At 43.1% G+C, this 205,854-nt stretch overlaps 4 protein-coding genes across 7 annotated transcripts; 2 read left to right on the top strand and 2 right to left on the bottom strand.

Moving 5' to 3' along the window:
- Window positions 1–299: 299 nt before the first annotated feature.
- Window positions 300–26,803, bottom strand: LOC125633608 (high-affinity choline transporter 1-like). The gene is made up of 8 exons (XM_048843126.2): window positions 26,110–26,803; window positions 13,892–14,005; window positions 8,833–8,988; window positions 8,200–8,348; window positions 6,081–6,224; window positions 5,515–5,668; window positions 4,208–4,425; window positions 300–2,604 (listed from the first exon to the last, which is right to left on the bottom strand). The coding sequence occupies exons 3-8, from the start codon at window positions 8,963–8,965 to the stop codon at window positions 2,128–2,130; spliced, it is 1,275 nt and encodes a 424-aa protein (XP_048699083.2). The 5' UTR covers window positions 8,966–8,988; window positions 13,892–14,005; window positions 26,110–26,803; the 3' UTR covers window positions 300–2,127.
- A 77-nt stretch (window positions 26,804–26,880) lies between these two features.
- On the bottom strand, window positions 26,881–46,658 carry LOC125620625 (transmembrane 4 L6 family member 1-like). The gene is made up of 6 exons (XM_048816621.2): window positions 46,570–46,658; window positions 41,931–42,113; window positions 37,981–38,046; window positions 30,613–30,758; window positions 29,598–29,784; window positions 26,881–28,901 (listed from the first exon to the last, which is right to left on the bottom strand). Exons 2-6 carry the CDS (start codon window positions 42,099–42,101, stop codon window positions 28,881–28,883), a joined length of 591 nt encoding a protein of 196 aa, XP_048672578.2. The 5' UTR covers window positions 42,102–42,113; window positions 46,570–46,658; the 3' UTR covers window positions 26,881–28,880.
- Window positions 46,659–82,250: 35,592 nt separating this feature from the next.
- On the top strand, window positions 82,251–186,527 carry HEPHL1 (hephaestin like 1). Of its 4 annotated transcripts, none has more exons than XM_048843133.2 (22): window positions 82,251–82,471; window positions 97,540–97,784; window positions 102,119–102,331; window positions 103,975–104,154; window positions 105,738–105,992; window positions 107,163–107,331; window positions 113,029–113,168; window positions 113,351–113,482; window positions 115,794–116,005; window positions 116,714–116,864; window positions 118,043–118,255; window positions 121,736–121,934; window positions 124,350–124,489; window positions 126,606–126,746; window positions 133,488–133,594; window positions 137,173–137,395; window positions 138,771–138,910; window positions 139,740–139,899; window positions 145,601–145,681; window positions 145,765–145,924; window positions 169,389–169,528; window positions 186,388–186,527. In XM_048843133.2, the coding sequence occupies exons 1-21, from the start codon at window positions 82,302–82,304 to the stop codon at window positions 169,525–169,527; spliced, it is 3,570 nt and encodes a 1,189-aa protein (XP_048699090.2). In that variant the 5' UTR covers window positions 82,251–82,301; the 3' UTR covers window position 169,528; window positions 186,388–186,527. The 4 variants fall into 4 exon arrangements, with proteins under 4 accessions (XP_048699090.2, XP_048699099.2, XP_048699109.2 ...); XM_048843142.2 differs by lacking the exon at window positions 186,388–186,527 and adding an exon at window positions 175,970–176,109; XM_048843152.2 differs by lacking the exon at window positions 145,601–145,681.
- PANX1 (pannexin 1) lies at window positions 181,313–188,429 on the top strand. Its single transcript, XM_075127961.1, has 3 exons — window positions 181,313–181,537; window positions 186,388–186,611; window positions 187,718–188,429. The coding sequence occupies exons 1-3, from the start codon at window positions 181,313–181,315 to the stop codon at window positions 188,427–188,429; spliced, it is 1,161 nt and encodes a 386-aa protein (XP_074984062.1).
- Window positions 188,430–205,854: the final 17,425 nt, after the last annotated feature.

Consider the following 205,854-nt stretch of genomic DNA (forward strand, 5'->3'; position numbering starts at 1 on the left):
GCCCTACCAAATTCATGGCCATGAAAAATGCACCACGGACTATGAAATCTGGTCTCCCCCCCCCATGAAATATGGTCTTTTGTGTATTTTTACCCTTTTACAGATTTCACAAGGGAGACCAGCGTTTCTCAAATTGGCGGTCTTGACCCAAAAGGGAGTTGAAGGGGGGTCACAAGGTTATTTTAGGGGGGGGGGGTTGCAGTATTACCACCCTTACTTCTATGCTGCCTTCAGAGCTGGATGGCCAGAGAGCAGTGGCTGTTGGCCAGATGCCCAGCTCTGAAGGCAGCATCCCGCCAGCAGCATTGCAGAAGTAAGGTTGGCAATACCATACCATGCCATCCTTACTTCTGCACTGCTGCTGCTGGCCGTGGCTTTGCCTTCAGATCTGGGCTCCCAGCCAGCAGCTGCCGCTCTCCAGCTGCCCAGCACTGAAGGCAGCCGCCACCAGCAGCAGCAGTGCAGAAGTAAGGAGTAAGAAGAAGTAAGAAGTAACAGTACCACAACTCCCCCCCTACAATAACAATGCCTTTTTAGATCAGGATCCCTACAATTACAACACCATGACATTTCAGATTTAAATAGCTAAAATAATGAAATTTACAATTTTAAAAATCCTATGACTGTGAAATTGACCAAAATGGACTGTGAGTTTGGTAGGGCCCTAGTAATGATGAAGAATCCTTATGTGACTGATGTTCAGAGAACCTATACACAAAGAGTTGGTCTAAATATAGATCCTAGTTGACATGCGTCAACTGTCCATGTTAGCCACCAGGATGGTTAGCAGGCTCAGTGGTAAGGCTAAGGATTGAGATTGTTTGTGTCAATTACATTACCTTCTTTTTGGGTAATATGTTTGTGTCTTTATATGGTAACCGAGATTTAATGGTAATTATCCATGTCTAGTGCCTTCTATGTTCAAATCAGTGTACAAACACAATTTTGCTCCCACTCAAATCACTGGCAGTTTTGAATGACTTCAGTGAAAGCTGGAGTGGGTGGATCCTTACTTAAAACTTTTCATCTTCAAACTCTTTACAAACCTTAGCTAATTAATCATCACCACCTCATGTGATGTAGATAAGTATTGTCATTCCTGGTTCAGCAAAGCAGTTCAGCATGTTCAAAATCTGAAGTCAGAGGGACTGCTCACGTGCTTAAAGTTAAGCATGTGCTGAAGTCCTTTGTTAAACAGAGATAAGATTGCTCAGTTGCTTACAGGTAAGCACGTGATTAAGTGAGATTCTGAATTGGGGCCATTATCCCCATTTTGCAGATAATAAAACTGGGGACCATAGTTTAAATGACTTCACCAAGACCACAAGAGGAAGTCATTGGCAAAGGCTTATATAGAACTCAGGAATTTCTGGCTTCCAGACTTCTGTTTAAACTGTGATTAGACCATATGTCTGTAAAATTCAGTCTAGCTAATGTAAAGTATTGATTTCAACAGCCTGGTTGGTCCAATATATAATTTATGCATTGTAAAAGTAGTGGGTGACTTATTTTTTTCTGCATCTGATCTCTCCCCCAACAGATGGCTTTGCCATTTTACTGGGGACTATATCACATTCAAAAGGTAGCATACTTGTCTATATACTTTCATAGACCTGATGCTATCCCCATTGAAGTCTGTAGTAAAATTCCCATTTGCTGCAATGGGAGCAGGATCAGCCTGTGTGTGTCTTATGAATAAAATACAATTTGTTAAAGGATCAATCAGTCCCCTTTGTTGTGTGATGTGGAGGTGTCACGTATGAAGTTCACATCTGTGGCAACTCACTTTGTAACCTCTCATCCCTACTGCATTTTTCAAGCTCCTAGTACCAAGAACATGCAGAAGCATTGCGTTATTTCATTATATTAACAATTCTAACCACTGCAAGATCAAGTTCCTTCACCAGATGCCCTTAAATTGTTGCATATTCTGACTTCATTCCTTTTAATAGTGCAAATGGAATTATTGTTTTCTTTGTGAATCTACCAAATAATTCATGACTGGCGAGAGAAGACTGGAAAAGAAATGTCATTAACCTGCTAACTTAACTGCAGAATGCTCAGTGATGCCCTGCATTTAATCATGATTCTCTAGTAGCATAGGTGCTTGTAAATTCACCTGTTCTCCTATCTGGCGCAGGGCGGGTGGGTGAATGCACCATTTTCTTTTATTACACTGCAAACATCCCACCTGCGAGGGAGGATGTTTCTTTTAAACAAAAACGCCACCAGGTATGAAACAGCGACAATAGTCCCCAAAGTGAGAAGCATGGTGAAGGTTTTAAAAGGAAACAGCTGAACGTAGACGCCGTCCACAAGGGAGCAGCCTGGGTAGTGGATTATAGGGGGGATTTTCAGGGAAGGTTCCCCTGCCAGCAGCCTTAACAGGAACCCGAAGAAGAATCCAGCAGCTGAGCCATATATGTTGGTGTTGGGAATGAAGAGGACGCAGCAGAGCTGGGGAAAGAGAAGGGCGTACACCAGCTCACCACTCAAGAACCACAGATCATAAATAGAATGGAAGTAAAAAGCCAGGCCTGCAGCTGCTGCCCCAAAAACCACCATGGAGACCCTCATTATAGAGACAACTTCTTTCTCCGTAGCCTGTAAAATAAGAGAGTATTGTTGTAGAAATCATCACTGGCTCATTTTTAATCTGATCCTGAATCCAATCTCAAGTTTACAATGATCAGATAAATAATATCCAGATCCAAATTTTACAAATAGACTTCAGCTGAAGAATTTAGTTCTGGATCCAGATTTTGAATACACCTACGTTCAGAGGTATTTGGATCTAGAATTTTGGTTTGGCCCATCAGAAGCTATCTGTAAGCATTACCAACCTGGGCTGGATTTGAATTAGTCTTGACTTAGAAAAACTCTACATTCAAATCTCTGGGCCATGTTCATTTTGAAATACATCTTTGGAATTAGAGTAGCTAATAATAATAAAAAAAAAGTACATAGTAAAATATATAGTAAGAACTTACTATCAAATACGGGAGCTGAGCAACATAGAGTATGTCTACACAGCAAAGAAAAACCCGTGGCTGGCCCATGCCCACTGACTCAAGCTCGTGGAGCTCAGGCTGTGGGGTTGTTTCATTGATGTGTAGACTTCCAGGCTCGAGCTGGGGCCTGAGGTCTAGGATCCTCCTACCCCGCAGAGTCCTAGAACCCAGGCTGCAACCTGAATCTGAAAGTCTACACAGCAATAAAGCAGCCCAGCAGCCCGTGCCCTGCAAGCTAAAGTTACCATACCCATAATAATTTATTTTGCCATTTTGAGTTTAGAGAACTTCTGCAAGCTTCTGGTGTTTTTGCAAAACCCAGTTTGACTTTGGCAGCATGGGCTAGCCTGTTGACCAGAGGAATGGGAATCACTAGCTCTTGGATTCTGTTACCACTTCTGACTTGTATACCTTTACGGACTTGAAGCTATAGCTATATTGAAGTCTATAGTAAAACTCCCATTTGCCGAAATGGGAGCGGGATCAGTCTCTCTGTGTTGTATCAATAATATACAGTCTGCTAAAGCATGAATCAGTCCCTGTTGTTGTGAGATATGGAGGTGTGATCTATGAATTTCTGCCAGGGCTGAGCCCTGACATCTCTAGGCTTGGCCGTTCATAGCCCCAGCACCTCTGGGCTTGCTGCATCAATTAAGAATGTAAAATAATTGCTTGAGACACGTCACCTAATTGCTTGAAGCCGAGCACCTCTTTCTTTACAAATTAAGCATTGGACATTGCTGTGCTCAGTGTTGCAGCACCTAACCAAATCTCATTTTCCAAAAGGATTTCAGCAATTAGGAGCCAAAATACCATTGACAGCCGATGAGATTTAGACTCTTAAGGGCCTAAATCACTTTTGAAAATTAGATTAGGCTAAATCAGTTGGGCCTTGCAATGCTGAGTACAGCAATTTACTAAATACCTTTAAGAATCTGGGCCTAAATGACTTGGACAAGGTCACATATCCCAGTCATGACAGACAAATGTTCAAGTCTGGGATCTCCGGGCTTCCAGCAGACAGCAGTGCTGTACTGGGGAGAGCAAATGTCATGTGAAAATTCATGTTTCCCTAAATTTGACAAACAGTTGAAATTTTGGGAATCTGAAATCAGACACCTGAAATGGTGGCAAAAATTTTGCACAGATTTTCAGTAGTTTCTCCCCGCTGTAAATACTAGTGGTGAATCTGTCACCTGTTTCCTAAGAATTTTTCTGTAGATGTTGTGTGCAAACATAGAGCTGGCAGAGAGAAGGGCTGAATCTGCAGAAGACATGACGGCAGCAGCGATCGCTCCCAAGCCGCCAATGGAAATGTAGGTCGGGCAGAGATAATGCAGCACCAATGGCAGTATCATGGCTGACTCTCCTCTCTCCACTGGTGTTGGAAGACCATAGCTCGTCTGGTTCCAGTCTTGAACACAGAACAAAAAAAGGAGGCGAAGAATTAAATATTTAATTCATGCTTTTGTTGCCTTCAGAGCTGTATTTCTACAAAGAGCCATCCTTCCGCATGTGTTCTAGAACTTAGATTATGTTGTTTCCTGACTCCAATTGGTGATCAGTGTATGTCCTGAAGCATGAGAACTGAAAGTCCTTGGAAACCTAGCTAGAAAGTATGTATATGTTGTTAATGCCAAATCCTAACACTGGTTTATGCATCAAGTAAGGGCCACAATGGTCCAATACTGCTGGGTAAACTGGCAGTGAACTGAGTCAACCACTTGGAGGGATGGTTGGTCCAGGGCACAATGTGCCTGCAAGAGTGTCCTTTCTGCTGCTTCTGGGAACAGGGCACTGAGAGGTCTGTCCGCCCTCCAGACATAGATTGCTCAGAGATGGGGTCTTTGCACTGATTTCTCTGACAGCTTTAGCCCATAAGTATCAAATTCTTTTCTGACTCTTAAGTTATTTACTTCCACAAGAGCTTGATCCTGCTCCAACTAGGGTTGAGATTTTTTCTGGAGGGGAAGGAGGAGGGAGGAGTTTGTTTTTGTTTTACCACTGAATCTTTAAATTCCTTTGAGCGTTTTCTCCCCTGAACATGATCAAATGATACCGACACAACGCAGTAAAGATCGTGAGTATAAAGCAGTGAGGGAAAATAAGTTTTATTGGTCTTTTTTTTTCCCCTTTTTGCACTCAAGAGTATGTATTGTACTGTGCACAGAATAGAAACGTGGCAGCCCCTTTATTTAACATAAAACATTTTAAATAGATATTTGGTATTTGAATACCTGAATCAGAAGCTGGAAGGCTCCAGCATTCTGATTCGGGCCCCTAAATAAGTGGCCTGAGTATCAAAAATGCTAAACGTCCAGCAACTCCCACTGATGTCAGTAAAAGCTACTCGATGCTCAGCACTGAAACCAGCTGCTTTCTTAGGTGCCTAAATCAAGACAACGTAGTCCTATCTTTAGGCCCCATTTTAATAATCTTGGCCACTGATTTTAAACCTTGAGCAAAAGAGTACATTTCTTAAAGCCACATGATTTAGTTTTACCTGTGGATGCTGCTACGGCCCCTATGAGCACAGAGGGGATGGCCATTAAAAAGCTCCCCAATCCAGAGAGATAGGAAATGAGCCTTGCTTGTCTTGGTGAGGAGGCTGAGAGAACTCGTTGGAAATAAGTTTGCCACGGGATACTTCCAAGAATCTGAAACGTTCAAATGTTAATGCAGTGAGACAATGGTCCATGCCTGTTAGTATTATTTTATTTATTGGTAGGGCTAGTAGCACCTTCTGTTATCAAGATTACCTGACACTTACCATTATAAGAGCTTAGTTTCAGTTGCTTATACGTTTAACAAACTTTAACTGTTTTAAAAGTTCAGCCAGAATGGTCCAGCTGTTTCCTGAGAATGTGGCCTCTGAAAAATGCCTTTTTTGTGATTCTTTCTTAGCGCCTGGATGCTTGGGAGCAGAGAGTTGAAGTTTGGTGTGCGGTGGCCTTTGTTTCAGGGATGAGTCTTTTGCCAACTCTGTGGACTGGTTTTGGAATGGATGATGAAACCATTCACCCAGTCCAATCTCCCACCCCACTAGCCAATCCAAGAAAGATTTCTTACCAGATATAAGAAGTCATCCAGCCACCTTCCAAGATATTCTGTTTGTACTTGCCCAATCCAAGGGGCTTGGTAGGATTCCTGAGCAGCAGTGTAATAAATGTTTTCTGTTGCAGAGTTGAGCAGGGCAAATGGGACACAGATCCACTGGGATTAAAATGGAAACACTGAATCTCTTCACTAGCTTCCTCTCACTTCTATAGCCTATTCAAGCTCCTTGGCCTTGCCTTTGCTCTAATTTCCTCCTCTCCCACTTCTGCTTCCTACAACCATCCCAAGCCTTCTGCCTAATTGTCCCTTTTATCTCCTCCTCTTGCTCGTCTTCATTTCATGCCACCCTTTATTCCTGTTCCTGTATCTCATTCCCCCTCCTTTTCCCTAAGCATTTCCCTCAAGCTCATTCAAATTCCTTCTTGTTCTACAAGGCCTTTCAGTGCCAGCTAGACTGATGTCTATTTTATAGGGACAGTCCCAATATTTGGGGCTTTGTCTTATATAAGTGCCTATGATCTCCCACCACCTCTCCTGATTTTCACACTTGATATCTGGTCATCCTAGTGCCAGCCCTCTGTAATTCACTAATGCATTAAGGTTAAAATCTTCACTCCATGTATCATATCCTCTATGCCAAGAATTTGGTATGTCAATGTTCTGTTATTAACAGGAAAAAGAGAGTCCATCAGAAAGGGCCACCAAATATGAATTATTGTCACCGTTGTAATGTTGGATAAACTCAGACACAGAGAGATTGAGCACATTCTCAGCTGTGCACCAGGCACAAAGGAGGTGCAAAGAGTAATTTGTTTTCCCCCATTCTTGGGCCCTGTCCTTCATCTGCATGGTCATCATAGAAATATAGGACTGGAAGGGACCTCACGAGTCTTCTAGTCCAGTCCCCTGCACTCAAGGCAGGAGTAAATATTATCTAAAGCAGTGGTTCCCAGACTTGTTCTGCCACTTGTGCAGGGAAAGCCCCTGGCAGGCCGGGCCGGTTTGTTTACCTGCCGCGTCTGCAGGTTCGGCTGATCACGGCTCCCAGTGGCTGTGGTTCGCTGTTCCAGGCCAATGGGAGCTCCTGGAAACAGCGTGGGCGGAGGGACATACTGGCCGCCGCTTCCAGCAGCTCCCATTGGCCTGGAGCAGCGAACTGCGGCCACTGGGAGCCGCGATCGGCCGAACCTGCGGACACGGCAGTAAACAAACCGGCCCGGCTCTCCAGGGGCTTTCCCTGCACAAGCGGCAGAACAAGTTTGGGAACCACTGATTTAGACCACCCCTGACAGGTGTTTGTCCAACCTACTCTTTAAAACTTCCAATGATGGAGATTCCACAACCTCCCTAGGCAATTTATGCCAGTGCTTAATTACCCTGACAGTTAGGAAGCTTTTCCTAATGTCCAACCTTAAACCTCTCTTGATGCAATCTAAGCCCATTGCTTCTAGTCCTATCCTCAGAAATTAACAAGAATAAATTTCTTCCTCTTCCTTGTAACAACCTTTTATGTACTTGAAAACCTGTTACCATGTCCCATCTTAGCCTTCTCGTCTCCAGACTAAACAAACCCAACTTTTTCAATCTTCCCCTGTAGGTCATGTTTTCAGAACCTTTAATCATTTTTGTTGTTCTTTTCTGGATTTTCTCCGATTTGTCCACAGCTGTCCTGAAATGTGGCTCCAAGAACTGGACCCAATACTCCAGTGAGGCCTAATCAGTGCAGAGTAAACTGGAAGAATTACGCCTTGTGTCTTGCATCGTGTAGTTAAGAGCATGGTTGCTTTATTTAAATTAATTGGTGTTTTTGGATAACCGTCTTCTTGGGTTTTGTTTATTTCCAGCCAAGAAAATTATGGGCTAGATTCTGCTATCTTTACTGATGTGAATAGACAGTAGACTACACCCATGAGTAAGTGCTACTCAACCCAAGTAAGAGTTGAAAAACTGGCTTTATGTAGTCCTGGGGCCTTTTTGTTTTTACACCTAAAGTAGAGCTTTGGGGTCTGAGACCAGTGTCAATGGACCTTCTTTGGACTGAGACTGGTGAAAATGCGAGAGGAATTTTGTCTCTCATCTTTGATTATGAAATCTTGAGAAAACGGATAACACAGAAATGCATTGAACTTACCAGGCTGAGCACAATAAAAATCAGCTGTATCACATCTGTGTATGCAACTGAGTACAGCCCTCCCAGTAAAGTGTAGAGTATAACAGTGCATGCCGATATGATTATGGCCAAATAGCCTCCAATATCCAAAATGACTCTCATTGTTGCCCCTGCAGACAAAGACAGTTTTGAACAATCATAACAGGTCTTATATATGCAAGTTTCTTATTATACAAATAAGTTGTTAAATGATACCAATGGCAATGTAGTCTAGTGGTTAGTGCACCTGGCTAGAAGCCAAGGATTCCAGAGTTTTATTTCTTGTGCTGTCACCAACTTACTTTGTGACCTTGGCCAAGTCACTTCAGCTCTCTGCACTTCAGTTTCCTCATTTATAATATCAGGATGATAGTAAATAAATACACATCATTACCTAGTACTATGGAAATGTGAATTTTATATTTCTATCAGTTTTACTTTAAACATGCACAAGAAACATTAGGAAAGGGAATAAATAATATAGTTTCATGAATTAGCGATGAACACATAATCCGCAAAAGGTGGTGTAAAGCAGAGCTATCCATGGCTGGTCTTTCCCTTGTCTTCGCTACATCATTTTTCTATCAAATACAAATGCTGAGCAAATATATTTACCTAATGAAGCAAGAATAGCTGCAAACCAGAATATATCTCCTATTAAAGGTGGAATAAAGAGAAGGCTTCCAATCATGTTCCCGTATGTTTCTTGGAGAGGATCCATCATTGTCACATAATTTTTGGATCTCATTGGATTTACAAAGAAGAGGCCACCTATCAGAAATGATAATATTGTCATTGAATTTTATACACATCTCCTAAGAAATTGTCAGAACTGTCCTCTTGTTCTAAATGATATCTGTATTAAAGCCAGCATTAGTCAATGTTCACTGGTCACACTGCAATAATTTGCTAATGTTCCCCGTTAAAATGTCCATCAGCTGATCACCTCATTAAATATCCACATTTACCAAGCTTTTTAAAGTGCACTTCTCATCAGTAACCATCTTCTTCAGGCAATGCAAGGCCCTATGGAGTTTTCACTGTAAAGGGTCTTACATCATCTGAAAAAAGTGCACTTTGGCATGGGCAGTGGCTGACCCGCTGGCTCAGGGAGGCTAGCGCCTGCCTGAGGCCCCATTGGATCCCAGAGCCCCACCCTCCCCATGTCCGCCAGCCCTAACCCCCGAGCGCCCCCAAGCACAGGACGGACAGTCCCAGCTCTGGCATCCTCCCCCCTCAGCACTGGGCAGTGCGGCCCCAGTGCCTGAGGGCCCCTCAGTGCTGGGCAGCCCCAGTCACCCCAAGTCCAGGCTGCAGGCAGGCCACGGCCACCCTAACCCTAGCTCCAGCCCCAGCCCTAGCCTGCTTCCCTGAAGACAAGTGACCAGCTGGGCTGGGGCCAAGGGAGAAGGACAAGAGCAAGCAAGAGGGGGCTTTCTGGGCAGAGTGTGGATGAGGCCACACCAGGCTCTTTGGGGAGGCACAGCCTTCCCTGCCTATGCTACCCGCCGCCCATGTGCTTTGGTCAATATAAGGCAATAGGTTTGTCCTTGATTTTGTGAATGCTAGGTGCCATGCAACATACTGAGATAAATGCTGCCCTCAGTTACATACAATGAAACGTGCAGCTCCCCTATGCCTCCTCCAAAATTAAATTATCTTGTTTTTAATGTCAGCACCTCATGAACTGAGCCCAGTCCTACACTCCTTCCTCATATCAGCAATCCTCACTCAAACAAGTAGTTCTATTAAAATTGATGAATGTATGTAGTGCCAAATCCTGATGCCTACAGGACTACTTGTCTGGGGATTACTGACATGAGGAATGGGTGCTGGACTGGACCTGCAGTCTCTGAATGGGGCTTCTTGTGTTGGTAAGGATTACTCATGTGAGAAAGGGTTGCTGTGCCCATAGGCTACTGCTTTAGGGCCTGATTGAAATGGAAGTCAATAGGCATCTTTCCATTGATTTCAGTGGGCTTTGGATCAAAGTCATAGTGCTCTTCACAGGGCAGATATTTCCCAGTGTAAGAGCAGCTCTTCCTTGTCTCTACTTGTAGGATTCTGCTAAATTCCTACTACACGCTTCCGGGGGAAGCTGCCCGCAAATGGCACTGTTGCACACCCACTACTCCAGCTTTATGTGATGGGCTGGTGTATGGCTGTATCTAATTGTGACCTGCCCTTGACATTGTAACTGCCATTTTGAAGAATGTGACTTGCATTTGGAGTGTGTAGTTTTGCCTGCCTAGAGATGCCAAGAACAGACCAAGGCAGCTTATTGTAATGCAGGGCGCCTCCCTGAAGCAACTAACACAAGAGTCATCAGTGGTGCTTGTCAGAACACTGGATTTGCTGAAACCAGTGGCCAGGTTAAAGGAAACTGGTTCTCCCAGTTTGTCTCCCAGGGGAGTAGGACTTCAACCACCTGACTGAGATCATGAGGCTGGTCAGTAGATAACGTGACAAAGGGGACTGAAACCTTATTTAAATGCAAGATCTGCTCTTGGTTCTCACTCTCTTGCTGAAAAACAGAGACTGCAGAAGGTAAAGGACCCATGGGGCCTACCTGCTTGACACATGGACTAGGCCTAAGGACTCACAAGAAAGGATGAGCATAGACACAGGGAAACGAGCATTCAGGCTCCTGTTGTTTTCCTAGAGATCTGTAACTCTTGTATGCTTTGACAGCAAAGCTTACTGTGATTTTAAAAACTCCAGAGCAAAGCCTGTGTTCCTTACTTTACTTGCCATGTGTCCCTAAAGAGTTAAATTACAATCCAGAGCACCCACAGAGGGGGCCAGACAAGAGCTCTGTACCCAGTAGTGGGCCTTAGGGTATGTCTACCCAGCAGCGTAAGCCTAGGCTTAAGCCTGGGCTCAAATCTAACTCCCTTGCATCCACATACCAATTGTGCTAACCAAGGGCTCGGAGCTAGGTTCCCAGGACCCTGCAGGGCTGGAGGGTCCAGGCAAACATTAAGCTGGCTATGGGACCTGGTGTTCGAGCCCTATTGCTTTCCTTTGTGCACAGGGTCCCAGCTTGACTCGGGTCCCGGCAGTCCTCCGAATGTATCCCAGAGTTCCTTCGGGCAACTTCATTAGTCTTTTCTATGCTGACGATCTGTGATGCCATCTGTTGCACTCTATTGCAAATGGAAGCTGCACCTCCCTTTGCAAATGGCAGCAGGTCGAATCAGCAGGTTAACCCCTTGTTTACTGGACATGCAACCCTAGGGAAGGCGGGGCCCTAGAGAGAAGAGCAGGGATCAAGCAACTGCCCTGCAGAGAGGGGGGGAGCAGAACTCGCAGCTCAGCATGGCCGGGGAAGGATGACCCTCAACACCCTGACCGCTCACCCTCCCTGCAGGGCTGCTGCTTGGTCTCCACCCTGCTCTCCGGCCCCCCCGGGGGCTGCATGTGCAGAGTGCCCAGGCAGTGTGTGCTGTCAGGGCAGAGAGTGGGAGCCAGCCCCCAAACTTCCCCACAGCCTCCCAGAGATCTCTTATCCCTGCCTCCCAGGGCGCGTCGGGGCAGGGATAAGGGATCCTGGAAGGTGCTGGAGCACACAGGGATGCACTTCACTGCTCTGCTGCCAGCGGGGCTGGAGTGTTTTTCCTCTGAAACCTGCCTTTTATGTCAAACTTCGAAACAGACAGACAAAAGTAAATAAAAAACCAGCCAAAGGAAAACACCTTCACTGAACATTCCATTTCAGAAATTAAGAATTGCGAAGTTTCACTTTCATAGTTTGACAGCCGGGGAGCCTGATGTGTGAATTCTCCTCAGAACAGCTGCACATGGGCCTTTTCCTGACTCAGCCTAAACTGGTGAAGAGCCTAGTTGTCTGGTTAGATGGTAGTTCAGTACAAAGCCTTCTCAAACCCCAGTCATTCTACTGAGACAGCCACCAAAGAAGCTAATTATGCAGCTTATGTACTCATGTGAGCCTTATGGGCACCTGAGCCCCAGCAATAGCCAGCATTAGTCAACAGCAGGTGTGTGCGTGCGCGCGTGTGTGTAACTCATACACCTCCTGGGTGTGGTGTTCTGTCCCATCTAGGGCAGGGGTTCTCAAACTGGGGGTTGGGACCCCTCAGGGGGTCACGAGGTTATTACATGGGGGGTTGCGAGCTGTCAGCCTCCACCCCAAACCCCGCTTTGCCTCCAGCCTTTATAATGGTGTTACATACATTAAAAAGTGTTTTTAATTTATAAGGGAGGGGGTCGCACTCAGAGGCTTGCTATATAAAAGGGATCACAGGTACAAAAGTTTGAGAACCCCATATGTAGTGGGACCGAGACCACTTAGAGAGAGAGATTAATGAGTCTGCTCTACAGCCTTAGCTAAGGGCCATATGGCATTTAACTCATGCAGTAGAGGCTCATGTATTTAGCTCCAAAGATCCCAGGTTCAATCCCGATGACCGGGGTCTATCAGTGTTACAAGTGAGCGCACCAGGGGTCAGAAAATCCTTAATCTCGAGTTGAAATGCCATGTAAATTCTCAAACCCAAGGTTCAGTCAGGTCAACTTGAGTCCCACTAATCTTAGGCTTATATTGCTGTGTAGACATACTCTGAGAGGCCCAGAGTTAGAAGCAGTGACTGGATGCTGACCAGATCCAGCTGGCTTGGAAGCACATGGGCTCCAAAGTTGGTACAATTACAGCTGACTGGTGACTGTCCACTAAGGGACTTGGCTAGGTCTTCTGTAGCAAACATGCATTGAGATTTAGGGTGTTAAGAGAATGTATTTTGGTGGGGAAATTATGGTGATACTTTTTAGCTCCACAAACATTTCAAAGAAAGAAATTACATTTTGTTGAGGGCATGATGTTCCTACTTCCAAAAGGATATTGGAGAAAAACAGTATTCACAGACTATCACATGCAAGCAAAACACACAGATAAGATTCTCTTGATGTAGATTGTCTCATGCAGGTGAATCTCTGCATCTGCACAGAGCCCCATTAAGTTCTGCATTTTAGGCCCTAATCCTCCAATTATTAATCCCTTGAATTCTCATCCTGAATCTATTGTATGTATGCAGAACATAGTCCGATAAAGGCCAATTATATCACTTTTGGGATGTCCACTATCTGACACTTCATTCAGAATAATTTAAACAGCCTGAGTATTTGACAGTTATCTGAGTGTAGAACACATAATATGTAGAATGTATATTGTAGATGTTGGGACATATGAAAAGATGCCTGCTTGTCTGGCAGGGAGGGAGAACAGCCAAGTGAAAAGCTGAGCCAGCACTTCAATCGGATGAACAACTGGTTCAATCAGGGGAACAGCTTGGTCAACAACCTGATCAGGTAAACAACTGAGTTAGCAAACTAATCTTAGTGTTAGGCAGAAAAGTGTTTATATCTATAAGGACTAATTTTGTAACAATATATTTAAGGCGAGCACCTGAATGTGGGTATGCGCTAGCATTTAACCCTATGCTGTGGCATGTTTTGGTGGACTGATCTCTCATTGAATCAGCAAATAAAAGACATACTTCTTCAGCTCAAGAGTCTGTCTGTGAACCTGTGTGTTCTGGGTAGCAGGGAAAAGACCCGGTCAACACTGGGAGAGTCTGCATTTTTTAGATCCATAACATTGGATTAAAAAAAAAAAAGATTTATAACATGTTTTGGGGTTTTTTTTTGTTTTTTTTACCAATAACAAGGGACAAAGCAAATCCTATTGGCGCCTGGACCCACACTAGTCCTCTTGTGGGAAGATAGACAATTTCAGCTGTACCATTGATATATGCTCCTCCAACCCAGGTTGCTGAAAAAAAAAAGGGGGGGGGGCAGGAGAAATAGTGATGAGACATATATTGCCTTACTACTCTCATAAAACATATTGAAAAGTACAGAGCCAGACTGTGAACCTCTATTCACACTGGTGAGTGTTTACTCACACTCACATTTACTCCAGATTTTTTTTACTTCACATTTATCACATTTACTATCACATTTATCAGAATCTGACCCTAAAGGCTAGTTTACACTACACAGGTTCTGTGGATACAGTTATGCTGGCAAAAGCCCCTACAGGGGATGCAGCATAGACTGACAGGAATTTTTCTGCCGGGATAGTAACATCACCTTCCTGGATGACATTAGCTATGGCAACAGATTTCAGAGTAACAGCCGTGCTAGTCTGTATTCGCAAAAAGAAAAGGAGTACTTGTGGCACCTTAGAGACTAAGCAATTTATTTGAGCATAAGCTTTTGTGAGCTACAGCTCACTTCATCGGATGCATACTGTGGAAACTGCAGAAGACATTATATACACAGAGACCATGAAACAATACCTCCTCCCACCCCACTCTCCTGCTGGTAATAGCTTATCTAAAGTGATCACTCTCCTTACAATGTGTATGATAATCAAGTTGGGCCATTTCCAGCACAAATCCAGGTCTTTTCACCCTCCGCCTATCCCCCCCCACACACAAACCCACTCTCCCGCTGGCAACAGCCCACCCAAAGTGACCACTCCCCTCACAACGTGCATGACAATCAAGCTGGGCCACCTCCAGCACAAATCCAGGTCCTCTCACCCCCCCCCTTCCCTCCAAAAACCACACACACAAACTCACTCTCCCGCTGGCAATAGCTTATCCAAAGTGACCACTCTCCTTACAATGTGTATGAAAATCAAGGTGGGCCATTTCCAGCACAAATCCAGGTTTTCTCCCCCCCTCCCCCCCCAAAACACACACACACACAAACTCACTCTCCTGCTGGTAACAGCTCATCCAAAGTGACCACTCTCCTTACAATGTGTATGATAATCAAGGTGGGCCATTTCCAGCATAAATCCAAGTTTAACCAGAGCATAGCTGAATCTATTCCTGGGGTTTTGCCAGCATAGCTGTGTTGGCTGGGGGATGAGGTTTTTTCACACCCCTGTCCGACATAGCTATGCTGACAAAACATTGCAGTGTAGACCTGGCCTGGGTAAAATTCTGGAGAGGTGATACTCAAAGTGAATAGCTACATTTGTATGGAAAACTCATTAATGTTCAGAAAAGGTTTATTTTTATTTCTGTTTTTGTTAATGGTAGACACTGGCTGGAGCAGATAGCAAGAGCAAATAGCGTTACATTTATTGTTCCTTAATAATTTATAGAACATAATTCCCATGTATCATGGTCCTTTACAATAGCAAATGTGTGCTTAAGAAAATAAATCCCTTAAAACAACAGTCAAGCACATACTGCATTCAAAAAAGTGAGTCTTCAGCTTAGACTAAAACCAAGCAAATCTGCTGGCCAGACAAATGTCACTTGGGACAGCATTCCCCTATTGATAGGTAAGAGGGAAAAATCTCTGATGATGGGAAAACACAGAAGAAATAGAAGAGGTGTCAGAAGCATAGTGTGTAAATGCTTTAAAGAACTATATATACATCCTTCTTTATAGGCAGATTCTGATAGCCTTACTCATGATGAGCAGCACCATATCCCACATAAAAAGTAAGGTATTCAACACGAGTGAAGGTAGCGGAATCTTGCCCTAAATTAGCACCACATACTATCCTCCTGAGTAGTATCATATTCCTTAGGGAGTCCCACTACTCAAGACATTAGGGACTGCTCAGTGTGAGTAGGGCTGGCACAATCTGGCCCACAATGCTAATAAAACTTCCATATCCCAGACTTAGAAGAACAAATTTATGTTGTGAATGAGAAAAGCTCAACCTGAATGTTTTAATAAGATAAACAGATTTCCTTTCAGAACACTTACCAGTTGCAGTGAATAATCCAATGAAAAAATTCATGTTCCTGCTCCCCACTATGATCATCTCACTTGGTTTCCCTTTCTTCTGGTCCTTTTTGCTTTTCCAAGAAGCCCAAATTCCAATGGCTAAAGTTATTGCGTAAAACACAATTAAAGCTACCAAGCCAGGTATATTCAGAGCCATTTTCTGCAGTTTATTCTGGACCACAGAGATGAATATGGATTCAGTAGTGCTCACACAGTACCAAAAAGAATTATGAGCCAAAATTTTGGTCAAGGTACTGGATGCTATGTCTTTCAGTCTCCACCCTTCTTGAGGAAATATCCAATCCTGCCTTCTGGGTGGAAGTAGGGTGGGGTAGATAAGGGACAGGGACTAAGGCAAATAAGCATTTATGTGTTGTATAATGTCAGTCTGATATCAATGAGGGGAAATGTAATATTTTGTACGATATGCATTGGCATGTGAATAATCAGTATCCATTTTGCTTGGTTCTTGTTATGAGGTCAGAACATATGTGGATGAGAATCTTGTCTGAACAAAGTTGACTGAAATTTAAAAAAATCATTATAATAAAAAGAAATTCAGGAAAGAAAAAAATCAATGATCAACTGAATGAGTAGCAATGCCTTATTCAAATCAAGCTCACATCAGTTCCATTGATAAAGGCAGGCAGGGGTGCAGACAGTGTTGTACCATACCATAAAATAACAGGTAGCACAGCTGTTTCTCTGGAGGCTGTATTTAACTAACTCCTATTAGAATGTTTCTCAGGTAATTAGAAAGAGAAATCTTTCTTTGATAAATTTAAGAAGCTGTCCTTCAAACAGATAATGAACCTCCAATAGGAACCTCTTACACAGTAGGATGTGAGTAATTTATATAGTTTAGATGTCAGCGTTTTGGTTGATCTGTGGCTGAAATTCTGCTCTGGGCAGTAGACTTTCAGTCTTTCTCCTTCTGTCCACTGAGATATGATCCTTGATGCCAGGATCATATCAAAGATTGTTTTTTGAACAGTCCTTCATTTGCATTCTTAGCTGGAATTTATAAGTCCAAAACATCTTAACAGTTTCTTCCAAACACATCACCTCATGCAGAGATCAAGGGGCAGCAATTTTGTGAAACTCACATGGCACAGCTCAAAGATGACCTTTAGTTTAACAATACACACTAAGAACTAACGTACATTGATTGCGGATGTGGAGAGTCTTGAAGAGAAAGACCTGGGGAGAACCTTGGGGTTTTTTTTATTTTTTATTATAGCATTCTGTAAACAGTCCATCAGCAATCCCTCTGTGTACAGTGTTCTCAAAACATTCTGGAAGCAGTATGAAGCTGTCCTGATTGCAGAATGAAAGCCAGTTCAAGGTCCTTCATGCTGCTGGGTTTCTGGCCCAAAAATTCTAATCTAACAGCAAACATTTTGTTTGAGCGAGAGACGCGTTCAAAGTGCAATTATATGAGAGGTTTTTAACTACATTTTTGACAAAACAGATGAATCTGACATCAAACTGTAATATGAAAAATTCATTAGAAATAGCAGAGGAAGCAAGATTTGTGTAAACTTTGCTTCAATCTGACAGGGGGATTTGTACAAATAGAAATAGTGTGGTTGTTTTCATTTAAAAAAGAAAAAGCCTAAAGGCCAAATTCTGATACCGAATAGTACTGTAGTCTTTTAGTGATCTTTTAAAATCAGGTACTATTCAGCCTGAATAAGAGTATCAGAATTTGGCCCTAAATGTATAGATATAAAAAGCTAGGTGAGAAATACTGTACATTTTAAATATACATTTTCAGTGTGGTATGTTACTAAGAGGCACTAACTTTCACATTCACCATAGCATCTGCAAAGTCCTAGAAAGTGAAACTGTTCCAGGTCATGAATAGCCTGGTGAATGTGGGCTGTCTTCTCTTGTTTACTAAGTCGAGTTTTTCTTGCTGTGAAGAATTTTCATGTTACTTTTTGGATAAATCACCAAAATCCAGCCTGTGTGGGCATTAAATCTAAATTCTGTGTCAAGAAGTTGTATTTGCTGTATTTAAACATAACTTCTAGATTCATAGATTCCAAGGCCAGAAGGGACCATTGTAATCATCTGTCTGACCTGCTGCATAATACAGGCCATAGAACTTCCCCAAAATAATTCCTGACCTAGAGCATATCTTTTAGAAAAACATCCAATCATGATTTAAAAATTGTCGGTGATGGAGAATCCACCAGGACCGTTGGTAAGTTGTTTCAATGGTTAATTACTCTCACTTTTTAAAATGTATACCTTATGTCCAATCCAAATTTGTCTAGCTTCAACTTCTAGCCATTGGATGATGTGATATCTTTTTCTATTAGATTGAAGACCCCATTATTAAATATTTGTTCCCCAGGGAGTTAGTTATAGACTGTAATCAAGTGACCCCTTAATCTTCTTTTGGGGAGAGGGATAGCTCAGTGGTTTAAGCATTGGCCTGCTAAAGCCAGGGTTGTGAGTTCAATCCTTGAGGGGGACATTTAGGGATCTGGGGCAAAAATTGGGGATTGGTCCTGCTTTGAGCAGGGGGTTGGACTAGATGATCTCCTGAGGTCCCTTCCAACCCTGATAGACTGTGATTCTGTGACTGTGATTCTCTTTGTTAAGCTAAATAGATTGAGTTCCTTTAGTCTATCACTATAAAGTGTGTTTTCTAATTCTTTGTTCATTATCCTGGCTCTTCTCTGAACCCTCTCCAATTTGTCATAGCAATTGCACTATTGCCAAATACAGAGATAAAATAAGCTGGGAGCTGAATTCATATCCTTCTTATATGGTAAAAGCCAACAAGAAAACACTAGACTTGCTGCTGGAGAAGATTTTTGTCGGAGCTGATTTAAAAATGTCTCCTCAACCCTGGAAAACATTGAAAAATGAAAATGAAAAAAAAAAGTCTAAATTTTCCATGGAAATTAGTTTTGGTGCAAATTTTAATACTTGAAAACTTTGGCCAAAACTGAAATATTTTAATTTAGAAATGCTGTCACAGTACTTTGTGGGAGCTGTAGTCTGTGCACCTCAAGCTCCTGTTCTCTATGAGCTGTTCATCATGATCCCCTTTTTGGAGAGTGGAGGCAGTGCATCATGGGAGTACTGACCATGGTGCATCATGGGAGATGTAGTCTGGACAGGGAGCCCAGCCCCTAGAAGAGAATTGGAATATGAGGCAACTGAACTACACTGCAGCATTTGCAAATCAAAATATTTCTGTGTTTGGATGAAATGTTTTGGTTTTTAGGTGCTCAGATTTTCAACAAAAAAATCTAAATTTTCGACAGAAAGCAGCCACTTTTAATAGAAAATTTTTATCAAACCCCCATTTTTCTGTTGAAAAACAGTTTTGATGGAATTTTTTTTGCCAACTCTAATTTTCAGTGATTTGCTTCACAAGGGCAGTGGGCCAGCTGTCCCTGCATAAGCTGGGTGATGCTGGATAATGATGTCCTCCTGGTCATGGTGGACAATCAAATGTCCAGGCTGATTCTCTTAGATCTTTCAGCTGCCTTTGATTCCTCTGACCAGGGCTGTCCGTACCCATATGCAAAGTACGCAGCTGTGTAGGGCACGAGGAAGTGTGGGGCACCAAATTTCCTGGTGCCCTAGGCAGCTGCATACTGCTCCAGGCCCTGCTCTGCTTCTTCCCCATGGCCCCTGCCCCTGCTCTGCCCCAGCCCCGCGTCTTCCCACCGCTGCTCTGCCCAAGCCTGGGAGCCAGGGGAGCAGAGCGGAGCGGGCTAGGGCTGGGTCACTCCACTTCCCGCCGCCCCGTGAATGCGGGGTTGGGCATACCCTGCTCTCAACGGGCTTCGGGAAGAGGAGAGACCTGGCCCCAGCCCGCTCTGCCAGCTCAGGCTGGGGGGCGGTTTCCCCCCTGTCCCCAAGCCTGCTCCTGCCCACCCCCGCAGAGGCCTGGGGCCAGCTCGCCTGCCCCCACCCCCGCAGAGGCCTGGGGCCAATCCGTCCCCGTCCCCCCTGCAGAAGCCTGGGGCACCAAAATAGCTAGGGACGGCCCTGCCTCTGACCGTGAGCAGAGGCAATTGCAGGATATGGAGCCTTAGGCGTTAATAAAACAGCTGTAAATATTCATTCTATCTTGGAGCTGTACCAGCTTTCCAAACAAGAGTGACTGTTTTTATCACATCTGGCCAGATTAAAACCGAGGGGTCTCCAAACACTTTCTTTCCTTTCCATGCCCTCAAACAACTTAAACTGAGCGGTTTCTGACTATAAATAATGTGGCTAATGTTTAAAACAAATAAAAAATATTTAAAGTACTGTATCGTCCTCCCTTTCTATTTAATCAAGAGGTGACCTTTTAACCCTTTTTTAAAAAAGGCACATGAGTACTTCTTTGTGGGAAAAGTGACTACTGTGCTCATGCATGGTAACTGTTTAGATTTGGTTCACATGTAGAACAGTCATATATACTCACACAACTCTCAAAGATCTACTTTTAGTGAGAGGGCTAAGGACCTAATGTTACTACTTTTACTGTCTCTAGGCAGATTTTATTTAAAGGATCTGGCCACACAGTGGGGTTTGGTACATACACACAACTGAAAAAAATGTAGTTATTGGAGGTGAGGTTTAAAAAAAAATGTAACTGAGAAACACATTGTGCTGGGGTGAAATTGCCTCTCAAGGAGAAAAAGTAAGTCACAGGTGATTTGCTTGCTGAGGGGTCTATTGCATAAGAATACTTAGCATTTGTACAGCAATTTACATTTTCAAAGAGCAGTAGAAATGTGAACTAATTTGTCAAATTAAAGGCCAGATTTTAATCTTTTGAAGTCAATGGCAGTTGTGCGTGTGTGCCTTGGAGGGCATAATTTAGCCCTAAGTAAAGTCATTACCTTAGGCAATTAGCATTAATTGTGATAATGACTTTTAAGATCTGGACACCTATCCACTACTAAGAACTGGACTGAGACCTCACATTCATTTCACAAGGCAACTATTGGATGGCAGGAGCATTCTGTCAGCTCTGAGCTAGTTTGAATTTGACACAGCGACCTACAGGTGACATTTCCATATCCATTACCAGTCTGGGCCACCCACATTTGACCTCCAAACCTTGTTTAAGTTCAACTGTATTATAAACTACAAGTCAGTGCTTCAGAGTCATGTTTTTCTCACAGAGGAGCAGAGATATATGTTGAGCTTCTCACTACACAAATCTTATGTGTTTAAAAGTCAGTAACAACATCCTCATTGCTGTCACACAAGTGATGGCTTTGCACCCCGACACGTTTTATTGTCAGTAATAAACATTGTAGGAACATAGGATTTGCAATACTGGAACAGACCAATGTTCATGTATTCCAGCAACATCCTGCTTCCAACAGTGACCAAGATTAATTGCTTCAGAGGAAGACATAACCTTCCCATAATGTACTTAATTGTGTAATATTACATAGCTATTTGAAAGGAAAAAGATAGTCTTTCTGTTCCCTGCTTTGCCACTGATTTCCTGTGTGCCCTTTGATAAGTGACTTCAGTTCTGTGTGCCTCAAGTTTTCCCAGCTATAAAATTGAGAATTAAATTTATTCCCCTCTTCACATGAGGCTTAATTCATTGATGTTCATAAAGTTCTTTGAGATCCTAAATGGAAGTAAGTGATCAGTTTATGCCTTGAAACATTAGGAATGATTGCTGTTGTAACTGTAGCCTGGCTTATATAGCTACAGATGCTGTACACACCATCATGCAACTGTCTAGTCCTTTGAAAACCATGTTGGTATGTATCTGAGGTCCAAACAGAAAGTAGACAAGGAAGGGCCCCTCTAAAAACAGTGGAGGAAGATGCAGATTTTGCCTCCAAGACAACAGTGACTGACTATGATAAGAACACATTTTTGTTTGTAGAAATATGTAAAACACGATGATTAACCAGAATTGGCTACACATTTTGGAACTTTATATCACTCAAAGACACAAAGAGAGAGAAGAAGAAAGTTCTAGGGACAGAAATGATAAAACAGTAAGTTTTCTAAATTGGCGAAATTAAAGACTCAAGAAGAGATACACACTGTTCTTCTGTTTAATCTTTCTACAGAGGAGTCGCCTATATTCAGAGTTAAACAGAAAAGAAGAAAGCATTGGGGTCTTAAATCAAGAATTCTCGACTAAGGGCACGTCTTCACTGGCAACGTTAAAGCGCGCTCTAAAAAACCCACCTCCAGGAGGGGTGCAGCTCCCAGCGCTGGTGCACTGTCTATACCGGCACGTTACAGCGCTGAAACTCGCAGCTTGGGTAATATCTGGTGTTCCTGGCCCCTTTCAGTATAGTTTGAGGCTTGAGTATGGCATAGAGACTGCATTAGTCTTCCTGGTTGACCTTCCGTTAATAGAAGGACATCATAGAGTCTAAGGCCCCAAGGGATCATTGTGATCATCTAGTTTGATCTCCTGTACAGTGCAGACCATAGAATTGAATAAGGCCCAAATCACTAATAAATAATCATAAGACTCAAATCACTTCTAGGAACTTTTATTTTCTCCAAGTGCATTTCCGAGTCTGAATGTAGCTGTGGGTAAGCTTCAGCCTAGCAAGAAAAGTATAGTCCATTCAGAATGAACATGCTTTTATTCAGTCTTTTATATAGAGTGCTGAGATACGACACTGAGAAGTGAATAATAAATGCCTAATGTAGACAGATATATCCTTACCATTTGACCTGAGGCACCTATCCTCCATTGTAATGTGCAGATATGCTCAATGCAAAGCATCTGGTTATCTTCTTGAGCACTTGCTCCATAAATTCTAGATTACACGCCCCCACTTTGGTCTGTATTGTAAATGTGTGGCCTGGGGCAGGCCAGTAGGTGGCTCATTGCCTCAGTTTCCCTCTTGGGTCCCCAGTAATTCCATGCAACCTCTACTCCATCAACATAGTTTATTAACAAAACATAGTACAGATATATACACCAGAAGGATAAGTACCAGGGAGGGAGAGGGGTTATTTAAGTTAAGTGCCAATGTGGACATAAGAACAAATGGATATAAACCGAACAACAACAAGTTTAGGCTTGATATTAGGTGAAGGTTTCTAACCATCAGAGGAGTGAAGTTCTGGAACAGCCTTCCAAGGGGATCAGTGGGGGAAAAAAACCTAACTGGCTTCAAGACTGAGTTTGATAAGTTTATGGAGGGGATGGTACGATCGATCCAGCCGGGGATGATTTATCACGTCTAGTGAAGACGTGATAAATTAACCGCCGAGCGCTCTCCCGTCGACCCTGGTACTCCACCGGAGCGAGAAGCGTAGGCGGAGTCGATGGGGGAGCATCAGCAGTTGACCTACTGCAGTGAAGACACCGTGGTAAGTAGCTGTAAGTACGTCAACTTCAGTTACGTTATTCAAGGCTTGAGCTTTAGACACACGCAAACCCCAGGGGACTGTGTTCTTACTCAGTCCCCTAGCTCCCTTTGGAGATGATCACAGCCAAGTTTCCCATCAATATCTAGGGCGACCAGATAGTAAATGTGATGGGGGAGAATAGATGCCTACATAAGAAAAAGCCCTGAATATCGTGACTGTCCCTTTAAAATCAGGACATCTGGTCACCCTAGCACAAATCAAACTAGAAAACACCTTTAGAATAATATTTAATATTTACAGATATTCGTAAAACAGATGATCCCATGGTGGATAAGACAAACAAATAGTGATCTACATGAGAACATACAGGTTACATTAAACACCTCTAATGCAGGAGAACTTGTAACAAAGAGATTACAAAAAGAAAAGGAGGACTTGTGGCACCTTAGAGACTAGCCAATTTATTTGAGCATAAGCTTTCGTGAGCTACAGCTCACTTCATCGGATGGATACTGTGGAATGAAAGCTTATGCTCAAATAAATTGGTTAGTCTCTAAGGTGCCACAAGCATTCCTTTTCTTTTTGCGAATACAGACTAACACGGCTGTTACTCTGAAAAGAGATTACAGAAATACACTTAGCTTTTCTTACTTATTCTAGAGCCCAGACATGTCAGTTTCTTTCCCTTAGTGCTGGCACAAGCTGGGCTGACCTGAGTATAGAGATGGTCACCAGGCAGCAAAACCTTCAGTGACTGTTTACGTGAGCTGATCAGGATGGATGTTTTAGGCTTGTTAAGGTTAGCAGGAGCCCTGGAGCTGGTACATGTCTGCTGGATTCTCTCTCTCACACACAAAATATATGCTTGTGTAATCACTTATCTGCCTCCCTGACCCCTTTACCTGAGGGAATTGCTTGGATTTTGGTTGATCTCCTGGCTACACCAGTTCTTAATAATGACATCGCACTCGGAATTGTCCGAGGCATAGAAACTGTCTTCAACAGCCATGTGGATTCTGACTATCTGAACCAAAGGGCTGCCATCTTCCTTTTGATATCTGGTTGTCTGGCTCTAACAGACTATTCCTGGGCTGGGAGAAGAGCTGGTCAAATAAGCCACAAAGTACTTGGCATATATTTTTGTGAATAAAAGTGTTGGGTTTGGTTCACTGTCATTTACAGGGCCCTAATATTAATCATTCTCAAGTATTTGAGTGGTTACTGGGAATTCATTTAAAATTCATGATTGCTGGAGGTTTAAGAAATATGGGTGTAATGCACTGGCTGTGGTGTGTGTGTGTGTCTAATTGCTGGCCCCAGCAATTATATCAGCCTGCTGCATACTCACAGCTAAAGGAGTTACTCCTTCAGGTAAAATGGTAGAGCCTGTGGGTTTGGTGCTAAAAGACCTAGGTTTCATCCCCACTAGGGTTGCCAACTGTCTCATTGCACAAACTCAAACACCCTTGCCCTGCCCCCTCTCCCGCCCCTTCTCTGAGGCCCCACGCTCACTTCCTCCATCCCCCCTCCCTCTGTTGCTCACTCTCCCCCATCCTCACTCACTTTCACCAGGCTGGGGCAGAGGGTTGGCGTGTGGAGGAGGTGCGGGCTCTGGGAGGGAGTTTGGGTGCAGGCTCTGGGCTGGGGCAGAGGGTTGGGGTGCGGGAGGAGGTGAGGGGTCTGGGCTCCGGCTAGGCAGAACTTACCTCAGGCAGCTCCCAAAAGTGACCAGCAAATCCCTCTGGCAGCGGCTTCTAGGCAGGGGGTGGGGGTCAGGGAGGCTCCATGCACTGCCCCATCCGCAGGTGCTGGCTCCGCAGCTCCCATTGGCTGCAGTTCCTGGCCAATGGGAACTGCAAAGTAGGCGCTCGGGGTGGGGACAGCATGCCGAGACACCCCCCCCGCCCCCCACCAGGGCCTGCAGGAACGTGCCGGCTGCTTCCGGGAGCGGTGCAGGGTCAAGGGAGGCAGGGAGCCGGCCTTAACCCCGCTGTGCCGCCGGACATTTAGCACCTAAAATCTCCTGGTTTGGCTTCAGTAGCTTCCAGGAGATAGAGCCTGATTCTGGGAGATTCACGGCGAGACTGGGATGGTTGGCAACCCTACTCCCAACTAGTGACCACAGTGTCTGTATATTCATCAGAACATTAGAAGCGTGTTTTTTTCATCATCTATTCTCCTCCTGTTTAAAAAGTTTCAGTCATCCAATCAGGGAGCAGAAATGATACCATGTGACTGAAGTGACCAGTCCTAGCAGACTGCTCATGAATATCTGATAGGCTGAAATTGGTTTGCCTAAACTACTTGAGAAATACATATGAATAATGAATAAAGCGATAGAAATCAGGGTCAGCAAGGAATAATTTGCAAACTGAAGAAAATGATAAATTTGCAAAGAAATTGTATTCACAATGAACAATTTGCCCAGTTCTAGCTGACAAGAGTCTGGGTTCCCTTGTTAACAGAGTTAACGTTTTTCCTACAGGCTCAGTAGAGTTTGTTAGTGATTATTTTATTCCTTCCTGCTTGCTGTGATGCAGTGTAAGAGATTATAGGGTTTTATAAAGAGTTGTCTAATTAGTTATTGTTTCTTTACATGAGTTTCAAAGCAGCTTTTCCTTAAAAACGCTGCTCCAGTAAGTTCTCCCAAGTTTCACTGTCACAGCTACACATACAAAGCAGTTCCTCTGTGCCAAAGCTCCTGCCTGACCCATATTCAAGACAGGCTTTCGCCTAACATCTCCCCTCTTTGCAACCGAACGCTCAGCAGCAAGCCGCCTGTCCACTTACTTTGCTTCCACTGCAGAAACCCATTTGAAGAAACAACATCTAACGAGGCAGCTCTTCATAATAGAGAGTAACCTGTTCCAGCCAGTTAACTTCTGGTTTCCTTGGGAGGTGGGGAGGAAATAGCAGTAGTGGGAGGCTAGTTGGGGTAGAGTGGGTGCGGGGTGGTCAGGTGGGTGATGATTGGCTGTGTCAGAGCTGGAGTGATGGAGGAGGGTGAGTCTAGGAGCAGGAGCAGACAGAAGCCAGAGCAGAGAGGTAGTGGCAGACAGTAGATGCTGCTGCTGCAGGAGCCAGAGAAGCAGGCAGGCAGTAGTGAAGCAGGCAGCACTAAGGGCGTGTCTGGAGAGTTGAGTGGTGCAAGGGAGTCAGGCCAGCTGGCCTAGGAGAGGACCTTCATGACAGCTTGTGTAGGGTGGGGCAGACACATGGACCTGCATGAAGAGGAGAGGTGGGTGAAAGGAGCTGGTTGCTAGCAGGTTCTATCTGTGTAAACTAACGGCTGCAGCACAGTGGCTGTGAACCGTTTGATCACATACTGTCTGTGAAGCACTGCTAGGAACAAAGGCCTGAATTCTCAGGGACATCATGGCCCCTTAGTGTAACTGAGAATCAGGCTCTAAGGGTTTAATACACTAGAAGCACGTTCATACAGGTCACTCTACAGCAGCTGCACATTTCTCAGGACATGACAATAAACAACCCATTTAAATTGTTAAACATGGGATAATCTGCAGTGCGTTTTCATGCCGTGAAAGGACAAAATTTACACAATTTAGCCAAAGACAACGCTGCATTTTATTTCACTTTTCATCAGTTTTAAAATAAAAAGATTGCTGCAGTAAAAGGGACAGTAGTACTGTAAACCTCCTCTCTGATCATAGCCCCTTGCATACTTCACTGTATAGAACAGCTGGAACTTTTGGAGCCACTTACGGGATTTGGATGCATCCACATCCTTTATTAGTATTTGAAAACCTTGGCCAACCTGTGTATTTCTCTCTTGCTTTTATTTAAGAGAATATGCTTTAAAACATGATGGGCAAAAATGTAAATATTGGTGCTTAAGCTGCACCCCCTAAAATACACCTGTTGCCTGAACATAACCGACATTTATTTGTTCGAATGAGGGATCTGCATGCATATATCAGGTGACAGCATGAGTGACCGGATACTTCTGTGTGAAAATTCCCAAGGGGACAGGGAAAAATGTCCATTTGTGTGATCAAATGCAGTAGTCAAAAAACATTTTTGAAAGAGGAAACAAAGGTTTCTCCTTTTGCAAAACAGATCCAAAGTAACCTAACTTTACAGTTAGGCAGTTTTGAAGAGCTTCTGATATATATGTAAAATATCTTACTACTTTTTGTCTTAAGCAGAAGAATCAGTGACAATTGTAGGAATTAGCCTTTGAAGTGGCCAATAAAATGACAAAGAATTCACAGACTTTCTGGAATTTACCAATCACATGGATTTAGCATTTAGGGCTTGATCTCACACTCAGCACTTTGTGGGATCATTGCTTGCTGTAGCACTGAGAATGATGCCATTTGGTGCCTCTCAGGGCTAGCTTCAGTTTCTCAGAAAAGCGTGCACAAGAATGATCAGAAGTGCAATTTAAAAAAATTAAATACTGAATATGAATATGTTCTACACTAGGATGTGCATATCAGATTCCCCTGGAAATGAGTCTGAATTTTTTTTCCTCCTTATAGTTCAATAAGGCTAGTTATTGGCTAGTTGGTTACTACATAACATGCCTTGCATGTTGGGGCAAATGCATCTCCAGGGTTACCAATGTGCAACATTATTACCTTTGAAGTGCTGATTTTCAGTGCAGCATTGGCACTTTACAGACCACCACAGCCTCCTACAGCACCCACAGAAGTGTGAGTGGAGGCTGGCTCCACAGAGGTTAAAGCAGGTTAGAAACTGGCCAGCTGCCTGCTACACCGGGCCTCCACAGTGCTACAAATATTGGCCCTAATTAAGCAACATCGCTACTGCTAGGTCCTGAAAATATCCTTTCTGAGCCCGGTATTGACTGAAGACCAGTGCTTACGTACCAAAGGGATAGAAATAGACAGAGCATGACCTGAAGATGAGCTCTGTGTACGCTCGAAAGCTTGTGTCCCTCACCAACTGAAGTTGGTCCAATAAAAGATATTACCTCACCCACCTTGTCTCTCTCATATACTGGGACCGACACGATTACAACAACACTGCAAACATAGATAGAGCATTGCCAGAGAATCCATTCCAGTTTTACACAGGGCCAGGACAGGGTTTGGGGAGCATTAATGAGCATCTTTAGACATCCAACCAGCATGGATGAGTTCAGTACAGCTGATAAATCTTTATATTAGCAATGATTACATTCAGTCCAGGTTTCCATACACAACGGTCAGAACTTCAAAGTGACATGCTTGCTACACAGGGCAGCACTTGCGGGGTAAGCAGTGAATTTTAATTGGAGAATGTTTGTGATTGAATGTTTATATATGCCAGGCGCTCTTGAATAGACAGCATCATGTTGCCAGTACCAGAGACTTAGCCTGGGTTCTTAGAGGAGACAAAAAAGAATCTGTGACCTCAAAAGTTCTAGTTAATCCACCCCCTCCCATCCAGATATCTTTATAAAATGTTCTGGAGTTGTTTTGAAACTCCTGAACATCTTGGGGTCCCTCTGTCCCCACAAATACAGCACAACACATTATGATTATACATGAATCCCCGCAGGTCTATGCTTGTCACTAGCATTCTTTGTAGGTGATTTACATTCCAGCAATATGTGTCTGAAAGACAAGGAAGGAAAGAATGTCAAGTTAATTAAAGTTCCAGATGGATATCAGGCTTGCTACAGGAATCTTATTAAGTTAAAATAAATGGCAACCTCCTTGTGGAGAGAAATCAAAATGTAAAGGTGTTTTTCTTGCAAAAGAAGAGACTTGCAAGCCAAAAAAAGATTTCTGCCTCATTACAACCCACAGATAACATAATCTTGAAACCTGTATGTCCATAGATGGGCTTCAATCCCTGCATTTTGAAAAGTGACTAGTGACTTTGCGTGCCTCAGTTATTGAGTGCCCAACATGAAACACTTGCTTTTCAGAGGGTGGGTGCTAAGCATTGTCTAAAAATCAGATCTTTTTATGTAGCTCAAATTCAGTACCTGCAAATTGAGATTCCCCAAATCATTAGTTGCTTTTGAAAAGGTAGTCCTAAATAACCACAGCATCAGACCCTTTGTCCCTTCTCCATGTGGGAATAACTAGTGTTATGTTTTTTAAACGGGGCATTACTTTTTATTATTTGTCCAACTATTTAAAAAGTCCTTGAGATTTGCATCGTTTGTTTACATATCTGATATTATACACTATCAGGACAATTTACTGTGGTTCTGTCAAAAGTGGGGCTAAAATTATCGTAAAGTCTGATAAAAACTAGTAAAAATAATATTTACTTTGTGATATCTTACATCAGATACTCACCTTTCTTTTCCTCATGCATGTGCCACATATGAATCCAATAAGTCCATTGATGACTTGAATAAAGCAAAGAAAAGCTTCAATTGTACCAATCCCCAACAGAAGAGAAAACAAGACAATATTCCACATAATAATGTTTTCAGGTTCTTTGCAAATGCTCCATGTTGTCTGATTAAACAAATAATTGTCTCTGTAAATAGAAAAAATAATTGACAACTTATTATGAAGAGTGATTCAAAAAGACTTCATCTGTTACGAGTTGTACCTCAAAGATTGGGCCTGATTCTCTCCTTCTTGCTATCTTTAGAAGTCATTTGCAAAGCGTAAAGTGAATGTAAAACTCTAACACAGTGGTCTGGTAGCATTTTATACTTTGCAAAGGTGTAAATGACAACATAAGGTGCAGGGCCGTGGAGAATTAGGCTTGCATTACATGGCTGCCTGCATAAGATCCTGTGTTTTGTTTCAGGACAATTTTAATGGCAAAATACAAAAGTCCACAGAATATCAAAAATGTGCCCATAATCTGTTGCAATATCTGATCAGCATTCTCCAGTCCACTTTGCAAGATGTTGTCAGGGTTAACTTGCAAAAAGCCAATGAAGAGATTTTTGCTTTGCTTTTCAGAGGGATGTGGGAGAGGGCTCAATTTGGTAGATTTCCATCCAACTGTGTGATGTTTTAGCCATGTGACTCCCTTTGACTTTAATAGGAGTCAAGGCTCAAATCTCATACAGTCCCATAAAAGTATCGCACAGCCATCACACAAGTCTGGTCAATAGCGCAATGGAAACAAAGCACCTGTGTCCTCCAAAACAAAAGCAGGCAGCTTCCCAGAGAATAGGCCAGAGAAGTTGGACCAAGTGAAGGATGGCTGGGGCCTGCTCACTCAGAATAATATAGATTCAGGATCTGATAGCGCAGAACATCAATTCAGTTCAGAAAAACCTAGATCTGCTGTTCGAAGGGTGCAAAAATTGGCCCTTGCAGTTTGGAAGAGTCAGTACCTCATACTTACGTCAGTGTGTCATTCCGGAAAGGGTAGATATATACTCCATCACCGGTGTCACAAAGAGGCCCACTAATCAGTCCCAAGGATGAGATGACCATACAGTATACCCCTCCTGCAGCTCCCAGCACAGCCAGCAACACAGAGAGCAGCATCTGAAAGGGAGAAGGCCCTGAACATCGTGTGTATGGACACAGAGTATTATGGACACCTCAGACTGTGAATGGAAAGGGAATCCCTCTTTAGCTGTTTTGCACTTTGGGCAATAAAAAATAACAACCGTAATTTGGGGCCTGCTTCACCGCTGCAGGAATTTGAAGTTGTTGAATCTTTCCAACTCTGGTGCAGCTACCCCCTGGGCTGAAGAAAGGTGCAAATTGCATCCCACCTGCCTGCAGAGGTGGGTGAAGCCCAGACCTTTAGGAACATAGGACTGGATGGGTATGTCTACACTGCAGCTGGGAGTGTGCTTCCAGCCCAAGTAGATAGACTTGCACGAGCTCGAATAGCAGTGTGGCTGTTGCGGGATGGGCAATGGCTCAGGCTAGCACCAACGCCCAGACCAGGGGGCCAGGAGGGCTTGGACTCGGGGGCCTGGCCTGAGCTGCCGCCCGTGCTACTATTTCCAGCGTGCTAGCTCGAGCAGAGCTAGTGTGCGTCTGTCTACCTGGGCTGGGAGGCTCGCTCCCCTGACTGTAAAGCGAGAAGAGTCCATCGTGACCATCTAGGCTGACCTCCTGCACATCACAGGCCACAGAGCCTCACCCAGCCCCTCCTGTAATAGACCCAGAACCTCTGGCTGAGTTACTGAAGTCCTCGAATCATGATTTAAAGACCTCAAGTTACAGAGAATCCCCCATTTACACAAGTTTAAACCATCAAGTGACCCATCCCCCTGGCTGCAGAGGAAGGCGAAACCTCCCTCGGGTCTCTCCTAATCTGACCTGAGGGAAAAGTCCATCCTCACCCCAGATACAGTGATCAGTTAGATCCTGAGCATGTCGGCAAGACCCTCCCCCCTCCCTCCGCCAGACACCTGGGAAATAATTCTCTGTAGTAACTCAGAGACTCCCCATCGAGTGTCCCATCATCGGCCATTGGAGATATTTGCTGCTAGCAGTTGCAGATTGGCTACATGCCATTGCAGGCAATCATACCATCCCCTCCATAAATGTATGAAGCTCAGTTTTGAAGCCAGTTAGTTTTTTTGCCTCCTACTGCTCCCCTTGGAAGGCTATTTCAGAACATAAGAACCTAAGAACAGCCACAGTGGGTCAGACCAAAGGTCCATCTAGCCCAGTACCCTGTCTTTCGACAGTGGCCAATGCCAGGTGCTCCAGAGGGAAGGAACAGAACAGGTAATCATCAAGTGATCCATCTCCTATCGCCCATTCCCAGCTGCTGGCAAACTTCACTCCTCTGATAGTTAGAAATCTTTGTCTAATTTCAAGCCTAAACTTGTTGATGGCCAGTTTATATCCATTTGTTCTTGTGTCAATGTACCCCTGATAGACCCTGGTCATTGGCAGGTGGGATCAACCTGGGACCTCTAAAGCAGGGATAGGGAACCTATGACATGCGGGCTGGATCTGGCCCACTGCTTCATTTCATCTGGCCTGCTGCAAGTCTCCCCCTCCTGCACCCAAACTCCCTTCCAGACCCCCCACTCCCACCTGCACCCCAACCCCCCTGTCCCAGGTTGGAACCCCCCCATCCAAACTCCCTCCTGGAGCCTGCACCCCGAACTTCCTCCTGCACCCCAACTCCCTGCTCCAGCCCTGAGCCCGCTCTTGCACTCCAAACCCCTTGGACCCAGCCTAGAGCCCCCTCCTGAACCCCAAACCCCTCATCCCCAGCCCCACCCCAGAGCCTGCACCCCCAGCCAGAGCCCTCACCCCAACCCCCCACCCCAGCCCGGAGCCCCCTCCTCCACCCTGAACCCCTCATTTCTGGTCCCACCCCAGAGCCTAGGGGAAGCCCCGAGCCTCTGCACCCCCCTGCGGGACTGTTTGTAGCCCACAACTGACTTTTTCTGTGGGTCAAAGGCCCCTGATAAAAAAAAGGTTCCCCACCTCTGCTCTAAAGCTTAGTGCATGACCCTCTACTGGAGAGGTCTACAATCTGGGGGTGCACCCCCTAGGGGGGGTGCAGAGTAATGTTTCGGGGGGGTGAGGCTCGGGCTCGGACCAGCCCCCACAGGGGGGCGGGGAGGGAGCACTGTCCAGCTCTGCTTCTGGCCCTGGCCTTGCACCCAGGGTCCCGCCTGCTGGCCCCGTGCCCGGGGATTGGCTCCCAGCCGTGGCTACCGACCCTGCGCCCGGGGTCCTAGCTGCCCACCCTGCGCCTGGGGCTCTGTGCCCAGTTTCGGCTGCAGGCCTCGGCCTCTGGCGAAGGGTCAGCCAACCACCGAGGGTCCACTCCCACCCCCAGCTGTGGCCCCAGCCTCAGCCCCCTTACTCCTGCCTATGTCCCCACCCTCCCGGAGCCATGGCCCCGCTCCCACCTCCATGGCGGGGGGGTGAGGACAGGGATAAGAGGGGGCGCAAGGTAAAAAGTTTGAGGACCACTGCTCTACTGCATTAGTTAAAAGCTTCTAGCCAAGGCTGTAGCAGACTCATTAATCTCTAGGTGATCTAGGTGCCACTAGAGGGGGACAGAGCACCTCACCCAACAGGCATGGATTAAATAAATCAACATTAGCACTTAACTTAAATAATAGCATTGTCCTTTAGCTCACATAGTTTTTCTCCTTCCCTGGTGTTTACCCCTTCATGGCTTTAATTGCCTGGAGTTCCATAGCAGATCCGCCAGTGATGGCAGCGCATAAGACTGATTCACTGCATCTCCTGGGTTCCCTCAGCCAGCCACTTTTAATCATCTAAGAGTATATGGTTGCTGTTTGTATATGGAAAACTTTGATAAGTGGTGCTACCAGTGGTGCCTTTAATTAGGGCTGCCTAATACGTCCGGTTATAAGATGTACTTTTGGTTGCTTATAACTTTGCCAAACTTTAACCATTTGGGATGCAATTTTCCATGTTGCGTGCCTGGCTCAGCCTGGATTTATTTATTAGAAAGTTTTGGATAAAATGGTTCAGCCAATTCCAGGAACAACATGAGGGAAAATGCATTGTTTTTCCACCGGGACTGAGTGTGCTCCAGGCTGGGGCTGCAGGGGCTGAGCAGGAATTTCCCTGCAGCTGCTCCTCGGAGCTACTGGGGGCTGCTGTGGTGCCACCAGGAAGATTGTCCAGTGATCTTAATGCTTCTGTTGCTGGTGCCTTGGCAGCGTGGAGGAGAAGGAAGTAGCTTTGTGGTGGAGACTTACAGAAGCTGGGGAGGGAGATGAAGACTAAGACAGGAGGGGGCAGAAGGGGAAAGGTCTTTAGCCACTGGAGAACTCTCCAGTCCAGAACATGGAATCAAACTTGGGATTCCTGAGTTTCAATGTTCTCTGCTGTCAGCAAATATCTGTAAAACCCACTGGTAAAAATGTGTCTCATTTTCCTTGAGTGGCTGATCTACATAGAGGATGTCAACCTACTACTGCTATTGGTTACTGCCTTAGGTCAAATGGCAGAGGTTTGTGTTGTAGATCTAACAGTTCCAAACCTATTGATGAAACATGTGAAGGTTATTATGGTTCCACATGATGGAATTTCTGTGTTTTTTTCAGTATGCTTTTTTAAAAACGTAGGAAGCTACAAAAAAGTTACAGCCAAGATTGAAACATCAAGCACTCAGAAATTAGGTTTCAGAGTAGCAGCCGTGTTAGTCTGTATTCACAAAAAGAAAAGGAGTACTTGTGGCCCCTTAGAGACTAACCAATTTATTTGAGCATAAGCTTTCGTGAGCTACAGCTCACTTCATCGGATGCATTCAGTGGAAAATACAGTGGGGAGATTTATATACACAGAGAACATGAAACAATGGGTGTGATCACTCTCCTTACAGTGTTTATGATAACACCCATTGTTTCATGTTCTCTGTGTATATAAATCTCCCCACTGTATTTTCCACTGAATGCATCTGATGAAGTGAGCTGTAGCTCATGAAAGCTCATGCTCAAATAAATTGGTTAGTCTCTAAGGTGCCACAAGTACTCCCTTTCTTTTTTCAGAAATTAGGAAAAGCCAGAATTGAGGTTGCAAATCTTAATTAGGCCCCCTTGTGCATTATGATATATAGCACAGAAGTTTTATGGTATGTTACTTCTGCATCATGAGGCAGGAGACCCAAATTATGGACAAGATTGTGGGCTTTAAGCTGTTGCCCTTAATTGGGCGGAGTGGAAGGGCAGGACATTGGAGGCTGCTCCTGGGGTGACTGTGCTGCTGTTTTAGGCACAATGTCTCCAGGAATGGTTGGGCAGCTCAGGCCTGAGTATGTCTCCTATTCCCTTTTACAGGTCCCAAGCTGAGTTCCCCATTATACCTACCCACCTTTGCTAGTGGGCAGTAGGGGGATCCGTTGAAGGATCTAGTGCTGCAGCTCACACCCGACTCCCCTGGTTCTTACACACTAAAAGCCAAAAGACTGTGATTTTTGCCTGATCCCTTAAGCCCTCCCTTTCCCTGCGAGAAGTGGGTACAGGCTAGCCCTGCACTGATACCTCTTATAAATGGCTCAGGTTAAGGGACTACTAGATAATGATGCTCCTGTTGTTACAGGAAATATTTGAGGGATTTCCTCTCATTATACCATAGTGGTGAGGATGTTTTTGGAGGAGGACACCCCCTCCTGCAGGACACAGAAGCTCACCTAGGTTGTTACTTTCCAAAAATTATTATACCCGTTCCCATAATGAAAGAACAAAAGGGCATTTAATGAAGTTAAAAGGCAATCATTTAAAATGTATTAACAGAAATATCCATTCCATAACATATAATTAGTCTGCAGAAATCACTGCAGATGGAAATGGAGAACTTAATAAGACAAATAAAAGGATAGATAGATAGATAGATTTATACTTATTTACCGTTTGTATTGCAGGAGCACCCAAAGGCCCCAGTGAGGATCAGGGCCCCATTATGCGAACCACTGTACAAACACATTAACCCTTTCCCCCCCATTGCTGAAGCCCCTTGTCATTGTTTGTGAATCACTGGCAAACCAATTTTGAATATTCCAGCTCCCTGTAAAAAATCTGCAGAGCCATTTCCTTATATCATCCTTCAAATCTCTCCTTAAAACTCATCTCTGCTGCGGTGCTTATAAATCACTCAACAGTGGCTGAGCTGTTGGTATAATGAGACTGTTACTTATTACACTAGTCAGAACATCCCTCTGTTACCATGGGCTTCTCCCCATCTAATTTCTGCATCAAGCCATAACTTCTGCTTAAGCTGTAAAATAGCTTGTAAAAATATATCCAGTCTTGACTCAGACTGCGAGTGATGGAGAATCTACCACGTGGCGAGGTGAGCTGTTCCAAGTGTCAGTTACCTTTCCTCATAAATTTGTACCTTATTTCTAGTCTGAATTTGTGTAGCTTCAGCAGCCAGCCGCTGGTTCTTGTTATGCCTTTTTCTGCTAGATTAAAAAACTGTTTGCTATCAGCCATCTCTTCTCCATGTAGTTACTTGTAGAGTCTGATTGTCACCTTTTCCACTGTTTGTTATAGTCATCAGTGGCTCTTGTCTTATATTTAGCTTGTAAGCGCTTTGAGATAGGGACTGTCTTTTCATTCTAGATACATTTACAGTGCTTAGCACAATGGAGTCTGATTCCACATTGGGGTCTTTGGGCACTACTACAATACAAATAATAACAACAGTAAAGCTGAAGTGTGTATGCACCAGCTGTCAGAGTAGGGAAGGCTAAGGCCAGACTCTTGGGATCTCAGCTCACAGTCAGGGATGCAGTAGTGAGTCAGTGGCAGAGTAGCAAGTGGAAGGATAGTGGAGCTAAGTGGTGCCAGTCAGATGCCTCTTATTGTCTTAGCTGGCCGAGGGATCAAGGACTCAGGAGTGGGAACAAAGCCAGAATACATCCTACGGGGCTAGAAGGGAGTGTCTGTCTAGCCTGAGTGTTGTGCGGGGAGGAACCATCTGAAATTCTGCTGGGGGGGGTGGTGAGGGACTAGACTGGAGGAACAGCTGTGTCTGGGGTGCACCAGTAATTCTGGTGGATCTGAGCCCCATTTAGCTTATTTCACCTGTTGTGATTTAGCACGTACTGCAGAGCAACTGAACATACGGCCATGTCTTAGGTTGTGACTTGTTGCCATGTCCATCCAATGCTTTGTCAGATCAAAGGCAATTACTTAAAATCAGATTAAATTCCTTAAATTTAGTAAAGCACCTTAACAATGTAGAATGATCTCATTATGAGTCTTACTAAATGTAAACTGAAAGGTATTGATGAAAATACTTTATTGCTCAGTTCTAGTTACAGGCTACTGCTAGCAAGGAACTGGACTAGAAAAACATTTCTAAATCAGTTTATCCTGGCTAACGAAAACCGCAGTACATCAGAAACAACAATTAATGTACAAGGCATGGAGATTAATTGAGATACCCTCACAGTTTGTTTGCTCTGTCATGTTTGTAATTTTTGAGGGACAAATTCTCCCTGGCCTGTGGGTGGGTGGAGAGAGCACAGAGAGCCTTTCCATCTCTGGTGTGTAACTCACTAGAGGATGTGGGTTATAGGTCCCCCTCAGTGATGCCCTGCAGAAGATGTGAGTCTGTTACAGCCCCAGCTAGAGAGACTTGGCTTTAGCTCAACCTGTAACAGGTTTCACTCCTAGATGTAGGTACCCTGTTCACTCCCTGGTATGTTGGACAAGATGGCAGCTGTCACATCAGCTCGGTACAAGGGTCAGGGACAGCCCCAGTCCCTGCATTTAGGGGAGCACAGAGATTTCTCCCTCCACGCACCCATGGAAAAGCCCATCACCAGAGGGAGGAAGGAGAGGCAGGACCCTGGCACTGTCCTCACATGAACAGCCACAGGAAAGGGGCTAGGCTGTGCCACCCTAGAGGATGGTATAGTTTGCCAACTCCCCCTGTGCACCAGGAAACTGGAGCAGTGATTTGCTCTACTTGGAGTGGGGTAGTGCAACTTTGTCCCACTCCACTCTACACTTATTATTGTGGCTAAATGTTCCAAATCTGGCCTTGGGATAGATTCTAGTTTATATAAACACTCCAATATATTAACATTCTTGCTAGATGAGGCTGCTTCTGTGATGGGGTCAATCAATCATACGCTAAGCACAGGGATTCTGTAGGTCAAGCCCTATTTCTGTATTGGGAGGATTGGACTGTTAGTGGTTGCGTGCTTTGTGCCTTTCCATCTGCTCAGCTTCCACTTAAGGGCTGTTATTCACGGATCATAGTGATTGCCCTTTTCAGCACGTAAATTGTTGCTTACCCCACATCTGTTAGCACAACATCCAGCTCCACCTGCACCCAGCATCATAAATGCTGGCAAAATAACCTGTAAGTTAAGCACATATTGAATTAATGCGCGAGGTCTCCATACACTCAGCATTAGTTGGACAACGTGTGAATTAAGTGGGATCATAGGATGAAGCTACTTTAGCTTCTCCTGGCTCTTCACTGTGTGGTACACCAATGGAGACTCTCTTGCGCATTGGCAGAGTGACTTTAGGTAGCTCTATGGTATTCCAACTGACTCTAAGGGCTTGTCTACACTACCCGCTGGATTGGTGGGCAGCGATCGATCCAGCGGGGGTCGATTTATCGCGTCTAGTCTAGAAGCAATAAATCGACCACCGAGCGCTCTCCTGTCGACTCTGGTACTCCACCGGAGCGAGAGGCGCAGGTGGAGTCGACAGGGGAGCATCAGCAGTTGACTCACCGCACTGAAGACACTGCGGTGAGTAGATCTAAGTATGTCAACTTCAGCTACGTTATTCACGTAGCTGAAGTTGCGTAACTTAAATCGATCCCCCGCCCCCAGTGTAGACCAGGCCTAAGGAAGTTCAGTGCAGTATTAAGGGGACTGAAGGGCAGATTTGCAGCTAGTGTAAACCAATGTAGCTCCATTGACTTCAGTGGATTTACACCAGTTTACACCAGCTGAGAATCTGGTCCTAAACTAGAGTGCGGGGCTTTAAATTGCACCATTTTACTCATCATCCCTGAATTTGACCTTTTGTGTTAGACCACAGGAAGGTGCAAACAACACAATTCAGTCAACAGTCTCTGAGCTCAGCTCAGTTTGATCCATGGTAATTATTAGTTGGAGTCAAGCTGATAAGGTGTAGCCATCAGTCCCGTCCATGACTGTGCCATGGCAGGATGTCCTATCACGCCACATAGGGTCTCCCTAGACCAGCGGTTCTCAAACTTTAGTAATCCGAGGATCCCAATTTTGATTTAAAATTTTGCTGGGGACCCCCAAGTCCCCCGCTCAGCCCCAAGCACTGCCCCCAGTCCACAGCTTCCCCCAAGGTCCTCCCCCTCCCCACCTCTTCCTGCCCCTGCTCCACCCATGCCCCTCCTCTTTCCTGCCTCTTTCCATCCCCTCCCCCAAGGGCTCCCCTTCCCCTTCCTTCCCCTCCCTCCTAGCGCCTCCTGCACGCCAGAGGGGAACAGCTGTTCCCCGGTGTGCAGGAGGTGCTGGGAGGGAGGGGGAAGAGTTGAGGGAGGAGTTGATCAGCGGGGCCCATAGACCCCCTGGAGTACCCTCGTGGACCCCCAGTTTGAGAAACGCTGCCCTAGACAACACAGGTTGGAGAACTACATGGTCTGTCTGTGTCCAGTAACCAGAATAAAGAATCCCCCTTTATGTCCATAAAATAGCTGAGTCCACTATCGTTTGTGTAGCTCTTTCGTGCAGGAACATGGGAGAGAAAAGCATTTCACTGTGGCTGTCTAGCAAGGGAGTGGAAGGCAGGATGGACTCGGGGGCAGGCGGAGTACTTGAAACTACTATTACCTCTCTTTTTCTTTAAACTGACTAGATTTCAACCTGACAGTATCCCTTTAACAGCTCATCACAACACTTCCACAAGTGCTCTGGGCAGAAAGCGAAGAATATAACGTCCATTGTAACTGAACCTCAGTGGGGAATTTATGTGAGCAGAATGAAAATACTTCTGTTGGAATTTGGCTAGGACATTGGGATTTAAAAAATCCTCCTGTTGCGAAAAGTGCAATGAGGTAGTCAACAGTGCAACCCCAGCAACACAGGGTCCTCTAGTACCCTCCTCAGGCATTTTAGAGTATTGACTGAGAGGCAAGAGTGCCATCTACTGAATCAGCAGCCCTGCTTCCCTCACTACCCTCCTTTTCCTTGAAGGCCTCCTGTCCAGTCTGTGAGTGGGCTATTTTGTCTCGGCTTGGAGCAAGTTCATTTGTTTGGAGTGCAGGGCTTGTTTGGTGCGTCTCGCTTTTCTGAGCATCTGTATCTTCCTGCCTTTTGAGGTTAGAATGAAAATTTGCCAGTACGCTGGCATCAGTGAGGTGGGGGTCTATGTGTTGCGGGGTCTCAGTCACTTCCCAATGGTGCCATTCTACGTTTGCAGCATCGAGTACTCGTAACAAATGAGTCATTCTTCCTTTCCTTAAATGTCTGAATTTGCAAAATAAGGAAATTGAGGGGTTTTAAGCAAAATAAAGGTCTGTGTTCTGTTTTTATAAGGGCATGTCTTTTAAAAAGCAGCCATGGAAGACAAGGAGAGAGCAAGGTTGAAATGAGCCAAAGCTGGCTACTAAATGGGAAGGTTGTGTGCTGGCGTGGTACACAGGAGCCTGGATTCAGTTCCCAGTGTGAGACTGACTTTCTATGCGACCTTGAACAAGTTGTTTAATTTCTTCATGTTTCAGTTCCCTTGCTGTCACGTGGGGATAATACTCCCCTTCTCCCACACTTTGTCTATTCACACCTCTTTCTCAGTCTATCACATAATTTCATGGAAAACATATACACTTAACAGCACTGTTTTGCTGATCAATAACTACTCGTAGTGCGGTTGTCAGCGTTTTGGAGATCAATGCAAACGCCTCTTCCCCTCTCTGTGTCCACTTTTGATGCGCACCATCCTGGCCACAGCCTAGCCTTATTAGAGCCCTCAAGAGAAGTCATGTTCTGAATGTGACACAGGGCTCTCATGCTGAACATTAGTCTTTCCTTTCATTGAAAGCCAGTGACCCCTGGGCTTGGAATGGTATGAATTTTTCACAGGTACCTGTGGTACAGTTTTAATCTTTGTTCAGACTCCCTGTTCATACATCCAGAACTCAGCATGAGGGATAGGCCTATGGAGTAGGTGGACGGTACACAAGAAGAGCCAGGCAAGCTATTCATAGCAGACAATTTACTCATTTTTCTGTTTGTGAGATATGGGCCTGATCCAAGCCTATTATACTTAATAGGAGTTTTTCCATTAAGTTCAATGGGTTTTGGATCAGGGCCTTACCGAGAACAGACTTTGATTTTTATGGATTTGTTGTTCATAAATATTCAGTGAGGAGTACATTTCATCTCCTCCTTTATGTGAGGAGATGACAGCCTATTTAGTGTGTATGGTCTATTCACTTAGACTCTTTACTGTTCGTTATTTGTGGTATATGATTCATCACCTCAGTTGCATGGCTTTTTTTCCTGCTCCTTGATTGCATGACTGAATATGTAAAGACAAGGACAAGCACTTCATACAATCTATTCAAACACAATGCATATACAACTGTGGGAATTCACACAAAGAACAGGCATTCCCCAAACATGCATGTGGACAAATAGCTGGTCATACACATGTTCACAGAAAAATGACCAAAAGTAAAAAAAGTTCAACCATTTTCATAACAGCTATTTGGAATTCAAACAGTGCTCACAAAATAGAGGAGCAGTTCAGCCCTACTTGATTTTGACAACAGCTCCAATAAGGGCAAGCCCAAACAAGCTTCAGTGCCTCATGAAAGGTGAGAATAAAATCAATGGAAGGAGCAACAAGGCAACACAACTCAGTAAATGTGAGAACTTACAACCTAAAGCTGAATTTACACATTGAGCCTGAAAGAAACTTCTGTGTGTGTTTACTACCTAAATAATGAAAAGCCAACATTTTTGTTTCCTCTAATATTTGTAATTTGGATTTTCTTTGGACACCAGGATTTTCATAAAGAAGTTATATTTCTTTCTATAGGTGATTTCCCCTTTGCCCTCTGGAAAGATGCCTTCTCAGTTTTAGACCCCAGATAGTTTTAAACTTTTTCCCACAGATAAGTTGTGTCATCTACAAATGTAAAGGCAGCCCCCATAGATTGTTATTTGGAATTGACAGAGGCATTGATAAGCTTTAAAAAGTTGAAATAATTAAAACAACAACAACAATGACAAAACTTCTCTCTTACCAGTATCCCAGCTCCAAGAATGCCATGGAAAAACCAGACCAAATCAGTTATCTTGTCGGGCTCTATAACATTTCCATTGGGGAAGTACAGGAGAAGATTGGAGATTATAGCACATACAGCTAATGGGAATAACACGACCCCAATGCACTTTGAACACTTTCCAGTGCACATTGTAGCTCACCCCTGTGGAAAGAAATGAGAGAGGAAAGTATGGGTCGTGGCACAGTTTAAAAAACAGTGAGACTTGACAAGGCAATCGTTTTCTTTCTTTGTTGGAGAGAACTGTAAAGTATGTGACACTTGTTATGAAGCAAGATATTTTCAATTAACCATTTATTTAAGAAAGGCTCTACTATATAGAGTTGTTCGCCTCCAGTTCAAAACTGGCCCTGGTTAGTAGTAAACAAATATTGGTTGCTCAGTGTCCTGTGTGAAATGGCTGTGTCCTATGTGAAATGAATTGATGGTTTCATTCTAGTTCCTACAGAACAGCTGTTCACATCATTAAGATCACCACTGTGGCTGGCACTAACTAGTGCCCTTCCTAACAGTGTAAGGAGTGGGGTCAAGGACTGAATAGGCATGGAGACTGAGGCATCCTCTTTCAATTGGTTAGATCTTCAGGCTCAGCATGAGGTGCATAGATAGCATGGTTTGGAGCAGGTTACATTGCAGTTGCCTGTGTGGTGTGCTTGTTCGAGCAGAGGACTTCAGTTTCAGGACTGTCTATTGGTCCCTATATGAGCGCTAAACTTATTTAAAAGAAAACCAGTGCAGAGGTACATTTAGTTCTGTGGGTATTTGTGGAGAGCAGATATTTGCCTGAGACACTCATTAGCTAATAGTGCCAGGTCATCTCATCTTCAGAAAAGTGGGAAGACCGTTATATTGTGAAAAGCAGCGGCCCTATATTTTCTGGCTTTCAGGTTTTCAGGCTAATATGTCCCGTTCTATACTAAAAACATGCCTGGTGTCTCATACCCAATAGTGAATCTTTACTCCATAATTAAGCTATTGGGGGCCACTATTTTTCCACAGCACACATTTGGCATCATCAACAACAGTAAAGCTTCCCCACACTGCTAATCCTGGAAGGATTCCTTCTAAGGCCTTGTTTACATGGAGCATTTCCCCAAATGCCAGCAACCAAGGGACAGCCACTGATGTAATTGCAGTGGTCTAATCCCAAAGTACAGACAAAGAAACCCTCAGTTTGCACCAGCACCACTTATACTTGCTTGAAACTGGGGTAAGTCCACCGTGCAAATCACTGTTTTCCTTGTCTACCTTTGAGCGTTGCACCAATGCAGCTACCTTGGCAGATGGCTATTAACTACTGGAATTGGGGAAAATTTCCGAGGAAGACAAGACCTCAGAGGGAGAGCATGATTTAGACTTCATGCCCATTCATTTCTTTGCTTCTCTACTCAGTCTACAAAAAAGAAAAAAGAAAAAAAGACAGAGACAGGATGGGTGAGGTAATAACTTTTTCTGGACCAACTTCTGTTGGTCCTAGAGATGAGCTTTTGAGCTTACATGGAACTCGTCTTCAGGTCACCACCCCGCAACCTTGCCAAGCTGATCATCAGAAGCAAGCTCCCCACAGACCAAACCCACCAATTCAAAGCAGCACCAGATCTTGCCAGATGCAAAACCTGCAGACACATTTCTACTGCTATGATGATCAACACCCCCCACAACACACCTTTCAAGATCCATGGGTCCTATGCATGCCTATCACAACATGTGGCATACCTTATCCAATGCACTAAATGCCCCAATAACAACTATATGGATGAAACCAGATCACTATGCTCTCAAACAAATTCACACAGAACAATGATAAAAGACAAAAAGCCCATATCACCCATGGGTGAACACGTTTCACAAAATGATCACTCCATATCTGACCTCTCAGTCCTCTAAAGGAATCCCGCACAACACCTTAAAAGATGAGTCATGGTCAGGTGTTAACAAGCCACTTCACCTTGAATGGTCTCTTAGAATATGTGTTAACTACTTTTGCCAAACAATCTGTTCCAGCTTGTATTTACCTGAGTATCTTTCCCATACCTGAAGAAGAGCTCTGAGTAAACTCAAAAGCTTGTCTCTTTCTCCATCAGAAGTTAGGTCAATGGTGTGGTGTGGAGTGATACTACCTCACTCACCTTGTTTTAGTAATACAACAAATCTTCATTTGATTTTTTTTTATTTTTAAATATTAACCTGACTTGTCTCTCTAATATCCTGGGAACAACACAGCTATAACAACACTACAAGATAATACCAATGGTGATTGAGTGGTTTACGGCATGGAAATCTATCCACTAAGAAGTGAACTCATATTTCCAGTCCTTCTCACATAGGATACTGAAAGGTACTGAAAGGTAACTTTCAGTCACTGTGGATTTGGGTTGGATTCACACCATTGATCTAGAAAAGAAAGGCTCCATATCCCAGGCCGGACAGCATCCTCTCAAGTTGAAACCCATGGAAAGGGACAAAGGGAAAGGGAAACTCCATGATGTTCCCACCAAAGAAATTTCTTTATTCTATCTCCTCTGGTGTGAGAGGGCTTCTATGTGACCTACTTTAGTACTGTACAGACGATAGATTGATTGCATTTCAGTGTAGTGTGCTTCTTCATCAGCTGGTTCAATCAGAATGAAATCTTTAGATAACATGTCCCTATCAGGGTTAGTGCACTATATACACAATCGACAGTTTTCAGAGGCTACTGCTAAAATATTACATAAAGAACAGAAACAGATTAGAGGTTTAATACTAAACTCACAGATATCACCAACCCCCAAAGGAGGGAGGTCTGATTGATATTGGAACCTGATCCACAAATAGTTCTTCATGAGAGCTTTGAAGTTTGAGATTACTGGGATTGGGGTTTTTTTATTATTATTTTTTGCACTGTGCTATTAACATCTAGTAGAAATCCACAATTATTATTATAACTGCTATTATTAATAAATATTCATATTGGCATCGTGACTAAAAGGATCAAGGACCCATTGTGCTAAACACTGTATAAATAGAGATAGATACAGGCAGGTAGATCTCTGCCTTCAAGAAGTTTATCATCTAAAAAGAGGAGTGATTTATAAAGTGTAGGGGAGGGAGAAAATGATCAAACTATATGCAATTTTTATACACAAACATACATTTTTATATATACTGTACGAATATTTTTGGAATAACAAAAAAGTCAATATCAGACTTCCAGTGCCTGGAATGCTCCTCAGTTTAGCCATTTTACATTGGCTGATTTTTCATTGGTATTGTGGCAGAAGTGGATCTTGAGAAGGGATGTGAAGGGGGAATGGGTAGTAGCTTTAGAGAGCAGTTCATGGAGGGTGTCCCATGCATAAGGAGCAGCGTGAAAGAAAGCAGAAAAATATTTGAGGGAAAAGCAGACAAGCTGATGGTTGAAGCTGGCATTACTGGCAGAGAAGGGACGTCAGGGCAATGAGTTAGGAGAGAAGAAAGGACCAGTGAGTTGTGTATGACATGAAGTTTGAACTTGGTACAGTGGAACTGAGGGCTACAGTGAAGGGATTCCAAGAAATGCAGGATATTACTGTCATATAGTAGAGATTGCCAGTCTTTTTGTCAGTCTGCATTTCTAAAGAGTATAATTTGCATTGTTCTTCACTGCTACAAATTTAACAACAAAACTTAGCATTTACATACCATACCTTCTGAGCATTTTACAAGCATTACATACAGTAATTCATCTTCTAAACAAGTTATCTGTAATTAAACCATTTTAGAGTGATATGTTTAAGAAAGGTCATTCTTGCCTCTCGCTATCATTACTTACTATTCAGACAGTGTCCAAAATTGGGCAGAGCATTTTACAATCATTTACGAAGACAGCTCCTGGCTCAAAGAGAGAAAAAAAATCTGAATAGATAGGCAACTTACAAAGGAAGGACAAAGAGGGAGGGGAAATGGATGTAGGTATTTTTCCTTTGTCATTTTTTCTTTGTCAGCCTTGTGTGTTTGCCTTTTCTTAAAAAAATTTACTTTTGCCCATCTACACTTAACTTTGCATTTTAACCCTTGCTCTCTTCCTGCGCATGCCAACCCTTGTCTGTTTGCACTACCATTTTCTCAAAATAAGCGCATACAGCTTAACCACATTTCTGTAAAAGTCAAATCATGTAGGGAAGTTTCATATTCCCCTTGTGCAGCTTTCGGATATACCCATAGGGCCAGATCATTGGCTGATGTAAATCAACACAGCTCAAACAACTTCAGCAGAGCTAAAATGACTTACACCAGGTGAGGATCTGGTACACTATCTTTGAAATGTCTGACTATCGCTTCAGACTGCAAGGAGAATCAACCTAAGCATCGACAGCCAAGTTCAGCGAGGGCTTCTCCCACTGAAGTCATTGCAGCTTGCACCTGCCCACATCAGGGCTGAATCTGATCAAATTACAGAAGAGAAGACATACCAGAGAGACTTGAACATCTTGCCAATCTTACAAAGAAGAATCAAACCCACTCCCTTCAACTTCAGTGAACAAGACTGTGTCTGCAGTTGCCTTCTGCTTTTTAATTAGAGCTCTCAATACATTAATCTATGTATTGCTGAAGAAAGTAAGAAAATATCTCTGCTTACCTGGCTATACAGGATTAAAATAGCTACCAATGCTTCAGCTCGCTAAACAGCAAAGTGATTTTTCAACTGGCTTCAAGTTTTATATTTCCCCTCTCCCTGTACCAGCCTCAGAGAGGTACAGAAATGTTCTTGAGTGATAGATTCCATTAAACAAACAGGAGTTTCTCCCCAAAGAATGAGGAAATACCCAAAACTATCCCTGGTTGGCCAGCGCACAGGCTGCATGTCACCCTGCAGTATTGATTTTTTTAAGGCACTGTTCCACTGGTCAATGCCCCCCCTAGGTCACATTGATTTGCTGTAGGTCGGTGCAGTCCTTTTTCCTGCCACAACCTTTTAAGTTGTGCACGATGTCACAAATTAGGAAGGCCAAGAAAAGAAACATATGTAATGCAAAAAATAAATATGAATGTATTAAGCCAAGAGAATGTACAAGATGATGGCGAAATACAGTGGGACGCTCTTAAAGAAAAGTCTTTTTGTTTTTCACAGAGCAGTTTTGCTATACGTCAAAGTCTGGCCCAGTCTTTGCCCGTAGTGTAGAGCTGGTTCCGTAGTCAGCTGATACATGGGGTTTGGGCTTAGGCCTCAAGAGGTTTGATCACCTCTGAGTCCAATAAACTGCTATTGCTCCCTGCAACATTTTCTATAGCCACTAGGAAGCAAACCACAAGAGGCAGCAGCTTCTTCCTCCACTTCTTCTGCAAGACCCATTGCTGAGCAGGGACTGGAAGGAATTCTGCTTCTCACTGTAAAGTGGTCAGGAGTACCATTGGGTCCCAGCCTGTCCCCAGAACTGTGACTCTTCCAATTGGTTAAAGACCAGCCAACAAGGGGGGAAGAGAAGGAGGAGACACAGCAGATAGGACCTCAGACATGGGTGAGGGGGTTGGAGCACTGGGCCAGGTGAGAGAATAAGAGTTTGTAGGATGGCAGAGGTGGGGAACTGCGGCTTGGGGAAAGCAGGCAGATACTGCAGAGGGTTGATAGTTGGGTTGTGTGCATATGGTGGCAGCGTATAAGATGAGCATGGGGTGGTTCAAGTGTGTGATGGGACGGTATGACTCTAAGAGCATCCCAGGGCCAGAGAGCCAGGGGCTCGCTGCTATCAGGTAATGAGTTTCAGATGGCCTGACCAATTCAGTGTACCCCAACTCACTATGATTATAATCTGTATCTAAAAGGTGTCATGTAATGTGTCATTGGAAAACTAATAGATCATTAATATTCTTGCATGTTGTATGTAGTTGGTGGGTATTAAGAGTTATGGATATATGCTGGGATCATCACTAATGTGTGTTTAAACCTGGCATGTCAGGGGGAGTTCGTAAATAGTTTGCCCTAGACAAAGGAATGTGTGTGCTCCTTTGACGAGCCCAGTCATTAGGCAGAGTTGCTATACCAATAAAATAAAAACCAGCAGGATCTTATTAAAGGGGAAAAGGCAAAATGCCACATTTATTGTGAATACAGAAAGAATCATAGTAAGCAGTTAGTTATAGCTATAACATTCCATTCAATTTCATATTTATTCACACATTCATTCATACACACACACACACACACACACACACACACACACGTTCTGCAAGGTTGTTATCATAGTTACCAGCCTTAGAGTTGCTCATGCCAAGCCATTGGCCAGGTGGCCTGGACACGAGGAGGGAGCAGGGCCTTGTCAGATGCTCATCTGATGCTCCTGGAAGTTGGTTTGCAGAATCAGACCCCAAAGTTCTCACTTTCTAGAGTCCATTTTTATAGGAATTTATTCCTATGCCAGTCTATGGGAATTGCTTCATCATGCTGTTGCTGAATCAATCAGCCAACGGCACATTCCTGATGGCTCTGTGCTGCCAGATGTTATCTTGTTCTTTGGTTCTCACATTTTTGAGGCTGTTGGGTGGATTCCAGTCTGCCCTCCGGGGGTTCTCTGGTTATTTCCACTTGACACCTTCTTCAGCTGATGGACACTGGATTCTTAGGCTGGCACCTCCCTGATCATTCAGTTATTATCCACACCAAGCATCCATCCACATACATCCTCTATCTCTATTTTAATCCCAATTGTTAACAAAGCGAGATGAATACAACAAAAGGGCGGGGAGTCTCTGGGTGCTGTTTCTGTTGTTACAGAGTATTGCTTTGAGTCTCTCTCTGTGTGAGTAGTTGTTGTTACAAAGAATTGCTTTGAGAACAGACTCTGTCTTAGAATGTACTAACACAATTAGCAGCTTGCAAGTTTCACGCATAGAGGGAGAGAAACGGTACCAAAACCCAAGAGACCTCTTAATTAGTAATACCCTGGAATTTAAACTCTGGGGAATCAAACTCATTTGTGATTTTAATACAGAACTTTTTTAATATGATTCAACAGAGTCAATGAAGGTCCATTTATATACTAGGTAAACAATCCTAACAAGCGGGGGAGGAAGAGAAACTTTATCTGGTCTATAAAGACAGGGGGTCTGAACCTCAAGTGGTAAGCAACTGAATCAACTGCTTGTGTAAATATTACTGTATTAGAAAAGTATAACTAGTGAGGTGATTTATGAAAGCCTATGAAACACAGGTGATTAATATCATTGTGAATTGTATGTATTAACACTACCTAAGGAATTGTGGATACTCATTGATATTATGCTTTAAAGTCTGTGACCAAACAAAGGGAGAAACAGGTTTTGCCCAGAGAGGAGGGAAGGCAGCTATCTACCTGTCTCCAGTGAAATTAAGCAAGGTGTGACCAAAACCAACAGAAGCCCCATTTATATAGAAATCAGCAGGGGGATGGAAAGTCCATAGGAAGGGAAGAACAGCATGAGGTCATCCTCCCTCTTGAAGCAAGATAATTAAACTTTGGAAGATATAAGCAAGGACAGAAGCCATCTTTGGCATCAATCACTAGACAGACACAAGGGAATAGCGCTCTTGCAAGCTGAGAAAGATGGGTCCTTCAACCAAGGAGGGGTGAAGTCTCTGGGAACTGAATATAGATGAGAAACCTGCTTAAGCAAAGATCTTTTACTTAGGAAGCCATGGGAAGCCAGCACCTTGTACTTCTGTGGAAGGTCCTGACTGCGAGAAATTCAGCCATGACTGGGACAAAGGAAGATTGGTGAGAAAAAACATCTTGAACAAAGCTTGTACCTTGCTAGGTTCAGTTTTAGTCACTAGAAAGTGTGTTTCATTTTTACTTTTATTTCTTTTACTTGGCATCACTTAACCTATGTACTATTGCTAAAAAAATGGTTTTATTTTTACTATAAAGCAACTCAGTGCTGTGTTTGCAGGAAAGGGTGGATTTACCTCAGGTAAGTTAATAAACAGTGATATGCTTTTGTCTCTTTAAAGGAGCAAACAAGATGTATTAATTCTCTGCATGGCCCAGGAGGGGGCTGGACACATCAGGGCAGACGGTTTGGGGAAAATTCAGGACAGGGTGTGTGTTGGGGTCACCCTGCAGGTAGTAACCACAGCTGGTGAAAGCCAGGGTGGGGCTGTCATGCTGTAGGCAGGTGCATGGTGAAGGTGTGCAGTTCTGTGGGGCTGGACAAGGTGAGCCATGGAGGAGAAGAGGGGAAAAGTGTGAGTGAAGACAGGGAAAGAAAAATGAGTGGAGGGATATGAAAGAGGTTGAGGTCTGATTAAGTGTGTGTGTGTGTGTGCGCTGGGGGCGGGAGGGAAGCAAGAGCACAGTCCCAAGTAAGAGAGAGTGAGAATATTGAAGGGAAATTATACACAGGGATGGGCAGGAGACAATGGAGGCGCAGAGGGCAAAGAAAGGCCTTGAAGGAACACAAGAGATGGGCTCAGCGAAAAATAATACCATGAAATTTTAAAAGAAATATTAAACACAGACAAATTAGACTGAGGGAAGAGACATACTGAGCACGGCCAGGTACTTGATTTGACAGTGGACTAGGGGTGACAGTGGACGAGAAGCTGGATATGAGTCAGCAGTGTGCCCTTGTTGCCAAGAAGGCCAATGGCATTTTGGGATGTATAAGTAGGGGCATAGCGAGCAGATCGAGGGACGTGATCGTTCCCCTCTATTCGACATTGGTGAGGCCTCATCTGGAGTACTGTGTCCAGTTTTGGGCCCCACACTTCAAGAAGGATGTGGATAAATTGGAGAGAGTCCAGCGAAGGGCAACAAAAATGATTAGGGGTCTGGAACACATGAGTTATGAGGAGAGGCTGAGGGAGCTGGGATTGTTTAGCCTGCAGAAGAGAAGAATGAGGGGGGATTTGATAGCTGCTTTCAACTACCTGAAAGGGGGTTCCAAAGAGGATGGCTCTAGACTGTTCTCAATGGTAGCAGATGACAGAACGAGGAGTAATGGTCTCAAGTTGCAGTGGGGGAGGTTTAGATTGGATATTAGGAAAAACTTTTTCACTAAGAGGGTGGTGAAACACTGGAATGCATTACCTAGGGAGGTGGTAGAATCTCCTTCCTTAGAGGTTTTTAAGGTCAGGCTTGACAAAGCCCTGGCTGGGATGATTTAACTGGGAATTGGTCCTGCTTTGAGCAGGGGGTTGGACTAGATGACCTTCTGGGGTCCCTTCCAACCCTGATATTCTATGATTCTATGATTCTATGATAGAAAATGTAATCGCAAATTACTGGTAAAATATACACATAAAGCACTGTAAGTAACAGGCCATGGCTGCACTTGCATCAGCCCAGCCATTAACAACCACCAAATATCTGAGAGCTCCCTGCTCTCTGATAGTCTCTGCCCCTAGAGTAACTGTAGTGCTGAAAGGTGCCACTTGCCTGGCCAGCTTATATCTTCTGCTTCCTTCTGCCTGGGCGATAGCACTCTGACAAAGTTGAGGTAGGGGTGCTGCTGCTGCTCCTGCTACACACTTGCATTAGCAAGTGTGTTTGATTTGTGATTTGTCATGCAGCACAAATAATTGAAATAATAAAATAGGTATACATAGTGGGAGGCACCGTGGCCTAATATATAGCGCACCACCAAGGACTCAAGAGACCTGGCTTCTATTCTTAGCTCTGCCACTGGACAGCAGGGTGGTCTTGGGCAAGCCATTTTACCTCCGTTTGCCTGAGTTTCCCCATCTGTAAAGCGGGGATAATGATACTCACCTCCTGTGTGAAGTGCTTTGAGATCTATACAAGAGCTAGGTTACGTTTAACTGGAGTATTGTAATGGGAGATGCCAGCGATATGAAACCTTTCCAGTCTGTGCTCCGGTGGCTTTCAGTGTTCTGCAGCCCATCCCCCGATCAAGCAATATTTTCACTAGCTGCCTAGGCCTGCTTCACAGTCACATCTGTGGCTCCTAAGGGTTTAGGAGCCCCCCTTGAGTGCAAAACCCCCTCACTCCACACAGGCAGAGTCTGTGACTCTGGCCTTAAACTGCCATATATGAGCTCCCCAATATCCATGACTTGGGGTAGGGGAAGGGCAGTCTTCCCTATGGCTGACTGACAGCCAGGGAGAACTGAACAGACTGCATGGCCCATAAAATGATCTCACTCAGGGAGAGGATGGGCTCCACTGTGGTAAAACTACTCCTCCAAACCCAGCCATGAAGGGAGGGGGACTGAGCCTTCCTGCATAATCCCACATAACACAGTAAGTGTTAGGCAAGAGCTGTACAAGGTGACGGCATCCTACAGCTTTAATAACCTATGTGATCTTAGTGAGGATGGGGTAGAAGAGCAGGTCAGAATCAACAAAGGACTGTTAGGGGGGTTCCTGGCCCCTCTGAACAGTGACAGTTTACCAGTATTGGAGGGAGTGCCCTACGGTGTGTTGGGTCTCATACTCAGGATCGGTCAGGTCAGTGTGCATCCAAGACAGGAAGGTCAGGAGCTACTGCTTCCTTCAGTGAAGCACACCCAGGACCAGGATTTGTCCTTACAAAACGCAGTAGTGTCCTTTCCAATGTCATGTTAAAAGTGTTTAACACAGACAAGAGGGTAACAAGGGAGAACGGGGAAGTGGTAGATGTGGTATATCTTGACTTTAGCAAGGATTTTGATACCATGTTGCATGACCTTCTCATAAACAAACTAAGGAAATGCAACCCAGCTGGAGTAACTATAAAGTGGAAAACCATTGCCAGAGAATAGTTATCAGTGGTTCACAGTCAAGCTGGAAGGGCATATCAAGTGGGGTCCCACAGGGATGAATTCTGGGTCCAGTTCTGCTCAATATCTTCATCAATAATTTAGACAATGGTATAGAGAGTACACTTATAAAGTTTGCAGACAATACCAAGCTGGGAGGGGTTGCAAGTGCTTTGGACAATAAAATTCAAAATGATCTGGACAAACTGGAGAAATGGCCTGAAGTAAATAGGATCAAATTCAATAAGAACAAATTCAAAATACTCCACTTAGGAAGGAACAATCAGCTACACACATACAAAATGGGAAATGACTGCCTAGGAGGAAGTACTGCAGAAAGGGATCTGGGGGTCATAGTGGATCACAAACTAAATATGAGTCAACAATGTGACACTGTTGCAAAATAAGCAAACATCATTTTGGGACGTATTAGCAGGAGTGTTGTAAGCAAAACACAAGAAGTAATTCTTCCACTCTACTTTTCACTGATTAGGCCTCAACTGGAGTATTGTGTTCACTTCTGGGTGCCACATTTCAGGAAAGATGTGGAAAAATTGGAGAAAGTCCAGAGAAGAGGAACAAAAATGATTAAGCATCTAGAAAACATGATCTACGAGGGAAGATTGAAAAATTGGATTTGCTTAGTCTGGAGAAAAGAAGACTGAGAGGGGACATGATAACAATTTTCAAGTACCTAAAAGGTTGTTACAAGAAGGAGGGAGAAAAATTATTCTCCTTAACCTCTGAGGCTAGGCCAAGAAGCAATGGGCTTAAATTTCAGCAAGGGTGGTTTAGGTTGGACATTAGAAAAAACTTCCTGTCAGGGTGCTTAAGCTCTGAAATAAATTGCCTAGGGAGGTTGTGGAAACTCCATCCTTGGAGATTTTAAAGAGCAGGTTAAACAAATACCTATTGGGAATTGTCTATATGATACTTAGTCCTGCTATGAGTGCAGGGGACTGGACTAAATGCCTCTCGAGGTTCCTTCCAGTCCTACAATTCTATGGTATCCATCCATCCATCCATGCATTTATATGGCCCACCTCACCTGTGCTTGTTGCATAAAGATTCGAAACAACAACCAGGTTCATGGCTAACTCACTCCAGGTGTAAGCTTCCTAAAGAGGATCTTGTGTTCAGACCAGTACAGATTGTTTTCTAGATAGGCATATCAATCAGTTGCCATTCCCTACCCTTTCTTTATCTTTAAGTCTCTTCTTTCTCTCTCTTGCACAGTAACCTCAGTTTCTTAATTTTAGCTATCCCTGGTCTAATATAGGGTAGTGATGTCATGAGTTAGCTAGACCCATCAGCAGCCCTCCTGTCCAGCACAGGATTAGCCTCCTACAAGCCTGACTGCCTGTACCTACCTTCCCACTACACTGCTAAAATGCTGCTTATATCTACAGTACTTATCATTGATTTTAATGAAGCCATTCCAATTTACAGCCAGCTGAGGATCTGGTGTTCAACGTGCAAGAAACTTTTTACCTGAGATAACAGAAGTAATGTGCTGTTGCATGTGGTCTGCAAGTGACAAAACTGGCTCCAAAAATGGGGTGTGTGTGAAATCATTACCCCACTTAAATCAGTGGTAAAACTCTCATTGATGTCAGTAAGGCCAGAATTTCACCTTGGATGTCTGGAGCAGAAGTGCTCAAAGATCAAAGAAAGGGAAGAAAGAAAGAACTTATGTCATAAAAAGCCTGCAAGTGTGCCCTTTATCAGAGGGCAAACATACGTGTGCTAATGCAATGCAATGCACATTTTCCAGTGATAAAGTAAACAATAGCACCTCACTCATTTTCACTAGTAACTGGGAGATCCATTGTGAAAGCAAGAAGCAACCAAATAAAAGTCTGGCATCAAAAATGTCTTTGTTCTTTAGATTTATTTATGTCTGATAAGTAGCATACTATAACAGGAAATACGCAGGAGTGCATTGTGTAAGTAATGAAATCTTAGGCATATGAGACTATTATAGCACCTACTATTGATCTTTGCTGAGAAGGCAGTAGAGAAGGCTAGTTCTTTTGTGAAGACAATGAGGTTCTGAGGATTAGTGAACTGAGAATTAGTGAGGTTTTATCGTAATGTCAAATGAGGAGCCAATAGGAGTACATTTCTCATTTCTAAAATGGATCTCTTCGGGTCTGTAATCCCACTGATAGTACTACAGAAAGCATTGCTCTGCGTGAGTAAGGGTGAGTGAATCCAGCTCACCATTTGGGTCTGAAAGTAGTGATCTTTATCTTTTCAGAAGGTTAGTTAATAATATGTAGAGTATTCAATAGAAACACCAAAGAAAAACAGCATTGTAAAAATGCCAAAGATAGCTTGTGACACGTGAAATTGCCTTTTTAACATTTACCTTAAGAAATGGTTACTTTGCCAATTAGTTTGGACAAAATACAGAATCAAAATGGCGACGTTCCAAAAAAACCCCAAACAGTTCTATAAATACTGATTTTCCTCTTTTCTTCACTACCAGTGAAGGGCAATAAGCAACGTATTCCTTTTCAGGCTTCTTAAAAGCAAATAAAAGGTTTAATTTGAATACAGAACCCCTGTTTTATTGTTGTTCCTCTTCCATACCCTTTGTGCTCAAAGGGAAAGGCTGTTAAATACATGGGGGCAGATTCTCCACTTGTGTAAATTGTCACAGCTCCTAGAAAACTAGTTCCAGAACTCCAATTACATCAACTGAGGATCTGCCCCATTAAACTGAGATAGATCAACTTACCTTCCTGTGCAGGTCAAAACAAAAACGTAGCATAGGATGGTTCAAAGACAGCGGGATGGCTGTCTATGCTTCAAATCGCCAAACCAAAAGTCTGTCTGTCTGTTAGTCTTTGGCTGACTTTCTTCAAACTTTCAGGAGAGATTAATTTGCCCTAAATAAACCAAAAATTTGCTTTATTAGAAAAACCCTGAACTTTGTCTGTGGAGAGGCTGGTAACCAAGCTGAGTATATATATGTGTGTGTGTCTGTCACCCTCCAGTATTGATTTTTAAGGCAATGAAAGCATTGCTCTGTTCCACTGATCAATGTCCCCTGCTTATATTGATCAGCTGTACATCAGTGCTGTATTTTTTTTTTGCCATAAACTCTTTATTAATGTTCCAGTTAAGCTTAGTGGCACAAGTAACTTGGGGGATAGCTCAGTGGTTTGAGCATTGGCCTGTTAAACTCAGGATTGTGAGTTCAATCCTTGAGGGGGCCATTTAGGGATCTGGGGCAAAAATTGGGGATTGGTCCTGCTTTGAGCAGGGGGTTGGACTAGATGACCTCCTGAGATCCCTTCTAACCCTGATATTCTATGATTCTGAGAAAGGAAATGTAAACATATATATATCTACACCATATTAATAATCAGAATACCAGCTGTAATATTACCTTGTATAGTATAATGTGTGATTTGGAATCTAATTATGCCATCATTCTGTCTTGCAGGGCATATTTGATTGCCCACTTACTCCTTTAATAGCTCTGTTCTGTTATTAATGTAGAGATGGTGTACTAACTATAACAGGTCCTCTTAGTTGTTTACATTATATGTAAACAACCAAATTCTGCTGTCATTTATACTGGTATAAATCTGGAGTGAAGTCAGAAGCATCACTCCAGGTTGACACTAGTATTACTGAAAGCAGATTTTGTTCTAGTGTTGGCATTATCACAAACACTTTGTTTTTTCCAGTCTTATGATGATCTTCTATTGTTCAGGTATTTCTTCAACTCTGGGAAAGTGAAGAGCTGTTTTTCCTGGGGAAGGGTCTGCCATTGCCTTCCCCCAGATCTGGGGGACAAACACACTTCATGTTATAACATATAGCGAAATTATTGTGAGTTCTTCACAAAATGGATCATGTCTTCTCTGTTTGGAAAGTGTGTAGGTGCTACCAGAAATGGCAATAAAATGCAACAAAACAATATAACACAGCAAACTACTTTGTTTAAATCAAGAATGAACATGAATCCTTTCAGACTAGGTTTTAAACATGCACTCTACCGTCTTTATAAGTGTGTGTGCTACAATCTCTTTCTTATAAAGATGTCTTGGCTTTCATTAATATTGTTATTGTTAAACTTATATAGAGTTCTCTGAATGTACATGTGCTTGTAACAACTTCATAACTTTTGAAATAATTGGTCCTTCTTTCTCCTTTAATTTACCTGTCTACATTATATTCTTTCAATCTGCTCTCCTTTTTTCCCTCCCTTCCGCATACTCTTTCTTTTTGTATCCCTTCCTGTACCCTTATGCACCTATCTCCATTCTCTTCTCCACTCAGACAATGTACAAAGCTTGGCTTATGGTGAGAAATAGCTAGCCCAATCTACTCTTACAGCAATGGCTCAACATCAGCAACGATACAACGAGGAGACAGACCTTGGGAAACAAGCCACATATTTATCCATTGACAGTATGTTGCCTGCTGTGTGATCTCACTGAAACCTTCAGTTGTTTGCACAGCCAAGGGTTGTTTGCAAAAGCCAGTGTGAGTAGTTAGAGGAAAAGGGAGGGAGTGGGGGAAGGGTTGAGATGGCTTTCTATGATCTGTACTCAAAACAGCCAGATGTTTATCCAAAGATCTGTTATCTATGTGTCCACTTGCTTTGTCTCAAAACTCATTTTACTTAATTACACAGAAGTGTTGCTGAGACAACATTGTGCAAGCTTGAAAATATTTTGGAGATGATACTATCTGGTGAACTCTGACCTATGGCCAAGGGTTACTTGTATACCTTGCTGTATGCAAAATTGTCTGACAAGTGGTTTCCTCTAATAATTAGAGTTATGCAAAGCTTTAAGCTTTCAATTTGCAGGATTTCAATGCAACACTTTTTTTCTGGCTTTGTTTCATATATGTTTACCCCCCCTGAGTTTCACTTTGAATTTGGGGTTCACTTGGGTGCACTGAACTGAGGATGAACTGAAGAACTAAAAGCAATACACAGAAGAAATACCCAGTTTTGCCTGGTTTCAGGGGGAAAACATGCATTCCTCTTCCTGAGTTCCAAATCCCCTCTCTTTCTTCAAATTCATCCTTATAATGCACTACTTCTCCCATGAAGCCTTCAATAATGACCTCTCCTAGATATTCCTACAAGTTTGAGCGTACGTAGCTAACCTCTGTACTCAATGGCTACCATATAGTCCATATTCTGTCTTGGCTACCACCCAGATAATCCCATGAAAATCAACGTGTAAATCAGGACAGAATTTGGCTCTGTGAACTTGATCCAAGACTTCTGGAAGTCTTTCCATTCACTTCAGTAGAAATTGGATCAGACACTTAATTTAAAAAACAGCAACAACAGAGGACTCAGAGTAGCAGCCGTGTTAGTCTGTATTCGCAAAAAGAAAAGGAGTACTTGCGGCACCTTAGAGACTAACCAATTTATTTGAGCATAAGCTTTCGTGAACTACAGCTCACTTCATCGGATGCATTCAGTGGAAAACACGGAGGAGTGGCATCTAGTGAATAAAGCAGGGAACTGGGATCTATTTCTGACTATGCTACTGACTCACTGTGTTATCTTGGACAAGGCACCTAGGGCCAGATTTCCAAAAGTGGCTTTTTAATTCAGGTGACTCAATTTTCAGGATCCCAAATCTAGACATTTAAGGTAGATTCATAGATTCCAAGGCCAGAAGAGACCACTGTGATCACCTAATTTGATCTCCTGTATAACACAGGCCACAGAACTCCTCAAAAATAATTCCTAGGGTTTAGCATTTAGAAAAACATCCAGTCTTGATTTTAAAGTTGCCCGTGATGGAGAATCCACCATGACCCTTGGTAAATTATTCCAGTGGTTAATTATTCTCTGTTAAAACTTTAATGTATACCTTATTTCCAGTCTGAATTTGTCTAGCTTCTACTTCCAGACATTGAATTACATTTTATTGTCTAAATCTGGGCACCTGAAAATTGAGGCACCCATATTTAATGGCCGCATTTGAAAATTTGTGGCTAACCCCTCTGCCTCTCTTTGTTGGATCATATTAAAGAAGTTCTGTATTAAAATCATAAATGAGTTCGATTCCCCAGAGTTTAAATTCCAGGATATTACTAATTAAGAGGTCTCTTGGTTTTTGGTACTGTTTCTTTCCCTCTATGTGTGAAACTTGCAAGCTGCTAATTGTGTTAGTACATTCTAAAACAGAGTCTGTTCTCAAAGCAATTCTTTGTAACAACAACTACTCACACAGAGAGAGACTCAAAGCAATACTCTGTAACAACAGAAACAGCACCCAGAGACTCCCCGCCCTTTTGTTGTATTCATCTCGCTTTGTTAACAATTGGGATTAAAATAGAGATAGCGGATGTATGTGGATGGATGCTTTGTGTGGATAATAACTGAATGATCAGGGAGGTGCCAGCCTAAGAATCCAGTGTCCATCAGCTGAAGAAGGTGTCAAGTGGAAATAACCAGAGAACTCCCGGAGGGCAGACTGGAATCCACCCAACAGCCTCAAGAATGGGAGAACCAAAGAACAAGATAACATCTGGCAGCATGGAGCAGACAGGAATGTGCCATCTGCTGATTGATTCAGCAACAGCATGATGAAGCAATTCCCATAGACTGGCATAGGAAGAAATTCCTATAAAAATGGACTCTAGAAAGTGAGAACTTTGGGGTCTGATTCTGCAAACCAACTTCCAGGAGCATCAGATGAGCATCTGACAAGGCCCTGCTCCCTCCTCGTGTCCAGGCCACCTGGCCAGTGGCTTGGCATGAGCAACTCTAAGGCTGGTAACTATGATAACAACCTTGCAGAACCTGTGTGTGTGTATGAATGAATGTGTGAATAAATATGAAATTGAATGGAATGTTATAGCTATAACTAACTGTTTACTATGATTCTTTCTGTATTCACAATAAATGTGGCATTTTGCCTTTTCCCCTTTAATAAGATCCTGCTGGTTTTTATTTTATTGGTATAACATCTTTACCAACATGTAAAATGGGGATAATAATACAGCACTTGCCTACCTCTCAAGGGTATGACTAAGGTTTAATTAATGTGTAAAGTACCTTGCAATCTTTAAATTATAGGTTCATGCAAAGTTTTAATAATTTTTAAAATGATATAGCAGTTTAAAGTTCCCTAAAGATGTGATCATAAATGATGTTGGTGATCTGGAGTTCACTGGGCAATGCTGCCTTTTCATTAAGTCATTAAGTTTTTAGTGACAGGTTTCAGAGGGGTAGCCATGTTAATCTGTATCAGCAAAAACAACGAGGCGTCCTCATGGCACCTTAGAGACTAACAAATTTATTTGTGCATAAGCTTTCATAGTCTAAAACCCACTTCATCAGATGCATGGAGTGGAAAATATCGTAGGCAGGTATATATATTACAGCACATGAAAAGATGGGAGTTACCTTACCAAGGGGGGGAGCAGTGCTAACGAGGACACTTAATAAATATAATAAAATAATAAATAAACCATAAAATAAATTAAATAATAGGCTACATCCACCCTGTTTGAATTGGCCTTGTTAGCACTGACCCCCCCACTTGGTAAGGCAACTCCCATCTTTTCATGTGCTGTAATATTTATACCTGCCTACTGTATTTCTCACTCCCTGCATTTGATGAAGTGGGTTTTAGCCCATGAAAGCTTATGCCCGCATAAATTTGTTAGTCTCTAAGATGCCACAAGGACTCCTCGTTGTTTAAATTTTTAGTGATAACCCTACATTTTCAAAAGTGGCTGCTGATTTTGGAAAATGGCTTAGGTTGCGGTCCTGAAAATTGAATTGAATCTCCCAAAATCAGAGACCACTTTCAAAAAAGTAGGCCATAGTCTGTTCAGTGTCCAGGAGAATATGAACAGAACTTACAGCTGAGGGCAGACCCACAGAGATAACAGAGACAGACCTCAACTGGTAATATTAGGGTGACCACCTTTTCAAAATGCAAAAATGGGACACATGCAGGAGCCCCGCCCCCTCAATGGCCCTTCCCCTTGCTTCTCCTCTTCCCCCTGAGGCCCAGCCCCCTGGCCAGGCCAGAAGCTGAAGCCAGGCAGTGGTAAGAGCCACCCATGGAGCCTGGGCTGCTGTGGGGAGCCCCAGACCCCCCACCTGCCCAAGAGCAGCCCCTGGCCCGTGTCCCTGCCCCCTGGGGTGTGCCACCCAGGACAGGTGGAAGGTCTGGGGCTTTCCACCGCAGCCTAGGATCCCTGGGTGGCTCTAACTTCTGCCCGGCTACAGTTTCTGGCCTGGCTAGGGGTGGGGCCTCAGGGAAAGAGGAGAAGCAGAGGGAGGGGCCTCATGGCATGGGAGGGGCTAAGGCGCTCCTCAGCCCCACCCCCCACCGGGAAGAGGCTGGCACCACCACTGAGCCTCAGGCAGGCGCGGAATGGTGCTGCCGGGAATTCGGGACAAATTGTCATTCAGCCTGGGACTGGGACTTGAAATGTACATTTCAGGACTGTCCTGCCCAATTAGGGACAGGTGATCACCCTAGCTGGTATAAATCAACATAACTCTATTGACTTCGATTTACCTCAGCTGAGGATCTGGCCCATGAAGTATAATGAGTTATGAACTAAACTAAATCTTACTCAAGTTATCTACACTTGAGTTAACTCCCCTTGAGTTAGCTTACCTCAGGCATGAGTCATCACATTGAAAAATAAAACATGAGCTGCACAGAGTAGTCCTGTTAGCAGCTGGTGCATTGCGCTGACTCCGGGTTTAACCTATACCCCTTGATGGGCCAGCCAACTTGAGTTAAAAGCATAATCATACTCATGTTAAGGAGTTTTGTATGTGCACAGGACTTGAGATAGGGACAGCACTTGAGGTATAATTCGACTTCACTGTAGTGAAGAGAAGACCTAAGGCCATGTCTACACTACGAAAGTACTCCGATTTTACAGAAGTCAATTTTTGGGAACAGAGTGTATAAAGTTGAGTGCATGCGTCCACACTAAGCACATTAATTCAGCGGTGTGCATCCACAGTACCATGGCAAGCGTAGGCATTCCGAGCGGTGCACTGTGGGTAGCTATCCCACAGTTCCCGCAGTCCCCGCTGCCCATTGGAATTCTGGGCCGAGCTCTCAATGCCTGATGGGGCCAAAAATTTGTCGTGGGTGGTTATGGGTAAATGTCGTCAGTTAACCCTCCCTCCCTCCCTCCCTCCGTGAAAGCAACAGCAGACAATCATTTCGCCCCCTTTTCCCTGGATTGCCCGAGCAGACGCCATAGCACAGCAAGCATGGAGCCCGTTCAGCTCACCGCAGCAGTTATGACCATTGTAAACACCTCATGCATTATTGTGCAGTTTCTGCAGAACCAGCACCTGAAAAACCAGGTGAGGAGGTGCGGTGATGAGGACATTAACAGAGATTTCTCTAAAACTGCGGTCCCCGGCAATTTGGAGATCATGGTGTTACTGGGGCAGGCTCATGCCGTGGAACACTGATTCTGGGCCCAGGAATCAAGCAGAGACTGATGGGACCACATAGTGTTGCAGGTTTGGGGTGATTCCCAGTGGCGCTGAAACTTTCACATGTGTAAGGGCACTTTCATGGAACTTCGTGACTTGCTTTCCCCTGCCCTGAAGTGCAAGAATACCAAGATGAGAGCAGCCCTCACAGTTCATAAGTGAGTGGCAATACCCCCACGGAAGCTTTCAACGCCAGACAGCTACCGGTCGGTCGGGAATCAATTTGGAGTGGGCAAATCTACTGTGGGGGTAGCTGTGATGCAAGTAGCCAATGCAATCACTGAGCTGCTGCTATCAAAGGTAGTGACTCTGGGAAAGGTGCAGGTCATAGTGGATGGCTTTTCTGCAATGGGATTCCCTACCTGTGGTGGGGCTATAGACAGAACGCATATCCCTATCTTGGCACCGGAGCACCAGAGCAGCCAGTACATAAACCGCAAGGGGTACTTTTCAATGGTGCTGCAAGCACTGGTGGATCACAAGGGACGTTTCACCAGCATCAACTTGGGATGGCCAGGAAAGGTTCATGTCGCTCGTGTCTTCAGGAACTCTGGTCTGTTTAAACGGCTGCAGGAAGGGATTTACTTCCCAGATCAGAAAATAACTGTTGGGGATGTTGAAATGCCTATATGTATCCTTGGGGACCCAGCGTACCCTTTAATGCCCTGGCTCATGAAGCTGTACCAAGGCAGCCTGGACAGTAGTCAGGAGCTGTTCAACTACAGGCTGAGCAATGCAGAATGGTGGTAGAATGTGCATTTGGACGTTTAAAGGGTCACTGGTGCAGTTTACTGACTCGCTCAGACCTCAGCAAAACCAATATTCCCATTGTTATTGCTGCTTGCTGTGTGCTCCACAATCTCTGTAAGAGTAAGGAGGAGATGTTTATGGCGGGGTGGGCGGTTGAGGCAAATCGCCTGGCTGCTGAATACGCACAGCCAGACACCAGGGCGGTTAGAAGAGCACAGCCGGAAGCGCTGCACATCAGAGAAGCTTTGAAAACCAGTTTCATGACTGGCCAGGGTACGGTGTGACACTTCTGTTTATTTCTCCTTGACGAAAACCCACCCCCTTGGTTGCCTCTAAATTCCCTGTAAGCCAGCCGCCCTCCCCCCTTCGATCACAGCTTGCTTGCAAAGGAAATAGTCACGATGGTTTAAAAAACATGTATTCTTTATTATATGATTATAAAAATAGGGAGATAACTCACAAGGTAGCCCGGGTGGGGTGTGGGAGGAGAGTAGGAGGGAAGGAAAAGGCCACTTCAAAGCTTGTTGAATGACAGCCTTCTGTTGCTTGGGCTGTCCACTGGGGTGGAATGGTTGGATGCCCAGAGCCTCCCCCACGGCGTTCTTGGGCGTCTGGGTGAGGAGGCTATGGAACTCGGGGAGGAGGGAGGGTGGTTAAAAAGGGGCTGCAGCAGCAGTCTGTGATCCTGGTGCCGTTCATGAACCTCCACCAGACGCCAGAGCATGTCCGTGTGATCCCGCAGTAGCCCCAGCATCGCCTCATGCCTCCTCTGAACTTCCTGCCGCCACCTCTCCTCATGTTCATCGGCCACTTTCCTATACTCTACTATTGTGTCCCTCCACACATTCTGCTAAGCTCTGTCAGTGCCAGACGACTGCATGAGCTCAGAGAACATTTCATCGTGCATGCGTTTTTTTCGTCGCCTTATCTGAGATAGCCTTTGGGACGGAGGAGGGAGGCTTGAAACATTTGCAGCTGCTGGAGGAAAAAAAGGGAGTGAAGTATTTTAAAAGATACATTTTGCAGAACAATGGCTATACTCTTTCACGGTGAACAACACTATTCACATTACATAGCACATGTGATTTTGGTACAAGGTCACATTTTACATCTTATATTGAGTGCCTGTGGCTTTGGTGTTAGAGATCACACACGCAGGGCCAGGCAACAGAATTTGGCTTGCAGGTGGCCATGGTAAGCCATAGTCTTTCGGCTTCTGCAACCTTCATAACAGCAGCACCCTCCTCTCCCATACCAAGCAAAGCACGTTGGTTTTCTAGTACGCTTGTCTGAGTTCCTTAAGTTTCACGCGGCACTGAGTTGCGTCCCTGCTGGAGCCTCTGTCCCTCATGGCTTCGCAGATTTTTTGAAATGCTTTGGCATTTCGTCTTTTGGAATGTGGTTCTGATAGCATAGATTCCTCTCCCCACACAGCGATCAGAACCAGTACCTCCCGTTCGGTCCATGCTGGAGCCCTTTTTCGATTCTGGGACTGCATGGTCACCTGTGCTGATGAGCTCACCTGGCCAAACAGGAAATGAGATTCAAAAGTTCCCGGGGCTTTTTCTCTACACCTGGCCAGTGCACCAAGTTCAGAGTGCTGTCCAGAGCGGTCACAATGGTGCACTGTGGGATAGCTCCCGTAGGCCAATACCTTCAAATTGCGTCCACACTAACCCTAATTCAAAACGGTGATGTTGATTTCAGTGCTAATCCCCTCATTGGGGAGGAGTACAGAAATCGGTTTTAAGAGCCCTTTATGTCGAAAAAGATGGCTTTATTGTGTGGATGGGTGCAGGGTTAATTTGATTTAACACTGCTAAATCCGACATAAACTTATAGTGTAGACCAGACCTAAGAGTACTGAAGAAAGGGCAAGACTCAGAGGAAGTCAGGTGAAGGGGGAAGATGCTAAGGTGGAGACAGGATCAAAAAGGAGTTAGGAGAAAGATGCACTTGATAACTGGAGGACCCAATCCTTTAAATCTTGTCCCTTGCCCTATGTATCAGGTAGCATTGAATTTCACCCAAGTGACTGTACTGTGACTTACCACACATAAGAACACTCTTCATTTCTGCCCATTAGAGGGAGCCTGTCCCGCATCCAAAGAATAAAAGCTAGCACTTTAGAGTGAAGCTTGTACATGCTGGATAATTCATTCATCTTGTAAACCTAGCTTTTTGATGCCCTGTAAATCCAGAAAGCTGAGGGAATTATGCTCTTTGCTGTTGACAGGCAGAAACACTGGGTGCTGATTTTTAAGAAACTGGTTATTTTGAACAGTTATGCTGCAACAAATAGGCTACAGCCCTAGGAATGCATTATCTGTTTTTCTTCATAGCAACTTCAGAGATTGCACACAAGCCAGTGTTCTGGTGTTAACACCTTCCTTGGGGCTTTGTAGTAGGATCTATCAAAATGGTCCCATAAGGCAAGAGGGTCTCTGTGGAAATGGTCATGGACTAGCCCTAAGGAGGTCTGGGTTCAATTCCTGGTTTAGCCGCTGACTTCCCATATGACCTTGGAGAAGTCACGCAAAAAGAAAAGGAGTACTTGTGGCACCTTAGTACTTGTGGCACTGAGTGGGTAGTACTACCCTACCTCACAGGGGTGTTGTGAGGATAAGTACAAATGATTGTGAGGTGTTCAGATATTGTGGCCATAAAAATGTCATAGATAGTTCCATATACAATTGAATAAATGGTGTTGAGAGCTCCCTTGAACGTAGTGGGGTTTCACAGGGATACAGCAATGTGGCTGTATGGATCACAATGCAGGAATTGGGTCATATTTTGTAAGTCACCACGTTGCCGAGTGATTTGACAAGTCAGTGTGGAATCATCCCCTGCTATCATTTACTTCAGTCTCTATTATTTACAATTAAATTACTTTTGATTTTATCAAGGCAAATAGTTCTAGCTCAGAAGCCAAACACAATCTTAATAATGACAATATGAAAATCAAGGTAGTGATTTGGTGAGAGTTTATAACCAACCCTGTAGTTTAAAATCTCTTTGTAGTGCTAAACAAGACCACCTAACACTTGCCTCACAAGAACTACATTACTACCACGTAAATGAGAAGCTCACACTGAGAGATGTGTGCAATGAAGCAATTCTCAGTTTAGAAGTTCAGTTTAGATGTTCTTACAGAATGCTACTTCTTAAAAATATAATAAGAATTGATACCCAAAAGATTTAAATCTGCATATTGTCCTGTTACAACAAGCTGAAAGGAACATCAGGGAAGGAAAGGGATCATATCTTTTCTGTTCCTGGCTCTTCCATTGACCTGCTATGGAACCCTGGACAAGACACTTCACCTCTCTGTTTCCTCTCCTGCCCTGTGTCTGTCTTGGTTATTTAGATTGCAAGTTCTTTGGGACAGGAGCTACATGAGTTTATACAGCACCAAGCACAATGGGCTCCTAATCTCATTTGCAGCCTCCAGATGCTCCCGTCATATGAATAATACCAATAATATCACAAGATGCATTTTAAATGAAACTCAATTAGTATTTAAAAACAAGGTCACAAAGGAAATAAGGCTAGGGTATTTCTGAAATCAAAGAACTTCTAACCAAGGCAGGGCCTTCACGCTAGATCAGAGCAGGACAGGTGCTGCAAGGGCAAAAGTCACACATGAGGACTTATGCTACTCTTAAACCTTTAACATAGAGTTTAAGTGGTGTATGGGGTCTTGGGAAGAGCTCTGTGCATGCTGAGATTCCTCCTGTGAGAATGCATGTGGTCAGAGAATGACAATGTTGTTTGTTAACAACAGGAGGCATTCAACTATTCCCTGAGAGATAAGTAGAGTTATATTCCAACCTAAAACCGGCTCTCTCTGCCTTGTGTGTATTTGGATATGCATGTATGTGAAGCCAGAGAGCCCAACTTTTGCAATTTCATCACAAGTCTCATAATATTTGGTATGTTTCCTAAAGCTTCAGCTCCTGGAGTCATGTGAGACTCTCAGCTTTTATTTGAAAACAAAAAGTAAAATTTTAGCCCTCAAGATTGTGAAGAAAAGCTCAAAAACATGAGCCCTAAAAACTCAAAGCAGAAGGCAAAAAAGAACAACTTTAAATTTATTAGTTTTTTTTAAATGTAATGGTTTGTTGGGCTCCTAAGTCATGATTTTTGAATGCTTAGGGTTGGTAATCCAGACCTTGCTAGCTAAATTAGAAAAAAAAGTCTATTAGCATATTATCCTGAGACTGTGGCCAGTCACCACCTTGACCGCTTTTCTAGGAAGTTGTACCCCTTTTCCCAACCCTTTGCTTGGTGTGTCTGTCTTGTAACATTGCAAGCCCTTTGGGGCAGGGACTGGGCCTCCCTATGTGTTGGTACAGCTCCAAGCACATAGTGAGTGTACCAGAAACAAATCATTGTCGTCATCCTTTCTGATTTCAAGTCCAATTGCATAATATAAATAATGAATAATAATTTTGCCTATCTGTGGGTTTTTTTCATCTTTAGATCTCAAAGTGCTTGACAAACATTAATTACATTGGCTTCACAACACTGCTGTGAGGGAATTAAATCTAATTATCCCTCATTTTGCAGATGAGTAAACTGAAGTCCAGAGAGAAACTAAGTCGAGAATTATCAAATTTGAGTGCCGAAAGTTAGGCAGCTAAATGCATATTTAGTCACTGGGAACTGTGGGCACTCAGCACGTCTGTAACTCAGACCACTTGTTTAGGTGCCTAAAGATGCCTAATTTAAATGCCTAATTTTAGTTTCCCAAATTGAAAATTTGGATTTAAGTCATTTGCCCAAAGTCACGCAGCAAGTCAGTAGTGTGTGCAGGGATCAAGCATCCTGGCTCTGAGACTTTCCTAGTCTAACTACCAATCACACAACTTCCCTATGTCAGTAGGCACAGATTAAAGCTATGACTCCAAGTTACATGTACTGAAGCTGTAGACAATCAATGCAGTGATGGAATTTAAGGGTCTGATCCTGTCATGTTTTGAGCCCGTTCAAATCTCACTAAAATCAGTTGGAACTGAAGGTGCTCAGCTCCTCACAGGTTCAAGCACTTAAAAGGAAAGGATGCAATGAGTAAAAGCTGGGTGACTGCAAATGTGCAGGGGTAGGTTGTCTGGTAGAGACCAGTATAAAAGCAGCAGCAGGGATGCTGGGGAGGGGTTAAGAACTGACCTTAAAGGCAAATGATGGTCTGGGAATAAGCAGTGAACATGTTCAGGTGAGTAGCAAGGGTTGTTTGTTTTAACTTGTGTAGCAATTGGGCTAAGAGAAGGAGGAACTCTCTCACTCTTCATTCCCTTACTTGATGCTGATTTTTTTAATACTAGGTTGGGAGGCCTCTACTGCTGCTACAATACAATTTTCTTCAACTAGAAAGCAGCAAAGTCAGCTAAGACTGGCAGGGTTGGTCTTTATTACAAAGCTCTTTAGACAAACTAAGGACTCTACAAGGGCTGAAAATATCCCACAAGTGGTGTAAAATCATGCTGCTTCAATGTGGGCAAGATACCAAACTTCCAAAATGCCATGACATCTCCTCCACCAGTTCCTCTAAGTGAGAGAACTTTAACAGATCAGCTGGAGAACATCCGTCATTTTAAACTCCTTCAGCAAATACAACAGCCTATGGTCTAGAAGCAATCACACCACTTACTCCCTCCCCAGGGAGGCTGTTCTGCACCCTCAATTATTCAGTTATCTACCTTAAATATTTATAATGGGCTTTTCAGTGCCTGAAACTCTTGCCACAACTCCCAGGTGTGTGTGAGATAGAAAATGGGGCAGTATAATAATCTGAAATCCTGTGGGCAGAATTTACCATGACATTAAATGGGTCAATGCCATTAAAGTCAACAGAACTGCACCAACTTATACCCCTAGTGAATCTGGCCCAGTGTCATTAAAGCACTGGAAATACTACAATATGTGCAGTGAAGGTCAAAGTTTTTTTTAAATCCTCTAGTCCAGGCTGTCTTCTCCAGCCTTAGGGAAAACATAAGTTGCTGCCATATTCTTTTGTCCACAGAGAGGTCCATCCTGTCCTGTCACTGCTGCCTTTGAATGATCACAAACATTTCCAGACTAACCCACCCAATGGGCAGGTGCTGAGTGCCCTTAACTGCCAGCACAATCAGTGGAGTTGCATATGGATCTCACTGTGTCTCTGCAGGTAGATCTGGCCAACTACACCAAAGAGGAAACACCTACATGGTGCCATTAGTCTTAGTAATGACAACATGCCACTGGGGTAGAAGGCCTTTACCCTGTCTAATGACGCAGATTTCCTCCTTCAAAAAGGCATGGGTTGGTATAAAAGGGGCCTAGTCAGGCTAACAAAGCTTCTTTCAAACAATACTCTCATTAAAAAGTCACATATGAAAACAATTTAATCTCCAAATAGCCCTAATCTGAGGAAGTAAGCAACGAGAAAGAGAAATGTCGGTTTTGTTGTACAGCACTGGACTGGGAGGCAAAAGATCTGGATTCTCTGCTTGGTTCTGCTCAGACTTCCTGTGTGATCTTGGGAAAGTTACTTAACTATCTCATGCCTCAGTTTCCTCATTTGTATAATAAGGATAATACTTTCCTGCCTTACAGTAGTGTTGTAAAGTTAAGCTCTTTAATGCTTGTGAGATATGATTATCACCAGAGAGAAGCCCATAAACAATGTCCCTTGAAGTCATAAAGAAACTTATAAATGTCCCTTGAAATTCTGTACAAGGATCAGCCTTATTTATTGTTTATAGATACATGAGTTACCACAAGTGATTAGGATCACAACTCTCTGATTTTGTTCTTTTTAAAATCGATTTTTGAGGCTGAATGCACTTCACTTACTCAGTCTTTTGGAAATTTAATATAATCTCTCCTTTGAACATGCAGTTCGTTCTATTAAACACCTTATTTCTTGTTGTTGGACTATTGATTCCATTACAATCCTCAAATCCAAGTTGTTCTCTCTCCTATGATCAGTTATTCTAAAAACTTGGGTCTAAATTCAGCCCTGGCATAAGTGGGTGCATCTCTCTTGGACCTTGTAGTAGTTACTGGACTTGAGTAGGTCATGCACTAGAAAAGAAGAGACCTGCAGGGCTGGGAGATTGGCTCAGATAAAAATTGAGCTTTCTTCTTCCCACCTGCCCCTCCACACAGCTGAGGAGCTTTAGCTTATTTTAGAACACAAGCTGAACCAAAGCTTTTAGGGGGCAATATTGTCCAGTAAATAAGGGGTCTCAGTTGGGAATCAGGAGAGTTGGTTTCTATTTTCAGCTCTGCTACTGACCTGCTGTGTGACGTTGGGCAAGTCCTTTCACCTCTCTGGTCCCCATCTGTAAAATGGGGTTATGATACCTTCCTTTTGTAAAGTGCTTTGAAGCATTTTATGAAAAAGGTTAAGTATTTTTTGCAGTTCTGATATGCTTATATAACACTTTTGACACTCCCTTTGCACTAACCCTTTGGTCCCAGTAACCTTTACACTGCCAGGTTCAATTAGGGACTAGACCTGGAAATAGCCATATACTGCAAGAAAAGCTTTTTTCACAAAATTTCTATCCAGGATTAAAGTAGAAGTGCTGGAATTCTTGTGAGACTGGCTGTTTTCATGAGATTTCCATCTGAATTGTGTAAAGTCAAAAAGCTTGGAGTAATTCAAATAAGCTTTGCCTAAGCATCCCATTCTACAAAGAGAATCTGACCTCTGAACATATTGAGGTTCACCCACTGCCGGTAATGTCTGTCCCTCAAAAAATAATTAAAATTAAATATTGTGAGTAAAGTTGTTTTTAATTAATGTAATAGTTGGTAGATAGTATGTGTCCGGGAAAACAGAGACAGAAGGATGCTCTTGCAGTTAAGGATTTGGAACATAATCATTCAATTCCTGACTCTGCCACAAGCTTTCTATGTGACCACGGACAAATCACAATCTTTCTTCCTCAGTTCCTCTTCTTTAAAAAGTGGGTCATAATTGTTCCTTTCTCCCACTCTGTCTTGTCTGTTTAGATTTCAGAGTAGCAGCCATGTTAGTCTGTATCCGTAAAAAGAAAAGGAGTATTTGTGGCACCTTAGACTAACAAATTTAGTAGAGCATAACCGAAAGCTTATGCTCTAATAAATCTGTTAGTCTCTAAGGTGCCACAAGTACTCCTTTTCTGTTTAGATTGTAACTGTGATGAAGTGGGACTGTTATTAATGTTTTCTCTGAATATTGTGGGGGTGCCTCAGTTTCCCCTATGCAGTTAAGTATCTAGGTGGTGGGATAAGGGTGTATGATCATTGCAGAGCCCTAGAGGGCAGGTGTGTGCAAGAGTCTGGACACAGAGAATGGCCAACACCCTGTTTCCTGGCAACTGATGGCCTGGCCCTTCCCCCTACAAGGTGAGAGCTAAAGGGTTGGAGAACAAAGGAATCAGGTGACCTCCTGGCCCGGGGAAAGGGAAAGCCCAGAGGAGGAGGGGCTGGGGAGACGAACACAGGGAACCCCAAGGCTGGGGTCTAAGCTCCCTGCCCCCCAAAAGGACTTGACTGAGGGGTCCTGGTTGTACCCATAAGCTCTGTTTTAGACTGTGTTTCTATTGTCCAATAAACCTTCTGTTTTACTGCCTGGCTGAGAGTCATGGTGAATCCCAGGAAGAAGGGTGCAGGGCCCGGACTCCCCCACACTTCGTGACAGTAACTTTCTCAAGGAGGGAACTGTCCCTTACCATGTTTATATACTACACCTACTACAATGGAGCACTGATCTTGAACCCTCTTTTTCAGAAACACAAAAGGAAAAAAGAGAACTATTTAAAAAATACTCTTTAAAAACAAAACATCTAATATTTTTGAGAAGAAACTGATCGCAACTCAAATTTGCAAGTCATTTAGTGGACTGGATAAAGCAAATTACTGAAATATACGAGAATGACATTTAGGAAGTCATGGTCTTGGTTTTGGGAATTCAAAAACCTGGGCCTTTCCTATAAATAGATGTGGTTGAAGAAAAGCAGCTCCTGTAGTCAGGTAATCATACCAGAGTTTGGAAATTCCCTTTAAGGCTCATTTCCAAACTGGTGCTTGAGACATAATCATTCATGACTTTAAAATGTTTTTTTCTATAATAAAACTTGAAAATACCCAACCTTGCACAAGATTTGGATTTGAAATGTGTGGAAAAAGCTGTGGCATGGCTCCTCTGTGACTGTTTTCTAAAAGGTCTGTGGACATTCTGATTGGCAAAATGATTTCAATGCATTGCTTCACTGCCTGGGGAAGTTCCCAAGAATTTCCCAGATGTCAGGGCAAAACAACTGTTCTTTCATCTTGTTCTGAATAGTGATGTACACCTTAACGAATGTTAGACATGCCTCAATTTAATGATGCAACAAGGTAGTGAAGCATTAATGTATACAAGGCTGCCAGGTCTAGTAAAGGCTGAAGCCAGGCTAAAGTGTTTTCCAGTATATGGTGCTAATCGCATCCACACATTATTGCTGTTCTGCAAATAACTATCACAGTAAGGAGCAAGGAAGTTGATTTACTATTCAGATTTTAAGTTGTTGTTGCAGCAAATATACATCAGGGGCCTAATCTTCCTCTTATGATAATCAGTGGCAAAACTAGAATTTATTGAGCTCCTCTCCTTTCCTGCTCCCTCCCACGCAGAGTTGGCCCTCCCCCAAGCCCCTCTCCTTCCTCCTGTGCAGAGCTGCCCCCCTCCCCAGCCTTTCTCCTTCCCTCCTGTAGCTGTGTATATATAAACATTAATAAAAATTGAAATTTAAAAAATGTAAAACTCATTAGTTTAAAAAAAGAGGAAAGGCAATAGTAAAGCTGCCAGGTTGAAATTCAGCCTATGCAGATGCCAGTACACGGCCTATGTTCCGCTTTAATTCCACTTAATCTGTATTTTGATAACTTCACTGAAATTTACATAGTGCACAGGTTGCATTTTACCCTCAGAGAAACTCTATATAAAGTTTTCATATTAAAATACAAACAGACCTTGTTTTCATAGGTTACATAGTAAGGACCCAATATTGCAAACTGTGAGTGACATGAATAACTCAGACTTAGGCACATAGTGCAATTGAGCTCAATGAGACTACTTGCCTGAGTATGGGCTACTCATGAGTCAGAATTTGCTTGATCATGGACTAGTCTGCCTATCTTACTTCACATTCAAATTTATAAGAGCAACAACCCTAAGTTAAAAGAATAGTAGTATTTGTGGCACCTTAGACTAACACATTTATTTGAGCATAAGCTTTTGTGAGCTACAGCTCACTTCACCGGACATGGCTGGTACTCTGAAACCTGTCAACTCTAAGTTAACTTTCTGACAGCTTTACCATCTCCAGTCCCCCATTTTTTCTTTCTAGTGATTAATGTTGGAAACGTAGTAATATAATTTGGTATTATTTGAATAGCTGAGTGATGAGCTTTAAGCAATGGAAGAGGAAGGTGATTATTAACACCAGCATTTTAGATGGGCTGGAGTAGAATGAAGTGAGATGTTAGGAAGCCAGACAAAGTCTTTGAAGTAGAAGCAGTGAGAACAGAGCAAGACTTTTAAGATAGGAATGAGACTTGTGGGTTCACCTCAGCTCTCAGGATCCAGTCTCCTGTTTGCACAGCCTTTATGATAGCAGTAATAAATAGATTCTCCAAATTTCTTTATCAGTTAACTGTGATAGTGAACTTAGTTTGTATCAGGGGACAGCAAGGCTGATAGCTAAACATTAAACCATATCAGCAGGTCTGACTCAAAAGCGGTTGGGGGGGGGGGAAATAAGAGGGAGAATTCTGATCTTGAAAATAAGAGCATAGCTCATCCTTTGGACTATACTTGTCTTTTGTCTTATCAACAGTGGTTTTAGTTTTCACTCTCCTGGGGCTTAACTATGCCTCCTGGGCTTTAGAGATTATGTTAAAGATACAGATATATGCATTATAAATAGGAATATTTAACATAGAAATGCATAAAGATACTTCAGTAAAAGCAGTCTACATTGTCTCTGGATCAGATGAGGCCAGCCTCATTCAAGTGCTATGAAACTGGGTTGGTGTGTGGCTTACTTGGTTTTTTCTTTTTTTTTTTTTTTTCAATTGCTGTATTGGTGATTCCGAGAAGCACAGACATTAGAGATGGAAAAGGCCTTTTAGGTAATCTAATCCACCCCCTTGCCACTGCAGGATTGTTACCTATAGCAGACTGAGGTCAAACAGGCTAAGCATCATGGGTGAGATTTTTCAAAAGAGCCTGAAACTTGCTGTGCTCAGGGGTGTGTTTTTTCACACCCCAGAGTGAGAAAGTTGCAGCACTGTAAAATGCCAGTGTAGACAAGCCTAAGGAACACAAGCCTAAGACCCCACTGAAAGTCAGTGGGGCTTGTGCTCCTGAGGTCAGACTTTTAAAGGTATTTAGGTGCTTGAAGATACAGATAGGCATCTACTGGGATTTTCAAGAGTGCCCAGGCATTTGACTACAATTGATTTCAATCCCATTAGGTGCCTATTTGCATCTTTAGCTGTGTAAATACCTTTAAAAATCTGGCCCTAAATACTTCTGAAAATCCCACCCTATAGCTCCAGAGACTTCCTCATTGACCTTTTCCAGGCATTCACCAAGCATGACCATTTATAAGTTCAGCAAGAGCCAGCTGGGCTGATGAGTTGGACACCGGGATTCAGGAGGCCTGTGTTCGCTTCCTGACTCTGACCTAGATTTCCTCATGTCACTTAATGAAGAATAATCTCTCTGTGCCTCAGTTCCCTTATCTGTTAAATGGAGATAATACTGTCTTATCTCAAAGTTCTCTTGTGAGGATAACTCTATTAATGTTTGTGAGGCACTCAGATATCAGTGATGGGGGCCATCTATGGATCTAGATCAGACATTCTCAAAGTGGGAGGCGGGCTGCCCTGGATGGGCACAGACAGTGGTGGATTACTGCATTGGCCCACGGGGCCCATGCCCAGGAGCCCCAGCCAATTGGGGGGGAGGCCCCCACAAGCCAGAACTCTGGCTCCACCTTCTTTCCCTCCCCCAGGGGTCATGCTCCTCCTTTCCCCCTGGCCAGGCCAGATGCAGAAGCTGTAAGGTAAGCATATTCCCCCCTCCATCATGTGCAGAGCTGCCACCACCAAGCCACTCTCCTTCCCCCTTCCCTCCTGTGCGGAGCTGTTCCCTCCAGCCCCAAGTCCCTCTCCTTCCCCCTTCCTTTCTGCATGGAACTGCCCCCTCCAGCCCCTCTCCTTCCCCCCGACTTTACACATGAGTATAGTGAAACACACAGGTTAAGTGCATTGCCTACACTCAAGCACAGAGTGAATCAAGTATCACTGCTAATCAGAGAACTCAAGAGTCCTGACTGCCCATCTCCAACACTCACCAATAGACAATACTGTTTTCATAAAAAACCTCATGACTTGGCTATTACAATGTCTGGCACTTAGACAGAGTTCTCTGGCATAATGCTGTATTATGTGTACGGACAGCTGCAGCTGTCCACACTCACTCACCTGAAACTACAGGCTCCAGAACTAGTGTCACAAGTATCAGCAGGGTTATTAATTCAAATACAAACAATGTATTGACAAGAGGACAGCTTTAAGTGCATCGAACCATTTATTTTTATTCATAATTTATTTCTATGCTACCTATTTTATATTAGTGTTTGATTCTTTGACCTGTAAAGAGACAAGGCTCCTGCCGTGAGCAGCTTACAATCTAGTATTTTCCCCATAAATATGTAGTTTATATTTAGTGTTTTAAAACTTCAAGCTGCTGTATAAAAGCTAAATAATTAATCCTCACTCCCTGCTGGGAGGTAAGTAAGTAAAAATCATTTTATGATGTGGAAACTCACACAATGTAAAGTTATGCAATAAGCAAAGATCGTCTAGCGAGGAAGAGAACTCATTTTTCTGGCTCCACAGCCTGTGCTCAGACGCTCTGACTACATCAGCTTCTCAGACCACTTAAAAAGGAAAATTTACATTTCATATCTAAGTTACACAGGAATAATTGAAGTATTTTAAGTCATTACATGTTTTTCTTTCTTAAACCAGTTGCAATAAAATAGGCAGTTCTAACTCCTTTAAAACAATAAAGGCAGTACAATAAAGTGCAGCAACTGTACATGGTTCCTTTGTCTTCAATAAATAGTTGGTTTCCCGCATAGCTGATTTTTTTTTAAAAAAAAAACTTTTCCAGCCAGCCCAATACATTATATATAAGCTATCTAGGCTTTTCTCTGCTCCCCTCTTACCCTCTTTGATTCATTCCTTCTCTATTTGAATGGGTCTTTTAGACAGACAAAATTTCCCCTCTTTTTAAAATACATACACATTGCTCCTTTGCTCCCTGTAGTTGTAAACAGACCTTCAGTTCTAGGGGCCCCCCTTCCCCCTCTTTCGTCCCTCCCCTCAATGACACTGCCCCTCCCCCGAGTCCCTTTTTGGACAAATGCCCAGTTTTGCCAAAAAGTTTGGGAAGTCTGGGGCAGGGCTTAAAAAGGGGACTGTCCTGGCCAAAACAGGATGGAGGGTCACCCTAGACTGTAGTAATAGCTGCCCAGGGAGCCCGGGCAGCTGTGGAGAGCCCCAGACCCTCCACCTGCCCTGGGCAAGGAGCCAGGATACCCGAGAGCAGCCCCTGGCCCGTGTCCCTGCCCCCAGGGCATGCCGTCTAGGACAGGTGGAGGGTCCAGAGCTCCCCACAGCAGTCCACACTCCCTGGGCAGTTCTTACCCATGGCCTGACTTCTGGCCAGGCTAGGAGGCAGGGCCATGGGGGGACGGGGAAGAGCAGCAGACAGAGCCCCATGGTGTGTGTCTCCACCCCCCACAACGTTCTTTGTGCCTAGGGCCCCAATAAATCGTAATCCACCTGTGGGCAAGGAATGTAATCTGGGAGGGTGTGAGAAGTTTTAGAAAAAGAATATTGTGACACTGCACCTCATTTACTTACTATAGTAATATTATGATGCATTTTGTACAAGATAAGTCATGTGAGGTGTCAATGAAAAAGTTACAATTTACTGGATATGATTATCCTATTTGTATGCATGTGTCATTTTTGTATCTGAAGTTATGAATATTGACTCGGGATCTGTATTTCAAATGGGCTTACTCTGGAAAACGCCCACTGTCAGTCTTTCAGGTACAACAACGAAGAAGCCAGACAGTGCTGATGGCCCATAAGCAAAGACCATGAACCCTGGAAGAAATTCACCTTCCTGTGAACATTGCAGACAGCCTGTAAGTAATGGCTGCTATGACTCAGCAAGGTATGCAGGGGCCTGTGACCAGGCCACATGACTCTGGACTCCATCTTGGGATGTCAGTTGTTTTTCCACAAATCCCTGTGCAGTGCAAGAAGGTATAATTTTGGCTTTATGCTCCAGAGGGGGTGCATGCCTGGGGAGCTGAGAGTTACCTTGGCTGTAGCCTTTCTACTGTTGCTTCATGCAGTGGCTGGTCAGAGAGCCTGCATGGAACTGCAGCTGGGTGTGTCCCTACCTGTGTGAATGCTGGTGGAAGTGTAGGACTGGGAGCAGGTCTGCAGCTTGTCACAGCAGCACAGTGAGAGAGGGAGCCCAGGCTGGTGGGTCAGAGGGCTCAGTGGCACCCCAGTTCCAGAAGGCACCCTGGGCAGAACCTGTCACAAATACTGTGCACATTTTACCTGCAGCCGTGAATAACTAGCAAAGCTGATTCCTCCAGACATATCAGGTCCTCAGATGGCACTGTGCATTCTGACAGATTTCTGTTAAGCTTGCCTAGCCTTATACAAAGTCGTTGCCATCTGAATGTTAATCTGTTTGCTACAACGCATTGTGCACATTTATTGCAATGGATTGTTGCTTCATTCGTGCAATTCATGAGATTGCTCTGCTCCAGAAAACAGGTGCACCTATCACTCTAGTAGCAGTGTGATGCCAGTAAGCAGTATCTCACTTAAAATTACCTACCTTACTATATACTTGAATGGCTCTGTTTGAATCAATGCTTTGCTGTTTTTAATATTTAGTGAGAGTTGCATGTTGATTATTTTTAATTGGTATGTGTACTTGTGTGGCGGGTGCAGGGGGAGAGGCATAAACTACTACAGACACAAAGAAGGGGGCATGATCAAACAAGTTTGAGAACCACTGATCTATATAGACTATACCATGCACAAGGGTTGCAGGTAGGTCTGGGATCATGGGCCACCCAGATGCCAGCTCCAATGGTACTGCAATGGCCACAGCTCACTGAGTATGTGCAGAGGTAAACAGCTGTAATTTAGTGTACATAAAAACCAATGTTAACTGAAGGGTCACATATGTATCATACTTACAAAGGGGTAAGTAGACTATAAAGGGCCAACTTCTGCCCAGTCATTGGGGTTGTACATGTTGTAAATCAGGGCAGGACTGGGGGCAATATCTTATAGGTGAGTCTGGTAGAACCAGTTACTAAGGTCGCCCAAAACTTCCCATTATAGACCCTGTTTTCATGTGCTTATCATTTTGCCTATTTTTAATTGAACTGAAGTTCTGCATGCCACATGTCTGCCTCAGCATGAATTTTTAAGGCAATGTGGTGGAGGAGACACAAATCTGAGGATGGCTGGGCAAGTGAATTGGGACTGGGATGAAGTATGAGGATTGGAGAGTGGGACTGGCTAGGTGAAGAGAATGAGACTGGGAGGAGGAGCCGGGGGTGGGGAATGGACAGGACTGGGACAGGGAGAGGTTGGAGGGGATGGGGCAGAAGAGGTCACATTTGGGGCGAATAGGCAGAAGGGTCTGTGACCCCTAGAGAACACTTCACCCCCTTCTCTCCCCCAAGTATAGAATGGAATTCAAGATTCCTGAATCGCACCATTCTTCTGCTGTCAGCAACTCTCTGTGAAACCCCTGTCTCAATGCATGTTCCGTGCTGGTCCATATAGAGGATGACAACCTACTACTACTATCAGTTACGTCATTAGCTCAAGTGGTAAAGATCTGTGAGGAGGATCTAAAATGTTCCAACCCCCTGATGAACCATTTTGTCAATATGATAACAATATGATAACAATATGATAATGAGGGCATTTCTGGTTTTTCAGTTTGCTTGTTTGAAAACTGAGGAAATTATATACATACACAAACGCATTAAAAGAACACTATTAAGACTGCAAAGTCTAGCACTCAGAAATAAGGAAACTTAAGGAAGCTGCTTGTGCAATCTCACTTTGGCCCCTTTGCATTTATGCATTGTGATACAGACTTTAATTACATGTAGGGTTGGCAACAGTCTCATATTACAAGGGACATCCCTTATTTAAATAGAAAATTGCCTGTCTTGTACTAAATCAGCACAGGACACCTTTTATCCAGTATTTCAACAGCAGGGGGCTAGTACTCATGGGTGCATCTTTGCGAGAGAGCCCTAGGGTTGCCAACAGTCCCTTATTAGAAGGGATGTCCGTTATTTCTTCATCCAGATTGTAAGTTGCTGAGTGCTGCAAAAAGCAGAAAGAAATACCCCTGGTGAATACATGAGTACTGCTTATTATTATTATTATTTATTATTGTATTATTATTCATTCATTCATTTATTATCATCATCCTATCGGGAGGAGGGTTGAGGCGGAGGTTTATGAAAACAGCCCTTGTTTTTGACATACAATGTTGGTAACCATAATTACATGCTCCCATACCATACTTTCGACAGGACCCTGCCTCATTCAGTACAGGATACCTGCTCTACGTATGACTCAGGGTTGTGCAGTGAAGGATACTGTTGTCTGTAGGACTCATGTTTAATTTGTTGCAGAAGCTGGAAGGTGTGTCGTGACTGAGGAAGGTGATTGCTAGGAGAAAAAGGATGATTTCATGAATAGGCTGCTCTGTGGGTGCTCAGGGGCTGGAGCACCCACGGGGGAAAAAATGCACTGGCAGCCCCCCATCAACACCTCTCCCTCCCCGCAGTGCCTCCCGCCTGCTGGCGGGTCCCACCAATCAGTGCATCCCTTTCCCTCCCAGCCTACTGATCCTGCTGTGGATCAGAGTTTTCGTGGCATCTGGAGGCACTGCAGGGGAAGGGAGAGAAGTGAGGGCGCAGTGCACTTGGGGGAGGGAGCAGAACGGGGCAGGAAAGAGGTTGGGTGAGGCATTGGGGGGGAATGGGTAGAGTGGGGGCAGGGCCTCAGCAGAGCCAGGGGAGCACCCCCGACAGATTAGAAACACGGCACCTATGATTTCATGATTAAGGCAGTTGAATGCTGACCTGGAGAATTGGATTCTGTCCCTGTCTTTGCCCCAGAGTCCTAGATGTGATGCTGGGCAAAACAAACTGTTACCAGGTGGTCACTCATTGTATGCTCCTTATTTTCTGGTTGCCCAACTTGAGACCCTGAGGACTGATTTGTAGAAGTGCTGAGTACTCATGTCTGCAATGAAAGTTGCACTTTGAACATATGAAATACTATTTAATGTTAACTCCTTTGAAAAATCAGGTCCTGGGAATCTCAGGTGCGGCACCCAAAATCACTTTCTGTGCTTCAGTTCCCCATCTGTCTAATGAGGACAATAAGACCACCCTCATCTCACAGGTGTGTTGTAAATATAAATTCATTAATGTTAGTAAACCATTCCGGTACCATGGTGTTGAGCACTACAGAAAATCCCAGGAGGAAATTAATAATTCTGTTTTCAGGGAGGAGTTTGAATAGTGTGCAGTAAATAAGGCATAGGACCAAACACTGAATAATGGGGGGAAAAACAAAATATTCAACAGCTGTGCATTAAGTGAGCATCATCCATCCTGCACACAGAATAAGCCATCAATGGAAAATAGGTGATCGTGTAATTAAAGATTGTATCAAAATGAATATGCAAAAGGGGCTAAATTAAAGGAGAACAACCAATCTTAATTCTGACATTTCCTAATTTGAGTGCTTGTCATTGCAATCTTAATAATGTCCTTTTAACATTGTTTGTATTTGTATTCCAAATATACTTTGCATATATAATTGTGTGTAGTCTTCTTTTCTAGACAATTAGGCCTGGATGTTCAAAAGTGACTAATGATATTAGATTAGGGTTGCCAGGTGTCTGGTTTTCTATCAGAGCATCTGGTTGAAAAGGGACCCTGGCGCTTCCGCTCAGCACTGCTGACTGGGCCGTTAAAAGTCCGGTTGGTGGCACTGCTGGCGCAGTGGGACTGGCAGGCTCCCAGCACAGCTCCTGGAAGCATCCCTCCAGCTCCTAGGCAGAGGGAGGGCCACAAGGGCTCTGCGTGCTGCCCCCATCCCGAGCGCTGGCTCCATTGGCCAATGGGAGCTGTGGAGCTGGAGCTCAGGGTGGAGGCAGCGTGTGGAGTCCCTGTGGCCGTCCCTCCCCCGAGGAGCTGGAGGCACCTGCCAGCTGCTTCCGGGAGCTGCCTGAGGTAAGCACTGCCCAGCACCTGCGCTCCAACTTCCAGCACCATGCCCCAGCCCTGAGCCCCTTCCTGCACCCAAACTCCCTCCCGGAGCCCGCACCCCCTCCTACACCCCAACTCTGTGCCAGAGTCCTGAGCCCCTCATTTCTGGCCTCAACCCAGAGCCTGTACCCCCTCCTACACCCCAACCCCCTACCCCAGCCCGGTGAAAGTGAGCGAGGGTGGGGGAGAGTGAGTGATGGAGAGAGGGGGGATGGAATGAGTGGGGGTGGGATCTCGGGGAAGGGGCGGGGCAGGGGAAGGGCGTTTGGTTTTCCATGATTAGAACATTGGCAACCCTATGCCGGATGCCTCCATTTTTTAGGTGTCCAAATTGAAAGAATTTTAAGGGGCCTGATTTTTAGAAAGTGCTGATTGTTCTCAACTGTGCAGTGGCTAGTAGGGTGACCAGATGTCCTGATTTTACAGGGACAGTCCTGATATTCGGGGCTTTGTCTTTTATATAGGCACCTATTACCCCCTCAGCCTCTGTCCTAATTTTTCACACTTGCTACCTGGTCACCCTAGTTTCCAGTGACTTAAAGTTACTAAGCAAAGTCTAAGTCTAGCTTTTAAGGTATAAAGAAATGATGAAAAGCAAATATTAAAAAAATATGTGGATGTGATGAGGACCAAAAAATCCTGGCCTAACATTACAAACCACACTTTCTGGTAAAAGAGGAGGAAGGACTTACAAGCATCCAAACTTCCCAAAACACTGATTTGTTGTAGCCTGAAAGGCAAACAAAAATAAGCCAGTTACACATTCATTGAAGGGCTGGCAAAAGTCCTGTCACCATAGCAACCCCTCAATAGGCCTGTTTTGCTTGCACAAGCTTTCTTGCCTATCCCAGCCCCAAATTGCTGAATAGGAGGAGCTTTGCTTTGTCCATTCCTTATTTGTAACTTGTTGAGAGCTAAAGGGAGGGAGGGGTGAGCCATCTCTGCTGCCTGAGTTGCAATTACACCTACAAATGCCTTCTGTGTTGTATGGTGCCTGCATTCTGGCTCTTAAATTCCTTTGGCTGTTTGTGGTGTTAGAAGCAACTACCAGAACCTATTATGTTGGGATTGTGGAGGAGAACTGGGACTATGCACCAACTGGGAAGAATCTGATTACAGGACAAAGCCTCACAGAAGATGAGTAAGTCCCTCAGGTTTCTGGTAAATCAGATCTCATGATGTCTCGAGAGAAAAATCCTTAGGTCACCCATATTGTCTTAATGTCTTAAGTTTGTGCCGTCACTGGACTTTAGTTTAAAAAAAAGTTTTGCTAGTATGGCTGCAATATACATTTAAGGCTGGATATGACTTCTATTCAAGTCAGTAGAGGGACTCCCACTGAATTGAATGGGAGTTGGATCAGGCCTCTGCTGTTTAAAATGGCTTCTCTTCCTTAGTACTGATAAAATAGGGGTGGGGTGCAAGGACTGGATACTTGCTGTGACACTTATTGAAGGGTGAATTTCAGGTGTTAGTTCTCAAAGGATTAAGTTTTTGTTTTGTTTTTTTTAATTGCAGCTTTGCTTTACCAGGATTCATGTGGGAAATCGGGTATTTCTGTGAGTGCTGGCCCAAGGTGACATCACAGTTCTGTCACCACTAAGCACAGCTTTTCCACAATGAAAACTGAAGAGAATCTCTTGTAAACTGGTGAAATTTGACAAATTGGAAAAACTGGTTTGAAATCAATAAGAACAAGTGCAAAGCACTTCACTTAGGAAGGAAAAAGCAGATGCACAACCACAAAATGAGAAATAACTGGCTAGGTGGTAATACTGCTGCTGAAAAGGATCTGGGGGTTATCGTGGATCACTAACTGAATACGAGTCTAGAATGTGATGCGGTTGCCCAGAAGGCTAATATTCTGGAGTGTATTAACAGGGATATGATAAGAAAGACACAGAAGGTATTTGTCTTGCTCTGCTTGGTACTGGTGAGGGCTGATCTGGACTACTGTGTCCAGTTCTGGGCGTCACACTTTAGGAAAGATGTGGACAAATTGGAGAGATTCCAAAGGAGAGGAATAAAAAGTTTAGGAAACCTGACCTATGAGGAAAGGTTAACAAACTGGGCATGTTTACTCTTGAGAAAAGAAAATTGAGGAGAGACCTGATAAGAGTGTTCAGATATTTTATGGGCTGTTATAAAGGGGACTGTGAATTCTCCATGTCCACTAAAAGTAGGACAAGAAGTAATAGGCATAATCTGCAGCAAGGGAGATTTAGGTTAGATTTTATGAAAATCTTTCTAACTATATGGGTAGATAAATTCTGGAATAGGCTTCCAAAGGAGGTTGTGAAATCCCCATTATTGGAGGTTTTTAAGAAAAGACTGGACAAACACCTGTCAGGGGTGGTCTAGGTTTATTTGGTGCTGGCTGAGTGCAGGAGGCTGGACTTGATGACTTCTCAAGGTCCCTTCCAAACCTACATTTTTATGATTCTATGTGGAACCACAGAAGTTAGAGATGGGAAAGACTTATTCAAGATTCAAATACACATGTACGAGTGGGATGAGAAGAAGATGGTCCATACAAACATACTGTATACTGCACATATAGGCCTCGGTTCAGGGAGCCACAGAAGTCAGTGCTTAAATTTAAGCACGTGAGTATTTCCACTGACATGCATGTACTTAAATTTAGACATGTGCCTAAGTACCTTTCCGAGCTGTGACCACAGTATTGTGATGTGTATGTTCTTCTTACACACACAGCTAAGCTTGATTCTCCATCCGTTACACTCCATGGAAGACCTCTAGAGGAGCAGGTAGCCCTGTAGCCCTGGGAACTGGCATAACGGCTATACTTCTGAACATTGTGTGTTCATTGAGGCCCACATGGGGATGTTTTAAAGTTTCAGTTTTATTAAGAAAATTAAGGGACCTTCCACCTACTGTAGAGAGCAGGTATGGGACTATGCACAGGGATGGGGGTAGGGTTTGGGAGAAAATAGGATCCTGCCCAGATGTAGGAGTCCTCACTAGCAGATCGTGATAAAGTTCAGAACTTTGTATTGTCCTAGAAGTTAGAAATGGGAAAGACCTATATGGCTATCTAGGCAACACCAAGCCAATGCGGGATTGTTCCATACATCCCTAGTGATATGTTCATGATAGTTTGAAAAGTCTCAAGCAATACAAGAGAAGTATTTTTTTTAAATAACTTCAGGTGAAAACCATACACTGCTTTGCAGATAATTACGATAAAAGTACCAAAAATGCAGTATTAGCAAGTGAAATGAATGGACTTCTCACTTTTTGTTTTAGCGTGGATATGATGGTTACGGAGAAGGAGTGAAGAAATGGCATAACATTCTATAACCACTGTTTCTGCTTTAAAAAAAAAAGGAATGACTAACAAATGGAGCTGTGCAAACTTGTGAAGAAAATGTGCAAATTCATTCACACTCCCAGAAATCTCTCCATTTTGCAGAATTGTGTAAAACAGTAGTTTGACAGCAAAACTATAAAACTACACGTTTTCAAACAGCAACTTCACTGAAAAGTGGACTTTTTCACTCAGAAAATTACTGACATTTTAGTGAGGAAAAAATAATAATGCTAGGCTCATAGAACTGAAAATGGTCCCATGTTCCTGTGAGCATTTTGGGAAAACAGGACAAGTTTTGATTTAGCACCAAAATGTTCAGATCTTGAGTGCTTAGAACTGTACTGCAGCCATTTCACCCCACTCTGCTTATGGGTATCCAAACTTTGAGTTTGTATCTGTCCTACAGAATGTGATGGTAATGGTATTTTTCTGGGCTGCCCTTTGGACTATTTGAATACTAAGCTGAACAGTTTGCTGTTTGGACCAGCATGCGCATTCACACACAGCACTCTCTGAATTTGGTTGCATGTACTTTAAAGTCAGTGACATTAATTCACATGCCTATTTCATAGACAGAGAAAATTTTCATTAATGATTTTAAATTAACTCTTTGCTTATTTTTATAGTCTAATTTTTACAGGACATTACTTCCTACAAGTAATTGTTAAATCTTTTAAATAAGAAATTGATTGCTAAAGGCATTAAGCCATGCAGGATAATCTAGTTCCATAAAACCTTTGGATTCATGCCATTCCAGATGACCGGGACAACAGGGCAATACTCTTTGAAAAGGCAGCATTCTGCAAATAATAATGCTTAGTATTACAATACACAGTAATTTTCATTTTCAAACCATGACTGATTAATCCTAGAATATCAGGGTTGGAAGGGACCTCAGGAGGTCATCTAGTCCAACCCCATGCTCAAAGCAGGACCAATCCCCACCTAAATCATCCCAGACAGGGCTTTGTCAAGCCTGACCTTAAAAATATCTAAGGAAGGAGATTCCACCATCTCCCTAGATAACGCATTCCAGTGTTTCACCACCCTCCTAGTGAAAAAGTTTTTCCTAATATCCAACCTAAACCTCCCCCACTGGAACTTGAGACCATTACTCCTTGTTCTGTCATCAGCTACCACTGAGAACAGTCTAGATCCATCCTCTTTGGAACCCTCTTTCAGGTAGTTGAAAGCAGCTATCAAATCCCCCTTCATTCTTCTCTTCCGCAGACTAAACAATCCCGGTTCCCTCAGTTTCTCCTCATAAGTCATGTGTTCCAGTCCCCTAATCATTTTTGTTGCCCTCCGCTGGACTCTTTCCAATTTTTCCACATCCTTCTTGTAGTGTGGGGCTCAAAACTGGACACAGTACTCCAGATGAGGCCTCACCAATGTCGAATAGAGGGGAACGATCACATCCCTCGATCTGCTGGCAATGCCCCTAAATATACATCCCAAAATGCCATTGGCCTTCTTGGCAACAAGGGCACACTGTGGCAATCCTCACAAAATCCCTCTGATGTAGGTAGGTAAGTATTATTACCCCAATTTTATTGATGGGGAATCTAAGACTTAGAGGAGGCAACCTAAGATGGTTCTCTTTAAAGGAGCTAGTGCACAGAAATTAAGGAATGTTCCTTTTGAAGCTAGCTGGTCTTCAAAGCTGGCCTGAATTCTCATCCAGCACAGCTCTGAGAACATAAGAACTGCCATACTGGACCAGACCAAAGGTCAGTCTAGCCCAGTATCCTGCCTTCCGACACTGGCCAATGTCAGTTGCTTCAAAGAACAGGACAATTATCAAGTGATCCATCCCCCATGATCCAGTCCCAGCATCTGGCAGTCAGAGGCTTAGGGCAGAGCATGGGGTTCCATCCCTGTCCATCTTGGCTAATAGCCATTGATGGACCTGTCCTCCATGAACTTAACTAAATATTTTTTTAACACGGTTATAGTTTTGGCTTTCGCAACACCCCTAGCAGCAAGTTCCACAGGTTGACTGTACGTTGTGTGAAGAAGTACTTCCTTTTGTTTTTTAAACCTGCTGCCTATTAATTTCATTGGTGACCCCTGGTTCTTATGTTTTGTGAAGGGGTAAATAAAACTTCCTTACTCACTTTCTCTGTGCCATTTCTGAATTTGTAGACTTCTATCCTATCCCCTCTTAGTCATCCCTTTCCCCAGTTGAACAGTCCCAGTCTTTTTAATCTCTCCTGATATGGAAGCTGTTCCATACCTTTGATAATTTTTGTTGTCCTTTTCTGTACCTTTTCCATTTCTAATGTATCTTTTTTGAGATGGGGCAATCAGAACTACATGCAGTATTGAGTGTGCTATGGATTTATATAGTTACATTATGATATTTACTGTTTTATTATCTATACCTTTCCAAATGGTTCCTAACATTTTGTTCATTTTTTGGCTGCTGCTGCACATTGAGTGGATGTTTTCAGAGAACTATCCACAATGACTCCAACATCTCCTTTGAGTGGTAGCAACTAATTTAGACCCCATCGTTTTGTATGTATAATTGAGATGATATTTTGCCATGTGCATTACTTTGCATTTATCAATAGGGAATTTCATCTGCCATTTTGTTGCCCAGTCACCCAGTTTTGTGAGATCCCTTTGTAGCTCTTTGGACGTAACTATCTTGAGTAATTTTGTATCATCTGCAAACTATGCCCTCACTGTTTACCCCTTTTTCCAGACCATTTATGAATATGCTGAACAGCAGTGGTCCCAGTACAGATCCCTTGTGGACATCATTTACCCCTCTCCATGCTAAAATTGACTGTTTACACCTACCCTTTATTTTTATCTTTTAACCAGTTACTGATCCATGAAAGGACATTTCCTCTTATCCCATGACTGCTTACTTTGCTTAAGAGCCTTTTGTGAGGGACCTTGTCAAAGGCTTTCTGAAGGTTCAAGTATACTAGATCTGCTGGATCACCCTTGTTCACATGTTTGTTGACCCCCCTCAGAGAATTCTAAGAGATTGGTGAGGCCTTTACACAAGCCATGTGACTCTTCCCCAACAAATCGTGTTCACCTGTGTGTTTGATCATTCTGTTCTTTCGTACAGTTTCACCCTGTTTGCCTGGTACTGAAGTTAGGCTTCCTGGCCTGTAATTGTCAGGATCGCCTCCAGAGCCTTTTTTAAAAAATGGCATCATATTAGCTGTCCTCCAGCTGTTACAGGCGCTGATTTAAGGGATAGGATACATACCACAGCTAGTAGCTCTGCAGTTTCACATCTGAGTTCCTTCAGAACTCTTGGGTGAATACCAGTTAGACCTGGTGAGTTGTTGTTTTTTAATTGATCAGGTTGTCCAAAACTTCCTATTGACACCTCAATCTGGGACAGGTCCTCAGATTTGTCACCTAAAAGGAATGGCTCAGGTCTGGGAATCTTCCTCACATTCTCTGCAGTGAAGACTGATGCAAAGAATTTCACTTTTCTGCAATGGCCTAGTCTTTCTTGAGTGCTCCTTTAGTGCCTCGATTGTTCAGTGGCCCCACTGATTTTTTGGCAGGCTTCCTCTTCTGATGTACTTGAAAAAATTTTGCTGTTAATTTTTGAGACTTTTGCTAGTTGCGCTTCAATTTCTGTTTGGCGTGCCTAATCATTCTTTTACACCTGGCTCGCCACAATTTATGCTCCTTTCTATTTTCCTGAGTAGGATTTCACTTCCAATTTTAATGCCTTTTTGCCTCTAACTGCCTCTTTTACTCTGTTTAGTTATGGTGGCATTTGTTGGATCCGCTTACGATATATTTTTAATTTGGGGTATTTAATTTGAGTCTCTGTTATGATGTTTTTAAAAAGTTTCCCTGCAGCTTGCAGGCATTTTACTCTTGTGACTGTTCCATTTAACAAGCTTCCTCACTTTTGTGTAGTTCCCCTTTTTGAACGTAAATGGTGGGCTTCTTTGGTATTCCCCTCGCCCCCAAATGTAAAATTTAATTATATTATGCTTTCTATTATCAAGCGGTTCAGCTATATTAATCTCATGGACCAGATCCTGAGCTCCACTTAAGACTGAGGTCTGAGGCCCCATGCGGGTAGAGGGTCCCAGAGCTTGGGCTTTAGTCTGAACTCAAACATCTACATGGCAATTTTTAGCCCAGTAGGCTCAATCCTGCAAGCCTGAGTCAGCTGACCTAAGCCAGCCGTGGCCATGCCATGGGTCTTTTATCCCTGTGTAGACATACCCTTAGAGACCCCAACAGGGAGTGGGACATGAATGGGGCCCATCTGGCTGTGCTGGGGAGAGCTCAGGATACACTCAATGCATTGCTCCCTTCATTGCCACAGTAAGCATTATACCTTTGAAAGAAAAAATACCTCCAGGCATTGGTTCTTCAGTGAAACTCCTCCCTGTCTTCAGTATGCCTCAGGATAAGGCTTAGCTGATTATGAAGTGCCCTGATCCATCCAAATTAATTCTGCAGCTCATAAATCTTTTAAATCTCTGCTGAGTTTTGACAGTATTTAGGCATTAATTGAGGTGAATCTAGTCTCTCACAGCAGGCCACCGGAGCTGTGGGCCAAGACCTGCCCTCAGCTGCATCCAGCCACACCAAGGGGCAGCCTTCGTTACCAGAGAATCAAACATCATTTATGAAATGTGCCAACTGGCTGATCCTGTCCAGCTAAATGAAGATAATACATTGATCATAGATGCTAAACTAATAGCTAAAGCTTTAGGTGACCAAATGACCCATCTGCATCACCAAAACAATCACTGTGGCATGGGTCAGCAACAGCTGGGTGTCAGAAGGCCAGAGGTGAAATCTGGTTCCTACTGAAGCCAGTGGGAGTCTTGTGATTTGACTTCAATGGAGCCAGAACTTCACCTCAGGGATGTACCCGCTATAACCACATTCAACCAGCAACAAACTGGGGGTTCTCCTAAGGTTTTAGGGATTCCCTGAACCCCAAATGTATCAATATATGGAGGGAAAGTGCTAAATGTTTTTGAACCTTCTTAAAAAGACACCGCCACCCCATTTGATTTGATGCTGTGTGATCTTAGGCCTTGTCTGTGTTTAAGTCCCCCCCCCCCCCCCCCCCCCACTGGTTCAGCTCTCCTAGCAGTAGCAATCGCGCAGAGGCTGTTCTGGTGGCTGCTGGCATTTTAACCACTGTACCATAGAGAAGTGCTCCGAGCAGGGTTACACAACACACAGGCTACAATGTCAGCAGCAGCCTGTCTACTCTGGTGCTACTTCCATAGCTACCACCAATCGTTGCAAGAGTGGGGAATTTTAAGGAAACAAAGCCTAGCAGAGACACAACTATAGAGAAAGTGAAAGTTATATGGGAGGGCAAAACCCAGAAAATGGTGGTTTTTAAACGAAGACTAATGTTCAACCTTCATGAAGCTAGTAGTATGGTGGCCATTAAAAATCCACATTTAGCTGCAGTTAGTCCCTAGATTAAGTATAGGGGGAAACTCAACCTCTTGTCTGGTAACTGTTGGCAAATGATGCCAGCAAATCTTGACAATGGTTAGGCTGTTTTTGTGCAGATTCTGCTGCCTGTCATGCTTACCAATATGGTCTCAGTGTTTACCCTTACTTCCCCATCTGTTTGTATGCATCCATTATCTCTTGTCTTGTACTTAAATTGTAAGGTCCTTGGGGCAGAGACTGTATTTTTGTTGTGTTTGTACATCACCTAGCACAATGCGGTCCTGGTCCATGACTGGGGCTCCTATGTGCTACAGTAATATAAATAATATATAATCATGAGAAATGTTGACATTTCAGTGGAGATCACTGTAACTTCAAGTGGCAGCATAAACTCAAAGAGCCATTGGAATTGCACCAGAGAGGAATCTTGCTCCAAATCTCTAGAAGCTATTGTATCTATACTGGGCTAGTCCTGTGTTTTGTCCTGTTCAAGGCCTGTCACTCTTAGGGTTTTCTATAGCACGATTCACTGATAGATACAATGAACAGCATAACTGAAATCCAGATGATTTTTGCTACCATAAAAGTTGACATTTTATATAAGAAAAATGCTAACAAATTAAGGTCCTCATGCTGAGCACTTACATACTCAAAACTCCCTCCCTGTAAATGCCTGTTTAATACATATCTGTGCTGGTGCGGTTGTTTCACTGAGTTAACAGATGGTTCCTGTACTGTGATTGTGAAACTTGCCAATCTTAAATCAAGTATTATGACTCTTAAGATCAAAGGCAACATAAATATCATTTAAGGTGACAATCCTTGGCAAAATACTCTTTGGGACTGATGGAGGAAATAGGTGTAGAAATTACACGTAACACATACATTTACTGTATGGCCTGATTATCAGCATGGCTAGTCTTAGTGTCCTCAGGGTGGAATATGCATTGCTGTAGCGTTTTACTCTACAACTCCTTTTGGAATTAATATATCAATTATAGCACTTATTATGGGGGAATGGGAAGCTGAAATTAAATCAGTAATAACTGTAAAGGGCTGCATTTTGTTCCCTTTTGATCTTACACTCTCCTCCTCCATCCATGTGTGTAAACAGAAGTTATCTGCTGGGGCTTAAGAATTGCTAGAAATGATAAATTGGGAAAATCTGGGATGGTCTAAAGATTTGCATGGAGCCCAAGCAGCAAGAGTCTGAACAAGGCCTTTAGGCTTATTTAGTAAGGCACTTAAGCATGTGCATAACTTTAAATAAGTGAATGGCCCAATGGAAGTCAATGGGACTATTAGTGGAAGTCAGTTGCCAAGCAAACACCTGAGCAGGCAAACAGGAGAGGCTAATAGGGAAGTTCCTGAGGATGTTTTCAGGAGGGAATGTAGGATATTTTTTCTACAGGGAGTATAGGAATTTTTGTCTACAGGGACAACTCTACATTCCCAACAAGGGATTGCCCATAACGGAATGTTATCATGATCTTCAAGGGATGTGCCATGTTGTGGTCCTGCCTGAAGAAAGAGATGTCCTTTGCAAAATGTGCAAGGTGATGGCTGTATCGGAGGAAAAGAGTCAAGATCTGGAAAGGCAGCTATTGAGCCTGTTTAGCCTTAGAGAAGCAAGAGTTCTTGGACATCCAGACTGAGGCAGCACCACTGCAGATCTACCTGTAGAATGAATAGGTTTCAGGAAACAGAAGAGTGGAAAACAGAGGAGAATTAGCTGTTTGTAACCAAGCAAAGACAGAGAAGCAGGAGACATTTTACACAGCCAGAAGTAGAAGGGCAGTCTGTGCCCACCAGAAGAAAGAGTAGGTAAAATTCAATGCATGTAGAGGCATCTAACTTTCAGGCACTTTGTGCAGTAGCCACAAATAATATATTGGAAGATTTAACTGAAGGGAAAGAACAGGGATCTCCACAGCACATACCTGAGGATGGATGCTCAGCCCAGCTGTTGAGGATGTCAGGCATACCCAAATGAAGAACAGACTTTCCAAAGAAGACATACAAACCGCACTGAGGACTTGGTATTAAGGAGAGTGGACAAAACATTCTGCAGGGGACAGAAGGACAGCAAGATGGTCTGCTGTCTTCCTGCAGCAAGGACCATACACATCACTGAAAAACTGGATGGGATTCTGAAGACTGGGAAAGAATCCATTGGTTATGATATACATTGGCATGAATGACACTGCTTCATGGAGCATCGAAAGCATCCAGGATCTCAGAAAGAAGAGGAAAGGTCTGATCTTCTCTCATTCACAGGACAGGAAAGATCCCTGAGAAGATATCCAGCATCTTCTTGCTGTCTATAAACTGTTGGCTACGTATGTGGCATAAAATAGAGCAGTGTGGTTTTATGGAACATTGGCCCACTTATGGGGAAAGGAGGATATGTGACTTGAGCTATCTCCATCTGAATAGAAGGGGAACCAATCTTCTGGGTAGCAGACCAACTATAGTAGGTAGGAGAATATCAAACTAGGATCTACAGGACAGGGTACTAAGGAGGAAAACACAGTAGGTACACTCAAGCATAAAACTCATACTCAGGATACCATGAATGTAAAGGATCAAGGCATCAAAGGATGTAAAGAGAAGAAATTCTTCAGTTGTCTACACACCAATGTTAGGGTAATAAAGAGGAATTAAATACTAATTTATTAAAAGAAATTTAAGACTGGTCTTACTGAAACCTGGTGAGACCATTCATGTGACTGGTTTGTCAGAATCACTGGATTCATCCTATTCAGAAAGGATAGAGTGGGTAGAAGAGAATAGGGGTGGTGGTACTTTACATTAAAGATACCATTACTGGCTTTAGAGTTACTGATAGTTCAGAAGGACAGGATCTGAAATGTTTATGCATCATGTACTAACTGATAAATCACAGGATGGGGGCACTACCAGGGGTGTGCTATAAACCTCAAATCAGATGAGCAGTTCTTTAAACATCTATGTATAACATGTAGAAAGAAAAATTGTTGTTGTGGGAGATTTCAGTCTGTGTGACATACTCAAGGTCTGATGCTACCCCTAGTTTCAATGAATGGTATAGGTTCGATCTAGACAAAGATGATAAAATTATCAATCATGGTGTAGAAAAGGCAGAAGTATTCAACATATGCTTCTCTTCTATATTTAAAAAGAATGATGTATTAATATTATACAGTGATAATGAAATACTTTCTATTCTATCAGTAGCTATGAAGGCTGGTAAATAGCAACTGCTAAACATGTTTAAATTTGCAGGATCAAATAACTTTCACATAAGAGTAGTAAAAGATTGGCCAAGGAGCACTTTAATGATTTTTAACAAATCATGGTACACTGGGAGAGTTCCTGAGGACTAGAAAAAGCTAATGTTGTTCCAGTATTTTAAAAGGAGTAAATCAGATGACCGGGGAAACTAATAGGTGAGTTAGCATAGATTCTGGGCAAAATCATGGAAAGGCTTATATGGGATGCAATCAGTAAAAATTTAAAAGATGGCATAATTAATGCTAGTTAATATGGTTTTATGGAAAACAGGTCTTGTTAAACAGATCATTTTTGGCAAATAAAGTGTTGGGGACACTGGGGCATGGCCACTAGGTAACTCGAGGGATGGAAGACCACGAGTGTTGATGAAGTCCCCTCGCACTAGGCCCAAGTATCCTTGGCCCCCTCCCTCCTGCCTGGAGGCACTCGCAGCAGCTCTGCGTACTAGGCCCAAGTGTCCTTGGGCCCCCCCGCCTGGAGGCACTCACAGCAGTTATGCTGAGGATCTGCAACAATATGTTGCAGAGTCAGACTGCCTGAAACTAAACAAGGCCAAACAGGGCAGATATGGAAGAAAAATGCTGAATAAAGCAGCTTTATGTATAGTTTAACAAATGATACAAAAAACAAGGGAACTAGCTGGTAACTGGATTGGCTGGCTGTATGGATACTTAGGGCAGCTTGCTATTGGATAAGTATGCTGAAGAAAGGATGTATAAAAACCTGTGTAACTTCCTGCTCTGTGTGCAGGATTTGAGATTCTATTCTCCCTGTACCTTTTTGAAGCTTCAAATAAACTTTTCTGCTTCTCCACCCCATTGTGATTGTTAGGGGGCTTATTCCTGGTCCTTCTCGCATGAACAGAGAGCAACAATACCCGAAGTCCAAAGGTGCAAACAATTCGATGTTTATTGGGGTGAACTTCCAGCAAGCATGATTCCAGTTTCCTTCCTTAGTATCCTCCTTCCCAGCTCTGACACCACAGAGCCTTACACCTGTGTCCCTGTTCCCATTCCTACTCTTAGCCAAACATGATTCTAACTTCCTTACTCCCATTCCCTGTTCCCATTTCCCCCTTTAGCAAAACATGATTGCAATTTCCTTACCCCCATTCCCTGTTCCCATCTCCCACCCCCACACCCACTTCCTCATTGACTACAGATTATATAGTAAAACTTGAGTTCTGCTTAGCTATACCTTAACCAATCATTTTCCTGAAATTTAACTAACCAATCCTAACATATTGTAACATGATTATGTAACCAAGAATATCCCACCACCTTAATTAGTTTACACCCAGCAAAATTAATTATACAGCAGACAGGAACAATCACAGAACCAGACAGCTTATACAGACAAACAATAGCAAAGTGGGAACTATAATGACAAGACAATACAGAAGTGAGGATTTCACATCCCAGCTATTGATAAGTGAGTTCTTGCCAGATGGGATGCTATCAAACTAAGTTTCCTTTTACATTTTCTAGGCACTTCCCTTTCTCTGGAGGTGATAGGAATACAATCCTGTCCTGATAGTGCCTAACAGCCCAATAGCACCTTATTTCAGTGTGACTAGTTTGGAATGTGAGGATGTGACCGGTCGCTTCCCAGCTTATGGCTGCCTCTGCTGCTTAGCCAAAGGCCTTAGCCTAAGAACAGGGTCTCAGACTGTCACAGTAAGAGAAGACCCTTACACCAGCAGATAGTGATTTTGATTCTTTCTTTTATACCTCTATAATTAGCCAAGTGATAAGAATACACCTAAATTCTTAGAGTATAGGCCTTTACAGACAGGCCTGAATATGTATATCCTAACAGTGATTATTGGGTGAAGCACACCAGGTAGTGAACCAAACCCTGTTGTTGTTTTGCCTCTCGGCACTGGGTGCCGGCAACAAAGGTAACTGGGTTGACACAATATATGTAGATTTCGGTAACCCAGTTGACTAGCATTGGTCAAAAATTGTGTTCTTTTTTCCGTGCAAAATTTGGATTGTTTGACAGAAATTAGACTACTGAAAAATTTCAGCCAAAACCCAAAATATTTCAATTTATAAATACTGCTGCAGTGCTTCATGGGAGTTGTAATTCAGGTCTCTCATCCTCCTATTCTCATCCATAGGCTGGGCTCCCTCATCAGACTACATCTCCCATTTACACCACCTTTGGAGAGGGAAGGCAATGCATCAGGGCAGATGTAGTCTGGACAAGGAGCCCAGACCGAAAAGAAGAATGTGGTCATGAGGCAACCAAACTACAAATTCCATAAGGCATCACTTCAGCATTTCCAAATTGAAATATTTTAGGGTTTGGGTATGTTTTTTTTTTTCCCCAGAAAAATCAAAATTCCATGTGGAAAGTAGACACTTTTTACAAAAATACTTGTTTAATCGAACATCCAGTTTTCCTTAAAAACTGCTTTGACAGAATATTTTAGACCAGCCCTACATTTGACTTAGTCCTACATGACATTCTGCACTGTATACTGTTCATTACATTAGCACTAGACAAAATCACTGCAGCCCATATTACATTAAAACTAGTCAACTGATAGATCACAAAAAATAACTGTAAATAGGGATATCATCCTATCGGGACTTTTATAGTGGGGGCCTGCTGGGATCTGTACTTGGCCCAGGGTTATTCACTATCTTTATCAATGATCTGGAAGAAAATATAATTCCTGTTAAATTTGCAGATGACACAAAAATTGTTGGAGTAATAAATAATTATGGAGACAGGTCAGTTATACAGACTAACCTAGATCACTTGGCAAGGTGAATCATTTGAACAAACTGTGTTTTAATACCAAATGCAAGGTTATACGTCTAGGACAGGGTGATCAGATGTCCTGATTTATAGTGATAGTCCTGATATTTGGGGCTTTGTCTTATATAGGCACCTGTTAGCCCTTACCCCACCCCAATTTTTCACACTTGCTGTAGGGTCACCCTAGTCTAGGAACAAAGAATGTAGGTTGTCCTTAAAAGATGTGTGGGGAGGGGGGACTATATCCTGAAAAACAATGACCCTGAAAAAGATTTAGGGGTCATGGTAGTTAACCAGTTGAACACGAGCTCCCAGTGCAATGTTGTAGCTAAGATGATTAATGCAATTCTTGGATGTATAGGCAGGGAAAGATCAAGGAGTAGAAAGATGGTATTACCTTTGTATATAGCATTAATGAGTCCATTACTGGAATACTGTGTCCAGTTCTGGTGTCCACACTTCATAAAGGTTATTGAAATATTGGAAGGGTTTCAAAAAAGAGCTACAAGAATCATTTGAGTTCTGGAAAACATGCCTTCTAGAGAGAGACTAAAGAAGCTCAATCTATTTAGTTTATCCAAGAGAAGGTTCAGAGCTCACTTGATCATGATCTACATAGAGAAGAGATTTCTGATTGTAGATGTCTCTTTAATATACTTGAAAAGGGCATAATGAGATCCAGTTGTTGGAAGTTGAAGCTAGACAAATTCAGACTAGAATTAAAGCACAAAATTTTAAGGGAGGATAATTAATTATAGCAACAATTTACCTAGGGATGTGGTAGACTTTCCAGCACTTGAAGTCTTCAGGTCAAGTCTGCATATCTTTCTAAAAGATATTCTGTAGATCAAATGGAAGTTATGGGCTTGAAGGGGAAATTATTGCTGAGGTTGTTTAACTTGTGTTATGCAGGAGGTCAGACCAGATGATCATAATGGCCTCTTCGGGCCTTGAACTCTATTAAACTGGTGCCTGAATTAATTCATTCTCTTTTCCCATTGCTAGAGTGGGGACTGTGCTTTGCTTGCCTTCTTTTTTGGGCCTCCTGAGCAGATGGGGATTAAGCTGTGAGCTTTCTTCCTTCTGGTCTTTTTGCCAAAGCGGGAATTGAGTGATGAGCTGCTGGCACTACACACAAACCCCTAAATGGCAGGACCTTAAGCAGTTGTTTGTCTTGCTTGTGCTTAAGGCCAACCCTGATAGCATGACCACTACTGTTGCATAGGAGGGGACTTTCATCAGTGTAGTACAGTAATGTAGGACCTGACTCCTCAGCCTTTATTCAGGATAAGTAGCTCTGTGACTTGTCCCATTGAGTTCAGTGGAACCACTTGCATGAGTTGGTAAGTACCAACTTTTGCGTAACTTTAAAAGAGTATTTCTGTCTTTAAACTGTTTCCCCCTCCATTCTATAGACATGCGAGTGGGTTTGTGAAGAGAGGAGCCAACAGAATAGGACGTATTTACAAGAAAGCTGTTTATAAACAGTTCACAGATGGTACCTACATGCAGGAGATTCCTAAGCCATCCTGGTTGGGGTTCCTCGGTCCAGTGATGAAGGCTCAAGAAGAGGATATCTTTGTTGTTCACTTAAAGAACTTTGCTTTCCGTCCATATTCTCTGCATCCACATGGTCTCTTTTATGACAAAGATTCTGAAGGTAAAAACCAGTTCTCAGCTTCACTCCATACCTGCCCCTTCTGACCTCTCCTCCCTTGCCCTGCTCTCCTCACTCTGCTTCCCCTCTCTTTTTTCTTTCTATTTAGCTAATCTCCTCCTAAAGTAACCCCTGCCCCCACCCCACCCCAAAAAACCCTATGGCGCTAACCTGACTTTTGCCACCATCACATTATTCACTCTGTTTATGTGTTATACCCCTTCCCCCACCCAGTTATCTGCCTTGTCTATTTCAGCAATTGTTTCTTTGTATTCCCCTGTCTTTGCTTATTTCTTATATTTAAATTGCAAGCTCTTTGGGGCAGGGACTATCCTTTTGTTCTGTGCACAATGGTCCATGACTGGGGCTCCTAGGTTCTTCATGCAAATAATAAGTAAATAAATAATTGTTGTTCTGTCTCATTTCTCTTTTTCTACCCCCTTCCCTTTGTGGAGTGAATATACTGGATAAGGGCCCTGTCCAAAGCTGATTGAAGTGAATGGGGAACTTTCCATTGATCTTAATAAACTTTGTATCAGTTCCTAATAAACTGACCAGTATTGTTAACCAGTAACTTAAAAAAGAAACATTCTCATTTATTATGTTTTTAATTTTTAGGATAATTAGCTTCTTCCTGCCTTGCTTGCTTTTCTTAGTAAAAATGTGACCGTCTAAATCCTCCTCTCTAATCCATATGAGAGATCTTGGCTGCAATGATGTGTTCTCTCTATACACAGCTCCCAGGGGCAAATGACTAGGCTTCTATAGCTCTTTGTGGGGCTACAACATGCGATGTCATTTGCACAAGGAGGGATATTGATTTGAATGCAAAATTACATGCTGTGTGCATTTTCTCCTCACCGCTGTCATCAACACTTTCAACAATTTTAAGGCCAGCAGGGATAATTACCATCACCTAGTCTGACCTCGCATAACACACACCATAGAAGATCACCCAGTACTTTCTGCACCAAACTCAATAATTTGTGGCTGAACTACAGCCCGTCCCTTAGGAGAAGCACTGCGTGCACCCCAGTGCTAGCTCAGGGCCCTGTCTCAGCCCCGCATCTTTCTTTAGTGTCAGATATTTTTGTTTTTAATTTGCAGGTGGGAGTTCTAGGGGGATATCCTGGCCCTGCTGAAGTCAATGGGAGCTTTGCCATTGCCTTCAGTCGTGTCAGGATTTCACCCCAAGTTTTTATTCTTCTCATTTCAGTGCTTAAAGCAGTGTACGTTCTGGGCCAGCTCCTCAGCTGATGTAAATCAGTGTAGCTCCATTGTCTTTAGTGGAGTTATGCCAGTTAAGGCAATGGAGCTACAGTGATATATACCAGCTGAGGATACGTGTGTGTGTGTGTCGTACCCCCCCCCCACACACACACACACATCTGGCTAGCTAAGTGTTGATATTGATGCCCATCATGGTATTATCTGAATATTGGTGGTTTATAAGGTGCCACAAGTCCTCCTGTTGTTTTTGCGGATACAGACTAACACGGCTGCTACTCCGAAACCGGTGGTTTAATTAGTACGCAGATACTCATTCTGCATTAAGTAAGTTAGTTAAATTAAGTAAGGACTAAAATTCTAAATAAACAAATACAAGTTTTAAGGGACTTTCAAGGTTCCAAGGGTTCTCTAAGGTTCCAAAGTATATTAAACTATGTAATTATATCAATATTGGACAGAACACAATGCATATATTTAATTATTGCAACATCTATGGGTATGTGTGCACTGCAATTAAAGGTGTAACTGCAGCACATGTAGACATATCTGAACTAGGTTTGGTCTAGCTAGCTCAAATAACAAGGGCTGTACAACCTTGCCCAGGATCCTGGGTATGTACTCAAGCCTCTGGCCCATGCTGCTGCTCATATGGCCATGGCTTCACTGCTATTGTTATTTGAGCTAGTAGATTAAAGCAAGATTGGGTATGTCTACATGGGGTCAGTCCCAGTCACACCTTTGATTGCAGTGAAGACATACTGTATGTAATAATACATCATATTTGTGTGTATGTCTGTATGTCCTCCCACAATGTATACATGTACCATGGGATTACTGCAATGGCAGCCAGTTCAAAGGACTCACCCTGTACTGGCTGCAGCCATTTTCTTCTCTGACACAATTGTGTATTTGCATGGGTTGACACTTGAGCTGTCAATTAATTGCAGTTAATGCATATGATTCACACAAAACAAATTAACTAGGTTAAAAAAAGTCACGATTAGTCAGAGTTTTAATGACACTGTTAAACAATAATAGAATACCAATTTAAATTTATTATAAATATTTTGGGATGTTTTTCTACATTTTCAAATATGACTTCAATTACAACACAGATTACAAAGTGTACAGTGCTCACTTTATATTATTTTGATTACAAATATTTGCACTGTAAAAAAAAAATAAACAAAAGAAATATATTTTTCAGTTCATCTCATACAGGTCTTTCCTACTTCGTGTTCAGCCAATCACTAAAATAAACAAGTTTGTTTACATTTACAGGAGATAATGCTGCTCGCTTCTTATTTACAATGTCACCTGAAAGTGAGAACAGGCTTTCACATGGCACTGTTGTAACCAGCGTTGCAAAGTATTTACTTTTCAGATATGCTAAACATTCATATGCCGCTTCATGCTTCGACTTGTAGGCTCTAAAGTTTTACTTCGACTTGTAGGCTCTAAAGTTTTGTTTTGTTTTTGAGTGCAGTTATGTAAAAAAAAAATTCTACATTTGTAAGTTGGACTTTCACAATAAAGAGATTGCACTACCGTACTTGTATGAGGTGAATTGAAAAATACTATTTATTTTATCTTTTTTACAGTGCAAATATTTGTAATCAAAATAATATAAAGTAAGCACTGTATACTTTGTATTCTGTGTTGTAATTGAAATCAATATATTTGAAAAGGTAGAAAAATATCCAAAAATATGTATAATAAATTTATATTGGAATTCTGTTACTCTGTGATTAAAATTGCGACTAATCACAACTATTTTTTTAATCTTATGGTTAATTGAGATTATTTTTTTAAATTGTTTGACAGCCCTCATTTATAACTGAAAGAAAGAAAATCATTCACATTCAGCATCACAGAAGGATATGAGACCTGACCTGGCTTCCTTGGACAGTTCCAGTGAGAAACTGAAAGATGCTGAGTTTAGCTAGAGACTGTCTCTGTATCACAGTGAACAGGGGAACAATGTGTGCAAAACTTTAATCATGAAACCCCAAAGTTGTGCCAGGTTCACCAAAAACTTTTGTGAACTTTTTAGCAAACTTTGGGTACAGATGAACCTGAATCAAAACTCCCCACCCAACAGCAACATTTTGAAAGTCTTTGAATTCAAAACCCAACTCTGTAGATAAATTTTGAAAATGGCCCCTATCTATTGTGATGGAATATACCCCTGTGCTCACACCCTACATCCTATTGTAATAATGTTTGGGTGAGGTATGCCATGTGAGGTATCATTTAAAAACTTGTAATTTGCTGATCAGTAATACCATGGCAAAATGCACATAGCAGCATTGTATATGTGAAGTTATAAACATAAGATGAGATGACTAAAAGTATGTTTTCCAGATAAGTCTGGGAAGTGACCAAACCAGTTTCTCAGAGACAAGGGGCAGGCTGACAGCTCAGCCAGGAGTAAACAAGGCTGATGGACCATTACTTGTAAAGGGCACCTTAGGTTACGCAGCTACTTATTAGTCTGGATTGTGCCTCAGTAAATCACATCTATGATAGCAGGCTGAGCCAAAACCCCAGGTTTAAATACCCCAAATTAAATGGTTGGGAGTAGGATGCCTCCTGGGAAGGTATGCATTCATTTGGGTGTGGGAGCCAGGCGCATGGGCCAGTCCTGCTGTCAGCTGAAGAGCTGCCATCGCAGGTATGTCAGGTAGCATGTCTCAGGTAGCTTGTGCAGATTTTTATCCTAGCAGCAGGCACAGCTACTAGGATGGAAGCAGACCGTTTCTTTGACGTATCTTTCTGCATTGTGTATGCTTCTTTTATCTTTTACTCTTTGATCTGTGGAGCCAACCTCTCAAAACAGATCAGGCGTAAATCAACATTACCAGTCTGTTGAACGTGATGTCTTTTGAAAATTATACTTATTAATATTGCGGAAGGCTAATCTCAGAATTATGTCTTGATTTGTAAATGATTCTGTGTTTGCAATTGCTGCTGTCATTGGTCTGTTTGTGAAATACTTGGTTAGGTTATTTACCAAAAATGTAACAAAAAGAAGTAGTTCCATACTTATCTAGTGTAACCCATTTTTCCAATATGTTTGGCCTTAAACTCCCTTTTTTTCACATTAGGAGCCCTCTACCCAGATGGAACAAGTGGCAAAAGCAAAGAGGATGATATTGTTGTTCCTGGTGGAAATTATACGTATACATGGCCAGTGAAGAAAGAGTATGCCCCCACTTTGGCAGACCCAACCTGCCTGACTTGGATTTACCATTCGCACATTGATACACCTCGAGATATCAGTTCTGGGTTAATCGGACCATTGCTGGTTTGTAAAAAAGGTACAGCGCTGAAAATACCGAGAAAGCCCCTCTGCCTGTTTTGGCATCTTAATAATCGTTTTTGTTTATAGGTGTAAATGTTACAGGCTTGATTGTGTCGGTACGTAGCTCATAGTAAGGGGCAGTTTATAGTTGTACCACTCTAGGAGCACCCCAGGCTTGGAATTGTGGCTCAGGGACAATTCCCTTGCTGCTTCCCTCTTGCTCTAGAGGACAGTAATGTGTGACTAACCTATACATCCACAGGATCCTTGCTTCAGTTAGGGCAGAGGTTGCATAGTGTGTAGTGCATTGCAGATGAGACCACATGTCAAAAAATGAGGACCAAAATAAATATTATTTATAATATTTATAAACAGCTGCCTCATTCACAGAATACCATCCAGTCTGCCAGCTGAACCGGGCAGTGGTTCTGTGGAAAAATGGCATGTGATCATGTCATGAAAGGCTGTCATCACAGGCGCTGACTTTCTTCTTTCTGGGTGGGTGCTCCACCTCTTCCCCCAAGTCCCCACCCTCACTCTGTTTCTTCCCGCCCCTACTCCGTCCTTCCCCTGAGTGCGCCCTGCCCCCACTCCGCTCCCTCCTCTCCGCACCTCCTACCTGCCACTGAACAGCTGGTCAGCAGGTAGCTGGTGGGTGCATTCACTATTTTTTTTTTCATGGGTGCTCCAGCCCCGGAGCACCCACGGAGTTGGCACCTATGACTGTTGTACAAGGGACAAGTGTTAAAGTTGTGCAGGCAACCTTAACATTGGCATTTACAGACTTATAAGTGTGCTTCAGTTAGGAACCTTAATGTTTTTCTAATTCAGGCTTTTTTGTATGGAATATATCTTTATATGTTCATGCATGTCGAATCTTCAGTGTACGGGAATGTGCTCCGTACATCTGAAATGATAACCGGGCCCATGTATTTTACATACAAAATGTATGCCTACCTCAGGGCAATCTTTGTATTTCCTGAGGAAGAGGGAGACTTTGCTATGAAAGGGGCTAACCTAATCTCAAACCCAGCCTGCCTCATTAGAGTGCCTCAGAGTCATTCTTCATAGGGGAGCCTATGAAATCGTCCCATCTACCTGTATATATGAAGCTGAATTAACATTCCCAGTATCAGAGTAGCAGCCATGTTAGTCTGTATCTGCAAAAAGAAAAGGAGTACTTGTGGCGCCTTAGACTAACAATTTATTTGAGCATAAGCTTTCGTGAGCTACAATTCACTTCATCGGATGCATTCAGTGGAAAATACAGTGGGGAGATTTATATACACACAGAGAACATGAAACAATGGGTGTTACCATACACACTTGTAATGAAACACCCATTATTTCATGTTCTCTGTGTGTATATAAATCTCCCCACTGTATTTTCCACTGAATGCATCCGATGAAGTGAGCTGTAGCTCACCAAAGCTTATGCTCAAATAAATTTGTTCGTCTCTAAGGTTCCACAAGTACTCCTTTTCTTATTCCCAGTATCGTCATTCATTCAAATAATTATGCTGAAATTGGTCTGTAAAAGTCTTGCAGCTTAATAAAGTACTTCAGAAATATTGTACATTCAGACTTACTGGAAGAGGAAACATTTAAATTTAATTAACGCTGAGTTTATTTTTTAGTACTTTCTTGTTTGCTGTTTAGGAAGTTTAGATGATACCTTGATACAAGGCACTGATGCTGCTAAAGGCTTTGCCCTGATGTATAGCATTGTAGATGAAAATCTCAGCTGGTATATTGATGCAAATATAAAAGCTTTCTGCTTGGACCCACCCACGGTTGACAAAGAGGAAGAAGGTTTCAAGAACAGCAACAAAATGCATGGTGAGCAGCCACTATCAAGTACAACCTTGTCCTACAATAGCGCCTAGACTGTTTTCATGTCTGTAATATATTGCTGTTCCTTATAAATGCCTTTTAAATGTCTTTCCTTTCTCTGTTAATTGGGAAGAAATGAAAGCATAGGCTGTGGGTGGGCCAGACTATTACCCCATTGTACTTACAGAAAGCCTCCCCTCAAGTCTATAAGCAGCATGGTATGTAGGGCACAGGATCTGAAGAAGGAAGCCTGGCTCCTGTGCCCATCTCAGCCACTAGTTTGCTATTTGAACTTTGGCAAATTGCTTAATCCCTTGGTGCCTCAGTTTCCCCACCTGCAAAAGAGAAATGATGAGACTGACCTTTCGTAAAGCACTGTGAGATGTACTGCATAAAAACACTACTGGAAGTGGAGAGTGTCCAAGGCTCAAAAGTGCTTTACAAATAATGGGCCAGATCCTCAGCTGGTATAAATTGGCATTGCACTATTGCAGACAGTAGAACTACACCCTTTTGTATCAGCTAAAGATCTGGTCCAATGAAGTTAGCCTCTTCGCTCCCTGCAATGTAGGTAGGTGGTACTGTAGTCACTTTGCATGTGGAGAGTCTGAGGTAGAGAGAGATTTAACTTAATCATTTTCAAATCTGAGTGCCTACAGTTAGGCACCTAAATCCATGTTTTCACACCTAAATAAATGGCCAGATTTTGAAGTTAACAGAAATGTGGAATCTCCATCAATGGAGGCTTTTAAGAACAGGTTAGACAAACTCTTGTCAAGGATGGGGTAGGTATACTGGGTCCTTTCTGAATACAGGGGGATGGAACTCTCAAGGTCCCTTTCAGCTTTACATTTCTATTATTCTATGATTTTCAGAGGTGTTGCATACCCACAGTGTCCATTAACTTCAAAATCAGGCCATTTATTTAGGTACTTAACTACAGATTTCAGTGAAAACTTGGCGTAAGTGACTTCCCAAGATCACCTAGGAAGTTGGTAACAAGTAGCGATAGAAATCCAGGTCTCTGGATGCCCAGGCCTGTGATCTGACTGCAAAGTGCTCCTTCCTCTTTCTCACCTGGAACCATTGCTGCAACGTTTGCACTCTGGTTTTCAGGCGCAGCAGCCGCTCATCCTTTCAGAACTGTTCTTCAGCTGCAACTAATACATGCTATTAATTATTTATATCTGTATGATCGTAGTGACTAGTCATGGACCAGGACCCCGCTGTGGTAGGTGCTGTATAAACATAAACCAAACAGACAATCCCTGCCCCAAAGAGCTCATTATCTAAGTATAAGAAATAATAGACTAGCTGGATATAGACGCACAGATAGGACGGCACAAAGAAATGAGACAATACTGGTACAATCTCTGCACACTAGCGGCCTAACCGTTGTCAACTTTTTGGAGACATGGAAAAGGAGAGTTTTGAGGGGGGGTTTAATTGCCTAACTTGGATATGGTCTCAGCATGGACATTCTGAGGGTTTATTTTAAGGACCAGGCATTTACATTCTTTAAATAAGAGTCACTAGCAATCTGTGCTTCTACTTTGTATCTTATGGGCTGTGTTTTGTTTTGCTTTTAGCTATTAATGGCTACATTTTTGGAAATCTCCCCACCTTGGAGATGTGTGCTGGTCAATCCGTGTCCTGGTATTTGATTGGAATGGGTAATGAGATAGACATCCACTCTGCATATTTCTATGGCCATACCATCATTAACAGAGGCCACAGGGCAGATGTCGTCAACCTGTTTCCAGCAACCTTCATTACAGTGGAAATGATTGCAGGGAATGTTGGGAAGTGGCTGTTAACCTGTCAAGTAAATGAACATTTACAAGGTACAGTGATACAGATCTGGCAAATCCTTCCAGGAAGATGCCAAGTTAGATTATCTACAGTACATATTTCAGACTCAAAAAGAGGAACTCAATGAGCAGGCACAGAATTGGGGGGCCTACATTTTCCGAGGACGTTAATATCTTACACTTGTTTCATCAAATAAATCTTGTGAGTCTTATTTCAGTCATTGACAAAAAGCTATATGAGGCCAAATCATCAGCGAGTGTAAAACTTCACTGATTCATGTGAGTGAGGATGAGTCACACAAGAAGGGTTATTCACACAAGATCCAGCCCTAGCTCAGTACTTGTTGTGTATATTGGGGCTTTTGGTGAGCAATGAATGAAGGGTCAGGCCCTTTCTTTGCACTGTCTTGTGGAATATAGACTCTTAAAGTCATGTCAGGTAAAACATTTCACACTTTTTCTTTTTAAAGAAATCTAAAAAAAACTGTCTGTTTCTAAAAGGCCAGCGAGGGGCCTTTGCATGAAAGAACTTACTATTATTATTAAGTACTGTTTAATAATACAATACCCAGCTCTGGGTCTCATTGTCCCAGCATTGTACAGACCAAATATAAGAGAGAGTCCCTGTTCCAAAGAATTTATAATCTCAGAGTCTGATCCAGAGAGTCCCATTGGCTTCTATGAACTTTGGATCAGGCAATCCAGGCTTGATTCTGCAAGGTGCTGAGTGCCTCCCACAAGATGCTGCCCACCCTCTCTACTCCTGTTGAAGTCAGTGAGAGGTGAGGATACTTCATACCTTTCAGGAGGTGCTCAGTGCCTCAAAGGACCGGACCCTAACAGCCAGATTCTGCCATTCTTACTGAAATCAATGGGAGTTAAGCGCATAAATATACCTTTGAGGATCTAGGCCTTGACTAGTACCTTGCTCCATGAATAGTCCCTTTGATTTCAGTGGTATTACTTGTGAAATAATGTGCCATGCTAAAAAGAGTAAGGGTGGCAGAATTCAACCCCATATAAATTGGGGAACTCTTTAAAAATGTAAATTTGTCCAAACAATCCAAGTCATTTCTCCCAGTCCATGTAGTTCACCTTCCTCTACCAAAGCTAATGTACATTAACTTTGCACCAAAGAGATGCCTGAAATGGTGAAATTTGCACTGTCTTAAGAACTGTTTGTGGATTCTGTCTACATTTTAGCTGGTATGAAGGGGCTGTATAACGTTCAGATCTGCCATAAAAATGTTTCTCAGCCTTCATTGACTGGTCAGGAAAGAAGATATTTTATTGCTGCTGAAGCCGTGCTATGGAATTACGGCCCTGAAGGCTATGACAAATTCACGGGGCAGGCCTTGAATACCACTGGCAGGTACGTGTCCCAGCCTTTCATTCCTACTTTTAATGTAAAGAGTATGGGTGGATTTTCACACCTCCCTAGCAGATTTGTCGCTGGATTATCATTCATTAAAAATGGGCGTCCAAATCCCTTGAGTGCCTTTGAAAATCTCAACTGTTGTCATAGGTTGCCATAATGTGAAATCTTTTTTTTTTAAATTTCTGTTGATGATGATGCTGCTGATGATGAGATTTTATATTAGGATATTGCTCAGAGACCCTAATCTGGATCAAGGGCCTATTGTGCTAGGTGCTATATGGACACTTAGGATGACACAGGTCCTGCCCTTTAATATTTACACTCACTAATGTCTTGCCTTGAGTTACAATGTAACACAGAGTGAGCACAGATTTGTGAATTTGGTTTTCTAGATATATTAATACATGTAACTGGCCCTTTCATGCTAAATAATGTGTATCTAACTCCTTTGTGTTACAAACCCAATTTATATGCAAACCTCGCGCACCCATGACATGTAAGCAGGTGAAGCCCTGATGAGCCACACCTGGGTTGAATCAGGTGATCCCAGGGTAAAAGGTCGCTGGAAGCTGCAGCAGTGTCAGGCTGAGAGAGTACGAGAGCAGTGCCCGAGCTCCAGCTAGATGGGTGGGGCTTATGATTTTGGACTCTGTCCGGGGGACTCATTGAGGACTTTTTGGATTTGTTTGTGATTAAGGACTCTTGAGGTTTGTGTGAACTTTATTTGACATTAAATCAGTCCCAGAAAGGGGTGCTGTGAGCCACAACAGAGACTGTCTGGAGCGCGTAAGGGTATGTCTGCACTGCAATTAGACACCCACAGCTGACCCGTGCCAACTGGCTTGGGCTTACGTGGCTCGGGCTAAGAGGCAGTTTAACTGCAGTGTAGACATTCAGTTCTGGGACCATCCTGCGTCTCAGGGTCCTACAGCCTGGGCTCTACCCCGAGCCCAGAAGTCTACACTGCAGTGGGAACAACCCCATAGCCTGAGCCCCATGAGCCTGAGTCAGCTGGCACGGGCCAGCCATGGCGTTTTGATTGCAATGTAGACATACTGTAAGGCAGTGGTGGGCAACTTGTGGTCCGCGCTGCTTCCCACAGCTCCCGTGGGCCGCGAACCGCGGCCACTGGGAGCTGCGGGCAGCCATGCCTGCAGACAGTCAACGTAAACTAACTGTCTCACGGCCTGCCAGTGGACTACCCTGATGGGCTGTGTATGGCCCGCAGGTTGCCTACCGCTGCCCTAAGGTAAGGGGCCTGTAAGATGGGGCCAGTAAGGACAGGGTACCTGTAATGGGACCCCTGGCCATGAGGGAGTGCTCTGTAAGCTACCACATCACTACACCTCTCCTCTAAAAAGTGACTCCTCTAGTTGCACTGCAGCCCAGTGCAACACTGCAGTACTGGTTCAGTGCACACATGTTGCTGAAGGAAAAGGCCTGGGCAGGGACTATTGAATAGTGGAAGTAAATGTGTGGCTACTCAGGTTGTGTTGGTGAGAGGGTTTTGGCTTCTTTGACAATGAGCTGATGTTCCGGGAAAGAGGATTACTGTGATGGGATGGGCTCCATCTATCAAATACTGGTAAGCGCATCTTTGGACATCGTCTGGCTAAGCTGATTATTTTATTTGGCATATGCAATCTGGTCAAGCCAAGCCACAGCATTCTTATCAACAGTGTTCAAGGCATGAAGGCCTCCAGGAAGTGGAGTCATTTTGCAGTCCTCTCCAAACCATGTCATGGTTTGTGGCTGCCCACATTGACATGGTGGACTGTCTCTAAAATGCCACTGAAATTCTGCTGCAACACAAATTCCATGTCCAATACAAAATCAGTTGAGAAGGCTCCATTGCCTTCATGGTAAATCAAACATGGGTTAATATTGAGTAGGGTCCAAGACAAGATAATTATTTGTCACTTTCTCTGCGCACCATGAAGCTCACCACACATCCTCTACCGTAAATCCCTTATTTAGTAAATTTATCCACAACAGGCGCTATGAAGGCAGACAGCCATATGATGGATTAAACAAGTCTTTAGTTAACAGCAGATGTGGCATATTACACAATTTTGTCATGAGCTTTGTTGCACTTTGCAGAGAGGAAACACTGGATGGAGCAATATTGCAGAGAACTGGTAACCATGGTAGAGGAGTAGATTTAAGTGTGCCTGAAATAATACGCACAGTGAAATTAAGTTATACATCAATCATCCTTGTGTGAGATGAGCTAGCCCACACTGGAGCACACTACTCTGCCACTGAGTAACTGAGTGCCAAGGCTGAAGTGCATAGTGTTGGCGCCCCATGTCATTTTGGCCAGTTTTATGAGCAGGTTGTTGTGCGTTTTGACCTTAGTCGCTGTCTTTTTAAGATTGTCACAATGAAGATCAAAACGCACAACAACCAGCTTGGAAAACTGACCAGAGCAACATGGGATGCCAATGCCCAAACGTTACACAGTTTAGCCTTGGCACTCTGTTACTCAGTGGCAGAGTACTGCAAACTTGATAAGGAGAGCTTTAAATTAGGTCCTACAGGGGATGGTGACAAAAATCCATCTAATGTGCATCCAGGCTCAAATAATGAATGACAAGGGAAAGGGGCTAATTTCTGGAGAAGAGACTAGAAATCTCAACTGCATTAAAAAGACAAGAGGAAAAGCAAAAGGTCAGTCTGCAAAATATCTTTGATGCCTGTATACAAATGCAAGCAGTATGGGAAACAAGCCGGATGAACTAAGTCATGGTATATGTATAAAATTATGACATAATTGGCATTACAGTGACTTGGTGGGACAATTCCCATGATTTGAGTACCAGCATTGAGGGATATAGCTTGTTCTTAAGGGATAGGTATGGGACAAAGGGAGGAAGTGTTGCATTGTACATCAAGAATGTAAACACTTGCTCCAAGGTCCAAGAGGAAGTGAGCGACAGACCTACTGAGAGTCTCTGGGTGAGGATAAAAAGGGAAAGGACAGCAGCAATGCTATTGGTGGGGATCTGTTATAGACCACCCAATCAGGAAGAGAAAGTGGATGAGTCATTCTATAAGCAGGCAACAGGACTAACACACATGAGCTAGTATTAATGGGAGATTTTCACTTTCCTGATATCTGTTGGAAGACTATTACAGCAAAAAACATGTCCTGCAAATTCTTAGCATATGCCAAGGAGAACTTTCTCATTTAGAAAATTGAGGAAACAACTAGGGGTCATCCATTTTGACCAACAGAGAAGAATTAGTTGCGAACGTGAAGGTGGTCAGGAACTTGGGAGGAAGTGATCATGATCTGATAGAATTCAAGATCCTATGGAAAGGAGGACATGAGAACAGCAAAACAAGGACACTGGAATTCAAAACGGTGGATTTCAACCAATTCAGAGAAATAGTAGGCAAGTTCCCATGGAAACACCAATTAGGAAAAAAAAGGAGTCGAAGGCGGCTGGCTGCCAAAGCTGGCAGTTCCTAAAAAATGGAATACTGGAGGCTCAACATCAAGCTAGTCTTATGCAGAGAAAAGATAAGAAGCATCACAGGAGGCCAATGTGGCTGCACAAGGAGCTTTTTAGCTATCCAGAAGCCAAAAGGGACACATACAGGAAATAAAAGGGGCATGTCACCAAGGAAGTGTACATGGAAATAGCATGAATGTGTAGGGGAAAAAATCAGGAAAGCCAAGGCAAAGAATGAGTTATAGCTGGCAAGAAATGTTAGAGACAACTAGAAGGGAGTCTTCAAATATGTCAGACATAAAAGAAAAATCAAGGATGGTGTGGGTCAGCTGCTCACTAGAGAAGGTGAGCAGCCAGCATGGATTTATTAAGAACAAATCATGCCAACCCAGCTTGATTTCCTTCTTTGAGAGGGTAATTAGTTTGGTGGATGGGGGGGATGTGGTGGACATAATATACCTGGCCTTCAGCAAGGCTTCTGACACAGTCCCACATGAGATTCTGATAAGCTAGAGAAATGCAGGCTTGACAGAACTACCATTAAATGGATACATAATTCGTTAAACAACCACAAACAAAGAGTAACTATTAGTGGAATGGTGTCAGATTGGAGGTAGGTCCCAAGTGAGGTTCCCTAGGGATCTGTTCTGCGTCCCGTGTTTAATATCTTTATTAATGACCTGCGTGAAGGAATAGAGAGCATACTGACCAAATTTGCAGATGACATAAAGGAGGGTGTTGTCAGCACTTTGGAGGATAGAGCTAAAATTCAGAGGGATTTTGATTAAACTGGAGAACTGGGCTATAGCCAAAAAAATGAAATTCAGCAAAGACAAATGTAAGTTGCTACTCTTTGGGAAGAAAAACCAAATGCACAAATACAAAATGGAGGATAACTGGCTTGGCAGCAGCACTGCTGGGAAGGAGTTGTGGTGAATCACAACCTCAACAGGAGTCAGAAATGCAATGCTGTTGCAAAAAAAGCAAATGCAATTTTAGGTTGCATTAACAGAGGCATAGCATGCAAGTCACAGGAGGTGATAGTACCACTCCACTCAGTGCTGGTTAGGTCTCAGCTGGAGTACTGTGTCCAGTTTTGGTCACCAGTGTATAGAAGGGATGTAGAAAAACTGGAAGGATCTAGAGGCGAGCAGCAAAGATGATGAAAGGGATGGAATGCAAGCCATATGAGCAAAAGCTGAGGGAACTGACTCCACCACTAGTTTAGTTTGGAAAAGAAGAGATTAAGTGGGACATGATAGCAGGCTTCGAATACTTGAAAGGCTACCTTTAAAGAAGATAGAGAAAAGTTGTTCTCTCTTGCCACAGACAGCAGGACAAGAGGCAATGGGTTCAAACTACAACACAGCAGATTTAGGTTAAATCTCAGGAAAATCTTCCTAACTGTAAGAGCAGCAGGACAATGGAACAGACTGCCTAGAGAGGTTGTGGATAGGGTGACCAGACAGCAAATGTGAAAAATCGGGATGGGGGTGGGGGGTAATAGGACCCTATATAAGAAAGACCCAAAAATCAGGACTGTCCCTATAAAATCAGGACATCTGGTCACCCTAGTTGTGGAATCTCCTTCAGTGGAGGTTTCAAAAGGAGGCTGGATAGCCATCTGTCTTGGATGGTTTAGACCCAGCAAATCCTGCATTTTGGTAGGGGGTTAGACTACATGACCCTTACTGTCCTATCTAACCCTGTGGTTCTATGATCCTGTTCTTCACACTCCCCTCCTGTCATTTCTAACAGCCACACTCCACCTTTCCAGAATTTGAAATCAGATGACTGTCACTTAATTCTGGAATGTATAACCTGCCAAGGCAAGAAGTTTCAGACAAACTATTAGACCAATCTCTAGGGATGGTTATGTATCTGCAGTTCATTTCTGTTCTCTATAATGAACATTTTTTGTTGGTTAATCTTCACACAGAGCACCCATTTCTAACCATGGGAATTCCACTCATGATACAGGCTCAGCATATGATGGCACATGAATTCTGGGACATAATTCCATAACAACATGACAACAACAACAATAATAATATACCTAGCTTTTATATAGTGTTTTTTTTATCCGTAGATAATAAGAATGGCCATACTGGATAGATCCATTGTCCATCTAGTCTTGTGTTCTGTCTCATTTGGGAGAAGGACTTTTGCCCAAAGTGAAGTGTTATAAATGTATATGCTACTATGTAATCAGTCTGATTTGTTTATTTCATAGTGAGTCTGCACCATTCTTTACACAAGGGACAGATAGAATAGGAGGACAGTACTGGAAAGTTCAGTATGTGGAATACACTGATGACAAGTTTACCAGAAAGAAGAACCGAACTGAGGCTACAATGCACCTTGGAATACTTGGTACAGTAAATATTTTCAGGTCCTATCACTTGCCTCATTTGTGAGCATGCAGTTCCAATCCACTTCAGTGGGAATTTTGTGCACATAGCTATTCGAAAAATCAGCCCCCATTCTGTAGAGGGGGCAGTATTTTTCGGCTTGGCAGTTTTTCTAAGTGACTCCTTTCCTGCTCTGTTTTTAAGGCCCAGTTATCAAGGCTGAAGTGGGAGATACTTTGTTAGTTACCTTTGCCAACAGAGCTGAGAAGAACTATAGCATTATGCCACATGGTGTGAGCTATAGCAAGCAATCAGAAGGAACGTCCTATTTAGATGGTAAGTTTCAGCTGTGTGAGTAATGAAGGTAGGATTGCTGCCATCTGGTTTACGTGAAGCTAACTCTCCTTATCTGTAGCATTATAGCTTTGTCTGCTTCAGATAGTCATAGATTTTAAGGCCAGAAGGTATCCTTAGATCATTTAGTCCAGTGGTGGGCAACCTGCAGCCTCCATGCAGCCTGTCAGCGTAATCCGCTGGTGGGCCACCAGACCGTTTGTTTACATTTGCACCGCCACCCACAGCTCCCAGTGTCTGCGGTTCGCCATTCCCGGCCAATGGGAGCTGCGGGAAGCGGCGCCCCCCGCCACTGATCTATTCTGACCTTCTGTATAACACAGGCCATAGAAATACTTTCAGTTACTCTGTGTTGGATCCTCCACTTGGATTTGCACCAGGCAATGCATTGGAGACCAATAGATATTTTCCCATTTTGTAATGTCATATGAAAATCATGGGCCAGATTTTGATCTCCGTTATACGAGTGGAAATCTAGAATAAGTCAATGGAGCTACCTGATATTAGAATCTGGTACATATCTCTTTGTTCGTCTTGGATCTTTAACTATTGCTGCTGTTTAGGATATTGCGGCTAATAATTTAGGATCTGATCTGAGCTACGTCCTCTCCGCCTCTTCTCCCCCAGCCCCCCCCCCAGCTGTATTGGTAGCATTGTTTTGATGTTCTGATGTGATACACCTGGAACACTGAGCAGCACTGCAGGTACCTTTTGCCCAATGTAACTGGAAAGCAGCAAAGCAGTTAAGCCTTGTAAATACATAAATGTTGATATGAAATCTCCCACCGTATAAATTAGGCCTCAACGTTCTAGTTCCCTAATCTGAGAATATTTCTGCATAGGCTCTGTAGCACTTTGTCTCATTTAAAGCATTCAGCAGAAGGGGAAGTCGCTTGTTGGCCGACCTGCTTTGTTTCGACTGCCCTGGCAGCACTTGGCACTAAGGCACAGGACAGATTCCCAGCAGAGAGTTGTGCAGGGCTAGTAAAGGGAAAATGTAAACAAACTAATGAAATCAATACAAACCGCAGCAGCACCCTCTGTTACACGTTCAATCCCTGATCTCCCAGCGTGTAATGTGGGCATCCAGGCAGGCAGCCAGCCATGTTCTTTTCCTGAAACAAGACCACCCTGCGGCCAGCCTTGATGTCGTCGGTAAAGACCCTGCTGCCACCAACATCAGCAGTCATCCCCGGATTGAAGTGTGCTTCTGCTCTGTCTGCTCACATTCATGTTCTGACCTCAGTGGGAGTTCTCTAGTGATAGGTCTCTAAGCGATGCTCTCATTCCTGTGGCCATGCTTGGCATGGATTGGCCAAACACTAACTGTACCTTGGGTGCATTATATAGCTTTTTTTCTTATGAGGTCTAGACATATTCTCCCATCCTGCAGCTCACTCCTATCCTGTGGCAGAGGGTTATTTATCTCCAAAGCAATGCTCTTTTGTTTACTAAGAGCTGTCATTTTTCATTCTTCAGTATAACTCTCTGCTTCTTCATTCTTTATCGTGTGGTTTGTAGCACATATTGTAGTCCCAAGTAATAATGTCAATATACTTGTTCATAGTCCATCTAAGCTTTCAAATGTATCCTCTGTGGTCCTGTGAAATATTTCAGGAGCTCAGTTGAAATAAACGGCCACAGAGATAATAAAATGCCAGTGGCAGACACATTTAACTGCAGTGAGACAACCAGCCCAATCAATGATTTCTTCAATCTTAAAGCACATATTGGGCCTGCTCTTGCTCACATTGCTGCCAGTGGATGTTTTACCATTGTGTTTGAAGGGTGCAGAATCGACTCCTTTTTCTAACCGTCCTAGAAAGTCCCTTTTGTAAGTCTTCACACAGTGATACTGACATTCTCCATGGCTGGTGTGTTACTAGTTTAACATTGTCCCTGAGTTTCCTGTGAGGAGCAATATACCAAACCTTTGCATGACAGTACCCCCTTCCAAATAAGTCATAACATATAAACAGCAAGCAACACTCCTGAGACCATAACAAAGTTTGTGGTGTGCTGTTGCAGAGCCAGAAAGAAACAGATAACAGAGTCTGAATTGTTAAGTACCCACAGCTCCAACTGCAGTCAATGGGAGTTGGGCATGCCAATCCCCTTGGGAAAAAAGCAGTGAATATTTGGACAGTGTTTGTGCTGCTTTTTTGCTTAGAACGGAGAACGTGTTCTCAGAAACTAATGACTGTGACTGATCTCCAACTATTGCTTATTTTCTGGGAAATGGAAGAAAAGTGTAATTTTTGGGGAGGTGCTTTTATTGGTTTTGTATTTTAAGGACATTGGAAGTTGGGAGCCCATGTTAAACCCTGTGAGACCTTCACATACAAATGGAGAGTGCCTGAAAACGTAGGCCCAACCACCAGCGATCCACCGTGCCTGACTTACCTGTACTACTCAGCATCTGATCCAGTCATGGACACCAACTCTGGCCTTGTGGGACCTTTGATAGTTTGTAGAAAGAACACTTTGAATCGTGATGGAACACAGGTACTAAATGTGATGTGTTTACCTATCCTAAATGGCGTGATCTGGAGAAGTTCACATCCAGGTCTGAATTGCACAACATGGGCTCAGCCCAATTAATAAAATATTTGAAAGGGTAAACAAATTTCATTATTAAGAGTGGAAGCTCATCAGTGGAAGTCAGGAAGAAATTGGCATTGCCCGCTAAGCTAAGTGTGTTATAGTCGTATCTTTGTTTTTTCCATTTTCGCTGAGGCATTACATTTTTCATACAGACTAGAGCTGGACCTAAGCTATGAAGTTCTGATCAGACTCTGAATTTCCCCATATACAAAGTTTGGATCCAGATCCGCATCTGAACATCGTCATAGTTCCTGGGTGTTCAGATCAGGGGCTTTGGTGTGTGTCAGTCTCTGTGTACCGATTAATATGTAATTCAGATAGCGTGGTGGTGAGTGCGGTATAAGAAGCTATACAGACTAAAGTAGAACATGAGCCCTCAATCTGGGGGTCATGAACAAGTCTCATGGAGTCATGAACAACCTGCCTTTCTTTACGGCTGAGTGGAAAAGGTCCTGGTGTGGCATGGGGTGCCGGTATGGAGAAGGTAGAGAACGACTGAAGCAGAGTATTTATTTTGCTGTCATGAAGTTCATGAGAAAAAAAGTCTTTACATGTGTAATTCTGCAGGCACCTTTCGTTTTAACGCATTTGCTTCCTCCCTGACTGTAGAAAGGAATAGACAAGGAATTTTATCTGCTCTTCACAGTCTTTGATGAGAATCTCAGCTGGTATCTTGACAAAAATATTAAGGTGTTTACTGGGGACCCCTCAAAGGTAAACAATGAAGATGAGGATTTCCAGGAATCCAACAAAATGCACGGTATGGAATCTGTAAATAAGACTTTCCAGAGATATTTAAGCAGATGAATAGTGAATGTGTAAGACTTACCAATTTTTGTCATCATTCGTCGCTGCGGTTACAATGCTTTTCTTTGTGAGGGAATGTGCTCTGGGATTGGCTATTCTGATTTAGGGCCGGATTCTGATTCCCTAACTCTCACTGAATAGTACTTTGGTCCCATTGCAGTAAATAAGACTACATCTCATTCTGCATCTCCGCATGTGTATGGGGATCAGAATCTGGCTCTTAGTCAGAATGTCTTGGTCCCATCAGGATAGTGCCTGACTAGCTGTGTGACCTGGATCAACTCACTTAACCTCTCTGTGCCTCAGTTTTCCTGTCTGTAAAATGAAAATAATCTATTACACCTATGCCGTCAACTGCTCATGTTACATCAGTTTAATTATAAAGGAAATATTGTGAAATACTATGCATGTGGTGTCTTTCAGTATCACATACTTTAGATTAATTATGCCTGTCTTAATTCATTTCCTATAAACTCAGAATTGGGTTTGTTCAGATGATTATATTTAATTCTTACAGTATGAGGCAGTATCTCTTAATAGTTCCTTATGCTAACATGAACAAAAAGTACCAAGTATTGCAGAGTGCTTTACAAACCTTACTGAAGTTAGCTCCACAACACCTCTGGGAAATAAAGAGGGATTACTATCTTAATTATATAAAAATGGAAATTGAGGCCAAGTATGGTTAAGTGACTTGGTCTATGTAACACGAGAAGGCTGAGTCACAGCTGAGACTATAATCTAGGTCTCCTTATGCCCACTCCTTTGCCTTAACCATGAGTGCATTGGCGCTTCTAATTTATAGGGTTGCTGTGAGGCTTAATTAATGTTAGGAAAGCACTTTGAAATTCTTGGATGAAAGCTGCCATTGCAGTGTAAAGAATTAAGAGATCCCATTTCACAGACTAAGACTGAAATCTAACAGTAGGTCAGATACCCAGACAGGGGTTTATAGGAACAGCATTAAGGCAATTAATCTTCCGTACTTGTTGTTGATAGATACCACCTGTGCAGTGCTTCACTTAATTAATTAATGTGACCTACTCAGTCAGAGTTCCCTGGTTAGACATGCTAGCAGAGTATCTGCAGAATTATGACATATCTTACTAACTGGACTGTCTTCTCCTTCAGCTGTAAATGGCTACTTGTTCGGTAATCTGCCAGGATTGGTGATGTGCAAGGATGACAACGTTTCTTGGCATATGATTGGCTTAGGTACCTTCACGGACATGCATGGAGTTCATTTCCAAGGAAACACCATCCATTTGAGCGGGACGACAAGGGATACTCTGGCCTTGTTTCCCCACTCGTCGGGGACAGCGCTCATGCAGCCAGACCACGTGGGTATGTTTTTGAATTTATTTCAATATTGCTCTGTTTAGAGGAATCAAACCGCTTGATTATCACTTATGTTAAGGTCCATTTACACTTCTCTGGCAATGTGAAGGGGTCATAAAGTGCATGTGAATCTAGGAGCCTTACTTCAGGCCAAAGTTCTTTATTGCTAAGATGCTAGAATTCAGGTAAGTATGTACACCAAGGAACAAAAGACAGCACCCCCACATCGATGGGCGTGGGACAGACTGACAGGCAGGCAGAGAGGATCATCATAAAATGTTCCATAACTCTAAATACAGCATTTTGATTAAAGGTAAAATTCACCTCCATGAACAAGGCCAGCGCGACTTAAGATCTGTAGTGACATCTTGGGTGGGACTGAAGTGAGGCATAGCCTTGAGCCTCTGTACTGGGCTCCATTTCACCTAGAGAGTGTGCATAAAAGATGTTCCCATTTCTCCATTAGTCATCCAGTGATGTGATTTCAAAATTAATACGGGACAAATCCTGCCCTGAGAGAGGCTTTGCAAACATTAGGGTCCAGTGTTGTTTTCCTTTACACTGGTGTAACTCCAGTGGAGTTGTTAGTTTTGCAACAGTGTAGCTGAGAGAAGAATTTGGCCAGAGCATTTAACAAACACCTGCACTATGAGCTAGGGGTGTAATTCCCCAGCTCATGTACACACAATTGTGCCGGCTCTCATACCCGCCAGTTTCAGGAGGGTCTGTACTTTCCGTGACTCAGCTGTGCCTGTTCTGCCTCTACCATGGCTACACTGCTATTTAGATGAGCTCTCATGAGTATGTGTATATGAGCACCAAAATCACACCCCTAGCTCATAGAATCATAGGGCTGGAAGGGACCTCAAGAGGTCTTCTAGTCCAGTCCCCTGCATTAAGGCAGGACTAAGTATTATCTAAACCATCCCTGACAGGTGATTGTCTAACCTGTTTTTAAAAACCTCCAATGATGGAGATTCGAAACCTCCCTAGGTAGTTTATTCAAGTGCTTAACTAAAACACAGCTCTTGCTGTGAGCAGGATTCAAAGCTGAGTAGGGAAACCCCACTGGATTTCAGTTCCAATGCCTTAACTGCTCAGCCATTACAGCTGTGTGTAGCTATAGTGTAGACATAGGCGATGTGACATCAATGGGAGTTATGTATGTTTATTAGCAAGCTGGATTTGGTCCATTGTGTGATGAGTTTAAGTATGGACTAGAAAGAAAATTCTGTTCCAGCATGCATCCTATGCAATGCTATCATCTACAGTGGAATTACAGAGTATAAATCAGGCCAGAATTTGGGCATCTGAACAAACAATCTGCCTTTCTCTTAATCCTGCACTAACAAGAAGCTGGAGTGAATGGCTTAATGGATTTTTTTCAGTCTTTAACATCTGTGATTCATCTTAATTAAAGGATGTTTTAATTTTCCATAACCTTTGCTTTATAAGCAGTAGGGTGGGATTGGAATCTAGTATGTAGAGTAAGGTACTGAGAGTTAGTACTCTACTTCTACTTCTGGCTCAACCACTGAGCCACTGAGTTGGTCTTGAATACATCACTTAACTTCTCTGTGCCTCAGCTTGCCCAGCAACAAATGGATCTGAAAACATTTACCTACCTCACATGGGTATTGCAAGATGTAATTATTCAGAGCCAGATTGTGGTCAGCCTCTGCTTGGGTGCACAAGAAGGAGGATACAAGAAGCCTTGCCCATCTTTCACACATTTTATGGGAAGCCACCGCTGTCCTTGTAAGCCCTGAGAGCAAAAGCTGCTCAGAGCTAGGCCCCTGTGGGTGGGAACCTCTCTGGGAAGGAGAAAGAGGAGTCATGGCTTTACCTAATTCTCTTTGCACTTGCCAGTGGGGACGATCAAATGCTGCACCCTCTTACTTAGTATAGGCTCAAGCATTCATTCCTGATTCATGCTGGTGAATACGTGGGTGGCACAACTGGCCCCTATGTATTGCAGTAATTCCCAGTCAGATCAGGGCCCATTATGCCAGGTGCTGTACAAACACCAAGTAAGAGTCGTCCCTTCCCTGAAGAGTTTACACTCTAAGGGCTAGTCTAGACTAGAAGCACCACAACAGCGCAGCTGCATTGAAGACACTCCCTGCTGACAGGAGAGAGCTCTTCCGTCAGCATAATAAAACCACCTTGGTGAGAGGCAGTAGCTATGTCTGTGGGAGAAACTCTCCTGCTGACTTAGCGCTGTCCACACCAGCGCTAAGGTCAGTGTCACTGATGTCGCTCGGGGTGGCTTATTCACACTGCTGAGCAACGTAAGTTACACTGACATAACCTGTAGTGTAGACAAGCCCTGAGGAATGGCACAACAGCTGTGCTCTCAGGAGCTCTGGGAGTCATTGTGGCACAGTGCCTTCCAGAACGTTCCCTGGGGCAAGACTGCTCTGCCCTAGCTACTCTTCTGGGCTGGGCCTTCACAGTGCAATCTGTCTGTTAATACAAGTATTGATGTTTGCAAAGCACTTTGAGACTCTTCGATAAAAGGGTGCTATGTTCTTGTTCCTAACTTTACTATTTGATCAATGATTTCACAGCTGCACAGTTGATCAGGTAATAACATTAAAGCTCTGGCACTGGATAGGTGCCTAAAACACAAGCCAACGTCAGCAGAAGCTGAATGCCAACTAAAATGGAGCCGAAACTTCTAAGCAAGAGTCCATTATCTCTCAGCAAAGTGGTGTTCAGCAGCCTGCAGTTGGATTTGCCGCCCGATCCCACCTAACAAAGTGGGTAGGATGCCCTACTATCCCTGTTATATTCTTTGAAGGAACATCTGCAGGAAAAGAAATGGCACTGTAGTATTAGAAAAATGTTACTCCTGAAACTCTGCAGTTGGAAGTGTGATAAACTTAGATAGATAACACAGCTACCTGGATGGTACTTAAGGGTAGTGAGGGTTTGCTGGCCAGCTCATTTCTAAAGGCCAGCTATCTTATTGACAGTTGACCGTAAATCAGTACTCCCTCAGCTAAGAGAGCTTATCCAGGTTTAAATGAGAAAAATATCAAGGATGATGTTTAGGGATTTCTAGAGAAGATTATGTCAGCTCTCATGAGGTAGCAAAGTTACTTGCTTTCTCATGGATACATTTATGTCAGTGGTCACGTTTTGGTTATTAAATACCAGTGAATGAATGCTCCCATTGATTGTGAAAAGACTTACATTGCAGGATCAAGACCATAGGTTGTAAATGGCAAAAGGAGAAAAGTGGTGTATGTCCATTTCACTGACCATCCTGAAAACCACATGGGCGTGCAGCTGCACCTGTGAGGATCTCTACTTATCTCAGTGGGGCTCTGTGTGAGAACAAGTGTCTGGCTGCATGGCTCTCAATGCGAAAGCAGATCTAGTTTGCTTTGGGGACAGGTTACTAAAGTATGAGGAATGGGGTTTTATCTTTAATCCTGTCATTTTATCCTTTATATAAATCCCCAGTGCTTTTCCTTGCAGGCATTTTTAAAGTGGTTTGCAGAACATTTGATCACTTTGTAGCTGGAATGAAACAGACATATGAAGTGAATAGGTGTAGCAGTACAGCTCGCCCGGGGCAGCCCTATGGAACCATGAGAACATATTACGTTGCTGCGGAAGAACTGGAATGGGATTATGCACCTAATAAGACCTGGGCTCTGAGTGGCAAAGATGCAAGGTACTGAAGTCCAATTAACAACAAACTGTATTCATGGGTATTCATACATGCTCTTATGGCAAAACCTAAATGTGTTTTGGGTTTCAGAAAAGCTAGCTAATACTTTTGGAATGTGTTAGATGTTTGCTAAAGCAGGTATTTTCTGCAAAGAAATTATAATATGTTTATTTCTTACTGAATAATGTGGTTTCTGGGTAAAAATTTCAAAAGTGCTTAAGTGACTTAAGAACCTAGGTCTCATTGAAAGTAAGTGGCATGGAGGCTCCTAAGACCCAGATCATCAAAGGGAATTAAGTGCATAGCTTCTCTCCTCAAAGGTATGAGGCGCCTAGCTCCCACAGGAGTCAGGCACCTGCGTTACTTTTGAAAATGGAACTCTGTCTCCTAATTCAGCTAGGCACTTTTGAAAATGTTGTTCTGTATTTTTAGATTTTAAATTACAGCTCGGTTCTCTGGCTGACATTCCCCTGTGAGCTGGTGCTGCTGAGGTTTTGGATTCCCTGGCAATGTTTTGGCCTTGGATTTCTCTTTCCAGTGCCCTTTCCCCTGCTTCCTGAGCCCTTTCTGTTGGGCTACAGATAGATAAACACAGACCAAAGGGTGTAACAGTGGCATCTGGTGGCTAAATAGGATATCATCACTTTGAGTTTAATACTGTAGTGCGTTATAACTTGGGGTTGGGACACAGCGTTCAGATCCTTATCTGAACTTTCCCAAAATGTGGGGCTGAGGTAGCAAAGGGGTGGATCCAGGGTATTGTTTCACCCCATTATAGGGGCAGCACCAGCCTGAACTCTAGTTATTGAAAATGAGTACTTGTGGCACCTTAGAGACTAACAAATGTATTTGAGCATAAGCTTTCGTGAGCTACAGCTCACTTCATCGGATACATTCAGTGGAATACAGTGGGGAGATGATATCTGTTACTGGTCCACCCACCTTGTCTCTCCATTTTTTCTTATATTTAGGGATAAGAAAAGTATTTACCTTTTCCACAAACTTTAAAAAAAAATTTTTTTTAAGCTAGTTTTGCCAGCAATAAGTATTTTGCTTTACCCAGTTCTTTATATTCTTGGACAGATAAATTAGTCTGCCACAGGACTAGAACTACAAAGTACGAGAATTCAGGCAAATCTGATGATTTTACTGGCTCATTTAAGGCCTGATTCAGTTACCATTATAGTTAATAGAAGGACTCCTGTTGACATCAGGTGGCTTTGGATCAGGACCTTAGAGCTCGATCCTGCAAGATTCTGAGCACTCTCAACTCCCAGTTAAGTCTGAGTCACTCAGCCACTGCTAGGAACAAGACCTTATTGAAGATGAAGTAGCTCAGGTCTATGGAAAATCAACCCCTGGTTGCAGCACAGTAGCCCCCCACATAGTTAAAACACAGTTTGGGCTTCCAGTATAGCCACAGCCAAGCCATTTTTTTTAACTGTTCTCATGAACTGTGCTGTTCTAGGGAAACTTGGACTCTGCAAGGAATTTCTGAGGCATCTATGTGCAGTGCCCATTTACTTCCAAGCCTCCAAAGAACATAAGGGAGTTTGAACCTGGCAACTTCAAAAAGACAAATCACTTCAGAAATATGTGCCAGTCTGGCAAAATGTACCCGTTCAAAAAAAAAAAAAAAGTGAGGAGTACAAAGGAGCCAACAAAGATAGATTTATTGAGAACCATTGGCAGTATGTCATGTAACCATGTGGAAGAATCCCAGAAAGAGGCACTTTCTTCTAACAAGGAATTTGATTAAAACAATGTCCGCTCCACCCTTGGCACATGTGAGTCAACCTAGAGACTCCCCTCCCAGAGTGCGCCTTGAAGGTGACATTGTAATGAAAGGCCAATGCTCCCTAATCTAGTTTTGTTTTTGAGTTCCCCCTTCTGACCAATCCACTCTTTTTCTAGTGTTTAATCCAAGATGCTGGGGTGGGGTGGGGGAGAGAAGCAGTGTGATTATGTAAACCTGGAGTAGGAGGACTAGATGATTGGTATTCCCAAAAGGAGTATCTCATACATACTGGCATTATGGTCAGAGCCAGAAATGTGTAACATATATTAAAACGCATCAGTGGCTAGTGTGTATCACTGCCCTCTTATGGATAGAATCAGAACTGCTCATTGTGTGTGTGTCAGGCTCCAGTACTGGTTTTGACTGGCCATATTTCGTTTAGGTAAAGCTACTGCAGTAAAAGGCTCTGAGTTATCACCTTACTGTTGCTGTTAAGCCCAAATGGTCACAGTGATGAATATGAAGGTATTCACACATCTGTCACACGTAAGATGTAAAAGCCTTAAACTGAATGCTAAAGAGGTGTTCCCCAGCAAGTAGTAATAAAGCAAATCTTTCATTAGCACTTTAGATAGTTAAATAGTTTTGCACTTTTAACTTTTGTCTTTTTTAATTTGCAGTTACGGGAAAATTTTTGTAAGCCCAGGTGAAGATCGGATTGGTTCAAAATACAAGAAGGTGGTTTACAGAGAGTACACAAATGGAGAATTTACAGAGCACAAAGTGAGATCAGCACATGAGGAACACTTAGCAATCCTAGGCGAGTAGCTCTTATAACTCACAAAGTATACCAAATGCAAGAGAGCATCTCTTTCCAAAACCAAATAGGTTGTGTCAGTTTTGTTGTAGAAGGAAACGATGAACACTTGGATCGGTCCCAGATTTTTCAGTGATTTTTCACACATTTTTGCACAGATATGAATGATAGAATCATAGAATATCAGGGTTGGAAGGGACCTCAGGAGGTCATCTAGTCCAACCCCCTGCTCAAAGCAGGACCAATCCCCAACTAAATCATCCCAGCCAGGGCTTTGTCAAGCCTGACTGTAAAAACCTCAAAGGAAGGAGATTCCACCACCTCCGTAGGTAACGCATTCCAGTGCTTCACCACCCTCTTAGTGAGAGAGTTTTTCCTAATATCCAACCTAAACCTCCTCCTCTGCAACTTGAGACCATTACTCCTTGTTCTGTCATCTGCTACCACTGAGAACAGTCTCGATCCATCCTCTTTGGAACCCCTTTTCAGGTAGTTGAAAGCAGCTATCAAATCCCCCCCTCATTCTTCTCTTCTGCAGACTAAATAATCCCAGTTTCATAAATCATGTGTTCCAGTCTCCTAATAATTTTTGTTGCCCTCCGCTGGACGCTTTCCAGTTTTTCCACATCCTTCTTATAGTGTGTGGGGCCCAAAACTGGACACAGTACTCCAGATGAGGCCTCACTAATGTCGAATAGAGGGGAACAATCATGTGATTGTAAAGACAGATATTGTCAAACAGGAAGCAGTTTGTTGGAAGTATGTAACACATATAAGAGTGCCAGGTTTAAGATTTACCTATCCCTTTAAAGATTGAAGATATGCTGAACAGGTCAGTGGGAAAAGCTCTGGGGAGCAGGGTGTGGTTGCAACAAAAGAGTATGGTGTGCTCCGAATTTGGACTCAGCCACAATTTGGGCACGTGCAGATTATGTGTGGGGTGTTTTTTGGGTGCTAAATTTAATAAAACTATCCCAGCGCCTGACCCTGGTAACAAGTTCATCCAGCTAGGATGGACAAACAGACATTTCCGGCATCCACCTTAGCTTCATATGCACAGTGGGTTTTTTTGCGATGTTCTTGTGGGCAGGCAGGTTGGACTGGATGTTATCACCTCCTGTGGTTTAGGGGTGAGGCTAGAGCTGGTCATAAAATGCTATGGATTTTCTGTGAACATTTTTGAAAGTAATGAAAACAATTCCTTTTTTTTTTTAAAAGGTTCATGGAAACTTTCCTTTTTCCCCAAAGAAAAACTGAAAACCAAAAATAGGTTTGAATTATTAAACCACGAGAAATAATCAGTTTTCAGTTTCTGAAAAATTTTTCATTAACATTTTCATTTGTTTAAAAAATCCCCAACCGCCCCCACCCCCCAACCATTTTTCACTGGAAAAAAAATTGACTTTTGACTGGCCATATTTGGGATACCCCATATCTGCTGGGGTTAGGAACCTGTTTTGGTGTTCTGTCCTTGGAGGCTAATGGAATCTGAGCATTTCTGATGGGCTCTGAGGAAGAATATTGTTTCCCTAAGGCCATGTCTACACTACCATTTATGTTGGCAAAACTTATGTTGCTCAGGGGTGTGGTTTAATTATGTTGACAGGAGAGCTCTCTCTTGTTGGCATAGGGCGGCTACACGAGAGATCTTACAGCTGCATCGGTACACCTGTGCTGCTGAAAGGTCTCTAGTATAGACATCGCCTATGAAATTATTGTTCAACCTTAACTACTTGTTAGCACTCCTCTTTACAGCTTTGGTCTCACAGCATTTTGTATGTGGATTTACACTGATTTCTCTTTACTTTCATTATGAGCAGCAGTGACAAGTCTAGGGTGACCAGATGTCCCAATTTTATAGGGACAGTCCCAATATTTGGGGCTTTTTCTTATATGGGCATCTATTACCCCCCACACTCTGTCCCGATTTTTCATACTTGCTGTCTGGTCACCCTAGACATGTCACAAAAGTAAGCTTCCAAGTTAAACGCTAGCAAATTCTACAACTTGTAAAAAATATTATTAAATATCCATTTCTGAGCTGATTTCTGGACAAACTCCAGTTTTCTTTATTTTAAAAGAGCAACATTAGTCACCATAGTGTGTTGTTTTCATTTAGGGCCCTTAATCCATGCAGAGGTTGGTGACTCCATACTGGTTATATTTAAGAATAAAGCTAACAGGCCCTATTCAATAACTGCACATGGCATAGAGGAAGTGGGTAGTGGAGAAAGACCTGGAACGCTAATCACTATGCCTGGTAAGTATGATCATTTATTCTTGAACAACAGAAGAGCTCCTTAAATCTTATATGAAGAAATCATTTTAAAAATCAAATGACATTCCTTTTTTCAAACTTTCTGACACCTACACATATTTTTGGGCACAGTAAATTCTAGATTTATCCGTCTATGTGTCTGTCTAGCTAGGTTCTTATTATTAGTAGGCTCTAGATTGTGTAAGCTTGTTAGGGCAGGGACTTTGTCTTCACTTGTTTCTGAGACACTTCTGGACACTCAGAAACAATAATTAATACTACCAATGGCTCAGACTTTAAAATTAGGTGCCTAAACATAGATTTAGCAACTTTACTTTAGGCACACAGAACTAAAAATTCTACCCAATAAAAACAATAGATATCAGGCTCGAGCAGAAGAGATCTCTTGAACATATGGGAATCGGTATACAATATATTTCCGTTTTCGTTTGATCCCATGCTCAGGCAAACTCAAACTGAAATCAATAGGGGCCTGATCCAACTCCCACTGAAATCAATAGGAGTCTTTCCATTTACTTAAACAGGAATCCGATCAGGGCCTAAGGGCCTAATCCATAGCAAAGCCAACAGAAAGACTTCCCATTGACTTCAGTGAGTTTTGGATTAGGCCCAAAGCCACAAGGAGTTTTGCCTAGGTAAAGGCTGCAAAATCAAGATCAGTAATACTGCCCAAACGTGATGTTTAACTGAAAGAAGGGGTTACAACTGGCATTTTATGTGATGTATGGAAACAGTGATGTAATTTAGTAGGCCAAACTCTGAATAGGCAGAAGCAGGCCCAAATTAACTGGAGTCAGTAGAGTTTATACCTATGCTGCATTTGGCCAAAGGCTGAGATTTTAATAACTTAAAAAAAAAAATCAAGGAATTCAGAGTTAAGGTTTCCAACAACATTAACTCTGCTTCTTTGTGCATCAGCATTACAAATGGAACCTTCCTTCAGAGTTGGCTAAAAAAGCTTATGCAGAACCGTTTTCCACCGGAAAATTCAGTTCCATCAAAACTGAAATCATGTTGATTTTGCTAAAATTTTGTTTCAGAAAAAAAAATTGGAGGGGGAAAAGTTCCAGGATGTTTCAACATTTTCATAATGAAATGTTTCAATTTTTTGTTTTGAAACCATTTGCTATTTCAGTCTTTTAAACGGTGTATTATATATTATAATATAATAATAAAAGTTGAAGTTGAAACTAAACTACATGTTTTGATCAATGTGATTTCCCCCCCCCCCCCCTGAATTTTCTTTCATGGAGAATTGTGAAATTTTGGTGTGTTGTTCAAAATCAAAACAAATTCTGAAATCTCAAAATCCTTCACAGAATGGAATTTCTATCTTTCACACAGCTGACAAAAATGCATATAATACAGAGGTTCCAAATGCTGCATGTTTATTATTTAATACATTGCAGCTCCTTTGTATGATTCCTTTTTGTTCTGTTAGTTGGTAGATAGTATATACGTTGTCCAGCATTGCAGTGTTATAATGATAGACATTGTTGTAATGCCTGTAATGGGCACACTGGGGTCGGGTTACAGTAAAGTTGTAGGAAAGGTAACCCTGATTTTCATGACTGTTAGATGATTAAAATCTCAGCCTGAAGATTAAGGTGCATTCAGATTAAGGTGACCAGATAGCAAGTGTGAAAAATCTGGACAGGGGGTAGGAGGTAATAGGTGCCTACATCAGAAAAGGCCCTGAATATTGGGACTGTCCCTGTAAAATCAGGACATATGGTCACCCTAATTCAGATCACCACACTCTGATTTTTCAAAAACAAAGAAAATTAAAGAAAATTAGCCTAGAGCTAAATGTCTAAAAAGAGTCTAAAATGCCCATCACTTTAATCTATGGAGCAGGGGACCATGCCTCTTGAAGTGTATGGCTGCAGGGTCCTCCCTTCACATCTTTCCTTGACTCTTGTTGGTGAAAGGATGGGGGGGGGGGAAAGAGGAGAACTACACAGAGAGGCAATATCCTTTATAGCCACTTTTCCCCTTGTCTCTGTCTTTCCATTGGTTTGGTTCCCCATGACAGTGGGGGAGCATAGGGGTCTGCAGTCATTCCTAATTACCTATTTCCCTGTGATTCTTAACCCTTTTGCAGTGTAACCCTTCTGCCAGATGGATTCGGCAGCAACAAGGGTCAGGTTCAATATCTAGGAGTTCCTCTTAACAATACAAAGCAGAATCTGCTCAAGCCCCTATCCGGTTATCTGGGAAAACTTAGAAGCACCCATGGGTGGTGTTAAGACGCAATACTTTCCCTCTTCCAAGCACTGAGTCTGTATATGTCAAAAGAGAACTTTTAATAAAAGGGAAAGGAAACCAAGCATTAGTTTGGGAAAACATCACAACCACATTCAAAAGCATGCAGTTCTAAGCAAAAACCCAACCCCACAGTGTGTTGGGCACGTGTCCTTTGCCTCAGTTTCCCACCCTCTGGTGGGAAAGTCTAACACATCACTCTCCTCTACCCCACTCACAGTTGGCTGGCCTTGGTTAGCGAAGACTCACTGGAGATGGGGAAGGTTAATTGGTCACTAGAACTCTTTGGGCAGAGTCATACCACCAGATACAAACAACTGTCCCCACCCCCTCTCTCCTGGCTGGGATTTGGCATTTCTACCCTCTACTTAGCATGTGAGGTTCAGTTTAGGGTGACTCCCTCAATCAGGGTAGGCTAAGCACAGTTCAGCTGCCCTTTACCCATACAGTAAGGGTAACAATATTTTACTACCTCGGTGCTCATTGCTAAAATGATTTGTAACCCAGCACCAGACAAAAGTGATCATTTTGGCAAAGCTGCGCCATCATGCTGAGGACCTAGGCAGAGTCAGCATAGAACCTGTGCAAATACGGACTGTTCCTGAAGTCTTTTTCCCTAGCTGATCGTTAGATGTCAGGAGAGCGCTCACGCAGACCCTGCTTGCAGCAGTACAGACTGGCTCACATCATTTCTACCCCGTGCATTGTACTGACATGCATATGGCTGCATTGTCCCAAACAGTATCCGTTAAAACTTGTTGCCTTTTAATTTGGTCTCACTGTGGATGTTACCTGCTGTTCTGCACAGGCGACTTACCCACAGGTCATGTGAACTGAAGGGTTGCTGAACAACATTCTTGCACACGAGAAATAAATGTGGACTAGACTGTGCCTGGCCCTTGCAGAGGTGTGCAGGGCAGGGGAGGGTCTTGCATGGCCTGCATGGGTGACGGGCACAATCGTTCCTGAGCTCAGTGTAGCACAGAAACTCCTCACTCCGTAAGTCCCACAGCATCCCAAGTGGGGCGGGAAGGTAAAAAAAGAGGTGGATGAGGCAGGGCTATGGCCATGCCCTCCCTCCTCAACAGCCCACCCAGCAGGCTCAACCCAGGGAGAGGAATAATGCTGTGCCCCACAAAGACTGTAGTAGTGGCTGCACTTTGCCTGTCCATGTCCCGGGGGGGCAGAATGCTTGCCAGAGCACCTGTAGTTCCATGTCCTCTCCTAAGTCCAGGGTTGTGCCTTTAAAAGCCTCCCTGGCCCTGCAATTCACAGTTCATAGAATCCTAGAATGTATCCGGGTGGGAAGGGACCTCAGGAGATCATCTAGTCCAAGCCCCTGCTCAAAGCAGGACCAATCCCCAACTAAAGTTGCCAACTTTCACGCAGTCAATAAGCACCCCGACTTTCACAACAATTCAAAAATCAAGCGAATCCCGTTTCAAAACCAGGCCAAAACAAGCCAATCCCTAAATATTCCAACACTCTATGTGACTCGATTTCCCCCCCCTCCCCCGGCGTGCAGTCTGGGACTGTGGTGGGCCCGCTGTGCACCCCTGACTCTCTCCCCACCTTGTCCCTGCTTGCCCTTTGCCCCTGTTTGCGCCCCTTTTTCCCCTGCTTGCCAGGAGCTGATTTAAAAAAAACAAGAAGCAACAAGCTACAAACCAAACAAGCTACAAGCCAAAAACTAGCCAACAAGCAACTCACAAGCCAATTAAGCCAAAAACAAGCCCAATTTCTGCATTTTTTTTCTGCAGGTTTGGCATGTCTGCCCTGCATAAATAAATAAATCAATACGGTAATGAACAGCAAGGTTTTGTCCCATAAATTTAAAATAGTAGTGGTAATGCAGCATTTGTGTGATATTCATAAAGGTCGGAGCCATATTTGAGAGTCACCATTTTTTAGTATACATTTATATTATAAAACAGTATATACAACTAAACATAGTAGTAAATGGGGTTTCTGTTTGCCCATACCCTAAACACAGATATAAATAAATCTTGCCCATTTTAAACTTTAAAACCGTCCTTTGCTGTGATGCCTACTAATAATCTTGACGTTGTGGTGTGCTGTGACCAAAGCCTAACATGCTGACCGGTACTCCCCCATCTCTCTACTGTATTAATATGTTGTCTCCTGTCTTATACGTGGATTGTAAGCTCTCTGGGCCATGGACCATCTTTTCATTCTGTATTTGTACAGCATCTAGCACAGTCAGGTCTTGGTCCATGACTGGAACTCCTAGGCACTGTGAAAACACAAATAGAAAATATTAATAAAAGCAGTAGTACACAAGGAAAATAATTAATCTGCTGTATTATTTTTTAAAATATAGAGAATTTAATGTGGTCACAACAGTTTCTTCAGTCAAATTATTTTGTTTTGTAAAATCAGGGATCAACACACAACTGGAGACATTAATCTTAAACTAATACAGTTCTTGATCATTTCATGCTACATAATCTTTATAAGAATCTTCCAGTTTGTCTCTAACCTCTAATAAAAAACAGAAATGTTTTCAGCATCGTTATCAGAGCTTATTTTCGTGGGCCTCAGCCTATTATAACACAGCTTCTCCTCAATGCATATGGTGCACATTTGGTTCTTTACATTTCTGGTTATGAGACCGTAAGATCTGAATTCTATTTTAAAAACTCATAACATGCAACAGTTGTTGGTAAGAACATAAGAATGGCCATACTGGGTCAGACCAAAGATCCATCCAGCCCAGTATCCTGTCTGCCAACAGTGGCCAATGCCAGGTGCCCCAGAGGGAGTGAACCTAACAGGTAATGATCAAGTGATCTCTCTCCTGCCATCCATCTCCACCCTCTGACAAACAGAGGCGAGGGACACCATTCCTCACCCATCCTGGCTAATAGCCATTAATGGACTTAACCTCCATGAATTATCCAGTTCTCTTTTAAACCCTGTTATAGTCCTAGCCTTCACAACCTCCTCGGGCAAGGAGTTCCACGGGTTGACTGTGTGCTGTGTGAGGAACTTCCTATTATTTGTTTTAAACCTGCTGCCCGTTAATTTCATTTGGTGGCCCCTAGTTCTTATATTATGGGAACAAGTAAATAACTTCCTTATTCACTTTCTCCATACCACTCATGATTTTATATACCACTATCATATTCTCCCTTAGTCTCCTCTTTTCCCAGATGAAAAGTCCTGGTCTCTTTAATCTCTCCATGCGGGACCCATTCCAAATCCCTAATCATTTTAGTTGCCCTTCTCTGAACTTTTTCTAATGCCAGTATATATTTTTTGAGATGAGGAGACCACATCTGTATGCAGTATTCAAGAAGTGGGAGTACCATGGGTTTATATAAGGGCAATAAGATATTCTCAGTCTTACTCTCTATCTCTTTTTAAATTATTCTGAACATCCTGTTCGCTTTTTTGACTGCCGCTGTACGCTGCGTGGACGTCTTCAGAGAACTAGCCTCGATGACTCCAAGATCTCTTTCCTGATTAGTTGTAGCTAAATTAGCCCCCATCATATTGTATGTATAGTTGGGGTTATTTTTTCCAATGTGCATTACTTTACATTTATCCACATTGAATTTCATTTACCATTTTGTTGCCCAGTCACTTAGTTTTGTGAAATCTTTTTGAAGTTCTTCACAGTCTGCTTTGGTCTTAACTATCTTGAGCAGTTTAGTATCGTCTGCAAACTTCGCCACTCACTGTTTACCCCTTTCTCCAGATCATTTATGAACAAGTTGAATGGGATTGGTCCCAGGACTGACCCATAGAAAACACCACTAGTTCCCCCTCTCCATTCTGAAAATTTACCATTTATTCCTACCCTTTCTTCCCTGTCTTTTAACCAGTTCTCAGTCCATGAAAGGATCTTCCCTCTTATCCCATGACAACTTAATTTATGTAAGAGCCTTGGTGAGGGACCTTGTCAAAGGCTTTCTGGAAATCTAAGTACACCATGTCTACTGGATCCCCCTTGTCCACATGTTTGTTGACCCCTTCAAAGAACTCTAATAGATTAGTAAGATGTGATTTCCCTTTACAGAAACCATGTTGACTTTTGCCCAACAATTTATGTTCTTCTATGTGTCTGACAATTTTATTCTTTACTATTCTTTCAACTAATTTGCCAGGTACTGACGTTAGACTTACCAATCTGTAATTGCTGGGATCACCTCTAGAGCCCGTTTTAAATATTGACGTTACATTAGCTATCTTCCTGTCATTGGGTACAGAAGCTGATTTAAAGGACAGGTTACAAATCATAGTTAATAGTTCCGCAATTACACATTTGAGTTCTTTCAGAACTCTTGGGTGAATGTCATTTGATCCCGGTGACTTGTTACTGTTAAGTTTCTCAATTAATTCCAAAACTTCCTCTAATGACACTTCAATCTGTGACAATTCCTCAGATTTGTCACCTACAAAACTAGTAAAACTGTTTTCTCTCTACTGTTTCAGGGGAAATAAATACATACAGATGGAATGTCCCAGAAAGGTCAGGTCCGGGTTCTTCTGATCCAAACTGCATCAGTTGGGTTTATTATTCAACAGTGAATTTTGTCAAGGTAACTGGGAAGTAGTAACTAAAGGTTGTTATTTTATGTATGGCTTCCTAAACTGGAGCTGGATCCTGCAAACCTTTACTCACTACTTGTGTGAGGTATCAGGGGTAGCCGTGTTAGTCTGGATCCACAAAAACAATAAGGAGTCTGGTGGCACCTTAAAGATTAAAAGATTTATTTGGGCATAAGCTTTCGTGGGTAAAAAATCACTTCTTCAGATGCATGGAGTGAAAATTACAGATGCAGGCATTATTATACTGACACATGAAGAGAAGGGAGTTACCTCACAAGTGGAGAACCAATGTTGAGAGGGCAAATTCGATCACTCGAATAGCCACTCCCAGTCCCTAATCAGGCCCAAATTAATGGTATTAAATTTTCAAATGAATTTTAGTTCTGCTGTTTCTCTTTGAAGTCTGTTTCTGAAGATTTTTTGTTCAAGTATAGCTACTTTTAAATTTGTTATAGAATGTCCAGGAAGATTGAAGTGTTCTCCTACTGGCTTTTGTATGTTTCCATTCCTGATGTCCGATTTGTATGTATTTATTCTTTTACGTAGGGACTGTCTGGTTTGGCCAATGTACATGGCAGAGGGGCATTGCTGGCACATGATGGCATATATCACATTGGTAGATGTGCAGGTGAATGAGTCCCTGATGATGTGGCTGATGTGGTTGGGTCCTCTGATGATGTTGCTGGAGTAGATATGGGGACAGAGTAGGCAACGAGATTTGCTACAGGGATTGGTTCCTAGGTTAGTGTTTCTGTGGTGTGGTGTGTAGTTGCTGGTATTTGCTTCAGGTTGGGGGTGCTGTCTGTAAGTGAGGACTGGCCTGCCTCCCAAGGTCTGTGAGAGTGAGGGATCATTTTCCAGGATAGGTTTTAGATCGTTGATAATGTGCTGGAGAGGTTTTAGCTGGGGGCTGTACGTGATGGCTAGTGGTGTTCTGTTATTTTCCTTGTTGGGCCTGTGCTGTAGTAGGTGATTTCTGGGTACCCATCTCGCTCTGTCAATCTGTTTACTCACTTCCCCAGGTGGGGATTGTAGTTTTAAGAATGCTTGATAAAATAGCGGAACTAAAATTGATTTGCAAATTTAACACCATTAATTTGAGCCTGAATAGGGACTGGGAGTGGCTGGCTCATTACAAAAGCAGCTTTGCCTCTCCTGGAATTGACACCTCCTCATCTATTATTGGGAGTGGACTACATCCACCCTGATACTTGTGTGAGGACTACTGGCATGAGGAAGGGTTTAAAGGACTGGGTAATTCATGCTTTTGAAGATGACAGCTGATGAGTAAGGCTATGTTTTAGTCACAGGTATTTTTAGTAAAAGTCATGGACAGGTCACAGGCAGTAAACACAAATTCATGGCCTGTGACCTATCCATGACTTTTATTAAAAATACCTGAGATCAAAACTTGGGCAGGGGGCGGGGGGTGCTCAGGAGGGGAGGGTCTGGAGGTACTGTGGGTACTGGGGGGAGGTTGGAACATGGCCAAGGACCCCACTGGTGCTGGGTGGGAGGGTTGGGGGGGCTGGCAGGGGCTCCCTACCCGGCTCCGTGTCCCTGCAGTTCCTAGGCAGCGGAGGGGCGCAAGCGCCGGCTTCCACAGCTCCCATTGGCCAGGAGCTGCAGCCAATGGGAAATGCGGGCACAGGGCCTGTGGGCGCGGGCAGCGCACGGTGCAGAGCCCCGCCCTGGCCCTTCTTCCACCTAGGAGCTGCGGGGCCATGCCAGTGGGAGCCCTCCACCCCAAGGTAAATGCCCCCCCCGCACCCTCCTGCCCCTAGCCCTGAGCCCCCTCCCACACACCCAAACTGCTGCTGCTGCAAAAGTCACCGAGGTCACGGAAAGTCATGGAATCCGTGACTTCCGTGACCTCTGTAACAGACTCGCAGCCTTACTGATGATGCATGAGTAAGGCCAAATTCGTCTCCATGTACAGTCCATTGAAATCAGGGGAGTTACATCAGGACTAAATTTGGTCCTTTTCAAGGAAAACTTTAGGGCAGTTTGGGTGGAGGTGTGACCTTTGCTTTACTTCATGAAAATCCTTAGAAAGTCATTGTTACCATGTTAGACTTTTGAGTCGACTAAATGCAGCAACAGACAGGCATAAATAGCACGCAGAATCATACGCGCCGACTTGTGCTCCTGCTGGTGGGTGCTTGACCCACCTCTGCCCCTGGCCCCACCCCGACTCCACCCTTTTCCATGAGGTCCCGCCCCCATTCCAACGCCTTCCCCAAAGTCCCCACCCCAACTCCGCCCCCTCCTTGCCCCTATTCCAACTCCTTCTCCAAATCCCTGCCCCGGCCCTGCCTCTTCCCCACCTCCTTCCCTGAGTGCACCACATTCCTGCTCCTCTCCCCGCCAGCTCCCGGAGCAGCCAAACAGCTGTTTGGCGGCAGCCGGGCAGGAAGCGCTGGGTGGTAGGCGGAGGAGTGGGGACGCGGCGCGCTCAGGGAAGGAGGCAGAGGAGGAGGTGGGGCAGGGAGGAGGAGAGCTTGGCTGCCGGTGGGTGCAGAGCACCCACTAATTTTTCCCCCTGGGTGCTCCAGCCCCAGAGCACCTATGGAGTCAGCGCCTATGCACAGAATACATGAAGCCAAGAGGAAGAAGGGCTTGTGGTTTACTGATTAGTAATCAGATGGAAATTTGGATTCCCAGTGCAGACGATCCCCATTCTCCTTTCAGCACCTTGACCCTGTTGCATGGCAGGGGTTGGATTTTCAGAAGAGCTTAGGCACCATTTAGGCACCTTGATGAAGTGGTTTAGGACTCAGAACCTCTCAATGCTCTTGTGAAATTCTGTCTCTTAGGCTGTGTCTACAATCAGAAGTGTGACTGCAGCTAACTGGCTCAAAGAACAATAGCAGTGAAGCCACAGCAGCACAGGCTAGCGGCTCAAGTACGTACCCAATGTCCCAGGTGGGCTCGTACAGCGTGTGCTGCCACAGTTTCACTACTGTTCACTAGCTCAGGAATGTCTTTGGGTGCTGCAGTCACACCTCTGATTGCAGTGTAGAGAGAGCTTTGATTCTTTTGAACTGATGTGTGCTCCACATGCAGATATCTCCAGGCATTCTTGCCTGGCTCTCCCATGTGCACATTGAATTGAAACAAAATTGGATAGTAAAAAACTGGGTAGTAGAAAACTTTATTATCCATTTTGGGTGTGAGGAATGGAAACTAGATTTTTCATTTACTTCTTACAAGATGGTGGCAGTTACAACTCCTGGAGTTGGAATAATTATTTTTATGTCTATTATTTAAAAGGTTTTATAAAACAGAGATAAATTGGAAGTTTGAGTTTATAGTAGAAAACTATGTTACAGTCCTGACTGTGAAATATAATGCCTGAACTCTAGGAAGCATAGTCATTGTCAGTCATTTCTTTATCCCATGGGAAAATATAAGGTTCTGCTCTAACTGATATATATTATATCTGTATTTATTTCTCAGTTATGTTATGTGAACTATCAACAATTATTAATTTAACCATAGCTCAATGTTATAGTTAATAGCAATATTATGTACTGTGTATAATGTCTTTTTTAAAATCTAATTGCAGGACACTTACAGTGGTTTGGTTGGGCCGCTAGTAATTTGCAGAAAAGGAATACTAAATGAAAAGGGTTTAAGGAGAGAGATTGATCGTGAATTTGCTCTTCTGTTCATGGTCTTTGATGAAAATGAGTCCTGGTATTTGAATGAAAATATTGAAAAGTATCTGCATAAGTGTCCTGATGACTTTAATCACACCGAGGACTTTCTGGAGGGTAACATCATGCATGGTATGTAGGTTTCATTGGTGGTAGCAGCAGTTTATCCAAGAGACTAATGAATTCTTTTTTTTTTAATATAATCCTTTCAGAAAACTGTCAAATTGGCTTGCAATTACACAATCTTGCTGTACAGTCTTCACAAATGAAGTAGACCAGGTCATTATTGGGCTGGATGGCTACTAAGGAATGAAGGTGCATTCTGGGCGTCAACAAACCTGGAATCATCCAGCAGACTTTGGAGGACTTTGAAAGAAGTTTTCTTAAGAGTTAGTGCTGAATGGCTCAAGACCCTGATAGCTGGAGCATTCAGATATATATTCTTGGTCTTGGGTCACTCGTTAACTTTGTTTTGCAGTTTTTATTTAAGGGCCAAATCCTCCTCCACCACCCTTGTGAGAGTTCTCAGGGCAGAAAAATCAGCCAAACTACCAGTGTATGTGGAGAGGCCATTCCATAACTTCCTGTTATTGCAGAGTTGTGCTCCATGTTGGCATACTTTGCAACAGCATGATCATGACGTTTGGGAACTGGGGGCCAAGTGGCAAGAACCGACTGGCCAAACCTCTGGGTGGGGGAGAGAACAGACTGGATGCTGTAGTACCAGCCATAGAAAAGCCAAGTTTGTGTTTCTGCACATTACTCCCAGTTGGAATGGGATTCCATCCCCACATCCCCCACGTAGGTCCCCTGCACAAAGCCCACTCACTAAGCACTTTATATTAAGACAGGTTAAAACTTGCCTTCTGCATTGCAAAAACTGCTTATGGTGCTGTGTTGAAATTGAAACGCAAACTGTCTCTTTGCCTGTAACCTTTGAGATGTGAACAACAACTTTAGGAATCCTTTACATTTAAAGGCCTGGGTCTGATTCTCCACCTTCTTGTTTCTTGTGCAGCCATTTGCACTGTTGCAAAGTGACCCTGATTCACCACTTTGTTACTTGTTTTATGCATCCAATGAAGTGAGCTGTAGCTTACGAAAGCTTATGCTCAAATAAATTGGTTAGTCTATAAGGTGCCACTAGTACTCCTTTTCTTTTTGTTTTATGCTGGAATAACTCCATTGGATTTAAATAGACTTACATTGGTACAAAACTGGAGTAATGCAGTTATGAATCAGGCCCAGTGAGTGAAAAGTGAGTGTAAAACACTACCAGTGACCTAAGTGAGGGCAGAAGTCTGATTTGGTAATGTTTTACTTCCCATTTTCACCCACTTCACACAGATGTAAGTAATGATTCATGGCAATGGAAAACCCAGTCCTTGGTCTCTGCAAAGAGAAAGCAAGAACAAGTGTTTCTCTTCAGCACCCTCAGCATTCTGTCTCTTTATTCGGCACATTTAGTCCATTAGTGTGAATCACTCTCACTTTGTACTTCTTTCAGCAATTAATGGAAGGGTCTATGACAATCTCCATGGGCTAACAATGAAAGAAGGTGCAAACACAAACTGGTACTTGATAGGAATGGGAAATGAAATCGATATCCATACAGTCCATTTCCATGCAGAGACCTTCATCTTCAAGGTTGGTAAAATCTTTACTTTGCTGTGTGGGAGGTTTAGGTTGGATATTAGGAAAAACTTTTTCACTAGGAGGGTGGTGAAGCACTGGAATGGGTTACCTAGGGAAGTGGTGGAATCTCCTTCCTTAGAGGTTTTTAAGGTCAGGCTTGACAAAGTCCTGGATGGGATGATTTACTTGAGGATTGGTTCTGCTTTGAGCAGGGGGTTGGACTAGATGACCTCATGAGGTCCCTTCCCACCCTGATATTCTATGATTCTACATTTTGATGGAAAACTTTTGCAAAAACTTCTAGCTTCTAGCCTGATCCCACAGCCTTTGTACACACAAACATACCGTACTGTTGTCAATGGGAGATTTGCATGTGAATACTGCAGAATTAGTTAGAATTTTGTAAAGCTCATGGTTCGTATGCCTTTGTATGGTAAAATATAAATGAATATCAATAGCTAAGGTATGTATGTACTACAGGACAATAGAGGATGGTTTACACAAATTGAAGTCAGTGGGAATTTTACCTGCTTATTCTAGGGTTCAGTGAAGCCTCGTGTTCTGTATTTATGTGTTGAAAGAACTATTTAAAGAGCTTGATTTAAAACAAATACCATTGTGTGGTGTTTTAGGGCATCATTGATACTGCTAATGTAGCACGTGAAATCATTTGTATTAATCTGTATTGCTCCGGGGCCCCATCCTCATTGGGCTAGGCACTGTACAAACACATAACAAGGACAGCCTTGCTCCAAAAAGCTTACAGTTTAGTCAGAACATGAATGCATTGTTTCAGGTGTAGTAACGGAAGTCTTCATGATGCTGTTTTGTCCTGCCCCAGACAGATAATGATCACAGAGCAGATGTGTATGACCTTTTCCCTGGGACGTTTCAAACAATCGAACTCATAGCAGATAACCCTGGAACATGGCTTCTGCACTGTCACGTAGCTGACCACATTCATGCTGGCATGGAGACAACTTTTACCATCAGCAAATCAGGTATAGTATTTGAAAATGCCATTTCGTGACTGTGCGCTGTATTACAGTTGTTCAGATAAACGGCAGATGGGTAGAAACATAAGGCTTGGATCAGCACTGCCAGTGTAGGGATCTGTAAATTACTGTATGCTTCCATGCTCCATCAATGTCTGGTTCCAGGGAGCGGACCTACACTGCAGTGTGAACAGGCAGTGTTATCACTGCTGCTTTCTGCAGATTTTAAACCTCTTGGAGATCCCACAAGAGCTCCTCGAATGGGTAGTGCTTGAAGGGAACCACTCTTGGGATTGTGCTGATGTTATATCTCCTGTAGGTGGAACTGAAGTTGCTTTCTGTCACCATAACCTGCTCCTGCAACAAGTCTTACCACCAGGGATTATCACAAGAGTTTCTGCTAGCCTAAACCAGATAAGCAACTAGTGAATATGGCGCATAAAGTGTTAGAAATTAGAGATGAACAAAATCTATTAGATCACGCAAAAGTGAGATCTAAGACTGAGCTCTATGGTAACCCAGTTAGCTTCCTCAGCTTCTGTTGAAGTCAACTGAAGATGTAGGTGCTCAGTACTTAAAATCAGGCACCCGGGCCCAGATATACAAAGGTATTTAGATACCTAACTTCCATTGAAATCAGTGGAAGCTTGGAGCTTAAATACTTTTGTGGACCTGGGACCAGGTGTCTCAAGTTGGGGTCCCAGAAACAGAGGCACCAAAAATTAATGGACACATGACAATTTTAAGCATTACTGCAGCCCTTAAAACTAGGGAGTATTTTATACTGGATTGAGTGTGGCTCTTTAATTAGAGCAGGGGATTGTTAGAGTAAGTTACGACTCCTGTGAATAAGGCTGGTAGAATCGGGTCCTCAGTAACTGGAGTCTTTTGAGCCTTTCTGAGGAGAATCCCTGTAAATGCACAGCACTATCTTTATGTCAAATGGGAGGAGGCGCAGCTTCAGTACATTGTACTTCTGCTCTAAAGTCATACTCTTTTAAACGCCTCTTTACACACATTAATAGCCTATTTTTATAAATCATTGTCACAGCTTATGACACAAAGTGATTGTTCTGGAATGTTGACTTCATACCTGGCAAATGTAGCCTAAATGTCAGTCTGATCAAGCTCTCATAAGGTGTGGTACAAGTTCATCCAGTGTTGGCCTGGGCTGTTAGCACAGCGAAGAGTTGCCATTTGACTGTGTACGTCAGCTTTGAGTTTTGGAATCATCCTTAGGTAGATGCTGAGATCCTAGAGTTGTGGCTAGACTGAGAGCTTCCTGTTTAAACACCAATAGAACATGGTACATTTAGCTACTAATGGGAGCTGTTGTATGTTGATTAGGCTGACTGAAAATTTATTGTCAAAACTCTTGCATAATGACAGGTTTCAGAGGAACAGCCGTGTTAGTCTGTATTTGCAAAAAGAAAAGGAGTACTTGTGGCACCTTAGAGACTAACCAATTTATTTGAGCATGAGCTTTCGTGAGCTACAGCTCACTTCATCAGATGTTTACCGTGGAAACTGCAGCAGACTTTATATACATACAGAGAATATGAAACAATACCTCCTCCCACCCCACTGTCCTGCTGGTAATAGCTTATCTAAAGTGATCAACAGGTGGGCCATTTCCAGCACAAATCCAGGTTTTCTCACCCTCCACCCCCCACACAAATTCACTCTCCTGCTGGTGCTAGCCCATCCAAAGTGACAACTCTTTGCATAATCAAGTCGGGCTGTTTCCTGCATAGATCAAGGTTTTCTCACATCCCCCCACCCCCATACACACACAAACTCACTCTCCTGCTGGTAATAGCTCATCTAAACTGACCACTCTCCAAGTTTAAATCCAAGTTAAACCAGAACATCTGGGGGGGGGGGGTAGGAAAAAACAAGAAGAAACAGGCTACCTTGCATAATGACTTAGCCACTCCCAGTCTCTATTTAAGCCTAAATTAATAGTATCCAATTTGCAAATGAACTCCAATTCAGCAGTTTCTCGCTGGAGTCTGGATTTGAAGTTTTTTTGTTTTAAGATAGCGACCTTCATGTCTGTGATTGCGTGACCAGAGAGATTGAAGTGTTCTCCAACTGGTTTATGAATGTTATAATTCTTGACATCTGATTTGTGTCCATTTATTCTTTTACGTAGAGACTGTCCAGTTTGACCAATGTACATGGCAGAGGGGCATTGCTGGCACATGATGGCATATATCACATTGGTGGATGTGCAGGTGAACGAGCCTCTGATAGTGTGGCTGATGTTATTAGGCCCTGTGATGGTGTCCCCTGAATAGATATGTGGGCACAATTGGCAACGGGATATATGCCATCATGTGCCAGCAATGCCCCTCTGCCATGTACATTGGTCAAACTGGACAGTCTCTACGTAAAAGAATAAATGGACACAAATCAGATGTCAAGAATTATAACATTCATAAACCAGTCGGAGAACACTTCAATCTCTCTGGTCACGCAATCACAGACATGAAGGTCGCTATCTTAAAACAAAAAAACTTCAAATCCAGACTCCAGCGAGAAACTGCTGAATTGGAGTTCATTTGCAAATTGGATACTATTAATTTAGGCTTAAATAGAGACTGGGAGTGGCTAAGTCATTATGCAAGGTAGCCTGTTTCTTCTTGTTTTTTCCTACCCCCCCCCCCCCCAGATGTTCTGGTTTAACTTGGATTTAAACTTGGAGAGTGGTCAGTTTAGATGAGCTATTACCAGCAGGAGAGTGAGTTTGTGTGTGTATGGGGGTGGGGGGATGTGAGAAAACCTTGATCTATGCAGGAAATAGCCCGACTTGATTATGCAAAGAGTTGTCACTTTGGATGGGCTAGCACCAGCAGGAGAGTGAATTTGTGTGGGGGGTGGAGGGTGAGAAAACCTGGATTTGTGCTGGAAATGGCCCACCTGTTGATCACTTTAGATAAGCTATTACCAGCAGGACAGTGGGGTGGGAGGAGGTATTGTTTCATATTCTCTGTATGTATATAAAGTCTGCTGCAGTTTCCACGGTAAACATCTGATGAAGTGAGCTGTAGCTCACGAAAGCTCATGCTCAAATAAATTGGTTAGTCTCTAAGGTGCCACAAGTACTCCTTTTCTTATTGTCAAAACTGTTTTTTTTATGGAAAATTGGGGTTTTGACTAAATTAATTTTTTTCGAGGTATCTGTTTTACATAGAAAAGTTCCGTTCTTTTATCGACAAACTGAACACCTGTTTTCAGTCAAACATAAAAATATTTTTATTCTGAAATGCTGCTGCACTGCCTCATGGGAATTGTAGTCCAGCTGCTTCATGCTCCCATTGTCTGTGACCCTGGGGGGTTTTCCTGCCAGACTTCATCCACCATATTGTACCATGGCAAGGTGACTTTTATGAGGCACTGTCTCCCCTCACCTAGAAGGGATACCGAGGTGCATCATGGAAGATGTAGCCCAACCAGGTAGCCCAGCATATAGAGGAGAATGAGAGCATGAGGCACTCTAGGGGCATTTTAGAATTGAAATGTTTTGGTGCAGGGACAAATTAGTGTCAAGTTACTTGCCCAAAACTTAAAACTTTCCACAGGAGGAAAAAGCAAATATTTTCCAACCATCTCTAGTGTTGAGCTTCTCTGAAAATATAGCCCTAAAGAAAAGCTGTCTACTCTTTAAAGGCTGTCTTAAAACAAAAGAAAATTAGAAAAAATGAAGTAAAAACCTATAGCAAGTGAGCTGGAATAACTGGGGAGGGTGATGAAGAATATTAGATACAGACATTGGACCCAGTCCTGCCAGTGAATAATGCCCATTGATTCCAGTGGGAATTGTGAGTACACAGCTCATGCAAAAGCAAGCCCATTTAATGCATGTTGTGCTTGAGAGATTTTCCCATCAAGTCATTTGGAAATCTTACACGCGGAGAACATTTTCATTTCATTTCTGGTAAAAAGACAATTTATAAACTCTTCTCAGGGGGCACATTCTTACATGGAAATATGTTTATCAGGCAAATCCTGCCCACAGCTGGGGTAATGATACTGTGCTCTGGGAATGTCCACAGGGGCTTGGGAAAGAAAGTCTCCCCTGACCAGGTGCTCCACAGCTGCTACAGCACATTCAGTGGCTCCTGTACCCCTCCTCCGTAGGAGATGGAGGAATACACAATGGATTTTGCCAATAGCAATTGTAAGGGTTAAGCCGAAATTCCCCTTCACTGTCGAATGTGAATCCGTTCTGTAATTTGCACTTATTCTGGGTGTGAAACTTCTATTGATCTGAGTGAAAGCATGCAGAACTAATGCAACAGAGATCTCTGCTGTTTATAAGTCAGAGCTGGCAACAACAAGGGCTGGGTTCAGTATCTAGGGGTTCCTTTTCAACAATACAACACAAAACGGTCTCGAGCCCCCACCCAGTGACCTGGGACAATTACACACCACGCCCTGGGTGCCTCTAAGAGGCAATATTTCCTCTCTCGCAAGCACAGAGTCTGAGTGTAGCAAAAAAATAAAATAAAATAAAAGGAGGGAAGTAACTCAGCATTAAATTGGGGAAGCACCGCAAACAGGGTTCATAAACATAGACCATGAGCAAAAGACCCAACCCCAGGTAAGTTGGGCAGTGTCCTTTTCTCCTCAGGTTCTTAAGTCCAACAACCCAAAAGTCCCTTTAACATGCCCATCCCTTCTCTGCACCCCACTCACAGTTGCTGTCCTTGGTCAGCGCAGGCTCAGAGTTCAGAGGTGCATCTGCAGAGTTCACCTCCTGCCCTGATTGGAGTGGGAGGGCAAGGAGGTACTTTACATGCTCTGCTGCTCAGGCACTCACGCACTACCTCTCTCTGCCAGCTGCTCAATCACCAAGCCTCTCTGGAGGGCTCTGCTCTGGCCCTCTCCACCAGCCACTCTGCCAATCACTGCACCTCTCCACCAGCTACCCTGCTGGCCATCACCAAAATGTCTTCACAGCCCACCACTTAACACAGCTCTCAACGATTGCAATTCTTGGTGAGGGACCCTCACTGCTGTTGTACACTGAGCAGTCTCTTGCATCAGAGACACTATCCCAAAGCAGATCTAATACTTAGACCTAGATATCAGTGATTTCAGTTCTGCAGCATGTAACAAGACTCTCAAGTAAATCTAAATTAGCTCTTTTATTACATAATGGAGAAAAGAACAGTCAAATAATATCAATGGCCACTAAGCAAGGCCCACACCACCAGATACAAATGTCTATATCCACTTTTTCTTAACTCACTGGGCTGTGGAACCCATGTCCCCTACCTAGTGAGTGCCATTTAGTTCAGGGTGACTCCATCCATAGGGCTATGCCAAGTACAGTTCTGCTGTCCTCGATTCAAGCAAAGATAACAACCCTTTATTACTCCTGCCCCAATAACAAGGGGACTGGGGATCCAACACCAGCCAAAAGTGATCATTTGGGCAAGCAATCCCATCATGCTGAGCACCCAGGCTCACCTAGATCAGCTACTGAAGTCCTCTTCCTGCTTACATAAGAAAGGGAAATTTTGCCCTTAAAACTATCCAACTACCCTTGAGCTCTGCACGAAATTTTGTTGGCCTAATCAGAAATTCTATTTGAGTTACCCACGTAGAATAAATGACGCATTCACTGTTTTTTCAGACCACTAAAATCTGCTGCTTTATCCTATTTTCAGCCTAGGTAAGCTTTAATTTTTTTACACAGACAACAACGTTCCTTTAGAAGGAGGAGTAACAACCACAGCATATGACTCAATTAATGTAAAACACCAGGATACTGTAAAGGGTATGGATCCATTTTATTTAAATAATATAAACTTAAGCCGCTGGGTGTACAGACTTCTCATACGCTATTTCTCGTTTTGACAGGTGGTGACAGAGAAGGAATAAAATTCTTAGGCAAAGCTCTGGGTGCAGGAGAAGCTAGCTCAACACTCATAGCCCTTTTTTCTGTTGGACTTGTTCTTCTGGCAACAGTATTAACCCTCATCATCCTCATCACTTGTCAGAGAAAAAGGACATACTACAGGTCTGTGCAACCCCAGTGTGCGCTCCCAACTGATTCCCTGTAAATCTGTATTTTGGGGACCATTTCTAGAGCTCTGTTGGATTTCATTGTATATTGTTGGTATATTTGAGGCAAGATATATGTTTGTGAAGTTTACAAAGAGAGAGCCCAATCCTGTAGCCATAAGTCACGTGTGACACAGACTGCAGGCTTAGGACCTGATGACCGTACACTGCTTGTCTTTGCAGCCTGATTCTGCTCTGTTGAAGTCAGTGTGAGTTGTGCCATTGAATTCAATGGGAGCAGGCTCAGACTTAGGGCTAGTGTACACTAGAAGTGCTACATCGGCACAGCTGCATCAATGCAGCTCTGTTGCTGTAGCGCATCTGGTGACGATGCTCTATGCCAACGGGAGAGCGCTCTCTTGTCGGCAGAATTACTCCACCTCCGTGAGAGCTATGTTGGTGGGAGAGCGTTTCCCACCAATGTAGTGTTACCTGCTTAATTTCAGGACACACCGGCGCTTAGATTGGTGTAACTTGCATCACCCGGGGGGGTGGCTTTTTCACACCCCTGAGCAACGTAAGTTATATCAACATAAGCAGTAGCGTAGACCTGCCCTTATATTTGAGAGGTCCCACTGATATCAATGAGATTGCTCACTTGAGTTAGGCAAGCAGGATTTGGCTCTGAGAGCTGATAAAATGCATTCGGCTTCTGATTCTTTTAATGCTGTAAAGTGTAGCCAAACAATATTATTTTTAGAATTTGAATTGAGTTGCGACTGGAGCAATGAGAAACTCAACAGGGTAGAGGGTTTATGCAAACCTTTTCTCCAGTTTCAGTTCATGTTCATTGTGCTTGGAGATTCTGGTTCAAATAAACAGTAAAACACACTGAGAAACCTAGTCAAACCCACAATAAAGCCCAGACATTTCTTTTTATGCAAACCTATTATTGGCCTTAGATTCCCTCAAAAGATGGACAAGCATCAGTGAACATGTTAACCCACCTGGGTTTACTTTCTAGGGCTCACTGGACTTCCCCTATAGTCAATGTGAGCAGGAGGAGGAGCCTGATCCAAAGCCCACTGAAGTCTATGTAAAGACTCTTATGGACTTCAATAGCTTTGGATCAGGCCACAGACAGTAACTCTTAATGAACCCAAAACAGGTGAGATTTGCATGGCCTTGGTTTTGTAATGAAAATTTTACACAGCTCTAATTTGCGGAATTACTCTCAAATATGTGTACAAACCTATTGACTTTAAAGAGATTTTAACAGAATCTGTGCTTAATTTGGTCCTGCGTATTACTTTTTATGCTCTCAAGTTCAGTACATCATCTTTGCGTTTCCACTGAGTGCAATGGGTTTGCATGGGTGTATGTGAGGGCAGAATTTGGCCCATAGCCTCTGTGATAAAACAGTTGCTAAATGGGATCTCTATTGGGTAGTGCTATGTTGAACTATTTTCAGTGTGCCAGATTCTGCGTGTGCTAGTGTAAATCTGGAACAAATCAATTGATTCACTGGAGATACTATGGATTGACACAATCTGAGAACAGAATCTGGCCCACTGAATCTACCAAAAGTTTAGGAGTTCTCTTCCTTTACCCTATTAAATGAGATTTCTGTTTGGGGGCCAAAATTTTAAAGGCTTTTAGGCATCTAATGATGCAGATAGGCATCTGGTATTTTTTTAAAAGCATTTAGCAGCCTAACTACCATTGAATTAGGTAGCAAGGTGCCTATCTGCATCTTTAGGTACCTAAATACCTTTAAAATTCTGGCCCCCAAAACACAGCAAAAATCTGGCCTTGGGTTACTAAAGAGAAAGTCATCTGGTTTTATAACTACTTCTTATTGTGGGCTTGATTCTGTGACCTATACTTACACTGAGTAGTAGCTTACTCCCTGATTTCAATGAGACTACTCAGGAAGTCAAGTACTTACTCAGGCCCGGTCTACACTGGGCAGGAGGGCGATCGATCTAAGTTATGCACCTTCAGCTACGTGAAAAATATAGCTGAAGTCAACATACTTGGATCTACTTACCGCGGTGTCTTCACTGTGGTAAGTACACGGCTGACACTCCCCCGTTGACACCGGTACTCCGCCGGAGTGAGAAGCGGAAGCGGAGTCGACGGGAGAGTGCTTGGCGGTTGATTTATCGCGTCTAAACTAGACATGATAAATCGATCCCCGCTGGATCAATCCCCGCTGTCGATCTAGCAGGTAATGTAGACAAGCCCTCAGTGTTAATAAGGGCGTAGAATCAGGCCTTATATATAGTGATACTTTAATGTTTACAGCTCATTTTGAATGACCTATTGTTTATTTCTGCCACAAGGATGTTCATATCACTTACAACCTTGGTGGATGAACTCCAAAACTAAAGCAATCTTTTATCTGTGAAATAATTTAACTGAGTTTGATTTTCAGCGTAAACTCGAGTTGGTGCATAATGTCATTTTTTCTCTTCTGTATTTAAAAATATGCTATGCCCTTGTAGGGAACTTTACCGACAGTCACTTTGAACATAGGTTAATGGTGTTCTGGATTAATGCCAAGATCACCAACAGATAAAAGGTGTTAAACAAAATCCTTGAGGTGTGGGGTATTTCTCAGTGTTTCCTTGATTCTTTTGTTTTCTTCTGGTTCTTTAAAAAGCAAAACAAAAAGCTTTCTAGATAAGAGGTCTGATCTTGCAACCATTACTCATTCAAGAAGTCCTGCAAGAACAATGACTTCTGTGAGTTAAAATTACAGGACTGGGCTCAGAATTAGGATAGCAATTATAGTCAAAGCTGTTTTATCCGGCATGTTGGGGAAATGGGAGGTGCTGGTAAGTGAAAAATGAGGGTTAAATAAGAGGGAGGGAGTTTGGGTGTGGGAGGGGGGTGCAGGGCGCGGGCGCTGGGAGGGAATTTGGGTGCGGGAGGGGGCTCAGGGCAGGGGTTGGGGCATGGGAGATGGCTCAGGGCAGTGGGGTGGAGCACAGGATGGGGTGCGGGGTGCAGGGTGCTGGGTGCTAGATCTAGGGGATGCTCACCTCAAGCAGCTCGCCACAAGTGGCAACCTGTCCTGGCTGCTCGTAGGCGGAGACACGGAAGGCAGCTCCACGTGCTGCCTCCATCCTGCCCCGAGCACTAGCTCTGCAGCTCCTATTGGCTGGGAACCACAGCCAATGGGAGTTGCGGGGGCAGCACCTGTGGGCGGAGGCAGTGCACAGAGCTGCCTCCTGCACCTCCACCTAGGAGCAGCTGGGACAGGTCGCCGCTTGTGGGGAGCCACACGAGATGAGCGCCTCCCAGATCTGGCACCCTGTACCGCCTCCCATGCCCTAACCCTTTGCCCCGAGCCCCCTCCCACGCCCAAACTCCCTCCCAGAGCCTGCGCTCCACACCCCCTCCTGCGCCCCAACCCCCTGCCGTCTCCACGCCAACTGGACTATAAACCAGAATTTCACTGAGGATCAGAAATGCTGGTTTATAGAGCTTTCCAGCTGGTGAAGTGCCGGATAAAACAGCTTTTACTGTACATTGTACCACAAACACTCCTTCAATCATTACTTTTAAAGCTTCCTTTATAGCTGGCTAAACCTAATACCATTCAGGGAACCACAGACATTCTAAACACTAGTTTCTTTCCACTATGTAACCACTAGCATTGAGGTGTCTTGTTCTTTGTTAAATACTATTCATGTGTCCAGAATTCTTGTGTACTATATACAAATAGAGTTAAGGCTTTCACCCATCATGCACCATAAATAAATCAACATTATTTTGGTATTTTTATTTCTGTTTTCCGTATATGTGTTTGATGTTTAAAACAGAATAATAAAATATCTGAATGGTATAATTTAGCCTTTTATATAAGGTTTAAAATTTTAATGTATTAATAATAAAACAATTACCATTTGTATGAACCTTCTGACAGCTTCTTTAATACAGAAACTCTTTTTTATTTGAATTGGGTGGTTGTGGTGGAACAGAGATGAGGTATTCCAAAATGTCTTCAACATAACTGCAAAGCTTCATGCTGTTAGTGTACCAAACATTATAGTTTCACTGTTACCTTGTCCTTCCCCACTTTCCCTCCCTGCTTATTTTTTCTCTCTCACCATATGCTAAGAGTGTAAGCTTTTAGTGGCAGAGTCTGACTTTTTATTGCATGTGTGTACTGCACCTAGCAATATAGGGTGCCCCAATTTTCTCCAGGAGCTTTGTTAGAATAGCATAGCATTCTCACTTCAGATGCAAATCCCAAACAAGCCCTCAAGGACAGCAGGTCTCCCTGTACCTTCAAATTTTAGGCTGAATATCCGGAAAATGTTTTAATGCTAAGTTCTGTCAAACTTTAGGAAGAAGCCCCTCTCACCAAATCATTTATAGCTGAACTGGAGAATATTTATTTACCTATTCATTGTTTAGCTTGTGGTAATACCCAAAATGTGCTAGGCTCTTTCCAAACAAAAGCAGAGATAGATACCATCCCTGCCTTGTAGTGGATGCTACAATCCTACACTGACAAGGAGGGTGGGTTAGCTGTCTTGTTAGGATCTTGATCCCACAAACATTCTGTGTGTGGAACTTCAGTTGAAGTGAATAGGGTTCTGCATGCCAGAGCACTTGACATCTTGGTCATTTTCATCATTAATTTCTGAGATTTTTATTATATGAAAGTGGGTTGCCCCTTAAAAATCAATGAACCGGTAACACATGCAGTCTGGTTCCATTGCCTCCTGGGCCCTCTGGCTGTGCAGAAAGCAGGAGTTATCCCATAAAAACAAGGGAAAGGAGTTCACTGGATTCAATCCAAAAACAAAAATTCCCACAGAAAGTTAGTGGACCTTTGAAGCCAGAGATCAGATGGTTTAGATGGGAGAATTTTCTTTTCTCTCCCTGTACAAATAAGATATTAACATTCAGTCATAGCTAGTTGCCATTCCACATACTTTCTACTGGGTATTACAGGCTGGAGAGTAGCCAGGTGGCAGTACAAATACAGGATGCAACTTGTACGAAGCACTGGGAGTAACCCAGGGTTTAATTTGTAATGACAGAGGTGCTGGGGCTCAAGTAATTTTTCTACATTCATAACTGATGCAGCACGCCTAGAGGTGCTGGGGCTCTGAACTGCCAAGTGTAGCGGTGCCGAGGCTCAGCACCTTTTAGCCTAAATTCAGTGCAGGCTCCCACAATTTATCTGTGGAGAATGAATCTGGCCCTCAGAGCTCTACTCTAATCTCCCCCACATGAGATCTCTGGCTTGCTTCTCCGCTCCCACTGCTATAAACCAGGAGTAACTTCACCAAAATCAGTGGAAACTACCTTGGCTTAAAACCATTGTGACTGGAGCATCAGGCCCATTGGCCTCTGATACTGCATCTTTCTACAAGATGGGACAGGCAGGGAGGCCCTCATCCCCATAACCACAAGGAGGAAGATTCACAAGATTGTTTGGGTGGAGGGATGGGGCTTGGGGCACCCACGCCACCAACCCAGACGCTCCTATCTAAGTTAGGGCCACGGGGACGGTTCTAGGGCATGGACCAGATATTGCCCGGGCCACGCCTGGGTGGGCCCAATCCTGCCACCGCCCCTACCCCTGCGCCCAGCCAGCGGGGCCCAATGCTGCCACCGCCCGCCCCCTTTCTGAGGGCCACACCCGGAGCTACCCCCGGCCCCGCCTCCTTCCCGCCCTGGGCCGGCTGCGGCGCGAGGGCCCGAGAGCCGGGCGCGCTGCCTGGGGAGGGGCAGGCGGCGCCGCGGCCCCACTCGGAGGGAGGGGGGACGCGAGCCGGACAAAGAGCGGGAGCCGGGCGGGGCGCCGGGGGCAGGCGCGAGCAGGAAGCAAAGCGAAAGGAGCGGGGCCGGCTGCGTGCCGGGCGCTCCCAGGCCCGCGGGGTGCAGAGGGCGCCCCCTGTCCGGTCCGGTCCGGTCCGGCCCGTGCTCGCCATGGCCATCGCCCACATCGCCACCGAGTACGTCTTCTCCGACTTCCTGCTGAAGGAGCCCTCCGAGCCCAAGTACAAGGGGCTGCGGCTGGAGCTGGCGCTGGACAAGCTGGTCACCTGCGTCGCCGTGGGGCTGCCCCTGCTGCTCATCTCGCTGGCCTTCGCGCAGGAGATCTCCATAGGTAACCGCGCCCCCGGCCGGGCCGGCCCCGCAGCCTGGCGCCCGGCCAGCGTCCCGGCCGGCCAGCGGCGCTCGCAGCCCCGCCGCGGCTTCCCGACCCGCGCACGCCTCGGCCCCGCGGAGCGTCTGGGCTCCAGCCGCGCGCGCGGAGCCCCGCTGCGTTGGGAAGGCTGCGGGGGCTTGCTTGGCCCTTCGGAAACCTCGTGTGTGTGTGTTGACAGCTCTGGGTTATGCTGGGTCTGATGGTCCTGCTGACCTGGGATTCAGCCCCAAGCCGCTGGCCTTTCTCCCGGTCTGCAGCAGATTTGGTTTTGTCTCCATATTAGGAACCCCTCAGTGGGTTTTAGGGAATGATGCTATTCAGTCAGTTCGTCTTTCCTGGCGTACTGCACGCGCTGGTGATGCCTCACCCACAATAATTAAGAACCGAGTTTATTTCATACAAATTGTATCCAGCGTCAGACATTCGCTGGTCAGAGGTCAGAGTAAACACGTGCTGTATAAAATTAAAGTACCCTTCCTAAGGAAATAACTGGGGGGAGAGAGAAACTAAAACATCTCTGTATCACAATAGGAAATTGAGCGGTTTCTTTGTTACTGACTGTACCCAGACGTGAGACTCTTCAGGGAGCATGGGAGAGGAATGTCTCTGAATAATTAAAACTAATAGTTTGGCTTTGATGTAAATAGGTTTGGATGACTACAAGTGCACTGCACTTCAGGCTTCAGAAAATGCTGATAGAAATGTCATTTTTAGGAACATGGTGAAATTTTTGGTTTGTCAGCCTTTGTATTGTTCCATCAAAATACTTCCTAGACTGATAAGTTTTTGTCACTCAGAAGGGCTGAAGGTTACATATGGTTACAAAAGGGAAGCAGTAAGTGATTCTGACAAAGATTTGGGGGTTGTGGTGGATAATCAGCTGAACATGTGATGGTGTGACCAAAAGAGCTAATGCAGTTCTGGGATGCCTAAATAGGGGAAGCTCAAGCAGGAGTAGAAAGGTTATTTTATCTCTGTATTTGGCACTGGTGCAACCACTGCTGGAATACTGTGTCCAATTCTAGTTTGCACAATTTAAGAAGGATATTGATAAATTGGCGAGTGTTCAGAGAAGAGTCACAAGACTGATTAAAGGATTATAAAACATGCCTTATAGTGGTAGACTCCAGGACCTCAATCTATTTAGCTTAACAAAAAGAAGGTTAAGAAGTGACTTGGTTATAGACTGTAAGTATGTACATGGGGAACAAATAGTTAATAATGGGTACTTCAATCTAGCAGAGAGAGGTAGAGCATGATCCAAGGACTGGAAGTTGAAGCTAGACAAATTCAGACTGGATATAAGGCATACCTTTTAATGGTCAGAGTAATTAACTGTTGGAACAGTATACTAAGGGTTGTGGTGGATTCTCCATTACTGACAATTTTTAAATCAAGATTAGATGTTCTGTGTCTGTGCTATACAGGAGGTGAGACCAGGTGATTACAGGGTCCCTTCTGGCTTTATAATCTCTGAACTAGGTATATCAATTCACATGAAAAATTCTCATTGAATTCAATAGGCATTCCATGCATATAATGACGCCTGGAGATGGCCCACAATTTACACACTGACAGAGGCAGACATGGGGCTTTATTACACTGCTGAAGAAAGATTATCTAATATTTGTGCATATCTCAGACACTGGAATGTGTGCCTATGTCTGATTCATTAAATGACAATCTAGATAGGAGCAGAGATTACAACCTTTGTTTTCTTTCTGTTTAATTCAAATATAACACTTTATTGTGCTCACTCTTGGAAAAAATATTGTAAATTAGATTTACAGCCTTATTAATGTTCCCTGTTGGACTTTGGTAAACTGTCATGGGTATTCTTATGACCTTCATTACTATGGTATCTGTGCATCTCACAATCATAGAATCATAGAACTGGAAGGGACCTCAAGAGGTCATCTAGTCCAGTCCCCTGCACTCAAGGCAGGACTAAGTATTATCTATACCATCCCTGACAGGTATTTGTCCAACCTGCTCTTAAAAATCCCCAATGATGGAGATTCCACAGCATCCCTAGGCAATTTATTCCAGTGCTTAATCACTCTGACAGTTAGGAATTGGACACAGTATTCCAGCAGTGGTTGCACCAGTGCCAAATACAGAGATAAAATAACCTCTCTACTCTTAATGTCCAACCTAAACCACCCTTGCTGCAATTTAAGCCCATTGCTTCTTGTCCTTTCCTCAGAGGTTAAGAAAAACAATTCTTCTCCCTCCTCCTTGTAACAATGTTTTATGTACTTGAAAACTGTTATCATGTCCCCTCTCAGTCTTCCCTTCTCCAGACTAAACAAACCCAATTTTTTCAATCTTCCCTCATACGTCATGTTTTCTAGACCTTTAATCATTGTTGTTGCTCTTCTCTGGACTCTCTCCACAATCTTTAACATATTTATCCTCACAACTCCCCTCTGAGGCAGGGAAGTGCTAATATCCCCATTTTACAGATAGCCTCTCTGTGCATCAGTTCCCTAAGGCCCAGCTCCTCAAAGGTATTTAGGCACTTAACTCCCATTAAAATCAATGGTAGTTAGGTGCTTATTTACCTTTGAGGATCTGGGCCTTAAGTGGCTTGACCAAGGTCTGTAATGGAAGAGAGAAGCTGGGTCTCCCAAGTCCTATGCTAGCACCTTAACCACTGGACCATCGTCTCTCTTTTATGTTTCATCCTAATCTGTGACTCTCCTTACTTTCACTGTCTGTCATTAATGTAATATTCTTCTAAACAAGATTTTAGTAGCGCAGTGCACTGAAATAACTGCCACCTCTTTTTTTTAACAACACACTCTCTGCTATTGATTTCTACAGGCCCCATGTTACTCTTCTCATTGAATGAGATGTTCCTCGGATTGATGAAAGGGCAACAGATACTAATCTATTAATTTACAATACTTGGCTATGAAGGGCTATATTGTGCCTTTATAACTCAGTCTTGAGTAGATTCATAGAGCTGATACCCCGATGGGAGCTCAGCAAGGGATTTCACCATGGGGAGACACAATCCATCCATCCCTGAACTTCCAGATAAGCATGCTATCCCTAATCCTGTGCTTAGCCTGCTCTAGTCCTTCCTCCTTCTCCTCTTCCTTTGAGGAGATTTCTCTTCCTGGGGTGTGCACAGAGGGATCGGTCTCTGTGGTCCCTCAAATGCAGTGACTATGGCTGGCCATTGGCAGGGCTTCATTGGGGAAAGCTTTTGTGCGTCTACCAACATCCCCCCACAAGGGCAAGGTGCAATCTGGTCTTAAGCAAAGCTGTTAATTGGACAAACTTGTGCTCAGTTACTGGTAATAGTTGAAGGCCTGATCCTGCAAATGCTCATGTGAGTAACTTTACTTCTGTGAGTAATCCCACTGAAAGTCATGGAGCCACTCACGGTACTAAGCACTCTGCCCCTAGGCTTTATTCACTATAATGTCGTAAGTGGGCCATAAGCCTGAGCCTTCCAGAAAGTCATTCTAGGCTTTAGTGGCGAAAGGGCTAGCTATTCTATCTATTTTTAAAACTACAGGTCACCAAATGAAATTAATAGGCAGCAAGTTTAAAACAAACAAAAGGAAGTATCTCTTCACACAACGCACAGTCAATCTGTAGAACTCTTTGCCAGAGGATGTTGTGAAGGTGAAGACTATAACAGGGTTCAAAAAAGAACTAGATCAGTTCATGGAGGATAGGGGGATGGCTCGGCCCGGCAGGGCTGGAGGCTCGGCCCAGCATCCCAGCTCACAGGGGCCAGCGGCTCGGACCCGTGCTTGGCAGGGCCGGGCTCTCGGCCCGTCCCGGGGAGCAGTTTCGCCCAGTGGCTCGAGGATGCCAGCAGCTGCGGGGGAGGGGGGAGTGGCAGCTCGGCTCAGTGGGGGCGGCAGCATGGCTGGGGTGGGCTCCTCAGTAGTGGGTGGGGCCATCAGGGCTCCTCCTGTTACGGGGGGGGGCGGGCCTCGGGCGGAAGGAGCATGGCCAGCGGGCTAGCCTCCCCAAAGCAGGGGTTCACCTGCTGCCCATGTGTAGCACCCATAGTGTAGAGATGACCTGGTGTCAGTGAACAAGTGTATTTAGTAAATTCACGTCAAATTTCCCACTGAAGTCAGTATTTTCTGAAGAAATGGTATTATTTGAGAATATTAATCTGGCTCCTGCATTACAAAGGCTCAGTTTTCTGATTATCTCACAGATTTCCCAGAATTATGGAACCTGCATTCTTAGAAAATTTTATGTATTGTTTATTTGAAGTTTGTAATGGACAGATCCATGTCAGAACAAGACAGCTCACAAACATGCTTCATGGGTCCATATTTTTGAACCTCCTTTTCAAGAATCTTTAAGTGATAATTTTCTGCTTCTTCATTCTTGCTATTTTAACAGCAGATTCTTTTAATTTCTAAGAAATGACTGAGGGGCTTTCCAAGTCCTAAGGATAACATTAACTTACAGTTTAAAAAGTATGTAGTTTTTGGTTACAAAATGCGTGGCAGAGTGTGCTTAAGTATTATTATCCACCTCTGCAGATTAGGAAACTGCATCAGAAAAAAAGTTTATTCCAAAAGTGGCCTGTATCAGTGAGTGCCTCAGTTCTGGGTCCCCAGCTTTAGACTCCTAGAGCCTAAATTTCGGAAGTGTTGAGCAACCACAACTCAATCTGTAATCATTGAGAGCCTGAATTAGATTTTGAATTCAATGGAGAGCCTCTGCAGAAATTGAAGTATTGGGGGATGTACTCATGGTGCTCACGTGTGTTGCCTATCAGGTGGACTGCCATACTCTGTTCCAGTTGCAGCTCTTCCAGTCTGTGTGGCTTCATTCCTAAGTATAATGAGTTGCAATAATCAAGAAGTCATGAACACATGAGTTAAAGTCACCATGACTAGGTCTGAGTCTGATAGGATGAGGCAAAGTTTTCTTACCACTCACAGATTGAAGAGAGATGTACCTGTTCCTGATATCCATTTATTCATACTTTTCCTGGTTTTAAACACTTTGAGTGACATACTGCTCCTCTCCTATTTCAAGGGGACCCCTTTCAGGAGATTGCATAGGGGTTGGGTATAGGTGGGGTAGGGTGGGATGGAGGATTTGCCACTTCATAGATCCTCCTGCTCTTCCTCCAGCTCCTCTTCTCCTGTAGGAAAACTTTAGGATGATGGAGTCTACGTCAGTCATTAAGCTGGAGTATTGGCTGCAGATTGATTCCCCCCCCCCCCCCAAATCTCTGGGGAAGAATTCCTTTTCTTCATTCCTTCCATGCAGAGAACCCCAGTGCACAAAACAGTTGCACAGGATGATTGCTGGAGAGAGTGGTCCCACAATGGCTGGTCCCGCTGAAATCATGGTGATTGCGGGAGGTCCCAGATGACTGGAAAAAGGCTAATGTAGTGCCCACCTTTAAAAAAGGGAAGGAGAAGGATCCGGGGAACTACAGGCCAGTCAACCTCACCTCAGTCCCTGAAAAAATCATGAAGCAGGTCCTCAAGGAATCAATTCTGAAGCACTTAGAGGAGAGGAAAGTGATCAGGAAAAGTCAGCATGGATTCACCAATGGCAAGAAAAAAAAAATTGGGGATTGGTCCTGCTTTGAGCAGGGTGTTGGACTAGATGACCTCCTGAGGTCCCTTCCAAACCTGTTATTCTATTTTATGATTCTAAGTCGTGTCCGACTAACCTAATTGCCTTCTATGATGAGACAACTGGCTCTGTGGATGAAGGAAAAGCAGTGGACATATTATTCCTTGACTTCAGCAAAGCTTTTGGTACGGTCTCCCGCAGTATTCTTGCCAGCAAATAAAGAAGTATGGGCTGGATGAATGGACTATAAGGTGGATAGAAAGCTGGCTAGATTTTCCGGCTCAACGGGTAATGATCAATGGCTCCATTCCTAGTTGGCAGCCGGTATCAAGCGGAGTGCCCCAAGGGTTGGTCGTGGGGCCGGTTTTGTTCAATATCTTCATTAATGATCTGGAGGATGGTGTGGATTGCACCCTCAGCAAGTTTGCAGATGACACTAAACTGGGAGGAGTGGTAGATATGCTGGAGGGTAGGGATAGGATACAGAGGGACCAAGACAAATTGGAGGATTGGGCCAAAAGAAATCTGATGAGGTTCAACAAAGACAGGTGCAGAGTCCTGCACTTAGGACGGAAGAATACCATGCACTTCTACAGACTAGGGACCGAGCAGCTAGGCAGCAGTTCTGCGGAAAAGGACCTAGGGGTTACAGTGGATGAGAAGCTGGATATGAGTCAACAGTGTGCCCTTGTTGCCAAGAAGGGTAACGGCATTTTTGGCTGTATAAGTAGGAGCTTTGCCAGCAGATTGAGGTACATGATCATTCCCCTCTATTCGGCATTGGTGAGGCCTCATGTGGAGTACTGTGTCCAGTTTTGGGCCCCACACTACAAGAAGGATGTGGAAAAATTGGAAAACGTCCAGCGGAGGGCAACAAAAATGATTAGGGGGCTGGAGCACATGACTTATGAAGAGAGACTGAGGGAACTGGGATTATTTAGTCTGCGGAAGAGAAGAATGAGGGGGGATTTGATAGCTGCTTTCAATTACCTGAAAGGGAGTTCCAAAGAGGATGCATCTAGACTGTTCTCAGTGGTAGCAGATGACAGAACAAGGAGTAATGGTCTCAAGTTGCAGTGGGGGAGGTTTAGGTTGGATATTAGGAAAAACTTTTTCACTAGGAGGGTGGTGAAACACTGGAATGCGTTACCTACGGAGGTGGTGGAATCTCCTTCCTTTGAGGTTTTTACGGTCAGGCTTGACAAAGCCCTGGCTGGGATGATTTAATTGGGGATTGGTCCTGCTTTGAGCAGGGGGTTGGACTAGATGACCTCCCGAGATCCCTTCCAACCTTGATATTCTATGATTCTATGAAATCAATGGCAAAACTCACATCTGCTTCAGTGGAAAAATGATTTGGCTTCAAGCACACAAATGTATATAAAATACATCCCTGAATGTGAAAATAATTTGAATAGATAATAATTGAAATTATAAAACTACACTGACAAAGCAAACATTAGCTTGATCACCAACATTCTATGCCCAGGTGATATTATTGATCCTTGGAATTCTAAGAATCCAAAGGAAACACATGGCTTTTGATTCTCTGAATGGAAGAATTCTGGTTTTAAATTAACCATTTTAGGGCTCTCTAATGTGGTGATTCTGCATGGTATCATAACCTGTTGGTGTATTAATATTGGACAGTTGTCACAAGTCTTATTGCTTAAATAACCAAACGTTACTTAATTGAATGATCTGAACTATTTTAATACTGAATTTCTCTAAAGGAACATAATTCTGTGAGCGCTCATATAGGAAAACTAGTACTGGATTCAAACGTTTCCTTGTGTGACTGTACTTGGATTGTTTAAAAATTAAATGCTGCCAAAATGGGAGACAATGGTTTGATCCTATTTCAGCTCTGAAGAAGAGTAATAGAATATTTAAAATAGATAGAAAGGATTAGCTAGCTGTGAAAGCAGTGCCAGTGATGAGTCTGAACATGAAAATAGCTGTACAGGAGGGTACAGGAATTGCTTCTCAAAGAAGTAGGAGTGTTCTGCAGACTGCAGTCATAGGAATTGCCCTCCACACCGAGTGCCCTCACAGATTCCATATCCTCAAAGCAGAAGACTCCAGTTGAGCTTTTGCTGAATGGTGCCTTCAGTTAATCAGCCCTGAACAGTGCTTTGGTCAGTGAGTTTTACATGGAATGCAGGGGAGAGAATGGTATGAGAACACCTCATCCCTGTGCTGATGCAGCTCTTCTGAGTAGTGAACTTGTCAAGTGAAGACTCAGATGCATCCCATTCAAACTTTGCTGGGTGGACAGTGGAAAATGACCTCCCATCTACCCTTCACTCCAGGCTGGCCTGCAGCGATGTGAGTGGGAAGGAGAAAGGGTGCTGCTGCTAAGGGATAAGCTTAACCATTGCCCACCTTTTGCAGCTCTGTGTCTCAGTAGTGCTCAGTAGTTGGCCTCTGTGCTGATATAGAAAAGCCACTTCAGTAGTAACACCTGAAGATGGTAGGGGAAAGGAAAGGCAAGGCAGAGGGAGGACACTTACGACACACAAATGAATTTAAAGCCCAGCTGCTGATCCCCTGATGCCCTCATGGAAAAAAAGCATTTCCCATGAGGTTATCCCCGCGAGAAGAATGTTTAAAATACAGTAATTAACCACGGCTTTTTGTGGGAGTTGGTAAGTGGAAAGAATATAAGCAAAATAAGCAATAGGGTAGAGAGAGGAGGAAAAATTTCTACCTTGAGCTGCATACGCAGTGCTTGGGAGCTGAGGCTTTAAAGTTTCAGCCAATGGTTGTATCTGGCTCATATAATACTAGTCACAATTAATATTGTGATCTTTATAATATAAAAGAAATATGTATAACAACAAATACCTTAGAAACCTTTTCTGGACACGCAGAAAGAGGCACATGAAAAGGTAGACAAAATAATGCAAATAACCCATATACGATCTTGCTGTAGATGTGGGTAAAACCCTGATTATATTTGCTTGGTAGCCACGATGGGAGCAAATATACCTACCCACAGTCAAATCCACACACACACTCAGCTATCAAAACCAATGGAGTACAACACAGTTAATTCCTTTCTCTCCTGTTTACGTTCTTTTACCATGCCCATCACTATGATGAGTGCTAAATTGTGTTGCTCTTATAGGGCCAGATTGTTCCTTGCCACTAGGGCTGGACAAGGATTTGGGGCGTGTAGGTGAACGTGAATGAAGCCTTGTCTCACATTGTACCATTCAGAGGGACCAGATGCCAGTCACTGTGCTCAGGGTGTAACGCTCTCCAAGAGGCAGGCAGATGGCAGAGCTGATCCTGCATGTGGTGAGGGAATGAATGGCACAGTGTGTACCCTGCAAGAAGGTGTAGCAGTGGCTGCTATGACCCATGAGTCTCTGATGTCCCTGGAGGCACTGTGCCAGAATAAAGGCCTTCAGGTTCTCTTGGTAGGGCAGTGCGCTTCTTCACCCTTCCTATTGCAGAACTATTTCTTTAAGCATAATCTAGCCCATGGTGTCTAAATATGCCCCTGTTTTTTTATCCAAGTTATTCACACTTCTAAACAAAGATCAGACTCAAGCCCTAGAGAAAGGGGAAAAGCATTTCTAGGACCAACCCATTAGACATGCACTAAGAAACAATTCGGTCTCTGGACTTGGTTAGGCTGTTTTTCCTACAGTCATGCACATCTGGTGTCTTAGCAAACAAGGAGGCCATTAATGAAGCCACAACTTTGTCTTGTTAAAATCGATCTTGTGATTGCTGAGAAGGCCAGAGGCTGTAATTAAATTTGACATCAGTGGGCTAATGTGCATGTACTAATGCAGTTGCCTACTGTGAATGCTGAAAAAGCACTGTAAACACTCCTGGTGAATCTGACTTTCACAATACATGTGTTCATGGATATGGTTGGCATATCTTACAGGCAGTACAGTGGGGCCAGTGTATTCTGAAAAAGAATGCCCTAGACTTTTACACTGTGAGAAAACAAAGAAGAATTACTGACTGGTCTGTGTCTTTAGGAATATGAACAGCATCATGATGATTTATCTATCTAGAGCAGGTGTGGGCAAACTATGGCCCGGGGGTTGCATCCAGCCCTTCGGACCTTTTAATCCGGCCCTTGAGCTCCCGCCGGGAGCAGGTTCCAGGGCTTGCCCCGCTCCACATATGCTGTGGCTCCTGAAAGAAGTAGCATGTGCCCCTTCTCGCTCCTACGTGTAGGGGTTGCCACGGGATTCCGCACGCTGCCCCCATGGCTCCGCATTGGCCGGCAACCATGGCCAATGGGAGCTGCAGGGGCGGTGCCTGCAGATGGGAGAGCACGCAGAACCGACATGCCTCTGCGTAGGAGCCAGAGGGGGGACATGCTGCTGCTTCCGAGAGCCGCTTGAGGTAAGCGCTGACCGCAGCCTGCACCCCTGACCCCCTCCAGCGCCCCAACCCGCTGCCCCAGCCCTGATCACTCTCCCGCCCTCCAAACCCCTCGGTCCTACCCTACGGCACCCTCGAGCCCGCACCCCCAGCCAGAGCCCTCACCTCCCCACTCGCACCCCTACCCCAGACCAGAGCTCCCTCCCACTCCCTGAAGTCCTCATTTCTGGCCCCACCCCAAAGCCCGGTACCTCCAGCCGGAGCCTCCAACACCCCAACCCCCAATGTCATGAGTATTCATGGCCCGTCATACAATTTCCATACCCAGATGTGGCCCTCGGGCCAAAAAGTTTGCCCACCGCTGGTCTAGAGAAACATTTTAGACTGGAGCTGTTGTAACAGTTGATATTCCAACCATTTCAAGATTTTCTTTTTACTTATCTGAACTATAAAGTCAAAGTTTTGCAGTGAAATTCAGTCTTCACTCACCATGGAGGACTGACCAGAGAAACATGACTATTGGGGCAGGTTTTTCAAAGAATTAAGAGGAGGAATTTTTAACTTTTCCCATTTTTAGCCATTCAGTAACACTTCTTGGTTATGATAAAAGTTGATAAATACTTAGTTTTAATGATTTATTGAATTTTGATAGTCGTAGAACAGTAGTATCTCATAAATATCATCATCCAGGCAGATCCCAAAGAGACATAGCCTCCTTGTAGATTGAGTACCACCCAGCTGATCTTTAGCTGGATCTTTAAGACAGTTCTTTAGCTGAAACAACGAGGAGTCCTCGTGGCACCTTAGAGACTAACAAATTTATTTGGGCATAAGCTTTTGTGGGCTAGAACCCACTTCTTCAGATACATGGAGTGGAAAATACAGGAGCAGATATAAATACATGAAAGGATGGGAGTTGCCTTACCAAGTGTAAAGTCAGGAAAAATAACTTTTGAAGTGGTAATGAGAGTGGCCCATTTCAGACAGTTGACAAGAAGGTGTGAGTAACAGTAGGGGGAAATTAGGTTTAGATTTTGTAATGACCCAGCCACTCCCAGTAGAATGTGCTGTGTTGAGCAGTAAAACAATTTTTTTAAAAGATCTACTTAGACTTTAAAGCCAAATTTTGTCTTTGGAAGCACATTTGCAGCTCCCACTCACCTTGTGTGAACTCTTGGCCCCATTACATTCAGTAGGGCTGGGATTTCACACTTTACACGGAACCTTGCCTGTACTTCTGAAGGCAGAGTTTTAAACACTTAATGGATGGGAATGCCATTATTTGGAAAATACTTATCTGTTTTCCGTTTGACTAAATGCAGCCCACTGGTTGGAGAAATGCTTAAATACTCAGCTTTTTCCATTACAGTGTAATCCCCTTCCATAACAATGTGTGTCTAAAATGAGATACACGTGGAGAGTGAGGTGTAAGCGACAATCCATTTATCACCTAACTCCTCTCCCACAAATACATCTCTACACTGGCTCCCCTTTGCATGACACATCTAATTTAAGATTCTCATCCTTGCCTTTATGGCTCTGCACTGCTCTCGCTTCATGTAAAGTCCTCTCTCTGCTCTGCCATCAAAACCAGCTTGAATGCCCTATTTGTTTCCTGTTCCCATACCTGTTTACATGTCTTTTTCCATGCTTCCCTTGTACATTGAATGACCTTTTTATCCTAGTTCTTGAAGCTACCAACTTCTTCCCATAAGAAGTGGGTCCATAGTAAGAACTCTCTGCCCCAAAACTTCCCACTCATCAGGGTTTCTCAGTGCATCCTGTCTGACTTATGTTGTAATATCTTGGTGCAGGGAATGTCTTTATATTGTGCTTTGTGCAGTGCCTAGTACTATATCAGCATTTTTCAAAAGTAATTATTGTAGTGTTTAATTCTTGCTGGATGTTTTCAGAATCAAATATCTTGGTAGCTGCAGTTTGCACTGCATTTGCCTAACACACTGTTGGCACTATAAAAGTAATAAGAATAATTTGCATAGATTTAGATGAAAATGTCATCTTTTATCTCAGTAATAGCTGCCTGTCTGAAAGTGTTTAAAAGGAAAGCAATCTGATTACAGTAGCACCTCAGAATTGGGAACACCAGAGTTACAAACTGACTGGTCAACCACACACCTCATTTGGAACCGGAAGTACACAATCAGGCAGCAGCGGAGACAAAAAAAAAAAAAAAGCAAATACAATACAGTTCTAAAAAAATAAAGGGAAAGTTTAAAAATAAAAAAAGATTTGACAAGGTAAGGAAACTGATTCTGTGCTTATTTCATTTAAATTAATCTGGTTAAAAGCAGCATTATTCTTCTGCATAGTAAAATTTCAAAGCTGTGTTAAATCAATGTTCAGTTGTAACCTTTTGAAAGAACAACTGTAACATTTTTTTCAGAGTTACGAACATTTCAGAGTTACGAAAAGCCTTCATTCCCAAGGTGTTCATAACTCTGAGGTTCTATTATACTTACTCTGGGGGGCTCAATCTTGCCAGGAGCAGAACTAGAAGAAATATTTTAGTATGTGATTAAATATCAGCTTTCAAAAGTGCTCATAACCTGAAATTCTGGTCTATTTAGATGGCCAAATGCCCCAATTCTTGAAAATCTAAGCCTCAGTGTCCAAATTTTTCCATGTATAAAATGAGAACAATAATATTTATCTCACAGGATTTAACTAATGTTTGGAAATACACGCTGTTTACTTTTATCTTGAAGAATCAAAGTCAAGATCATTTTTACAGACTGTATATAGGAGTCTCGCTCCCATCCCTGAAATGCAGCCTTCTCTTGTTCTGCACCAGCAAAACTGTTGAATCACTCATATGAATTCTTACAGCAGCTTGGATTTTCACTGGGACTCTGGGAGCGGAATAAGTTTTTGTGCCTGCAGATTCCTTTCCAGTATTAGAGCCATGATTTGTGAAATCTGACTAAATCCCGCTCCCCTTTGAAATCAGTGGCAAAACTCACATTAACCTCAAGGAGAATAGGAGGAGACCCAAACTTATGGTTTGTATTGCAGCAGTGCCTAGAAATTAGGGATGTAAATACCATTTAAAAAGTTAACCATTTAAACGATTCAAAAATATTTAGTTTAAGCAGTTAACCAATTAAGCGGCTGGGGCAGGCCAGGGTCATGGTGAGCTTGCTCCGGGCGGTGCTGCTGTGGTCGCTCTGGCTGGCGTAGGGCCGCTGTGGTTGGCCAGCCTACCAGCTGGTGCGGACCCACTGGGGGTCCAGGGTTTAACGGTTAAGGTGGATTAACCAGTAAGACTCATGCTTACCAGTTAACTCGTTAACATTTTACTTCCGTACTAGAAACCCCAGTCAAGGTCAGGGTCCTGTTGTGCTAGGCACTGTATACAAACGTAGTCAGACAGATTCTGCCATATGTAAATAGAGGCACAGAGAGGTAAAGTGGCTTGCCCAAAGTCAGACAGTAGATTGGTGGCAGAGCTGGTAATAGAGGCCAGGGGAAGAGATCCTCACTGATGCTCCAGGCTCTTTACACTGGGTAAAAAGGCTGGAGCAGCATATAGGCGCCCTAAAAGCCTTGGTTCCAGCAGTGAGAGGATTGCCCTAGAGCAGTTACTGAAGCAGACTGCTTAAGGCTGCTTTCTGAGCAGGATCCCTTTACGAGGTCTGATGTAGGGAGTGGGCAGAGGATGGGAGGGGCATGTTGGGACTGGGGCCTCAGGATTGTGTAAATTTCAGGCAGGAGTGCAGCCCTGAGACTTAGACTTTCATTATGCACCATAATGTAGATTTGTACTATGTACCTGAGTTGCATGCCTTTAGGTAATTTCCTGCGTCCGTGAATTTTCTGATAATTTCAGTATGGTTATGAAGATAACTTTTATCATGTTTGTCCTCTCACATTCTAGTCTGTATTTAGTTGTAATGGATAGCATGCTGCAGCTGTCTTATGCAGTCTTTCTTTAGGATAGCCTTGTAAATGAGGGGGCTTTTTCATTGCCTTTTGCTTTGTTGTTGAGGAAAATGCTGTTGTATCATAAAAATTAATTAAGTTTTCTCTCTACCTTCTCTGTGTTAAAAGTAGTGCAAATATAATTTTGTTGTCAGTACATAACTTTTCTTCAAATTAGGCAAAGTGTGCTGTGATTGCAGCTTAGTATAATAAACATGATAGTTTTGCAGTTACCTCATCTTCCCCCTGCACCTTTATTTGTTGTATCTACCTGCAGTCCCTCATCATGTGCTAACATTGTTAATTTTGGGGGACACTGGCTTTTTAAAAAAATTCCATGTGTGTGCAGCACCTTCCTCAACGGGGCCTTGATCATTTACTGAGGATTTTAGGTGCTACCCAATATAAATAATAAAAATAATTTATTAATGGTTTTAACTTTCCTCCCCAAGATACCTTTACATTAAAAATATTTTTGCCTGTATTGATTTAATAGGTGTTAATCCTTTGCAAAAAGTGAATTGAAAACACTGAAAATAAACATGCAGTAGAACGTTGCTAATCTGCCCACTTCATGCCCAAAAATGCAATCTCATCTGAAATGATGACTCCTATCAATAAGAATCCATAACTTACAAAAAATGCTACAATATGCTTATATGTCAATTAAGTCCTAGTCCCGCAAGGTCCTGAGTGCCCTCAACTTCCACTGATGTCTCTGTCTTCATACTTCTCTGTGACAGTATCTGGTGCACTGCTGAAACTAGATAAATACAAAGAACCTTCATTATACCATTGAGATAAGTGGAATTACACTGGCATAAAATTGGTGTAACAATGTGGAAAATTTACACTAACATGTTATGAAGTATTATCAATCACTAAAATTAAACCATAAATAAATGGGAAAATACATTTTCTGATCCATATATTTTTTCTTTGTTTTCTTCTTATGGCCTGATTCTGCAAAATGTTGAACTCACTTAACTCTCCTTGACTGTAGTGGGAATCAAAATAGCTAGCACCTCGTAGGAGGCACACAGCACTTTCCCTTCTTCACTAATTCACAAAAACGTAGTCATTTGCAGTGGGTCTCCCATGGATTAATTCAAATTAATGAGGTTCTACTGCATCTGAATTACGTTCAATTACTCTCATTGATGACACCGGCATTACTAAGGCAAACATGGCTCAGCACAATTCTAGTTATTCACCTCTTGAATGTTTGAAAGGGTCATATTCTGCTGTTATTTCACACACAGAAACCCCCATTGACAGCAGCTAGAGTCTTGCTAAATAATGAAGGCAGAACATAAAGCTCATTTGTTCTGCTGGATATCCAGATGATGAAGGGCACACAAATTGCCGCACTGGCCTGCACTGTATTTCTGGGCCCTCCACTGATAGTGGAGAAAATGCCTGTAAAGTACAAGCCACCCTGGAGTTTTGGTAGGGCATAACTGTTGAGGGTTGTGCCAACTCTGTTAAATCCATTTAAGTTTTCGTTAAATCTGATAAATGTGTTACTGATTTCATGAGGGAGCCTTGTGACTGGTCAGAGCATGTTGTCATGTCACTGCAGTCTTATAAATAATGAGAACAGTGACTCACAATTAAGCTTTTTGTTCATATTGTGCTTGGAGCCCCTAACTATCTTTGGTTCACAAGGTGGCATAGTTATAGTTTTAATGAATTTCGTTCTTGTTATAAAAGGGGCTCTTCTTCTTTTGTAAGAACTGCATTGGCAAGTGGATACAAAGTCCAGGAAGTAATCTTGCAAATATTTTGTTGATTTTTTTTAAGGCAATGCAGGGGCCGCATCAGCACTAATTTGGGAGGGGTGGGTAATATACCAACAGAAATAATGGTGATTCCTTTTTTAAAATAGTCTATGCAGCTTTCAAAGATTAACTTATTCTGCCTCATTTTTACAAGTCAGTCAACTTAATTTTAAAAAAAAGTTTCTCCTTAAAAAGTGCATAAATGAGCAAGCCAAAATAAGAAAAATGTACAAAAGTATAAATGGTGAACAAATAGTAGGGCCACTTGGCAAAACCTGCTGTGAATTCATAGTTCCTGTACAGTGCACCTGTTTTCCCATCCAGCTTATTTCTTGTGGTGGTGTTCCCTTCAACAGAGCTGTGGAATGCTGTTGTGTGCAGGAGGTTATGAAAGGCTCAGTCCTACAGAAGCCATCCTCCCAGACTTACTAGAAGTCATTCTCCAATATGTATAATTTTAGATGATTTAGCCAGAGTTATTTTAGAATCTGGGGAGGTCCAATACTACTATTTTCTAATAGAGCACAGGAAATTATTTTTCCTTTTTGGAAAATTGTGCAAAAATAAGCTAACTAATGTCCTCATCCTGTTCTGGCTTTATATGAAGGGTGTCAACAATGTGGCTCACCAAATAATCCCATCCTTATGAGGTACAACCCGCTGTGGGAAAGTTTCATGAGTCATTAGAGCTGGACCAAGTCTGAATTTGGCCCTGGCTACATTCAAGCTGGGAGGTGCGATTGCCTGTGTTAAGTCTGATTGAGCTAACGACTAAAATTAGAAGTCTGCTACTGTGGCACAGATAGCAGGAGGGTCTAGCCTGTGTGAGCCTGTCCAAGACCCTAGGCACATACTGAGGTGGCTAACCCGAACTTCTGCTGCCCGTGCCTCCATAGCTACACTTTTAACTTTTAGGTGTTAACTCAATCAGAGCGAGCATGTGTGTGTATGCCTGAGCTAGGAATCACGCCTCCCTCTCGAATGTAGACGTACCCGTAGTCCTTGCAGACTGCACCTGTTACCTCCCATTCAGCGGGATATGTTGTACCCTGCAGTGGAGCTTGGATTTCATTGATGCACAAACTGAGGGCTAGTCTACACAACCGTGCTACATCGGCACAGCTGCATTGGTGCAGCTGCGCCATTGTAGCGTGTCTGGGGAAGACATGCTATGCCAACACGAGAGCACTCTTCCATTAGCATAATTACCCCACCTCAGCAAGAGGCGGAAGCTACGTCAGCAGAAGAGCGTCTCCCGCCGACATAGCACCAGTGTGAACAGCTGATAGGTTGATGTAACTTGCCTTGCTCAGAGGGGTGGCTTATTCACACCCGAGTGACATGAGTTACATTGACCTAAGCTGTAGTGTAGACGAGCCCTGAATGAGGTGGGCAATGGTGGCATGCTTGAGTACAGCACAGAGGCTCATGATTAGGCTGGTGGAGAAAGGTAGTATATCATTCAGAAAAGTCCAGAGAACCAATATTGTTACCCCAGAAGGTGAAATGGGAACAGTTAGATTAAATAGCTAATTGGAGAATCCTGATTTATTTTTTCTTACATCATGGATTTAATATTGGAAAAAACTGAAATGTTCATTAGCTGTTCTTTTTAAATTTTGACTTTTGATACATTTTGCTTTGCATTTTAGGTACCCAGATAAGCTGTTTTCCTCCCAGCTCATTCTCCTGGCGCCAGGCTGCGTATGTGGATTCCTACTGCTGGGCAGCTGTGCAGCAAAAGCAGTTATCACAGAGCGATTCAGGACACATTCCACTGTGGCTTCATAAAGTATGTACCGATATATTTTCTTCTTGAAAACTGGGTCCAATGCAGAAGTCTGTATTTCCCTTTCCCTTCTCCCTATCCCCAACTTCTCTTATTGACTCAAAACCATTTATTATAGCACTTGTCAATTTATTTTTAGAGCGTATATTTACTTTCACTGGTATCCAAATATGGCATTGTTGGAAAAAGTATTAGCTTTAAAAAAAACCCTCCTGCCTTGCCATACCCAGTAAATGTTGCCAATTATCTGATTTACAAGTAATGGCAACATTAAAGTGTTATCCTCTGAAACACATCTAAGTAAACATACTCCACATATTTCTCCCTAGTGTAAATTCCGAGACATGTCTGCTGATTTTAATGACTCCTTTTTGCTCCTATTAGCACTGCACAGTCCACAAAGCTATAAGAAAGTGAGTTGGATTCTGTTTCATCTCATGACATTAACTAAGGGACAGATTTTGCCACCGTTACTCAAGTAGCATAGTATCTTACTCTATCCATGCTCCCACTGGCTTCAGTAGGACTCTTCCTGGAGACCTGCTGAAGTCCATGGGACCATTTAGCATGAGTAAGGTTGTCACAATCTGATTCTAAGATCCAATTGCAGAGCTAATAGCAATAGTCTATTTATTTTGTTTTCCTTTGAGTTGATGAATTTTTGTTATTTGGTTTCTCTTTATTTAGTTTTGTTCCTAACAATTGGGCACTGATATTCTCTTGCATGTAGCAGCGGACCCTTTAATGCTACCCATGGTGAACACCTGAAGCCATTCATAGTTTTTAATTTTTGCCCAAAGGTAGGGTTACCAGATAGCAACTGTGAAAAAACAGGACAGGGGGTGGAGGTAGTAGGTGCCTATATAAGAAAAAGTCCCAAAAAATGAGACTGTCCCTCTAAAAATGGGACATCTGGTCACCCTACCCAAAGGGCTTAGTCATTTTGGCAATAGGTGCTATCCCAAAGATGGATATATGGCCTTATTACCATGCTCTCTGTAGTGGTTTAATTAGCATTACCCATGATTTTTTGAGATGTTTACTTTAAATTAGGGCTGTCAAATTATTAAAAAAATTAATCGCAATTAATCACACTGTTAAACAATAATTGAATATCATTTATTTAAATATTTTTGGATGTTTTCTACATTTTCAAATGTATTGATTTCAATGACAACACAGGATACAAAGTGTACAGTGCTCACTTTATATTTATTTTTGATTACAAGTATTTGCACTGTAAAAAAAATAAAAGAAATAGTATTTCAATTCACCTCATACATGTATGGTAGTGCACTCTCTTTTCCATGAAATTTGAACTTACAAATGTAGAATTATGCACAAAAAACCCCGCATTTAAAAATAAAACAATGTAAAATTTTAGAGCCTTCAAGTCCGCTCAGTCCTACTTGTTCAGCCAATCGCTCGGACAGACAAGTTTGTTTACATTTGCAGGAGACAATGCTGCCCACTTCTTGTTTACAATGTCCCCTGAAAGTGAGAACAGGCATGCCACTGTTGTAGCCGGCGTCGCAAGATATTTACGTGCCAGATGTGCTAAAGATTCATATATCCCTTCATTCTTCAACCATCATTTCAGGGGACATGTGTCCATGCTGGTGACAGGTTCTGCACAATAACAATCCAAAGGAGCTTTCTTTTTTTGCTGGTTCGGGTTCTGTAGTTTCCGCATCAGAGTGTTGCTTTTTTAAGACTTCTGAGAGCATGCTCCCTCCACACCTCATCCCTCTCAGATTTTGGAAGGCAGTTCAGATTCTTAAATCTTGGGTCAAGCGCTGTAGCTATCTTTAGAAATCTCACATTGGTACTTTCTTTGTGTTTTGTGAAATCTGCAGTGAAAGTGTTCTTAAAATGAACAACATGTGCTGAGTCATCATCCAAGACTGCTACAACATGACATATATGGCAGAATGCAGGTAAAATAGAGCAGGGGACATAAAATTCTCCCCCCAAGTTCAGTCACAAATTTAATTAAAGCATTTTTTTTAACGAGCGTCATCAGCATGGAATGGAATGCTGGCCGAGTTACGCTATTCCCAATGACTCTTAAATGAGCTCATTTATACTTGACAGAACTCCTGAAGCATTGCCGGGAAGTCAGTGTTAATGAATGCCATTCTATTTCTGTCTTATTAGCCTTCATGCTTAGTGAGGTCCCAGGAAAGGAGCCACATCATAATTGTCAACAGCACCTTCCAGTTCCCTTTGGGGTGTCTCTAGGTGTTTGATTCCCATTTGTTATTGCCAGGGCTAGCTGCTGCTTGCTGCACCTGTTACTTTGCTTGCTATATTGATTGCACTTTCGCATCAGAAAAGGGATTTAGCTGTCTCCCAAAACACACTGTGTGCCATGGAGTAGTAAAAGCTAATCGTCCTGCACCTTTTGTGTAGATAAGATAAAAAAGCACGCTGTGTTTATGTTAGCACAATGACATTCACAAGTGACGGGAACCTTGTTTAGTTCAAGTAAGGGAAAATTAACCAAATTCATCCCAAGTGCAAGGTACTGAAGTCAGTAGAGAGACATCAGAGATAAATTTGGGTCCAAAGTTTTTAAAACAGTGTTCAGGTTTATATTTGTGGGTTTGTAGAGACACGTTTGTTTACAAAGCACCACAAGTGCTGTTTACTGTTCTGACTCACTTTCCACTGTGATGTAATGGCATGCAGGAGAGCTCCATTTAAAGTAGCTAAGGAGGCACTACATTGTGTTTTTTAGGTTAAAGGCATGGGGCTGGGAGAAAGCGCATTTCACTTTGAAATGAATACTCCTCGCTGCTGCTTGTTTTCTGATCTATGTCAAAGTAACACCATCAAAGTTTTGAGAGCTAAAATTGCATTTAGTATTATGTTAAATTAGTTCAAATCATAATAGTGTTGCCGGCATCCAGTGCCGAGAGGCTGAACAACAGCTTGAGTTGGTTCGTTACCTGGTGTGCTACACCCAATAAACACAACGGGGTGGAGAAGCAGAAAAGTTTATTTGCAGCTGCAAAAAGGTACAGGGAGAATAAAATCTCAAATCCTGCACACAGAGCAGGAAGTTACACAGGCTTTTATACATCCTTTTTCCCAGCATACTTATCCAATAGCAAGCTGCCCCAAGTATCCATATAGCCAGCCAATCCAGTTCCCAGCTAGTTTCCTGATTCTCTGTATCATTTGTTAAACCATACATAAAGCTGCTTTATTCAGCATTGTTCTTCCATATCTCCCCTGTTTGGCCTTGCTTAGTTTCAGGCCGTCTGACTCTGCAACATACTGTTGCAGATTCTCAGCATAACTGCTGTGTGTGCCTCCAGGCGGGGGGGCCAAGGACACTTGGGCCTAGTACGCAGAGCTGCTGCGAGTGCCTCCAGGCAGGAGGGGGGGCCAAGGACACCGGGGCCTAGTGCAAGGGGGCTTCATCGACACTCATGGTCTTCCATCCCCTCGAGTTACCTAGTGGCCATGGCCCAGTGTCCCCAACAATAGTATATAAGTAATAATGAAAGCAGAGTAAGTACAGGAACTTTTTTTGGACCTGTTTTGAGATGGATTAATAAAACAGCAAATAAATAAGAAACAGGTGGGTTGGAAAATGTCATATGTATTGAAAATAGTTTGGGATTCAGTTTAAGATCTAGGGCCAGGATAATCTCCAAGCCAGATTGCATTCCCTCAGGGTTCCATGAGTAATATGCCTACTCTTTTTCCCACTGAAGCCAATGGTAAAACTCCCATTAACTTCAACAGGATCCATAGTGAATTTAATTCCTGGCTTCTGGAAATTGTTCTTAGTTCATATCTATCTGTGGAGGGGTTTTCCCAGGCATAGTCTTTCTCTTTCTCCTACGAGACAGAGTAATTCAGAACCTGTAGTCAATTAGCCTAAGATATCTGATAGCTTTTGATCCTTCTCTTCCCCCTGAGAAATGTCCTAGTCCCATATTGCTCTAATTCTTGCTTATTTTATATTTTTTCTGTCCCCAATGCTTTTCTCATTACATGGCAGAGGATTTACTTTTCTTAAAGCTTGATTCAGTCTTGAGGTTGCAGTTTTCACAGCTCTATTAAATTAGAGTTAATACACTAAACTAGTGCTGGACCAGCCTGAGTGTTTGGGTCCCACTGGTGCTGCTGGATTTTACCGAAAAGTATTTATCCAGAAGTCAATGAGAGCTGAACATGCCATAACCGATCTTTTCTGTATGTTGCTAGAGTCTTCCCATGCCATGGCTCCCCAGGCGTTCGAGTGCTTTCCTTAGTTCAGCCTCCACCTTAATAACGCTCTTATTGAGCGCTCCACCTTTGTACAACACTGTTATTGGGTGCCCCACAACTGTTATTACCCCCACCTTTAAAAAATAATTCAGTCCAAACATGAATTTATCACTCACATTAAAGTGCCCTTTTAATTTATTATTTTTAGTTTGTTTATTTATTAGCTCCTGAAGGAATTGACAATGGTATCATCTGCATGACAGAGAGATTACAGGCTTGGGATTCAGGCTGCCCTCTGTGCAAATTGGGGAAAGAGCCCTGAAGTATGGCTTTAAGTATTTTGTAGAGATTCATTGTATGTGGTGTCAGAACCTGCAGAGAAAGACAGAGCAAGCAGCTGCACATATTGAATATAGGTGTTTGAGTATGCAAACAAACTTAAAAACAAACTTTACTTCATCTCATGCACACATTTTGCATACACAGTTAAAGTGCATCATATTTTGATAATGAAACATTTTCCATTCCAGTAGTAACTCAGGAGGATGTTCAAAAGTAGCTGCTAAAAGTGGACATTTTTAAATCAGCAAGACTGGGTAACTAGCATCTAAGAGTTTTAAAAGAATTGGCTGAAGCAGTTGCTAGACCATTAATGTTTATTTTCAATAACACTTGGAACATTGGTGGAGTTCCAGGAGACTGGAAGAAAGTCACTTTTATGCCAGTATTTTAAAAGGGTAAACTGGATGACCGAGGTAGTTATAGGCTTGTCAGCCTGATATTGATCGTAGACAAAACAATGGAGTGGCATTAATTACATTACCTTCCTTTAATTCTTGTATCAGCCAATCAACATGTGTTTATGGAAAATAGATCCTGTCAAACTAACTTGATATATTTTTTTATGAGATTTCAAGGTTGGTTGATAAAGGTAATAGTGTGGATATAACAGACTGACTTCTGTAAGGCATTTGACTTGGTACCATATGACGTTTTGATAAAACAACTAAAATGATACAAAATTAACATGAAGAAAAGGAGTACTTGTGGCACCTTAGAGACTGACATATTTGTTTAAGCATAAGCTTTCGTGAGCCTATGCTCAAATAAATTTGTTGGTCTCTAAGGTGCCACAAGTACTCCTTTTCTTTTTGCGAATACAGACTAACACAGCTGCTACTCTGAAACCTGTCAAAATTAACATGGTGCACATTAAATGGATAAAAAACTGACAGGTCTCAATCTCTTTGGGTCAAATTTTGAGAAATAAGCATTTTCATAGATTATATAAGGCCAAAAGGAGCCAACTAACCCTACCCCACTCCCCCTACGCTCCCTGCCCAAACTGGCTGCTCAGAGACCAGACCCTGTGGATCTGTGACACACACTGGAATAAATATTTTCCATGTCTAAGTCTTAGGCTAGTATTTTTGAAAAAGTTCGACTTCCAGTTAGGTAGGTAAATAAATGGTTGTGTTTTCAAAAGAGCTCAACCTATGAGCTCTCATGAAAATCTGGCCCCAGTGTGGGTACAGAACACTGGAAAAATATGGCCCTGAGCTCTGCTAAAAATCTGGTTTAAAGTTTTCTTTTTAATTAATATGAATTAATACCTGGTGTCAGATTTGGTGGCTTACATGTAATAGTGGTCAGTAGGGTAAGAAAGTAATACATTTCTTTTGTGGCTTTCATAGATTATCAAATATATTTTGTGACTTAATTTTATATCTTTTCAGGAAAGTACATAACATAAGAAAATGCTTTTGTAAATAATGTGTCAGTGATATCACTGAGGGTGAGAGAGGCTTTAAAATACTGATGTCACTATAAATTATGTTACTAGAGCTATCGTTAACATATAAAATGATGTCTCATATATTGCACAGTGTGGTGGCAGATAGGAACTGCAGAAGATTACCAGAGCAAATTTTGCATCTTCGATTACTCTGCTGTGAGTCTTACTCACAAAATACAGGCAGATGGTGCTGCAAGACTAATCCCTTTTATACTGTATTGTTTTTGAAGTCATGTGTTAATATTTCAGTTTATCGTTCTGGTTTAATAATGTTAATCACAGGACATTCGTAGCCTGGCTGTGGAAGCTATACTTAGTTTCCAGTTCTGCCGCTCTAACTTGCACTGAGTAGGACCTTACTCCATAAGTGGGACCATTGATTTCAATGTTTCTTTAATAACATGGCTGACATTGTACTTTCTCAGAGTACAAACTCTTGGAAACGAGAACAAAGACTCAGAAAACTCACCTTTGGGAATTGCTGACAGCTGCCCTGTTCACATGTGTGAGGGGTTTGTAGTTTCCCAGAGGGGTCAGAGGGAGTGGTCTCCAAACACTGCAGAGCTCAAGGATCCACCAGGAAAACCAGCTCCAGCCATATGGAGCCAGGTACATTGTTTTACTTTATTCACCTTATTTGCTTGGACTCTGCTTGTCCCCTTGAAAAGGGGCTTCTCCAGGAGCTAGCCACCTGCACCCTTATCCGAGGGAATAATTAGCACAGAATGACAAGTAATGTTGCTTCTAGCATCCTTAACTTCCATTGTCTTGTCAGGCAGAAATATTGCTCAGCTTGGACGGGAACATGCTATGTATATGTAATGTTTGCTCCCAGTTCCACCCATGATACCCCAAGATGCCCATCCCAGACACCCAGAGTAACAATCACACAGCATTTACGCTGAGCTGCTGCCAAAGACCCAGAGAAAGGGAAGCACACACCTTAGGGCTTATTTATGCTTGAAGTGCTACAGAGGCACAGCTTCTGCTCTGCCACTGTAGCGCCTCAGCGTAAACACTTCATACGCTGACGGGAGCAGTTTTCCCATTTGCATGGGAAATCCACCTCCCTGAGAGGTGGTAACTTGCTGGACAGAAGAATTCTTCCATTGCCTAGTGCTGTCTACACTGGGAGTTAGGTTGGCTTAACTACACCACTCAGGAGTGTGGATTTTTCACACCCTCGAGTGACATAGTTAAGCCGAATTAATTTTCTCATGTAGACCAGGCTCTTGGCTCTCCTATTCTCCTCCTGTTTCAGCCCTTTGAGCTCTTTCTCTAGAACTTTTCTTTTTCCTTTCCTGTTGTGGTGACTCATGATTATTCAGTATGGGGGATAATCTAGGATGGGTGTGTCTAATAATTCATCATTGTCTTCTCCTGGGCTGGACAATGGATGGGTATTTGAAGTTTGATTTTTTTGTGAGGTACTCCTCCCTGCCATGAGGTGTACTTGAAGTTGTAATACAGGTTATGAACAGTTTTCTGCATACATAAATACATAAATTTATAACCACAGTCTGAGATAGACACTGTATGACATCTACATATCTCACAATGATCATCAAGTTCAGAACATTATAAGTTTTCATAAAAGACCTTTCTCATTATACTTTTATGGTACAATAATACAATATGCAGGCAGTTGGTTCAACTGCTCATTTTTGGGGTTTGATCCTTCTGTTCTTCCCTTGGGGTGTCTGGACCCTGATCGTTCCAATAGCGTATTGACAGATAGACTTTAACTGGTGATGTTCAGAATTTGAACACTTCCTACAAATGGCTTTGTTTATCTGAATCCTAATCACGAAGGAAGGGCCTTTTGCATGTACAGTAAACTCCAGTATCACAGGGGTAGCCATGTTAGTCTGGATCTGTAAAAGCAGCAAAGAGTCCTGTGGCACCTTATAGACTAACAGACGTAATGGAGCATAAGCTTTCGTGGGTGAATACCCACTTCGTCGGATGCATGTAGTGGAAATTTCCAGAGGCAGGTATAAATATGCAAGCAAGAATCAGGCTAGGGATAACGAGGTTAGTTCAGTCGGGGAGGATGAGGCCCTCTTCTAGCAGTTGAGGTGTGAATACCAAGGGAGGAGAAACTGCTTTTGTACTTGGCTAGCCATTCACAGTCTTTGTTTAATCCTGAGCTGATGTTGTCAAATTTGTAAATGAACTGAAACTCAGCAGTTTCTCGTTGAAGTCTGGTCCTGAAGTTTTTTTGCTGCAGGATGGCTACCTTTACATCTGCTATTGTGTGTCCAGCGAGGTTGAAGTAGTGTTCTACAGGTTTTTGTATATTGCCATTCCTAATATCTGATTTGTGTCCATTTATCCTTTTACGTAGGGACTGTCCAGTTTGGCCGACGTACATAGCATTGGGGCATTGCAGGCACGTGATGGCGTATATTACATTGGTGGACATTCAGGTGAATGAACCGGTGATGGTGTGACTGATCTGGTTAGGTCCTGTGATGGTGTCGCTGGTGTAGATATGTGGGCAGAGTTGGCATCGATGTTTGTTGCATGGATTGGTTCCTGAGTTAGAGTTACTATGGTGTGGTGTGTAGTTGCTGGTGATAATATGCTTCAGGTTGGCGGATTGTCTGTGGGTGAGGACTGGCCTGCCTCCCAAGGCCTGTGAAAGTGAGGGATCATTGTCCAGGATGGGTTGTAGATCACCGATGATGCGTTGGAGAGGTTTTAGCTGAGGACTGTATGTGATGGCCAGTGGAGTTCTGTTGGTTTCTTTCTTGGGCTTGTCTTGCAGCAGGAGGCTTCTGGGTACACGTCTGGCTTCTGGGTACACGTCTGGCTTCTGGGTACATGTTGATCTGTTTCCTTATTTCCTCATGTGGGTATCGTATATTTGAGAATGCTTGATGAAGATCTTGTAGGTGTTGGTCTCTGTCTGAGGGGTTGGAGCAAATGCAGTTGTACCTCAGCGCTTGGCTGTAGACAATGGATCGTGTGGTGTGTCCAGGATGGAAGCTGGAGGCATGAAGGTAAGCATAGTGGTCGGTGGGTTTTCGGTATAGGGTGCTGTTAATGTGACCGTCACTTATTTGCACTGTGGTGCCTAGGAAGTGGACCTCCCGTGTAGATTGGTCCAGGCTGAGGTTGATGGTGGGGTGGAAGCTGTTGAAATCGTGGTGGAATTCTTCCAGAGTTTCCTTCCCATGGGTCCAGATGATGAAGATGTCATCAATGTAGTGTAGGTAGAGAAGGGGCGTGAGTGGACAAGAGCTGAGGAAGCGTTGTTCCAGGTCAGCCATAAAAATGTTGGCATATTGTGGGGCCATGCGGGTGCCCATAGCGGTGCCACTGGTCTGGAGGTAAATAAATTGTCACCATATTTGAAATAATTGTGCGTGAGGATAAAGTCACAGAGTTCAGCAAACAGTTGGGTTGTGGCATCATCAGGGATACTGTTCCTGACAGCTTGTATTCCATCTGTGTGTGGGATGTTTGTGTAGAGAGCCTCTACATCCATGGTGGCTAGGATGGTGTTTTCTGGAAGATCACCAATGCATTGTAGTTTTTTCAGGAAATCAGTGGTGTCACGGAGATAGCTGGGAGTGCTGGTGGTATAGAGTCTGAGTAGAGAGTCCACATATCCAGACAGTCCTTCAGTGAGAGTGCCAATGCCCGAGATGATGGGGCGTCCAGGATTTCCAGGTTTGTGGATCTTGGGTAGTAGATAGAATAACCCCGCTCAGGACTCTAAGGGTATGTTGATTTGTTCCTGTGTTAGTGTAGGGAGTGTCCTGAGTAGATGGTGCAGTTTCTTAGTGTATTCCTCAGTGGGATCTGAGGAAAGTGGCCTGTAGAATTTGGTATTGGAGAGTTGTCTGGCAGCCTCCTTTTGGTAGTCAGACCTGTACGTGATGACAACAGCACCTCCTTTATCAGCCTCTTTGATTATAATGTCAGGGTTGTTTCTGAGGCTGTGGATGGCATTGCGTTCTGCACAACTTAGGTTATGAGGCAAGCGATGTTGTTTTTCCACAATTTCTGCCTGTGCACGTCGGCGGAAGCACCTTATGTATAGGTCCAGACTGTCATTTCGACCCTCAGGAGGAGTCCCTGTGGAGTTTTTCTTCTTGTGCTGTTGGTGGGAGGGTGTCTGTGTATCAGTGTGCTGTTCAGTGTCATCTTGAAAGTATTCTTTGAGTCGGAGACGGCGGAAGTAGGCTTCCAGATCACCGCAGAACTGTCTCATGTTTGTGGGGGTGGCAGGGCAGAAAGAGAGTCCCTGAGATAGGACAGACTCATCTGCCGGGCTGAGTGTGTAGCTGGATAGATTGACGATATTGCTGGGTGAGTTAGGGGTACCACTGTTGTGGCCCCAAGTGGCAGGTAGGGTTTTAGACAGCTTACATTCCTTTTTCCTTTGTAGAGAGGTGAAATGTGTAATGTAGATCTCCTGTCTTATTTCGTAAAGTCTATTTGTATGGAAGGTTGGTTATTTATGAGAGTCTCGAGGTTGGAGAGCTCTTTTTAAACTCCAGATTATCCAAATAGCATGGGGGGGATGGACTTTATTTGGATAATCAGGCGTTCGGATAATTGAAAAGGCGAGTGCCATTCAGCAGCAGGTTGGCCTTCCCCATGGCCAGGGGCTTGTTCTTCTCTCAGTTCTGGCTGGGGGCGGGCGGGGGGCTCTCTGCTCTGCCCCATCAGGATCGTAACCTGCACTGCCACAGGAGCTGTTCAGCGGCAGTATGGTCTCCCCTATGGCCAGGGACGCGTCCTCTTCCTCCTCCTCCTCGCAGTCCTGGCTGGGAGTCTCTGCTCTATTACCTGAACCTCTGCATTATCCGAATCCCCTCCTTTTCCCCTATCGTGAGCTGCACAACATACGTGCCTTCTGCAGCACATATCTCATGCTGGGGGACAAGGAAGGGATTTGGATAACGTGGAAGTTCAGATAATAGGGTTTCGGATAAACAGGAGTATACTGTATTCATATTTACTAGTTCACATCCAGCATTATAAACTTCACAAAATGCTGTTAAAAGAGGCCCTACTCATAATCTTAGAACTAAAGCACTCTGGGGCAAAACTGAATTTCATTTAAGGGATAGTAAAACTCTTCAATTTATTTGACCATATAAATCTTTAGCACCAACAAGAAACATGGCTAATGTAATGCAAACTATCCCAGAGACATCTCTCCACTCCTTGATGTAATGCTGCCACCTTGTGAATTGTGAGACATTGAAATAAAATTTTTTGAAAGGCAAATTGCATGCTTTGATCCATACACCAAGCGCCAGTTGTTTATCCAGGTACAACTGTCATGAATTTTTTTTTTTTTTTAAAGTGAAGACTTATTTTGCCCACTGTTCTTTTTAAAAGATCGGTATGGCAGTGTAAATAAGATTATTTAAATATTGGTTAGATGAGCTGGATAATTTAATAAATCCTTTCCATTCTGATTCCTATGATTCTACTGTCCGATCATCTTTTGCTTTTCTTCTCTGCTTCTGCGTTCATATCAGAAGTTTCATGTGGAAATTATCTTCTGTTCACAAGTTAACACACGTAAAGAAAAACTGATGAGGATAATGAGATGAGGAAAGAGGGTTATGAACCAGACCTTGAAAACATCATGGAATGCTTGGTAAATGAAGACTGCTGCTTCCAAATAAAACAGGCACAAATGCTGTTTCTTTCCAGGTGTGGAACACAAAACAAACATCTGCAAGGTTCCCCTTATGTTCTCATTAATATTATCATTAATTAGCCCAGCACCTGCCCTAGTCATGGACCCGGACCCCATTGTGCCACACACTCTACAAACACAGAACAAAAAGTCTCTACATCAAGGGATTTATAATCTAGGTATAAGACAAGAGACAACAGATGGAGGAGTACCAAGAAACAATGGAATGATATTGGTCAGCAAGATAGGCAGTAGGTTCAACAAATCAGTGGTCTGGATTTTTGTAGGTGTCATGGCAAAGGAGGATTTGAAGGAGGATAATGAGGTAGGTTTGTGGAGGTTCGTGGGGAGCACCTCCCAAGCATGAGGGGTAGCCTGGGAGAAAGCACAAAGATTCTTGTTTGAAAATGTAATAAGTGGAGGAGAGAGGCTGGCATCATTGTCTCACCAGAGGTGGGAGTCAGCATCTCGATAGTGAATGAAAGATAAGTGGGGTGCAGATTGATGGTAAAGGACATTAACAGTGAAGGCAAGAAGCTTATGTTTAATTTGATAGAGAAAAGGGAGGCAGTGGAGGAATGCAAAAAGAGGGGCATGACATGGTCAAAGCAGTGGGTTAGGAAAATGAAATTTGCAACTGCATTCTGAATGGATGCAGGGACAAGATTGCATTTGTCAAGGTCAGAGAGAATAATGTTGCAGTAATTGAGACTTGAGATGATGAGAGACTGGGTGCGAGTTTTAGCTGTGTGAATGGATAGGAAAGGCTGTATCTTACAGATGTTATACAGAAATAATCTGCAATATTTAGACATAGTCTGGATGTGAGGACCTAAAGAGAGGATCAAGTTGAAGATGACAACCAGGTTATTTGGCTGCATGACAGGCAGGGTGGTGGTGGTGTGCACAATGGTTGAGAAAAGAGGTGGAGGGAAAGGAATTGAAGGTGGTAGATTGAATGCTGTGTTTTAGTCATTTTGAATTTCAGCTGGTGACCAGACATGCAGAAGAAGGTGTCAGAGAGACAGGCAGAGGTTTTAGTTTGAACAGAAGGAGACAGGTCTGGAGCAGAGAGGTAGATCTGTGAGTCATCAGTACAGCGATTGGTAATTGAATTTGTGTTTGAAGATGAGTTTACCCAGAGATAAGGTGTAGAGGGAGAAAAGAAGGGGATCCTGGAAAGATTGCAGTGGAAACTCCACAAAAAGCTGGATGGGGGATGAGGAGGATCCCCTGAAGGACACAGTGAAGGAGAGATGAGAGAGAACCAAGAGAGGACAGTGCTGTGGAAGCCCAGGGAGGAAAAGATTTCAAGAAGAAAAGCATGGTTGACTGTGTAGAAGGCAGTTGATAGGTCAAGGAGGATGAGAATGGAGTACTGTTTCTGAGCTCCGGCTAGGAAGAGGTCATTAGAGACTCTGGTGAGAGCAATATCATTTGAGTGCAAGTGGTGGAAGCCGGATTGGAGAGGGTCTAGAATGGAACTGGAGGAGAGGAACTCCAGATAGTGATTCTGAAGTGTGTTCAATGAGCTTAGAGATGAAAAGGAGACTGGGGGAGGGGGGGCAAATGCGGTCAAACATGTTGGGGTTTTTTAAAGATGGGAGAGACTGGAACATGCTTGTATTGTGAGGTGAAAGAGCCACAGGAGAATGAGGTTAAGGAGAAGAGTAGGGGAGGGGATGAAAGTGGGTATGAGGGAGAGCAGGAAATGAAGAGGCACATGGAGGGGTTAGAGGAGGAGAGCAGACAAGAAACTTCTGCTCTTGTGACCCTCACCTCCACCTCATGGTCTGATCCATGGTGGGGAGTGTGAGAGAAGGAAAGGCCTCTCTGTAGGAGGGCAGCTAAAGAGGCAATGTTGAACAAAGGGATCCAGGTCTCTGTGAGAGCAGGAGCTGAAAGAAGCAAGATAGGAAGAGGTTCTGGATTGATGTAATTTTTTTTTAAATAAGAGATGGAGTGGGTGATCCAGAGACATCAAGAGAGGGGGAAGGAGGGGGATGGGCATGAGGTTAGGAATGGAGGCACAAGAGGGGCAGAGGTGGGGTCTGGGACGGGTGCAGGAGGTGGGGAATGGAGGGAGGGCCACAGCTGGGTAAATATCATGAGAGGTGAGGAAGGGGGTATGGCTGTGGCTGAGAAGAGGGAGAAGATTGAGGTGGAAAGGGGAAGAAGACTAGATAGAGGTGATGAGCGACTGTAGAGGGGTGAGAGAAACCAGGAAGGGGTGATGGAGCCAGTGGGGCAAAGGGAGGATAACTGATGCTATGAGGCAGAAGATGGATGTGGTGAGAGCTGTGGATGGGTGGCAGAAGGACAAGATTTCAAAGTAAATAAATTCCACAACCAGCCCACAACCCAGGAGGTGTAAAGGTATGTGCCCAGCCCAGCAGCTGAGTCCCTGCTGGCTAAGAAGGGTCATTGACACTGTTAGAGGCCACTCCCCCCTGTAGCCATCCCCTTTTTGGGTGTGAGGGGGTAGGGACAGGCTGCTTTGCAGAAGCAGCATGGCCCCCAGCCCAGCACTGGGTCCTTGCTGGCTAGAAAGTCCCCCACCCACCCAAATCACAGTCTTCCTCACTTCCTAATCATGATGAGTTTTTGAAAACTAATTTGTGTCTGGGCTAGTCCCCCTTGCACCCTGCCCCATCTGTTCCGATTATAAAATGCGTGCACAATGGCACTATTTTTCTTGAGGACTTGGAAAACTGAACCAGTGTCTTTGCCCACATATAACTGTGATGGGATCAAGCAATATAAGTAGTGGCCAGCAATAGAAGCTGAAGTAGTTAAGCTTCCCATGCCACACGTAGCACAACAATTTCAGGTTTTAATCAGCAATTAATGCTTCACAAATTTGTTATTTACTATGATTAATGCTTGTAAATTTTTGACTTGGCTGTTACCGTTTTAGAACACGGCACGTTTCCTGATTGGCATGTTAATTGTAGTCAAAGTGTGTATCGTCTCCTGCTGTTGAGAGACATTGTTTCCTAAGGTATATGTATAAAGGTATGCTAAGAGAGTGAGTAAGAGTCGAGGCAATTCACAGGATTTTGTCACAGTTGTGTTAGATGTTGGAAGCAGCTTTCCTCCATAGGCGTATGTGCATCAGGTAACACAGAGCAGATTCAGGTAGCATCTTTATCTTTGCTGAAAATGCAAGAGAGGGCTACTAGCCACAGTGACCAACTGAGTGGGCCAGATCCTCAGCTGGTGAAATCTGTGTAGATCCGTTGACTTCAGTAGAACTACATCATCCATTTGAACCAGCTGATGATCTCTTCATGGACTTTCAAATGTATGTGTTGAGGGAAAAAAAAATTTATAATTTAAAACCAAATGAATTTTGGTCATCATGACTATAAATACAATTCCCTGGGTTCTGATACTGGAGTTCATTAGAATATGCTTTGAACTAAAAGTTAAAGCATGGTAATTTAGAAGTTCATGGATGAATAAGATGGATAATTATGTTTGGTAGAATTAGACAATATATGCATTTGAAAGGATTTTCAGATATTATTGCTGCTTTATACATTATACATTTAATATAAATGTGCCTTGAGAATATATTGAGAGGGACAAAGTGGGTGAGATTGGTGGAAGGGACGAGCAGACCGGAAGAAGAGCTCTGGGACGCTCGAAAGCTTGTCCCATCCACCAACAGAAGTTGGTCCAATAAAAGACAGTACCTCCCCCAACTTGTCTCTGTCTCATCCTGGGACCAGTGCAGCTACAGCACTACTACAAACAGCCTTGAGAATGTATTGCCATTATTATATGATTTATTTACACGTGATAAGAGCATGCATTGAGTAGGCTATACTGGCATGAATAGTGTTATAAGCTTGCAGTACATGTGTTTTATAACCATCCTTATATGGGAAGAAAGTAGTAACACTTAATCAGGTTTGAAAGTTTTATAAAACAATTACTACCAAGAGACCAATATGTAGAGCCCTGCAATTGACCAACTCCCAGGTAGGGTGGACTGCTGATTGGCCTACATTTCCCAGCTCCCAGGATTCAACCTGGAACTGGGGCCATGTGGATCCTCTTCTGCTCCGTTCCAGCAGCCCACCCTACCCATCCTGAACTAGGAATGGGAACCCGGCCTGACAGGTGCTGCGGGTCTAGCCAATCTCCAATTTGGGGATCAGGAAGGAATTTTTTTCTCCTGGGGCCAGTTGACTGAGAATTAGGGAGTTTTTCGCCTTCCTCGCAGCACCTTCGAGCCACAATTGGTTAAGTACAAAGGTGCTTAGTACTTAACTGAGGTTCTTGGGTTGAGTTGTTAATTCCTCACAACTTGCAGCCTGTTTCCAGTGCAGTCAAAAAATAAAATGAATAGTTCGCTGAGGTAGAAGACCTGGGATTTTGGTGATGGCCCTTGGGCTCATGGGATAAGGTGAGACTTTGTCGCTCCCATGGCCAAGGTCCCCATCCCTCTACACCCTCTGTCTCCCTCGCCATAACAAAGGGTGCTAGGACTCAGAGAACTGAATCCTGGGCGTTGGGGGAGTAGGCTGAGGAGAGCCTACACCATGGTATATGGTCAGAGCTCTGTAACCCCTGCACTGGATCCAATTAAATGCCTGGTATAGGAGAGTATGAGTGATGGGAAGGTAGTGCCCCTCCCTTGTGTTAAAGCTTAATAAAAGGTGCGGCCAGCTGTTTAATGCCATGCACGTGTCTGTCCTCATTTTGCCACTGTGTCCACATCAAATGACGTTCTTGTCAGTTTCACACTGGCCCACACAGTTCTGAATAGCCATGGTGAAAATGTGGTCCCGAATTTTGTTACGTTCACTCTGCTTCTGTTTGGCAAACTCTGAGCAGCAGCAGAGGCAGTGGATCTGTCTGTCTGCACACCCAGGAAGATGGCTCTGCATTAGTTCTCAATGGGAGCTTTTCTTTGTAGCTATAGGACTATTTCCTGGTTTCGTTTCTTTTTCTTTCTTTAAAAAAGAACAAAAGCTTAAATTCTGCATACATTTTTGGCTTCCCCCTTCCCCCAACCCACTAAGAAAGTTTCCTACTCACCCTGGTTAGTGTGAGAATGGGTTTTATAAGACAGAGTGCCTTGCCCAAGAAAATATTCTTATTTGGCTTGTTTTGTTACAGATTGATTCTAATCTAACAACTTTTAATGCTATTTTTCTCTTCCAGTTTTTCCCATATATCCTGCTACTAGTTGCTATCCTGTTGTATCTACCATGCTTGTTCTGGCGCTTCACTGCAGCACCTCATCTTTGCTCAGATCTGAAATTTATTATGGAAGAACTTGACAAGGCCTACAACAGGGCAATCAAAGCAGCTAACAGCTTTCACAGTGGAGACACTAGAGACCCCGGTAGCCTGCCTCCAGCTGTTAATGAAAACTTGACACAGAGGTAAGGTGCTGTAGCTTGGTATTTTTGGCCTTTATTTCTTTTAGCCTTTAATAAGTATAATATGTTTGGAACACTTGTAAATCACAGACACATACTGTAAATTTATAGCAGACATTTTAAAGATGAGCTGAAATGTTTTTTTAAAACTGTGATTAAAAATTTAAGATCCCAAATTGATGATAAAATGTGTGTGTGGAGTTAGAACTTACAAATAGCTACTTTTTTCAAACAAAATACTTGAAAATCAGGTCTTCTTCCTCTCCCTTTGTAGACCAGTCCCAGCCTGAGGTGGCTCTGTGTTTCCTTTGCTACAATGGATGTCAGTATTGCCTAAAACAGCATTAGGAAGTGCTGGTGGCTGCATTCCTTATCTACCGGTATAGTTATTTTTCACATCCTTTGATGTGGAAAGCCACTACTGGGCTCCCCTGCCATGCTGTTCTTAGAGTTGTTTCTGCAAAGACTCCTTTTTTTCTTTTTCTTCTTTTTAAAATATTTGTCTTTTCCAGTCTCCCTCTCTTGAATTAGTTGCTGCACTGTTCTAACCAACCTCAGTTTCACAGTCTCCCTGGACAGTGCAGCAGTTTCTCCTCTTCTCTTTCTTCAGACGAAATAAAAATTACAAATAAGAACTGAAAATTGTTTCTTTAATAGTGAGTAGGCATGGATCTCTGAAGTTAGGTCCTGGCAGGTAAAATGCCATTTTCATCTTAATGTAAGACATGTTGCAGCTGTGTCCGTTCTTTCTCTTAGGTTGGATTTGAGTATTAATGCTTGAGTTGCATTTAAAAATTTCTTTTTAGTATTTTACTTATTCTGTTTGAGGCTTGGGCATTTTTCCTGTTGACCTTTCTACTTGTCTTGTAAACAGTTGTATTCAGTCCTAATGAATGTACCGGAATTCTGGTTTTGAGATTGCCCTCACATCTGTTTTACACAAGTGCCACTTCATTGATTTCAGTAGAGTAACTCGTGATTTACAAGTGTCTGTGAGATCAGAATCAGGCCTGTTTTTTTTGTTTGTGTGTGTCAAAGTGTTTGGCTTATTTAATATGGCAAAATGATTCTTGCAATGATTGGTCTGTTTTTTTTTTTTCTTTTTCCAGTTTGTGGGAGATATCTGAAAGCCACTTTAAATACCCCATTGTGGAACAATACCTGAAGACAAAGAAAATCTCCAAAAACTTAATAATCAAATATGTTGTTTGCCGTTTACTAACACTAGCAATTATCCTGTTTGCATGCCTCTATCTGGGCTATTATATCAGTCTGTCCTCTATGACTGATGAGTTTTTGTGCACCATCAAAACTGGAATCTTAAAGAATGACACAACAGTTCCAGAACTAATTCAATGTAAGCTTATTGCTGTTGGTGTCTTCCAGCTACTCAGTTACATTAACTTAATTGTGTATCTTTTGGTGATGCCTCTTGTAATGTATGCCATGCTCGTCCCATTCAGGCGAAGCTCAGACATTCTTAAAGTATATGAAATTCTGCCAACGTTTGATGTTCTGAAACTCAAGTCAAATTATGATGATTTAAGCCTCTACCTCCTCTTTATTGAGGAAAATGTAAGTGAGCTTAAATCATACAAGTGCCTCAAAGTGCTGGAGAATATTGCAGGCCCTGGGAAATGTAACATAATCCATCTGTTGCCAAACCTTGGTACGATTAAGATGACAGATACTGTAGATGGAAAGCCAGCAGCTGTAAAAGAAAAGCCTGAAGAGAAAATTACAGAAGAATCAGAAAGGAATACAACAGAACTACAAGGTAAAGTTGGGCTGCTTGTTGTGTTTAAATGGTGTATCCATTAATATAGGCCTGAATAAGAAGAAAAATTGTTTCTTATATTATGGAATTCTGCATCTAAGCAAATAGAAGCCTTAGAATTATTGTGTGCAAAGACTTAAATGTGCTGTATAAGAAAATTGACTAGCTTATACCTAACAATACAGTCTGCTTATATTCTTATAACTTCAATTAAACCACAGGAGGGTTATGTTGTTGAAAGCTATTGTAGTATTTTTATTTGTTTGTCATAATGGACCAAATTTTCAAAAATAGATGCCTAAAATGTGCCTGCAAAATAGATAAGCAAAGATGCAATTTTTCCACCTACAGCTTAGGCACTTGCTTTTGAGAAATGTCACTTCCAATTAATATGGTGTTTGTGCAATAATATTACTTGGGTAATTTGAACTGATGGGTAAGGAAAAAAGTAAGGAAGTCATGTGCCTGTCTTAGCTCTCCTGCATGATTTGTGGGTAGGGGTCTAACCTGTGGCAGAGGGCTAGAGCCAGAAGAGGCTCTTAGATCTGTGTTAGCCCTTCCTGACTTCAGGTCTCATCAGCTTTAAGCCTAGCAGAAGTGGTGGTAGCAGCTGTTGGTTACTGAGTGATTGATCCAAAGGACTAAGAACAAAGTAGTAAAGTGTACAGTCACTGTACAATGTGTTTGCATTTAGAGATAGAACTAAGATAAGATGAGGAAGTTAGTGGTGTCATGATTTTGTTTTAAAGACGGTGTGAAAGGCTGGTATTCTTCAGGCTACAGGAACAAAGATGCATAGAAGTTAATCCTCCCTCTTCTCTCTCACACACACGCGAGATCCGATGGGGTGGTGTTGGGGAAGGGACTCCTTTTAGCGCCAGGGTAGCAGCAGAGCCCCATTATTGCTGGCTGTCTACTCTGTGTGGCAAGGGAAACTATTTATGTATAAGCCACTAAGCCAGCTAGACTTCTCTCATGCTCCCTGTCCAAACCTCCCCTGTTCAGGGGTGGAGGGAGCCCATTAAGGGGGGTAGTACTCTGCACCAAAGGATTCCTAAGGCTTGATCTACAGTTAAAACTTACAGCAACATGGTTATGACAGCCAGGAATATGAAAAAAACCCACATTTCTGACCGACATAGGTATGCTGACAAATCCCGCAGTGTAGATACAGTTAGAGGGATTCTGTCAGCATAGCTAACATCAGTAGGGGAGGTGGTATTCCTGTACTATCAGATCTCCTCCTTCTGTCGCTATACACTGCATCTATGCTAGGGGGCTACACAGGCATAGCTATGCTGCCAACGGCCCTGTAATGTACGCAGGGCCTCACACAGGAAATAAGGCACGCATTTTTATCAGAGAACCTAGTTGGAACAATTTACCAAGGATCGTATGACTGGCATTTGTTAAATCACAATTGGATATGCTTCTAAAGGATATACTCTAGTTCAAATAGGAATTAATTCAGGGTGGTTCTGTGGCCTGAGTTAAACAGTCAGTCAGACTAGATGGTCACAGCAGTCCCTTCTTGGTTTGTGATCTACAAGCTGGAATGCAGGAACAAGTTGTAGAGTGGGGGTGCTGAGAGTCATTGAACCAAACTGTAAACCTTGTATATAATGGAAACCACTTCAAGCCTGGGGGCGTGGCAGCACGCCCACCCCCACCCCATCCCTAGCTCCAGCAGCTATGTCTACAGCTCCTTCATGACCATTGCCACATGCAGAGGGACCACTCCAGTTCTACTGCAGTGGGGCCTTACTTGGTCACAGAGGAGAGGGGAAAATCTGTCCCTAAGTGATTTCACCAGGATCATAGGGTGTCAGAATCCAGAATAGAGCACTTAAACCATAATAGTCCATCCCCTGCCCAGACCTGGTTAATTCTATTGAGCAATCATGATAATACGAGAATAAGTGTTCAGATACTATGGTAATGAGGGTAGCATATTTTATATTACAGAGCACTCACTCAGATCCTGCTCTTTCTACAGAAACATAACCTGGCTTCAGATAATGCTCTTTCCACTTATGGTGTTGATTGTGATTCCAAATCGCTGTTTGAAGGAAATTACCAGTCATGTTGTACATGGAGAGAGAGAGAGAGAGCCTCTTCCTGCAGTGGCGGGAATGGCTGGGAACTCTGACCATATTTAGCTCAGATAGGAGGGAACTGCAGATGCAGCTGTGGAACAATAATGGAAACATCAGGAACCTGCTGCCAATATCCCCTTAACCAATATGTTTTAGAAGCATGCGCTAACATTTTTAGGAATTCTTTGTAAAATGTCCATCAGTGACAACTCATTGTTAGCCTGCATAAGGAATTCATGAAAGATACTATGTTAGCACTGGAGAACACTGAGATTAAGTCAAAGAACAGTGTCCAAGGCAGGGGATACTTAAATAATTTTTCAGCACAGTAGTGATACTGTCTCTTCTGCCTAATATAATGGAGGAAGCATCAGCTTAAGAGAAATGTTCATGATGTAGTATTCTATGTCACTCCCCTCCCCCATATAAACACTTGCAAAATAAAATAAAAAATCCAAGATGCCCTAACAGGAATGTTTTTATTAGAGTTGGTCAGAACACTGGTGACTAACTGTTTGTTGCTGGCATGTGCTGTTTTGTCAAAGCTAAAATGTATCGATATCAACAGGAAAGTTTCTGAGGTTCATGGTGGATTCTCCAGTCGCTGAGAGGGAGTAACTTATTGAAAACCTGACCTTTTTGAATCTGAAAACTGATCTTTCAACTTGATTCTGTTTTGTGAAAGTGTTCAAGAGGTTTTTGTTGTGTTCCGATGTGGAATGAAAACAAATGTTGAAACTCAAAAGGTGCCATGAAATGGATGTATGGTTCACCAGTCAGCTCTCATTTTTATAGGTTTTGTATGAAGGTTGAGTATGATGATTGTGGTCTTTGATCTGCACTAGGAGGACTAAGGGTCGCATTTAACTGCCCCCACATTTTCGCCTGCCTATAGTGATATTAGCAGGATTTAATAAAAGATTTTACAAACCGAGGTACTGATTCTAGTTCCTTTGCACAAGAACAAAAAAGGCGCCAAGAAGACTTCTTTCCCACACCTCAGAGGACAGGAACAGCCAGAATCCTAGCACTACAGACCACCCTAGAAGTGGAGATATGCCTGGGGGATGGCTCCAGAACCCCATGCACCAGCTCGTGGTTCTACACTAGCTCTGGGTTCTGCATTTCCAAAAGGAAGCTGTAAGGTGCTCCTCGGGCTCAGCATTTGACAGGTAGTGCCACTAGGAGGGTGCCCTTTGAGTATGTCCCTGTATAAAGCCACACACTAGCCTCGCTATAGTACAAAGCAAAGGTGAAAACAGGTTGCGGGTTTGTGTTTTTTAAATCTCTGAGGCTGGTATTTTGTTGTACGGAAAGCAGGAATATTTGCTTCTGACGAAATGGGGTGATGGATTTTCATTGTGACAAGCATTTGCTTTTGTTTAGTTTTAACAGATCTGCTCCCAAGTTGCAATACGAGCTCAAGCAACGAAGATAAGAAGGTTCGTCAAAGACTTATAGATTCTTCATGCTGATTGCTCCTGCACGCGCCTCTTCTGAGGGTTATAGCACAGGGCAACTGCCCTCTCTCCCTACCTCCAGTACAAGCCACACCGAACACAGGACACTGCCTTTCTCAATGAATAGACTGGATTTGGGGTCCTAGCAGCTCACAAGAGAGGATAAACCAGTTTGCAGACTGTTTACGTGTCGTACAGTTAACCTCGTATCACAAAAGGCATCATCTAGAGTTTGACTATTTACAAAACCACTTAAATATGAATTATGGAAAAGTGAAATCCATCGGGTAATTAGCATGCAGAATGAATTACCAGAAGCAGCAGTTGAAGCTGAGACCATTTAAACAGTAGAAGTGTGCTTACAGCGACAAAACACTGAATTGTATAGACACTAGAAACAGATGGACAGATTCCATCCTGAGATGGCATGGTATGGAGGTGTGTGTAACAGAGTGCTGGAAATGCCAGACTTTGTTACTTGCCACCTAGAGTCCAGTTCTGCAGTTCTTACTCCATCTATTGTGGCAAGATGGCCGATTTTAGTCTGGTGGGTCCTGAGCTTTTCTTGGCGGGGAGCTAAGATGCCCCCCTTTGCCCCTGCTCTTGGGTGCCAAGGGCCCCGCTACTAGCCTGGGAAGGTGGTAGAGGAGAGAAGCAGGGGAGGGGTCTGGGTTTGCTCCTCGCTCTGAGTCCCAGCCCCTCTCAACTCCTGTGGGTTTCTCACCCTCGTCCCCCTTAGGTGGGATTACGCTCAGTCCTTAGATGCTGGGGGGGGAGGGAGTCTACCTGTCCTGCTGGGCAGGGTCTCCCTTACTTCAATTCTCAGATCTTCCAAATCTTTCAACACACTCCAAGCTCCAGTCCTTCCTCCTCCTCCCTTGTCTGCCTGACACAGGGGGTTTTATTAGGTTCCTAAAAGGGCCTTAACTGACTCAGGTGCTCCAATTAACCTGAAGCCACCTTCCCTAGTCTACAGGGAACCACACCTTAATTAGCCTTGAGCTTATATATTTCCCCTCTAGCACTCTCCCATTGTTCCTTGGCCCTCCTGTATCACACTATGTTAAGGTAAAATATCCCATTCATTGCAGTGGGTATCAAAGGAGATGTGTTAGATCTGGGTTTAGAACTAAAGTGTTCTTGGCTCCCTAGCCTGTAAAGTTAATGGGAGTTTTATTTGAGTATGGACTGCAAGATTTCAATCCTTAATTCTATTTCTTAACTGATATTAACTTGTCCCTCTGAATAATGGATTCTAAAGACTAGGGGCTGAACAACAGTGATAACCCCTATTACAGGGGTTTGCCTTGTCTATGCTGATGTCAAGAACCTGTATTTTATATCCATTGTGTTTAAAATAGCCACTTTTTAACATTTATTGGGTCTCAAATACAGTATAGAACGCACATCTTCCATGACACGCCTTATAAGAAAAGCATGCATGACATTCTCAGTTATATTACAGTAACAACTACAGGCCTCAGGTCAGGGCCCACTAGGCTAGGCAGGATACAGAAGAAGACAGTCCCTGCCTCAGAGTTTGCAATCTTAGTTAAAGATCTGATACAAAGGGTAATTGAAACAAACCGAACAGAAGAGGATGATGATGTGGTGATAGAAATATGGACATATTTTGTGGCAAAATCATTGATCCACAGAGGCATTTTGTAATTCAGAAAGGTACTGCCATAATTCGTTCATGTGGTGTGTTTTTTTAATTGCTGTGGGGGCGTTTCATTCAATTTGTAACAATGTTCCAAATGGGGGTTCATGTCAGCATCATGGCATTTCTTTCAAATGGCAAATTAAGCCTAATTACCATGGAACTCTTGAATATACAGTAGAACCTCAGAGTTACGAACACCTTGGGAATGGAGGTTATTCGTAACTCTGAACAAAACATTATGGTTGTTCTTTCAAAAGTTTACAACTGAACATTGACTTAATACAGCTTTGAAACTTTACTGTGCAGAAGAAAAATGCTGGTTTTAACCATCCTAATTTAAATGAAACAAGCACAGAAACAGTTTCCTGACTTTGTCAAATCTTTTTTTTTAACTTTCCCTTTGTGTTACTAGTTTACATTTAACACAGTACTGTACAGTATTTGCTTCTTTTTTTTTTTTTTGTCTCTGCTGCCTGATTGCACACTTCCTGTTCCAAATGAGGTGTGTGGTTGACCAGCGGCGTATTAACGCCTAGGCCGACAAATTTGCAGGGGCGGCATATTTATAATAGCTGCCAGAGGCTGCTTCACCTGGCGCTGGTTCACGCCCTCCACCCCAGGCCCCGCCCCAACTCCACCCATTCCCCGCCCCCTCCCTGCCCCCATTGGTCCCCTTCCCCAAATCCCCGCCCCGGCCCCGCCTCCTCTCCTAAGCGAGTCGCGTTCCCCCCTTCTTCGCGAAGCTGTTTCGCGCACTAGCACTGGCAGGGAGCGGGGAGAAGCAGGACCCGGCAGCGTGCTCAGGGCAGGAGGCGGAGTGGAGGTGAACTGGGGCGGCAATTATTTCAGGGCCTAGGGGCAGCAAAATCTTTAATCCGCCACTGTGGTTGACCGATCAGTTCGTAACTTGGGTGTTTGTAAGTCTGACGTTCTACTGTAGTGGGAAGAGATTTTTTTCTTAATTACCAGAATGGTAATGCATATCTTTCACAGCTTTTAAATAGTCACTGGTTTTATCATATGGTCTGGCATGAGAATGACCTTTTAACTGATTAGTGTCAGCTATAACTTTTGTCCAAAAATGCAGTTTAAAAAACACTTAAACAGAACATTAATGACAGTGCCTAGCAGTATCTAAATAAGTCTTAACATTTGCTTTCCCATTTAGCTTATTCACTGGGTTCCTTCTAACATATGTAGAATCAACACTGCAAAAAAGATTTGTTGATAGTGTGAATGGGATAACCAGTAAGTAATTAGTGTTAAACCTTTCACTCAAAATTATTAATGAACAACCTAGGTGCTAGGATAGTACAATAAGAACTACTTGGGTATTTTATACCTTATGGCCAAGATAAGCCTTAATGTAACAAAATACAGTACATAAAACCAGAGTGCTGCCTCTTTGCTGAAGAGACAATAGCTGCAATACAAGCACTTTGTTCCACCAAAATTGAGAAAAACACGTCTTCAGTTTAAATATCTTAGGGTGTGAGCAAACGTAATGGTGCATCATATTGCATGATAGCTCCAAAGCAAACCTGCAACCCTCTGTCACAGGAAGGATCGTTTTTTAAAAGGCTATTTCTAAAATAGTTTTATCCAGAAATATGTCTATTTAACTCTGAAATCGGTACTCCTTGTTTGTTCTTAAATTGGAGCTGAGATTTTTCTAAATGGCCATCTGACCCTCTTTAATTAAACAACCCCTCTGTAAAAAACCTTAAAAGCTACTGATCATCCATATGTACATTCCTCTGATGGTGTGCATCTGCCAGAGATTGGAGTCTTTCGGCCTACAGTACCCTTAGAATGCACATGAACTCCTCAGTCCTCATGTTTCAAGGTTGAGGCACGCTATCCACTATTCAGTTCTTCTCACCAACTCAGGGCTTAGAGATGGAGCCTGACTCTCAGAGATGGCCAGCCTCTCTCTTATTATTTATAGCTCATAGTGTTTATAGTGTTAGCGTTTTAGTCATTAGGTTGACTGTTGCGACCCTTTTTAGTTGTTAGAATCTTATTCGTCACCAGTATGGTGTCATCCAGTTCTCCCGAATTCAAATGCTGCCCCTCATGCAAGGGAGCTATCCCAGCCTCTGATGGATAATCGTCGTGCCCCTGTCTGGGAGAATCACAGTCCCAGTAAATACACCCTTTGTGAGACCTTCAGCTGTCAGGCTAGAAAGAACAGGGAGGCCCGCCATCAGGTCTTCCTAATGACTACGCCCATGATATACGCTTCCAAACCAGGCTCATTAGACACCCCCCACCCCCCTCCACATGAGGACCTTCAGAGCCCCGGATCATAAATGCAGGCTTATTGTCTGACTAGAACCATAACATTGTCCTCCAACAGACAGCAGGGAGCCAGAAGTCCCAGAGGTAGATTGCCTACCATGGTTTCTTCTAAAGAAAGCTTCCCATGATACCAATAATTATCTGAGACTCCACAGTCTGAAATGGTTCCTATTGAAGCTCAGTCTTGAGCTGAGTCTGACCATACGGTATTGTAATGCCCAGCACCAAAATCCAGGATTTTGGGAAAAAGTTTGGCATGAAAGCCCAATGTTGTCTACCTCAGTGGCCATGGCACAGACTCTCTTGGCACCAGAACCAGGCTGATCAGGGCACCTGTACCATGACTCTAGTGGAGACTGCGATACCGCTGTGGGAAAACCTGGTTCCAGGTCACCTGTCTACGCCACCTCACACGGCACCATTCAGATTCTTAGCACCGATGGCTCTGCAGAACCCCAATCTTCCCCTGCTGTCAGCTATAAGCATTTCATTCGACACCGACTCTATCCACTCTTGCAGCACCATGGGTCCGCTGCATTGCCCGTGGATCCAGCATGCACATTCTCCTCAGCTTGATCTTCGAAACTGGCGGTCAAGGAATATCTGTACCAGCAGCATCTTGACTCACCCAGCTTCTCACCACAGCCCTTTACATCTTGTGAGGAGTGTCAGAACTCCCTATAAGAATGATATTGGGATCCACTGAACCCAAACTAATGGTTCTCTAATCCCCGGCTACCAGATTCTTACTCACCACTGCCCATGGTGCCCTTGTTGGGGACTATGGTCAGCTCAGAGCAACTGTGAGCTGAGGGAGCAGAAGACTGTCTCCTCCACGGCACCGCACACATAAACACCCCAGTAACCCTTCCTGGTTCCAACACAGCCTCAAGCAGAGGACAAAGAGGCTGATGAGGGGCTGTGAGGCTGATGGCCACACAGATGGGCAACAATAAGGGATTTCAAAAACTACTGAAAAGTATGGCTAAGGCCCTCCAAATCCCTATTGAAGAGGTACAACAACAGACATAATAGTGCTGACTTAATGTACCTAGAAGAGGACAGGTCCCTGACTCAGAATGATCAGGATCAGTTGGTAAACTGAGCACAAGCAAACAATGTGCATTTAATACAGCTAAATGTAAATATTGATCTAGGAACAGAATGTAGGCAATACTTAGAGGATCCTTATACTAGGAAGCAGTGACTCTAAACAAAGATTGGCGGCTCATGATGGATGATCAGCAGAGCTCCCAATGTGACACTGTGGCCACAAGAGCTAATGTGATACTGGGACGTATAAATGCAAATCTCAAGTAGCAGTAGAGAGGTTATTTTACCTCTGTATTTGGTACTGGTGCAACCACTGCTGGAATGCTGTGTCCAGTTCTGGTACCCACAATTCAGGAAGGATGTTGATAAATTGGAGAGAATTCAGAGAAAAGCCACAAGACTGATTAAAGGATTAGAAAATATGCCTTGTAGTGATTGAGCTCCTTGAGTCTATTTAGCTTAACAAAGAAGGTCAAGGGATGACTTCTTTACAGTCTATAAATACCTACATGGGGAACAAATATTTAATAATGGGCTCTTCAATCCAGCAAAGAAAGGTAGAACACGACCCAATGGCTGGAAGCTGAAGCTAGACAAATTCACACAGGAAATAGCCATTGCAACAATTTACCAAGGTCCATGGTGGACGATCCATCATTGACCATTTTTAAACTAAGATTGGATGTTTTTTTCTAAAAGCTCTGCTGTAGGAATTATTTGTGTTTTACAGGAAGTCAGACTAGATTAGCATAGTGGTTCCTTCTGGCCTTAGAATCTATGAATAGTGTATTTAAATGAAGCATGTCAAATGTTAAAATTGTGTGTTGCATATTTACTTCCAAAGTAATGAGATGTAAGATCTTGTAATGTATTAGCATTGGATGGAATAGTTAGTAAGTTTTTATTCCTTAAAACTTGAAACTCACGAAAGTCAAGTATTTTTGTGGTGTATAACTTTGTGTCCATTTCTTTAGCAACATGAGTATTAGTGCAGTGTAGTAAAAGTCTTTGTTTGTGAAAGCATGATTGGAGAGATGCTTGTGGATGTTTGTTTTTAAACTGAACGGTACAGTGCGGTGGTTCTTTAAAGGGACACTTCCAGGTTGATTTGAACACAATTTTGCAGACTGGAATAGCTTCAGGAGATATTTTGGTGATGATTCAGGGGACAGTCACTCTGCAACTGGGCAACAAAGAAAGTAACAGAACGCCACTAGCCATCACCTTCAGTCCCCAACTAAAATCTCTCCAGTGCATCATCAAAGATCTACAACCTATCCTGAAGGACGATCCCTCACTCTCCCAGATCTTGGGAGACAGGCCAGTCGTCGCTTACAGGCAGTGTAATGACTCATCCCCCAATCTGAAGCAAAAACTCACCAACAACCACATACCACACAACAAAAACACTAACCCAGGAACCTATCCTTGCAACAAAGCCCGTTGCCAACTCTGTCCACATATCTATTCAAGGGACACCATCATATGACCTAATCACATCAGCCACACTATCAGAGGCTCATTCACCTGCACATCTACCAATGTGCCAGCAATGCCCCTCTGCCATGTACATTGGCCAAACCGGACAGTCTCTATGCAAAAGAATAAATGGATACAAATCAGACATCAAGAATTATAACATTCAAAAACCAGTCGGAGAACACTTCAGCCTCCCTGGACACTCAATTACAGACCTAAAAGTGGCAATTCTTCAACAGAAAAACTTCAAAAACAGACTCCAACAAGAAACAGCAGAACTGGAATTAATCTGCAAACTGGACACCTTTAAATTAGGCTTGACTAAAGACTGGGAGTGGATGAGTCATTACACTAACTAAAAACTATTTCCCCTTGCTAATTTTCCCCCTACTGTTCCTCACACCTTCTTGTCAACTGTTTGAAATAGGCCATCCTGATTATCACTACAAAAGTTTTTTTTCTCTTGCTGATAGTAGCGTACCTTAATTGATTGGTTTCATTCAGAGTTGGTATGGCAACCCCCACTTTTTCATGTTCTCTGTATATATGTGTGTGTATATGTGTATGTATATATAATTCCTACTGTATTTTCCACTGCATGCATCTGATGAAGTGGGCTTTAGCCCACGAAAGCTTATGATCAAATAAATTTGTTAGTCTCTAAAGTGCCACAAGTCCTCCTCATTTTTTCTGCTGATACAGACTAACACGGCTACCACTCTGAAACCTCTGAGTACTCAGTTGACCTTCCAAATTTTAAGCTTAAAAAAATACACCCTCTTACACACAAGTAAAAACAATAAAAGTCCCCAAACATGTGATAATACTTGAAAATGTTCTTCTGAAAACAACAAATGCTCCATATTTTGATGTTACTGATGTAGTTTCTCAATTGATTTCTAAATTAAGAACCCAGACCTGTTCATCCATTTACTTGTAAACATGTAAACTTGACTTCAGGACTGGGCCCTAAACAAATTGGCTAGTCTGTGTATTGCAATCATATTGGCTGCCATTAAAACATCACTAGCACATGGAGGCTGGAAATTAACAGTTGCTAAATGTACAAACAGCAAGATAAAGTAGTGATGTATATTGCACTCCTTCAATGTCAGTCCAAATTAAAATGTGCTGTCTGGAAAAAGGAAAGTCTTTGGCCTTTGTCATTTTAATTACATGAATATCACTGTTTTTATGTGATTTATTTTCATGGCAGGATGGGCATGGGTGAATGCATTATATACTGAAATGCACAGAGAGATTAACTCCGTTACAATGCTGTCAGACTTACTTGACTGTAATCTTGAAAGACACGTTCCCCACAATACATCAGACACACAAGTTGCTTTTGTTAGCTGGAACAACAAGCCTCGTTACAGTCACGGGCAGTGATCTTTTCTGTTCTTTGGATGAATATGGTGTAAAGTCCTTCTGGAAACCCAAAACATCACCAAAAATATGTTAACAATTTATAACTGATAGGTCCTTTTTAGAGCAATCAGTCACTGTATACATGGAAAGGTTGAATTGTCCTTCGCTATTAAATTTCAGTCCCAGCAGCATCACCAGTTGGTGAGTTCACTATATAAGCACTCCACACATGACAATGGGAAATCTGGAAGCACCTGTTGGCATGTGAGCAGAGTTTGGCTGACCACAAGCCTATGGGTTGTTCAGTTAAAGATGGAGGAGGAGGACCAAGGGCAAGGTTCAGAGACCCTATGAGGAACTGCAAAGTTTTATTTACGTGATCTCTCCTACCCAACCCACCTGTGTAAGTGCCTCAGCATGAAACTTACATGCACCCCTATCAGCCTTGAGCAGTGGGCTGATCCTTTCCTGGAGAGGATAATCAGTTACTCAGCCACAACACCAAGGATATCTCTGGGTGGACAGAGCTATTAGCAAGGGCCTGATCCAAATTTCATTGAAACAGAGTTGGAGTCTTTCCACGCATAAGTTGGATCAAACCATAGGAGATAAATACCAGAGAAACTGTTCCAAATAAAAAATAACCCTGTGCACTGTGCATAAAGAATGAGTGCCCCCATTAAACTGCTGCTTCCAGAGGACCATAGTAAATTCTAAAGGTATATTAGAGACGGTCAAGTGGCAGCTTGAGCTTGTATGGAAAGCGAGTCAGCCATCAACAATTCAATTTTCTTTGTGCGTCTGGAAAGAGATCCTATGACACAAGCCTAGTCTTGACAGGGACAACTGTCTCCAAATTAAGATTGCATTCTTGTTTTTGACCTGTGGACCAAAACATACAAGGGTTATGACATGTATGAGACCATATGTAAATAGTTAGAACTAATCTACCCTATGGAAGAATTCTTCCATCAACCTAGCATGGTCTGCACAGGGACTTAGATCATCTTAAACGTGTCAGTCAGGTATGTGGATTTTTCAGACTCCTGACCGATATAGTTAAAACGACCTAATTTGCTAGTGTAGACCAGGCCTAAGAACTGCTATAATTTTGTTCTAAGTACATTTAATTTTTTTCTCTTGTGACAGTATTGTGGCCAAGTGTACATTTGCTATCATGCTCTTAAACTGGTTTTACAGAAAACTCCCTTAATCGAAACAATAGCAAGAGCAGAGGTGTGAATTCAGCACCCTTCCGGTACTGCAATAAGATTGACTATTAGGGCTTAAAAGGCTGTTTAGAGCTGTATTCTGCCACCGTATTCAAGTTGATTAGTATCTTATGCTGCATAGTACTCCTACTGAAATGGGTGGGGCTGCTCACAGAGGAAGGATTTATACAACATGAATAAGAGTGGCAGAATCCAGCTTTCAATGGCCATGTAATCAAATCAAAATCAGGCCATTTTTAGTCAAGAACTGAACTATGGATTTAGGGGCCTAGCTTTACACCAGAGGTTGGAAAATGTTGGCCTCTTTCCGTCAAACAAAGAAAATGTAAGAAAGAAAGAAAATTCAAAATGCCTAGAACTATGTTAGTGCAAAAATAAGGTTATGAATTTAAACACAAAAATTGGGGAATGAAAAACGTAATGGGCTCAGAACAAAAATAACTGTAGCATATTTGCACTCTGCTTGCTCCATCTGTCAACTGATGTCAGGGATGTCATCAATTCCAATTGATCATCAGGTCAATTGAGGTCAGGGATCATCAGGCCAATTGTACAGGGTGAAAGTGACTTAAAGGACTTACCAGTATTCCAGAGTACTGAGCAGGGGGGCATGGCCTCAACTGGAAGAGGTGGGGCCTTTAAATACCCAGGCCTTTAAATCAAGATTTAAAGGCTGCAGGGCTCTGGCTGCCTCTGAGAGGCCTGGGGCCTTTAAATCACCCCCAGAGCTACCAGCTACAGAGGCGGCTGGGAACCCCGGGGCTCAGGGGCGATTTAAAGGGCTCCGGGCACTGTGGGGAGCCCCAGGCCAATTCCACTGCGGTTCGCCGTTCCAGGTCAATGGGGGCTGCGGAAAGCAGCGCGGGCCAGCCGCCAGTGGAAGCTGTGATTGGCCGAACCTGCGGACGCTGCAGGTAAACAAACTGTCCTGGCCTCCCAGCGGATTTCCCTGACCGGCCGCATGCCAAAGGTTGCTGATCCCTGGTGTAGACATACCCTGACTGTCTTATCTGGACTCTTATCAAAGAAGATATTTATAGTGATTGTGGTGGGGGCTGATTAGCTGATGGTTGCTAGGCAATCTGTCTTTCAGAAACAGAGTCTCGTTCTTTAGTACCAGCATGAGAGATAAAAAGGAGGTTACACTCCTGGGACAGATCCTGCTCCTGCTGAAGTCAGGAAATGACAAAATTCCCATTGACTCCCAGGGAAGAAAGCACAGGCTCTTAATGATCAAACCTCCTTGTTTACTATTTATAAATATATTATCCTCACAGCAAAATGGCTGACTAAGTATTCTACAATTAGTTAACAACATAGTAAAAGCATCCTGATTGGTTAATAATTAAATCACACAGTGTTTTAGTATCATAAGAACATAAGAGTGGCCACACTGGGTCAGACCAAAGGTCCATCTAGCCCAGTATCCTGTCTTCCGACAGTGGCCAAGGCGTGGTGCCCCAGAGGGAATGAACAGAACGGATAATCATCAAGTGATCCATCCCCTGTCACCCATTCCCAGCTTCTGGCAAACAAAGGCTAGGGACACCATCCCTGCCCATCCTGGCTAATAGCCATTGATGGACCTATTCTCCATGAATTTATCTAGGTCTTTTTTGAACCCTGTTATAGTCTTGGCCTTCACAACATCCTCTGGCAAAGAGTTCCACAGGTTGACTGTGCGTTGTGTGTGTCAGGATAGTTTACCATTGTGCCTTTAATACTGTCTCCTTGAGAAACCTTCAGCGCTCCTGAACGCCCACTTTCTCTTAGATTTCCCCCACGCTATTTTCTTCTCTACAAATTCTGAGTTTGTTGAAGTCTGCTATTTTTGAAGTGCACAGTCCTTATTCTGCTGCTATCATTCCTTCCTTTCTTTAGAATCATGAAATCTACCATCTCATGATCACTTTCACCAAACTTGCCTTTCACCTCCACATTCGCTACTAATTCCTCCCTCTTGGAAAGAATTAAGTCTAAAATGGCTTTCTCCCTCACCCTTCCTCACCCCCGGTTACGTTCCACTTTCTGAAACAAAAAGTTGTCCTCAGTACATTCCAAGAACTTATTGGAAGTTTTGTGCTTTGCTGTATTACTTTTCCAACAGATGTCTGGATGGTTAAAATCCCCCATTACTATCAGATCTCATATTTTGGGTAGTTCTGTTATTTGTTCTAGAAGTGTCTCATCTACCTCCTCTTCCTGATTTAGTAGTCTACAGAAGACCCCTACTATGACATCATCCCTATTTTTTTACCCCAGTTATCTTTACCCACAGACTTTCAATTGGTCTGCCTCCTGCCTCCTTCCGGACCTCAGAACAAGAGTATATATTCTTGAAGTTTAATGCAACACCACCTCCCTTTTCATCTTACCTGCCCTTCCTGAACACGCTATATCCTTCTATAGCAATATTCCAGTCATGAGACTTATCCCACCAAGACTCTGCAATGCCAATTAACTCACAGTTTAGCTTACATACTAATATTTCCAATTCTCCTTGTTTATTCCCCATAGTACTTGCATTTGTGTATATCCATCTAAGAGGTTGAGCTGATTCCCCCTCTAATTTCCCTTTTGTCGCTCCTATGACCCCATTGTAATTTCCCCTGTTCCCCCTGCCTTGTGTCTCCCTCCACCATCATCTACCAGCTGCCTCTGGAGTGACAGGACTGTGGCCAGGAATCTAAGAGTAGAAGGGAGGAAATTTGGGGCAATGATACCATGGCAAATTGATACACTCACAGACTGTAGTCATGGGATCTTTACTGTCCATCACCTCATATTTGAGGTCTCGTCTGAAAGATGCGTGCTTCCCTGAAGAGAGAGGAAATTCGAAAGGTTTTTTCAGGGTCAGGAATGTGGCCTCTCTCCTCAGTTGCAACATCAGACAGTGGGAAATAGCAAGTTGATCTCAAAGAGCACAATTCCCAAATGAGAAAGCAGATGTTAGTATACATTATATGGCATCCACATTTTCAATGAACAGTGCAAAGGAGTAGAGTACATAGATTTAATTATATAAACCAGTTTTGATTATAAAGCAAACAAGTACTCGCTTCCTTTCGCCTCTAAGTTCTAAATAAGATTTTACCCTTATGGAAGAGTCCTACAGAATTGAATACAGAATGATTCCCTTTGCAATGGTTTTTTAAGCCATCCTATAGACTTTGATAGAAAATTATATACCTGTATCAAATTACTTTGGATGTTTAAAAAAAAAATCAACGAAAATATCTCAGGACAGAAGGGACCATTGTGACCACCCAGTCTGACCTCCTGCATAACACCGGCCATATAATTTGCCAGATGACCAGAGTGCAGAAGTGCCCATTATTATCTCAAGAGTACTTATCTGACATCTGAGGTCTCCGCTAGAAGACTGATATTTAACACCCCTTTCAAAAAGGAACATATTAATGTGCATGCTGTTCTCACTGTTTCTTCTCTGTGTAGAAGCTATTCTAGAGTAGCAAGAAAATCATCCATCTTTGTTGACAGAATATTTCATAAGCTAGTAGGAAGGCTTTGAAAATGTTGACCCCTACGTACTTTTTAAAAATATCTATCTGAAACAAGCTAGTTCACCTAAAACACCACCATTTAGTTGTCCTTCAATGAAAGGATTAAAGACCAGGTCATTTGAACTTCAAGCGGAAAATCCAGGCGGACAGATTGTGGACGGTGACTGAGTTTTTCTGCCTATGTAGATTTGAAATGGATAAAGATATTTTTGGGGAAGGAAGGAAGGAAAGGGAGTCCTTTTGGTTAAGGTACATAACTTGGAGTCAGTAGACTTGGGTTCTGATATCTAGTTCTACTATGGGATTCCTTTGAGACTATTGGCAAATTACTTAGGGCTATATTTTTCCAGAGTGATTGTTCATTTTTAATAGCTGAAATTTTAGATGCCAAATTTTAGACATTTAAATGCCAAGTTGGGCACAGAAAATGAATGGATGCTTTCAAAACTTCAGGCATTAACCTCATGATGCCTTACTTTCCTGTGTCACAGCCTCAAATGAATGTTCGTAAAGCATTTTAAGATCACTGGATGGGAAACATTATAGAAATGCCACATTTTAAAAAAACTAGACATTAGGGCTCACTGTTCAAAGGTAGCCTCTAATTTCGGGATGCATTTTTAGGTGCCCAGTTTTAGACACATAGGCCCTGATCCACAAAAGTATTTAGGCTCCTAACTTTCATAGAGATCAAGAGAAGTTAGAAGCCTAAATACCTTCCTGGACCTGGGCCCTAGAATCTCATTTTCGTAGGTGTTAATCTCCTGAAACTCCTTCCAAACCCAAATCGGATTATTAAAATTTGATATGGAATAGGCTACTACTTGACAAAATGTGATTGTTTTGCTGTGTTCCTCATCTCCAATCCCCGCCAGTTCCCTCTTTCTTTCTCTTAGTTGTGGTCACTCTGCTCTTCCCCATGTTCTTTTCATTTCTTCTTTACTCCACCTCAATCTCACCTCCCTTTCTTCAAAATCTGGGGGCTCAACACCTCTGAAAATCAGGCCATAAAATGGTGTAAAATTTGAGGCAGCAAAAATTAAAGATCACTCTTGAAAATGTGGACCTTAGTATGTACTAAGCTTTTATTTTTTGGTTTTGTGAGAGGGAAATTGAAATAGTTTGGGAAGAGTCTGCATCCTGCAATTGTAGAAGTTTAGCTAAATCTTACTAGATAGCCGAAGTACGGTGCAATGATGGAATACTCACGTGGAAACTTTCAGATAACTTTAGACTCATGGACAGGACTGAACAGTCTGTATAGCCCTGAGTGCACACTTGTCGTTC

This window comes from Caretta caretta, chromosome 1, assembly GCF_965140235.1.
Source record: "Caretta caretta isolate rCarCar2 chromosome 1, rCarCar1.hap1, whole genome shotgun sequence".
Taxonomy (NCBI): domain Eukaryota; kingdom Metazoa; phylum Chordata; order Testudines; family Cheloniidae; genus Caretta; species Caretta caretta.

Coding starts and splice junctions, on each gene's coding strand:
- HEPHL1 (XM_048843133.2), top strand. CDS start 82,302: ATGCCTTCTGTGTTGTATGGTGCCTGCATTCTGGCTCTTAAATTCCTT. Junction 137,396..138,770: donor GGAGGGTAACATCATGCATG/GTATGTAGGTTT, acceptor TACTTCTTTCAG/CAATTAATGGAAGGGTCTAT. Junction 145,682..145,764: donor ACACCAGGATACTGTAAAGG/GTATGGATCCAT, acceptor TCGTTTTGACAG/GTGGTGACAGAGAAGGAATA.
- PANX1 (XM_075127961.1), top strand. CDS start 181,313: ATGGACCCGGACCCCATTGTGCCACACACTCTACAAACACAGAACAAA. Junction 181,538..186,387: donor ATTTGAAGGAGGATAATGAG/GTAGGTTTGTGG, acceptor TTTCTCTTCCAG/TTTTTCCCATATATCCTGCT. Junction 186,612..187,717: donor AATGAAAACTTGACACAGAG/GTAAGGTGCTGT, acceptor TTCTTTTTCCAG/TTTGTGGGAGATATCTGAAA.
- LOC125620625 (XM_048816621.2), bottom strand. CDS start 42,101: ATGTGCACTGGAAAGTGTTCAAAGTGCATTGGGGTCGTGTTATTCCCA. Junction 38,047..41,930: donor TTCTTGGAGCTGGGATACTG/GTAAGAGAGAAG, acceptor CTTAACTTACAG/GTTATTTTGCCAGCATTTAT. Junction 28,902..29,597: donor CATGCATGAGGAAAAGAAAG/GTGAGTATCTGA, acceptor CTTGTCTTTCAG/ACACATATTGCTGGAATGTA.
- LOC125633608 (XM_048843126.2), bottom strand. CDS start 8,965: ATGAGATCCAAAAATTATGTGACAATGATGGATCCTCTCCAAGAAACA. Junction 5,669..6,080: donor TGGATGACTTCTTATATCTG/GTAAGAAATCTT, acceptor TGAACGTTTCAG/ATTCTTGGAAGTATCCCGTG. Junction 4,426..5,514: donor GGCCGTAGCAGCATCCACAG/GTAAAACTAAAT, acceptor TCTGTGTTCAAG/ACTGGAACCAGACGAGCTAT.